At 38.0% G+C, this 288,358-nt stretch overlaps 1 protein-coding gene and 1 long non-coding RNA gene across 3 annotated transcripts; both read right to left on the minus strand.

The window, feature by feature from the left end:
- Nucleotides 1-14,885: 14,885 nt before the first annotated feature.
- On the minus strand, nt 14,886-20,339 carry LOC103473394 (uncharacterized). Its single transcript, XR_014090387.1, has 2 exons — nt 16,630-20,339; nt 14,886-15,172 (listed from the first exon to the last, which is right to left on the minus strand). It is a non-coding gene; the product is annotated as an uncharacterized LOC103473394 (long non-coding RNA).
- A 22,099-nt stretch (nt 20,340-42,438) lies between these two features.
- Nucleotides 42,439-193,900, minus strand: fibcd1b (fibrinogen C domain containing 1b). Of its 2 annotated transcripts, XM_081613124.1 has the most exons (8): nt 192,891-193,900; nt 149,820-149,903; nt 140,931-141,410; nt 125,924-126,083; nt 111,488-111,624; nt 88,980-89,076; nt 50,864-51,043; nt 42,439-47,537 (listed from the first exon to the last, which is right to left on the minus strand). In XM_081613124.1, exons 1-8 carry the CDS (start codon nt 192,960-192,962, stop codon nt 47,272-47,274), a joined length of 1,476 nt encoding a protein of 491 aa, XP_081469250.1. In that variant the 5' UTR covers nt 192,963-193,900; the 3' UTR covers nt 42,439-47,271. The 2 variants fall into 2 exon arrangements, with proteins under 2 accessions (XP_081469250.1, XP_081469251.1); XM_081613125.1 differs by lacking the exon at nt 149,820-149,903 and having other exon boundaries at nt 192,891-193,899.
- Nucleotides 193,901-288,358: the final 94,458 nt, after the last annotated feature.

Consider the following 288,358-nt stretch of genomic DNA (forward strand, 5'->3'; position numbering starts at 1 on the left):
TTTCAACTGTTAATGATGTATGTAGAGCACGTGCTTCATCAGATGCCTGAATACTGAATAAACAGATATTGAATGAACAAATCTTTTTATCAGTAGTCATTGAAGTTCAGCTACATGGAGCTCAGTTTTTTTAAATTACTTTAAAGATGAAAGATCTTTATTGAGTGTATTACTTGCATTTAAAACAATACGCTTTAATGTCATTTTTTTGTTTTCCGTTGTGAGTAGCATGATGACATAGTGCAAATAGTCATGAGGATGCACAGAATATGGAGTGTTTGGATATGAAGGCTTAGCAGCAGGTCATTCTTCTGCTAATTCTTAATTCCGTTTTCTTTTTTTGTTTTTTTACATTTTTAAAAAAAAAATCTTTGTGGGAATCTACATGGTTCAATTGCCTGTCAGTTTGCTGAATTTCCTCACTGAGGGACAATAAAGGTATTTTTATCCTTTCCTAATGTTCATCCACTGGATAACTGGGATGGTCTATTTACAGCTACAAGAGGCTGCTACGCTATTTAAAAAATTTTGACTGTCCTCATAGCAGTGCGTAATCTGCACTGACAGCAACATCCTCATGTCAAGAGGACGGCGACGGTTTTGCATACATACCGTGATGTGCTGACTATTGGAATCAAAATATTAAGCCGCAACGAACAGCAAGGAGAGACAACCTGTTGGTGAACGTAGGGGTTGGTTATCGTGGAGAACGAATGTTGCTACTGAACAGATGTTGCTGAGAGAAGCATCCGTACTTCCTGTAAGAGACTCCCAATGCTGCCTGGGTGTCAGGGGACGTGGAATGTTCTGCTTTTCTTCATGGTGCTGTTTGGTCTCCCAACATCCAGCAGAAGACTCTACTTCACTGATATCCTCTGGAGAGGAGGAATAGTTGATGTAAAGGAAACTTCCATGCATAGCTTAGGACATTTTTGCTGAGCTTGAGATTTTGAGTTAAAATTAGGCTACAATGACACATGCAACTAACTGAACCTAAATTATTTTGCTATTAGATTATGCAAGCGTATACCTCACCAGACATTCTATTCGGTACACCTTGTTACTATTGGGCTGGTCCTTCTTTTGCCTTCAGAATTGCTTTAATTCTTTGTGCCAGATATATTCCTCATGGACCTTTGTTCATATTGCTATGATATAATCATTCAGTAGCTGCAGGTTTGATTTGGTGGTATAATCATGATACGAATCTTCCATGACATGAATCTGGATTCAGATCTGGTGAATGCGGAGGCCAATGAATGCATTGTCATATTTCATAAACCTGATGGTCTGAGCTTTGAGATGTAGAGCTGGTTGGTAGTAGCAAACAAATGAGTGCACTGCGGTCGTTAAGGAATGTGCATCACAGTCACTGATGCATTACAATATTAAGGGGCCCAAAGTGCATCAAGAAATAAACAATATTATTATATCTTCACCACCTGGCAGAGTCATCGCTACGAACTCTGACCTCGCCGTCCATACATTAAACTGGGACTCGATGAATTAGGCCCCATTTTCAATTTTAGCTCCAGCAACTAACTGCAGGGTGATGGTCGTGCTTGAAAATCCTAGCTGATTAATAGTTTCTCAGAACCATCCGCCCGGCACCAAAAATCATTTTTCCCATTTGTTATTATCTGTGCTTGGTTAGCACCTCAGCAAGTCATGTTCCCCACATCCAGCCTGCCTACATACACCGAGTCGCTGCCAATTATTAGGGGCATGCCATAGCAATGCATAAGGAGAGCAGTACTGACTTGCGAAGCAAGTCAGTACTGCCTCCATGCATTGCATGGCAGGCACCTATTGTTCTACACCCAATAGAACGCCTCTTTATTAGGGGCATGCCATAGCAATGCATAAGTGGAGCAGTACTGACTTGCGAAGCAAGTCAGTACTGCCTCCATGCATTGCATGGCAGGCACCTATTGTTCTACACCCAATAGAACGCCTCTTTATTATTTATTATTCTTCCATCACCGTTAATGCGGCTCGTACCGCTGCGTGCCCACCCACAAAAGTGGTATCAAATCGTGCGGCTCGAGGCCGGCATTATTGCTATTATTTTTATTGGGGATCGGAGTTAAAATGATTACATAAATTAATAAAAACGAAAAATTTGAGATTTTGTGTCTCACAGAATCAGTAATCTTTCTCTATGAAACACACACACAGGACTGTTTATGGCTGACTCAAAACCCTTTTTAAATCCCCCTCACAGGCATAAATATCGCCCTATTGGTCTGAAAGTTGGTCATAACATAGGTACACATGCCTGCTCATGTACAAGGTTTACAAAAATTTGCTAGGGCTTATGCTTTTTTTCAGGGTCCTTCAGACTGAGGTCTGGTGTCTCCCAAGTATAGAAACTGTCTCTGAAGAGGATTTTCCCGCTCTTTAGCTCTCACAGCTACAGGGGATTAATTACCATAGCAACAGAAGAACACAGTGTCTGGAACTGCAGCTCCCAGGACTGCACTGTAGGGTTTACTGGTATTTACAACTGCTTGTGTTTTCAGCATTATACTACTGATTCAAGACTATAACCATTACACATATGTCCCCCCATGTTAAAATCTGACATAAATAAGAATAAATAGTTGATTAAAAGTCTATGGACAGAAAATAACGTCGCTGCTCCTTTAAGGAACCAGCGGCACAGACGCAGCGCCTGCGATGCTACAGATCACAAACCTGACAGAGAGAGCAGAAGAGGATTCGTAGGAAAAGAGCGGTGATGCTCAGCAAGGCAGGTCATTAGCATTTGTACAAAAGTTAGCATTTCACTGTCTATGACTAGTGCACTAGCACTTTTACCTAAAGTTAGCTTTTACCTAATTTTCTCATTAATTAGACATGTTTAGTATACTGAATAGAGTAGTAAAATTAAAACAACATGGTCGTGTTGCTCCACATGCTACTGCCAGCATTTAAGCTAACATTAGCATATTGGCTAATTTTAGCTTATGCATCAATTCTAACATAATGAATGGTACAACTACAGTTTATTAAACATGCTTCTGCCTCTCCACAGGTTATTGACTACGTTGCAGCTTTCTTTAGCATTAATGCTAATTTTTAACATCATAGCGCTGCGTCAAAGCCGACGGGCACACTTTGGCATGCCCCTTTAAATTTCTGCAGGAATTTTCTAGTTATTTATTATTCTTCCATCACCGTTAATGCGGCTCGTACCGCTGCGTGCCCACCCACAAAAGTGGTATCAAATCGTGCGGCTCGAGGCCGGCATTATTGCTATTATTTTTATTGGGGATCGGAGTTAAAATGATTACATAAATTAATAAAACGAAAAATTTGAGATTTTGTGTCTCACAGAATCAGTAATCTTTCTCTATGAAACACACACACAGGACTGTTTATGGCTGACTCAAAAACCCTTTTTAAATCCCCTCACAGGCATAAATATCGCCCTATTGGTCTGAAAGTTGGTCATAACATAGATACACATGCATGCTCATGTACAATGTTTACAAAAATTTGCTAGGGCTTATGCTTTTTGTCAGGGTCCTTCAGACTGACGCCTGGTGTCTCCCAAGTATAGAAACTGTGTCTGAAGAGGATTTTCCCGCTCTTTGGCTCTCACAGCTGCAGGGGATTAATTACCATAGCAACAGAAGAACACAGTGTCTGGAACTGCAGCTCCCCAGGACTGCACTGTAGGGTTTACTGGTATTTACAACTGCTTGTGTTTTCAGCATTATACTACTGATTCAAGACTATAACCATTACACATATGTCCCCCATGTTAAAATCTGACATAAATAAGAATAAATAGTTGATTAAAAGTCTATGGACAGAAAATAACGTCGCTGCTCCTTTAAGGAACCAGCGGCACAGACGCAGCGCCTGCGATGCTACAGATCACAAACCTGACAGAGAGAGCAGAAGAGGATTCGTAGGAAAAGAGCGGTGATGCTCAGCAAGGCAGGTCATTAGCATTTGTACAAAAGTTAGCATTTCACTGTCTATGACTAGTGCACTAGCACTTTTACCTAAAGTTAGCTTTTACCTAATTTTCTCATTAATTAGACATGTTTAGTATACTGAATAGAGTAGTAAAATTAAAACAACATGGTCGTGTTGCTCCACATGCTACTGCCAGCATTTAAGCTAACATTAGCATATTGGCTAATTTTAGCTTATGCATCAATTCTAACATAATGAATGGTACAACTACAGTTTATTAAACATGCTTCTGCCTCTCCACAGGTTATTGACTACGTTGCAGCTTTCTTTAGCATTAATGCTAATTTTTAACATCATAGCGCTGCGTCAAAGCCGACGGGCACACTTTGGCATGCCCCTTTAAAATTTCTGCAGGAATTTTCTAGTTAGGGGCATGCCATAGCAATGCATAAGGAGAGCAGTATGACTGCGAAGCAAGTCAGTACTGCCTCCATGCATTGCATGGCAGGCACCTATTGTTCTACACCCAATAGAACGCTCTTTATTATTTATTATTCTTCCATCACCGTTAATGCGGCTCGTACCGCTGCGTGCCCACCCACAAAAGTGGTATCAAATCGTGCGGCTCGAGGCCGGCATTATTGCTATTATTTTTATTGGGGATCGGAGTTAAAATGATTACATAAATTAATAAAAACGAAAAAATTTGAGATTTTGTGTCTCACAGAATCAGTAATCTTTCTCTATGAAACACACACACAGGACTGTTTATGGCTGACTCAAAAACCCTTTTTAAATCCCCCTCACAGGCATAAATATCGCCCTATTGGTCTGAAAGTTGGTCATAACATAGATACACATGCATGCTCATGTACAATGTTTACAAAAATTTGCTAGGGCTTATGCTTTTTGTCAGGGTCCTTCAGACTGACGCCTGGTGTCTCCCAAGTATAGAAACTGTGTCTGAAGAGGATTTTCCCGCTCTTTGGCTCTCACAGCTGCAGGGGATTAATTACCATAGCAACAGAAGAACACAGTGTCTGGAACTGCAGCTCCCCAGGACTGCACTGTAGGGTTTACTGGTATTTACAACTGCTTGTGTTTTCAGCATTATACTACTGATTCAAGACTATAACCATTACACATATGTCCCCCATGTTAAAATCTGACATAAATAAGAATAAATAGTTGATTAAAAGTCTATGGACAGAAAATAACGTCGCTGCTCCTTTAAGGAACCAGCGGCACAGACGCAGCGCCTGCGATGCTACAGATCACAAACATGACAGAGAGAGCAGAAGAGGACACGTAGGAAAAGAGCGGTGATGAACAGCAAGGCAGTCATTAGCATTTGTACAAAAGTTAGCATTTCACTGTCTATGACTAGTGCACTAGCACTTTTACCTAAAGTTAGCTTTTACCTAATTTTCTCATTAATTAGACATGTTTAGTATACTGAATAGAGTAGTAAAATTAAAACAACATGGTCGTGTTGCTCCACATGCTACTGCCAGCATTTAAGCTAACATTAGCATATTGGCTAATTTTAGCTTATGCATCAATTCTAACATAATGAATGGTACAACTACAGTTTATTAAACATGCTTCTGCCTCTCCACAGGTTATTGACTACGTTGCAGCTTTCTTTAGCATTAATGCTAATTTTTAACATCATAGCGCTGCGTCAAAGCCGACGGGCACACTTTGGCATGCCCCTTTAAAATTTCTGCAGGAATTTTCTAGTTATTTATTATTCTTCCATCACCGTTAATGCGGCTCGTACCGCTGCGTGCCCACCCACAAAAGTGGTATCAAATCGTGCGGCTCGAGGCCGGCATTATTGCTATTATTTTTATTGGGGATCGGAGTTAAAATGATTACATAAATTAATAAAAACGAAAAAATTTGAGATTTTGTGTCTCACAGAATCAGTAATCTTTCTCTATGAAACACACACACAGGACTGTTTATGGCTGACTCAAAAACCCTTTTTAAATCCCCCTCACAGGCATAAATATCGCCCTATTGGTCTGAAAGTTGGTCATAACATAGATACACATGCATGCTCATGTACAATGTTTACAAAAATTTGCTAGGGCTTATGCTTTTGTCAGGGTCCTTCAGACTGACGCCTGGTGTCTCCCAAGTATAGAAACTGTGTCTGGAGAGGGATTTCCCGCTCTTTGGGTCTCACAGCTGCAGGGGAATAATTACCAAAGCAAAAGAAGAACACAGTTTCTGGAACTGGCGCTCCCCAGGAATGCACTGTAGGGTTTACTGGTATTTACAACTGCTTGTGTTTTCAGCATTATACTACTGATTCAAGACTATAACCATTACACATATGTCCCCCATGTTAAATCTGACATAAATAAGAATAAATAGTTGATTAAAAGTCTATGGACAGAAAATAACGTCGCTGCTCCTTTAAGGAACCAGCGGCACAGACGCAGCGCCTGCGATGCTACAGATCACAAACCTGACAGAGAGAGCAGAAGAGGATTCGTAGGAAAAGAGCGGTGATGCTCAGCAAGGCAGGTCATTAGCATTTGTACAAAAGTTAGCATTTCACTGTCTATGACTAGTGCACTAGCACTTTTACCTAAAGTTAGCTTTTACCTAATTTTCTCATTAATTAGACATGTTTAGTATACTGAATAGAGTAGTAAAATTAAAACAACATGGTCGTGTTGCTCCACATGCTACTGCCAGCATTTAAGCTAACATTAGCATATTGGCTAATTTTAGCTTATGCATCAATTCTAACATAATGAATGGTACAACTACAGTTTATTAAACATGCTTCTGCCTCTCCACAGGTTATTGACTACGTTGCAGCTTTCTTTAGCATTAATGCTAATTTTTAACATCATAGCGCTGTGTCAAAGCCGACGGGCACACTTTGGCATGCCCCTTTAAAATTTCTGCAGGAATTTTCTAGTTTTTTTCATGCTGTCCTTCGCCATCTGATCTTATATGTTTTACTTCTCAGCTTTTCCTTTTCCTTCCACTTAAACTGCCTACAGGCGGTGTTTGTGTGCACAGAAATTACATTCATACTTTTTAAATATGTTGTAATGGTGGCACTAGATCTATGCTCACAGGGAAGTTTTTTGACAGTATAAGAACAATGGGTTTTGAGTGCAAGTTATGTAAAGTGACAGGGTGGATAAGTAGGTTAAATTTTTTTTATTTATTTTATTTTTTCTACTTATAACTGGCAATAGAAATGTACTTTTGCTATAAAACATCCCTCTTTTATGAGAGCTACTGACAGCAAAGATATGTTGTAGTCTGCCAGGATCTTCCTGCCTCTCTAACTGTCTTATTACCTGTTCCCACCCCAGAGGAAAAGACCCTTTCTACCTGTGATCCTCCAAGCCCTGACACTATCTGCGTACCGTTTCTGCTGATACCATGCAAAATGACAGCCCAGGGTCCTCTGTTCTGCCTCAAGATAACAGAGCAAAGGGCCCCGTAAAGCAGAAAATACCAAATCAAATTCAGCTTCCACCACCGCCGGTGACAGCGTCTCCGTCTTAGTTCCCTTGAAATTCGCTCCAGCAGAATTACCGAGAGCCATTTTTCTCCGGTCGTGCTGAAAGTTGGTTAGAGTTGAGCCGATAAAAAAAAAAAAAGTGCCAAAACGTGCATAGGTGTAGATGGAAAGGATGGTGTAAAAGTTGACAAAGGGTTTTTGTTAATTTAAAAACCCTGAATGTAATTATTTGATCCCATTTGAAAGTGACATATTGTGGAAGAAAATGAGAGATCCAGTCTTTCAGCAGAATAAAAACATTAGAAATGGTTTTATGTATTAATTTGCCAAAGTGGTTGCTGAAAGCAGTGGATGTTCTAGCTGTGGCTCACCACTGGTTGCAACCACACAAATTACTAATTATTATTACCCAAATTATTCATTTTGGTAATAATCTACACACGGAATCATGCTGATATCCTTGAACCTTTCATTCTAAAGTCTACCGATGGCTTTATTGCTTCATATTGTTGACAATATATTTACATATACCGTATTTTCCGCACTATAAGGCGCATCTAAAAACCTTCAATTTCCTCAAAAGCCGACAGTGCGCCTTATAATCCGGTGCGCCTTATATATGGACCAATATTGAACCACAACAGGTCTAGCAACTACGGTAAGCAGCCGCCGACTTCATTTGCCCTCGTAGAAGAAGAAGCGCGCGGTGCATGCTGGGATATTTGTCAGAACGCTGGTTTGTTAATAAAGTTTTACTTACCTATCTGCCCATAGACATAGACATAATATAAGGATAGACGCCTCATGAACCGCTCTCGCCTATTGTTGATGACGAGATTTAGGGCGGCCATCTTGGAGGCGTTCACTACTCCACTCAGCGTTATGTGTTTAGCAGCACAATGACGTATCAGTGCATTTAATCAATCATAACACGCCTTTTTGTTACTGGAAACCATATTCAAACATCTATCAAAGCTACATTTATAAACAATTGTATTATTTAAGTATGTTTTTAATACGTAGTTCAGCATATTTAAATATGCTTATAACAATAGAATAGGAATGGAATATTCTGATATTGATGTATGATGAGCATATTAAAAAGCCCACAGCCGTTCATAATTTATTTAATAAATTACTTAGTAATATCCATACATATTTATATAACTATACAAACACAAACAAATAATGATTAATAATGGCACACATAAATAATAATTAATACTGAATAATATATGTTGGATACATGTTTATATATATGTATGTATATACATGCATATATATGTATGCATATACATATATATTCTAGTTCTAGCTTTAGAGATTCAGCAGCTGAGATTGAGTCCAAAATCCGATGTGAGATTCATCCGTGCTGCAGTGAATCCGTCTCTCTTTAAAGATATTTCCCTCTTCTTCCTCACCGTTTTAACAAAAACGGAAGATTTGGGATGTATCTTACTAGTGAAGAATATAAATAATAGTCTTTACCACCTGTGTAAACTTTGCTGGTGAATGTTATAACACATAATTTAAGTTTTATAATGTATGTTACATTGTTTCATTGCTAATTTTTAGCATCAGAACGCTTTATTAAAAATCCGACGGGCACACTTTGGCAGGCCCCGTAAAATTTCTGCAGGAATTTTCTAGTTATTATACATCCACGTTTGTAGAGAACGGAACAAATCACGTCCTGTATAGGTTCAATACGGTACAGGTGGCAACTGTAGTGTCTATTCTATGCGCCTTATAATGCAGTGCAGCTTATATATGAAAAAAGTTTTAAAATAGACAATTCATTGAAGGTGCGCCTTGTAATCCGATGCGCCTTATAGTGCAGAAAATACGGTGTATATTTTTTTGCATGCTAAGATGCTTGGAGCAAAGGGAAGATTACCATCAGTCTCATGTGACTGTTTGAAACGACAGGATGTGGTAGAGCAGCCACCAACTGGAGCTAAGCCCTTATCAAAGTTGAATCAGCTGGATGCTGCAGAGTGGCCTGGTCAATTTTTTACTCATATACGAACAACTTGGTTGCTATTGTGCAAAGGATGGATGCAAAAGCAAGTTCATTTATTAACACTAACAGCCTTTGATGATTTTTTTTTTTTTTTTTGCCAGCAAAATTTTCAAACAGACAGTAGAAGTGTCCTGCTGTCTTTGCAGTAGCATGATAAACATGTTGTGGCTGGGAGGCATCAACACGACGATCAGCAGAACATTGGGAGGTGGGATTGTGTGTAAAACTGATTATACTTTCCATTCTTGGACTTTGGTCAGTGTCTCCATTGTCTGCTCTGCTGGTGGCAGAGAAAAATGAATTCCTGACTAACTTCAGCTGTGTCCCATTGTCCATTCTGGTTCAAGCTTTCAAGGCACTTAAGAGACAACTCAGCATGACGTATTTTATGTGTAGGAAAAATCTACTACTTGCAGTGTGCTTTACAATCTCCATGCCTCTCATTTGATGTCTCTCCTTTTAAAATTGGAAATAATTTGATTGAAATAATGTTATTTTGCCCTCATTACCTTCTTACCCAGAACCTTCTTGCAGCAAGAAGGTTTCTGGGTTCAATTCCCGGCCCCGGTCTTTCTGCATGGAGTTTGCATGTTCTCCCTGTGCATGTGTGGGTTTTCTCCAGGTACTCCGGTTTCTTCCCACGGTCCAAAAACATGACTGTCAGGTTAATTGGCCTCTCCAAATTGTCCCTAGTTGTGAGTGTGTGTGTGCATGGTTGTTTGTCCTGTGTGTCTCTGTGTTGCCCTGCGACAGACTGGCGATCTGTCCAGGGTGACCCTCCCTCTCGCCCGGTACGCTAGCTGGAGATAGGCACCAGCACCCCTCCCGACCCCACTGAGGGACAAGGGTGCAAGAAAATGGATGGATGAATGGATGGATGCCCCCATTACATCTTGTGTGACGACCAAAGACGATGCAGCGCAGCATTATCCGTTTCCTCACATAACATGGCAGGTTGGACGAGCAGAGAGCAATGCATTTAGATATCTCAATGAAAAATTCACATGCTTCCAACTTTTGTAAATTATTTGTTGGTTCTTATAATCAACGCTGCTTCCACGTACGTGCAGCGAATATGGATTGTTGCTGTTGAAGTCATGCTTTCTGAATTCAACTACGAGCCACAGAGACTGCTGAAGCGGCATGTCAGCCTTTGTGGTGAAAAACAAATCAATGAGTGATTGACTAACCCTCATTATGTCAATACATGTGACTAATTGAGATACCCTATACCAGGGGTCTCGGTGCACAAGAGCTGGTGTCTGGGAACTTTTAGACATGTCCCTGGTTCAACACACCTGAATCAAATGGTTGAATTACCTCCTCAGGCTGCAGCCAAGATTTCCAGAGACCTGCTAATGACCTCATTATTTGATTCTGGTGTGTTGAAGCAGAGAAAAAAAGGTTGCAGGACTCCAGCCATCCAGAACTGGAGTTGAAGACTCCTGGCTTATACCTTCTGAATACAAAGTAATTGGTCTTTACTTTGTATTTGAATGTTACCATTCCCAACCAACCAGCCAAGATTTCGGCATAACCCTTTTTGTTTTGCTATAAATTCCACGGCTAGTTTAGAAACACTTAAATAAGAAGCAGACAGATTAGCTCTAGTCTGACATCGATCAAAGATTAAAAAAGAAAAACATCAATTGTGATTTTAAACTAACCACTTGTACCTTCACGTATCTCTGTATTGACTTTGTCTGGGTCGAGATCTCTCATCTGGTGAAATAAAATAAATATTCTTGTTTCTGGGTCCATGCAGGGCTGAATACAATACAGACAATATGGAAAATAAATGATTGACAGATAAAGATGGTTTAGTTTGTAAATGCAATACTTCAGACTCAACTATCCCACCTCTGTGCTGCAGAACACTCCCTGAACATTGCTGCATCAGCAGAAAAAAATAAAATAAAAATCATATCCCCTCACACTCCCAGGCATTGCCTTGTTTCTGTCCAGGCTTAAATGGAAAAACAGAATCCTGAATGCAATAACATTTATACAAGAAACAGGGTAAAAGAATCAGATTTTCCAATTCAAGAAGTGGGTCAAGCTAATAAACATTAAGGCAGACATGGAGAAATTTGAAAATAACAATTCATAAACTGGATAACCAAGCAGGTAATTGCTGAGTTTCTTCAGTTTATATCTGTAATAAAATATGATGAAAAATATAACTTTCATAATGTCTAAAAATGTGTTTACTTACTATTGAATTCAGAGTCACATTAACATTTCAATCTGAAGTACTTCCTGTCTGTATTTACTTAATGATCAGATATGTGGTCAAACTGTGGATGTAAAACAAAGCTAGCTCATGCTAACTACTTAACAAGGCTAAAAGTCACATAAATAAAAGGAGGTCACCAACACAGTTCACTGACATTACCTATATTATAAAGAATGAATTTTTGACTTCTTATTTGATCTCGTGGGAAAGGTTTAGTAAATGCTGATCAGATCATTATTTGCGTCAAAAATTGAGTCTGTTGAAGAATGATGAAAGATTTGTTCAGCAAGCTGCTGCTCAACTTTAGAGCAGTGCAGACACGTTCTCTGGAGTGATGAATCATCCCTCCCTCTCTCTCTGAAAATCTAATGGACATGTCTGGGTTTAGCTACCAGGAGAGTAGCTCTTTCCTGACTGCACTGTGACAAGCAGAAGGTTTGGTGCTGAGGGGATTAGTTCCTTGGTTCCAGTAAGAGGAATCTTTTATAATTCAGCACACCAAGATATTTTGAACAATTTTAGGCTTCTATTTTTGTGTGTGAATAAGTTTGGTGTGGAAATATTTGTCTAACTTGGACATAGTCTTGACATGAATCCAAAAACCCTCCACACTTTTGGGATAAATTAGAGCGGAGTCCGTGACCTTAGCTCAACCTGTTTGTCCAACATCAGTGTCTGACTTCACAAATGTGCCTTTAGAGGAGCAGCTAAGGATGAGCTTTGAAGATATAGTTCAAGTTATTCAAGAAATCATTATCTTTCTCTTATTTGAAAATATGGCCATTTTAAACAAAAGCATATATTTTTCGTTTTCCCATTCTGTAGAAAGCAAGTACAGATACAGGAAATCCATACGAAAAAATTAATTTTGTTTATTCTGGGTCACCATGACCCAGAATAGTTCTCAAACTCGGCAGTAAATGTTTGGATTTAATGAGTGACATTCAAGCTTTTCATGGATTCCCCCCACCCCCCACACTTTTGTTTTCATGTCTGGTTTTACCGATGACAAATAATGAGTGATAATTGACAACGTATGAAAAGCTGCTTGGAACAGAATGACTCAGTTGAATGAGGCATTGTAGGCACGCTCTTAACTGAATATGTGCAATCTGGATGTCAAAACACACAAAGGCACCAACGAAACAATAATTGCATGACAAAACCAAAAGTATATACACAGATAGAAAAACAAAACAAACACCACAGTAATTTCTTTCATCTCGTGCAGCAACAGATTCCTCTGGCTGCTCGGTATTTCTGGGGCATACCTCTCAACACTTAAATTAGTAAAACGTTAACTCGTGTTGGAATGCGCCGCAGTAGGAATACTCTGCCAGTTAAAATTTTACACATCAAAGAAACATACACACATATATGTGTGCAGAAATAACAGATTTAGCAAACGCTTGACTTGTGGAAAGTTGCGTTCTTGCAGGGATGCTGCTCTGTATTCAGTGACTGGCTATCGTTTGGATATAACTCATTCCTGAGAGCAAAGGCCTGACACCCCACTGTGTCTCCCATTGGTTTACTTTTGTTTTTGTTTTTCCTTGTGCTGTAAAATTGCATTCCCTGGCTTGCTCACTTGAGAGCAATCTGCCTGAATTTACTGCAGCTATAATACCATTTTCCTCGGAAAGGTGACCTCCACTCCAGGTGTGGAAGATCCATCATAGATTCTCTGTCACCTCCAATTCTGCTGATAATGATGACATTCCATCGCAGTGTACTGTCATGCTTGTTGATGGCTTTGTGCCGAAAACAATCCGAGGGTTTGGCACTTAAGTAAGTGTATCGGGGTGAATTGGAGCATGTTTAAAATGTCAAAACTGATACCTGTGTTAGAAAACGCACACTTTAATAAAAACAAAGAAAGAAGTCATAGAAAGAGTTGGATGAACGTTCATCTATTGCCTTCTGCATCAGAAACTCAGGCATCCATTTCTCCAGGGACATTCTGGGATGTTCTGAGGCCAAACGAGATTTAAATCAAGTCTGCTTTGACTGGGTCTTTCCTCTCAATCAGCCTCCTCCTCTGTGAAACAGCTCCTAAATTTATACCTAAAGTAGGTATGTGAAAATGTATTTCAATAATCTATGTTAACTCATGCTTTTAACAGCAATAGTCTTACAAGTTACAGTCTTGTTTTTAAACGAAAGCAATCAGATCCGGTTAAGCATTTTTACATTTTGTTTTTGTAATAGTAATCAGTATCATCAAACCATTAAAATTTCCCACTGTCAAATGTCTAAAATGTTTTGGTCACCACATGCTGGAAACGAAGCATACATTGACCGTTAGAGTCAAGTTTTTATTTAATTTGCAAGACAATCACAAATACCAAGTTGCTTGATGTACAAAAGTTTAGAACATGAGTTACAAAAACAAGTTCAGTAAACAGGGTTCTGAGCAGATTAAACTAAAGTTAAACCTGAATCAGAAAGTGTCCTAGAAGAACCTTCACACATGATCCGAAACATACGACGTGATCTAAAACAAATCAAAACAATGAGATTGCATGGACAGACATGGCTTCCAGTGGATTTCTGCCCTCATACTGATCATAAGATCGTATTTCATACATAGAGATTTACAGTCGTCTCCAGTTCAGGCAGATGTAGCTGAACAGTCTGTCAATGGCAATATGATGTCAAGACAGAGCAAAGTTGCTAGAAAGAAAGTTTCAAATTATTTGGCAATGGCTAAATCAAAACATTTCATAAGCTAAATTGTACTTGATTAAAACCAATCTGGATGTGGATAAAGCAAAGTGCAAAAATGATTGAAAACAGGTGCAGTAAGAGTCTGGAAAATCTTGTGAGGGAAAAAAAAATGGCTTTAGTACAATTGCTGACAAAGAAACTCTTAAGTTCTCCTTCAATGAACTTCTGAAACATGAAAGTATTTCGTTATGCCAAACGTAAATTCTCCAAGTTTTGACTTTGCACATGTTTTTTTAAACTTCAAACTTTTTTTCACATTTTGTCACAACCATAAAATTATTATTCTCTTAAATTTTGTGAGAGACCAACACATAGAGGTACATAAATGTGAACTGGAAGGAAAATGACGCACGATGTGAAGTGTGGCATCCATATGTATAAACCTCCTCTAAGTTAATATTAAACCTTTTAGGGCACATTTTCACAAACCCAAAAAGACAAAGAACCCAAAAATGCAGGCAGACACAGAGCATGTTTAAAAAGGTTTATTCTCAACGTGCAACTGGTGGGAGTTGGAAAATCTCTGTAGAGAAAGAATACAGTTTACGAGCCATAGAGAAGGCAGAATTTGCAAACATTAAACAGAAAAGCCACTAACCTTTTTCTGGACCAGGATACAGGCTTTGATCTGAGATGGATGTCCCTACATGCTTTTTATCCTTTGTGAGCATCCAAAAGAAGGTGACCGTCTCAGTATCCAAACACTTCCTTTCCTGCCTGCAAGCTGTGTTGTTGCTTACACCTCTCTTGAGAGGAACTAGGAAGCAGAGGGTGTACAGGATGATGTCACAACAGGTAACGAAAAAAAAATTTTAAAATAAAAAAAGCATAGAGCAGGCTTGGTTTGGCACACACAAGTCAGAAGACACAGCAGTAACAAATTCAGGATCCAGAGGGATAGAAGTGAGATGGGCTAGAGTCACAGACAAAGACGGAGGGATAAGACTGTTTATCCTAGGGCTTGGTAAGGCTTGGTGGTCAGGGCACAGAAACAGAGTCGATGCCCAGAGATCAGACGCTTGGCAGAAGTCGGATGAAGGCAAGAGAGAAGAATCCAGAGCACAAAGCTCTAATGAGGAGGTCAGACAAGGGCATGGAAGAAACGCTGGACATCTAGTGGGGGGGCGTTTTCAACAATCAGGCACCGACAAGGAGGCAGGAGAGCGCTTAAACAGAACAGATCATATGTAGGTGAAATCATGCTGATTGCAGCAGAGGAGGTGTGCGTGACCAGGGAGGAAAAAAGGGTGACATGTACGTATCAATGGCGATTTTTAAGCTTTACCACAAATTTGTAGCATACATGTTAAACATGTGCAGTGATGTGGGCTATTGGAAGCCAAGATTTTTGCTTGAAAAAGGAAAGGTAAATAACAGACACATAATTCATATTTAATGTTGGTACTATATATTAAAGTGATTTGAAGAAACTAAAATAAAAACAGTACTCCCCATATTTATAATCTGCAGACAAGTTTGGTTAAAATATGATAAAGTGCACTTAGGATGTTCAGCTGGTTTAGTCGATCGCGATATAAATAAAAAAAGAATAGAACCCCCCCCCAAAAAAAGGAAAACATTTGTAGAGGCACTAGATTGAAGGACGGTTCACATCATGTACACAAGTACCATTTTTGATCCACAACTCCAAAAGAGCAGGAGCCATATGCGTCATGGTTACGGTCCAAAAATTGAATGTCAATATAACAAGAACATCCATCCATCCATCCATTTTCTTGACACCCTTGTCCCTCAGTGGGGTCGGGAGGGTTCCAATCCAGAAAAATAGTTGTAGTATATAAACTGAATGTCCATATAAAAACAATCCAGGTAAATAGCCATATTCCATAAACTGAATAATAAATCAAAGATGAGGAGAATACAAGTCAATATTTGGATAAAATCAGGCATATATACTTCAAGATATATAATATGCATGCATTTCAAATTATTTACAATCATTCAATACATTTTACTTTCATTTTCTAAATAAACTAATATCATGGATGCCAAGTTTGATCTCTTATTAAATACAAGGATCATCCACAGCAAACAATAACACAATAAATCAATGAAAACACAAAAGAAGTAAATGCAAAATGAATGCCAATACCATCAGGTTAGCATAAGGTGTATTTCAATGCTTCTCCCAATGAAATACGCTACAATGGTAGCTACCAGCAACATGCTAGCAGCATAAACAAACTGACTCACCAATTCCATGCAATACTCCAGCGCTCCAAAACAACGCCAACAACAGCAGTAGTCAACATTTCTACATACAGCCTCATGTATTTAAGTTGAAAGTGAGTTCACTATTAAACATGAACCAAATAAGCATTTGTTTTAGACGGCCCAAACGCAGCAACTCCAGCAACTTCCCACTCTGATGATTAGGGAAAAGTAACATCAGCTTGTGAACATGAACCCTTTGCTACCACATAAACAAGGTTGTGTTCAAGTAATGGGGAGAGTGGGATAAAACGGTTTCTAACCTGGAATAAACACTCAGGGTTGGACTTTGACGTGAGCCATTCTACTGCTGGCTACATCCTTCTGGAAAGCAAAACCTTTACCCAATTCATTCCCTATTTATATCAACTCCGATCAGCTTTTCTGTTCCAGCCCAAAATAATATCCTCCCACCGTGGTACTACCACCAAGCACCAGACGTCAATTCTGCAAGCATTTCTGTATATATTTAATATTGAAATGCAGTTGTAAATCTAAATATTATGGAGGGCATGTGGACAGAAAAATTATATGAACGTGTATATAATAATGCAAGCCTTGTCAGAAAAGAAAAAGTTCAAATATTTTGATAAACATCTCACATTGACCATCTCAGAGAATATCGGCTGCACTCAAAGTCTAACGATTTAAAGTCATCAGTACTACTAGACCCTTAGGTCTGACCCCCATTAGAGACAATACTCACCATCCAACTGAGTTGAAATTGGCACTATAGGAATAAGAGTAGACTTTCATGAGTGTACAGTTTCCACAGCTTTGATGAAGCAGGGCCTAAAGTTTTCAGGCTTGAATAGGTCTGGTAATCCATTCCTAATGGAGCCATTTTTCTCAAGATCACATCTAGTTGCACTAATCCTGACTGGAGAGGAATAGTGGCAGTGGCTTCTCGAGACTACGGTGCTGACATTTCAAAGTTATGATGTGAATTGTGGCACAAAAACAAAAACGATTAATGAGATTTTAATTTCAAACCTAATAGATTTTTATTTCCTGGAGCTAGCGTTGAAACACATTTCCATGTTCTTTTACTAAGGCTTGGGATTCCTCTGGACTCCGACACATTCGCTGATGTCTTGAGAAGTAACAGGTAGAAGAGTATGTGGATTTCAGGAGGATGGAAAATAACAAATTAGGTTTTGACTTTCGACTGGCCTTGGTCAGATACTATCAGCAATTTAGTAGTGAAATGTGTAACTGCATTAATCCGAATAAAGATAAATCAACAGTGTCAAAGGCTTTGAGAGTCCAGTGAATCCTAATGACAGTTCTCATCCACAAATGGAGAACAGATATGATAGAGAAGCTGCTGGTATGCCAAAATGTCTCTTTTTAAAATTTTATTTGAAACTTCTTCATTTTTCATTTTTGCAAGGTACGTTTTCGAAATAATACTGAGAAGACACAAAATTAACACAAACAGTCAAACATGGTAGTGTGAAGGACTTGGACTGCTTTGCTTCCTCAGGACAGAAAATACTTGTTATAATTGATTTAATTGCTCTCTACCAGAACCTCTAGATGCAGAATGCCCAGCCTTCACTTTGTGACCTTAAGCTCAAAATCATTTGGACAAAGCAGCAGCACAATGATCCGGCGCACACCACCAATCCATCTATAAATATCTGAGTGGCATTAAGTCTGAACTTAAATCTTATTGAGATTCTGTGGTATAACCTCAGACAGATTACGATTACAATTCCTGCTTGAAAACCCTCCACTGTGGCTGATTTAAAACTATTCTGCTAATAGAAGTGGTAAAATAAAACAACAACCTGATTGCCAGTTATTGCAAACACTTAAAATACCTTCTCACGTCGGGTTGGTTTGTATTGCTTTTTTGCTTAATGAATGAAATAATTATTTGAAAGCTGCTTTTAATTATTATTCAATATATTTTTAAATCCAGGGTAATGTTCGGAAACATCTAAGTGAGATAAAAATGAAAAACGGAATAAATTTGGGTAAAATATGTTGCTCTTAGAAGAAAGTAAACACCACTGTTAGACTTGTTCATCTCTTGTTACAGAGCAACATTGTTGGAATGAGCTTTGATGAATATTTAAATAATCTCCATAGTATATGAATTCGACTACTGGATTATCATTTGTAGAAGAAGCCATTTTATTACCAATAATTGCTGTTGATGCAAAAACTGTTGATTTTCACATTCATTGACTTTATTTATTTACCAGTATGTTCATTTTTAGTGATTTCTCCAATTTAATAATTTTTTTTTTAGCAGATTTCATTTTGAAAAGCAGAAGTGGGATTCTGCTTTATTTTTTTTTATATTACCATTTTCCAGTTGACTTTCAGATGATCTGTTTTGTAATCTGAGAATTTCACACAACATGCAGAGCTCCGTCTCAACAGGGCTACACAAAGTCCTTCGTCCCCCTGGTGGATTCAGATTGAAATTAAACACATGTTTATCTCAAAAGGTTATAATACAATAAAAACGCATTTTAGAGTTAAAAAAAAAGCACCCCTTTTCAATGTAAAACTTAATTTTTTGAATGTTTCCTCTGGTACTTTAATGATTTAAACTCCAAATTGTTGACGTAGAAAAAGATCCACATTTGTGATGTTCACTGATGAAACTTAGCTATAATTTGCATTTGGATGCACCAGGTCAGCATTATCATATAGTGAGTTTAGAGCAGAAATTCTGAAGAGTGACTCCTGGACCTTTCTGACCCTCACTAATGCCGTGCCTGAGGTAACATACAGCAATGAAAATATGCAAAACCTGCAACCTGGGGGTGTGTAATGACCACCAGTTATCATATAGCTCATGTAAAAAAGGGCTACAGGCCACTCAGTATAAAATGGTCCAGTTCATTAATATCACAATAGCTGTAAAGCTGCCAGTGCCACTCTGTCCTTATCCCACATAAAACTGATTTGTGGTAGCTTCAATCTGCCAGCCCTCGGTCTTCTTAATGATCATGAGATCCATCACACTCATTTAATCAGAGCTGTAAGGAAAGCAAAGAAGATCTATGAGGCTATTGTTTGGTTCAATGGGTTCTTTTGTGAAGGTACTCTCACCGTCTTTCTCCTCTCCTTAAATCTAGATTATACAGTCTAATTTGTAATTTAGAGCATGCAAAGTGTCAATTGTTCCAGGAATGTTGATGGTAGTGGTGAATGGAGATCCTATTATCTCTCAGTAGAGGTTAGGGGAAGAGTAAATGCAATAGTCTATGTTCTTAATGTTAGTGCTGATGTAAAAAAAAAAAAAAAGTTTTCAGGTTTATAATACTTAATAAAACTGTTCATACCCAATTAACTTTTACGTTTGGTCACATTAGCACCACAAACATCAATTATTTTTACTGGGTTTTTATGTGACGGGCCAACATAAAGAAGAGGTGATTGCAAGATTGATGAACAACATGTGGGTTTGAAAATATTTGAAAATCTAAAAAAAAAAAGGAATCTGAAAACCCAAATTAAGACACACATTTTTTCCTCACCTTTTGTGAAAAAACTCAAGCCTACATGGAAAGCATCAGTCATCAATTTTCAAAATTTGCAACCCATGTTGGTAACACTTTATTTGAAGGGGGGTGAATAAGACTGTCATGACACTGTCATAAACATGACATAACACCTGTCATGAACATGAATAAGCCTTCATGAATATTTATGACTGTTGTCATAAAGCGTCATTCGGGAGTTTTTGACACTTTTAATACAAAGTTGACATTATTGAAAATGTCTTTGTTATGACAACTTGACATTAACCAATAAATCATTACTGTTTAAACTTTACCTTTAATAACATAAAGTTACCTAATTTTTAAAGTGCAATCAGTAATACTTTTATAACAAATTTATATCAGTAATGATTTCTTGGTTAATGTCAAGTTGTCATAAAGACATTTTGAATAATGTCAACTTTGTATTAAAAGTGTCATAATTTACTGAATGACGCTTTATGACAACAGTCATAAATATTCATGAAGGCTTATTCATGTTCATGACAGGTGTTATGTCATGTTTATGACAGTGTCATGACAGTCTTATTCACCCCCCTTCAAATCACAGTGAACTTTGACTGATTCATTGTGAAGCGTTCTGGCAATATGTTTAATGACTGTCGTATCATTGGAAGTTAAATCTATACTCCATTGAACATATTCCTCCAGATTTGTCCTGCAGCTCCAATCAGCTCTCCAGAACCATCTCCACAGCATGTTAGTGCCATGGCAAAATGTCCAAGCGGAGGGAGATTGTGCGTTTAGGTAGAGGTACACCCTGCCATGTTGGCCAAAAAGTATTTTCATCTGATCTGACCAGAGAACCCTCCTCCACCTGTAAGTAGCTACTACATGGTTTTTTTTTTGGCAAAATGCAATTAAGACTTTTTTGTGGCTTTCTTTTAACAATGTCGTTGTTTTCTTAGTGAACTGCAGATTTCTCACAGTGAATGTTCTTGAATGTTGTAAAATGAATGGCAAACAGTGCACAGCGCACCAATGTACTGTTGTTGCGTTTAAATTCATGTAGGACAAACATCGTCGTGTGAGTGGATCCTCTCCAAAGACAAAGAAAGACAGCTGGCAAGAGCAGGACTCTGGAGTTTGATTGGTTGACGATGTGTGGAAATTCAAGTAATGAAAGGTGGTGCAAAATGACTTAGAGATTGTGTGTGTGACATGTTCGCTTTATATTTTACCGCTGATCATTGACGTAGTTGTGATTATGTGAAACCTAACTCTAGTTATTTTTTTTTTTACTTTTTTCCCCTCTGGTGATTTGACCATTTGAGAAGGCAGTATCTAAAACAGGTACAGTGCTGAATATGGCAGAGACAGATGGATGCATTGCCATTTTGGAAGCTGCTGCTTTGTGTAATGACTTGAAGAAAATAAACAGACTTTATGTGCTGTGCTGTTCAGTCAAGTCGGAGAGATGTCTCCAATTTTCCACACTACACCTCTCTGTGTAACAACCTAAGAAAAAAAATGCTTCATTTGTATTCCTGTGCCTCACACATGTAGTATTTTTTTTGATACTTTTGCAAGCAAATTGGCAGGAACGACTGAATTCATTGTCGATGTTGTCATAGGTATGTCCAGCCTGTGTGCTGTGCACCTGGGTGTAGAGGGGGCATTTGCAGCGTTGGTGGACTCAAGTCCCAAGGGAAACGTGGAGTTCACCGTGCAGTCAGCTGTGCATAATGAAGACGCAAGTGGAGAGAGTGGGAGTGGCATGAAGAAAAATGGAAATGTCCGTAATTCCTCCATTTGCATGGCACGAAAGTCTGTCTCATGAGATCATGGGAATATTCTGCAGGAAGATTTCCTCTGTTCAGAGAAGCTGCAGTGGAAAAAAACTACAAACAAAACAACGACAAAAAAACCCAGGAATTTCACGAGATGTTTTGGCAGTTAATAAACAAAATACAGATCTAAAACCAAAGGCGAATGACATGACAATAACAACTATTTTCAAACCAAAAGACAGGTGGACACATGGTTTGTTTGCTGCTTTTATTTCTCAGTGAAATAAATGAAAATGTCACTTTATCTCCTGCACTGTGTTATAATAGAAAACTGCAATTAATTTCAAAATGCCAGGTTCGATTCAGTTCAGCAGAGTGTCGCCCACAGGATGCTCGGATTTCACTGTTACCAAACAAAGGAGATAATTTATTATTATTATTTTTATTATTATTACTACTACAGTTTTTTTTCTCTCATGTTGACCTAGTTGTGTCTTTAATAAAGCTATGATTGATTCATTGAATTATCAGAGCGAGCCAATAACGAGGATTTTCTGAACTACCCGAACCAGCCGATTTGAATTATAATGAACGATTATTGCCTCATGAGCACATGAAGCTGATCACAGGAAGATAAAGGCCAGGCTTCAACATAACCAAGGACTAAATTATTCTTAAATTCTTTCTTGACCAGAGGACAGAACAAATGTTTCTCTTTTTTTAAAGTTTTATCTAATTAGCTGAAAAAGGAATACTTATTACTTATTATTACCATTTTGGTGTGCTTGATCACGCTAATGCGAAATTGTAATGTTTAATTAAACTGACTCAAAAGATTCCACAATACATTGATAATGGAGTGCATGCACATCCATCACAATGCACAAAAGGATTTTCAATTCAATTTTGGTGAAGAAATATCAACTTTTGAATATTACTTTTAACACCTGACATGCATATGTCTGTAGTATTTAGTCAGAAGTTGACCTGTCTGATGAAGCTAACCATTGTTAAAGAAAAACAGTAGCATTTCTACTACACATTGTTTTATATAGCCTAAGCCACACAGTTTGTAGTTAGGACAATAACCTCAATAAAACATTAATTTAATTAAGCCTGCGTTTCTGTATTTGATATGTGGGTTTAATGTTTTCCAAAATAAACATTTTGATATCTTAGATGTTATGTTTTCATTAGCTGTAAGTGGAAAATCTGCCATGATGCCCAAACACAGAGCCAGGTAATGCAGGAGAACAGACAAAGAGATCATTTCAATAAACTGAGTGGACAGGAGAGCAGCATGAGAACCACAGGAGGATCTGACACTGAGACACTGAAACTGGGGGAGTGTTTACACCGGGGGACTGGATTGCTGGATGCAACACAGAGCGGATGGAAAACACAAGTATACAAAACAAGAAAACAGAGACTCTGAGTTAAAATAACGATTGATGTTGATATAATTAGGGCGTTTGACACATTTTAATCTCCATTGGCTTATGTGACCACAGAGCAAGGTGTGAGAAAACAACTTGAATGGGAAATTAGTTAAAAACAAAAACATGTGACAATCCTGGTAAACTAGGAATATCACAAGACAAACAAAAGCGCTGATGTTGTTTACCTCAAGGCAAAATGGGGTTAGTTTTTCAGCAACACTGCCCAGTAAAAGTCTGCAACAAGGTTACGGTTACCATCCATACTCAGCTAATTACCTTACGTAGGTGTTATGATGTCTCTGTGCAGGCATGCGCTTGATAAAATGGAGAAGTAAAAGACAGAAGCAAAAGGTGAGAGTGGCGAGAATATGGAAGACGAAATGAAAAAAAAAAGAAAAATACTTCCCACTTCAAGTCAAACGCCTACCTTTGCTGTTTGAAACGCTTGGTCCGTTGGGACAGCCCCTGCCACCATATTAGATTTTCAGGCTTATTGCCTGAGCCAAACTCTCTCGCCTCGGGTCACTTTTCCTGTCTGAGGAAGACGTGGATTTCTCCCATCTCCCGGAAGCCTCCCAGATATGTTGATCTAAGGCCAAAGCTTTAATATCACCCAGCTCACCTCTTAAGCTTTCATCCGAGTTAATTCAATTCAGACAACTTGAACAACCAACGTGTCAATATTGGAGATATTAACTTTGAGAATACATTTGGGCACGACTCATTTGAACAGTCTCCCCGGTCTCCACCCTGTCTGAACCCCTCCCCCCCCGGCTCACACCACGACTTATCTTAATCGAGGATGGCATGCTCGTCCGCATCCGGACTAATTTAGTTCATACGAAACGGAGCACGATGCGGCCACACGGGTCTCTGTCACTTTTTTCCTGGGTCAGGAAATGGGCAGAGGTTGTGCATAGTGCAAAGGATGGAGAGAGGATGTTGGAATACAGATTAGCTGGGACTAGCATACAAAGCAGTATGAAAGAAGAAAGCGCAGACAGAAATATTAATTGACATCGTTCTATTTCTGTTCTGTCATTTTGAGGTTCATATGTTATTCATCAGCACACAAGCATTCACAAATATAAACTTGGTGGAGTTTATATTTGTGAAAAAATAAGTTCTTCTGGTGTTCTACTGTTTGGTAAATGGTAGATGGACATTTTTTTTCTAAATGGTGAACAGAAGCAAGCGTGGGATAAGGATCAAACAGTCGAGTCATCGATAGCATTTGGATTGAATAAATGTGTGCCAGAGTGTGCAAGAAGGTCCATATGTTGTGCTATTTGAATAAAAAAATAAAATAAAAAAAAGCATTGATTCTATTGATTTGACTGTTTTTTGAAATAACAATCATTTTAAAATACACACAAAAAGTCATTTGGAACCACATCTGTCTAGAAAAACAAAGGCACTACCATGTAAGGATAACAGAACAGCCTTTGAGTGCGAAACACATTTTGCTAGCACAAAAGACAAATCAATTGGGAATACAACGGAGATGTTTTGCTGGTTACTGGCAACACAGAATTGAGTGAGCACTCTTTATTTTCCCAAAAGATCCTCTATGCAAAAAGTTTGACATTTGTAAAAGTAAAAAAAAAAAAAGGTCATGAGGGCAAATTTCTACCAAACCACCAAAAATCTTGTTATTTTTCTGTTTGAAACACTTTTTGCTTTAGAGTGAAAATACAGTTTTCAAATAGATGGCTTGAGGAGAGTGAGCAGGAAACCATGAGTGGTTTTTTTTTAAAAGCACAATTTTTCCTCAGCTTGTATGTTATGTGTCAGGAGAAAGCTGTTGCTTTTTCAGGGAGCCTGTTTTTAAGATGATTAAGGAGTGACAGACATTCACCACTGAGGTGAATTGGAACTAGACGAGGCTCACCATGGAGCTCTTGTAAATCCCTACGTGGGATTCTAGTTTGCTAAGTTTCCAGGCTGTTAACCTCAATATTTCACCTGGTTTTCTCTTCGTCGCTGTCATAAAAATGATCACCTTACTCTAAACTCACATTTGAGACAAAGTGTTCATTGTGTGACACCATTACAACTTTGCAGCTCTTATTTGACATTTTAGGGCTTGACTTCTTTGTTTCACACAGTTTTCTGTATTTCTCGCAGACATGCTATTATTGTTTGATTTATTTGGTGAATTGTGAATGGTCTGGACTGGCATGCTGCACCTCTGAACACAACTGAAGGAACATTTATGAAACTTGTGATGGAAGTTTTAACCGTAAAGAAAATGAAAGATGCATATTCCGGCTGGTCACAGCAAACTGTAAATAAAAAAACAGTGTAGAATGTATAAGGAAAGTGTTATCAATTCCCTTTCTGTCCTGTTAAATCAATCTATGATTTGAGATGATCAATGAACCTGATCATCACCAATTGGGTGAAATCCGCAGGAAGGCTTAAGTATTTTAAGCTTAATAATACACTCAAGGATTTGTTAGCTTGATTTTCCTTTTGTACTGCCAGACCATTTAGTTGTTGACTTGCTCATTTGTCCTTTTGAGCAGTAAAGAAGTGTAAAACCAAAATTAGTCAGTATAAAACATATTTAAACAAAGCTTCTGATTTTTAGTTACATGGTATTTTTCAACCTCTTCTCTGTTTAAATTCCTTTCTCCACACTAAAAACAAAGATAAATAAATAAAATCAACTCTCGTGTCCCTTAGCTAATCTACGTTTCGTTTTGGTGAAAGTGAGGCATTTTTATTCTGGTTGGAATAAATAATCTACACCAGGTCTTCTGGGCTTATTCCCAGCCAGACATGCCCAGAATACCCCTAGAGGGGAGGCTTCAGGGAGACATAATAATCAGATACCCTCACCTCCACTGCTGTTGCAAGAAGATATTAGGAGCTTAGAGAGGGTAGCCGAAAATCTTTGTTCCCATGCCTATCCTCGCAAAGAAAAAAAAAAAAAGCTTATTTCATTGTCTCATATCTGCAAGTTTCATCATTTCGGTCACGAATCAGAGCTGCGTGAGTAAAAAAACGGCGTAGATCGGCTGGTAAATCCTGAGCTTCAACTTCAGGCCCAAGCAAGGTCTGAATGTGGAAACAGGCAGGAATCTAAACAGAAAGTAATTTAAAGCATGTGGCGCAAGGAGAAAACAAAGCGTTACAAAAAAAATAAAAAATCTCAAATTCTTTATTTTTTTGAAGAGGGTTTTACAACCGTGAGCAATAATAATAATAATAATAATAATAATAATAATAATAATAATAATAATAATAATAATGGAAAAAAAAGTTACAAATTAGAAAAAAACATGACTTTATAATTACAATTTTAATTACAATGAATCTGTGGAGGAACAATATTACACTTTTAAATCTATCTCCAGCTTTGGTAAAGGCCAAGAAAAAGGAGGATTTATTCATAACGGGGGAAAACAATAATTGAGTCACTCAGATACCAACGTTCAGACTTTGCGGCTTAGGTCTCATAAAGAAACCATCTGTTGTCATGTACCTAAAGCAATGAAAATAGAGTTTATTTTATTTTGTTAGTTTTGTTGCAAAAAAAAAAAAGATAAAGGAAAAGAAAAGAAACTTGACTGCTATTCTCTTAGATATATGACTGAAAATAACACATCAAATAATATATATATATATATATATATATATATAAAATACAATGAGTCTAGAACTAGACTTGTGCATCTCCATAACTCTCTTCCTCATATTTTGAAAGGCTTCTTTTCACACTTGTTGGTATGATTTAACTTGCAACAGCGAGAAAAGTGAACGTGTCTTTTTTTTTGGTGTACGTATTTATTTTTACATTTTCATTTCAAGCTTTTTCAGAAACTGAAAAAAATGATTCAGCTACAGGTCAAGAGTGCTTCTGAAGAATTCATAAAAGAGCAAATAATAGAGGCTTCTGAGAACTATTGTTGAAACTGTAAAATATTGATTTATCAAAATACAGCATGTTTCTATCCATTTAAGAGCAGAATTAGACGTAGAAAAAAAAGTGATGAAATATCTGGAAAGTACTAAGAAAACAAAAACCGGCTTTGGCAGAGAGCCTTGAGAGAACCGAACAAGTGCAGTTGGTCCCAAAACTGGTTTTAAATCTGGTTCTTTTTTTTTTATTATTGTCACTCGATTATTATTTTTGGGCTTAAAAGTTTCCCTTCAGATTAAAAGTTTTTTTCCCCCTTTTTTCACAGAATGTTAGGGTTATGTCACTATATTCTGACTTTATTTCACTGTAGTCATCCTCACTGATGAATATGAGTACATTTTGTTTTAGTATTGTTCTTCATTTTTTAAAATCACAGCTGTACTTTCATCCTTTATTTATTTATTTATTTATTTATTTATTTAATTTTTTGTCTGCTTATCTTGAGCAAGGTAAAAACATCTGTTGCACATCTGCTGGAATGAAGTCAGGAAAGAATAACACTGGAAATGAATGTTTTGCAAGAAACTGTGATCACCCAACAAATTAAAAATACAGACCAGTAACCAACTTTTTTAAAACAAAACTTGAAGCTTAAGATCAGAACGACTGAGACACATTTTTGATGTTTGTGTTTCTATGTGCTCGAGCCAGAAGTGTGCACTTTTGTGACATTCTAACAGTGTAAATCAAAGGCGATAGCAGTGCCAGAAAGAAGGAAAGAAGTGATCACCAATATCAATCCAATAAGTAGCATCATGTTCCCTTCTGATGTACCTCAGAGAATGAGTCAAGGGAGCCATATGGATCAGCGGTACTTCAAAACTCAGCTGCTGTTTTTCTAAGCCAAACTGATTTGCAGCTGAAATGGAAAAGAAAACTGAAACTCTGCATTTTCCACTCATTTCCATACTCTAATGACTTACATTTACTTGCACACACAGAACCAGTGACACTCAATCATCTATAAAAACATCTGTTTAAGAGCAAGAGCTGTGCTGTGAGCCAATTAGCTCATCAGCTCTGTGATGTTTTTTTTTCTTTCCTTTTAATGTTAAATATAGAAACTGCCATTTGCTTTTAATAACAGCAGGAAACATCAAATGCAGGCAAAATCCCTCCGTATTAAGTTAGGAAAACAAACTTACTGTTCTTCCTTCAAATGTAACTCTTCAGTTTTTGGACAGTTTAATATTTTTATAGTAATTGCCAGTTAAACAGCTAATCATGGTCATGGTCAGGAACAAGAGGCAGATGTCAGATGTTGAAGTGGTGTTTATTTGTGTCCATGTTGTTTTCTTCAAAAACACATGGAGATGGTTAACGATAAAACTCACAGCTGGATCAATAACTTCTGGTAGCACATTGTTCATCCTCATGTCATCATGTACAACAGGGGTCCCCAAACTTTTTCCTCTGAGGGCCACATAACTTTTCCCTTCTCTGCTGGGGGCCAGAGTCAGTTTGTAACAGAAAAAGTGTGACGATTGCAGGAGTTCGTAAATGTAAAAAATTATTGTTTTCCAGAAAGCACAATCAAATAACCCTCTCTGGGTTCTTCACAGAAAAATCCAGGAAGGATTATAGTCTGTATTTTCCGAACTATGAGCCGCACCGGACTATAAGCCATAACCTCAAGTTTTTTTTTAAGCCAGTAAACATGCACATATAAGCCGCAGATATCTCTGCTGGTCCAGGTTTTCCACAACGATGCAGCAGCAGCAGAGGGGGGCGGACACCCAAAATTTGAGTCATAACAGGTCAATTGAATATCACATTTATTACGGTTGAAAAAGAAAAAGTTGCCAAGTTTAGATTTAACTGAACTGATTACGGTAGTTTCCAAACGGTAACTGTAACAGTAAAAGTGCTGTAACAGTAAAACCTGTCACTGCAGGTTGTTTTGCTACTAGCATGTGCTAAATGAAAATGGGCGCTGCCGCCTTCTTCTTCTTTAGATCTTAACGGCAGCTTGCGTCCATTATTGTCGCACTACTGCCATCTACTGGATCCTAATATATATGCCTCAAATTCTCATAATGATCCCAGTATTTAAAAAAAACTAAAAATCTTCTTTTTCCCCTCAATGCCATTTAACTGACCAACAACATTTTCAAATTTCAATTCCCTATTAAAACCTATTTCCGTTTTAAGGGGCGCTTTCTTCTTTTATTTCCAATTTTGACTTCCAATGATTCACTTCCTGCTAAAGCAAATTACAAATTACGCAATAATAATAACAATAATGGACGCAAGCTGCCGTTAAGATCTAAAGAAGAAGAAGGCGGCAGCGCCCATTTTCATTTAGCACATGCTAGTATCAGACACGAAGGATCAGCACTTTTACTGTTACAGTTACCGTTTGGAAACTACCGTAATCGGTTCAGTTAAATCTAAACTTGGCAACTTTTTCTTTTTCAACCGTAACCCTGGTGGTTGAACAAAAATCCACATATAGCTTATGGTCCAGAAAACACGGTATATTAAAACAAATCTGAATGCTCTGGTATTGTTCAAGGGGCCGGAACAAATGTGGAGGCGGGCCAGATCCGGCCCGTGGGCTGTAGTTTGGGGACTACTGATGTACAGTGTGCGCATGAGGACAGTAGTTTGATTTTCTTCCTTAACATTTTTCTTCAACAAACTGCTGCACATTTTATGTTTTTGCCACAGATTTAGGGCAGTTCACTGTTACTCTCATATCAGATCCTGTCAATTTGTGCCCATCTTTGCATGTGTTGTCACTGCAGGTTTTTTGTTTGCCTTGCCGTACAGGATGAGGCCGTGTCTTAAATAAAAATGGAAGTGAGATCCCTTTGTGTAATTTGAATAAAAGCCTGTTGACTGAAACCTCGCGTTCTTCCCACCAGCATCCTTCAGTCAGAGGCTCTCTTGAGGTCTGTTTGGCTATTAGCCGGTGCTCCATATTTGTGAGATGTCACCAGTAATAAGCAAGTCACTAGCTTTTCTTTCCTGTGTCTGTCAGACAGAAAATTGGATCCTCAACTCCTACTAGTCCCCAACGGGACCTTCCACCTGCCAGCACCATCAATTAGTCCGATGCACAATAACGTCACATGCCACAGAGTGGAATGGGGGCTTGGAGGAAACCTAGAGACACCATCATGTGTCCTGTGATGCTTTCACATGCATCTCTTCTTGAACATGCAGTGTATGGATGGAGCATGGTTACTTCTTACAGAAGGGACAGAAATATGGAGCATACTCAACTACTGCCAATGATTCAGGAACATAAGTCATGTAATGGAATACAAACCTTTATAGGAGCTGTGCAAATTGTGAAACCATTAGCAGCGCTGCATCTCGAGTAATGATTTTAATTAGCTCTGAAATCTGATTAGCCTCTAATGCAGTCCTTAAGCAGTGGAAGGAGTTCACCATCAGCAATAGAGGCTCACGAGGTTTATTATCAACTCTTAACAGTATTTAAATTCTACTGAAACATCAGGTGAAGAATGAAGAACCAACAAAAGCCAATGTGAGAATCCATGGGGACTTGTTCTGATATGATTAAAAGTGGTAGAATATATTTTAAAAATATTTTAATGTACCTTTTTGCTGTATTTTGGTGGTGCAGTGTTGTGTCATGTTGCTTATTAGTAATGTTTTCAAACCTGGTCTGACATGTTCACGTGAGTTTACATACAACACCCATATTGGCAAGTATTTTTACATCAATATAGTGATCAGTGCAGCTGCTTTTATTTGGTTACATGTGCAGCAGTGAAATTGAATTCCAGGACAGCAAGTGACATGAAGGGTTTTAATAAAATAATTAGAAGGGGTACGGGAACTCAGCCCTGAGGAACCACTGAGTTGGGATTTGAGTTGTTTTATCAGCACATACGAATGATGTAGGCGGTTAAAAATAAGTCATTTGTCAACATGGAATAATGCACACAAACCAAGCATGGTAAGAAGAAAATCAAAGTCTGCGTCCAGAGGTTATATGTTGAACTTCACCAGCAGAGTTTCTGATCTAATTGAATATGTTACCATGACAAAGCTTGAAGCAAGCTAATTTCACAAAAATTAAGTAGTAGGAGTGATTATTTTAGTTGCAGCAATTTAAATAAACATCAGGGATTGTTAAACTTGGACTTTGGTTACCATCTTTAAGTTTACAAAAAATGGTGTAAATCTTAAGAAGTGATTGTATTTTAACTGTTTTCAGTTTCAGTTACAGATTTCTGTCGGAAATCCCAGTATCCAGTTTCACTGACATGCTGTGACATCAGTTTTTATTTTTATATATTTTTTCACCTGCAGTAAACTGAGCTCTGCTTAAGATTGCGCCCTCCTTTAAACATGCTCAGCTCTTTCTTCCTGCATCCGTCTGCTCTCCTCAGTCACTTTTCAAGTCTGAACTCTCCTTTTAAACGAATGACTATGATTCCCCCCTCTGCCTCGCAGTGTTACCCTTGGTGCGAGCGTGAGGGATCGTCACGGCGGCTGCCAAAGCTGGACCGTCACAAAAGGTTTCCAGCTCCGGCTGCATGCCTGATTGTCAGGGACACGCTGTCTCAACCTCTTCTATTGAAAAGGTTCAGCTGGATGTTCAGCAACTGGGTCAGGGATGGTTTGCTCCTTTCAGCCGCAAGGACACACAAGGCAAACATTTTTGAAAAAAAAAACAAACAAAAAAAAAAACACTTAAAATGAAAACATACTTTTGAAATTAAAGGTGGAGGTTATGCTTTAGTGTGCAGAGACTAATGGAAAAGTATTTTATAACCTTTTTAAAGTTCAATAATACAATTTGCATTATGGCAAAGAGATTGTCCTGCTGGTGAGTCAATATAGAACCACAATGATGTTTTTTTTAAATTTACAGGGGCTCCAATCCCCCCTTTTCAAAACTGACGGTGTTGCTAAAAAGCTGTCAAGAATTGAAAAATAGCCAGTCAGATCGAAAACTGGAGGGCCATGCTTTTCTGATTCTGATTTTTAAAGAAAGACTTTTTGTCAGGTAACACCACTCTAAACCAGGCCGACACACTGTTGCTTCACTATTTCGTCAACTTACTCATGTTTTCTCCCCGCATTATCATTCTAATTATGGTCTTGACATGTCGGGGTGGGGTGTGAGGCTTCGTCAAAGTACTGCAGAGAATAAAGAAACTCCAGATCTTAAGTACATTTACAAAAGCGAGCACTTGAAAGCTGATCACAACCGACTGCAGAATATCAAGGGTGTGAAGAGAGGCAGGGAGCGACTGCTGCTGCTGAGCCATTGCTCTGTCATGTCACACACATTGAAATAATTCCTCTCACTCTGAAAGGTTGTGGCACGAAGAAGATCATTTATTGCAAGTTCACCAGATAAGGAAATGTGCCCAAAATATGTGGCTCATGCAAGATAAAAAGAGACCGATCATTTTTGTTTTGACAACATTATCAGGAATCTGCACAAATGCGTCTGCAGCTTTCAGATTAAAACAAAGTTTTGCCTGATTAAAAAAAAAAGATTAAAGCAGTTATGTTAGGAACCTTTTTTTTTTTTTATTAGAGTGGCAATAATGAACTGTGTTGTTTCTACAAGTTGTCAAGACATAATAGCATTAGCCTAGGACAAGTTTAAAAAAAGAAAAACAGAGAGAATACAGCTAATGGAAGCTGCAGCTCCATTTATGACTTTTCCTGAGATTCAGACATGGTTAAAAAAACAGAACGACTGCAGGAAGAGAGAGAGAGAAAAAAACTAAAGATAAAGTTAAGTATGCCTTTGATTGTTGCTCATATCATTGGGGACATCTTGCATATATTGACAGACATTTTTTTCAGAATTGGCTTTTTTCTTTGTGGCATACATCCAATAAGTTGTCAAAAAAGAGTCCCTAGACGTATTAGTGCAGACATTATCACACAAAAATGCTGATTTTTCAGTCACTCCTCTTTTTTTTAGCTGTGCTTTGAATCTCCTTTATGTTTTTCTGCTATTGGGCCAAAACCCATGCTGGCTGGTCACTGGATTTGAGCTGAAAATCCAAACAATCAGAAAAATCTGAACATTTACCGCCTCCAACTTACACAACCACTAACCACTAACAATTTTCCGGCAAGTGCACAGATTGGTGGAGGGAGCGCAGTTTACTGCCTGTCATGCTGCATTTAGGGGACAGCAAATAAATGAAAATATAACCGCACACGCACGCATACACACACAAAAGGACACACAGTGCCCCTTCTGAAATTTTTATTTGCTATATGGCTAAAAAGTGAATTTTGTTTTTCAGAAAATACAGACCCAGCATGTTCTGTTTAAAAGGCACAGCAGCTACTGAGCGGTCATTATAAACTGTGTTGGCAATCAGTTACAGATCACACATGAAGAAAATGAGGAGAACTGGCACAATTATGTTTCAGCGGTTATTCAAGGCTAAAAGTGCTCTGCACTAAATGGATGCACCCTGCTGCTAGGAAAATAAAACTTTTTACCCTCACAATCACGTTTGAGAAAGCTGGAGGAGTCATTCTTTGAAGACAATAACAGAAAACATCCAGAAGGAAATATGAGAACAAAGATGCGTTTAGGCGTAACGAGTTTTTTCAAGTTTTCTTCGTCATGTTTCTGTTTTGTACGCATTGTTGGAGGTCAAGACTATTCAGAGGATTTTGTAACAAACAAAAAATAAACAAGCAACACTAAAGATACACAATGCTTTGACTAATGTACTAAAATTAAACATGTCAGTTTTTAAAGAATAATTCTGACTTGATTTTAATGTAGACTACCTCTACTTTTAGAAAACAAGACTATTCAGTTTGCTTTGATATGTCTTAACCTCTGAATGCCTAAAAAAGGGGAAGAAATAGTTGCAGAGCTAAACGTTCTCCATTTATATGCATTACATGATTGGTTTCAGAATGTATTTTGAATTTCATTTAAAAGGTAAGGACTTCCAAGAGTTGGAAGAATGAAGTGAAATTCTATAGAGGTCAGAAACTTGATAGAGAAAAATCAAAGGTTTCTCATCAAATCCAATCTCAAAATCCAAAATGGCTACATACAGTAAAAGTTAGTGCCTGCAAAAGCATAAACAACAATGTATTTAAATCATTCAGTCTTTTACACATATATTACTACAGCAGGGAGTTGGCTGTTGTGTTTGTGTCAAATCTAGGTAAAACATTGTTCTTTGCTTGCATTGCTAAGAATAATTAGGCTGATTATTTTGCATCTTACTTAGCAAAATACACTGGACTTTGAACTTTGAACTGAAACACAGTTAAAGTGCTTTATGTCTTCTCTGCTTCAAAGTTTACATTTCAGATGGGGACCAAATGTATCTGAAGCAACCGCCTTTTCTGTTATCCACTCATTCACACTTAAAAGAAAATGTATTTACCTAGCAAATTATTACAATCAAAACTTAACACTTGCGTCAAAGTAATCAACAACAAAAAAAGTTGTTATAAGTTGCAACAAAGTATGAATTTCTTCGCAAATTGTTTCCATTATTTGGCTCTGTAGAAAATTATGCAAAGCTCAGTTATCAAAAAATGTATAACATTGAAAAGAATGGAGGAGTGAGGAGTGGCAAACTTCATGAAGACGCATAAAAGGTCTCACAATAAATTAGCATTTTTTTCATTAACCGGGGAGGATAAATAACCTTAAGAAATAATTGCTTTCTACTGCCACAACTATCTCGCACCATGAAATAATTCCTGTAAAATAAATGTGACAGAAACTTTTTTTTTTAAATGAATATGTTTTTAATTTGATCAGTGTCTTGCAAAGTTTCTACTACCAAACAAGGACATCCTGTTTATGTTTCCTGAGGTATAAATTGAGTGTGAATTACACAGCGATGTATCTGTGCCATTTTTCAGCTGGGAAAAGATGGGAACACGTGCTGATCATATTATGCAAATACATGTTGATCTTTAGGAAATGGCAGGAAGAAAGACAGCTCAAATAAACAATAATTAAAACAACTGAAACTGTGACAAGCTGGATGAGAACCCACATTTATCTCACCACCAAGAATGCAAAGATGAATTTATTTTTAGACCTTTTACGGGTGTTCACCAGGGTTAACAGTAAGCGTGTAGAGCGGCATATTTCACATTCAATATTGCCGTGTGATAAACAGTCTGATTCGTTTTGGTTGTGAACGTTTACAGTGTGGGTTTCATGCTGTGATACTGCCATTGACTAAAGACTGCTCACAACATTATGTATTAAATTCACCTGGAAACAAATGAAAGATAACGCCCATCACAGCAACAGATGCTCATAGTTTTCCATTTGACATTCATGGCTTTGCAGTAAGCCGTCTGCTGGCTTTTAAGAGACGTGAAGATGTAAGCAGGCCGTAACTCAAATCCCCCCCCATTGGTGTTCATGAAGTGAAGCCAGGGCAGCAGTAGCGCTGCATTATCTACGTCACAGCCAGTGGATGGTCCTTATCAGATTAAAGGTCGGGGGGTGTGAAGGTAAAGCTTTGACTTACATCAGAATAAGTGCAGCAGGAACCGCCAGAGCACAGACGACTGTTAGCCGTCGTCTGTGCTCCTTTTAATAACGAGAGACGGAGACGGGTTTCTGTTGTCATTAGCACTTAGATGAGCAAAAAACCATAACGTGTGTGCTCTACCGGAGCTAATACAATTTTAGTCAGGTGAGCATGTGTTTATTTGGTTTTCATGGTTCTGCAGTAATCTGGCTGGTTACTCGGCTGACATGTTAAGAAGGGCGTGCATGGTAGGAATGCTGAAACAGGAAAACCAGCAACAGATAAATAAGCAACAATGTGAAGCAACCTACGTACAGAGATACCTCTATATGCACTCATCTCTATTATCTTCATCTTGAAATGTAGAAAAATGTTTTAATCAATTTAACCCAATAGAACTGTTCATAGCAATACAATTTAGGTTACAGTAAATGTTCTATGTGCAGCAATGGTAAAAAAAACAAAATAACACCCCTGCTACTCAGATGTTGCAGCAAAGACCCTCTTAATAATATTACTAAATATAGCACAAAACTATCCATATGCTTTACTCACCATGGCATGCTGGAAGCTTGAAACCGAAAGCAAAACTAAATTTATATGTTTATTTTATCATACTGGGGCACTCCTGGAGCAATAAATTGTCTTTCCGAGAAATTCAGTTGAAAATGCCAAAAATAAATAAATAAATACATACAAGACAGCAATGCAAAAGTAATTCATTATCATAAGCAACGTAAACGACAAAAATGTGACGAAACCACTTCCATTCCTAATGCAACCAAGCTGGCATTTGCATCCTGCTAATGTTGGTCGCTGCGTATCCCAGTAAAACCAAGCGGTGCTCACTTAAGTATCCCAGTGTCATACAAATGTGACCTCTTGAGTTAAGTGAGTCAGAGATCAGACTAATCACTAGAGGGGCTACAGCAATCTCCACTTAGCATTAGTTGAATTTATAATGGAGCTTCCTGAAATAATGAGAAGACCATTTTTTTCAAAGGCGGACAGAAGGCAAATTTTGCACAAAACTAATTTAATGTAACACACATGGAACACATTTTATTTAAAGTGTACATCAACATCTAGCGTTTGCCTTTTGGATCTTCACAGATGTGCTTATGCTCCAACGCACTGGCAATACATGAGTATGTAAGCTTTCCATGATATTGCAAGACAAACTAATTTGTGATGATCATTGGTTGCTTGGGGATTTATGCGGGTTTCTTCCAGCATTCATCCCTATGGTTTATTCATCTCCTCTTCCTCAGCCTGTTTACCATCATCTTGTCAGAAATCTACTCCCCACTACTTAAGCCTCTCAACCAGTTGTCCCTCACTGGATTCTACTTTTGTTGACCCTTTTTTTTTTTTGTAAAATCATTCACTTTCCAAGAACAGCTCTGTCTCTCCAGCCACCACAGATGAAGTGCTGCTGGTCTCGTTCTTCATTTCTTTTGCCTAAATAATGTGAAAAGCATTGGTGTTACCAGCAGATGACTACTGCATTGTAATGAAGTGCTACTCACACCACTTCGCACCTACTCACCAGGACGGCTCTGTGACTACGCTGCGGTGTTATTGTCTCGTTGACACCAACAAGGATATTTGGCAAAGGAAAGTTATTTCTGTTATATTTGGAGACACACACTTATATTTAAAAAAAAGAAAAAAAAACCTTTTACAAAATAGAGATAAAACAAAAACAGTGCTCATGTTCATGTAGAATTTATTAGGAATGATGATGTAAAGATCTGGTTCGCACAGTTCATTCGCTGTTGTTTTTTTGTGCTATAAACATTAAAGAGGGCCTTGATTTGTGTTCCTTTTGTGTCCTCTTTTTTTTTCTGGCTCGGTTTAGTAAATATTAGAAGTTACTGTACTGAGACGAAACAATGTAATACAGAGCACAAAAAGATATAAAAAACATTTTATTTCAAATGATCTGGGGGGGATAGCGCAAATCTGGACGGAAAGTGACTAAACATTTTCACATGTCTGTAAATCTGGGGCAGGTGAAAATTAAATGATATATTCTATAGTGTCTGGAGCATTTACTAGAACAAGGCATTCATTTTCAGAAGCCACTGAAGTTCGAGGCAGATTTACAATACAAGTGTTTCGGGGCTAGAAGTCTGAGTTTTAGCGATGTGAGGTCAACTTCAACTCCCCGTGGAGCCCTAGTGGATAAAAAAAATGATTTGTGTTATCTTCCTATCATTTTAACAGAAACAATAGTCTTCCAATGCTTTGTTGTACATATTCAGTGTGTGAGTGCACGTACGTGTGTGTTTGTATTGACGTTTGATGCTTTCAAGTGTAAAAAAATATGTACGACGATTTAATAAGAGAAGGGATGAGGTAAATCAGATTCATGACAAAAGGAGGAAATGCATTCAAGTGACTGAATATTATAGTGTTTATAGTGGGGATTTGATTACTGGATGCTGAACAGGTGAGTACATGAGCTGATGGAAAACAGATGTGCAAGAGCAGGAGATAGAGGAAACGAGGTAAAAGTGACACTAGTAGCCAATAAAAAAAAACTAAACAAACAAAAAACCTAAATAAAATCCAACATAATCAAACTAAACCCAAGTCCAACAGATTGTGAAAGCTAAGCTATTCTCTCTTGAATACAATGTTTGTCTACTCTTATCCACCTCTCCTCAAACTCTTGCACTGTTAATAGCATCTTTTCATATTAGAAATAAGGTAAAGCGATAAGTATAGAGATGAGATCAAAGCTTGTTCAGTAAGAAAAATGACATCAAGATGTTTGTAGGTACAGAAGCGTCTACACTGCCTGGCAATGGCAGAGAGACAAAGTAATCAACAACTGGGGCTTTGCAATTTTCTTGCAAACCCACTTTGCAGTGGGGGATTTTACCTGCCATTTTCTTTTGGGGTTGGTGGTTTTACTTCAATAAAAGTACATTTTAACATGAGGAATACCTATAAGGAAAACTGGGGTAAGTTGAGCCATTCCTTGTTGCAAAGGAAAGGTACAAATCATTGATCATGTTTCAGAACAGTTAAAAGGGAGGCATCATTTTGAAGACTGTGAATGTAAGAACCACATTGGTGAAGTTGTTAGAAATTTATTTCTAAAAAACAACAACAAACAAACAAAAAACAAACAAAACAAAACATGTTTTTTACTCCTAAAAGTGAGTTCAGTCTAATGTAAGTTCCATAAGAATTGTGTGTTTTTAAATAAATATTTAAAAATGTGTTTTATGTATCGGTGTTGAATTGTAGCTGTGGACACAAATAAAGTTGAAATGGTAGCTTTTGGGGTAAGTTGAGCCGCTGGCATGCCGTGGACTCTCAACTTGCCAAGGATTCAGTTTTAGCACTTTCTTTCCAAATGTTAATGTTTGCTTTCCAAGCCCACTAAAAAACATTCTTTTGTTTTTTTGTTTTTTTAAACTAAACACCTGTTTAGCAATAATTTGCAACAACAACAAAAATGTTTTCGTATCCGATAAATTGTGTGTAACCAATAGAATGAGCTGGTTGGGGGAAAATAGTGACTTTTGTTTCTTGTATAGGAGGAGATGAGTTGAGTTGGATGGATTGGGTATATATGTTAAGAGAGAAAGGGAAGATTTAGGGAAGATATATATATATATATATGGCTCAACTTACCCCATACAAGTTGCACAAGTTGACACATTAGACAACTTTTTTTGGACATGCCATAAAAACCCAGTTATGTTTACACTTGTTCTGATTGCACAACATCCTGGAATATATGCAGACATGCGAGTTAGTGACCAAACTAAAGCGTAGCGATCTTAAACACGAAAAATGGCTCATCATCTTACTCCTCTCTCCACTATGTACGTTTGTTTGTGAGTGAGGAGTTTAATGCAATTTCAAACGACTTAGCATAGCTCTGAAAATAACTAAACGCTGTTTTGGCTGCCAATCCTGTACACTTGGAAGGAGTGAATAGCCTGCACTGGCAGAAAGCAGAGTGTCAAGGTTTGACTGGAACGCCTTGAGCGTCTAGTGGCTCTCAAGAGATACGGATTCAATCACTACCATCATTCGCCATCTTTTGAACTCTGAATTAAGAGCTAGATCACACGGCTGGCACGACTCCTACAACACACTCACACGCACGACCAGCCATGACTCACACTCCTTCAAGACAATTAGTGGATGCAGCTTAGCAGGTTTGCTTTCAACCCCTAGCAGACAGGTCACATTGTGGCGGAGGATTTTCAAGACAGCAGGGGGTATCAGTTGAGGGGATGTCAAACATTAGCGGTGATGTGATGTTCACCGCCACATTAATCGTATTTCTCGTATTTACTGTTAGAGAGATAATTACAGGAACGCTTCTCGACTAAAGTGTGTGAAGTTTTACTCTGAATAGCACTCCGAAGTAGCTACATAATGTATCAGTGAAGGAAGGGTGAAGGATTGAAAAACAAAATACACAAAAAGCAATAAATAGAGTTAACTGAGGCAGTAAAAGTAATAAAATCAGTCAAGCTGGAACTGAAAACTAAACAGCTGTGGAATTATGGCATTTCGTTTATGTCATTCGTTGCCGACGCTGTAGCCACGGGTGCAAAAGAGAAAAAGGGGAGAAAAAAAAATAAAATTCCTTCTTGAACAGAAAACTAATGCATATTTATTACATGTGTGCCTATACTTTCACAGCAAAAATATATGGATTTAGGACACAAACATATATCTTTATGTAGGACATGCTTCAAAGTATGTATATGTGGAAGCTAATTTGGTTTGGAAAATATTCTGCTTGTTTCAGTGAAAAATGAGTTAAACCACATTGTACAAATGAGGTTCTATGTGTCACTAGATGCATTTTCTTATATTCTCTATGTGTGATGTATTTAATATAAGCTGTTTTATTTGACCTAACACAACACCAACTGAGTCACAGTTCATTTTGCCACCAAGACTGTCTCTTTGACTCATAAAATGCATTAAACAGTATGTATTAAGTCTTCCCACACATCTTAATTAACAGCAGTTAATGACATCTCTAAGGAATAAAACTTATACTCCTAAGCAGCAACTATGAGTGAGGTCAATTTACGAAACGCATAAGCAAATGACATAAGCAAATAATCTCAGTTTCATTAGCTGATTTGAACTTGTAGGATATTTAAAACACGCATTCCTCAGTGCATCTTGATCACAGTCTTAAATGTAAAGACTTAGATTACGCACACTTTCATTATTATTTAATAAACAAGGCAACATGGTACCGATAACTTCATCAGCCTATCCGTCTCACATGCTGAGCACACTGTCATGCATTAAGGCAGACATATCTCTAATTTACTCTTATGCATATGAAATCGTACCAGAAGTCTTGTGGTTTTCTGATAGTCGATGCCCAGACCGTCTCCTTCCACTACTCCAAACTTGTTGAATATTTATTTTTTTACTGTGATTAACAAGATGCCCATATCCTTTGTCTATGAACCTCAACACGTGCAACATCATCAGCCTCTTAGCACCATTCTAGACAGCTAGTATGCTGTGTTTAATCCTCAACAATCCATAATTTACGCATTTTGTTTTCCAATTGTCCGACTTGATGTTAAAGATACTAAATTGGGTCTATAGGATAAGAGCCAGAACTCTTTGTTTGCAGTTTTGATGCTTTGCAACGAGTGATTTTATGGTTTTCACTCTTATAAAGATAAAAGCTTCCATTAAATGTTTTCATTTAACAATCTTCCTCATGGCAGAATGACAAACTCAAACTTGTTTGGAAGCTTTATGCTTTAAAGTCCTAACATCGATGGATGACCATATTCTTTAAAAATGCACAGACATGCATTTTATTCCCTCTGATATTGTGTTAAAACAAAACTTTTTTTCTCTAGTCCAGCATTTTTGCTGTAGCTCCTGACTATATAGAGATCCTCAAGGTTGAAGATAATCAAATTATCAGCAGAATTTGGTTTGGTTAGGAGGACCTGACTATCTACTTTACTAGCAAGTAGCTAAAGCGCACTATGTTTTATCAAACACAGCTTCTCCATTTCTGCCATGATCTATTTAAATAAACACGGACATTTTAGCCTCTGTTATGCATTTTTGTACACTTAAAGTAAGATTTACATAACTTTAGAACCCACAGATCACATCATTTATTTTGTGCTATACTCATACATTGTAGAAATGAAAAAGGATTACCTTTTTTTAAATTACAATGACTTTATGATAAAATCCCTAGATCTTGCTTAGAAAAAAGTAGAAAAATGCTGCTACACACCAGCTGGGAGAAATTAGATTTATAGAGCCATTACGGTGGCACATGATTTAAGAGATAACTAAATGGAAGTTAATCATTTCTCCTGAATAACTACAGATTAATCTTGATAACAGTCTCACACAGGTAGATCAACAAAACAAAAACACGTTCTAAGCTCATTATTGGAAAGTTTTAATGGTTCAGATGAACAATTAAGAGTTACAGAGATATTCTTCTTAGGTTTTGACAAGGTTAATTAGCCCCAGTTGAAGTTTATTACGCCAAAACTTCCCATCAGGATTTTTTTAATTTGAAAAATATTTTTATTTAGATGTGCTAGCTAGCTTAGTTTAAAAAAAAAAACAAAAAAAAAACAACAAAATGCATTCAATTAGGCACAGACATGAAGAGAGACTGAAAAGAAAACACATGCTTTCCCCCAATTATAAAATGTGAATGTTTATTAAATGTCGACAAGAACATTAAAACACAGTATCAAGATTCAGCAAAAACAATCTATTTTACGTCACCAAAAAAATAACAGAAAGAGAAAACATAGTTAGTTCTGCGCTGGGAATGAAGGAAACGGAGGATGGAGGGAAAGGGGGCTGGATAACGGAGGCGGGAACGGGGAGAAAAAACACAGCATTAGAGGGTGGGAGGAAAAAAAACCCTGAAAATTTAGAAGGGTGGGGCTGGCAGCAGAGGCTAAGGCAATTAAGTAGGAACACACTAAGAAATATAGAAAGTTTGGGCACCAGTGGGAGGGCATTGATGCTCCGTAATGAGCAGGATAACTTGGATTGATTGGAGTTTCTGATTTCACTCTTTCATCTCCTCTTCCATTGGAGACTCAGCAAGCTGCTGCAGCAGCAGCAGCAGCAGCTAGCGGAGAGGGAAAGTGACTGTAAAGGCATTCGCACAACAAAAACAGATCAGGGCATGGCAAATAATAGCTGTCTGCACTTGTAAATAACAAGGGGGAACATAGCAGTAACATATACACAACGTGTCGGGGGCGCGGGTTCACAAGGGGGGTTGGGTCGGGGCTCAGAGGTACAGGCGCAGTTCAGCACAGCAACCAGTAGGTGGTATTCACAATCACAATAACAATAACTAATAGGTCAATATAATAATGTAAATCTCTCTGTTATCAACACAAACAGCAGAGGGAGGCTAGTCAGACAGAAGCGTCACGTTGCTCCGCCTCCCGCTCTCGTCTCTGGTCCGGTTCACGCACGTCGGCATGTGTAAACCGCAGCATGTGCCTTACAGGTGCAACGCAGTGAATTAGAATCATAATTGAAAAGTTGATTTGTTTCAGCGATTCAATTTGAAAAGCGAAACTCGTATAGATTCATTACACAGAGGGATACATTTCAATGATTCGATGAAATGTCAGACATTTCTGTTCATTTTGGTAATTGGAATGGAATATTACACAGGACTAATAACTTTTTAATTTCTTTTTTAAAATGATGTATAATGTTATTGCCTACCCAATAATGGTAGAGGCTGTTAAGCAGACAGTAAGGACATCCTCCACAGGGTGCATAAGATATAAAAGGTCATTTTTTATTTATTTATTTTTTTAAACAGGCCGTTAATGGAGTTGTATTCAGTCGTGTTAACAGAAAGTTGTGAGGAAGGAAAAAGTACACCAATTTGTTCTGAGAATACCACTAATAATCTTTAAATATTATCCCAGAGGATTAGAGTCCCAGTTAAACGGCGTTCAACTGAAAAATCTGGAGGTTTAGAGTCCTTGTCAAACGGTGTTTTGACTAAAAATCCTTAGGAAAGAAGCCCAGAGGGTTTAGAATCTCAGTTGATGGCATTTCAACTAAAAACCTAGAGGTTGGAGGCCTTGTCAAATGGTGTTTTTGACTAAAGTCCCAAAGGGTTAGAATCCCAGTTAAACAACGTTTAACTGAAGTCCTAAAAGGGGTGCGGGTTTTAATATTTTTATATTTTTTAATCTGCTTTTTTTTAAATCTCTTTTTTCTTACTGTTTATTCAACGTCACATACTGTTTTTTTAATTATGTAAAGCACTTTGAAGTGCCTTGCTGCTGAAATGTGCTATACAAATAAAATTTGATTGATTGATTGAAATGGAGAAGAAGTAAACAAACCCTCTCCTTTCTTTAAATTGGCTGCTGGCCTTTGGTTGGTAATAATTTCACATAATAATTTTCTAATCCTTTTCACATTCAGTTACCAAAACCTGATAAACCCGCCTGCTAAAACCATCAAATGGACAGACTGCTCCTTTAATTACAATGGCATCACTGTGCAAACTCATCTGATTTTATGGAGTGTCGCCAAGAGGAAGATAAAACGCACCAAGCCAACAATACAGACAAGTTTAAGGCTGTGATCAGTTGCATGACACGCTGCACTGACGCAGTAATTCATGCAAAAAGAGGCCTTACCACGTACTGAGTGCAGATACAATCGTATTTAGTAATAATATGCATTCCGATAAGATTTGTCGAATTAAAAGTTAAGTACCTTTTGAAAATATTTTTTAAGGATGCATTTATTGGTCTGATGTAATGTTGTGGTCTCAAATGTGTTTTCATAACCTGTCAAAAAAAAAAAAAACACGACTGACCGAAACAGACATGAAAACATCACTTTAAGTGTAATTATGTAATAATGTGTTCGAACTAGTGGGTCAAGGTACACAAATATACTTTTAAATAATATTTTAACCGATTCAATGACTGTACAAAGTGGGCATACTTTTAAATTTCTTTCAAAAATGAATATTCTTATTAGTCTTATGTAATATTGTAGTTTTATGATCAATTGAATTGTGGGTTTTCATTTGCCGCCAGCCATTTTTTATCAAAATTTACACTCTGTGGCTATGAAATCTATAAAATATGAGTTTTCATTTTTCTTTCAAAATTGTACAACTGAAAGAAAATTTACTTTCCAAGGATATCCAAATTCATTTAGATGCTCTTGTTCATGTGTACGCACAGACACACAACAGATGCACACAAACACACATGTTCTGTCAAGCAGAGAAACAAACATTCACACACACAAGCAAATATTTGTATACATTCACACTCGCAGTCCAGTTCCCTCTCTTTATATGCCTTATTTTACAAACTTAAAGTCAGTCCTCAAACTCTGTGCCATAATAACATCTGTTTTTTTTTCCCAGTATTTATTTCTTTTTTTTTTTATAACATGAGTGTCTGTGCTTTTGATGAAGAAGAAAGGGGCCAGCTGTCCACCGAGTCGTGACTGGGCAGCATTTTACGTGCCGATGTCGCAGAAAGCACGGGGCGCTGCGTGACGGCGACGTCCGGAGACACTCACAGCTGGTCCAGCGTCAGAGGCATTCAACGCAACATTGCTTGGTGCTACACATGAAGCTCGGCGCACATTCAAAGACGCAATCCAGTCTTGCTGTCCAAAAGAAGAGAATTCAGAAAAGTAGAATGTTGCAGGTGTCCTGCGAGGCCGCTAATGTTCCCAAATATTGAAACGTGCCTTGCATTGTTCTTTCACAAAAGAAGAAGAAGGGAAAAAAAAAGCATGTGCTTGAGGGATAATCACAACCCTCATCTTTCCTTGTGCGAAACCTTCAGATCAGTAGTCCCCACCGCCGACCACGGGGAGGAGGAGAAAAAGTTTTTCCTTTGTCACAGGTGGATTTTCTTAAGTCCGTGTGCTCTCTTGTTGTGTTTTCGCATAGTAAGAAATGTTTCACATGCTCTGAAAGTCATACACGCTGTACAGTAGAATCTACAGATATCTTAAAGCTTTTCTTACATCATCCAAAAAAAAAAAAAACTTTGACAGGATTGACTGAGCTTAAAATTAAATAAAATAAAAATAAATACAGGGCAGCGATTGCACAATTTTTTCACCAACGTGATGGCTTTGTATTTTTTTTCCCGTCTCTGGTTTTTTATTCCAGCTTGAGGCAATTTTGAGTTTTGCCAAGAGAAACTGCAGAACTTGAACTCAGGGAAACAACAACAAAAAAACAGCCAATAGGAAAATATTTTTTCCCCTTTGATAATCAATTTTTTTTTCTACGTTTGCATGATGGCAGAAAAAAAGCTACGTGCACAAAATAAATTTTGAAAAAAAAAAAATCTCATACTGAACACCTGAAGACGAGAGGACAGTCTGATGAGTTGGGAAAGTGGAATCGTTCCATTTCTTTATAAACCCGATCTGACGCGACCTTTCCTCTCTTAAATCGGACACGTATGTGGACTGAGCGAAGGTGCGCCAACCATGCATGTGCTTTACAATGTGCTCAGTCAAGTCACTCTTCTGACTTCCTGACAGGAAACAGAGTCTTAGAGAGAGCTTTGTCTGTTTGTCTTTCAGCCAGAGACGTGCACACACACACGATCACCCGCGCAAACACACGCACACACACAAAAAGTGCTGTGTTTCCATCTGCGATGTTGCATCGGTTGGCCGGTACTCAGCTGGCAGGCAGATCAGACAAAGTGCCCAATATGCTCCCTAATGGCCCACGTCAGACGAACGAGATCCTCCGTTGTCTCTGCTCGTTTTCCATCCTTTTTGCGCCTCCTAGTTCTCCTCTCGCTTGCCTTTCGTCCCCTTTGGTGCACTCCGTCCCCCTTTTCCTTCAGCCAATTTTACTCCTGTGAGCTCGTTTCCTCCTCTTCTCTGTCTCCCCCTCATTATTTGAGGAAGCGTTCTCATTGCCACGACCCTGCTGGGTCTCATTCACACAGATAAGGGATGTAAATGTATCAAAGTGCACCGGTGAGCTTTCCCTTCACGCAGATGAAACCCAAGAATGTGCATCTTCCGCCTGGCGTTTAGGGATGGGGCTGGTCTTGTTCCATTACATGTGACTGAACGCTCTTCAACCGTAGCTCCTAAAGTTTTGGGCTGGGGGTCAAAGTCAAGAGAATATGATGATACTGCAGAGGGGTTGGACCACAGCTCTAGACTGAGGAAAGACAGCAAAGTAGATTGTGGGCTCCGGGCTCGGCTTTGCCGTTTTATAAGGTAAAATATCAAAACTACGGGCATCATGGTTAGAATCTTCCGGAAAAAAAATGTCGTGGCAGTAACAGACATGAGGAGGAAGCTATGGAGCCAACTGCAGTCAACTAAACTTAAATAATAAACAATGCAAAGACACGTAATCCAATCTGTCAAAAACCATGTTTTCTTTTTTTTTTTTTTTTTTAATATATATATATTTCTTCTGAATGATCCAAAAAACATCTCGTCTTCTCCTCTTCCTCCTGTTTATGAGTTTTATTTATTGTCGGGGTCACGGGTGGGACGGATCTTCATCTCCGAGAATTTGAGGGAGTACTGCCAGCCGGTCCAGGAGGACCACTCGATGCCGTCGGCGTAGGAGGTGTGCTGGCCGTGCAGGTACTGGCCGTTGAGGTTGGAGGTGTGGCAGTTTCGGTACCACCAGGCGCCGTGGTAGAACGAGGCGCAGTTGTTCTCAGAGTGGTCGTTGTCCTTGTCTTTGGTGGTGAACTTCATGCCGTTGTGCTTCAGAAGAGAGTCGCCTGAAAGCAAGCAGAAGGTTGTGATTGTTGATGTTTTGTCATGTTAGTTAGCGCCACAAACGTCAATTTGTTCAGATGTTATTTGGTGCGCAAATGCAAAGTGGCCTTAATAAGGAAAGTGGAAGGAATACGATGAAGATTTTTCACAATTTGTAAGCAAAAGAAATATATCTTTTACTGCAATACAGGTACAGCTCTTTGGGTTATGTCTGTCAACTTTGCACATTCCAACATCTTAAGAAAAGTAGCCTGGTCAAGCTATAAAAAGCAACTTGTAAGTGTTTCCAGAGATTGCTGTTAAAATTCAGGTCTGTGCGTTGACTACGCCGTTTTAAACTGGTCTAAACTCTAACATTTTCGAAGTGGCTGTATGCGGTGCTGGAAGAGTGACCTCCATCCCGGTTTCAAATCAGTTGGATCCCTCAAAAACACTCTTATTTTTATTTGCATCATCCTGTATTTAACAGACATCCACTTCCTATCACCTCTGACTGGCTTTCCAAAGCAAAGAAGCATTTTGCATGTAGGCTAAAATGTTACATTTTGGTCTCATTAACCGATTTTACTTTTGTCAATTTGTGACAAGGTGTTGTCACATCTGCTTATTCCGGAGGACTTGGTTCCAATTTTTGGACAATTTGGGGTTTTGTTTTGTAAATGAGACCAAAGTAAGATGTCGGTTTTCTTTCTTTGGTTTCCTAAATAATCCATTTGAATTGAACTGTGTAGCGATTTAACAAAAACCCACCCTAACCCTAACCCTAACCCTAACCTTTTTCACTTTACAATCATACATAGCTTTGAGTTGGTGCATCACATAAAGTTTAGGGCTGTGATGTGACTAAATGTGGGGAAGTTAGCGAGGAACTGTGCTCATGCCTACTTAAGAAACAAGATGTGTATAAAGAACTATTTTCTTTGATCTCATTCTGATTGCATATATTCACAGTTATTTTAAAGAGGCAAAATAATAAATTGCCCATTAGGGTAAACAGAATGAAAGAAATAAAAATGGAGCTCCACTGTTCGGAAGAATATTTTCTTCTCACTATCTGAAGCGGGAGGTCAGGCCACGTGGCAGCCAATTCATCAAACTTTCTTTTGTGACCTTTGTGGCTTTTAATAACACACACTTGATGGTTTCATCTGAATATGTGGCACTCAGAGAGGCTTTAATGTTTATTTTTCAATGTAAATGTTTTAACACAGGCATAATGTCATATCTTTATTTCATTCTTCAGGGCATCTTTTATCCCCCCCCCCTCCTTCTGCTGGTACAAAAAGCTTTAAAAGCATAATCAATGAGAGGGCCTGCTTTTCTCCAGCCCCCGATTGTGAATATGACAGTGATGTAAGACCACTGCAGGGATGCGGCACAGCCAAGTGCCCTTAATCATGGTCTGGATGCTAAGTCTGATCCCCACAATCAAATTGCTGAGCTGGAAACATCGTCCCACCACATAAAGATTTCTCGCTGGCAATTTCTCAACGACGATAACCGCTCCGAAAAGCCCCTGCTTTTAAAGACTTACAAGTAAAATGAGAGGAACGTCCTCAGAGATGCAGCAGTAAGCCAGAATTTTCTTGATTTCTTTTTGCAAATGGATGTTCAAAGAGCTCATAATGTGCAATGAACTCCCCCCACGCTGCTCCGTTCATCTCTTTTCTCCCCTTTATTTCCAAAGCTGACTTCACATCGGGGGCCAGAGAGTGAAAAGAAGGACAAAGCTGTGAGTCGAATGAAAGGCTGCTTACCAGCCATCGGGTGATCACTAACAGCCAGAGAGGGCATCAAACGGCGCTTAATTGCTCAGGTTGTGGCTGTGAAGCTCCTCCATCCTCTCTCTTGCTCTGCCCCGCTCACACTCCCCATTCGGCATTACTATGGTAACCCTCTCAGACGAAAAAATAACCTAGCGGCACGCCTCATATTCGTGTTTTCCCATCCGTTTTGCCGTTAGTAGGAAAATATTTAGTGAACGGAGCAAAGGGGAAATGGGAGGACCCCCAGTGGTGTCAACAACAGGTTGATGTCCAGAGGGCGTAGGGAGAGGAGGAAAAAACAACAGTGGCACTTAAAGGCTCATTTACAAGGCACTGGGTGTCACCTTGGTGGTTTGAGGGAGCCGGCAGCCTCCTCTGATGCCCATTACGATCCAGCTGCTCACGGTGCAAATGAGCACCTGTCGGCTGATCGGAGAGAAGGACAGCAGCAGCAAATGGTCCTAATAAGAATAGCAGCAAAACCTGGAGGGAAGCCAACATGGTGTCTGGGGAGCTTGAAATTGCTAAGATGGACTGCATTCAAACGGGACTTTTTGCGAATACTGAAGCAAGTAAGCAAAAGTTTATGTCGTAACAGCTCAGGTTTAACGAAAAGTCTTATTCTATAAGTAAGAATGCCTTTAGTTGCTCTTTGAAAGTCCGAACTCTGCAGGAAGGACTGGGCATTGCATTCCATGGTCGCGAGTTTGGAAGACCACTAAAATGTTTTGATTTGATGATCTCAGATGGAGATCATATATTTGAATCAAATCCGAAATATTAGATGAATCATACAGGTAATCAGTAAAGTGTATGAATGTTATGCTAAGTTCAGCATGAAGTTGGATGGAACAAAAATGCTGGTCAAACTTTTCAGTTTTATTTCTAAAGAATAAAAAAAACAAAAAAAAACAAGGCATAATTTTTTTCCACTTCACAGCTACCCATTAGATAAAATCCCAATAAAACGTGTTTTGTTAACAGTGTTGCAAGGCACTGTCGACAGAACTAGCCGGGTTTTTATTTAGCCCAGCTCATCTTTCGGTACACCTGCTTCCTCTGGCTTTTCCTTCCAACCCGACTCCTCCCTTCTGCGTCTCTCATATTTGTCCCCGTTCTCTCGGTGTTCTCGAAGCGGTGCTCCCCACAGGTCCCTTAAATTGCTTCTTCATTTCAGTGGCAGGTTTTTGTTTACGCTGCAGGTCAAGCTGTGCAATTAATTGCCAGTAATTTAATCAAGGTGACAGGTAGCTGGCTTGGATCTGATGGTTAGGGAGCAGAGACAACACCACTTTCTGTACCTCTCCCTCTCTCTCTCTGTGTGTAGGTGTGTGTGCGTGTGTGTGTGGAACAAACTGCACTCCTTAAGCATCGGACACGCCTCCTGCGCTGTAAAAATACTGCACTGCTCTTACAGTTGAAGGGAGAATGGAGGAGGAGTCGGTTGTAGGTGTCCCCTGCTTCTGTTTTTAGCAGTAGCCAGATTTCAGTTTGAAGAGTCTTGTCATAGCAAAAGCACGGCACATCTCGCAAGAAAATGAGAGCCTACGTAGGACATATACCTGCGATGCCAGAATAGTCTCCAACCGTCAAAGGGTATCCATCATCATCAGGGTCCACCGAGAAGAGACCCACACCGAAGGTGCCGTAATGGGCGTACGCGGTGCTATTTTCAAAGTCCTCCAAGTCGATGCGCAGCTCATAGTTCCCCTGGATGGACAGGGCATGGATCTGCTTCAACCCTGCAGGGGAGAAAAGAGAAAAATAAAATAAAAAAAGGAGTGACACCCAGACAAAAACAATCCATTACAAAGTATCCTGCTTGTTCTCAACAGACAATCTGAAGCTATTTCAGTCCCCCTGTCTCACCGCCATACATTTTCTGGAAATAAGATATATATTTTTTGCCCATTTAGAGCCTTTCTCTGCATGTGTTGGGTTTCTTTCGGAAATGAGATTAGGGAGTTCTTTTAAAAGTGATGCACTCACACCGCTGTTTGGAGTGAAGCTGGAGACTTTTTTTTTTTTAAAGCAAAATCCATCATTTAGTGGGATGCATGGGCTCTGAGTTTAAAGTTTAACTCCTTCAGTACATGTTCTGTCAGAGGAATCTGTAGTTTATACAAATGTATTTAAGGTTCAACCATTTCAATAGTAATTTTAACTCATTTTGGTGTTTGCTTGTTTTAGTATAAAAAAAGCCCCCCATTATAGTTCGTTGCTAATTTCCGTATACTTAAAAAAAAAATTCCAACATAAACGCTGATCTCACCTCACAGAGTTAAAATAAATATTCTATCTTGGTCAAAGCAGTTTGGCCATATTTAAGAATAGCCGGTGTGTTTGCATTCGTGCAACTTTGCGATCCAACACAATGCAGCAAGATGATCGATCTTCCTGACTTCAGTGTTTTATTAGTGGCCATGCATCTTCAGCAGCGATGCTCCCAATGTGAAAGTAGCATTATTCTCACTAAAATATTCATCCATTCATCCACTTGTCTGCGCAGGTCAGAAGGGAAGCTGGTGGCTATCTCCAGCGGTCACTGGGTGAGAGGGAGGTCACACAGACACACAGGTAAAGGTAATTTTATTTATATAGCACAAGGCAACAAGGCAATACAAAGTGCTCCTGTGCACGGTTGTCACAGGAGACACAACGGTTCACACACCAAAAGGCAATTTAGAGAGACAAACTGACCTAACAATCAAGTTTGTGGACTGTGGGAGGAAGCTGGAGTACCCAGAGAGAGAATATGTGAACTCCATTCAGCAAGGAGGCCAGGATTCAAACTCCCCATCTACTTGCAACAAGGCAACAGTGCTACCATCTCATCAAAAACAAGCTCAGTCAATCGAGAATGTGATTCTTAAATAATATATTCATTTGTTAACAGAAAAAAAGGCTATCAAAGGCTTGTGCTATTTGTAATCACTTTGCAGAATTATTTGACTTCAGTCACTTTTAAGGCTATTTTAGGATGAACTGAAGTCCAGACTTTGACTTGGCAACACCAAAATCATCATAGTATCATTTGTCTTCTTTTTTGCATTCAGAGGTGAACTTGCTAACATGTTCAGATTATTGTCCTTGTTCACAACCCAAGAGCTCATTCAGTGTTTTCTAGTAATTTATATAAAAAACTGGACATTTCTGAGTTCTTGAAACAACAATTCAACCCCAGGCCACCACTCTATCACCACTGTGCTTTGCTTTCAGCAGGATCTGATACTGAAATGCTGTGTTAGCTTTAAACCAAGTGTAACAAAACACAAGATTTCACTTTTGTCTCATCAGCCCTGAGAAGTTTTTATTTTTTTTCAAAAGTCTTTGTGATCAAGATGTTCAGAAACATTTACTGGTACCAGAGTCAAAATTTGCAAAGGCCAAATATCTTTTCGCAGCACTATACACTGATATTTTAACCATGGTAAAATAGTTGTTTACACCCATCACTTTCATGTGAATTATTTTGAGTCCCAAATTACTCTTTCAATTATTGATGAACCTTTTAGAGAGCGTGTGCTTGCAAGACAGACTGTGCCAGAGGGGAAGAAAACAGGAATTTCCATCCCTTCTTCCGCGCTCCCTCCTGCTCAAGGTGTCCCCCTGCTGTGCTGGAGTGATGGTGCTTCTCAAGGCAACTTTTCCCCTCCTGGGTTGATCAAAGGTATCAAAGAGGAAGAGCATGTCAAGCAGAGAGAGGCAGGAAGAACTCTACCTGGGTGTCTCAAAGACAAAAAATTCAAAGTAGGAAGACTAACAATGAATCAGGTTTCCAGGATGTGCTAAAGAGTCTGGCTGTACTGTACTTTTGAAATGCTCAATATAAGCGTTTGATCAGGAGAAAATTACTTGACAGCACACACGTAATCTTGGAAAGCTTCGACTTTAGTCATAGATCGCTGTAAGAGCAGCTGGAACGCGGGACGGAAAGTGCTGCAATGAACCGGAATGCTGTGATTTCTTTACCTCCTACAGCGTACATCACCTCTGCAAATTAAACTCATTCTCTCTCTCTCTTTCTCTTTTATTTTTTTTGTTTCAAGCTTAAAAAGCTCAAACGGACTCGGCCTAATTTGAATTCCATCACTGTCGAGAACTGCTCTCTGAGAGCACCTTGTCTGAAGTGGAGGGCTAATTTGATGACAAACACATCTGAAAGAGCCCATTATTATTCCGAGGCAGAAGCCTGCAGTCTGGGCCGAGGCACTTAGTTTGGATTTTATACAGCCCAATGGGAGGCGAATCTCATGCTCTTGGTTTTCAAAGCAAATCAGACAATCGGAGTAGGAGGATCAGGCGTTAAACGCATCCACGGCAGGTGAGTTTATGCGTGACGCTTCCCAGTTCCTTTATTTGTAAAAGTATATTGACGCACGAGAAAGCAGAGACGCAGGGGTGCAAACAACATATTTTACACATTTTCACACAACTTTAGAGAAACAAAACAAAACAAAAAAATAAAATAAAAAAAATAAAAGTCTAATTTACAGAAATAGCTTTTTGTGTCGCAGACGACGTTGGAGAGAAAAATAACGGTATCAATCTGCGGGATCACCTCGGGGAAAAGAAGCCCGCAGCGATTTGACAAACTTCAAAAGACTCTGAACGCTTTCTCTTCCAGAAAAAAAGGGAAGCTGAAATTGCAGATGCAACACGGCTCTATTTAAAGACTCTCCAGCATTCCAACTGTATTTACACAACTTTAATTCAGTTCCTAATTAAAGCCCCAGAGAATCGCAGCGAGACGCCAATTCAGAATAATTAAAAAGGAAGACAAGAGAAATAACAACAGAGACTTTGCTGCTTAAAGTCTTAATGCTCAGGTGTAAGTGTGTGCTAATTAAATGCTATTGTTAGCGTATCTGAAAGGAACTCCAATGCCAGGGAGGATTTTAAGGTGTTTTGCTGCAGTATTAACATGCTGATTGCTCCATAGGGGACGCCCTGCTGCTCTCTTTCTGCACTGATTTAACATTAACTAAAAGCTCAGTAAAATTAATATATATATATATGTATTTTTTTTAGCTGAGTAGTCATGTTTCACCTATATATATTTTTTTCCTGACAAGTTTCATGTTGTTGTTTATGTTGATTTATTGTTCGCAGCCTACAGTGCATTATTAATGGTAAACAAAAATCTGACAGCAATAATTAATTTCCAGAAACTTGACTCTAATTTAAATTATACATAGCAATGATTCCTGCAGTTTGAAAATAAACAAAGAGGTAAATAATCGCACGCCGTCTTCCCAAAGGAGAGAAAAACAGTTTAAAATGTTTATTTTTACTTTAATGATTCTTATTTATACTTGGAGGAAATAAAAAAAGACTTGATGATAATAATAATAATAATAATAATAAATATATTTTCAGCCATTCTGCAGTTCTATGAATCATATCACATTTGGGATGACAGCACTGTAGAATAAACAGAAACAAAATTATGCAGGCAATTTCAGTTTTTTATGTTTTCTTTTTATCTTTATAATTCATCAAAGTGCTGAACCACCAAGGGAAAAATGTATATCCAAAATCTTTTGTACATGAAAAAGCTTGTGTATGGAGTTTGGTTGGGATAATATATATAAAAAATCATCTGTCAGTAGTAAAATGTGAGTATAAATTGACAAAGATCCAAACTGACCCAGTCAAAAGTTAAACACTGGAAACAATGTGTTGTTTCAAATACTGAAATAATCCGTCTATACAGAAAGAAAGACAAAAAGAAGCCATTACCTAAACAAAAACAAAAAAGTCTTCAGAAAGTCAGATGAAATGTTGATCACCATCATCTTCTGAAAAGTTAATGTGTGGATGTATACTGTAGTACTGCACATTATTCATTGTTACCTTGATATGTACTGAAACAATAATCAAGCACCATCTACATTTTTCAGCTTTTCTGAGTGCTTGGCAGCATAATAGGTCCAACTATGTACATCATTAAGGTCCCGACCTTTGTGTTGTAAAGATGAATGTCGGCCTTTTGCCAACATACAATGCAGGCGAAATTAACGTCGTCTGAAAGGCAGATTAAACAACACAACCAGAAGTCGTTTTAAAGAATCAATGCATTTACAGATAAGGAATCTCATTAACCTGGTTGCAACGTGATGAGCAAAAATTTTGTATCTACCTTCTTTTATAGTTCTTTATGAGTTTCATCAGCCTTACATTTGTCAGATCTAACAGACAAAGAAAAGATCAGTGAATACAAAATACAGTTCTCAAGGAAATTTAAATTTTAGTTTAGAGAAAAAGTTATCCAAACAACCCTGGCCCAATGTGTAAAAATAGATTCCTAACAAGTTTCGCCACCTTCAAATCTGCACCCAAACCATAATTTTGTCCATTTCGAGCCAATGAGAGGTTTGCCTTGGATAATCGTCCAGCTGCGATGTCCAAGTGGTTTTGAAAAACGCATCAAAACTTGAAGATTTTCTGCACTATTTGTGATTTGAGGTCCTAAAGAAACAATGCAGCCCACATCATCACACTGCCACCACCATGTCTGGCTGTTAATATGTTCCTGGATCCGATTGGCCACAACAGATGTAAATGGAAGCATTAAAAAAAAGCTCAGTTTTTGCCTCGTCAGCCCACAGAATTGTTTGTCCAAAAGCAATGGGGATCATCAAAATGTTTTTTTTTTGGCAAATGTGGATCTTAGAAAACCTTAGTTTCTTTCTTGTCACAGGTAAACATCCCTTCAGAAGTTTCACATGGTCAAGTAAGGTCTGTATCACTTTAGATGTTCAGAGATGAGTCACTGACGCACTGTTGATGTAATTTTAGAGGTCACTCCTACGAAGGTTCACCTCTCTTCCACATTTTCTCCATTTGGGAATAATGGCCCTCACTGTGGATATTATGATTTAAAAGCTTTTTTTTTCTTTTTCTTTTAACTTTACTAAATTTATCATAATAAGATCGATTTGATGAACAGGAACACTCAATGGAAACAGGAGATCCTTCAGGAGGGGAATGCCTTTTCTTAGCACTTTGAAGGATCTCATTTTTATAATTTCATTTGTACTTGCAACAGTGAGTAGCTAAAGGCTACTGTGTCTTCACTGCTGTTAAAAATAGCACTTCATCTGAAATCCTACAATTATCCTCATCTTGATCATTATTATGAATATGGGATGGACAGAGGACGCAGTGCGTCTTCTCTGCTGCGTGTGAAAAGCAGACCGACACCAAAACCGAAGCACCGCTACACTTGGGAGCCGATATATTGGTGTCTTCGGAAATAGATTTAGAAAAAAAAACATTTAAAATTGCAAAACAAATGATATATATATGCAATTAGCTCCTTAAACTAGGTCACAGCAATCCATAACTCATTTTCGCAGCTCTGAGGTTGAGAGGAAAGAGGACAAACTTGGCCTGTTTAGAACTTGAAGAGAGTAATTTGTTATTTTGATCTTTTATTCGTTCCGAGAGGGCACGCTTGCTTCGAGACGGAGAGGGGAAACACAGCGCAAGCCTTCCTGACATTGATTAAACCATTACCAACAGGGATTCCTGCACTTTAAATGCAGTTTTCCAGCTAATGAGACTGACATCAATGACTTCATAAAGAAAAAGAAAGAAAGGAAAAAAAAAAACATCTTCGTGGGATGTGCTAAAAGGTCCAAATATTAATGTTTTATTTGCTTTTATTTAAAAAGTGTGTGAGTGGGGGTGACGTATCGGATGCTTTTACGGGACGATTCGGAGGTCTGAGCTCACAGCCTCGACAAAACTCCAGGGCATAAAGAGAAAGAAGGAGAGGGGAAAAAAAGGAAAAACAGATCTCTAAACCCAACAGAGGAAATATTACACTCCTCTTTGCCATTTGTGACATTTCTCAAAGTTAATTATTCATCATGCTTTTCTCCCTCTGTTGCTGGGGGGCAGCTCCAGAGACTGTTCCAGCATTAGAGGAGAAAAGGAGCAGAGCTCTTCCATCTCCTCCTCCTCGCCCTCCCTTACTACTGTAACCCAACCCCTCCCTCGTTTGTCATGCCCCCCCTACTCCTGCTTAATCTTCCTGTCAAGCTGTTTTTACTCCACAGAGATTGTCGATAAAGGGGGAGTTAGGAGACAACGGGGCTGCTCTCATGCAGCCACAAGGACAGCTGCAGTGGCCCTCACCTACTGTGGGGGGGGACCAAGGGTGTCCGCCACGTCCTGATTGAGGGGGTCTGCGGAAGAGCTTCCTCTTGGGGAATACAAAAAGACTTGCAATCGCCGGCTCTCCTCTAGTCATCGAAAGATAAGAACGCGGGCAGAAAAACACAGGCAGGTGTGTGCTGAACTCTCTGAGCCAAATGTGACATTTGGTTGGGACTAAAGTGAAAATGCATTTGTTGTGATCGACAGTCACACACCCAACACAGGCACGTCTGTTTGCAACTGTGACACGTTTCACTTCGAGTTCACATGAAGTTTTAATGAGAAATCTGAGTAAAATGTTCCGGCATCCTTCACTTTTTCACAATCCTGTCACTTTAAAACCATTTTTTTTCAGTGTTTCTGCAGGAACTGAGATCAACATAAGTGCATAATTGTGAAATTGTGAAGTGGAAGAGAAAGAAGACATTGTTTTTCAACTGAAAAAGGTCTGAAAATTGTCAACGTGGAACTACGGTTTGATTCTATTCTCTGCGGTGTGTCGATCCATCACATATGCACGTCTTGAGCCTTGGTTTGCACAGCTGCGCCGCTCTCTTTCCATTTTTAGATCATGAATAATGCTCTGAGAGATATTTAAGCTTGGAATAATATTTTATAACCTTACTCTGCTTTAAATCTGACCAAACTTTATTACTGCTCAGTTTGTTCTTTTCATTTTTTTATTTTTAGTTTGTTTGATAGTGTTGCACTTTTGTCTTGCGGTTAGTTTTCTGATAAAACTATGAATACAGATGTGAACATATTTGTAATTTTGATCACCTTTAAAAATACTAGGAGCTTGAAGTTATAATCCATCAAGCCCTGGTTTATTATCAAGGCATTTCTCTTCATTTTGCTTTATTCTCAATGTTTCAGACCATCGAACAAAGATAGACTGAGTTCATAGATGTTTGTAAAAAAATAAAATAAAATAATAATACAGTTGGTGAAAAATTAGGAAAGTGCATCTTGTTATATTTGCTGTGAAACTAGCAGCATTAAAGACAAAGGAACACTATGCTGACAAGTAAATCCTGCTGATAGCAGTGTAATGGTGTTTGGCTGCTGTATGCTACTATATAGCAGAACATTTAGAAGAATGTGTAGCTTTTGAGTTTGCTGACCTAAAGCTCAAAAGCACTTGGGGTACTCGGCAAGATATTGAACCAACACATCCTGCTAAGGCCTTATCAAAGCTAGCACACATATTTTGCTCAACTGTGATTTTATGCTCTCCTTACAACTCTTATCCACGGGGGAAAAAAAAAGAAAATTTATTTGCACAAAGAAGTATTTTTAAGGTATTTTTATTCAAAGTGGGGATTATAAAAAAAACAAACAAGTTTATCATATGTTGGATATCTATAAATCATTTAAAACGTTGACAGAAACCGATGATTTGCACATTCGTTTGGAATTGAGCATTTCGTGTGGTTTTTAATTGCTTTTCACCACATTTCTGTGTGAAATAAATTTAGAATGTAAGCTGAAGTTAATGATGCAGAGGAAATCATAAACTTTGTTAAAGAAGAAAAGTTACAATTGTTCTGGGAGTGTATTTAGCTTATACGTTGTCGCCGTGCTCAGGATCTTCCTTTAAAATGTCATCATCACTTTCTGGCCCATCAAAGGTATAAAGGAAAATGTTTTATTTCATTCTTAGTGCATCTTTATGCATTGTTGCAAAACATGCTGAAGACAAAAGGAAGAACTGAGCTTCACATAAGAATGCAGATTTTGTGTATTCATCGTGATATTTTGACACGTTCTGTTTAAGGTTACTGAGACAGAATGACAGATGTGTTTGAATAACACGTTCCTCCCACCTCACAGTCTCCAGTGGCCAACATTGGTATTTACAACACAGAGTTTACAGCACATTGCCTTTGCTGCCTTCTTATCCAAAAGGGAGCTGCCACTATGCGAGGAAAGGATAATATGTGATTATTTCTTGTTATAAAAACTTGATACAGATTTTAATATATGAAAAAAAAAAATACATGTGTGTGTGCTTTTTCTCCCTCAGCAGGGATAAGGTTGGGAACTGGTCCAGGACTATAAGTTTAAATTTTTAAACATAAAATTACCTTGTTTGTAATTTGGGACCATGTCATCTACATTCAAAACATGTTGCATCAATTACAGACGTCCCCAAATTGCAATGTTAGCTTTCAGAGGCCACATTTCTATAAAAGCATTTTGTTTTTTATGAAACTCCACGACTGATCAGAATCACTTGAAAGTTGAATGCATATAATAGCACTTTCCACCAATTTGATGGTTAAATAACCTAAACAGCAGATTAAAAACAAATATTTGTTGTTGAGTTCATATATCTAGTTATTGAATAACTCTGCGGCAAAAAGGGTTTTTGAATTGAAAAAGTTGCTTTGTTTGTTGATACTCGGTTTTTGATTAAAACATGATTAACTCCATATAGACTCTGCAATTAACGTGATTAAAACATTTTCCACCACCACTGTAATTTCCATAACACAGATTGTGCAGATGAGGTAGAAACATATATATTTTTAAATTATATAGTGCTGGTGGGCTGTGAGAATTCACATTCAGAAAAAAAAAAAAAAGATTGTGTGCAGTTTGCAAACTTTACTCCTGCAGGTCTAATTTCAGTTTCAAGAGAATTTTCCAAGAAATACTCTAAATTCAGACAGACAGGTAGAGAAACCCCTGAGCGGGACTTTGCTTTGGACTGATTTTTAGAAATAGAAAGAAAGAAACAGACTGGTTAACACATTTCACTGAAAGGCTTTGAAGAGGGGAGCTCATGAGGATCCTTTTGCAAACACTCAGAGCTGGGAAAAGTGCAAATCCTGGATCCCTTCTTCCTTTTTTGCCCCCGAACGGCAAATCCTAAGACTGTAGATAAAATAATTCGTGGCCTCTAATAGGGCCTGCCACGGTCCCAAGTCTGTTGTACGTTTCAAGAAGCACAAAAGGGATGACAGGCCTGCACGCTTTCTTTCCCTTTAGTTGCACTCATGCACATTATCCTCCTTCCAACAGACAGAAGACATGCACAACCGGCTGATTTCACAATATTCAAAAGTACTTCAAGTCTGAAAACTCTCAGCGCTATAAGTTTAGCTGTGAACACAGGACGCCGTCCCCAAGGCCGACTCCAGTTTTTGGTGAGATGATCTCCTGGATGTTCGTGCTGCCAGCAGCTCCCTCGTTATTGCTTCCAGGAATCACTTGCCTCATCTTTGAAGGCAGACATTTTTTTTTTTGCAATATATTATTAATACATATTGTTGCCTCTGAATCTTTCGGGTTTATGGATAGCTCGCTAAGCTGCATATTTTAGACCTCCAGCATTTTTTCTGTTTTTCCCTCTAAATTAAATCTAGTGGCTTTAATGAGCGCCGCCTCACACTGACACAGGCAGTGGAGGTTTGACACGAGTTCTGCAGAGGTAGGGATGCAGCCCTGTAGATCTGATGAATGGTGTTTAGGCTGACAGTGTGAAAAGAGGAAGATAATTATTCTCTTTGACTCCTAACAGAGAAATGACAGCACTAAAACCCCGGGAGAAACGGGATGCAGCTCAGCCGAGTTTGGGCATTCTTTTAAAATTATTTCAGTGTCATGGGTCGTATTTAATTGGAGCCTGCAAACGTACAAAGCTATGGTAAAAAGGACCACAAAAGCACTCAGCAGTAGAAAGCATTGCTGCTTTTGTGGCAGCCCAATGGAGCTATTAAGTGATAGAGTGAGATGGAAGAGAGAAAGTTATTATGGTAGAGCTCTCTTGCAAGGTATAATTAAATGTTAATCCACCACAAAATACATGTATTTTGTGCCCTGAATTGTTTTATTTATTTATTTATTTTTTCCCTTCCTGAATTAGGGGCAGTTCAAGCCGCGCTAAAATAGTTTTAGGTGGAAAGAAATAATCCGCTGTGTTTTCTTTTTTTTAACTGGATTGTTGTCTGCCTTATTTAATAAAATGGCTGCCATATTAGTTCATTTTCATCAATTCCCATAGTCAAAATAAGATCACAAATTCTGATTCCCGGCAGTGTTTTTTTTAAAACTTTGTCTTGATGTATTATGTTTTAAATATTTTTTAGGATTCACACACTGATTTTAATGTCCACTCCTGATCCCCATTGTTGGTGCACTAAGTGTGTTTTAACCTCCTAACGCCATTAATGTGCCCTAAAAAAAACCTGGAGTTCTGAAAAGACGTGTGGTTTCTCTCTGTTCCTCTGTTCTTTCTAGAGTCTTTTCTCTTTAGCAACACGGCCCAAAGCTTCCTCTGGTTTTGTCTGAGCCTAAACACGGCTTTTTAGCTTTCAATCTATATGCTCACTCAAAGGGAAGTGGTTGGTTTACGTTCCATGAGGCTTGACAACGTTTCTCTTTACACAGAATGTCAGGCTTTTGGATGTGAAAATAACAACATTTAGGAGCAAAAAACCAACATTTGTTCAAGGCTAGCGGGTCGTGGACAGACCACTGTCACCATGGTATCCCGGTGTTGATCCTCTAATGTAGGCAACACTATGTATGTAAAAAATACATACAAATACCTGAATATACCTGTATAGATGTATAAATTCCTTTTCTAAACAAGACAAAATCCATTCATTCATCCGTACTTTATCTCCACTCTGTGGAATATGCATAGAGAACCTAAAAAAGGGAGAGGCAACCAAACCTGACTCCACTTGTGATAAAGGAGACACTCAAAGTGCTTCTTACTCTGTTCAGGTTACAAGCGAACCCCCAAATCATACACAGCGTTGGCTGGTCCTCGATTTTCTTGAGTTAAACATTTTTCCACAACTTCCTGACCCATTTTGTATTAAATGTGACAAACCACGACCATGTCCGTAGCTACCAGGAACTGTGAATTTAATGATGTGAAAGCATTCACTTTTACATGTTTGCAAATGCATCCATCGTCAGACCGCGGTAACGCGTCTGTGACTGCCCCACATGCCATCTTTTTTTTTCTTTTTTTCCGCCGTCAGCCGAGTTGCTGCAATCTCTACACCAGCTGTCACTTCCTTCTCCGTAGCACCAGATACATCCCAGCACTCATTTCAAATGAACGAGTACCGGTCGCTTTTGTCTCTTGCTGCCTCTCCCGGCAGCGCTTGAGCTCACAGCGCGCCGTGAGAGAGAGGCGACACACGTTTGCTCGTGTTGCTTCTAATGTAGCTCGAAGATTTTTAATTAAATGTTTGTTTATCTCAACGAGTGCAACTGAGCTTGATTTAAAGCTCTCTTCAAAGGCTGTTTTGAGGTCCTCCTTGCCCGCCCTGTTGCTCATTTCCATCATGACTATTATTAATGAGCGGATGTATAATTTTAATGGATGAGGACAGGCAGGGGCTGGTGGAACATGGAATATGTAAAGCTAATTGTCAGGTCACAATGACGCATGGAGATGTAGCTGCAATTAAAACAAATGCCATTTTCTCTTAAACAGTTTTCCAGCTCAGATCAAACTAGTGGCAACCACCCGAGCATCAAAACGGAACAGAAAGACATTATGTGTTAAAGATATGCCGTGTGCCTTCTCTATTTTAGTTAGTAACACACACAAATAAACTGTTTTCATCAAATTATGTCACTAAAGTGATTAATTTGCAGTGCCTTAAAAGGATCCGTACACCTCAAACTTGTTCACATCTCATGCTACAAAGCTCAGGCATGAGCTTTGTAGATCATGCCTGAGCTTTGTAGCATGAGTTGGTCAAATTACATACCTTGACCAATCAAGGTATGTAATTTGACCTTGATTGGTCAAATTACATAGACCAATCAAGGAAGTGCATCATTTCTGAACATGATTTAAGTAATGCATTGAAAAGTGTGCTGTGCATTGGTATTTTTCTGTACTCTACTGATGTCTCGGTAGTGGTCGTAAGCTAACTTGCATACCTATGTATTTTGTGTTTTTCGTGTATTTCTGCATTACAAATTTTCCTTATTCATTTCGGTACTAAATCTTGTTCAAGTAAAACACTTGTCTGTTCCTTGGAGGACGCAACTCAAGAGAAAGTTGTGAAACCCAACGTATAATAGGAGCCACAAAGGGTGCAACAGTGAAAATACAGTTTGAATTCACTTTACAACTTCATATGTAGGTTCCTACATTCAACATTGCGCTTGCTTCATAAATAATTCAGGCAGACAAAACAGACAAAAAAGACTGACAATCTTCAGTCAATTGACTGAAGATTGTCAAAATGTGTGCTGTGACTCACATTTAACTGTTGCTGACTGTGATGATTGGTAATCAGGTTGCACGCAGAGTTTGGATCATCTGTTTAGCAAATACATGGCTGAATGAATGGTGTCGTTCATGCCGCGAGTGTACAGCCACAGGAAGTAGTTGCACAGTGTCTCGTTTCCTTTAGTTACTGTTTTTTTTCTTTTTATTGTGTTTTTTTTTGTCTCATTTTGCCTGTTTAATCAGAGTGTATGGCTTTGATTTCCTAAGCCGCTCCAGTTGCACATTTCACCATTAGTATTCTTTCAAGAGCATTTCAAGGGCAGAGCGTGTCTAAGTAGGCTGAATTTGATCATGCTGGCACATTTTAAATGTTCAAAAAACAGCAAACAGAAATCCTGCTGTTCGGGTCCCTGCCTCGGCTGCGTCAGCAGGCTTGTTTATCCCACTCAGACCAGATCCATTGCAGTGATACGAAGGGGAGAGTCGTGGGGAAATTTAAAACTCCAAAGTCATGCTGATTTCAGGCTGTCGCAAAAGAGCCATTTATCTGATGGCAGATAGCTCAGATAGATGTCAATGTTACATTTCAGCTCTGCTTTTAACCCCAACGCCTTTGTGAGAGCTGAACGTTCCCTGACGCCTTGCGCTGGGCAAAATAAAAAGAGGGGGATTTTGCTCAAGAGGCGGGATTAGGCTTGGGAAATCATGAGAGAGAAGAATGAGATCCAACAAACCATCACGTCTGATATAATCAGAAATTAACCTTCAGGATGGAGAGACTGAGCCTGGAGTGGCGAAGTGAGAGGTGGCAGGGAGGAGGAAAGGAGGCGGGGGCAGGTAGACAAATGCTGCCAGACCTGCCAGGCCTTCAAGGCTGTAATTCAGAGAGAGGACCACATTAATATTTAGAGGCGCTCTCAGGTAAAAACAAAATGAGCTGGGGAGCCTCGGCTAGCAGGCAGAGCTGCGACGTGCCGGAATAAAGATCCGTTTGAGCGTGCAGCATTTACATGGATACTACGCTTCAAGGTTTGCGCCCCAAAAACACAATCATCTTAGAAGGCAGCAATAAATTAAACATATTTGTCAAGTCGCTTCTATAGATGCAGTACTACACGGGGTAATAATCCATCAAAAATGAGGTTCGTGAGCCGAGACGGACCTGTAGGAAAATCCTCCCAAAACTAAACCAGTGAGAATAATTGTCAGGAAAAAACAAAACATATACCGAGAATGCAACGTGATCAAAACTGTTATCTAAAGCAGCTAAAATGGAAACACAATGCACGGTTCAATTAGAAAACCAGTGATTAGATGGTTTAACCATGACAGGATATATTTGGATGGATTATCATATAATTACAGACATTAATGCTTCCTAAAGGAAGAACCTTCTGGCTTTGTCAAACGTTTGAAACAACTTTATAGGCTGAAGGGGAACATATGGAAATCTCTAAATGTGCATATGGCTCATAGGTTTTACAAAGAAAAAAAAAACAACAAAGTTAACTGAAAGCCAAGAAAGTGATGAGTCAGATATAGAAATAGACTTCTGATGCAAAAAACACAAGGCAGACGTCTAATGATGAAAGTTCTCTGTCTTTTTATTCGAATCTTTTAAATTAAACTTAGTCAAAATGACCTTTTGTTTGTGTTCACTTTACCTTTAAGACTACTGTAAAATGTCAAGACTATACATTAATGCATTTCAAAATGCACATGTTGGCAGCAAAAAAAAAAGAAGAGAAAGAAAAAGCACAAGGAAATGATTCACGAAGATCACTGACGTAGAATAAAAAGGGTGCATTTATCATAATAGCTCTGCCATAATCACTTGGAGCCAGGAACACTTTGAAAGATTATTTTCAAGTTCCAACAATAACTTGTTGAACTACTGAAAATGTTCAACAGGGATAATTTTTTTTTTTTTTTTAAACTCGGTCTTTTCAGAAAGCCTCAAAACAAATACGCTCATAACTAAAAGGAACTCACTTCCTTACAACTCACAAAGGGATTATGTCCATTTTATACAACTTTTCAACCCGGTCGTTGCCTTCCTACACAGTTCCGCTAGACTATCATCTCCCTTCAGTGTTCTGCATGTTTTTCTCCCATTGAGCTCAATTTCACTGGTTAATTTCCAGCCAACAGGAGGAGGAGTTGGGAACGATTATACAGAAGTAATCTAAGAAGAAAATGGCATTGAATGGCAAACACACAAAGCAATCAAATGGAAATATAAAGATGATTTAAGTTATGAAGATCATTAGTTACCATGGCTTGTTAGCATGTTACAAGGTCTAAACATGAGAAAATGAAAGGATGTTCCTGAGATCTTTCATAGCACCATTGTTGTTGCCCTCCTGTTTTGACAGACTAGGTGAAGTCACTGCCCTGATTTAAATATATATATATTTTTATATTTTTTGCTCATCTTAACTACTAATTTTAATGCTCTGAGTGCCACAAAGTGGTCTGATAATTAATGGCCAGTGTGAGGCTCCTTACGTTCCTCTCTCAGTGTCAACCACCCTGCATCCAGATGTCAAATTTTCAGCATTTAACTTATGTAGAAATGAGATGTGGGAGTGACATTTTTCTATGGCATCATGTCTTCAAATTTATTGAGATGAAAGACTAATCTCCAATAGAGGGCATGACATTCAAACTTTGACTCAGAGAAGCAAGGCCGTGTGCCCCTGCAACTCAAAGTCTTTGCTCTGATCATCGTTGTTTTCTTCTTCAATTGTGCTGTATTCCTCACAGAAAAAAGTTTTGTTGTATGAAAGTTTTTCATAATTTTTTCTTGTAATTTTATCAAAATTTCCCTCGTTTCTTTCTGCTTGCACTCTCGCATGTCATCGACCCAAATGCAGGGAGGGAGTGGAATTTATGCAGTGAGGAACAGATAGAAAACAGAAACGTTAATACTGCCATTGCTAGCACACAAAAGAGTCAATTAACTGAATTCTGACATTGTGTAATATATGTTTTAATCCTATAAAGCTAATACCAGTATAGCTAAGTAACATGTTGGCACAAAACACAACATTGTCAGCATGCTAGATTTCATTAATAAAACACGAAAATAACAGATTTCTTTTTGCCTTTGCGATAAAAATAAGTCTTATTTGTTTTCAGAAATACATAGAAAACAAATTGGTTCCCCAATAAATGGAGCTATAGGAACAAATGCAACACCATTAATCTTTCTGTGTAAAACAATTGCTCGAAATACAAGGTAACATGTGATCTTCTCTGAGTAACATCGAGTGGAGAGGAAATGCAGTGTTAAAATCACCAGCTAGGCCACAACTACACAAGACCTCTCCCTTGAATCCACCTTGTTTTTTTTTTCTTACTGGAATTGCTTGTTCTGCTTTCAGCACATTTAACATAAAAGTACTATTAATGGTGGACTTGTCGGTATTTTCTGTGTAAATTATCTTTGGTTCTGTACAAAGAGCTGCCCGTGCAAACAAGAGGGGAGCTCAGTTTCATAAGATAACGCACACTTTAACAGCTGCAATGCATATATGACTAAAACTATTTAAAAAATATGAAAGAAGTCAACTGCAGCTTCAGGCATTGGGCCCAACTGGATTTATATGTAATGAGCATTATAGGATATGTACAGAACCTTAGAGAAAAAAAGTTTCTTTAAAAATGACCGGACCAACTCTAATATTATTCTCTTTTGTAACAGAGCAGGATTAGATGTGAATTGTTTTGCTCTTCAAATAAATCGACTTCTGGGTGTCCCATGAGACTGTGTGAATGATGGAACAAGATTCAGTCAAAGTAACAGATCCCCCAAACCGCTGCCATTGAGTCATAAAGAGGAATGTATTAAATATCTTACATTTCTTCAGATGATCTTATGGAGTAAAGCATTAGGGAAAAGTATGAGATGTATTAAAACAGTTGGAGAGAAGTAAAACTATACAGCAAAATAATATTAGGGGGGAAAAAAAAGACACTGGCAATGCAGGAAGTGGGAGTTGACACGGGGGCAAAGCATAATGAGCATGGAGTAGGACACCGAAATGCCATGAAGTCTTTGATTATAAAAGCAAAGCACCATTATGAGTTGGCCTGAGCCGAGTGGCGGCCCTGCTGGGGCCCCGTCTCATTCCTGGGTCAAACTAATGCAGGGTCCAAGAGGGAGGGTGTCCAACAAGGCCGCACATCTTCAGCCTTTTTTTTTTTGCTCTTAATGAGGTTACTAAACCTCCACTGCTAATTATACGCGCAGCGCATGATTAAAATTCTCTGGGTTTAAAAAAAAAAAAAGCTGCAGCAGCTTTCTTCAAATACTGACGCAGACAACAGAAAGGTTTTAGCGAAGAGAAATCATAATGGCGTAACTAATTAGAAAAGCTGAAAATGTCATCCTTTGGAAAGATGAGAAAACTGCTCTTTAATAGCTTTAAATGACTCATGGATGTGCATGCCGTTGCCAAGTCTGAACTCATGAGTTAATAATGAGATAAAGTCAATGACAACTTTTTCAAAGGGTTGTAAACATCTAGCGAAAAGTTGCACTTAGATGTCAGGCGTAAGAAGATATACTTTTCACAATTATTATAGCCTCGGTCCTTATACAAGATGGAGAAATCAACACTTAGCCCTATAAGGCTAAACTTTAGCTTTATGCTCATGTTTGACGTCTGGCCAGGCATGAAGAGAAGGAAAAAAAAAACAACATATATATATACATGACATATGTGCTGAAAAGGTAACTTGGCTTTTTAAATTACAGGCTCTTAAGAAAAACAGGACAAACTTTGAAATAAATTATTACATGAAACAAAATAGGAGAGTTTAAAGCAGAGGCAGGGAGCCTGGCGCTCGGGTGTAATGACTTTTCTGCCACTGTTACATGTAGATCTATTCCATCATTCCTCAATGAAATTTTCAATCATCCCATCTGTGCTCATTCAACATTCCTTTATGAGCAGATTCCGCTCATAAAGTTTTTACATCTCCTGGAAGATGAAACCCCTTCTCCCTTTTAAAGTGCCTTGTGTGCAGCAGACAAGACTCTGCAGCCGGCATGAGAAGACAGGTGGAGAAACAGACCTGCAGGGCAGCCAAGTGTCTGGGTCTTGTGGAGAGGAGTATGTGTCACACGTCAAAATTACAAAGAGAATTGTTACAAATCATAACTATATTCACCTCATGCAAATTCAGTGAACATAAGGGTACATCTGCATATATTGAAGGACAACAGAAGAGTGATTGGTTGTCCCCAAAGTGGGATGGATAAGTGTATCCCAGGAGAGTCAACAGGTCGTGGTCTTAAATAGAAGTCACACGACTCATCACTCAGGGTGCCAGGTTTCTAAAAGGCGGTGAAACGGAATAGCTAATATCTCCCTGCTTTTGTTTTGAGCACAGTTTGCATGCGGTTAGCTTTACTAAACTTCTGGTTTGCAAATGACGAAAGTGGTTTTGAGCTGTTTACTGTACGTAAACAGCTCAAAAATCAAAATCTGGGACATCTAGTTTGCTCCAAAACCACAGATATAGATTCTTTAAAATGTTATTTTCTTTGTGAAGACTCATAGAGGGTTGTTTTTCTACCACAGAGAGGCCGTAGAACCTTAAAACTATACTTCATGACTGGATCAAAACTGGACTGATTATTTTTTTTTGTCAAACATGATTTTTTTTTTGTGTCATTCGTTAAAACAGTTTGACATTACTATTTTGCGCAGGAGGGCTGCAGAAGAGGATATTACACGGCTTGACCAGCGCACTATTTATATCAGAACCGTCCCTGTAACCAACATCAGTGTGTCAGACACACCGAGAAGGAATCACAGTCATGAATAATTGAATGAATATGAATGGAGTATTGGAAAAGCTTAAACTGAAAACACTTGCACAAGTTTTCAATAATAGATTACAGGGGATTGTAGTTTAAATCTCTCTTTGTCATGTGGGATATGGTTTTAGATAGTATATTCCTGTGGTCTAAGACAGCTTGGGACACCGCTAATAAAAGCTGGTTCCTCTTGCACACTGTGCAATTAATTAACCTATAATGAGCAACTAATGCAAATGTGTAACCTCACACCTGCAATACCAGGGCCTAAAGTGGATCAAATCTCCTAATCCAGTAAGGAAAATTTGAAATTGAATTATGGTAAGGGAAAAAAAATAGAGTATAGTGGCTTGCAAATTAAATGTGAATCATCAAATATTCATATTCAGTAAATTTGTGTTTGTCACATGGAATCTCAATAAAATACATTGAAGTCTGTTGCTTCCAATATAAAAAAAGTGAATTGAGTCCAATGGGAGTGCATCCCAGGGTGGCAAATGTATCCTTTATAAGTGTCTGTATATAAAGAGTGTGAATGTCGTCTTATCAGTAAAGGACGACGTTTCTTAGAGAGTGAGAGCAACAAAATAGATTTGTAAAGGGACATCTTGTTTGAAAGATACAAATGCGAGTCCATTCAGAGGTAACACAGAAGGCTACGTAGGGAACAATATGTAGCACCCACACACCCCCATTAGTCAGTGATCTCAAACAGACATCATTTATCTAATGCAGAAAACGCATATTGAAAGCACAGTGGCTCCCCCTTTTTATAAATTTTACCTTTTTTCCTCCTAATGTTTTTCAGAAAACAGAGGAGGACCCGTGTAATGTAGCCCCTTTCATCTGCAGCTTAATATTATGGAAGCTTTTGTGTGAAGAGTAGTCGCTAAACATTCTTAAAATTGTGCCCCGTGTCGTGGAAAGGAATTAAATACGGCGTTTGAGAATGGCCTGAATTGTACTGACTCATGAAGAAATTCTCCTGGATTGTAATTATGTTTGGGGTATGCAGGCTAGAAAGGAAGGAGGAGGAGAGGGTGTGTGTGTATGTGTGTGACATGCACCCAAGGAGTGCATGCGTTACTAAGAAAGGCCTAATAAAAGTGAGGTACTTGACATCCAGAAGAAAAAGGCAATGAAAGGACCGTGCCCGTCTTTGGTTTTACAGCTTCCATCTAAAACTCACCATATTACAACAAATACAGTCTAGCAGTTATATCTGCCTATTAATCATTCTATTAACATGTTCAATGTAAACAATTTTCTCTTTGGACTTTACTACAGAAAATCTATATGTCCAGATATGCAGTAAGCATAAAACAAGCAGTGGCAAAGTCCATGGAAGTAAGGCACACATTTCATTTGCTACTTCACATCAGCGGTGAGGGCTGCTGAAATATTTGTTGTCACTCTGGGATAAATTAAATATTTCTAAATTTGAAGTAAATTGATGTCCTGACTATTTTAATGGGTTTTTTTTCACCCCCATTTTAGAGGGAAATATTGTACTTGTGATTTTGAATTACGCTTAAATGATAGAGTAAGATATAAAAGTAAAAGTAACAGAATATATATAATTAACCTTCCATGTTATTGTGGGTTATTACACACCATGCTATGCAAGCTCCATTATGTTCTATAAAACTTTAAGCCACTCACAATTTGCCTAACGCAGAATTTTTATGCATAATTTCAAAAAATAAATAACCCTTAGCAGAACAATGGGTTCTGTGAATACACTCGGGGATTGGCAGAGACGGATCAAAATAGGCAAATGTGGAGAATTATAATAATTGTGAGCTAAGCATAAAATGATTTTGTGGAGACAATGGACAAAGAACCCCTGAGGGTATGTAAAGTTATGAAGTTTTGTTGTGATGCTAGATAATTGTTTGTTATACTTGCAAGATGTTATATAAAATAAATCTGACTTTGTAATTTGATGCCTTGAAAGTGGCTTCAGTCTCTTTAGGAAGTTTCTACTCTTTCCGACATTTCGCCGTCAGCAAGTTGACAATGCTTCTCATTATGACATTTATAATAAATCTTAAGAGTGTTGGACTGAGAAGTAGTTTGTAGGACAAGCTCAGGTAACTCACAGTTCCGCCAGGTGTTTGTCTTTTGCTGCTACCGCTAGTCTGGAGGAGCTCTGTGGGGAAAGGGCGTGGGGTGCTTGGTGAGGTTAAGGCTTCACTGGAGACTGACGAAGAGTGGGACGTATTTTTTATTATTATTTTTAGGAAGTTGAGGGAAAATGCAAGTCTGATTTAGGACAGAAAGGTGACTCAGGTGTGGATTAGTTAGAAAGAAAACCAAAACATCTGCAGTACATAGAAAAAAACAATGGAAAAAAGAATGAAATAATACATAAGGTCCAAGGCCTAACCCTAAACCAGTGGTTCTTAACCTGGGTTCGACCGAATCCCAGGGGTTCGGTGAGTCGGTCTAAGGGGTTCAGCGGAGCCTCTGCCGTGGAGGTAAAGACACACTTGTGTAAAGTCGTGATGACGCGCCGCTTTTCCGTCACTTGCTGCAGAGGATCACGTTACATTGCTTGGCCAATCAGAGCTGCGGAGGAGCCCTGATTAAAGGAGCTCCACTCTCAGCATGGATTTGAACTTGTGTCTTTAATTACTTCAGCAAAGCTCACAGTTTTTACCAAATTCTGTAGTTTTCGGTGTACTTCTAAATCTGCTCCTTAGTAGTATCTTTTCGGGGTTGCTACTGCCTCTAGTGGTGTTGGGGTGGTAACACAACTAATAATTACATTACTAAATCAGAATACCGCAAAGTCTTTATTATTATTTTTTCATTCTCTTAAGAATGTAGAGCTAATTAAATGCTCTAAACAAGACTTTAAAGTGGTTCCAGTTTCTCTCGATGGCCAACCTGTTGAAATGGTGGCAAATTTTAAATACCTTGGGTCGTTCCTGGACAATCAGCTCAACTTTGCTGAAAACACTGACTATATTTTGAAGAACTGTTCTCAGAGACTTTACCTTTTAAGAAGACTTTGTGATCTTGGTTGGGTCACCCCTATGTCTTGAATTTGAGGGGAAAAAAAATCATATTTTATTTATCACTGTAGAAGGGTTCAGTGAACGCACATAGGAAACTGGTGGGTTCGGTACCTCAAAACATTTTAAGAACCACTGCCCTAAGAGATTGAAAACCAATACAAAAAGCATGAAAGCAGCTCAGAAACAACATACTGCATCATATCTTTTTTAAGACAATGCCAAGCACAGAAAGAAACAAAAACAGTGAAGATATTGATAACCTTAAGATTCAAACAAGAAGGAAGAGGTTACTATGTGAACACCTAATGCCTGCCTTATTGGATCACATTGAACACAGTATAAAAAAAAATAAAAATAAAAAAAACTAATGATTTGTCTCTCACAGGTAGCAGGAGAATTGAATAACAATGTCTATATGAGTTGAGTTTAATATTTGCCTCTGCAGGCAGAAAAGATCATCTGTCTAAATGGACAAATGGCAGTTTATATAAGACAGGAAAAATAAATATATGTTGTCATTTTCACAGGAGTGAACTGCAAAAGAAGTCTTTTCACAGCAATGTGATAGGCGTTTTTATTTTATTTTTTTAGAAACAATGCAGGCGACACATGCGGATGGATGGTGAAAGCCCGCCTGGTGGAATAATGAGGCTATTTATTACCTCTAACAGGGTTCAGAGGTAGACTGAGCAGACCTTTCTGTAAATATTCCACTGTCCTGCAAGGTGTGCAGACTTGACACTTTTATTCATACATATTATGCATCTTCATTTATGTGAAATTGGGAGATAGGACATAAACAGAGTTTGGGCTTTCAAGAGAAATTAAGGGTTTTTCTTTACAGAATGCATCAATAATGTTTAACCTCAGGATTTTATTTTCATTATTTCATCATGAATAAAGGGATGATATTTCTTAAACTCAAATGAATTGCTATTCATTTCAGATTTCCACTTGTATAGACGGACATTGGACCAGAAAAGGGTGTAAAATGTGTCTCTACACTGCACATCACCCTAAGCAGACCATTCTATGGTGAAAACATGGTGCTGGAAGCATCATGCTGTGGGAGTATTTTTTTTTTTTAGGCTTTAGACCAGGAGTCACCAACTCCAGTCCTCAAGGGCTACTATCCTGCAACTTGGAGCAGATTCACCTCTGCTCCAAAATGTCTGAATTTCCTCACCAGCATTCATTCCTCTCTGCAATAGGCTGGAAACTAGCAGTTTATTTGATCCAGGTGTGTTTGAGCAGAGACGCATCTAAAAGTTGCAGGATGGTAGCCCTCGAGGACTAGAGTTGGTGACTCCTGTTTTAGACGATCAGAGTTGAAGGGAAGATGAATGGATCTAAATTCAAGGTCACTGGGAAAGAAACCCTGTGAGATGCTCCATAGGACTTCCAGCAGACAACGGCCTAAATAAAACCAGCCAGTGCCAGGATTTTTAAATCAAGGAATGTTTATGTTAGATCTTAAGCTACTTTGTAACAAAATAGGAGCAAAACTTCATTCCTCACAAGTGCTGAGCTGCAGACGAAAAACCTCAAAAGACAGCTCCAATTCCCACAAACTGACTGGACACAAACACACACCACACTTTTCAGTTTGCTTAAAAAAAAAAACAATCAAGAAGAAAAATCTTCCTTGTGAAAAATATGTTCAAGTGAATTGTTTTTACACTTTACAACATATACACAAATCCCAATAAAACACACACACACGTTCAAAAATACAGAAGCACTTAGGGGGTACGAGTGTATCCTTTTCTCACTCGCAGTTTCTAACATTTTCCTCTGTGAACACAAGTGAGTCCTCACCATACCAGACAGCTTTTTCTTTTTCCATGCAACTCATCAATTTTCCTGTCCTCATTAGCTCTTCCTTCCTTTAAACATTTTTTGTTCCTCGACTAACACTCCTAATGCTTCAGTCCATAATATCCCTTCACGAACTGTACAAGCATGGAAATTGGCAAGCTCTGCAGTCGAACGCCTCGCCTTTAAATGAGGCAGAGGCCTCACCTATCTATTGAATAGGGGAGTAATGAATCTCCCAGAGTGCAGTCGATCAGCAATCCATCCTCTTCTGTCCACTAACCTGTGAGTGATAAGAGGCAGCGACCCTTAACCTCAACGCTATCAGAAATACTCACTCTCCCTAAAGCGGAGAGGAGACGCTGCAGCGGGAGATATAGGGTCAAGTCACATCTGCTGCAATTATTTTACATGCATTTTTCACTCCTCTTTTCAAAGCAAACTTGCACACAGGCTCTCCTTTTCCATTTTGGTCTTTTGCTTCCCACAAAGTAGAGGTGGAGAAAAGGTTTAGCCTTGTGAATAGTTCCAATGTGTTTGATCAAATGTTTATTTAAACTCTGGGCCTTTTCATTCCTTGCTGGGTGGCAGCTTCGCTTTGGCTTTCTTCACTCGTATGAAAATGAAATGCCCGCAGACAAACAAAATGGGATAAAAAAAAAAAAAACATCAAGACAGACAGGCAAAATGAGCCATCATCCTCGTAGAAATTGTGATGTTCTTTGGTTTGTGCCTTCTTTGTAGACATAGGCCTCTTTAGATTGCCCGGTGGGTGACAAGAATATAAATACGGGATTCAGAATGCCGCTCCGTGATGGAACCAGGCTGTGGAGGATAAATGTGTGCAAGAATGTCTTTATGTATGGGTGTATGAGGGAAAGAAAGGAGGAAAAAAAAAGGGTGGAATAATGCATACGGTAAAGATGTGGACAGGGCTGTATTTTATGGCTGCAATGCAATTTTATTTTATTTTTTTCCAAAAACCTTCCAATCAAAAAACATCCTCTCGTATAATTTGTTGATGCAGCGAATATAACTAGTTTCATCTGAGAAATATGCAGCCTCTAGTAATGATTAGATGAACTCCATGTGACTCATGATTACGGCGCACATTAGTGAAATCCCAATGTTGGCCATAGAAGTGATGCGTTTAGATGTGATTTCTGAAGATAACGAGCTCTCTTATTTTGATCTTTCGTGTTGAACAAGTCGCGCCGCTACCATGGGATAGATCCACGGATTTCAAAGTCTTGCGACAGATTCTGAACTGGGAGTCTAGAAATTGACTAGGCCTTTCTAACAAATATGAATACTCTCAAAGCTATTCTATTATAGTACTTCCTGTATGGTGTGCTGTCTGTTGGATGGGAGAACCAGCCTCAATCTGTTTTTTTTTTTTTTCCAAGGACTGCCCTATATTTAGCTCCATCCATCTGTCCGTGAACTCTGACTGGCTTCCCTGTCTCTGCTGAAAAATGGCAGTCACACAATATGATGCTGGCACCACTCCATGGTAATGAGGTAGCCCCATTTTTTCTGATAGAAGAAAAAAGGCAGTAAGGTTACTAAAAAACAAACAAAAAGAAACAATCACCACTATTCTAAATAAAGAGATATTTTACTTAGTAGTTTCATTGCCTAAGATCAATCAGAAAGCAATAATCTTTTGTTCAAGACTTGCAACCAGCAATAGAAAATGTTGCTAGATTTGTAGCCGAAGTTGGAGCTTCGAGATGGCGATGGTGTCATAACACAAAAGAGATAAATCTTTCGTAGCACTATGTGTACCAGTGATTTCATGGGTTTTCAACCATCAGACGGCCAAATTATTAGTTTGTGTTGGCCTTCTTCTGCCGTATTGGATGATATGATAAGTTCAGGGTGGCTGTGTGAGCTACAATTTCCCCATTCAGTGGGCGTACATGTTGTATTTCAACATCGGAACTGAAAAAGTCAAACTTCTGAGCGTCAAAGGAATGCTCTACTGCTATCCTCTGCAAGCACAAGGTGACTGGGATCATACGAGGGTTTTAGTATTAGTTTGTCTTTACTTTCAACCCCTAAAACTACCGTCGCATTTGATGCGTTCCTTTTGCAAAATGTTTACACAGAAACTGGAGCAAAACGGGGTGGAGTTCACAGTGTTCTGCTGTGTCATGATGACCATACTTCTGAAGAGATCAACATCTCATTTTATTACTTTTCATATAATTAAAGGACCAACTCTTCATCTAGGAACTGAGATAACTATTAGCTGAATTAATGAGACAGCAAGTGTCACAGATGTGCTACTAGAGTCATCGTAGCTGAAGTGTTTCAGTAGAAGTGATAAGCAGTTGTTTGAAGGATGTTGCACTACTTTTTCCGAACTTTTTTCAACATGTCCAAAAAAAACCAAACAAACAAAAAAAAAAACAAATCTAAAGCAGGCTAGTTTAACTGGTTATCACTTTAAATTTACGGGATGTCAATGTGGGAAGCATTATTTTTATATGGCATCAGTATTTAAAAGAAAGCCTTATATCATAGATATTTCTGAATCAGTTCAGCATAGCAGAGAAGCAGCTGTTATCAATGCTGTTTGCTAAAAGTACTGCGCAGCTAACAAAGGCAAGCACTCTCTTTAAAGCCTTTCTGGACCCATTGCATCTATAGCCTCAATCCCATGGTATAGCTGTTTTTGGTGTGTGTTTGTGGGCAACCTGTTCTCGCCAAACTGAAGATGAATGGGCTTCCCTGCTGCGTGTGGCGCCTCTGCTTCCCTGAGCGCTGAGCAGCTCCAACGCCTGGGAGCTAATTGCCACAGACCCTGTGCTTTTTCACAGAACCAGGAAAGAAGAAAATATGACCTCAGAAAAAAAAAAGGTTTAAGAGGAAAATTACAAAGAGGAAAACATAAGGGGGAGGAAAAAACTGTAGGCTAATAGCGTTCTTGGTAATTGCATAGTGTGTTTGCTAATCACCAAGTAAATGTGTGAGTCAGATTGTCGGTCTGGTTTTCAGTTTCCCATTATTGTTGCCTTGTGCAGTTCCAGTATCTTTTAGTAAACACGTCTACCTGCTTCACATCCTCATTCTTTCCAGTCTGACCTCTTGAAAAGAGGCGGCCGTCACTTCTTTAGTGCTGACGCAAACAACCGAGCGTCCAACTGGCTGTTTTCTATCTTCCCTCGCCAACTCTCTCATAGACGCACACCTCTATACAATCACTGAAAATGGCCTGCTCTTTTGTGGCTCATCTCCCTGTAATCACACAAGCTTAGAAATCTCAGGGTGAGCTGAGAGTTCAATTACAGCACTCGCGTAGTTAAAGGTGAGCAGCATGTAAAGTGGTTAATGCTGTAATGCCGAGCAAAATTTGGTGCAATTTTGGTGACAGACAGGCGAAAAGAAGAAAAGGTCGCACATCTCTGTGTTCTCTCTATGTGACAGCTGTGTTTCTTTTATGAGACACTTGGCTGAGGAATATTAGACCGCAATAAGGTACTTGACGGATACACAAGCACTTCCAGGCGGCGCGGCGAAGCCTTGCTGCACGATTCTCTCATGTGCACTGCAGGGAATCATCCCAGAAGAATATTAATCATAAGGGAATAGTTAAGGCGTGATTTTATTTTTGTGGTGCTGAAAGGTCAGACAGTATGCAAGCTGTTTACAACTAGACAAGATGTTGGATGTTTCAAAATTATTGAGAAAATGTTGTCATTTCTTCAGTTGTTTTGCAGGTGGATTTTATGCATTTCATTCTGAGTTGGAGCTACTGAAAAAAATCTGTTCAAAAAGTCAAAAGTTACCTAGGATTATTTATTTTTCTTTTACAATAGTACATCATACATAGCAAGTCTTGCATAAACCCAAACTTTAATTTGAGTCATTATATTTTCAGCTAATTTTTAAAAATACGGTTCATGCAAGCAAGAGATGCATACATTTCTCAAAATCTTAAAACTGAATAAAATACTTTTCATTTCAATAACTGCATTCGAAAAAGTATGTGCAATTCTCAATAATTATTGGAAAAACTATTTGTGGGAATCACATCAATTAACCCTTTTTATTTTGAAGATGTATTTATGGTGATGAGCTCCAGGACTTCGAGGTAGAAAACCCTCCTTGCCATCATCCTAATCTGTAAATTCATCCATAGATTCTCTCTCGAATTCAAGCTAAGGCATTTCAAAATGTTACTTCTAGTTAAAATAAACACGTTAAACTAAATATTACTTTATACTTAAACCTGCACTTGGAAATGATTTACTTTTGCATTATGACAGAACAAAAAAGGTCAGTAAGACAGATGAGGCCCTCTGTTTAGCTCTATGTCACCACGTAGAGAGATAAGCATAAAAATGGAAATGAAAAAAGGTCAGTAGATCACAGCAGGAGAGCTAAAGCCAAGAGTGGCATCTTGGTGTCATCAGGCCTCCATTCATCTACAGTCCATCAGATTCTTTAGGTGACATCACTGAAAAGCCTTTTCTGTCCTACCACAACAAATGTAAACATGGGATTCACTACGCCGTAAATAAATCACAAATCAACCAGGAATATCCCACATGCACGTGAGCTTTCAAAGATCACATCAAGGCTGCGAGCCAAAGGAGTTAAGGCTCATGAGTGAACAGATGTCTGACATCTCTTGATGCTCCTGTGTTTGAAAACCAACTCTACACTAAAAAACAAAAAAACAAACAAAAACATCCCCAGATATTTAAAGCTGCAATTTCTAAGCAGTTTCTGGCATGTTAGTGTAACAGTCAACAATCACTTCTGCTCTGTGGAAAAGATTTTCTGTGTCTTATTTGGAACTCTTGTTATAGAAAATGACAAAAACTGGGGAAAAGGAAAAAAAAAAAGAAAGGGGGATGAAGCCCACAGCAGTTTACTTCACTTTTTGCTCCAGCCGCCTCAGGCTGCATCTGTTTTTTTTTTTTTATTTATTTATTTATTTTTAAAGGGAATTTAACAATGCTCATTTTCAGCTCATGTCTCCTACAGCTGGCCTATTAAACAGCTGAGTAACTATATTAGCAGCGTTTTCTCAGATTAAAACAGTCCATATGGCCACATGTGTGATCATTTTGCCCTGTGATATCTTGCAGTGAGCTTTCCAATGAAAGTATTACTGAGATGTGGGAAAAGGGATTAGATTATTCTCATAAAAAAAGGGAACCACCATGTGGCGTATATTTCACCAGTAAAGATTAGATCTTGCAAATACAGCAGGACAGTGTGGGAGTGTTATATTGGTCCCCTTCCGTCAGTTAATCTGAATTATTTGCCAGAAGGTATCATTTAGGACACGTCTTACTAAGATGAAATATGTGTTTCCTGTAACAGCTCACTGGTGTGAATGAACAGCTGTTTTATTCATCTATTGGAAAATTTGCAATGAAAATAAACTTTATTCCTCACAGTCCAAGTTAAATGTATCTTTTCTATTTACTTCTGGCACAGGTTTATGTTTTCCCTCAAGTTCTAGATAATTGCATTTAGTTAATAATGGACTCTCATTTAGTTCTCATCCCTGACACAGCAGTATTAGGTGTCTGAGTTTGACTTTGTTGTAGATTTGCTCTCGCCCTCGTGTCAAATTATAAGTACAGGCAGGAATATTATCGTACACTCAACCCACGCTAATTTTTGAGAAAATGTCCTTAGACAAGTTGTGCCTAAAAAAAATCCAGGCTCATTCCTGGATTTTTAATTTATCACTTTTCTTGACAGAATTAGTAGAGTGGATTTAGCTTGTTTCTGCTTCAAACATTTTAAACACAGTCCTTCCATTATAAATAGCTTAATGTTTAGGTAATTCCAGAAACTTAATGTTAACCTGTTTAACATTAAGTTTATTGTAACTGTGTCCATGTTACAATAATCCAGCTGTGGATTTGAGTAAGTTGAAGAATTTGGAGGTATTCCTCCTCCTCTATTGTCCCATCCACAAACTGAATATTAGAGATAGCAATATAGAAACCTACAATGCACCAGTGCTAGTGGAAGTGAAACGGCTCCTCACCATCGTGCTGCCAAAGTCGGTACAATGTTCTCAGCATTTACATTCTGGGGAAATCAGGAGAACCTGGACACTGATGAAACTTACAATTGTCTTAAAACCGCTTGAGAAAAATGCCAGCGCAGTCAGCGGGAAGAGAAGGTCACTGAGGAAAGGTTATACGTCTGAGCAACTAAAGAGCAAGTCCTGCTGTCCCACTTAAGCACACAGGATTCACCACCACAGCCTGAAAAAGTGAAAATCTACACTGATAATTAAGGATGACCTTCAAGAAGCGGCACAAAAAAAAAACAACAAAAAAAAAAAACACCCTCTGCTCGTCCTCTTTGCAAAGCTTTAAGTGATACTTTATTTTTATTCTGTGCTGTGCATAGACTTGTGTCCCCATATCTGGGATCATTTAGAAAAAAGGTAGAAGAGTTCATGGACGTTCCTGATCCAAAGCAGAAGTCTTACATGTGAGCTGAGGAAGATGATGGATCTCTGTATGCAGCCTTGCCATTGATGTCGATCATTTTTAAAGCACCGAATTATGAATACCACAGCTTCTAATTTGTGCATTGTAGATCTCCATTATGCATAAGGAACGAGAAACTGACATGACAAGGAAATACTTGGCTCACTTTAAAATGAAGCTAAACAAAACAGATGAATTCACCTGCTGAGATGAAACCGTAATCTGCAATTCTCCTTTTTATCGTCAAGCCGACGACATGACAGGCTCTGCAGGTTCCATCTTCAGCTCTCATCTCTGTGTTGTCTGGTTTTGCTTTGATTCTGTATTTAATGACCATAAGTGTTTCTAACAACATCAGTGCGTGACTCATTGTTATCAGAGGGGGCACATGTGCAAATCTAAAAGCTGCATTTGAACCGGTTCACGCATCACACGGGATGTAGGTCCAGTCTCTTTTTTTGATACTTCTTGGACTTTTTCCACATATTCATATCCCTTGATTTTTTTTTTTATGTTACAACCACAAACCTTAATGTATCTAATTGGGAATCTGTATCTGATTGACCACTACAAAGTAGTGGACTCTTGTAAAGTGGAAATTAAATTATGTTTGGTTTTAAACACATTTGTAGTCGCCTCCCCTCAGGCAACAATTTGCAGAACCACATTTCTACCAGATTTGGCAGCAGTAGAGTCAAAGTGTTATTTTTTTTTTTTGTTGTTTACAAAGCAGCTCAAGCAAGTCAGATTGGAGGTAAAGCACAAACAGCAATTTTCAAGCCTCGCGACTGATTCTGAATTGAATTTTCTTCTACACTTTTACTTGACTATTGAAATACAGGGATAGGCTGGTTGCAGTCTGAGGTGTATTTTGCTAGAAGTTGAACCTCTGCCCCAGTTTGACCAGATTCTCTCTCTCTGTTGAAGAAAATTCCCCGTACCATGATGCTACCATGACCATGTTTCACTTTAAGGAGAGCATGTCGCACATTTTGCATATATACCAAAAACACAGAGCGGCAATGACACCTCTAGCATTTTTTCTCCCTCTTGATCAAATCCAAACTCTCCACATAAATCCACTACATACTACATACATACAAACTGCTTTTAAATCATCACAGAATTTAAATCAGTATCCCAAAAAATAAAATAAAAAAGGTTCCTCGCCACTTCTTTTTCTCCTCAGACTTTCATTTCAGGGCTATCAAGGACAATTTGAAGCAAAACAGAATTTCACTCAACTGAAGATCTGTGTGAAGTCAGCAGCCACTTTGTCACTGCAGGCCTAGGGCTTTTTGTGCTGAAGAGTCAGGGGAAGGCAGCTGAAATTGGAGGCTGCACAGGGAGTGGCTGGGGGCCAGCGATACGTATGATTTCTGTTTTTCTTTTTGAGCTATTTCCCTTCCAGTGTGGCTGGATTTATTGTTATTCATCTCCGTCTTTGAATATTAAGGATTCGCCTGATGAAGTTCTCTCTTTTCTGACTATAAAGCAACCTTATTCCTAAAATAGTCTTGGGGCAGAAATAATAGGGCTGACGAGGAGCTGAATGGAAGACAAAGCGCTAAGCATCCTTCAATACTTTGACAATGCTGTGCATTGTGGGATACTTAGAATACGGTGAGGATTGGTGCAGACACTGGCGGAGGTTTATTCTGCTGAGCAAATAATGAGAGCATGGTTTGTGTTTTCTGATTCCATCCTCTGTGCCTGGGCAGCCAAGCACCCCAAAGCTGCCCAGGCATATAAACACAACCAGATTAAAGGTGAACATCTCCTTCAGTAAACACAAAGGCTAAAGGAAACAGCTTGAAACTGAGAGCAACAGCTTTTATATCATATCATAACATCAACACGCTCCTGCTTTCGGTGTCAGAAAGGCGCATCCGTCTCCTATAATGTAAAATATATTAAAATATAAAGGCGAAGAGGCATAATAGAGTAAACACACTTTGCGAGATAAGTGTATCTACCGAGTAGAGTCTACCTTAATCAGGTGTGTTCATACTCGCTGATGGAGCTTTAGATGTAAAAGCATATCTGTTCTGTTTGTTGTAATGCCTAACTCTGTTGGGCCTGAGCAGCAAAAATCAATGTACTTATGATACATACGACTAGAAATGTCCACAGTTCACTCCACAACGCAAACGCAGACAACTGCAAACATTTCAGTTTTAGCGCAAGTAGGATTAGTTTAGGTGCTCTCTTTCAGGAATCAGATTGTTCTTGTCATAGTGGAAATGAAACCATCTGAAATCAGGAACGCAAAATGGAAATTTAAAGGAATTAAAGTGGTAGATAAAATCTACAATTTTCATGAAAGTAAATTGCAGGACTTTGAAAAGAATGAGTGGGCAGACAGCTTAATGGAGACAAAGAAACAGCAGACAGGTCAGGGAAAAAGTTGTGGACAAGACTAAAGTGGGGTCACGTTCTGAAACAATATGATCAATTTTGAACATCTCACAGACCACTGTTTAGCTTAAATAATTGAGCACGACTGCAAATTTACCAACACATGGCTCACTACCTAAGGTACTTGGCAAGGACAGCATTACACACACACACACACACACACACACACACACGCACACACACACACACACACACACACACACACACAATGGTAGTAGAACAATGCAGTGACGATGCTGAAGGTGACGGAGAGATGGACGGCGTTAAATACAAGACAAAACAGGAATCAGATGTGACCCTGAACACATCGCTGGGCTACACTGGAAACCTTTAGGTCAAATGTTGGCTACTCAAAGAACATTTAGAATCTGCATCAAGGATTTAAAAAATAAATGCTGTTCAGAGACTAAATTCATCCAGTCTGTTGGAGTCTGAGCAATCACGCGCAGAAGAAAACACTAACATTTTAGGTTCATTATGTGCAAATTTGATAGAGACTTCCTCAAAGAATTTAAGCTGCAGCAGTGACAGAGTTGTCCTCCACCTCACAATTATATGCTAATGTATATTGACTTATTAAATAACATCCCAGTTTTTCACTGTAGAATGAAAAAATACTTTTACAATGGTTTTTTTCTGGGAGATACCCAAAAAATTAGAAGCACAGTACAAGAAAAAAGAAAAAGAGTGAGGGATAGTAATGGATCTGATTCTTGAGCTCATAAAACTGAATATGGTTCAAAGAAGTTAAAATCAGTAATTTATGGCAGAATTTATCAAACTATTAGGTAAAAATGCAATTAACCTCAGTTAAGTAAGATTGTAATGTAAAGTGTTACCCCTTAAATTTAGTAGAAATACAAAGTTTGATTCACCTTTAGCACGATTAAAAGGCAAGACTTTATTTTGTTTTTATGTGTTCAAAAAGTGGTGAACAAGACACCTGATAAAGAATGTCCTTGTAAAGGATGTAACACCAGTAAAAAAATGCATGATAGAAACACATAGAAAGAGAAAGATTTGATGAAAAACATAGAACTCACAAAGAACATGTCTGTTTACGGCAATAGGTGCAGCTCCCACCACAAACCAATTCTGCTGCTCTAGCAGGACACCTGGAAATCTAGGTTACTCTCCCTGGGATTAAATCAGACTAATTTAAACCCATATTACACATCGTGAAGCCAACAGCAGCCTTGGAAAAATGACTGTTTAACAGCTTTTACAGTGACAATAGAAATGCTGTGTCCCACTTCACAGTGTCACATGTTTTCTTCAGACAGGAGCATGCATTCAGTTTTTGTATTTATCTATGCAGCATGCATATAACATATCCTTCTTTCTGTTTAGCTTCAACAGTACTGCAAAAACAATTTTTAACATTTTTTAGATGAAAAAATGCATTTAAACATAAAGTGTTTTTGCATGAATACAAAGATGACATATAAACGTAAAAGCAAAGTTGAAAATATTAAAAACAAAATTGTTACACATTCACAGTCAATAACAGCAGAAAAATGACAAGTTCCTGATGAAGCTACAGGAAAACTCAGATGATGATGGGATCAGAATGTACTTTCCTTCTTGCGGTTTTGGTTTATATTCTTTTCCGAGGTTTAGGAACAGATTTTTAGCTGAGTTTCAAACACACTACATCTTTCGATTCCTCCAGCGTGTTCGAGTTTGACAGTTTTTCCACCGCTCATGTGGGAGGCAGAAACAAGAAAAGCGTCACCCGTGGCTCTCTTCAGCATTCTTTGAGAGGGCAGGGGTCTCGACCAGAAAAGCAGAGTATGACACCGTCTGAGTAACAACCATGCTGTAATAAGAATTGATTTCCATTTAATGGACTAATAACAGTTTAATCCAGTGCTTCTTTGGCCTCCTCGCCTCTGCCTTGGAACTGCTGTGAAAACAGAAATAACTTTCACATTTGAGCAAAAAACTAGGCAATCTTTTCTGATCTTGGAGGAGGGGAAAATCTTCCTTTTCAAGTAAACGCTAAATGCATAAAGTAGTTGATAACTCCAACGTAGTCAGCTGAAGGGCAGACGTATTGTCGTTTCTCCTTTTTCCTTTTGTGTTTTGGTTTTAATGTTTCTCCCATCACGAATGGTAATACGTATCTGCATATTAGTAATTCACTAGATCCAATGAGAATCGGAGTAAACAGGATAATAAGGTCATGAGAAATGTGCTGTCCTTCAGAAACGGGTGATGACAAAAGTGGTCAATCTTGGTCAGAAGGAAGTTAACCAGCAATGAATTTCTGCCTAGGCTACAGGCAAGCATAAATCCATTTTTCATTTTTGCCCAAAGGGTAATCGATGATGGGGATGACGAGACAACAGCACAACCTGAATGAGCAAGGGTACTCTGACAGGTTCAAAGTGGCCTGGTGGCTCATTTAAATTCAGTCTGCTAAACCCTGAGCCTTCCGCATTCCTACCGAGTTTCAACAGCGTACCACAGGGACAACTAGCTGGCACTTTAAACATGTTTTTTTATTATGGACTGCATAGTGTGATAGCCCTCAGGTCAACAAAGAGTTCTAGATCTCCCTTAATTTATATAAACTCTGCAAACGTTATAAACTATACAAGCAGTACTACATCCACCAAGGACGCATTTTGCAGGTGCTGTAGGTATCGCTTTGCCGAATGAGATTACAGTAAGAATCTGGAGTTTGTTTTATCTACATAGCAAGAACAAAAACATTTCTGAGAATCCGGTTGAAATTACACTGAGGTCTACAGGTGCGACACAAATGAAGCATGTTTTTTTTAAAAGGTAAGAATATTATTTAAATTGTTGGATTACTAAATGTGAAAACCGGTATTTGCTGATTGCTTTCTTAGAGTGTCATTCATAGAGGATTTTACTACATCTAAAAACTTCTACACCAAAGAGTGTTGTACTAACTCACTGAGAAGAACAGAAATTGGATTTTATTTCCGTACGGCTGATCCTACCCTGGTCCAGTCCAAAATAGGCTGATTAGGTCACAAGAAAATGTCAGTGCATGTCTGGTTTTGTAATTTGTGACCTTTTAAATCACCCATTTGGTTGATTTGCTGACGAGGAGTGATTAAGCTAGTACTTTAATTGGTCAGCTACTTTGGCAGAAAAGCAGTCATTGTACTTTGCAGCCCCATCCAAACAAAAAAGGAAAGCTCAATGTCCTTCGTTATATAAAACTGTATTTAAATCAAACAGGAGTATATTAGGGGTTTAGTTGTCTTTTCTGATTTAGTTTTTATTATTGTATTATCACCCATCTTTTAACATGTCAAAATTAGGCTCTTAGAGTTCATTAATATCATACATATTTACCAATTTATCTCTAAAAATAACATTTCAATTTCAAACCCACCCGCATTTTATGACTTCCAATTTTTCTTCTAAAGTGACAAGCGAATGATACATAAGTTACAAAAAAAAAACAGGACAGCTTGCCAAAGCTGTCAATTGACACTTATTAAGATCCATGGGTTTATGCTAAAATAATATTTTTTATGTATGAAGGAGGGCTTTAATCTACAGAGCTAATGGGAGAGAACCATAACGATGCTGTGGTACGTCCGTGACCTTGACCATGACCAGCAGTGTGTTCGTCCTAAAATAGGCTTTTTCAAGCTCTAATTATTCTGCCAGTGTGAACTTGAGCAAACTACAAAGATGAAGACGGAAGGAAGTTGGTGATAAAGTAGCTCATTACTGCTCCGCTGAAGCATCAACACTGATCTGTGGCTACTATTTAGATTGGCAGTTACGTGTAAAAAGATATGAAATCGTCTCTGAATGGAGCTGCGGATTACTGACACTTTTTTTTTTTTTTATTTCCTGTGAATGCTCCTTGAATATTTGTCCTGTACAGTAGGAAGCTTTCTATATCCCATGAGATAAATTGTTTTTCTGGAAGTTTGTTTAAAGTGAGTCATGACAGGAAGGCACTTCATCAGCTTCAACTTGCTATCGCCATATAGCAGCTTCACTGTGTCAGCTAGCCATGAATTACACAGCAGTCACAGTATGTGTGGCATGTGGTGAGTGGGCAGCCCACAGATTCTGGAATCAGGACTGCAAGAGTTGGTGCTTGACCATCATCGTGTGATTAACATCCAAGAGATTCTCGTCTGAAATCATTAAGATTGTTTCAGTACTTTTTGTTAACTGCAGTGGACAGTTAACCAATGCATTAGTAAAGTGATAATTAGCAATGTTGTGATGAGATGCAGTTAGTTTGATTGGTCTCTGACATTGGAACTTCTGATGTTTACTAATATTGCACGATAAATACAATATTTTTATATAACTACTATATATTTTTTTATATTAAAACAGAAACAATCCCAATCCAAATTTTAAAATGCATCAGAAAATCTAACTACTCTCACTGCAAAATAAACATTACAACAAGAAATGTTACATTTCCTATAAATAAGTAATTGTTTCAATGATTTGTACATATACTTGGACTCACTGTGATGCTGAAGAACGAAATCCCTCTTGCAGACAAGTAAAGGCATTCCTAATTATTTATAACTTCATCCACTTTGACAGATGCTTCAGCAAGATCTAACAAGAGCAACCCCAAAGAGCGGAGCTGCAACCACCTTATTTATCACAATTTTCTGCATCACAAAAATGTTCATTTTACCAGGGATGTGCATTTCTCAACGCCGCTGTATCTGCATTGATGACACAATCTAAATGAAGTATTTTTGAGTGAATCCATAAATATAGACTTCCAAAAACTGTTTAAAATGTCCAGTAGTGCATTAAAAATATCTTAATTTGTTTGTATGTATTGTTGCTTTTGTTGAGTATGTCAAATCAAAGGTACTTACAGACTTTGAAAACAAAAACTGGTGCAAGCCTAGTTAGCTATACCTTTCATTTTCATTCCCATAATCATTTAAATGACATTTAAATTAAATTCTGATCTCTATAATTTCATATCAGACTACAGTCTTGAACTACATGAATTGTTTTAAAGACATTTTATGTCTTTAAAACTTTTATTATTATACTTCGTATGCCCTTCTCAGATATTGTGCATATGTTTGATGATGAGAATAAGCACAGCGCAGGTAATTTGTAATATGAAAATCTGATTCAATTCACATGTCCAGAAGATGCAGCTAATGCTGAACTGTCTTGAACTAAGAATTTGGCTTTGGAAAAGCTAAATTCTTCAGCTGAAGGCATTCGTCTGTTGGCAGTTTCTCCTTGTCAAATTTCAGGACAAATGTAATGTGGTGCCAGCAAAATTATTAATCACTGAAATGTTTGTAACACTAAAATAGGAAATCATTCTGAGGTGCTTTTGGCATATGAAAAAAAATGAAGAAAAAAACAAAAAAACAAGGCGGCATAAATTTGTTGTTGTATTTAATAGGTGTCATGTTTATTAAAGCAGTTTCTAAAGTGGTTTTCCTTATTGATACTCTTAAAGGCACAATGAAATTAACGATGACACAAATTTAAAATAAATATTCTATATTGACTATTTGTTTTATGTTGGGTATTATTCTATCTTGCTCCACTAACTTACTTTCTTCTCTCTCTGAGGCAGAGTGCTGCACTTCTGCTGCCTGTCACTATAACGTCGTGGCTAAAGGTGCAGTGCATCCAACCTAATCCGACTTTCTGTGATTTCGCTTCACTTGAATTTGCAAGCCCCATTGCACATATGCGTTTTCTCACACGGTGCCAAAAACCACTAAATGATTCACTTACCTAGCCAGTGTTCTCCGGTGATTTTGCCAAATCCTTCACGGTATGACTCCCATCCCCTGAAGAAGTTAACCGAGCCGTCCTCCCTGCGCTGAATCACCTAAACGATCGAGACAGCAAGACGAGAGACAAAGAGGTCAGATGGTTTTTCATCTCACACAGAGCGCTTCATCATCCTTTATGATGAGTCATTCTCTGTCCCACTGGTCGTCGCTAAGCTCAAGTAGAACTAAACTAAATGAACTCATAAATGCTTGCTCTTTCGCTAATGAATAATGCAAACGCTCTCTCCGCTAAAAAGGCAATTTGTTGGAAGCTAATAAAGAGAATCCATTAAATCTTGACTGACTTTGAAACAAATTGCCATAGAATCTGCATACTTTGTTGAGATTCCAGAACAGAGATTATGTTCATAAAACAATGATTCTGAACACGCAGACACAAATGCTTCAGTAGGAGGAAAGAAAAAAAAATGCAATTATAAGCAAATAGATTTTGCACATGCATCACATGCATCGGCGCCTCCTGTTAAAATATCAACCAAAACTGCTGACGTGACACGCTGACAAAAAGAAATTAGAAACGTGTTCCTCAAGAAGAAAATGTGTGAATATAACTGGGGAGCTACGTTTAGAGGGGTGTGCAAATGTTTTAAAAGCAAACGAAATTCCTTGAGACGGCGCATCTTCGCCATGAATAATCCCCCAACATTTCCAAAGAGTACCAGATGGCACAGACGGCCATTTTTCCTTTCAACATCTGCACCGACAAAGAAATCCAGCTGAGCAACAGCAATTATCCCCATTATACCACGTAACAGTCTTTTTCTCTAATATGTTAATCATCATTTATCCACATCATCTTCATAGGTGCAGCTTTTTATTTCCTGTCAACATAAAGGGAACGTGAATTTTGTATTCTTTTTATCACATCAAAAACGATTGTCCTCTAACCTTTATTTTTACAGTATCATTACAAATCTTGGGATTGGAACAAATGGGGATATAAACGTGACATCCTACCATGTCGCCTTACTTGAATTTGCTGGGATTCTGAAGGAGATGCGGCCTGTGTTTCTGGAAGTAGTGTGCTTAATTAAAAAAAATAAAAAAATAAAAAATCCTGTGATTGAAGTGACTCAATCACAGGATTTTTTTTTTTTAATTCAACTATTTGGATGGGTAATCAAATACATTTGGTATTATAGTCGACATACACAATAAAATCCACAAACTGCACCCCCTTTAGTGTGTGGATGAATTTTATTTGAAAACTGCACCTTGACCACAGGAAGCCACAAACAAATTTCTGATATAATATTAACTGTATGTTTGAATTCGTAAACTTCAAATTAATTGGTTTTTCTGGAATAATAATTTATACATTTTCAATGGGATTAAAATCAGAGCAACTCCAGGTATATATTTATCCAAATGTATCAAAGCCAGAAACCATTTTTATGGGTGTTTATGGGATTATTTACCTGTTTTCCTAACAAGTGTACTGTTCAGTAACTTCAAAAAGTTTTGAGGAAGTGCATTCACCTCGTTCACAGTACTAATGGTAGCAAAACAGAACTGTTTTGTGCTTTCTAACCATTCTTCTTGTGATTGTGACAAAATAATTTACTCCTCCCCTCATCCTGAGTCTGTATTTTTAATTTTATTAAGTGCTGCTGGAAAAAAGATTTGCAATAAATCTGCTCATGTACACTCAATCTTGTTTTTCTGGTTCCATCTTGTAGGAGGCCACCCAGAGAAGAGAACAGCTCATATGTATAATTAAAAACCTGAAATTAATATTACATTTGTACTTATGATACGCCTGTCTAAATCTCTGATAGAAACTGCAAGCAGGCTCTGGCTTAATCTTGTCCAACATAAAAAACGAAAGAAAAAAGGCTGTGAAAAACAGAGCTATCTGGCAGCGGACTTCAAATAACGTGGTAAATTTAAAGTGCAATAACGTTACCGTCCAGTCCAACTGTCAGGATTCTTTTTCTTTTTTTTGTTCACAGTAAAAACTCCTAAAAACTACAAGAAGGTTTGGTCTTGGTGTGTTATATCGCTGCTGTTGAAGTTTAAGATTATAGACAACAAAGGAAACCTTGTGCAACCTTCAAAGATGCAACAGGGCTTTGTTAAAATAGCAGTGGTTCATGCATTGGGGGTAAAACCAGGTTTTATTGACCTGTAAAGAATAGTCACTTGGCTTACAAAATTCATGTACCACCAATAAAACAACAAACAAAACCTTCTTCACATGCGCCTCACTGTAGCACACTGACTGCCCAGTCGCATTTCTCATTACGGCGAGGATATAACCTGGAGGACATCGCTCTTCCTGTCCGATTGAATTGACTGTGTTTTATTGAGCATTTACCGTTTGCTGAAAAACAGTAAATGCTCATTTTAACATAGTTATCCTCACTTAAATAAGGCACAACAGAGATTTTAATCTGAAAGAGGAGATGAAATCAAAAGTTAAAAGGCATACAAAAACGGCTGTTTACATCCACTGGCGTTTTGTTCTTGAAATTGCAATCAAATGCTATTATTCAGCCCCCACTAATGAGGTTTGCAGTGGAATACCTGCAGTGATGTCAATCCGCCGTTCCTTTGTTGTGGAAATCTCAGGAGGGTGCTGAAGGTTAGCAGGCAGACATGAGGTCTAGCCCACCTGTTCCTTTTCACTGATTTATTGTGTCAAGTTTTTTTATTATTATTTTTCTACATGAGACAACTTCTCTGCCTTCAAGCAACGGCCCTCCCTATCTTACTACCTGTCTACATTTCACCCTCCTGCAGTCGAATGAGCTGACAGAGAAGAAAACTATTTTATAGCTAAAATGACATTTTCTTTCAATACATCTGTAACTGTTAATGTCTCCTCCTCTGGTTCTCAAAGTATCAAGTTTAAGAGGCAAAAATCATATAATGTGTCAGTGAACATATAAAAGGAAATGATGTCACGGAACACTTTCGGAAGATGATCCTGGATTACATTGTGAGAGGAAAATACCCAGATACAACAGTGTGCGTTGCACAAAAATGAGAACCTGCAGATGAGTCAAATCTGCAAATTAGACTTAAAATAAAAGTCCTTATATTGGATGCTCAGCCTAGAAATGAGCTCTGGGATTTGAGTGTCATAAATAATCTTTATCTCAGCAAGAAAGTGAGGATCATTTGAGAAAATGATTAACATTTTTCCTTCTGAATTACCGAAGTGTGTACAAATGACTGGTTGTCATGGTAATTTTAGGCACAGAACATATGAATGCCTTGTCATGATTTCAACAGTATATGCCAGAAAATGTAGTAAAATTTGCTTTCAAGTTCACTTTTTTTAGAGCTATTGATGCCATCAAGAGACTGAAAAAAACATAATCTTCCTAAGTATTTTGTCCTGCTTCTAGTGTAAATATCTTAATTATTGTTGATTATAGATCAAGCATTTGTTCCACTGGCAGATAAGACAGATAAGATGTTTAGTTCTAAATGTGCTCAAGTCATATGGAGCTCAGTTTGAGAGACATCCATGTGGTCATAATCACTGGCAGAAGTTCCACTGTCCCTCTCTTGCATTTGCTCAAAAGTAACTTTTAAGTTAGTTTTGCCTTTTGCATTTCAGGTGTACTAAAATATTCGAAACCTTCTTTTTGTAAAAATATGCATATGATTTAATACTAATGTTCTATTAAAGTTTATAAACACTGTTCATGTTAGCTTTAGCTTGAAAATGAACATATTGATGTCTCTCAAACTGAGCTCCATATGACTTGAGCACATTTAGAACTAAACATCATATCTGTCTTGCTTTTGAGCTAACGATGCTAAAAACAAACTTTTGGTTTGTAAAAAGAAGTAGCAATCATAGTTAAATTAATTAAAAATTTGATTTTAATTGGTGTTGACCCATTTCTACTTTTCATCTTGGGTCATACATGCATATTTATGTTTCTGGCGGGGTAAATATAATACCTTATTAACATTAAAAATAATCCATGGCGGTTACAAACAGATTTTTTATGTTGAATATTCTGTACAAGATGAAGATATTTAATATCCGGGCCATCGGGCAGTGCGAGCATAGCGCAGACAAACCCGTATACGTGGCCATCACTGGTTTAAGTCCTGGCCCAGTGACCTTTGTCGCATGTCTTTCCTCGCTCGCACAACCCACTTTCCTGTCTGACCACTCTCAAGGCCACTAGAGCCGATAAAACCTAAAAAAATAAGAAGAAAGAAAGATATTTAATATCCATATATCTCTATGCTTGCTTATATCTGCAGGATTGCAGAGAGGACCGGTACATATCTCCGGAAATCAATCCGTGAGAGGTGGGATGCACCCTCTACCCATTTATCACAGGGCAATGGAGAGAGAACAAACCACCCAACTTGCAAAGATTTACTACTAAAGTCAATTTTCAGTAACATATTAACCTCGCATGAATATTTTGGACAATGCAAATACCCACAGCTGAATTACTCTTGCTTTTACAGGGTTGGGGAACTTTCTGCAAATTCATATTAGAGAGTTCAAACTGGACTTAGAAAAAAGATATTTTTAGCGCATCTGCTCCATGGGCACGCCTGTAATCAAAGGTGGATGAATCATTTACAATAACCTTAGTTTGTAATGCTCCAACATGCACAATTAATAACACAAATTGACTCCTGGATAAAGTTGCCATACCGATCAGTACCTGCCCATGTTTGGAGAAAAAAAAAAAAGGGTCAAACTGAACTGTGTGCAGCTTTTTGGACCACAGTGACAGAGGTTCATAGCAATGTTCCACTGCCACCAAAGAAGTGCAGGATATTATGTTATTTTTTTGTTGTCCTTTTTGTTCAGCAAGTTAGACTTCTGTCTAGGGCTGTGTAATAATATCAATTTTGCGATATATATCGATATTTTCTTTGCTAGAAAAAACATTGACATTCATCTGTCACCTTGCTCACTCACTGCTTGCTTTGCCGGGAGAGTGATTAGGTCATCAGGCTTAGTGATTCCTTCAGATGTTAAGTGTCAAGGTTAAAAAGGTATCAAACTATTCAGAGCAGGGTACTTGGTGCACTTTATTTACTTTACAAATGCATGTAAGCTACAGTTTGTACTGTTTCAATTAAAAGAAACATGTTTTATCACCACTACTTCGATTCATTTTGTCCAGTTGTCGACTTTAAGTCTGTCTCCATGTCCAACCAGAGCCAGGTATTGTGTAGTTGGTGCTTTTAATCAGTTTTCATTTAAATTAATTAAATCCAACTCTATAACAGTCACAAAATGTCACCAAAATCACCCTGTCCCTCTAAAAATGTTCAGAAAATTGCAAAAGTGTATTAAATTGTATCGTTTGCTGAGCATCACAATATATATTGTATCGTGAGCAGAATATCGTGTATCGTATCATAAGATTATTGTATCACTACAGCCCTACTTCTGTCCAGCTGTTTTTATTGTGTATTTCTAGGATGATAGACGTAATAAAGCTACTATATGTTTCCTCCCATGTTTCTATGAAGTCACAGTTGACGTAGACTATGAAGTCATGCAACCTCTGATACAATCTCAAGGACTGTAGATATCTTTTAATGCCATATGTGTGCTTTAGCAAACGTTTCTGACCAGCACTTTCACTTGAAGATTGTCTGCAGCAGCAACTCTTGTATGAACCAGACACTGCTGGTGCACACCAGTTCTAAACATCTTCATCCATCCACAAGAGTGGCTACATGGGATCATGGTTCACAGTAGCAGTGAGAAACTGCCTGTAATTATACAAAGCTGGACTCAACCTCAGTAGTTCAGCTCATATTAGGGTCAGCACTCTTGTCTTGCTGGCGATGCTCCCCATATGTCAAGACTTTCTGCAAGATGCGAGAGAAAATCTGAGGTTTAATTTCATGTTGACCCTGAAGGTTGGATTCTGTGAGGTCTTGACACACCAAGCAATGTCTCTCATGTTTCAAGAGTTTATCTGGAACAGGGGGGACGGAGGACATGTTGAAGTGGGTACATGTGTCAGATTGAGCAACTCAGAAATATGCATAGTGAGACCAATATATGGGGAAGTGTTGTGTGATCTTGTATCAGATTATCAAAAAATGTGACAGTATTACAGGTTGTGCACATAGTTAAAACTTGTCTATTCACTTTTATGTGTACAGAGGTTGTTCACTGTATTAACCGTCTTGCTATTTTTTTCCCCAACTGAGAGGGACTGAAAGCACCATAGCTGACTTAAGGTACATAGAGAAATCTGCCATGTTAATTAAAAAAAAACAACAACTCTTCAGACATCAGAAATAAAGTAGAAACATATGAAAAACAGCATTAGTACATCAGATATGGTATTAGTTCTTCTAATTTCAAAAATAACCTGATCAGGTACTTTATTTGGTAATGTATTTCTTCAGTTTGCAGAAACATTTTGACAAAAATAAACTATTTCTTTGGTTTTCAAAATGTCTACTTCTGTGTGTTGTGATTCCAGAAATCTGCTCCAAGTCAAAAAAGTATATATATATATATTTTTTTCTTTTTTTTCTGCAACTCAACAATAAAGCAGGCGGCGCTGAGCCGTATGGAGCAAAGCGTATATTCAAGACAATATACAACTGTGACCAACTACTCACTCTGTGAAGATATTGCTAGTATATAGAGGATATTGCACTGTGTGCAGCTTCTCTTCTGTTTACCTCATTTTTCTTTATAACGTATTTGTTTAGAATGACTCCCTGGCTGTGTACAGTCTTTGTGCATGACTTAAGCAATTACAGTTTCATGTTGTTTTTTTGGGGGGGTGGGGTAGCTTCAAATGATCCTTTGAAGGCATTCAATATATTTTATGTCTTTTAAAAGAATGAACCTGTCTTCATGGTGTTTTGATCCATTTGTAGGGTCTCATACCCCCTAAATCAAACTAAAATCAGACTTTGGAGAACCTCCCAAACTAAAAACCTGTTTCACAAAAAGACATTCGGACATTACTGCTGAAGTCTTTTACTTTAAATTGTGTATGGGTGTGTGTGTGATAAAGCATTTGTGCTCCATGCAGTGGTTTGTGTTTTTAAGTTAGAGTTGATAAGTACTGCACAGAGGGTAGGCATAAGCAGTTAGGATACATATAGATAGTTAAGGAGGTTATTTTTCTTGTGCGCACAGTTATGTTTTTTTTCTTTCTGCTGAAAGCAGTGTGGGCAGAAATGTTAGTTGGGGAATGCCAGGTCCTATGCTATAAATCCCTATACATCCAATTGTCTTATCACGTACAGTCCGTCTCCCCTATTCATCTTCTTTTTGATTTATGCTATCCAACATCATATGCAGCACATCACAGTTCACCCAGCGCAGAAACTTTAACCTCTGGCCGAAACTGACTCCTCTACCCATCACTCGTTTATATTGCTTTGCATTTTCCTTTTTATTGTCAGCCTTCAGAGTTGCATTTAATCACCGGCTAGTCTCTCTTTTGGGTCACAATTGTTTGTTGAGAACTTGCTTCAAAATCTGATCCACACAGTTGCGCAGAGAGTTGTCAGCACCACCAGATTGTCAGTTTCACCATTAAGGGAATACAATGTCTGTCATGCAGTTCAAGTGTTTGTCTGAAAATTTGCATGCTTGCACTTTTATGGCTGCTGTGCTTGCAGTGGCTAAGATTGCCTTTGTTTTATTGAGCCTTGGCTGCCGTGGCATCTCACCAGACCTCTTATACATGGATACAGGAATGTCGTTTCCACGGAGAAGCGACTTAACATCCCGACTGACAATTCCTTACACACAATGTCTGGCTAGGGAGCGGAGGGGGGGCTCTACTTCACATCAAAGGAGTTTTAGAGAAGGTCACAAGCTATTTCTGCAGGGCAGGCGACGTTTCAGGCATGCACATATAGCCCAGTCAGATCTGCTGCTGTGACAGAGTAGCCGTTTTAGTTAAGCGCTGAGCAAGAACTTGCATACACTGCCTAAAGTACAAATTGCAAAAACTGAGCTAGAAAAAAAAAAAAAATCCATAGTTGAAGATGGGTCTATGTTCATTTTGTACAAGCAGCACAGTTGATATTAACAGCTACTGGAACCACGACTAAATATATATTTGTTCTCCTGGGACAGATAAACATGTGATGTTTCAAGAATACTCATTCTAGTTCATGTATCTGTTTTTATCGCAGTGTTTCTCCTTGTGTTTGACATTAGTACAGTCAATATTAGGAAGAACTGGGGGATGGCGGTTATTTGCTCTCATTTTGAAGCTCTTAAACCCTTCATCTGTTACCCACATATTACACGTTTGACTTAATCGATTTCTTTCCCACGGTTCCTCGGGTACCCAAATCTTTTACAAGCAGCTCCCACTTAATCCGAAAGTACAAATAGCCCATCTTACCACGGCAACCTTTTCAGAAATTAGCTTGGTACAGCCTTGCATGTTTCCAGTGACGACACGTCAGTGTTAGGAAAATTTAATTTCTGAAGCCCACAATATTGTGAGATTTCATTGTTATTGCATAAATGCACCCTTTTGTATCAACAGCATAGCCTTCTTTATGTTTTAGCAATATAATAATGTGTGTAGCCAAGTCCTCTGCATCACTGTGAAACTGTTCATAAATGGTTTCTGTTGATTAGGAGAAACGCTGCAGTGGAATATCTTATCTTGAAGTTGCTAACATGTTTACTTGTTATGTAAGTTGAAAATTGTTCCTCTAATGTCTGTCCTTTTTGTAGATTTTCTGAGTACTGAAGATGTTTATTTTTGACTTAAAGTACAATTTCAGCTTTGGTCTTTTGTGCTGAACAAAACAAAATCACAGTCATTTGAAACTTGTTATGAAGAGGAGATGCTTTGTGCATAATATGATAAAACCTGAGTTCAGCAAATGTAGCAGAAAAGAGAGAAGGATTTTGAAGAAAATGTTTATGAAAGAGCTGCAAATTGTGATCAAATGGTGACTAGAATAGACTGGACTGAGTTTGACTGAATATCTAAGAGTTGAAAACTAAAAGTCCAATCTTTGTCTTATGAATATACTTTATTATATTTATGCTGACTGCACCATACATTGGCACTAACAGAGGACAGTGGCAGCACACTATTCAATGTGAAGTTGTTACTGTGGGAAGAAGAGTAGGCTGAGTAAGATTTAAGACACCTCTAAAAAGAAAACTATTTTCTACAGAGACCTGCAAACTCTTTATTCAAGCCCCAACTCAAACAGAATGTGAAACTTTAAGAGATAAGAAAAATCTGAAGACATTACATAAGTTGTGTCCTGGTTTATCCTTTAAATGTGTCTAATCTCTGTCAAAGAACATGTTGGGCTAGGAAATCCTGACAGTCCTTTAGAAAGTCGGTCTGTACTCACCGAGGAAGGCACACACACACACACCCACACTCACACGCACGCACGCACGCACGCGGTTTGCTGTCAGTAATTCTTCCCATTCTAGTTATGGTCACGAATATAAGATGTTAAGTATAAATAGAGAGCTATCAAAAATATTTGGTTCCCGACAGATTGTGCTTGTGTGTCTCATAATGAACTAATTTTGCTATGAAATAAAGGTAACCTGAATCTACACAAACTCCTATTTTCACATGATTTTATTATGAAAGTAAAATATATCAAAGCCAACAAGGTCTTATATGAAAAGGTCCCAAAGCAGCAAGCCAACCTCAAACCAACATACTTCCACCAGGTTTGACTATAGGTGTAATGTTTCTATTTGTCTTAATGGCATATTAGTTTTATATCAGATGCAACAGGTCAGACACCCTTCAAAGAGTTTCATTTTCTGTCTTGTCATTCCACATAATACTTTGGTGAAGGTTATGGTGAGTCTACATACCTTAGAAAAGGATTTGAAAACTTTTATAGACAAATAGAGTTCAATTATTTCTTTAATATTTTTTAAATTTCTACAGATTTGGGCATGGTGTGTTTCTATTTAAAATATTTTAGCCTTCTTTATGTTATGAAAAAGTTCTGTTATACTGATTTACTGAATATGCAGGTTAGGCAGCAATGAGTGGAATTAAACTCAGCTTTCAAAAAAACCCCCCAAAAAACATGGTGAATCACAGTTATTTCATGGTTAGAAAAGGGAAGCAATTACCTTTTCAGATAAGACCAGTTTGGTTTGGATACACCTTTTTCGCTCTACAAATGAAATAGTTTTTAAAAGCAGTATTCTACAGTATAACAACTTGACAATTTGCTTGATGATCTGAAAAAAAGAAGAAAAAACTGAATAAAATCTGTGGAAATGCCGAACCACAGCGCTAAGTGCTCAGAAAGGCAATCTAGAAGGTCTTTCTTCTAGTATAAACATGCTAAGATGACTCAAATTCTGATTCATCCCAAAAGTAGAAAAAAAAACAAAAAAAAACAACAAAAAAACATTTTGTTGTTTACACAAAACCAATACTGGCTAAAATCAGTGAAAGTATATATATATATAACATGTTAGAAAGTCAGATGTGGAAAATAAGACAAAATCAGAGAACCAGTTTTCCATCTCTTGAGAATCGAGCACATCTGCAGCAGCACCATCCAGATGACTTTAAATAATTATATTCGAGAGGCACAGCAGTTGCCTCACAAGTATAAAGTACTGCACTGTAAAAAAAATCTCTCTTGTATGATTCCTCCTGAGTCAAGTAAACTCTCATTGTTGAGGCCCCATTCAAATCCCTATCACCTCTCAATTCTCGACACGTATGAACAAAGACAAAAGCTTTACAGAAAGAAGTCTGTAGAACAATTTAAACATATCATATGCGCACAGAAATAATTACAACACGCATACGGAGCATTGTGTTTTGCTACATGGTCAGACTGAGCTTCAAGTAAACCGTTTCAGCAGAAAACGGTAATGACCAGCAGGCGTTAACAAGCCAATCCGCAATCCTTAACGACCATCTCGCCCAACGCTTTCTCAAGGGGCGCTTGCACTGGCATGATCACATTAAGCTGCCTGTAATCTCTGCAGTAGATGAAGGCTACTTAACAAGCAGCTTTAAGCTCTTCAGCAGGCTTTCTGTCAACTACGGGGAGCCTGCAGCCTGCACAGACGGACACCCGAACCGACAGAGAAGTACACAGGAAAGAATCAACACCAGCACTCCAAAGCTGATTCTGGGAGATTTACAATCTGGCACGTCACCGCGTGGAAAACAGGAAGCGTGCCAATAGCTTGTTAGCTCCTGGCATTTACGCACAGTGAGCACACTATGTTCGTATGTTTGGCGCATTGGCAACAGATGTCACTTGATGATAGTCTGTGGTGGCTACAATAAAATCTTCATATGATTACAAACCTCCACCCATAAAGAAATGAGGAAAATGTAAGTACCATGGGACTTGCTTTTATGCAGCAAGTCCCGTGAAATATTCATACAAAGATGACAAAACTAGATTTAAAAAATTATGTGTTAAAATTTTACATGCAACACATATTTGAAATGAATCAATATTCTATTTTATTCACCATGATTAGCAAAATAGGCTAGCAGATATGAAAAACTAGTAAATAGTCAAATGACCTTGATTTTTCTTGCACTCATTACTTTGCTTTTCATTCCACATCTAGCTAATTACTTGTGAGTTTTAGGTTGTGTTATGGCTCCTAAAAGTGTTTATATCCTCACAACAATTTTACATCGCAACTCAAAAGTCTACATGGATTTGAAATGATAGACAAACATCAAGTTGATGATTATTAAAGAAAACAATTAAAAAACAGTATATGGTTTTCACAATGTTTTTATTTTCATCCTTCTTTGCTCTGATACACTTTGGTGAGTCAGTTTTGCCTCTAAAAATCACATTATTTGATTATATTAAGTAGTAAATGGGTCCAACTGTGCAAAATTTAAACTCATCATGACCACAGCTGTGCTGTGAAGACCTAAGATGATTGTTAGAGAACAGACAGGTTTGGGATGAATGTGGGAGAGGTTTAGTGCAGGATTAGGCTATAAAACGTTCAAAATGTCACTCTTTGTAAGCAAAACAATTTGTGAGATGGAAAAGGAATATTGTAGATTGCCTCGAACAATTCATGGGCAATAATTCTTGTTCTTGGCAGCATCATTGCCTCAAAATGCAGGAAACTATATAAAAGGCAATCCTGAAAGAAAACATGTAAAAGGCAAAGATTCACCTTAAAATTAATTGTAATGTCTCAGTCAAAAACCACCCCTGCGACAGACTGGCGACCTGTTCAGGGTGACCCTGCCTCTCGCCTGGAACGATAGCTGGAGATGGGCACCAGCAACCCTCCTGACCCCACTAAGGGACAAGGGTGTAAAGAAAATGGATGGATGGATGAATAGACAAAATCCAACAGATTTAATGGATCCAAAAGAGAATCTGTGGCAAGATTTAAAAAAATGTCACCAACATAACTAAGCTGAGATTTAGCTATGCTACAAAGAATGGGGAAAAACTTCAACTACTAAATGTGGCAACAACTTGTAACACCGTCAGTTTTTGGCTTTAAAATGGTTTTAAAATTTAACTTTTTTAAAACACTGGATCAAACATTTCTGAGAGACTGAGATTCTTAAGGAAAATTTTAATATTCTGCATACAAAAACCATTAAATGTGATCCACACAGATGGGAGAAAAAAATAATTCAGTACAATAAAAACAGCCTGAAAATGAGGCAAAAATGAAGCATGCTTTTTGGCAGCTAAAACTGGGATGAACAAGAAGATGGATCAATGAGGACCGCAGAGCAACTGCAAGCAATTTGATAATGTTGTTGAAGGTATTGATATGGTAACAAATGCTGCAGCAGGTGATGAAGGCACTCATAAATTCAGAGCACCAGGCACAAACGTTATCTTCAAACAAGACTGCGAACATCTGTCAGGGAGCACTTTAATAATCCAATCACCAAAACTGATGTGGTCCAAACACAGCAGCAGCGGCAACAGTGAAGGAGAACAGAGAGAAAAACAATACGAAACAATTTTTCTCTTTATTGTCTCACACACACGTACACCACAAAGTACGTTCTGCATTTATTTAACTTTTTTTGTTTTTTACTGGCTTTCAGCACCAGATCTGATTACTAAAGTAAAAACAAAACTGGTTGCCTTGTAAGGTTCGTGGAATAAAAGAAATTAGATTAGCTCTCATAGATCTCAGCTGAGACACAGAAACGGTAAGCAAAAAATGTGCCCAGCACACCAACGACCAATGAGTGGATACGTCCTCATGCTTATTTCCTATTCAATTTAATTTAAACAATGTGTAGCATCCTGTACATTTACTCAAATTCTTGCAACGCAATCTTAGACCTAGGAATGGAAGAAGTCACACTGAGTAGGTTTATTCAGTGGGGAAGAAAAAAAAATTGCAAAAAAAAAAAAATTGCAACATGCAGTGGCACCCCACAGTGATCCAAATAAAGTAAATTAATTTAAAGTGTTTTGGAATTTATGCTCTACTTGTTCTAACTTGCTCAAAATGTTAAGGGGCTTCTAGAAATCGTTTACAAATTTGATTTCTTTATTATAAGTAGGATGTAACACAGAGGCCCTTTGCAAGTTCAGATGCTAAACAATTGCTATTCACCTTAAGTTGAGAAGTAATATAAAAAGAAGGGATGGATGTTTTAGCCTTGGATGTGTGGAGGTTTGGCATATGGAGAGATGCACACTGTGCATTCCCAGAAATAGTTAAAAAAACATAAAAAAAAAAAACAACATATCCACTGATGCATTGGACTGCGGTGAGTTTGTCTTTTTAAGGGTTCTCCAATCTATGTTCCATCTGCTTTTGGCACCAAGCAGAATCCCTGAAACTTGCAGGTCTAGTTGTGAGTCTGGTCATATAGCAGATGGGAAAAAACCATAAAATAGCTGTACGTTGCCGCAGCAGGCCTTTTACAGATCTCTAACCTTTCCTCACATAACCTGCACACGGCTCTAATGGCACTAATATCCAAAAGGACACGCCTGACACTAGGAGTGATAATGCAGCAGAAAGCTCCTGCTCTCCTCCCGCCCCTCTATCCTTTCTCTTTATGCCAGTTCTGGAGTGTAAAACAAAACAAAAAAAAACAAAACAAAAAATGTGTGTGCATCCTTATAAAAAAAAAGTATGAATATAATAAGCACCTGAAAATCAGAGTAAACGCCTGTGATGAATGTGATCCTGGTGAATGGTAATATGCGTTGAACTGAGCCAATATTCCACTCTGAAATTAACCACTTCATCTTTGAAAAATAACACACAGACATAGGACTAGTATGCACAAACATCTACCCTGGATTTGCTTTATTTTCAATCGAATAAACAAGCAGATAAAATATTGAAGACCCAAGAACCGTAGAGATAGAGGAAAGCCTATGAAACACTCAAAAGGCACTCCGAGCCTCCACAGGAGGAACAGAACATGCACACAATCGTACATTCAATCTAAAACTTTTACATTTCAGTTCTTAGCTGAATGGGATTTTTTTTTTTTTTTTGTGAGTGATTGCTGTGCTTCTGATAAAAGCACCATTTGATAATGCAGAACCGCGCTGCACTCCGATATATCTGCACTCATTTATTATTAATAACGCTACGGTCATTTTTAGTCCCTTCCTTTTAACAAATAAAATAGTAATAATGGAAGATACTGCTCTGACCCAAGAGGCTTTATTCAAATGGCTTCTGAGAATCTCTTTACTAAAACATGACAGGACAGTCACCCGAAAGCACTAGATGGTAAGAGGTTGAATGTGTACAGCTTTTAGGATTAACTGTCCGACTGGATTAACTGTAAACACAAACGAACACATTTTATTGTCTGTGTGTACACATGACAGTTTCATTTGTATTCAGCTGCTCTGCTGAAATATGCTTTTAAACTTTGACTAATGCTAACGCCTGCATGCGGATTGTGTGGCGTGTGCTCTCGTGAGCCGAGGGGTGTGAGGCGCAGTAATGACATCTCTTTTCTTTTATGTCCTATCTGCCATCTTTGATTCTACCTCGATGGACCGACCGGGTCTCCAGAGCCTGAGTTACTGCGTCTGAGAAATATCGAGCAATTTCCTCCGACAACCATTCCCACCAATCCATAATGACGGTTTTTTTCTTTTCTTTTTTCTTCTTTCTCACTTGCTTAAAAATTGTCGTCTTCTAATAAGTGGATTAGTGCTAGGATTCATCTAGTGAGGTATTTGCTCCTAGAAAACCATTTCTGTTGTCATAACTCACTTTTTTATAGGACTTGATAAAGTATTTAAAAGGTTCTGATGCTTCAAAACTGTACTTAGAATCAGTGATATGGTTTTCTAGTAGTGTGGCGGGAAAAAAAAACCAACTAGCTGGATGTTCAATTTAACTTATTGGCATTATGTTTTGTTATAATACTAATAATATATATATATATATATATATATATATATATATATATATATATATATATATATAGAAAGATTTGGTAGAAAGATGCGACCTATTTGTTGAGAAAAACAAAATTTGTTTGTTGAGAAAAACAAAATTTAACCACAAAAAAAAAAAAAAAAATGAAATGGAATTTGCTACTGCATGTGGGAATCAATTTTTTACTGACTGAAATTTTCAATTTCTGACTGAAACAACTTCAAATTTAATATAAACACACTTTGCTTACATACTTGAATTTGATGACTAAACAAAAACAGCTAAAACAAATGTAAGGATTTTAACTTAATAATTGGTTGCATTACTGTGAAAATATTATAATGTTATTGGCTAACATCCGAGCTGCTTGCTCATTGACACCAGCACCTCTGTGACTCATGGATGGATGGCTACAGAAAAACTTATAACAATATTGGTTTTAAAATGGTCAAATTTCAATGACTTTATATGATCGGCTGCTAAAGGTTGCCATAGTTCCAAGATTTAGGTTATAACATCAAAGGTAAATGGAGCACATCATCAGTAGCCACTGGCACCTTTTTACTGGTTCACTGCTCGTTCTTTTGCTTAAACTGGGAATTCTTGAAAATCCTTTAGTGCACTTCTCTTATCAGCAGTACTTCTTCAAGGCAAAGCCTAATATGCTGAATTAGCATCAAAGCTAATTAACTTCATATTTAACATTTTAGAAAAGAAAAAAAATACATATATATTTCTCAGAACCACGAAAGGCAAGCCAACCACCCACTAATGGGACCTGCACTATGAGTTAAGAAGTTTTGTTTATAATTTATTGTTCTAATTATATCATTTTGACTGCATAAAGTGGATTTATGCAGTCAAATGTAAATGTAAAGTTAGAAAATTTTACATTTCCTAACTTGTATTCAGATATAAAGAAAAACATCTTACGTAGGTGAAAAAAAATAGAACTGCAAAAACCTCAAAACTTTTTGATACCTTTTAACACTGATTTGATTCAGCTAAACCTAGTTCGACGTTAAGCTACTTATTTTAGCTTGTCACTAAGGCAACGAAAGATGAAAATACGGTGACGGCAAAGGCAAATCAGAACCATCGCATTACCACGTCTCACATTCAGATAAAAATGAGAGGAATACTTACAGAAATAAAACATCTTTTTTTTCTTTTTTAGCAATTCTTTGCTCAGGTGGAAAGCAAAAGTAAAATCATTAAGGATATGCACTTTGATTTTTTTATTTATTTTTTATTTTTTGGAGACATAGTGATAGTACTGGGATTTGAAGCTGAAGTTGAGGGACCGGGATGAAGATAAGGAGGCTGTGTGTCTTCTAGTCTGAGCTGCAAAAACATTCTATCCTTTGCAAATCTGTATCACTTACTGGATTTTTTAAAATTTGTTTTAACCATGGGAGCCTGGGTATAAAGTAACAATGTGCTGTTCTTCAAAGATCTGAAGTTTCCATTGAAATTAGTTACTCAAAGATATACTGTCAAGCATAGAAAATGTTAGAAAAATGTCACTGTGTGTTCCATTTTACTGGATAATGAAGAGTGAACTATAAGGTCGCATGAACTGGATTACTTGCTATTGTGATGGTGTGCTTTGGAACATTGCAATGCTAAAATATTCTTCTCCTGCTAAACTCCTGGAGACAAGTCACTTTGTCCGTCTATATTTTATATTATTCACAGGCATTCAGAATCCTATTAAATGTGCAAAAAGTTGTGAGTCACCCAGTATTTCTTTATATTCCCTTCCAAAGGCCCAAACTCTCTGTAATTTTCAGAGGAACGGTTCAGATTTTCTCATCTATGACTCATTTCGGGATATGAAGGCTCTCTGGCAAAACTGGTTAACGTATACAAGGCAACAACAGCAGGAGAGCAGTTTTAAAAGGAAATGCATCTACGAATACAACACATACAGTTGCAGCACCAAGCCCAGCAGGGAACGAAAACCCAAAATTTAGTATCCTGGAAGATTTGAATAATGTGAAAAAGGTCATTACTGTAAAAATGACACAATCATGGGAAAGACTAAATAATTATACGTCCTAAAACTTGAATTGACATCCTTCACTAGAGGTCAGAAATGTACGTTTTAGAAGCCTAGCCTGTCCTTAAGGCATCCATTTTTGACTCATCTAATGGGATATTCTGATTTTTTGAGAAACAGAATTTTAAAATGGCGAAAGAAAAAGCATAAAAATATTTTACTCTATGTGTAATGAATCCCTATGAAATGACCGTTTCAAGAAATATTACTCTTCTGCACAATATTCAAATGTTTTGATATGTACCTCTGTGTGTGATTTTTATACATATTTTGACTCGACGGTTTTTACTTTTTAACATAATATAGCTTCAAGGACAAACAAACTGAAACTTGCATCACGTAAAACGTTCCTAATCTGATTTAAACAGGCAATGTTTTACCTCGTCTGAACAGAGACTAAGCTCCGAATGTTTTTTTTTTTTTTTTTAAATAAACACGAAACTTACTTTAGACTCTCACCATATAAAGCAAAACACAAACTCCAGAGAGACACCAGCAAGTTCAGCAAAGAGCATCCAAATCCAAAAGTACAGCAAGAAGCATCACTTAATGGATATGGCCTCTGGCTGGTTCAGTTCCCTGCTCCGTCTCTTCAGATTACTGCTTCAGATGTGTTTTGAGTGATTTCCCTTCTGTGTTAATACTCACAATCAGTGATTTTTTTTTTCTCTCGAGGTCCCTTTTGACCCGGAGAGATTCAGCCCACATGTTCAGCTCAAGTATTCCTCAGTTGTTCTTCAGATCTGCTCAAGCCCAAAAATACTACGTTCTTTTAGGATGTCATTTTTTTCTCTTCTTCTCTTAATCTTTGAATAAATCAGATAAGTGCAGTGAACAGTTATCTGCTCTTTTTCTGATCCCTGTGGGAAGCGCTTCACTTTTTTTTCAATTATTTGAAGCATTTTATTAAAAACTGATGAGGCAACTCTGTAAAGAAATCTGGTAATGAGTAATTTATCGAACGAGTGGCTGGGGCGACAAATATACCCCCAAGGCTTCATTATTCACTGAATAGTTTTATGCTTACATGAATCCAGAGGATAATCCCTCACTCCGGAAGTTTGAAGCACTGACTGTCTGTGGGTGGCTGTCCTAGGCTAGTTTTACCAGCTTGATTTTGAATCTAATGTGGCATTATGGAAAACAGCGCCTTTGATCATTTTGCCTTTTTTTTCCCCTTTTTTTTTCATGACTGCTTTAGGTTTGACTTTTTTGGGGGATTTTTTTTTTTTTCCCACTGAGCCTCTCACAACGAAGGACACATCTTTCATGTGAAAAAGAAACCAGATCTGCTTGGCGCGATGCATTCGGGTGCCGTCAGAGCCGCCACGCATTAAAAAAAAGAAACCTATTCTGAAAGGTCATAATTGACTGATGGTGTAATTGTACTGATTGGTATCAAAATCTAGAGCCACTTGAGATAACTCCATTATCTTCAAGGCTCCCCGAGAGCCCCCCCCAGTCTTTACTGCCAATACAGCAGAAAAGAAAGATTTTATTACAGGCCATTTTTGAAGTATGCCTTTACGGGGAGTAAGAAAAATGACATTCATGCTCCTCCGTTGTGTCTTTTATGTCCTGCTCGCACTTTCTCCCTCCTCAAACGGCTCATCGGTCCCCTCCCCCTTTTTCTTCTGAGTAACCTGCTCATCTTTCAGTCTGTCTGCAACAGTATGTCAAACCATGCTAATGAGGTGGCAGCATATGGCTCATTCCTTATTTAAGCTCAGCAGACAGTAAGCCACTCAGCTCCCTGAGAATCCTGCTACCTGCTCCTGTTGGACTACACAATGCTGATCTCCTAATGAGGCTCAGAGATTATCACAAGCAGCTCAACACTGCAGGCAGGATCAGTAGCTGCTTGTTATCGCCTCAATCTGAGCAGCTGTGAATATCCCTTTTTTTTATTTTTTATTTTTATTGGGCGGCACGGACAGCACCCCGCTAACTGAGAACAGCTCGGGGTTTGTGGCGTGCGGGGCTGCCTTCGCTTTGATTCAAACGGTAATTCACGCATAGATGGACGCGCGCAAACACATCCAGCCCCTGACGGGCTCGTACGTCGCTCCGCTCCATCATGCGCCGCTTAGAACCCCGTCACTCTGACAGATTTACTTCATTTGATGAGGAAAAGGGGGGAGCGGAGGGAAGGGGTTTGACCTTGCCTCGCACGCAAACTCGGTGACAGATTCACAAGCATGCACGGGTATCAACACGCAGCTCGCTGTCATGAGGATTAGGAAGAGAAGCGCACGGTGAATTACTTTTAGAAAAAATTGCGATATTTTTTTCACGTCGCAGCCTTGACTTGGCAAGTACTGTGGAAATTATAACAGTTTAACTCCTAATGGTTATAATAAATTGAGATTTTTCCAATTAAAGGGTAAACATCACTTCTTAGAGGTTTGGAAACGTCCTTGGATAAAATAAGCAGGAATTTTAGACTTGAATACATTAAAATAACCTTATGGTGAAATTTTTTATTTTAGTTCCAGAATCTTGCTTTGGAAAATTTTGAAAAGTCCAGCCATTGAAATGAGGAAATAAATGCAGGTGATGAGGAGGAGATGTTTTCGGTGGAACAATTAGCAGTACCTTAGCTGTCAGTACTTTTTAACATCACCTTTAGTCAATAGGACAGTTCTTCTTCTTCTACTATAACAATTCAAATGTTTGGAGTGTACGGAGAGAGGGCTCTCTACCCAATAATAATTTGGGTAGATCATTTTTTGACTTGATTAACTCTAATCCATTCTGGTGCTACACCATCACATATCCTCTGTTGTACTTTCTTTCTTTATTTTCTTATTGTTTATTTTCATGGGGACAAGTGTTAAGTATTAACAAAACAGAACACCATTGCGGTTTTAGCCTTAGCTCATTAGCAGTGTTAATCTCCGGATGGGGCTTTAAAAACATAAAACATTTTCAAAGTCAACAAAACGACATGGTGAGATAAGATGTCACACATTTATAAATCCTTTATGGTGAGCATCCGCTATATCTCAATCTGGATCATCTAAACTCAGTTAAAGTTCCAGTACAATCTATTCTTACTCACTTTTATGATGGTAAGAAATAAGTAGTGTTGTCTTTACAAATGCTTTCTGACATTAATGTCCATACTGCTTAATAGTTATGGAGACAGGGGGTCTTTAAGGTCACACTCTTTCCAACAGGTTTGAGATAAACATTAGTCTAGTCGAGTGGGTAATGGCTAAAATAAATAGTCTTCATCATGTTTTATCTACATCCTAGGACAAAAAGAATGTAATAAATTGCTAATTAGAAGTTCCAAGAAACTTGAATTAGCGTAAAGAGCATAGTACACTTCTTTGTTTTCTATACTGAATAAATGCTCTCAAATTAAAGGTTGTTTTTTTTCCTCCTAAAAGGTTCAGTGTGAGTTGAAGTTACTGGAATAAAAATCTGAACTTATTTGTAGTTTTCTTCTTTTAAATAAATGTTTACCAAGATTGTGAAAATATGTACCTGGTACTGTATTATGTAGAAGCAAAAAATGAAAATAAATAAATAAATAAAAATGGACCACAGAAACAGCTGTCAAAATGTCACCCCATTGAGTTCAAAACTAAATTCTGAAAAGTGTTTATTCCCCTAGAGCGTGTGAAACACTTTTCAAAAAACTTGCATCACTTTGCTCAGCACATACAGAAATGAAAATTACATTGTAAAAAAGTTTGGAATGGATTTCAAAGTTCGCCTCTTTATGCATTTTTAAAAGTTGCATCACAGCCTGGGAAACGGTAAAATGAAAGGTTGTGATTGATTTACGTCGCTGAAACTTTAAAATATATATATAAACACCTTCTCCAGTAGGAACGTCTGCGCTTCCTAAAGGCAGCTTTGGTACACCTCAGGACCAAAAAAAATAAATAAATGTCTCTAACTGGAAAGAGCTCGCTTGTACTGAGAAAAACACATCTGAACTACAATTCCCAATATAGCTTCAAGCAGCTGCGTGTCAGTGTTTGTTCACCTCGCCGTCTCTCTCTTCCTCTCGCTCTCTCCCAGAAGATGCAGCACTTCCAGAAGACAGTCCAAATCAAACGGGATTGTTTACTTGAGAAGGTCCAGTCAACTGAGAGACTTTGGAGTGAGGAAAATAACTACTTATGCTTGGAAGGGCTCTAAATGTCTATGTCTACCTTTAAGGATTACAAAGCTTCATCAGACATACTTGGGAAAGAAAGGTGCAGAAAGCAGGAGCAAGTCGGAAATCTGTCACCCATAATGGAAACAGTTTATTTTTGTGCCTTTGAAGCAGAATGATAAATTGTTGTACACAGAAGCTTTATTCAAATGTGCCAGCTGTGCATGTTGTCGCTCCTAAACTGCACTACACTTGTATCTGAAGAGGCATCTCGGCGTCAGCAGGCAATTTAGATTAAAGCTGATCTTTAAATCTCCCCTTCTGCTATTTGACAACACCTTTTTTTTTTTTTACCTCCAATGCCTGAACATGCCATGTCCGCTCTTCTAATAGCTTTCTTCGTCCAGCAACTCCTGTGTCAGATTTCTTTTGAAAAAAAAATAAAAAAATCTACCTTCTATATGACAAAAACACAAAAAAAATCTCCTAGAAATATTTTTAAAAGGGGCACTTGAAGCTCGGTGCTGATATCTCCTTGTTATTCTGTTACACGAACTTTGATGAAATGTTTAATACATGAGAATCCCGAGGCAGTACATCTGTAATTACAGTAGGTGCTCAAAAAAAAAATGTATACAACATTAAGTGCTGGATGAGTGAATGGAGTTGATGTGTGCAGGTGGGTTCAGCTTTGGTGAATCCTTTTTTTTTTTTTTCTACTTTGAATGCTTAATTCATTCTGTATATCCTACGAGAGTAGATGGGTTCAAAAGGCCTGCGGGGCCTCTTCCAATTTCCTGTTTTCATCTTGATTATCACCATAGAGGAAACGTATCGACTGAGCAGAAATGCACGCACAAAAAAAAAAAAAAAAAGCTTAAGAGCTTTGTGTTTTATGTGGGGTTTTTTTTCTCCGGATCAGGTCTGACTCACCGTCCAGCCTCCTCCGTCCGTGGTCATATCGCAGTAGACCTGGAAGCCTGTAGGGTGGTGAACGGGAAACACGGAGTAGATGCCGTCCTCTCTCTGACCACTGGCGTACAGATCGCCGCAGTCGCGGGGGCGAGAGCCTTGGAAGGGGTGAGAGGAAGGACGCATTAAATAAATCAAACCATGTATGGATTTTTAAGGAGAAAGGAGTGCACTTGTCTCACTCCGACGTCTATTTAAAGAGAGACATTGTGCCATTTTCAGTTCATGCTGGATTAATCGAAAAGCAACAATCGCACAGGAATCTGCATTGCACCAAAACATTATAATGCCCGAGTTGTTCCCACTTTTTTTCACATCAAAATCATAAAACTTAACATATTTCATGGGGAGTTTCTGTCAGAGACCAAAACAAAGCATGGCATCATTGTAAAGATAATAACAAATGGAAAGATATAGAAAGTGTTTCATTCGTTTAGATTCAGATCCATGGGGCAAGTTTTCATAAAACCATCTCTTTAATGTCATATTGGAAAGAGGGTATGAAAAGCCAATTATTATGTATTGCCAAATATTCTCTAGTTCCTTTAGGTCTGAACTTTGGGTCATTTTAACACGTCATCATGCTTTAATCCAAATCATTACACTGTAGCTACTGTTGTACGTTTAGGTTGTTTATTCTGGTCAGGTTTCAAGTCTTTTGCAGCATCTATTGTATTCCCCCCCCCAAGCTTGCTCTGATTTAACTCCATCACAGTTACAACCAACTCTTGCCAGCCACCTTTTTCCTTCTGAATAAAAGCGTCCCGCAGTGGGATGCTGCAGGTAAAATGATTCCCTGTTAGCATAATGTAATAATTATGCTATTCAGTATTTGTTTCTTCCATTGCGTTCTTCGGTTTGTTCAATAAAGTTTTCAAGGAAATTTCTGAAGCCTCCTTGGAGTAGCTTTATTTGTACTGATAATACAATACACACAGTTGGATATACTTATTAGAAGACATCTGAAGGCAGCAGATTTTATTTGGAGATAGATTTTTCTTTTGTTTAAGAAAAAACAACTTTTTTACTTCAGTTTTTTTGTTGCTTTGTATTGCTCTGTTACACAGAATCCTAATAAAATTCATCAAAGTTTCTCACTGCAATGCATCAAGTGAAAAAGGTGAAATAATGCTTTTTACAAGCACTGCATAAGCTAATTTTCAGTCTATAATGCATTGTTTTGATTTCTAAAAGCTTCAAAAGCTTATGAACATCCATCCAGATATTGTTCAGTTAAAATTATCTGTTTGCAGGAGACGCTGTCCACAACAACTACTGGTACCATAGCAAGGAGCTAAGAAATAAACAAATGTGTTGGTTAAAAGGCACAAAAGTGGAACGGGTATGCAGAAACCCAGAGAAGAAAGCAGCAGAATAGGTGAACCTGGAGATAATATAGTTTGTAAGAAAGAAAAAAAAGTAGAAAGAAAGAAAATTCATACATTTGAGTGACAGAAGAGAGTCTGAAGGTTTGAAGAAACTTTATAAGCTGCAGAATTTAAGACAAGAATCCTGGAGAGAAGATGTGACAGAGACAGACAGAGCTCCTATGCCGGAGATGAGTGAAACAGAGGCATCCTTGTTTGTGGCTAAAAAACCCCTGTAACCCGGGGAATACTGAGTCTATTCCCAAGGAAGCAAAAAAAAAAAGGAACCCTGTGATGGAAGCAGTGGTATAGATTATGCATACAGACTTCACAGGGTCAAAATCTTGAATTTAAAACAGCTAGGAGATTTCTTAAAAAGGCCGTACAAGCTCCCTCTTACATGGTATGAAATGTTTGTCTCCCATGAAGATTTTCTGCTTCTCAGTGTCAGCCTTTGCTAATAAGTTCCAGCTTTCATCATCGTCACACATAAGCGGTAACATCTCCCACTCCTCGTTTTTCATCCCAGGAAGCTGAAACCAGATTCCACAGGGCATTAAAACAAAAAAAAAAAACACTCTTACTTGAGGATGTGAAAATTCAAACATGGACTTTTAACTTTAATTATCCTTAGAGCAGAAAGGACATTCTTATCAGGACAACCACGATCAGATTAATACCACAGGTTGAATGTGGCTTGGAAAATTTAACCTTGACTATAAAGCGAGTGCTATTTAAAGGAAGATGGGTGAAATCAAAAGGGTTGGAGTGTGAATGCACAAACATGCCCGGACTTGTCATTACAGTTTCTAATTAACCGAATTAACATAAGTAAATGTAATCTAAAGGGTTCAGAGAGCACAAGAGCTCGGTGACAATGGTGAATATCCACTCCTTCACAGATGCAGCCAATTAAGATAATTAACACATCGCCACCCTTACATCACAATCAGCAGGATACTGTAGCACAATCAGCAGGATTAAAATGGGCAAAATACTTTTACCTTTTAACTTAGAGGATTATAAAAAAATGTAAATGAATTAATTGTTGAACACATTTTGTTTCATTTACTACTTTTGTGTAGTCAAAAACAATCAAAAGGTTTTTTGGATTTAGCACACAACGCCACTTGGTTGTTTAGGTTGACTGCTGAACAATTTTGAAGACTTGCTTTCGGTTTATCCAGACAGACTTGCAGTGCTATGAAGATTTCCTCTTTTACTCACACTTAAATGCTTCATTACCCACATTTCTTTCTGTTCAATTTATGCAGCCATGCCCGTGCCCGATTACTGACAGACCTGCAGAATTGAGAAACCACCCGACTGTGACGTGTGACGGCGTGGAGTTAAAAATCTCAGAAAATCAGCACATTCTGCCCCAATTAAAAAAGATAATACAATAATAGATGTGAAGAAAAGTCATTGACATGATATTCAACCCCTTCGAAGGGTTTTCGACTTCAGTGGACCACAGAGAGAGCCATTGTCCACAAGTAGAGAAAACACAGACCAGGTTTTCCTTTGAAGGTTTGCTTCTTATCTGGACTGAAATACGTTTCCAAAATGGAAAGGCATATTCTTATAACCTCATGGCCAAATGTATAGCATGTTAGCCCTGAATGTGTTGCCAAAACATCCACAAGACATCAGAAGTTGCGCATGGCAACCAAGAAGGTCGGTTCGATGCTGAAGCTGGGAAGTGAAGCTTCACTTGTTTTACTCTTTGCAATCGAGTACATCCTCCAGACGCTTGATTGATTTGAGAAGCAAACACCTATGACTCATTGATTTAATGCAAAAACTATTCACATGCCGATTTTTGCTTTTTGGCACATATTTATCACTACAAAGAGAGTTTTTCTGTGGTGCATCCTGGTGCCACGTGTTACTCAGGTAAGCACGTTCTTCCACAACTCACATGCCAAATGTTGGTCTACAGTATAAGCTATTCTGGGCCAAAGCAGCAAATACAACAAACTGTGATTAACTATCAAGACCAGTATTTACAGAGTTGTAGTTACTTGCCAGTTTGATCTCAGGACTGAGGGGCAGGGTTTGCCCCCCACAGGTAACAGTGAGCTATAGTCTTCTTGCAGGTTAAGCAGTGTTCCGTCCTTGAACCCCAGCAGATGAGGAACCCCCTCATGAGCTCCCGTTTTGATACCACTCCGACCCAGTTGTCTAGCCATCTCAATTTGGCTCTGATGAAACTCACTCAAATCCCTACTGCTCCCCATTTCTCCTGCTTGTAACACATTAACTCTGGGGACACAACGTTATTTTGCCACCTCATCAACCCCAGCCTCTAACAATTGTCGTTAAGAAGAGACTGTTAGTGTTATTTAACACACCCGACAAGGGTCAAATGCTATGACTGACAAGTGTGTTTTTAGAAAGGTACTTTGGGGTTCAGGCTTGTGTTTGTGATAGTCCCTGTTCTCCAACATAAACAAATAATACAAATGACTGAAAATATCGTCTGTGATATTTAGAACATTCGCTTTACTGAAATCCATTTTCTAAAGAGGCTAGAAAGCCTCTTAAGTCAACTGAACCTTGCTTTCAACATCAAAACATTGGATTCAATAGATTTTAGGACTATTTTCAGCCGTAAATCTGTATGCAGTGCTGGCTTTTGCTACAATATGTCCTGCATTTCATGATACTTGCTTTGGTTAATGTAGGGGGTATTGAGAAAAAGCAGCTTTATTGAGCTTTATTTTATGCTATAAGGTTATTCTCCCATCAAAAACATGCCTGGAGTGTTGCTTTGATTATTTCACGCATGTTTGAGAAATCCTTGAATCTCCCCTGGCTGCCATTCAGCAGGACTGGGAGTATTGATCTAAATATCAATACTATCCATGCTGAGGTGAGTAATGGTTTTGGATCAATACCATGATGAGATCAATGCTTTTGTTTGCAGTTTTTCCTCTACATGTCCAGGAAGTTGCTGTAATTTGCTCACATATTTAATGGCAGTGTATATGCAGGAATTGAAATCCCAAATATTAAGAGCTTACATTTAAATAGACGAGTCGGATTTCTTACCTTATTTAATGTTTGCACTCAACATGTCTGCTTTCTTTTCAAAATACATTCTGTTTAATTCCCCCTTAAGCACTTCAACTTAATATTAATAGCAGAAAGTAAAAGGGGATTACTTTTCATCTCTGCAACATTGTGTATATTATTGTTTGATAATTAGACACAAATTTCACAAATAACTTTGTCCTGTAATTTATCGTAACATTGGGTTACAAAAAATATCTTTTGGAAGTTGTCTCTGTTTTGTCATCTGAATTAGAACGATTTTGCACTGTTGAAAAATGACGTCCATTTTTCTCAATCAGGTCAGGTTTTTGATTTAGAGAAAGCCAATCTTACGGCTAAATTGATTACACTTTTGTGACATTATCAGCTCATTTCTGTTAACATTTCTCATCCGAAAAAGGTTTTAGGAAGAAAAAAAAAAAGTTTTCTAATAGACTGTATTAAATAAATGTTACAAACTTGGATTTCTCTAAGTTGAATAATAAACACTGATAAGGGTAAGTACATGTAAAGTGAACATTACATCCTCATTGTGCAATATTCTCCATCTCTTCTATGTCCTGATGGAGTCTCTCCTCCTGCTCATCACTCATAAACCCCAGATTCTCAGGAAACCGTTTCATATGTGAGAACAAGTGGTTGCAACCATAGTTCAAAAGGTTGACCTGATTGAGCAAAACCAATGTGATTTTTTTGGATTCATCACATCAAAAAGACCCTAAGACAGTAGAAACAACTTTTTGGCTGTTGCCCTGTGTAATCAACTAACTGATGTCAAATCACCAACTTATTCAATGACAAAGACATTTCATGAAAAAAAAAAAAAAGTATCTTTATCAGAATTGGTATTGCCTGTATTTACTGGCGATCGATTTGGACTGATATCAAATGTCCCAGTTCCCAATGCACTGTTGTGATTACTTGCAGAAGGTTGGAGTGTCAGAAAGAGTAAAACCCGAAAAAATGAGGTCAATTTCAAGGCATCAAATTTCAAAGTTGCATTTCTTTTAGGTTATTTTTGATATATACAATATTGTTTTAGAACAATTGAAGGTAAAAGTTGACTGTGCTATAAAATGTGTCTGGAAATTATACAATCCCTCTTCTCCCTTCTCATCTGATAATAATACTTAACATAATCCAACACAGTCGTAGTCCTTTTGCAGCAGCACTCCATCATCAACCTATACATCAGCCTGAAAGCAGGAGTCCTGTTGCAGGTTTATCCTGCAGCACAGCCGGGTCTCACTGCTGTCAGGTCTGATTTCACACAGCTTTGAAAAACCGATATGCTCTGAAGAGAATCCAACAGAAACAGTGAAAAGAGGGACACCCTGAAATATTCGCAGGCTCAGATGAAGATGAACATAGACAAAAATATTTGTTGGTGTGTCCACCGACGGCAAGTAAGTTCCTCAAATTTGTTGCACGCACACAGTACGCTCACAGTCAGGAATAAAAATGTGCTGTCTGGTGAGTGTTATCTTCAACAGAGAAAAATAACAAACAGGAATATGCTGCTTATCTAATAAGCATTGAAAGTCAGAGGGGAAATAAATGCTGTTCGTCATCCATGATGGGTTTGTGAGCAGAACAATGTTTTGTAGTTTTCTTAGAGCTTAGAATATTTTGTTTTTAACCTAGTGTTGAAATCTGTTAAATGTCAAGGATATGCTCCAGAACAACTACTTTGTTTCTGGTGGCTGCTTAGCTTTAGATTGTCTCATCAGAAGCTCTGAGGAGCAAAAGATAAGAAAACTTGCACAGTGCTCAGGATTAACGCATACACAGCCCTGCAAAGAAAAAAAAAAAGTTCCCATACTCCTTGAATTGTGTGACACTTTTTAAAGTAGAACATTGCATTAGTGTATCTCATTGGGACTTATTTTGTTGTGCAAAAGCAAAGTAGTGCATTATTTTGATTTGGTGGGAACATAAAGCCCTTTACGATACCACTAGATAAAATTCAGGATAACAAAATTCTTTCAGAAGTAACCTAGTTGAAATGTGGCAGAATCGTAGAATGGGGATAGTTCTTTTCAGCAGAGACAGGAAAACTGATCAGATTTGCAAGGGACAAAAATATACTGCCCTGACAGGAGACTAAATTTGTAATTTTAGGCCTCTGTGACAGTAAAAACCTGCACATCATGCCTTCAGTGAAACAAAGGCATGGCAGCATGATGTTGTAAATATACCTCTGAAAAAATCTTTCCAGCTAAATGCTTTAAGATGCAACCATAATGAAACTGTTTGGAGATGCTTTTCTTCAAAAGGGCTAAGGAAGCTAGTCAGAATATCTAAGTGGACCTAGATACCATAAAACAACATTTTAAGAAACTTGTTATTTGAGAATAGGATGAAGGTTCAGCTTCTGTGAGGACAAAAACTCCTAAATCTACAACCAGTTACAGTTTAATTGTTTAAATCAAAGTATATCAACAATAGGAACGTTGAAGGTCAATTAAGAATCTATCAAGTTATGAGAGTTGCTATTCACAAACGGTCTCCATCCAGTCTCAGTGAACCTGAAACATTTTGGAAAAAACATAAACTTCTTTGCCTTCAGATGTGCAAAGTTGGTAAACGCATAGCAGAAATCTGCAGCTGTAATTGCAGCAAAATTGGGTTAAAACACATTCTCAAAAACCTTGAAAGCCATAATTTTCTTTCCACATTATAATTATGCAATACTCTGTGTTGACCTTTGTAGAAATTTGGAAGAAAGGTCGTGCTATAAAAATTTTTTTTGCAAGCCACTGTAAATATTTCAACCTAATTCTAAGCTGCTTTGTGTTAACAGTTACAACATTTGCAGCTTGATAGAGGTTGAATAAATTATTAGCACAAAGACGACAGAACAGCAGATGGAGTCAGGGAATGCTTCACTAATGATGAATCGCACGCGTGTCCCCACTCCCCTTCAAATCCAGTAGGAGGTCAAATCATTTTAAGCAGAGTTCCACAATGAGCATACACATCTGCAAAATAACAGCCTTAATTTTTCTAGCAGATTGTGGACAGTAGTGAAACCACAAGGGTTACCACCTGTGTATTGTGAATATAAAAATATCCCGAAGTTGTAGCTCTTTTCCTTCCATCTGTTATCAAAGTGGGTCAGTTCGTAGCTTACGTCTGCAATTTGGGTCTGGAGTTTATTTGGAAACAGTTGGCTAGAGGTTTTCCCACATCTGTTCAAAAGGAAGTGAAACAGCATTAAATGAGATGTTTTTGACACAGTAAGGCTTTAACCTAGTCCTGATTTTACCATGCTGAGATCAAGAAACCTATTTGGATTAAGAGTGGCTATGAATCTTGGTGGAAACAGATTCTGAACAAACCACGGTGATAGCAACATTCCAGAAGAAAACTATTTTGCTTTTAGAGATTTGATAGAAAATGTCTACAAATACCATCATATTGAGGTGTCCATGAATAAATGGTGGAATTTAAATTAAATAAAGGAGAACAAATGTGACATATATGAGGCCTTTCTCGCATCTTTTTAAGAGTCATATAAATAGGAAGATAAATTAGCAATAATACACGGTTGTGTCATAAAATAAGATCAGACTGGTGTTTAAGAAAGCGGATATCTGTTGTTGAACTGAAAAATTGTAGTTTCTTTACATGTTTCTGGCCTCAGATGCTCTGTCCATGGTGCTGAAATCTTGAGGAAAGTTTATACTGTCTGTCAGAGTTTTACTGTTTAGTTTTTTACTCCCAGAATGAAATAAGTTTGTTTCTTCCAAACACGAACAACAAAAATATCTTTAGATATTTAGCAAAATAGACATCGTTCAATCAATCAATCAATCAAATTTTATTTGTATAGCACATTTCAGTAGCAAGGCCTTTCAAAGTGCTTTACAAACAGCATGTGACAGTGAATAAACAGTTAGAAAGACAGAGAATTTTTAATTTTTTTTTTAAAGAAAAATAAAACATTTAAAGTTAAAAACATTAAAACCCGCACCCCTTGTAGGACTTCAGTTAAACATCTCACACCTCAGAGTTTTAGTTAAAACGCCATTTAACAACGATTCTCACACCCCTAGATATAGATTTGTTTAACTGGGATGTTTTCTGGAGGGCTTTACATAGACAGTGTGAAAGAGAAATAAAAAGAAGTTAAAAGTAAAGATAAAAACATTAAAAACATCGAAGGCATCAAAACCCGCAATTTAGCCATAAGCAACTCTAAACAGGTGGGTTTTAAGTTGAGATTTAAAGGCACCCAGTGTTTCAGCTGTTTTACAGTTTTCTGGAAGTTTGTTCCAAATTTGTGGTGCGTAGAGGCTGAATGCTGCTTCTCCTCGTCTGGTTCTGGTTCTGGGGATGCAGAGCAGACCAGAACCAGAAGATCTGAGGGGTCTAGACGGTTGGTACAGCAATAACAGATCTTTAAGGTATTGTGGTGCCAAACCGTTCAGTGATTTATAAACTAACAACAGTATTTTAAAGTCTATTCTCTAAGCTACAGGGAGCTTTACAGTGTAGGGACTTTAAAACTGGTGTTATGTGCTCTATCTTCCTGGTTTTAGTGAGAACGCCAGCAGCAGCATCTGGATCAGCTGCAGCTGTTTAATTGATTTATTAGTCAGACCTGTGAAGACGCTGTTGCAGTAATCAATGCGGCTAAAGATAAACGCATGGATGAGTTTCTCTAGATCGTGCTGAGACATAAGTCCTCTAATCCTGGAGATGTTCTTCAGGTGATAGAAGGCCGACTTTGTGACTGTCTTAATGTGGCTCTGAAGGTTCAGGTCAGAGTCCATCACTACTCCCAGGTTTCGAGCTGATCGCTGGTTTTTAGTTGGAAAAAAACCAACCGAAGCTGTGCATTGATTCTGGTTCGCTCCTCTTTAGGTCCAAAGATAATAACTTCAGTTTTGTTTCTGTTTAGCTGGAGAAAGTTTTGGCACATCCACATATTTATCTGTTCTAAGCATCTATTCAGTGATTCGATGGGTTCAGAGTCACCTGGTGACATCGTGATATAGAGCTGTGTATGGTAGTTATGGTAGCTAATCTTATTTAATGTTATAACTTGAGCCAGTGGGAGAATATAAATATTGAAAAGAAGGGGTCCTAGGATTGAACCTTGGGGTACCCCACATGTGACCTTTGACCTCTCTGATTAGAAGTTTCCAATTGAAACAAAGAAATCCCTGTTCTTCATGTAGGATTCAAACCAGTGGAGCACTGGACCGGAGAGTCTGACCCAAGTCTCCAGTCGATTCAGTAAAATGTCATGGTCAACAGTGTCGAAAGCTGCACTGAGGTCCAACAGAACCAGCACTGTGGTTCTGCCACAATCTGTATTTATATGGATGTCATTGAACACTTTTACAAGGGCCGTCTCCGTGCTGTGGTGAGCACAAAAACCAGACTGGAAGGAGTCAAAGCAGTTTGTTATTGTTAGGAAGTTATTTAATTGTTTAAAAACAGCTTTTTCAATAATTTTGCTGATGAATGGGAGGTTGGAGATCGGCCTGTAATTCTGCAGTAGTGATTTGTCCAAATTGTTCTTTGTTATCAGTGGTTTGATAACTGCTGTTTTCAAAGCCTGGGGGAAAACACCTGAAGAGAGCCATGAGTTCACTATTTGGATCAGATCAGTAGCAACGACAGGCAGGACTTTCTTAAAGAAATGTGTGGGTAGGACATCCAGACAGCAGGAACCAGAGCTTAATTGACTTATAATTTCTTCTAGGGTTTTATAATTAAGTAGTTGAAATTGGGTCATATGTCCTGCATTTGTTTTTGTTTGGGCACAGCATTGGTACTGTCTTTGGAGTGGATGTACAGATTAATCCTCTGATCTTTTGAATTTTCTCTAAAAAGAAACTTGAAAACTTGTTGCAGGCGGCATTAGATTGAAGTTCAGGTGGCAACATCAAAGCAGGATTTGTGAGCCTTTCAACAGTAGCAAATAAAGCTCGAGCATTGTTAATGTTTTTGTTTATGACATCTGCAAAGAAAGCCTCTCTTGCATGTTTTAGTGTTGTGAGATAGTTACGTAGTCTTTCCTTGTAGATGTCACAATAAACGTGCAGTTGAGTTTTACACCATTTCCGTTCGGCCCTGCGACAGAGTTGTCTTGCAGATTGAACTACTTGTGCATTTCTCCATGGAGATTTCTTCCTACCAGTCACAACCTTCACTTTAGTGGGGGCAATGTAATCAATAATATCTGAAAGTTTGCACTGAAAATCATCCACCAACTTATCTACATCATTATAGCTTAAGGACGAGGAAGAAGAGTAGATTTGATTAAATGTTTCTGCTGTGTTTTCTGTGAAGGTACGTTTTGTGATAGTAGCTTTTTGTCCAAGTGGGTTAACGGATAAAGAACTGTCAAAGATAACAGCAAAATGATCCGACAGGGCGATATTAGTTACAGAGACATTGGAAATATTCACACCCTTACTGATAACCAGGTCCAGTGTGTGTCCCTGAGTGTGTGTTGCTTGTTTGACATGTTGTGTTAAACCAAAACTCTCTAATATATTAAAGAGCTTTTTAGCCCCTCGGTCTTGGGGGTTGTCAACATGAATGTTGAAATCACCGACAATTATCAAACAATCGTAATCAATGCATATGAGAGATAGAAGCTCATTGAAGTCCGCAAAGAAATTTTGCACATATGTTGGAGTTTTGATAGAGTTAGTGTCAAAAGTTTGTTTGTGGCCTTTTACCTCAATTCCAAGATATTCAAAAGACATAAAACGATCAAAACTCTCTAATATATTACAGAACGTTTTGCCACTCGGTCTTGGGGGTTGTCAACATGAATGTTGAAATCACTGACAAGTATTGTAATCAATACATATGAGAGATAGAACCTCATTCAAGTCCGTAAAGAAATTTTCCACATAAGTTGGTGTTTTGTATAGAGTTAGTGTCAAAGTTTGTTGTTATACCAAACTCTTTTTTTTAGACATCATAGTGTTTGTATTGTTACTTTTTTAAGTTCCTCCATCATTACACCAGCAGTAATTAGAAAAAACATATGCTTGTATTTTGAATCTGTAAAGTGTAGGTCTAAGATGTGTTACCGGAATGTATGAAAGAAAATGTTTCATCTGTAAAGGGAAAAAAAAATAGCATATATACTGTTCTAAAACATTTTTGATGCAATGCGTAATGGAGCCATTTTAGAGTCCCTTTACATTTTAAAAATAAAAATGGATATTCATTTGGATTTCCAAACCCTAATAACAGGAGTAAAAAAAAAGCACTAATTCGGCTCTGAGTGCTATCTGTATTTTCTGTAGAATCCAGAACACCAGAATTAGACCAAATTATGATAAAAAGCTGCTTTCAGTTTCGTCTGTAGCACTTTTCAGGAAATTAATAATAAGCCCGACTGTCATTTGGCTGAACTCTAAGAATCTCTGTCGGAAATTATTAGAAGTGGAGCAGCCTTTGAACCACTCTGCAGCAACCACAGCAGGACTGATGTAATGGTCACCACACTTTTACACTATGGACTGACTTGATGTTGCGTAACAATCCTACACTATGTCCAGATATAAACATTTTAGTGGAAACATGTGTTCAGTTCAATTCCGAGTGAATAATCTTTTTTCCCCCATATTCCAGACGATGCAACTTTACAGTCAGAGCAGAAAACCTACAAATAGAGTAATTGTTTTATTGGTGTTGGGAGAAAAAAAAAAAATATATATATATATATATATATATATATATATATATATATATATATATATATATATATATATATATATTTATTGGGTCCGTGTTGCTGATATTTTTTATTTAACGCCACAAGACAATGCACTAATAAGGAAGCTTGAATAAATTACTCCACTGTAAAGAACTCTGGTTAGTTCTGATGAATAATTTCTTCAACAACTGGTTTATAATTTATAGATAGTTTAAATTATGCTTTGTTTCAACTAATTGTTCACCGATTGCCTCAGAAAATGTTAGTTCAGAAGTTCTCATTGAGATCAAAAAGCAAGAACTATGCAACAAATGCGTGCCCTGAGAGTACCAACTTTCAGTACCACCAACAGTTTCAAATGGCGTTGAACATTAACTCTGTGTTAGGTTTTGATATTAAGATTTGAGCCTGATCAAAAATTAAGCATTTAAACTTATGAGTGGCAGTTTTCTTTCAATTCAGGATCAAACGTATCTCTGCTACTAGATTTATTTCTTTTTATCGTTTGACTGAAATTTATCTGACTTTTTGTTGCCACGTGTTTTTGTCTTCCAAAAGGTTTTATAAGAATAGGTGTTGTTAAAATCACGATTCAGTCAATGCTTGAACTGCAAAGGTATATTTCATCTTTTCAAGGATTAATTCATTCAAAATGCAAAACTGTTTGTGATGTACTTTTTTTTGCTTTTTTTTGTGCAGCTCTTCTATTTAAATGTTTGACTGTTTGCACCAATACACAGAGTATTTGCACAATTTTGTTTAATCTGTGTCATTCTGTCCAGAGTTTTGCCACTAAACTTAAAAAAATGCAGAAAAAAGTAAGACTTAAGGCAAACTGTAATATAATTAGAAATGAACTGCTATTATCAAATAGACTGAAATCAATAAAATCATAGTAAGCATGTTACTAGAATTTCATAACTGTATAAAATACAAGGGAACATTTTTTTTTTTCCCTGACAGCCTACGTTTAGTCTTCTGTACCAGTTCAGAGTTTTGTGACCTTGGATTTCTGCTAATTGTGCATACTGTGAATAAATGCAGCTCTGAGTAACAGGGTGGCATCGAAAGCAGCATATGAAAAAAAGTCAGATAACGACCAGAAAAAGAAGAAGAAGAAAAAAAAGAATGATCATAAGCAGAAAAACAAATGATGTTCTGGGAAGAAGTTACTTTCCTTTTCATTCAGTTCTGTCCATTTCAATAGAAATCTGCATTTCAACTGAACCAAAAATGCTGTGAATATGGGTGCTTGTGTTGCTACAAGGCCCAAGGAGGGTGTGTTCACATCCACACACACAGTAAGGCCAGGGAAGGCAACTTTATCTATGTGGCCAAAAAAAAAGAAAAGCCAATTGCAAGCAAATTAAAAGGTTTTTAATCTTGTTTTACAGTGAACAGGCAGCTTAATCCAGAATATCGGTGCACAGAATCTTAAAGGTGCTTTGGTGTGTTTTGTTTAAACTTTTGGAATGATGAGCAGGTTTGACTCAGATGATCTTAAAGGTCTTAGTGGTTTATAGCTTTGGAGAAAATCAGAAATGTAGACAGGGCTTTTATTAGAAAGTGCTTAATAAATCAATAACATTTTAAATTTTATTCTTTGAGCAACAAGTAGCTGGCCTCTTTTCTTAATTACAGTAACATGCTTAGGTAAACATCAGATAACAGACTGAGAAGTATTATAGCCTTTGTGTTCCATGTTTATTAAATGTCTACTTTGTCCTTAAATCCTCCCTCCGATAAGAAAAGCAGTTAAAAAGTGTTGCCTGTGATTGTATGTTGTACTCTCTGCAGGAGCTCAGCTGTGCTACTTGGCTATCAGTGACAGACAAATTCAGCAGGGGGATGCCATCGGGTATGCCTGGTTAAAAGGCGTCCGATGGGAGGGTGCCTCGGGGCGTTCTCTGCGGACACATAAGTCATCTCTCATGTAAAGTGAAAAATTCCACAGTCTTACCGCCACTGAATAATGTGCAAGAGATACGGCCCACAGAAAGGAGCCCACACCTTGCCCGGAGAGGCTCCACTGAATGAATATGCTGCATGATGGATAACATACAGATCGCACTGGAAAAGAACTCCAAAGACTAATGGGTCAAGGGAAAATTGTGACAAGGAGCAGGAAAGGAAGGTGAAATGTCAACTTCTAGGTTGCCTGTGATGCATAATTTACGGAAATACAGAAGGACATTGGAACAGCATACAAATCTGCACAGCATGAACTCTGAACTGCAAGAAAGATATGCATAAAGGTAAACACTGACTGGTTTTTCTTACCATTGGAACAGCCCTTGAGTCGAGCGCCTCGAACCGGCGCTCTTTGTAGATCCGCCTTGACCCGAGCCTTCAGTCCCACGTTTTCCTTCTGCATGGCATTGAGCGCATCGCTGACAGAGTTCACCACCTTCACCATGTTGCTCTGGCTGTCCGACAGCAGCTGCAGCACAGTGAAAGTGGGACGGGAGAGAACACACTTACTAATGATGAAATAACACCAAGTTCTCTTTGCAGCAGATGGGACAACAGTTCCATTACCTTCAAGATGGATAACATTTGCTGCTTATTTTATTATGCTGCACACAAACAGTTAGATTTAAACAGCTGAGTCCAATGAAGTGGTAGAATATCTTGTTGCATTTTCACTTTCGGCAATGCTTGCGACACGCATTTATTTTCCTCGTAAGAGAGGAGCTGTTCAATAAGAGCATTGTTATAAGCCAAAATCGCTGCTTTCTTTAAACAAAAAAAGTAGCAAAATAGCTTTCATCTGGTTGTTTTGTAAATTATGCAGTCTCCCTGGCAGCTTTCAGTGTCAATGCTTCCTGAGCAAGATTCCTAGCTCTGTTTCACAGTAAACAAAAAGCAGTTAATAAAAAAAAGCAAATACAGACTGAATTTAGCCTAACCTATTCATCTGTTGCCAAAATGAAATTAAATTGTTCCAAACAGTTGTCTCCAGCTCTTTGAAGAGAGGGAGGATAAGAAAGAGCAAAGGGACAGAAATGCAAAGACATTACTAAATATCCCAAATGGGTGTTGAAATATGGCACACTATAAATTATTTTTTCAATATGACAAAAACAAGACCTTTTTTAACATGAACAAATTAATTCAAAATTTCACAGAATCTTTTATTTTCCTTAGAGTGCAGATTGATACTGCTGTTTAAAATTATTCAGTTTATGCAAACTGTGACAAAATCAACCTAAACATGTACTGTACTAAAGACAGTTTTTAAATTGGCTTAATATGTGTTATTCTTAAGTCTCAAAGATTAAAAAAAGAATTATGACTGAAAGATACTGGAATGGATCGCCTAGTATCAGCTAAGAGCATCATATCTTTTTAATATGCAGAGATGCTAGCAAAAATGTTAGCTGTGGCACTATTGTAGAGGGGTTCATAAAAAAAAAAAAACCTCTGGGAAATAAAATTGTACTTCCTCCCATTCCATAGCATTAGGTAGTTGTTGGAGATGGTAACACAGAACAACTATATTTTTCTTCTTTTCTTGTGGCAATCATTAAGGCAGAAAGTATAGCGAATATCTTAAGTAACTTTCAGTATTAACCCTGATTTATATTCAGCCATTATAATAAAAAGTCATTAAGTAATGAACTATCTGCTGTTAGTGGGAGTGGAGTGAAGGTAGGGGGGTGACCTGTACAAGAAACGTAGGCGAATGCTGCCATGATTCCAGTTATGTGGACAAAACTGTTTTAGATGTGTTACATTCACACACCTAATTTAAACCTATAGGTGATTAACTGGTTTCCCACTGACCTTGAAGGCATCCTGACAGCATAATTAGGTGATTTGAATCAGGTGTGTTAAAGCAAAGAGTTTGAAGTCAGCCGTTAATTTTAAAGCCCCCTCTACACTAACAGCGGTATATTGAAAAACATAAATCTTCTGTCATGTTTGCACATCCTCAGTTTAATGAGGGATATTTTCACATATGTCTGCTTTTGACTCTATTAAGCTTTAACTTTGAACTCAAATAGCTTAAAGGAGAAACAGTGAGGGGAAATGTGTCCTACAACCTCTTTAGCAGATTAGCCTTGCTTAGCTTAGCCTTGCTCAGGGTCTTCTTCTTTTGTATGTTTTGATGGTATTTATGACATTATTGCCTCCTAGTGGAGCAGCATATTTACTGCAGAATGTTGCAGCAGAGAGTTTTTTCCCCCCCTTTCTTTTCAAAAACAGAGGAAAACATATCCAAAGCTGGGATTCTAAATTTACTTCAGTCCCGCTGGAAAAGTTGTCATCCTGTGCACCTGACTATACCAATGTGTTAGAACAAGCAGCATAATTCTTTCCGGACTTTCACAGGCACACAGATGCAATGGCTGCAGTGTGTAGCAGCGACACATGGAACTTTATCCCATAACACAATCTGGTGACTATAGTGAAGCACTAAAAGCCCTGTGGGAAGGTTGTTGATGAATGTGTGTGCTAAGACTAGCAAAAAGCACGGTAACCTCTCTAATGTACCCTGGTCACTGCTTTTCTCTGAGCAGGTCATTAAAGTTAAGTTTTTTTTGTTTTTTTTTTACATTTCATTCCTGTTAAGAGTCTACGGATAGCCAGGTTGTTTCTAAAACTCTGTATATATCAGAGTAGATAATTTTTTTTTTTTGCCATTCATCTCACTCACACACAACCCCCTTCAAAAAAAAAAAACTTTCGTCATCCTTCTTTTTCTCTGTCTCATGCAAACATACCCCAGTTCAAAAACACACACAAACAAAAACCTGCGCTGTTCAAAGTCATACGCCCCATTGGCGCAGCTATACTCAGGTGTTAAAACTGCATTAGATGTAAACCCCTGTGGCCATTCCTTGGCCTCAATATCTATGCAACACAAAGCCGAGGCACAGCGAACTACGCTGAAAGAATATCACACTGGAATAGTGTGAGTTAAACCCACACAGCTTCAGACAAGGCACGTTTGTGTACATGCCCCGATGCAGGTGCAAAGAAAGCTACAGGCACATGCGTGCATATATTACAGAACCGAAACTGTTCTGCTCGGCAACAAGGCAGGATTCATGGGCGAGACGCTCTTGAATGTGGCTTTCTCACACTATTTCTCCAGTTGTTATTTGTTAAGCATGTATTGACGTTCTGCTTGCGTGTCTCCTTTCAAAGCAGGAGACGTGTCTCCAGCCTCGATTGCTTAGCCTTGACAGACACATCAATTAGGATCATTATGTAATTAGATCTCATTAGACAGCCTTTGCACTGGCTTAGAAAATCAGTTACGCCACAGTACTTAACACATGGAGCCTTGTTTTGTGTCAGGGTTTAAATGGGGGCCAATTTAGGTGCCTTTTTGTGCAGCTGTTGCATAAAAGGATGATTTCAAAATCTTGAACATGATCTGATCGCATGCTCAGCTTGAAGACGACAAAATTATGATCTTTTCATGTTGAATGGTGTATATTTATGTTTTATTTAGCCAGGAACGACTTAGAACTTTAAGAGGGTGTTGCTGCTGAGACAACAGCAGCTGAAAACCCTACAGAAATACTTATATGGCGCATATAATAAAAAAAAAAACCATAGATAAAAGAGGTCCATAACCCCCAACCAGCCTTCTACCCCGCACAAAAAATAGACTGTCTCTCTAAATGTACCACAGTTGGTCATAAACGCAGTGTGAAACACGTTCCATCTTTGAACCTTCTTTGAACAATCAACATAATTTGGCCTCTGAAGAGCCGCATGAAAAATGTGTTTTAATGCTCCCACACACAAATATATACATCTTCCCTCATGACCACTAGCCTTGTTTTTTCTATTATTCTTATTTGCAAATGAAAAGGAATGATTTGTTTTTTCCCCTGCAAAGCACTGAAAAGATTTTGCTGATGTTTCCATTTACTTTTGGTTTCTCACTGACAAATCGCAGAACAGTAGAGGCCATAAATTATCTAGTTTGTGTGACATTTATCCAGTCCATAACAGTTACAAGAACAATACAAGCACAATACAAGTTGAGCCAAAGTTATCTGAAACCAAACTGCAAACAGACGGCAATAAATTGCGACTGAATCTTCTTTCACTGCAGCAGGTGTAGCAATCGATTACTGTGTGGGTGTGTTGTGTATGTGTATTTCACTATTTTAAGTATGTCATATACATACTTATAGATAAGACTTGCAAGTTCAAATAATGACATTTGGACTCACAAAAAGCTGTGTTGTCAGATTGTCAGCCTTTTCTTCAGCGTAATGTTGTTTCAATTCTATTTAAAAAATTAAATAAAAATACTATGACAGAGTCTGTACTGACTGCCGGCTACGAAAAAAGGAGCTCAAATACTTTTCATTACATTTCATGATGTTTCTTTAAGGCTCTAAGTTTTCAGGCAGGTTTTCTCTGCATATAACAGGGACATATTGACATGTCATGAGAAGTCAGTGAACGTACATGCTAATGATAGCTTAGCATGAAAACATTAGCAGTAACAAGACTTTCAAGATAAACAATAAATCCATGTTATTTCAGGTGAGTGACTCTCTGCAATTAAGAGCTGCAAAGTACTTTATAAACAATCAGAATTTGAATGAAATTTAATGAAAACGTAATTTTACTGAACACGGCATTGAGTTTTATTCACTTTCTGAGTTTTTATCAGGCACAGAAAATTCCTGACAAGGATAAGCCAGGCAAATAAATACATAAATGCTTGAGAATATTATACAAATGTCTCTCTGATTTAATCTAATCTTCAGAATAATCAGACTGAGTATGGGCAGCTCCAGACATATGGTAATGTTTCAGTGCACCCAAACACCAAGTATGCACAATGCCCCCAGTAGATAAAGAGCAGGTTAATGGATCAAACTAATGAGTGATTTGCTGATAAACATGTTTTTTTTTTTTTTTATGGAGTCATCAGGAGAAAGCAACAAAAAAAAAGAAAAAAAAAGCAGGGCCTTTCAGATAGAGGGTCATCTGGAGAGCAGGACAGAGAGTCTCTGTAGGTTTGTTCTTTTATCAGTCTAATGGACTATGGAGCCCTTTCACATTTAAAATAAAAAAAAAACATAAAAGGCATTAGTTGTGCTGTTATGGTGAGCAGTCCGTCATTATGAGACTAGAAAATGCTTTAATGCCTGATAAAATCAAAGTCAGAGATATATCCTGGGACAGTAAATAGGAGAAACGGGGACTCTGCGGTTAAGGACAACCCAGCTGACATTCTGCTCACAACACGCATGACACGACCTAAGATCATCAAGCAATGGGGAAAAAAAAAGGAACAGAAAGATATCCCTTGGGAACAAAACTCATCCCTGGAGCAGCAGGAGACTGCGTTTGGAGGTGCATCTAAGAGTCACAAAATATTCACATTATGTGCTATTATTACATACAATATATTTTATATGACGCCAAATCCGACCGTAGCCTTGTGGAACCAGTGGAATAGTACAAGGCAAGAATCCTGGAATAGTGCAATTTATGAAACAATTATTGTCCAAGAAATATTGTATTATTCAGCAACCACAGGAGTAAGCTAACTCTAGAGCCACATATTTTTCTAGTGGGTGTTTGTTAATTATGGTACTACTTAACAAACCCTCTCCAACATATTCGAAATGTCTTTATCAGGCATTTTGAATTACCATGGAGAGTACTTTCAGTGACTAATTGTGTTATTTTGTTGGCTCAATGAGAAGAGAAACCAACAGAACAGGCGAAAAAAATAAATAAAAAATAACCCTTAAAATGTTGTAAATATTAATCTCAGCAAGTCATCCTGGTCCTGAAGCAGCAAATCAGCCTCAGGCAATCACACCACCACCATGTATGATGTTCTATTTATGACATACTATGTTAGATTTATGGTAGATGCACAGCTTCCCAAAAGTTTCACTTTTGTTTTGTCAGTCCACAGAATATTTTCCCCAAAAACCTTAGGGATCAAAGTGCTTTTTTTTCCCTGGAAAATGTGAAGCAGAACATTGTCTTAAGTTTTGGCCAGTGTTTATTTTCACCTTAAAACTCTCATAGTATGCCATTTCTGCTTTTTTTTTTCTTTCAATCTCTTATTACTGAACCATGAACAGTATAACTGAGTCAAGTGATATCTGCAAATGTGTTAGACGTTTTCATTGGTTCCTTTGGGACCCCCTGGATGAGTCGTTAATGTCTTTTCCAAGTCTTTCCAGCTGTTCTTGGGAAGGTTCCATGACTGTTCCAGTTTTTCCTCAACATGTTAATTTCTTTAGTAAAAGGCTTTGTGGGTTTACTCATATTACTATTAAAATTCTGTTGATCTAAAACATTAAAGTGTAAGACATATTTAAGGTGGCACTATTTGTTGAATGAACAATGTATCCTGAGATTTCTTTTTCTCACACATTTGACCCATTATCTGTTTGATTTGTGCCCTTTGTGAGATAACGCTGAGAAATCTGCATCACAAAAAGTTCTCCGCAGTCAGGCAGCCTGTTGCTTTGAGATAGGAGTCAAAAACCCTGCCTCACTGTGCTGCTTTGTAAAACCTCCATTATTCGCTGATTTTGGGTTAGCAGAACAAAGAGCGTGCTTGTTCTCAATCGGCGCAACTGCACGCTAAGTAACAGCAATTCAGCTATCAATAAGCACCTGGCGAAATAAAGTGGCCCACAAATGTTAGGTCAAACTGAGTTTGAGTTTGCTCTGGCCGTTAGATTCAATGATCTTGTACTGTACATGAAGGTCTCTGAAGCAAAGAAACAATGAATAAAAGATTACCCTTGATGATGAACATAACCTTCATACATAATGTGAATGTTTTTAATCGTGAATTGGATTCATATCACACAGAGCGCCTGATCTTTGAACAGACATTTGATTAGTCTGTCCATGCGTAGATTTGAGTTTGGCAGAATTGTAGAGTCCAGGAGTTGTAGTAAAGCATTAATAATGAAATAAAGCCGACTTGAGTTGATCCGTCTCACACATAAATCAGACAGAGCCAATGTTCTGCCCTCCTATTTAGGACACCGAGTAGAGAACCAGAAAGGTTTCAAATACAACGGAAAAATAAACTCTTTTTTAAAATGGAAATCCTGAAATGCAAAATGCCAAAGCACAAATATCATAAAAATGCTGAAGCCAAAAATAGAAAAAGAGCAAATGGGCACAGGACGTTCTAAATTTATAAACACTTATTGAGTTTTTTGACATGCCACTTAATCACAAGCTTAATAATATTTCATTGCATGTTTTGCTCCAACACAAAGTAGTGCATAATAGTCCATCAGTCCATGATATTGTTGTGTGATTTATCAGTTCTCCAAAGAAACACCACAAATCATATCATGGAGAATGTTCAAACATTTACTTGAACATAGAAAGAGATGAATGATAGACATGGGAAAAGAGCATTAATCAGAGGAACAAACAGGAAACTCATGGTGATTCTGGATGTGCTAAACAGATCCGCAGTCGAGGCTGGAAATCTTGTTGACTGGAAAAAGAAGTTTTGATTACGATTTGTCACAAGTACCATAACGGAGGTGGATAAAGCAAACGTGGAAAAAAGTGTTGTGGATAAAAACAAAATTAAATCTTTTTGCCTACATGGGAACTATCGTGTTTAGAGAGAAAGAATCCCAAACACAGTATGCCACCATAAAACACGGAGGTGGCAGCATTATGCATTCTTTACCAGCTTGCATATTAAAGTTTGCTTATGTGACAAAATGTAGAAAAGTTGAAGGTGTGTTTATACTTTTGCTAGCACCTCTATTTACAGTAGTTGTTGTTGTGTAGCCTTGCTTCTGATATTTTGAAATGTGGATATTGCAGAAGCTCCTTGAGTGTAGAGCATCTTTAGAGGATTTAAGAAAGGACCAAAAAGCTCTTTTCATTGTAGCTGTATGACTTTGAGATATAGCTTTTAGAAAACATTGTGCAATATGGTAAACACAATGACAAGCATTACAGATATTCTCTACACTGTCAGGATTCAGTGTGCTTTGATGTTTTCAGGCTGGTCCATATAACATATGGACTCAGAGCCATTTTTGTTTTGCTCTCCATCACAGAAAAGCAGCACCTGCTGACATGACTCTGATGATTTTCCTTCAGTGGACCAAATTTCTAAAGCTGCCTGAAGGTAAATATACTGGAACACCATATCTAGTTGGAGTTTCTCTGTTAATCTTGTATCTTTTATATATTTTTCTTTGACAAGCTCAGAAATTATTTTGAAGAATTTCCAAACATTTCTCTTAGAGTTTTGTCTGTGCTGCTGTTTAAGCAGAAGTTACCTTTGTAAAAAATAAATTTGACAATTAGTCTGATGAGTATCTGAGCAGCGACTTAACAGTGTTAGATCTCTAGATCTTATGTCTTCACTAAGGCGTTTGTGGGTGATACACTATCACTTTGGTTTGAAATATCTGACAACCCACTATTAAACAGTTGCAGTAAAACGTTGCACTCATATTGGGCATGAGTTCAGTATTGATTTTGGGCTCATAATCCATCCATCCATCCATCCATCCATCCATCCATCCATCCATCCATCCATCCATCCATCCATCCATCCATCCATCCATCCATCCATCCATCCATCCATCCATCCATCCATCCATCCATCCATCCATCCATCCATCCATCCATCCATCCATCCATCCATCCATCCTCCCTCCCTCCCTCTCTCCCTCCCTCCCTCCCTCCCTCCCTCCGTTTGTTTGACCTCGTTCTTTCGGTCATGACCCAAAGCTCATGACCATAGATGAGGGTAGGAACGTAGCTCGACCGGTAAATCGAGAGCTTGGCATTTTGACTCAGCTCTCTCTTCACCACGACAGACCAATACAACGCCCACTTCACGGCAGACGCTGTGCCAGTCCATCTGTTGACCTCCTGCTCCATTTTTCCCTGATTCGATCCCGATACTTAAACTCCTCCACTTGGAGAAGGCACTCTACTCTTTTCTGACTCAAGTCTATGGCCTCTGATTTGGAGGCACTGATCCTCATCCCGACCACTTCACACTTTACTTCATTGTAAAATGCAGCAAAGCATGGCTTCATTTCAGAGTACGTGGAACAATGAATACAGGGTCGCAATTACATAATATTCAGGTGGATGCGAACACAATATACATCAAATTCTTTCTTGAATATACAATTAATATACACTCTATTAAGATAGTTGTTATAAAATATTTTATATAAAACTTCTTCAACCTTCCTGCATCACTGAACCACTATTACTCCTTTTCTAATGGACCCGGCTCTACTCTACTCAGTTTGCATTATGAGCGTTTGCAGTTTTTCAGTTTTTCCGAGCCGGTCCCTGCTTTTTCTGTCGCTGCTTTGCAGTAGGGCCAGCTTAACCTGGGTGATGCAAGCTTAGCTCCTGTTCACTGATTGGCTGTGGGCGTGGTCAGACGTAAGAACAAAGATAGTAGAAAAACACACAGCGCTAAATTTCAAACACATTACAACACGGAAGCAGATTAAAAAGGGTTTTAGAGAGAAAGAAGAGAGACAGCAATTACTCTATACATTAATCCCCTTCATTAGAATGCTCCACGCATGCTGCCTTCAATTTTTATATTTAAATTCGACTCTGAAATTTTTACACTGCAATTTGCACTTTTAATTTGCTCCTCCCATAGTTGGACAGAGCTGCTTTGTGTTCGAGTCGGTTTGAGCCAATGTTCTACCGTCCACCACCCTCACATAAGCACACAGCTGTACTATCCGACAGTACATGTCAGGTCTGAGATCGGACCTTGAATGATTGAAATTGTTCTGCCATCACTTTAAGATGCTGATCAAGAAATCTTAAAGTATGTTCTTTAATTCAGTGGAAAGCAAATGTTCCAGCCTCTGCCTCTTCGCACAAGACTCCAATTTTTTTTTTCAACACTCGCACAAAACTTTGCCTGCAGAACTGTGGTTCCCATTAACAGTGATATATCCTCTGCACTTTTACACCTATCTTTCAGGCTGTGAACTGAACACCATCTGAAGGAAAGGATATATTTTCAGTCTAGGGATTTGTAGGATTTACAATCCTACGAATCTGATTCATAAGTGTGCACATCATGTGTAAGGCTTCTTGCTTTGATTAAAAAGGTCTCAGTGTAATATTGGGCAAAACACTATTCAAAAGCACATAATATCTATTCATTCATCCATCAAACAGCCACACATAGACACTTTCCCTGATAAGGACAATTTAGATGGGCCAGTTAATTATGTTTTTGGACTGTGGGAGAAAGTCAGAGTACCCAGAGGACCTTGGGGACAAAATGCATAGATCCCAAGCAGATGAAACAAACAATGCATCGGCTATCAAGAAACCTATAAGTCATCATATTTCATACTGGGAAATAAAGGAAATGACTGATAGGAACTGTAAATAAAAATGAAAAAAGAAAAAGAAGAAAATGAAATAGATTTGACAATACAATTAGAAACAATAAACTGAGCAAATAATAGTGGTGGCAATATGAAGATTTGTAGTTCCTGTTATGTTATTTTGTAATGGATTGTCACTCTACATATGTACACTTCCAGTAAGTCTTGATATTTTTTTTTTCCTTTGGACCAGAGCTGCTGAATCTTTTGAAGTCACCCATTCATGTTTACAAATTTGAGCTTTCTTATTACCCATTTTTTTCCACTGAGTTTTTGAAGTTGTTTGTATCATATCCTTGGCCGAGACCTTGCAACAAGCACAATTTTCGCAAGCGCACAGAGGACTTGTGCCTGGAAAAAATGAGTGTCTTGAGGCAATATGGTTTTCTCGCATACCAGCAGTTTGCCCCCAGATCCTTAGCAGGGGTTGCAAGTGCCACTTGTTTAAAACATTAATAATCCTCAGGCACATTATTCAGTTTAAACTGTGACCTGCAGTTCAAGGAAATCAGTAAGTCATGCTCCTCCTTGCAGCCTTTGCCTCTGCGAAGTGATTTTGAAGTCAGACTGTGTGCATCGCTGCACATCATCAAAGAATGAGAAGTTGGTTCTCGGTGAGTTTAGACCTCAGTTTCCTCCTCTTTTTAAAATGAATTTAGTATTGTTTGGGCACAGGACATGATTGCTTACTGACAGAGCTATCAGAAAAAAAGACTTACCTTAGAAAACTAAGTGGTACTTTGGCGGATACCAAAACTGTAGTTTCCCGTTTTATCTTGTATGTTGGTGTCAAAAAAGCATTTTACATTTTTGGAACAAATCCCACCATGACTTTCAAGTTTGCATTTTGATGTATCCCAATTTTGTAGAGTGTGTGTACTGGAATGAAGGATGTACGATTCAGGGCTAGGCACCATTAGGAGGGTTATTTTGGATGTTAAGCGGTTTTTGTGTTAACTTTGGCATCCTGAGAGGAAAAATCTTTATCAGTGCATACAGAGTACAGCACAATATATGGGCTGAAATTGAGAAACATTATTATTTGGTCATCATTGCAGCAAAAATTGAGAAGCAGAGAACTGAGTTTAGAATACAGATAACTTGTCTGGGTCACATTTATGCCCGTTTGTTTAGATCAGTGGTTCTTAACCTGGGTTCGATCGAATCCCAGGGGTTCGGTGAGTCGGTCTCAGGGGTTCGGCAGAGCTTCTACCGCGGAGGTAAAGACACACTTGTGTAAAGTCGTGATGACGCGCACCGCTTTGCCATCACTTGCTGCAGAGGATCACGTTACATTGCTTAGCCAATCAGAGCTGCGGAGGAGCACTGATTGAAGGAGCTCCACTCTCAGCATGGATTTGAACTTGTGTCTTTATTTACTTCAGCAAAGCTCACAGTTTTTACCAAATTCTGTAGCTTTCGGTGTACCTCTAAATCTGCTACTTAGTCGCATCTTTTCGGGCTTGCTGCTGCCTCTAGTGGTGTGGAGGTGGTAACACAACTAATATAATTACATTACTAAATCAGAATACCGCAAAGTCTGTATTATTTATTATTAATTTTTCATTACCTTAAGAATGTAGAGCTAATTAAATGCTCTAAACAAGACCTTAAAGTGGTTCCAGTTTCTCTCGATGGCCTACCTGTTGAAGATAAACTGCTACCTATGGCTATTTTAATTTAATAAAAATATTTCTGAGCTAACACTATAAGTCAGTCTGATCATAACTAGTTACTAACAATGATTTTGCTAACAAATTTTAAAATGTAATTGGATTATCCAAGATATATATTTGTATCAGACTGAAAAGGAGCTTTTAAGTGAGTTTTTAAATGACACAAAGAAATAACTCTATTTAAAGAAAAATGCATGGACTTATTTATTCGCTATTTGAAGAGGTTTAGGCCATGTCTCTTATAATCTATTATTTAACAAAGCTTTCAATGGATGTAAATGTCATTAGAGTTCAATTCAGAGTAATCAACAAAGAGTTTCTGTCTAGCAGACACACATACCACCTTAAGTGCTGCATTCACTGTCAAGGCTGTTAGTTCTTTATCTGTATTTAACAATGGCACATGTTTGGGTGACGAACTTAACAAACGTCAAATAAAACAATTAACAATTTTTTACAAAAAATAAGTTCAAACAGTCTTCACCAATAAAAGCTCAAATATTTATGGATTGAAATTTTGTAATTACAGTTTGGTAGGTTAATGTGTAAAGCAGCAATGGAGTATTAGAAAATGTAAACATAAAACAAAAGAAAGAGGTATTTTACATGTTTCAGTCAATCAGCACTGTTATGGTTTAACTTTAAGAAGTAAACAAAATTACCAACTGGTCTTAAAAAAACATGGCTGCCCTTGTGTATCACTCTGTGATCCAAGCCTCAGCTGGAATATTTTTTTAATCATCAGAGTGATTTATCCATTCGCAAATATGTCAGCACACTTCTCTTGCTATGAAAGATGAATATGTCTGTTTTTAAATAATAAAAGCACATTTCCCCCCAAACCTACTGCAATCAGATTCTCCCACACACCTCAGGGGAATGTGGACGGGCTTATCCCTACAAGGCAGGGTGAGGTTTATTTTTTGTTTTTTTTGTAAGAAAGAGGGCTGCAGTGCGTAGCACATTCAGCAGTGTGTCATCCTATAAATCAGAACTCTTGGCCACAGGTATCCCATAGATCACACAGTCACACCATGGTGTCAAGCTGAAACAGCGGATGTGCGCACCACATGCCTCGCTTCCGCAGAGCAAATCAATCACCTGGAGCATCTAAGCTGCTACCGGTGCCACCTCAACACACCCTGCCCACTGCCCCATGCCACCTGCACCATTCCACAAATTAAAAGTAGCTCACTGCTTTTACCGCTGTACAAACTCGTTTGCCTACAAACCAACCTTTAAGCTTTTCTACATGAACTGATTATAAAGCTCTGGTTTTAAGAAACAATTGGCAAATTAATTCAATTGCTTCAGATGCACGGCTGGCAACAAGGTGCCACCTACACCATTCTATCTATTTGTGATAGAGCACAGGCCTTAGCTGATATGACAGGATTAAAGGAGCATGTAGCATGAAAAATCACCACAGACATTCAGGATATGTGTCATCAATAAATCAGTCTGGACAGTACAAAACTAAAGGGATTTTAATTATGACTGCATCCATCTCGGGAAGCATTATGTTATCTTACCTAATTATTCCGCGAGTTGTAGGGTTTTCTTCAAACATGATGGACATTTCTTCCCCAGTGATTTCTCCCCCTTGGAATGCAAGGCCGGGAGAGTTACATTAAGAGGAACACCAGCCCGGAGAAATTTGTGCTTTAATTTTGTTGCAGCCGGGCAATCGCGGTGTAAAACGAAACGGACATGCTCGACTTGGCATTGACTCAGGGAACGATCATGTTTTGAGTTTGCAGAGAGGAGAAAGGAAGGCAAATAAACCCACAGAAAATGCTCCAGAGCAATAGGCTGTCACACATCTTAAGGTGGCCTCACAATCAATATGCATCGATAAGCATTTTACATCCGGCACCTCAGAGCTCCTCTGTATAGTACTTAAAGAATTGAATTGAGCCGAGAATGGTTAGTGGTAACTTAAGTTTTTTTTTTAATTTTTTTTTTTTATCAGCAGTCACCACAAAGGACAAGGGCAGGAGCAGCAAAATAAAAATAAAAAAACCTCTCAGTTTATTTTTTTTTTAACTAACAACAAAACAAACTTATAAAAATCAATTTACCTAACAAGTCATGTTTTTGGACTGTGGGAGGAACCCAGAGTTCCCACAGTGGGGGATCATGCAAACTCCATTCAAGCTGGGATTTGAACCAGGAACTTCTTGCTGCAAGGCAACAGTGCTACCTGCTGCCAAACCACAAACTTTCTAGAACATGAATACACTTATTTTCTCCTTTCATTGAGGTACTGTTCAGTATTAAAACTTACACCACATATTTATACTGTAAAAAAAAATAGACATCCTTTTTCGTTAGCGTCTGATATTAAATAAGACTAAACTTTTTCTAGGTCAGTTAGGAATACAAGGAAAACTAAGCTGGTGAAAGCTGACATTCGGTCAAAGATTAAACTGGTCTCCAGCTTTTTGTGTTTCGACTGCTATAATATGTTATCTAGCTCAATAGATATTCTTCTGTTCAAAAGAGTTTTGGTTTTGTTCAGAGCTTTGTCCAATACCTCTTCAAAAATGGTTAAGAAAAGAAAAAAAAGCATCCTTTGTCAAATGCATCGTTTGCTTTTCTTGTGTTTATGTCTCAAATGTTTCCAATTAAATGCTGACGTAATTAATATTAAACTGCAGGGTGTGAAGTAGTTTCAGATAAATTGCTGCTTTAACAGTTGCTTTTCAGTTTTATTGTCTGGTTCAACTAAGTTTAAAAAATGTAATATTTTCTTTGTGTTGGGATATTACTACAAAGTACGTGCACAACGTAATGTATTTTGATGTATTTGCATGTATTTTGATTTGTGGGGATATAGCAAAGATGTTCCCAAATCATTTTTCCAAGTTCCAGACAAGTCTCAAATCTCTGATGGGCAAGACCAACTAAAGTTTTTCTCCCATAAATCACAGTCATAAGTCTCTACTAAGTGAAATGACAATTTTCTCATTAAACCAATAAGCGTTGACAACCCATAATATACCAACTTGACTATTTAATAATCAAGCGCATCCCTTTCCCAGAAAAACAGGAGCAGCAGTGTAAGTGTGGCAATCTATAGCTCACACACCAGAGACACTTATTAGGCCAGGAATCTCCTGGCCTTAGGACTCAGGCCAGGAGACTAACAAGTGTATCAACTCTTTAGTGCATAGATCTAAGTTGAAACTACAGAGTGTTTCCTTCTCTGGTGTATAGGTGTCCTACCTGTATGAGGCGTCCTTGTTCTGTCTGTAGAGTATTCAGATTCTGACCAAGGTTGCTCTGCCCCCGGCGCAGAGACTCATAGTCCATCTTCAGCTGTCCCGCATGGGCTGACAGCTTGGCCACCTCCTCGGCCAGACTGACCAGCAGGGCCCTGTCCTGACCTTTGAACGACTTAAGGTCAGAGTCGTGGTCAGTCAGCGAGTGGAGCAGTGAGGTCTGCACACCCTCCAGCCGCATGAAGTTGCTGTTATAGTCGGGACAGTTGGGGTCGATGAAGATGTTGATACGAGAGCCGTCGCCCCTCTCCACGGTGACCAGGGCGTTTGCTTCATCCTGATTGGTGGAAATGTGGGGTAGGCCGTCAGACATGGGCGGGGCCTGGTAGTGGTTCATGAAAAGGATGGTGCCGGTTACGGTGACGGCCAACAGCACGGCCACGAAGAGCAGGATGGTGCAGAGCTGGTAGCTGCAGCTCATCCTCTGGAAGAAGGAGAGACAAGAATGTTAGGACAACACAAAAATATTAAATCATAAGAAAAGCCTTTTAAAAAAAAAAAAAAGATGACTTTCATTCACCGTTGCAAAGATGCACACTCAGAATAATCAAATTCCAAACCCCTATGAAATGAGTTTCACAAAGGCGAAAAAATTTAACATTTGTCTGGTGAAATAATGTCGAGTCCTTCAACTACTGCTTTCGTTGTAGTCTCAACAAGAGTTTAGCATCTCTAAAAAGAAGCTTTTCAAATATGTTTTTTGTTTAGATGCATCACATGCCATCAAATTTGCTCTTGCGAAGTGCAAAGTGAAAAATCGATAATGGTTTAAGACATGGGAAAAACTGCTCTAGTCAGCATCCATGTTTTCAGATGCCAGACAAAATGCCAGAACTGACAATTTTATGTTTTTGTCATATTAAAACCACAACCCTCGATGATTTATTTATTTTTTCGATGATACAACCAACACGGTCCTCAACTAGACTGAAACTTGAGTTCAGGTGGTAGATAATTGAGGAGAGGAAGATGATTTTTACAAATGCACACATAAAATCGCAAAAAACACATAAAAAAACTCAACACTTTTGCAGGCTACTGTAAAACGGAAACTCTTTATTAAGGTGAAAATGAGGCTCAGGAAGGTTGTAGCTGAACAACCAAATCGCAGAATCCTTGACTGAGAAAAGCCAAACTGTAAACAAAGCCAGCATTAAATAAATTATAGGGAGGAGAATAAAGTCACAGTAAAATTTTTCACCCACATCAGGAGAAATAGGAACAGATAGCAGACTAGCACAAGAGCCCATTATGCATGATAAACAATGCGCAACTCCCCCACATCTTCCTCGTAATGAATCAGGAATTGGTCTTTTTACCGTTTCTTTTTCCACACCAGAGGATGTCCCATATGAAAATATGTGGGCTGATGCATGCAAGCATGTTTGTTTTCTGTTTTTACGAGAGCATGAGAGCGACTACATTAATATGGAAATTGGCTGAGGAAGCACACTGAACCCCGGCTAATAGAGGACTAATGGCCTGCTTTATGAAAGCGCTTTATGATTCCTTTAAAGTTAAGAGAATCAATTATCCTCAGCAGGGGAAGTTCCTGCTAAACTTTGTTTACACACAGTCTATGGGCACGGACCATAAAAGGATGTAAATACCCTTGACATGTGGGGGTGTTTTCCTAACAAATCAAGCCCATTTTAAAGTTCTCCTCAGACCAACCATGTAGCCTATATGTTGCACCAAAAGGGGGTCATGTGGCCTGAACGAGCATAATGCTCCATCAGTAGGCATAGAGATTTATTCAATACCCACACTGGTTGTTTGGAGTTTGGAGACACTTAATCATATGTGATACCCTTCTGAGTGTGATTTGTTAAAATGCCAACTCATAAAACGCATGAAAAAATAATTAAGACTATTTTACGCAAGTATTTTAACAAGATATTTTAACAAGATATTTTAATATTTATTCGTTTTATCACAGCGCAACAGACCAGAACCAATTGGAAGAATTAAAGATGAAAAAGTCTTTTCAACATAAGAGCAAAAAACATTTTCTGATGGAGGCTTTTTTCAGGTCACAATTTAATAAAGAAAGAGCAGGTAGCAGGATTAGTGGAGGCCATGCAATCTGGAGAGAAAATAAATACAAACATTTAGAGAAAGATGCTTTCAGACGTCCAGAAAAATTAAACAGAAATCTTTAGAAAAATCTGTTAAGTTTTATGACCCTTCATAAAACTTAACAGAAGAAATTCTGCTCAACAGCAGAATTTCTTGTTTGCAGTTCTCAAAAAAATTAATAAAAATAAATTATTGCATTTCAGAAAATGTATTTTTTAAGACCACTGTTAAAACAGCTATGGTTGCAGACATGACTTGAGACGCAGACTTGAATAAAAAACAGCCGTGTCCTACTTTAAAGCCCAAAGGAGTTTACACTAGATCATGCTTTAGACTAGTTTTACAGCTAGTGGCACAGGCAAGATTTCATTGCCAAAGGGAAGAAACTAAATATGAGACCACTATGAAAAAAAAGGGAAAAACAAGACTGTCTGTACAGTTGAAAAGATGAGAGCGAAGTGCAAGAATATGGATTCTAGCCCACTTTGCAAAATAAACAAATAGCTGCATAGTAGCAGATTAAATGACCCAAACATACTTTTTCCACAAAAGTCTAAATCCATAAAAACAAAAGTTGCAAGACACTATGGTGGAGACAAAAAGTATTTATTCTTCTTCGATAAACATCAGTATTGGCTTTTTTTTTTATTTATCTTTTTTTTAAGATCTTTCCCATTTAATAACCATAAAAGCTCAAATTAATGTAGGAAAATGCATTATTTACTCTTCATGTGGCAATATTTCCTTTGGGTTTACCAAAAACTTTTCCAAAGCATTACAGTCAAAGCAACAGTCATCGGTTATGGCGGTGAGTACAGACGCGTCGGCCTGCGGGCACCTTGCTGTATTTTCATGTTAGTTTTGTCTTTTCCTGGCACATCTATGCCACAACAAACTCATCTACATTGGATTGTATAGGCATTAGATCTGAGGCAAAAATATAAATTACAAATGGCTTTTCACAGACTCAACACCAGCATTTACCAATGAACCAGATTCTTGTGAATTGCTAAAAGGAAACTTATTTTTTCCTGAAACTTGCTAAGAAGCATTTATCTAAACATTGGTGGACATGTATGTATATAATTTCAGCCTGTACACACAGCTTGAACAAGAAAAAAAAAAATCCAATAAACTTATGCACATAAATCTTGTTTAAAATATCAAAGATTGGTGAAAAATATTTTCAGCCTGGATGTAGAACATTTGAAACATGTCATTGAAAGTTTAATTATACTAGAAAACTCATGCTCATGGTATGTAAATGTCAAACCAGAATGGTAAATCATATTTCATCTTTCTGAAAGTTGTTACTCTTGACTAATGATATTCAGTACATGCAAATAAAACAAACCCTGCACTGCGTCGATGCACCAGGGTTGCCCACTCAATTTAAATGTCTGGTATTTTATGTACGAGCACAATCAGAACATGCACTCCCTGCCAAACACTTGCATCAGAACCAGTCAGCAGATACACACACTGAACAAAAATGAAGAACAGAAAAAAATAAACCAACCCCAACAAATCATCATACAGCGGGAATTAGTTGAACATAGCATCCTTTGGTTCCCAGATCTCACTTTACATGTGAACCGCGACATCATGAAGAAATCTCAGCATGCATTTTAAACCCGTAGCAGCTCCGAGATTTTAAATATTTGTACGTGTATCAGCATAGACACGGTATATATTATGCGCATAATGGGAACACTCTGCAGAACGACAGCAATATGACATTAAAACAGTTTCCCAGAGCTCTGTTGCCAGCAGGCCAAGACATTAGTGGAACCCATCACTGAATATTCATTACCAGTGTACTGACTGTTAACATGAAAAAAGATAAACGTCTTAGGTGTCCTAACAGTAAGAGGCTTGCATTGCTGACATCTCCATTTTTAGAATATTGAATCATGAGAGCTACTGCTCAACAATGCCTTATTATACAGCTTTTTTTTTTTTCACAGTGAATCGAATTTATCACAGAGTACCACTGCAATTTTGTTCTGTTCGAGAAACATAATGACAAATAAAAAAAAATCTTATGTCTTATGCCTTAATTTAGAATTTGTGGGGAGCTTGGTAGGTAGTTCATCCGACCCCCACATTGTGCAAGTGGCTCCAAAATATACCCTTTTAACTGCAATAATTTCTGCCAGAAATCTTTTTTACACTTCTAGCAAGATGTGAATCTAAGACTTTACCTTTGACCTTTGAAGTCGATGAAATGGCACCATTTTTGTATCGGCTCCAAGTTTACTCCGTCTCCTTTTCAGCTGTGTTGTCACTTTTTTGACCTCCTTGTTTCACCTTTTTTCTTCCATGTCAGTTCCCGTTTAGTTTATCACCCTGCATTTTCAGTGCTTTTGCTTTCAGCTAAAACATAGCCTTATTTTTACACTAAGCAACTTTTCTCTGTTATCTCCTCCTCTCTTTTTTTCATCTTCTGTGCTACACTGCATCTTTGTTCACACGCTGTACCACACACTCCTAATTACCCCAAACAGTGCCCCCATGTCTTCAAACTCAATGTTTTGTTGACCCAGCCATCCACCCAATACCGAGTATCTGACTCCAACTTCATCTCACATTCTCTCTTTGCGGAGAAACCCTGCTTGAAAATACTTTGGTTATTTTATGAGGTATTTACCGAGATGGATTATGTCAGGGTGCTGCAATGCTGCTGGAGGTCACACATCAGTAAAATGTAATTAAAACGCATAATAGGAAGCTTTCAAATATGACTTCAGGGATGACTTTTATGGGTGAAAAATCTTTGAAAAGAAACTAAGCTCATTCATTATTCATTCATAGTAAATTTACATGATATCCAAAATTGTAACAAATGAAATGGTTGGAAACTGGTCTGAGTGTAAAGATGACATGATGCAGCAGTTTGAAGAGATTGTTGAGACCTTAACTACTACAAGAGAGTGTTTTTTTTGTGTGTTTTTTTTTTTTTGCGAAGGCAGATTGACATGAAGTCAAACAACGAAATAGAAAAACGCAAGAAGCACACAATTTTTCTGCTGCTTTATCAGTTTGATGGTCAATGAAAAATAAAATGCAGCAGCAGGAAGCTTCATGTCCCCACAGAATTCATAGTGTCTAAACTCTTCTTCAGAGCTGCTCAGTAATGACAGAGACTGTGATGCCGGAAAGCTCTTAACACAGATTTTTATTTGTTACTTTTTAAAAAATGTCTCCTGCTGCATTAGGCCAGTCTGTAATTGGTAGTTGACTTTTAGATTTCCTCTGGTCTCAGAGGGATTTGTGGGGATAGCTGGGGGAGTCTGATGGACAGTTTTTGAAAAAGGAGAATCAGAGAAAATTAATCTCTATGGAAATGACTCGTCCCGTCACACATGAGAACTGGCAGACCTTTGTTAGATAAGACTTTAAAGTGGTACAAAATAAGCTTTCAACAGTTAGTTTTTCTAATGTACCTTAAAGAAGTTTTGACCCATTTTTTTTAATGCTTTAGCCACAAACTGAATTATTTATTTTATCTGGATTTTATGTTAATTTCAGTATAGTTGTGAACTGAAATTAACATAATACAAGCCATCCAAATTATCTCTGTCACGTCATTGTGTATTTGTCCTTTAAACATCAATGGCATAGGATGACATCATTTGATAGAAAAATAACACACCACCGTCACTTAAGATTTGACAATGTGAAAAACCTATTTGATCACTATATATATCAGATCGCTGGCTTTGGTCTATTTGGCATGTTTAAAATCGCAGCATCACAGTTCTCACACCCTTATGTGCATCACATGTCCACCAGTAATACAGAAACAATACAACTCTGACTCAACTACAGTAGGAATGACTCAGTAATAACTTAGGCCATCCACATACTTCACTCACCTATGCATGAAAAATGCTCGAAACATTAAGTGAAACTGGCAGCATGAATTGTTTTTGTGACTAATACAGCTAATAATTTAATTTAATTTAATTTGCATTCAGTGAGCATATCCTAATGCAGAGGTTCCCAAACTGTGGGGCGCGCTCTAAGACAGTGGTTTCCAAACCTTTTCTGGGCCCCCCATATGGATTACAAATGGCTGTCTGGTTGAACGACATGTGGGAGGGTCTTGGAGGGGGGAGAGAGGATTCTTGATTCTTAGAGACTCCCTGTCCCTGCCCCGGGAGGTGGGGGGGTCGACTTTTTTGGGGGCAAAATGAATGTACGTAGCTGTACATAGACAACAACATCGGTAGCCTACAAGCTTAAGGTGATGTATTGATATTAGCTAATCATCTTTTAGCTAACTTTACCTGCATCCATCAACTTTACTCAACTCAGTCAGTTAGTTTGGGGGGAAAACTGTGAAAAGTTCTTTGTGTTTTTGCTGGTTTGCTGCCATGATTCTAACGCACCTGCGTAGCTCTGCACAGCAGCAGCAGGTTTCCTTCACTGCCGCACAGATACATATCCAGCACGTAGCGTTCATGTTGTGTTTAAAGGCGGCTCGGAAAAACAAGTTACCACATGTAACGGATGAAACAGTTTTAACTGCTGATAAAAGTGACAGAGGACACAGATATGGGAAGTGTGGAAGCCCCTACTGTATCAAATTGACATAGGAATAACAGAGAGTTGGCCATTTTAAGGTAAAAACCCAGCGCATACAGTGTTCATGTTTTTTTTTTTCATCCAGATGGCTTCCCGCCCCCCCCTCCCCTGCAATGGCACGCCCCCCCATCCCCCCAACCCCCCACCCCCAGGGGGCGCGCCCCACAGTTTGGGAACCTCTGCTCTAAGAATCCTCTCTCCCCCCTCCCACTCCTTCCCACACGTCGTTGAACCAGACGCAATTTGTAATCCATAGGGGGGCAGAAAATGTTTGGAAACCATTGAGGGGGGCGCAGGAGAAAAAGTTTGGGAAACACTGTCCTAACGTATATTAGAAAAAATAAATAAATTGGAAAAAGATGGTGATATGATAAAATAGTAACATCCATTCCTGTCACAGCTAAATAATGAATTTCACATCCTTACTTTTTTCAGGAGTGACAACTGGTCACATTTAAGCAGACTGCGAATTGCATTAAATTATACAATGATTATTATACAATGATGTAACTGGGAAAAGATTGCAGGTGTGAAAACTTTGGCAAGACACTAAATTTTGCCCAAATACACAAAACCAAAAAACAAACCACTCAAAAAAATATGAAGATTTTCTTCAAACTGTGAAGGAAGCTAAACATATTCAAACATTAAACTCGTAAAAGGGAGCTTTTCCTCCAGTTTTCATGCGCCTGCATTTTAAGCTACACTTTTACATTTGCATTCAACCCACATTTGTCACCAAATCTCTCATATAATCAAATCCCCTTTTCTTCCTCCCATCCCATCACAGAGTTCAGGAAATCTGCAGGGCCTTATCCATCTAATGCCTGTATGTATCTGAGTACTCAACCTGAGGTCACGTCACCGCCGCTGCTCACTGACAAAATGTAAAGTGTAATATGAAATAATCCTTCACACTGCCGGCATGCAGCCAGGAAGCGGATTGTGATGAGAACCAATTGTCAGTGATAGCTAATCTCCTTTGCACCTGAGCCAGTCACTTTTCATTGAGTGCCTCCTTTTTTACTGGAAGGAAAGGGGAGGAATATATACCAACAATAAAAAAGAATACATGGAACAATGAAGGGATTCATTCCACATCATGCTGCATTTTATCTGTTTGAATACTGTTTGAATACAAGGGCTGAGAACATCGCAGGGCTGAGAATAAGTTTACTTGATTTAGTTTTTTTCTACGTTAATCATTCCCTTTTAAGATATAACATTTTCTCATTTCAGCTTCTCAAACGATATGCTTTTTTTTTTTTATTCATGTTTGGTTTTCTCTGAGAACTTACAGAACATAATATTTTATGTTCCGTAAGATCCTTAATAACATAATTAAGGATCTGAAAAACATTCACTAAAAGTCACTTAGCAAGGGCAAGAATGTCACAATACCATGAACCTTTAAAACTAGTTTTATAGTCAACCAACACACTGAACTGGACATAAAAGCTGTGCGTGCCAATTGTGCCGTCCGCACCCCTGCAAGTCATACACCTATTGTATGTTATGTATGTTATGTTGTGTTATTAAAATGGCTGGTTTAAAAGTTATTCTTGCAGAGCAGGTTCATCTGTACGAGTGTTGATATAACTCCAAAAATGAGTTTTCATTTTTGGAGAATACTGCACCAACATATGCGTCCAGAATAAATGTTCAACTATAACTCAGCCGGAAAGGTAGATTTGAATAATTGTAGAGGTATATTTTTAAATGTTGAATAGTAACTTTAATCAAACAGTTATTGTCATCAATCAATAGCTATAATTAAATTAATAATCTAATCCAATTTTTTTCAGTTTGCTGGTATGGACTAGGCTTTTAAGCATAGTCTACAATTTTTTAACAGAGTAATTTCAGAAACTTGATTTGTTTATTCCAAACTGAATTGATATTATCAATGGCTCCAAAAACTATAGGCAATGTGTAGGTTTCAAAACGTGCATCCAAATTAAATCTCACACACACACACACATATTTATAAATTGTGATAAGTTCAAACCTGTGCAAGCATGTTGAAGCCATTTTTTGTGTGATCATGCCACAATTAAAGAGATACATGATTCTAAGCCCCAAACTGTGTTCAATATTCATGTCCATAATAAATGCATGTAGCTTTCCAACCAGAACTATGTGCGACGTGGAGACTGGGCCTTACCTTGGCCGGAGTCTCCCTGGCGGTTTCTGAGTCTGACCAGCGATGTTTGAGTTGAGAGGAGCTGGGCACACATTCACAGAACTTCTGCGTGAAACAAACAGACAGGGCCACCAGTGTTGGCGTTTGTTCAAGTTACATGTGCAGTCAGGCATGCAAGCACATGCACACAAACATGCAAGCGTGCATGTGCACACACGCACACACAGATTCTGAAAGTGACATATGCGTGCCTGTGCAAATACCCACACTGGGCCGCTGGTTTTTGGATCAGCATTGAAATAGCTGAGAAATGAAAGTGTTGCATGTTATGTGAACCAAGCAATCACATCTAATCTAAAATTGTTGTTCGGCGATAAAAGCTGCTCGGTCTGATAAAACACAGTCGCCTACACACGAATATGTGCAGACAGAAAGACCCAACAGGCATTCTCATCATGCATGACTGAATTCAATTGTTCATGAAAGAGGTTTCAAAAATGCCTCATCTATAAAATTAAAGGACTTTAAATTGTTGGGGAAGTGTTAGTGTGCAAGCAATTGTTCACGCATGCAGCTGAACGTGGGCGTTAGTTTGCAATATCTAAATATTCCACTCTTCAGTATTCCAGCTTGTTTGTGCTTTCTGTGTGCATTTGTCTGGAAGTCATTTTAGCTGCGCTACAGATAAAAGCAGAGTAATTATGAAAGCAGCATCTTTCTGACAGAGCCATGGGAGCACGCTGCTCCATGACCTTAAACACTACTGCTCCCACGATCGAATTGCTCAATTAGCCTGGGACAACAACACCGACACTGAAGAGTATACACACACACGCACTCAAGTTGACAAATTTAGTGCATTAAAAAAATAAAAGGAATGTTTGCAATGAAATCTGTTCTTTAGCTTGGTACAATAAACTTGCATATATGCTAATATTTGACATAATATTAACCTAGACCCCTTGAACTGTCTTTGGTATTTTATTATATTAAAAGCAGGCATTTCTGTGTCTGCTTTCAGTGGCAAGTGGCTGAATTCAGGTGTTATTTTATCCATCTCAGTGTAAATACAGTAATTCTTTCAACATCTTTAATGGAATGTTGGTAAATGAAATTATCAGAAAATTATTGCTACTAACTCTGGAGGAGCAACAAAGATCCACAACTCAGGTAGGAGGAGCTACTGACAGCTGCTGTCGCTGTTCTAGGAAGAACGGTAAGAAAAAATTATGGAGAAAAAAAATTAATAAAAATTAAAATGTCTGTTTCTAATTTTCCACAGCATGTAAGTGGAACAGCAAACATATTGAAGATGATAAAATGGTCAGATGACATCAAAATATGTGTGGCAGAAAAAAAACCCCAAAAAAACTAGGACAGCATATCACTCTAAACACACCGTATAAATTGTAAAAGAGGGAGTGGCAGCATCAGCTGTGAGTATGCTTTTAGGTCTTCAGCAAAGAAGAACATTGCCTTAAGAGCTAACTACATATTGCAACCACACATTTTTCTTTGCAAGTAAAAATGGAAAAAAAAAATCCCTTTCCGTGTCCATCTATCACATAAAAATTACAATAAAACACAAAAGGATCTGTGATTGTAACATACAAAAATGTAAGCAATATGAATACAATGGCAAAGAATTGTATGTAAATTAGATGACAGTGTGAGCAAATATGACACCAAGAACAGAATAAGCAGCCAAAATAGATAACTTTTTCTGCATTGAAAGCCGGGCATGTTCCATTTGAAGAGGAAGGATAAAAGCTATCCATGATGGTAGCAGTTAGCTATTATCTGCATAATAGTCTAGGTTGGAGGAAACAAATGAAATGATCCACTATGAAATATGACAGGCATCATTGCTCCAGCCAATACAGTGTGCTAATGAGAAGTCAAAGCATTTCAAGCATGCTGTTATCAGGGGCTCCTCTTCATTTTGTCCAAAAACAAAAAGAACAGATTGTCTAAATAACTAACACTACTATGCAACATCTTTTTTTCTCCTCTTTTGAATTACATGTGGTGAAGGTTGATAAAATTGTGCTAACTGTTAGACTACACCAAATCGCATTGTGAGGAGCCTTCCTGATGCCTCAGGTGTTAGGTTTGAATCTTGAGTTTGCATGTTCTCTTTGAGCATGTGTGGGTTTTCTCCAGGTACACTGATCCAGTACAACAGAAATATTAAATTAGTAGCAGATCCTACACCGACAGTGTGCGCAAGCATGAATGAACATGGTCGTTAGTCTTGTGTTTCTCTGTGCTGGCTTGATAATGGACTGGCAACCTGTCGAGGGTATGTAGTACGCCTCTCATCCTGACCCTCATGAGCAGAACAAAGCAGATATACAAAACAAATCAATGAGAGAAAAGCCTCGATGCTTTCAGTCTGGTCATCTCCTCAGCAGGTATCTCTTCTGTTACATCAATGCTGCCATTCAACAAGGCAGAATTTTTCTTGGTGGGATGTCTCTTGTTATTACTTTGTAGGCAAATAGAACCGAGGATCACAGAGCAATGCATGGTAGTGATTATTGTATCGGCAGTGAATTTCTTTACAGCATACCTGAATAAGCAACTCTTAACTCATGTAGTTAAGGTCCAAAATACTTACCACTGAGATAAAACTCTCACTTTCTGAGGTCAATAAGGTTCAAGTAGTGCACTAGTCTTCCCATTATGTACTTTATACTTTTAAGATAAATGAATAAGTCATCAAAGTTGTTATAAAGTGCTTTACAAAAGGTTTTACACTACTTGAATTTTTCCCATTTTGTCAGGGACAAAAGTTAATTGTTTTTTAATAGGATTTGATCAAATAAGGCAACATATGGGCTGCAAAGTGACACAGCTGGTGGCAATGTTGCCATGCATCAAGAAGGTTCAAATCCCAGCCTAGGGTCTTTCTGAATGGACTTTGCATGTAATCCCTATGCATGCATAGATTATCCAAAAAATGTGACCGTTACATTAATCTGTGCTCTGGTCATAGAAGATCAAAACTGAACATTTTGGCCTACAAGGGTCTACATAGCAGAAAACAAACTGCACATCACCCTGAACTCCCCAGACAAAGTGGTGGCAGTTTTATGTTGTACAGTTACGATTAAAAGATGAAAGGGTCAGACTTAATGGAAAGATCCATCAAATTAATAGATGGAAAAACAAAAATCCATTACAGGCTCTGTTCATGATGGGATGGCCAAGTTTGAGTCCAGAACTAAATCCAATGAAGGAAGATTTAAACATATTGATTCATGGAGGTTCAATAAACACATGAACCACGCTATTCGTATTCTTCACAAAAAAAGAAGAAGAAAAAAGAAAATGTATGATATTCCTTTGACTTCACAATAATTGGCTTTTTTATTTTGGTCTATTGAAAAAAGCAAAATCCATTCAAGTATGTAGCAATGTTACTAAATATGGAAAAAGAAGGGAAAAAAAACCCAGAACTTCCTGCTGCAGATTTTTCATGCACGCCCGTTTGGGATGAGACCCCCGAGGCGGAACCAGAACTTGCTAGAGGGGCTATCCATATTTGAAATCTCGCAATAAAAGATGAAGAGTTGGAAGTCTGGATTTCTTGTATGTGCCTAATCCCAAATAAGCTTGGATGGACGGAAGGACAGACAGATGAATGGATATTTTGTTCACCTTAAAAGCTAGTTCTTAAACGGATCGTAACTCAGCCTAATTTACAGGAGTGCTGTAAATTTTCCACTGCACATTTCAAGTTTAGACTTCATTCATACAATACAGTCTGCTATAACTTTCTTGGAACAATTATTTGTTGTGCAAATAGCTGTTAATATCATAGGTTGAGTTTAAAAAATAAATGTGTTCATGTAAATCTGCACATTTACATGAACTCATGTTGACCCAAAATTATTATTTTTTTTCTGTAAATCCATATTTGTTTGACAGATTTGAGTAAGTATGAGTTTTGCATGTAGTTAATTAATTTAGTTAATTAATTTGCTCTAAGCATTTCCTTCCAATGTTTAATACATTGAGCAAGTGCAAATAAGTATAATAAGATGGAAAAGAGAAAAAAACCAAAGTGATCGTGGTTGTTGGTGGGGGAGGTGCACTGCATTCTAAGAAGCAGCCTTAGGGGTCAGCAATAGAAATCTATGTGTGCTCTGCCAAAAACGTTGCAGCTGTCTGTGTTTGCAATACACAGAGGAGCTATAGTGCAGCAGTGCAAACAGAGACACCACAGTGATTTGGCTACACTGACTAGATTAGATTGCAGACCTTCTTAGTCAAAGCAGAAGCATGTTCATTATTTCATGCAAAGACGTCGACACAAAGTTTGCTCTCACTATGTGCTTTACTCCGGATTGAGAGCGCACACACACACACAGGCAGTGGAAGTTAAACACCAAGAACAAAGGTTTTCGCTGCAGCTGAAACACACTGAGGTTCTTGACACTTTCTCTGCCCATAACACAGAGCAGCATGTATCACAGCTTTAGTTTCTTATCCCCGTGTCTGCTGATGCTCACACCGGGGCTTCTTTGCAGCTTGTACACCGATACATACACACAGACACTGCAAGTGAAAGACCCATATCTGTACGGTGTCTTACAGAGCGGTCTTGGTGCTGGGATGACTGCTTGGTCACATTTTGTCTAGTCCTAATCTGACTCCGGAAACCCCACCAGCAAAGAGGATTTGAAACTCAATAGGAGACTTTGATTAGCTGAACCTTCAGAAATAATATTATCTGATCCAGTCACCTGGAAGGATGGAAATGTGTTCTGGGACAAAAGAAAAAATCTAAAGTTTCAAGTGTTTCAGACAAGAATCCCAACATCACCTCAGAGTTTGGTGGTTGGACAGCTAAAAATGCTGCATTTGCCATATTAGCTCACTTTACAGAGCACCTTTACAGGAATGTGTGTGACAGGGATTTAGCAAGGTGTGTTTAAGCTCTCTCCTCACTAAGCCGCTGATGGAGTGGAAGAGGCTTTGCATATATTCACTTGTGGGCTTACTAATCATTTAACGGGACTCGCAGGATGCTAAATGGGAAGACAAACTGTCAGAATGGTGAAAAGAGAGAAGACAGGAGAGAAAAAAAGGGGATCACAAAGCAGATTAGGACACGCCACGATGTTTGGTCTTTATTTTGCTTATCTCAAAGGGGGAGACGGGATGTTGACTCGACCCTCTACAAGCAACCTAAAAGCAGAACGTATAACACAGGTGAAATTAATTTCTAACTGAACAACAGTGAGATATTCCTCAAAAATATTCTGTTCAAATAAAAGGAAAAAAATATTTTTTATTAATAGAATTTATCACAAGCATTTAATAGTGTTTCCATCTCCAGCTGCCCATTAGATTAACAGAAAAACCACTGCGACACAATTGACCTCTCTCTCCCTCATAACTTCCCCACTCAGCTCCTTTGTATTGCATATTTCCTTATTTTTTTAGGCAGAAACTATAGTTTTAAGCAGACTTTTTCAAAGTCTCAAAAAGCGAACCGCAATCCGTTTTGCTTCAGGAGTTCTTTGGACAAAAATCTGCTGTTGTGTTGATCTTGATTCTGGTATCTAAACACTTTCAGAGGAACATAAACAATCAAAATACAAAATACAGGATGAAATAATATAACTCTTATCTTGTCCTGAGGATGAAATGGATTCCTGTTCCCCTTTCAACAATGCTTGCCCACCTGCCTGTGTCGAGCCTCCATGGAAACCAAGTGATGCACATGAAATATATTGGTGTTATTCTTTTTACATTACTGCGTTTAAGTCAAATATTTGCCACAGAATCAATAAATAGCTCTTGCAGCAGATCCACCACTGCTACTTACTGACCCGATCCACTACTCTCATCTGGAATGTTAATCTGCTATTACACCTGAGTAGATTCAGATGTTGCCATAGCCCTCTCTCATGTCTATGCTAAAAGTTGCAGCTAATACAGCAATAGGCACATTTACAAGAATGCAACATCAAACTAGATATTTAAATACAATTTTACTATTACTTTGGTTGCCTAGAAAATATTCAAGAGAATACATCCTGACGTATAAACATTGCAAACAAGAGCAGATGCATTTGTCTGGATTTTCAGGTCAGGCACTTTTGCTTTTGTCCACCATGTGTAATGTTGTTTTATTGACTATTAATGTCACAGCGCGCAGTTTGTTGATGTTCAGGCAAAATAACTGAATTTCAAATCTGGGATAATTCCACCAAAATCCATAGCAAAACTTGTGTAAGGTCATCAGAAATCTTTATCACTTATTGAGCATAATCACTAACGACATGGGAAGCAGCATGTCACTCTGGAAATATAATATAAAGATTTAATGAACACAACACTTTTTAATATTACTTGCAAAGAAACTCCTGTTTAAATAGGTACAGCCACATAACCCTGCAAAATCTTGGGCAAATTGTTGTGTAGCCAGCTATTAAAATATAAATTGATGTTTCCAAAGCACTAAGCATCATATACTGAAGGAAAACAAAATACCCAACTAAATTTGGCCTTGGGTGAAAAAGTAATTGTCCCCTGATTGTGCCATCCTTGGCAGCAGCAACTGGATTTGTGCATGTGCAGTAATTGACAATGACACTGCTGTGGAGGAATTTTGGTCCAATTTTCTTAGCAGAATTGCTTTAATTTAGCTACATTTAAGGGATTTTTTGAGCATGAGCGGTTTACACAGTATTTGTATGTGACTAGGACACTCCAATTTATTTATTTTTTTTAACAGTCCTGAGGTGGACTTCTTGTTGTGCTTCGGATAATTGTTCTGCCTCATTACCCATATGTGCTTATGCTTAAAAACATGAGCTGATGGCTGGATAATCTCCCTCTCCTTCCTTTCTGATAGAGAGCACAATTTATAGTTCCATTAATTGTGTTGAGTCATCCAGGTCCCAGAGGAGCAACGTGTGCCCAGACAATCACAATGACGCCACCACCATCATATTTGACTCCCGCTATGAGGATCTTTTTTGAAATGCTGTTTTAGTTTAACAGATCAAATGGGACACACAGCTTGTTCTAGTTTCTCATCAGTCAGAAACATTTCCCAACAGACTCTGTAATCACAGCAGTTGTTCTTTTCGGTCAGCAGTTGTTTTTCATGGAATAATTTTGGTAGGCCAGGCACTCAGGTTTTCTACCATTTCATGATTTCTCCTTGTGTGAATTAATGACTCTGACTGCAGTTTGCAGGAGTCCAAAAGCCTTAGAGATGGATTTGTAACCTTTTGAAGACCAATACATGTTAATGATATCTATTCTTCTATAGTCTTTAGAGCTGAAGCAAGAAAAACTTGCTTTGTTTTTCTTGTAGCTTACTTTTTTTTGACTCTACAAATCTGAAAGTAAAGGGTGGTGCACTAAATTGACCTCAGCTTTACCATCAACTGTTGTTAATCACATTTAATGCATAATTTATTAACATGGTGGGGCAGTTGCTTCAAATTGGAATTTAAAACAAGTGCAATTTATATTCACTTAGTTCATCTTTGACATTATAATTAGTTTGATGATCAAGTTTTAATCTTATAATAATGTTCCTATTGCCCATTATACTGTATAATAGGCTTCATTACAGTAACTTAATACTCCCAAAGTGAAACCTCTGCTTGCATAAATTCATTCAACAACAGAATCAGTAGGAGTTGTAAACGGTTCAAAGTTATTTTGTTGCTTCAGCTGCAATTTGGAAACTTGGCAATAACTAAACTCTCCTACGTATGTATACAATGAAGGTCATTTAGTGTACCAAAGTCTATTCTCTTTTGGATATAGCATTGCTTTTGTCTGGATCTTTTAAAAGACTAAAACAATATGAAGGCCACTATTATAATAATAATGATAATAATAAAAAACAACACAAGCAGCATAAGGATTGGGCAACAGCGCACGAGAGAACCATGGAGCGGGAGATAGAGGTTATAATAATTATTTTCTAGACTCTTGACAAATAAAACATCTAGATACACAGCTAAAGCAGCCATTCAGTTCAGAAAAGTAGATTTTAATGAAATGCATTCATTGGCTTCACACAGTTTTAGTTTTAATCTAAGAACTAACAGTTTTGAGAGTATGAGATTTTATGTTTATTTGACGACTCATGCCAGTAAACAGCAAAAATAAAGAGTTCAGGCGTTTGTTTAAGTGGCTGCAAAAGTATATGAGAACAAATTGATTTGTGCTCACTCTGTTTAGCATAAAGTACCTCTGCGACTTTCCGAGTGGAAGCTCTAGCAACCCGCACCAAAGCGAGTCTGTAAATTCCTTAAAATGCTATTGGCTGGAAAAAACATATGCAAGCCAGCACTGAGAAATGCCCCTCACCTTCAAACTAAGACAAAAATAAGATAAGAGAGCGGAAAGGGCTGTGAGCGACCAGGGAGAGGGGGAAGTTCAATCCTGAGACAAATCACCCGTTCTACCCTTCACTGCTTGTCCTTGGAGCTCTCGCAGGACTCGAGACTGTAACCTTTTGTCCCCAAGATGTACATACACACCAGAATGCAAAAACATCTTATTGCAGCTCCTACTATAAAGTTAATCATTTGGAAGCCAGAATGGCTTCTTGGAATACAACTCATGCTTTAAATGAGGGGTTTTATTTTGCATGACTTTGGAGGGCTTCTTGTCTTCTCCCAGAACACACATGATGTCAGGCTGTTTTGGGGAAAGAAAATAAAGTAAAGTAAAGATGACCAAGTAGCAATGTTCGTCTTTAGCCACATATTGATAAATAGACATATTGCTGACACCTCTTTTCTAATTCCACTTATTTTAATCAAAATGTCATAATTTATCTAACCAATTCAACATCTATTCAACAAAAAACACAAAATCTACATACCCAGCAGGGGTGGGGATCTGTATTTACTATCTCATTATTTGATTTGATTGTAATATTTGTGGCCACAATTCTATCCAAAATTGATTTTCAGTTTATTAAAATTGTTTCTCATAACGACTTCTGTTTCAATCTGTAGGTGTACACAAGGATCCTTGGAATCTATTCCACTCTGCTTTGCAGCTCACAATGACAAATTGAGACATTAAAGTGTCTTTTTTCACAATTAAGTTTAAAATAATAATCCATTCTTAGACGGTATTGTCGCAGGATGCATCACACGCTAGTGCCACTCTGGTTGTTTTTAGTGGTGGGGTTAAGAGATTGGCGACATTTCCTTTAGTCTCTTTGCAAAACTGAGTCATGGCTATCAGAGAAAACCTTAAGGTTCTCCGATACTTCCTCAGAAGCTGAACAGTCGATGTATGGTCACAAGACGTTCGTATTCGCATACACCTTTAACACGTGACGCAGACCACCTGGGGACACCCCTCCCACTTCAGTATATGTCATGCCCTTAGCTGCCGTTCTCACTCCCTTCCTCTATCCTCCATTTTCCTTTTACAAAGCAATCACAGAGAGAGCACCACATCTTTCTACACACAGCCTCGTTTGTGGACAAATGAGTTGGATGGAAATTGCAGCTACTTGATAAATTGGTAAATAAATGTAGGCATTTTTCATGCTACCGTTATCTTTTCCCACATTTTTCCAACTTGACGTGGAAAATGATAAAAGCAAAGACTTTAGGACTTTAAGTCTCTCTTGGAACTGTGAGCTTTTCTTACTCTTTTTTTATGGAGTTGCTTTTCCTGCCTTCTTGAATGTCTCCCAGCTGTGATATTTGGTTATACAAATAAACTTGACTTGTCCTGACTTGAAATCAAAAATGTATCCACAAGACGCAGGTTTGCTATAGAAGATTTTGATATGGCTGCGTAAAATGTCAGAAACATTAGACTCAAGAGCATCAGAGCAACCAAGCTGGATAGTTATGCAACAGGGCTGGAGACTAATGGAGATTAAAAATGCAGAAACGACTCCTTCAGTGAGAGGGAAAACATCCTTATTGCACTGCAATGGTCCTAGAAGAGTCAAAATGGCCACCTTGCTGATTGGTTTTCAAAACACACAACTGAGGAGTGGGAGGCATGAATCTGTTTTGAAGCAAAACTCATTCTTCCATGAAACAGCGAGTAGGTAATTATAATGCTATTCGCTCCTGTCAGGAATAATCAGAATGGCTCTCATCAAGGACTCCTTGCATCTTCAACTATGCACCACTACATGTCTGTCTGTCTCCATTCCAGTCCCACTTCAATTTCTCTTGTTTATTTATTTATTTTTTTAAATTGCAGGCCACTTACAGCTGTGATTGCAAGTGCGAGCGTTGGGGTTCGCACAAACCTTGGCATGAAATGACACGTACACACACTCAAAAAGACAAACCATTAAAAGGCGAGATGGATCTCCGCCCCACAGCTTTGCTATTTTAGCAAAACTGCAGCAATGTAATAAGAAGTCAGACACTTCCTCTAACAGGCAGAAATAAGGAGTCTCCTCCCCTTAATGTATACCTTTGCACACAGCTCTGTGTGTAGCACCACACCGCCACTCATAAATAATACATGCGTGTTATAGATACTGGTGTCTTCGCTTCACGCTACAGCTACCCTGCAGAATGAATCACGACTACAGGCTCAAGTAGCACTTCAGGGAGTTCTTTCATACGTGCGTGCGTGTGAAGATGTCTCTTTTTATCACTCTTTCTCCATCGATCTCATTTCGTGGGTCTGTGACTGCACTTGCATGCAGGTGAACCCTAAATCTTGACAAGAGCTTGAGCAAAGGGATCAGTTTTTTGTTGCAGATGGTGCAAGACAAACATGCCATTTGCTCCTTTACTCCACTCACTCTTTGCGCCTGTAAGTTGAGATGTGGAAGCGTCAGTGTTGAGTGCAAGGGTTCAATTAAGGGAAAAAAAAAAAAAAACTGCAAATTTCAGTGTGTGTGAGTTCATGTGAGGAAAGCAAGTCTTGGTTGAGTGCTATTGGGTGACAAGTGCTGCGTGTTCACTCGCCAAATGGAAGTTGTACTTTGGAAGATATCGGTCTTCAGAGGTCATCGGTTTAATTGAACTCAACTTTCATATTGCAGAGTTCCCTTAATTGGATCAGAGCCATGTGCATCCCTCATTTCTATAACATGCATGGGCGACTGTGGATCAATGGGAAGAATAGTTGCCCTGCAATCAAGTGTTTGGGGTTGTGAGACTGATCCCATCATCCTCTTCCGTCTCATGTCAATGTGTCTCTGTGCAAGGAGCTTAACCCTAAATTGCCTGCTGATCTGCGTATTGGTGTGTGAATGTTTGCGTGTTTGTGAGTGCGACTGAGTGAATGTGGCTGTAGAGTAAAGTGCTTTGAGTGGTCAGCAAAGAGTACAAAAGCACTATATAAATCAAGTCCATTTACTGCTTAGACAGAGCATGAGAAAAATTGAGAAAAGTGGGATTCAGAGTCCTACAAGTTGTGGCAAAAGTATTCAAACCCCATTAACTTTTCTAGGTTTTGTCTGGTTACAACTTAAAACGTCGATGAATGTTGTTGGAACTGTGTGGTTGAACAACACAAAGTATTGTGCCATTGTTGTACTCAGTCACCTTTACGTAAATAACCCTTAACAGAACGAAGTGGAATCAATTGCCTTCAGAAGTTACATTTGTAAATGGATTCCAACCATCTGTAACCAAGTTGCATCACATTTTTTTGAGTCCATTAATCCGAAAATGGGTAAAAGAAAGTCAGCAAGACATAGCTCGCCACCTAAGCTAAATTAACATGTTGGACAAATACAGCGTTAATCAGAGAAGCAGCCAAGAAGCCAATATGGCCTCTGGAGGAGCTACAATGTGAGAGAACCACGAGTTCTCTCAGACAAATCTGGCCTTTAACAAATCTATTGTTGAAAGAGATTAATGAAGGCAGCATGTTTCAAATATGGCATAAGCCAAGCAGAGGAAGGAAAATATGTGGAACATGCTGCTCTGATGTGATGAAACCCAGGCTTCATTTTTATTGACTACCTGCAAAGTTGTATGTGTTGTGAAAACCATGTGAACCACCTGAATGGCATAAGCATGCTCTAAGGTTTCTTTCTTTTTTCTTTTTTTTTTATAACAGGGCCTGAAAAGCCAATAAGACTTCAGGCTAAATGTATGGAAATCTTTTCCAGTTTCCATTTGTAAAATATTTTAAAACAAGGTATTTTTTCATGCATTTGACAATAATGCACTAGTTTTAGTTGGCCTAACATGTTAAATCCTAGTAAAATATATTGAAGTCTATTGTTGTAATGTGATGAAATGTGAATGGTAAATGGACTGAACTTATATAGCGCTTTATCCGATCATTTTTGACCACTCAAAGCGCTTTACACTAGAGTCACATTCACCCATTCGCACTCACAAACGCTCACACATTTATACACCGATACACAGCTCGGTAAGCAATTTAGGGTTAAGTGCCTTGCCCAGGGGCACATCGACACGTGGCAGGAGGAAGCTGGAATCGAACCTACAACCTTCCGATCGCAAGACGACTACTCTACCCGCAGAGCCACAGTCGCCCCACGTTCAAGCACCAGCGATAAAGATGAATGCATGCCTTCTATAATGGGGCACGATGTTATATTCAAAAATCACAAAAGCAGTTATTTTCTGAATTGAACCATCATTATAATAAAAGTAAGGCAAATAAAACAAAAAAAAGCTGTTTGACACTCTCTTCGACACTGATCAGTGAAGATGGCACTCAGTGCAGAACTGAGATATGCATGCATTATGAAGGGGCCTCTTGAAATTTTGTGTGGGGGTTAGATTGCTGCTTTGTCAAGTGCTAGTATCAGTCACACTAACATGTTAATGTAATTGCATAACATGGTGAGAGAATCAGTTTCAGTCGCAGAGAAAGATATATAAAAAATTGTCCAAGAAAAAAAAAATTTGGTTTAACAATTTTTTTAACAACTTCACATATTTCTGCTACAGCTGAATCAGACGAACCTGTACCAAATTCTTTATTGCCTCTATCTGTCATACTACAATATATAGTGTGCAAGAATACTGATAAATTTCAAGAGACTGAGTGTCTTGCAAATGAGCAATTTTTCTACACATGTCATGGTACTCGCATTGGATTGTTTTTTATATATATTTACAATGCATTATGACTGTACGTTTTGAATAAACCTGAATGAATGAATGCTTGAGATTGCAATTTGCTTTGCTTTAAAGTTTAACACACAAAGTTAATACGTTTCTTACTTCTTCCTATTCCTTTCTGAGCATGTTAAGATTATTGTGGTACAAAAATATGTCTTTTGCTTTCCTTGTTCATGTGTGCGATTAAATACTTCCATCATGTTTGAAATGCATAAATAAAAAAAGAAATCAAATTACAAGCTCATGTTTTAGCCATCAAAACTGAAAGACTCTGTAAGACTGTAGTCTTCAGGAAGAGTTCAGATTTTGACTTGCAGGAACATCAAATAAGGAGACAAAAAAGAGAAACTGTAATGAAGGATGTAATTTATGTACCTTCTAAATTTAGCATTATTCTGTAGCTGTCTTTGTCCTTGACTGTGAATTTAATCACTTGTGATTGCAAAAATAACCTTTAATAAGACACATACAACCGTCACATTTCCTCACCATACGTAAAACTTAAAAAAAAAAAAGAGTCCTGCATCCTTTAGAGTACCATTATGAGATGCTTTCAAACTTCAAAAAGACCAAAATCTCTTTTCCCTTCTCAACTAACAGATAAATACAGTGGGACGTTTTGAAAAAGCTACATCAAAGTAACTACTTTTCAACGCTATTGTCCGAGTGAGAAAAGGACATTAAAAGCTTTAACTGAGGCGAGTGCTCATGTAAAATAGGCCTACACTTCTTTCTGACAGCAAAGACATCTTGGCACTCAGAAGCTGGAGAAATAAGCAGCTTGCTTTCCAAGAGTTCTTTGAATAAATGCCACAACTGGCAATTACTGGCAAAAATCACTTAAAAGAAAAAACTGCCACAACGCTGCCACTAAAAATTAACCAAATTAACATTAGAATAATGAAATCCAGGCAAAAATCACCACAGAGATAAACCAGACATGGTTAGCTTGAGTAAAAAAAAATAAAAAAATCATACACACACTGACAGAACAACAAAAACGTAAAATACAAGACGTAATTAGAAAAAAACTGTTGATTGGCCAAAACTAAGGCATGTTGTTTTAGAGTTAAGTAGAATTGCTATGTTAATAAAAAGAAATCTGAAACATCTGGCCTTTGTAAAAATATATTAATGTTTTAGTATCTTTTTGATGAACTGCATCAACACATTGTCCCAGAAAACGCAGTCAAAGAGTGACAAACATGTTTAAATGTTCGGTCGTCTGTCAAAATGTGAAAACTTCAAAACGACAACACATAAGAGCTTAATTAATGCACTCCTCTGCTGACAAATCCTCTGGAGTTACGAGATTAAACCACTTCATTAGTGTCTGGGGAGACAACAGACGAGATGAGAACGGCGGAGCTTCAGGGCGAGCGGAATGGGGAGACGGAGGAGTGAGTGCCTGCTTTGTTAGTGTTTGAAAGAGCCACTTTCAAAGTAGTAATTATGACGCAGGGAGAATGTAATTATTTTTCCAAAATGCCGGAGGGCTTCAAGTGCCAGCTAATAGTGATGGGTGACAATCTAATAGACTGCAGATATAACCGGAGCACAAGGCTTAATTGGTGTTTAAACCAAAGTGGCTTGTCTGCACGCATGCAGACTCTTTCCTAAATGTGTCGGCCGCGACTGCACCTTGTGATCCTGCCTCGCACGATGTGACAAATTTGATTAGAGAAAAGCTTTGTCATTGTGCATCGTCAGGCAGTCTGACAACCTGCAGTGATGAATCAGAGCTTTTGGGAGTACTGCAAACGTTACTAGCGACAGCCATGTTTCACATTCCTACAGAAATCTTCAAACCTTCTTATATGAAATTTACAAAGAAATGAGAAAAAACTCAAATTAGTTTCAGTCTATTAAGGCTAATCTGAATTATTATTATTTTTTTGACTGTGTATAGACCCCCTACTAGTATAACTTTATACCTTAACCACTTACCTGTTACCATCAAAATGCTCACATGCAAGTCAATCAGTTCGTGAGGACACTTGTGCAATCATGACATTTAAGTGGATTTTACTAACTTATGGTTTCAAAACTACAAAAACATTCTGGCATGAAAGTGCCATGAAAAATTATTTGTGTGATTTGACCATTTCCAGCTAAAACTAAAGCAGTGTGGTCCGTTCCTCTTATTTCACAAACTACTGATCTGCTGGCTTAAAGGCTTCTACATTGTCTTTCCTCATAACAGAACTAAGCACAATTAATCAAATTGTAGCTTCCATCACAATATCAGTGTGTGCAACACTGCAGTCATAAAAGTTTTTTAAATGCAACATTTGATTGCGAATAATATTTTAGTAGCAACATTAATTAAAAATCTGCAGTAAACTATTTTTTGCAACTCACATGGACTTTCACCATCCTTCATGTCTATTTGATATAGATGTTTTTAACTAAGATCACAAAACTCAGGGTCAAGAGTGAAGCCATTGTGATAGTTGAAAAGAGAGAAAATAAGGAAGATCTGGGTTATTCGCTATTCACATCTTTGCCATAATATTTAGTAATATTGCATAATCCCTAATATTGTGTTGTCCTAACAGAAAAAACTGGGCTGATTTTGTTTCCTGTAGTAAAAATCAAATGCAAAAGTATATGTAGATAGTTTTGAAAATAAACGACCCCCCAGTCACTAAAGAAACACCTTTTCTATTTTACAACCAGCACGCTACATTTGTGGTGCAGCCAGTTAAAGGTGCCTACAGCAGCAGGTAGGTGGATGAAATAACAGTTTTCTTAAGTTGTTCATACTTGTGCAACTAGATGATTAAAAAAAAGGACATACAATTTTGTGCAATAAACACAAGAAAAATTAGGTTTACTAATATCAAAGTAATAAATGTTATAGATAGCATTTTTTTTCTAACAACAACTTTTAGTGAATTTTGTAAGTTCAAGTAAGTGGATGAGGTGCGTACAGATTTGTGAACCGTCTAGACATCAAAAGTAAAAGTAAGTTCATCATTACTGTTAGACGTAAATGTAATTTCTTATTATTACCACAGAAGTCTGGTATGTAAAAAGCATAGATTAGTCATGTGGAATGACACATTCTGACAGGGTGAGACGGGAGTCTGAAGTGCGATATTCAGTGCTTGTCAAGACTGACACAAAGAGAAGATTTTTGTTTAAAGAAGTAAATGGCAAAACCTTGTTCTGTAAAATATAAAGGTAATTAACTTTTTCTTTTTACAAATTAGTTGCATAATTTAAATAGCTAGATAGATAGATAATCATGTCGTGACTATGTTGTTTATGGTTGGGTGAACAAACTCCTGCCGAAGATCAGAATGCTGTTAGCTTTCATTATAACACTGCTGGTGGATATTTGGTGTACCATGAAGCAGAAAGCTGACTTCGTTTCTGCCTACAGCCAGTGGGTGGCGCCGGTTCCTACAATCGATAGTAGCCACACAGGAGCACCCGCTAGAAGGAACCAAACGCACCCAGTACAACACTCTCATTCTATTGGCTGAGAGGTTGCTAGGCGACTGTGCCAAAAGGCAGTTCCAAATTTCGTAAGCGAGCAGGGAGTCCGAGCAGAGACTAGGCCTTAGGCCCCGTTTACAAGACAACGATTTCGGGGGAAAACGGAAGAGTTTTGTTGCGTTTGTAGTGCGCATTAACACGAAACCACCGAATGTTTTCTCTGACAACGGCACAGATTGAAAACGGGTTCCAGAGTGCAATGTTTCTGAAACGTACATACTGTTGTCGTGTAAACAGAAAACGGATCTTTTCTTCCAGAGAATCCCCAGCTCATGCATAGTATGACGCAAAACATAGCTGCTTCCTACAATCTACAGAAGAAGAAGAAACTACTCACAATGCTGGTGTTACTGTTTCCCCATCAGATACGGTTCCCTCAGCGTCTCTTCACCGCTCCGCGCCGCCCAGGTGGCAAAATACACGGCTGCTTGTTCAGTGCTCTTATCTAGAGAACTACGGACCAGGACCAGCCCCGGCTCCAGACGAGTTTAACAGGGGGGGGCACCGACTTATTTTGGGGGGCAAAATGAGTCTACGGAGCTGAACATAGACAACAACATCAGTAGCCTACAAGCTACTTGTTAGCAAGCTTAACGTCCTGTATTGATATTAGCTAGTCATCTTTTAGCTATCATCACCTGCATCCAACAGCTTTACTCAACTCAGTCGGTTAGTTTGGGGGGGTGGGCGGGGGGTGGGGACTGCAGTTATTTGCGTTTTGCTGGGTTGCTGCCATGATTCTAACACACACCTGCGCAGCAGCAGCAGGACTCCTTCGCTGCCTCACAGGTGTAAATCCAGCGCAAGCGTCTCAGCTTTCATGTTGCGTTTGAAGGCGGCTCGGAAAAACAGGTTACGACTTGTTAGCGACGGATAAAACTGTTTTTATCCGTCGCTAACTGCTAACTGCTGAAAAAGGTAACAGAGGACACGGATATGGGACGTGCGGGAACTCCTATTTTATCAAATTGATATAGCAATAACAGACTGTTGGCCATTCCAAGGTAAAAACAATAAACAGCTTCCAGTCCGGGGCCCGCTACGGACACCGTGAAAGCTCAAACAAGGTGTTTCAGCAAAGTTATCCCACTTTTTCCAACTGCATGCGCCCTAATCAGACGCACACAATGCGTGTTTTCTCCCAGTCGGAGCGCGAGGAGAAGCTTGGAGTACAAGCATTACAAATTTTGAGAAAAAACACATGAAGTCCTGCTTTCAAAATGAAAATGTAAGCAAAAGTATTACACGATTTGAGAACAAAAGTCATGAAATCCTGCTTTCAGACTGAAAATTGTGCTCTTGGATTATGGCAGAAAAATTCCTCCATATATAAATTGCAATGCTGTTGGTTTATAACAAGAAAACACATTGAATACGAGTGTATAGATAGATAGAATAGAAATGAAGCACTGAATGAAAGCAAAGCCAAGACATTCCAGTGTTCTCTACATAATTCATCATCATAATCGAAATTATATTTCTAATCACTGATTCAGTCCAACATTTATATTAAAAATGTGATTTATTTTGTTTATTCTCAACACCCAGTGGTGACTTCGTAAAAGATGAGCAGCTAGGAAGAAACACTTTACTTCACGGTTTTAAGACAGTATTTAAGCCTTTCTACAGTAATAAGCATAGATATTAGCATTTTTGCCTCAGGTAAACAACACAGAAGAATCTCACTCCAAATGACTTCTCTCCCATGCGCTAAAGTGACAAACTAGACGGCTGACTATAATGGATAAACCACTTTGCACCTTGTTGTTGCTATTCCCCACACACACGTGTGAATGTGGCTTATGGGAAATGAATCATTTTCCATATGACTCGTAAAGGGAGGACTGTAGTGAGGAGTTAAAGTGTCTGAACTCCTAATGGAAGCACTAGGCTTGGAAACAAACCACAAAAGTTTTTTTTCTCTCTCTCTGTGTCACTCACCGAGGCTCCCTCAACCCCAACATTCCTCAGCTCACATTTGCAAACTCTCCTCATCTAGTCATTTCCTTTTCTCTGTATTCTGCTAAAAGGGCGATTCAAGAGGCTTATCAGTCTGATTGAAATCATAAATCCATTTTATTCGCTTCCAGATTTTCATTTTGTAGATCTATTATTGGGGAGGGGAAGAGGGGTAAAGAGGGCTATCGAAAGCTCAATGTGCTCAGTGTGCTATGACATTTAGAGCAAGCTACTTGCAATAAACATGATGGGATCAGATCTTGAAGAAATTCTGCATATGGAGCTGAGGGCCAGCTGTTTCTGTGACTGTCTGCTGCAACAGATGTGATGAGCAAGGTGAACGATTCTCTAAGAAAAACAGCGGATGGTGCTGGAGGTGTGGAGGTGCGGGGAACTCTCTCGTTTGTGCCCACTTTCAGTCCTCTGATCACAGTTTGACCTGTGGCCTTGCTTACAGCCAACTTCTAATTATGAACCGGGCACACTTGGTTGGGATGATTAGTCGAAATAATCAGTTGCCATGGCAATGACTGATCTCCGTGGCATCCGGTCCAGTGGATGAAGGGAGTTTTTGACACTTTGCCCTCTTAAAGTGCTTGAGATTACAGATGTACATTATGACTCTAATCTCCCCTTCAGCCCCTTCCACCGGCTTTGCAGCCCCCGCAGAGAGACACCCACAGCCACTCAGCATATCTGCGTATGGCCACAAGCAAACATTCCCCTCGTGTGTGTCTTTTATGAAAGCGGCACGGTATAAAGTACGGGCGATTTCATTCTTCCAACATCGCTGCTGTCCTGTGTCAGTAATCCACTTCAATCCTTGTCTACATCAACTCCCTCTGGTATCTCCAAGTGTGTGTCCAAGCTGCTGCTGAGCTCTTAATCTGCTTGCCCCTCTGTTTTAGTCTTCTTTTACAGAACGGATAAATAAGTATTAAACCCCAAAAGTACTTGCAATAGCAAACAAAATGGGATCGTGAAGCATCCTTCCAGGTACACTCTCGGACAGAGTGCCTTGCAAAAAATATTTGTACCTCTTGTTCTTTTCATTTTGTGTTTCATTACAACCACAAGTCCCAGAGTATTATATTACGAAAATGTATCTTTGTTGGAAAATAACTGCATGTCCCCTCCAACACACCACCAGTGAAACTTGGAGGTGGTACAAGTATCACTAGAGGTTCTTGGACTGCCCTTTTGTTTGTCTTAAGAAATGTTGCTGTCAAGTATTCACAAGATACTTAGCAATTTAGCTGTAAGAACAATGAGCAGTCAACAATCTTTGCTTCAAAAATTGAAGTTTAGATGAACTGTTACTGTACAGCTGTTTCTGGGCTATCGCCACATTTTTAAACACAGGAGCCATATTGGGTTTTGAGATAAGCATGAGAAAATCTGTTCCTGCTGGACATTTTGACTCCACTGAACATTCCTATTGATTCTTCCAGCTTGGAAGTTAGAAATTTATATTTCAAGCATAAGGTGCGAAAAGATAAAATAGTAATTTTTGTCTCTCTTTTTTCCTGCTATTGTTTTAAATGTCTTGACTCTATGGTAGCACTAAAAGCAGCACTTTAGTCTCAAAATATGCAAAGCTAGTAGAAAGATACACCCAAAGACTTCCAAATATGATTGGATAACACTTAAGGGCAAGACATTTTATGTGAGTATGAAATATTAAGTATAACAGATTTCTGTCAAATGGCCTATTTATTATCTATCACGCAGCAAGCTGTAAAATTAGCCTTAATTTATTTCGATCAAATACATTTTTAAGTGAACCCAGTGCAAGTTAAAGCCAGAACTACATATTTGTGCAGTTCATAACCCATCCCAATACAGCCAGGCAATAGTTGTCATATATGCCAAACACATCACATCCAAACAAACAAACAAAAAAAAATACTGTATCATCATTTCCTTGCTGGTGGCTGACTGACAGGTACTGACCTGAAAGTGGACAATGTCAGCAGAGGTCGGCACATGAAAATCCAAGACCCCCTGTCCAAATCCCGTCATCATCACCTCATCCTGTTCTCATACATCTTCTCAAGTTTGACCAAGCCATCAAGCTACCATAAAGACTTTCTCTCTTCATCTTTACCGCGTTTGTAATAAATCAATGTCAGCAGTGGGTGCTATTGAAATACTGCGAGTCTGATTGGGACCTGCCTATGCATTGCATGGCAGGCACCTATTGTTCTACACCCAAGAGAATGTCTCTTTATTTTGTATTCTTACGTCACCCTTAATGCATCCACCCTGACAAAGGTGGTATCAAAATGTGCAACTTACTCCCGTGAAGTGTGCCATTATTTTTAGTGGCATTCTGAGTTAAAAAGACAACATAAATTGCAAAAAACGACAAAATCATATACAAGTCGATGGAGGCACCGTTGTCTCCATCTCTCTCACACACACACTTGCAGCTTCAGTTGTTGATTACAATGGTAACGGGGCCGAAACGGGGCCCAGACAGATTCAGAGAGAAGGAGAGGAGAAGCCTTTCACAACAGAGCTGCGACGCAGGTCTCACAATGCATTGTGGGAAATATGAATATTTCCTGAAACCATTTGTATTTTGCTTACATAAATGTACTATTTTTCATAACGTTTCAGTGTGAATTAAAATCCTAGGTATGAAGGTTGAACATTTTCTAGATAAAAACAATTATCCACTGTCTATTTTTTTTTTTTATTTCTCACTGTGAGTGAGAACCACACGTGCAAAGCTTATATTTATCAGTCTCGGACTGAATTTTGCTGTGCAGGAGGTTTAGCCATTGTTCTGTTTTGGTGAACCAGGTCAGCCATAGCATATTCACTTTTCAGAAAAACATAACTGCACAATTCATATTGAGTAGTAATTAATGTAAGTTAAGTAGTATTTCAATAGAGTAGAAAAAATCTTATGTTTTTTGAACAATTAGCATTTTATCTAATTTTGGCTTATACACTAATTTTAAGATATTGAATGGAGTAAGTCCATGTTACTCAACATGCTTGTGACTCTCCACATGCTATTGAGTATATTGTAGCTTACTTTAGCTTTAATTTTTAGCATCAAAATGCTGGGTTCAACTGACGGGCACACTTTGGCAGGCCCCGATTAAATTTAGTTGATTTCTTATGTTAGCATGTTACAGAAGCCAGCGTGGAGGCTGCCACATTCAATTCCCTAAGCGAGGGAGGCAGCAGGGAAATGAAAATAACTTTAAAATGAGGAGAAGATTTAAGACGCGTGCTGCATGAACGAGATTGCTGCTGAAGAACCTTTTTCCAGGTTTATCTACCATTTTGAGACAATTTCTGATTCTGCCCCTGCTTCTGTTGCAAATCCTCCAAATCCTGAACAATATTTGGCAAATGAAATCTCTCAATATATTTTTAGTAGGATTTAGAAAAAAAGTGGCAGTCAAATGGTTAAGACACCTTGCTGACCAGAATACCCCTCATCGATTCACTGATCTGATTATTTTGACCTTCTGAGATTTTAACAAATTGCCATTCTTCTCCCAGAACTATACTTAATGTTAAAAATATTTTTTATCTAGACCTCCCACTGTGAACTCTCATTATCATTATTACTGGGAGCAGAGGCAACGTCATAATTTCCAGCTGGTTAACTCAGCTAGGAAAGTAAGACTCCCCACTTATCAACAGGACTTTTTCCAGCTGGATTTAATATTGTAGATTGAATTCTCAGCTCTGTCTAAAAGAACACTAGAAATAAATCATGACTTTTACCTGCTGTATGAACACAACATAATGTCAGTCTAACAGAACATACAGGATTGAGGCTCTAATTTAAAAACCATAGAACAAAAAATGTCCAGTTTGTTACACAACAGGACAACCAGTCATGTGACCTTATCTTCATGGGAAGAACTGTTGGTGTCCTAATGGCGCACACATACACAATGAATGGTATATTTTTTCTTTATTATTATTTTTATGGGTCACCTTGGGTACATGAAAACATTCCTACATTTATTTTATTCTTAGTCTATTCTTGTTTTGGCCAGAAAATATTTATAAGGCTTCTAAAAGTTTAAATTATTTTGTATTTGCGCTTTCCCCGTTCTTATTTCATGCCCTGTGGGTTTTGGTTTTCACTTTCTTAAAAAAAATTACATTTTCAGTTCAAGTTAAATCATACATGATGGTTCGGCCTATTTCACCTACTTTTGTTTAAAAGCCGATTCCAGAGTTAAGCGAGCCTTCTTCTTGACGCCAGTGATTCTGAGGACCAATGTGAACTCATTGTTAAAGCATCCATGTGCCAAGCTGGTCACTGAAAGCGGTGTGTACCCGAAAGATGGATGAAATATAACAACTTTCTTCCACTGCAAACAAGTGGAGTAGAAAGAACCAATCTCGGTGCCAACTCACAGACTTTGAGTTATGTTGCTGCAAACTAAGTGAGGATTTGTCAGGACTGTCAAATCATTAAGGCAAAAAAACCCTCAAGCAAACGTTGTAAAATGATGAACATTTTATCCACATTTAAAGGTAAAACACATACTGTCAGATAAACTTACTCGGTGTGCATGGTGTTAAATCAATAAAAAATAATATTGTAACTAGAAACAGAGGAACACTCAAACTGACACTCATAAATAAGTATATACCACTTTACAGATTTGCAGTTTTTGCCTTATGTTACAGTGAAATGTTTCAAATACCTGCCAAATGTCATGTTGCATTGCTGTGGTGTATTTCTGACCAGAAATTGCACTTAATGCTGAGCAATCTACTTTAGGATTTGGTCCCATCATTTATGCTTTAAAAGAAAGACTGTTCAACAAGAGAACCTTAATGGGTTATACATGTCAATGTAACATCCACATGACTGGCAGGACTCCAGGTATCCCAGACAGTTTCCCAAAGTATCACACTGACTTAGTCTGCTTTCTTTCTTTTCGCAGTGCACTCTGGTGTAATGTATTCTCCAAGTAAGCAGCACACATCCACCAGACCGTTTAAGAGTACTGTGACATGTATTTTTTATCATGACCACCATTAACGTCTTCAGCAAAATGACCTACAGTAGGTTGGATCTGTTGGATCAATGAATCTTGACAGCCTATATCATCAGTTTACCACTGTTGCTTCCCTTGACCACTTCTCATAGATATGGACCAGGGATGGACTAGAACAAAAATATGCTCTGGGTGGTCCACCAAGATGGATATGCATGTGTACATTGATATTACAATGGCAAACTATTATAAAAGTAAAATCTGAGACGTCTTGTATAATTCCTTATATGCAACTCTTCTGAAATAAAAATGTTATTTGATCAAACTGGAATATAAATAGCATGTTTTTCATTCATTTTCCACAGAGATACTGACTGCCAAAGATATGAAAAATGTACTATTTTTGTTTTACTTTGATCAAATGCTATTTAGGGTATTCATTACATTTATTCATGCTACTAACTATATGGGCATAAATACTGATACAAATTACTGTGCAGACATTCAACTGCAATCATGCATACATTTTATTTCAACGCTAATAAGATAGTATAGGATATGCCTAATTGAAGCCATCGTTTGCGCACCAGGTCTATTTCAAAACATTTTCAATCACAGGTTATAATACAGATGTGCACAAATTTCACATCTGCTTTCAGAATCTGCTTCTCTTCCTGTTTGGTGAGCGTCACTCGTATGAACCGTTACAAAAATGGGAATGTTTCAGAACTGATCAAAGCTACTGTCCTCACCCTCCCAAAAAAGGCTCGCATGGATGCACTTCTTCCATGAGTTGCCGTTCATAAAGATAGAAGCGGTGAGTATAAACCATGTGTAAAGTGACAACCTGAGAGGAATTCAGAGATGAGATAGAGGGGGAAATCGTGCTACAGAGAGGCATTTATTGGTTGGTTAACATTAAAACATAGTAACATCCCTCTGAGCAAATATTCAATCTGTGCAACTAACAGACTAGCCCTGATACTGACGACTACAGACCTGGAACACCCTATATTAGAGATGGTTTAGGTGCTCTGCCCCTTTTGTCTAACCAGCACAATCTGGCCCTTTGCTAAGCTCACTGAGAACAACTTATGCGTTCCAATTTATCCCGCTTATAGCACATTGAATTTGAAGAAAGAAAAAAAAATAGTTAAATCACATTCTACTTACAAATATTGATAAAGAGATAATCAATGATATCTCTGATCAATAATGAACATCTGTCTGTCACATTACTTTGCCAGCCCTCAAGGAAGTCAGAACAGTGAAAGGCCACAATGGAAACTCTGTGGAAAGGAGAAACTGACTGCTGAAGGTAAGATTGTTCTCTGGAGCAGATTTTTCGCTTTACAGCTCTGTTTTTGTGACTGCTAGAATAGAACTGTTCATACGCCTTTCAGCTAGGCCTAACTTGTAAGTTTTTGAAAATTGCACAAAAGCACACAATCCTTCACCTTGCAGGCAGTGAGACTGATGCATGAATTATTTGGTGTAATCATGTCCCAGATTTTTGCATCTCTAGAAAGGTACACAGTTTCTGTTAAATGGAAGAAGACAAATCAAATGCATTACAAAAATAAGCTACCTCTCTGCAGAAACGGCAGAAGTTTAGAGACATCCTCTGAAACGAGGCTCAAGACTACATGTTTTTTTCTTTACCTCTGTTTTAAATCCTACTTGACGCACCTCTGAGTGTGATGCTTTTTAAAAAAAAGAAAATGACCTAGAAATGTAAAATTGTCTCTTCTCTTAGATATAGTAACTCCTGCTATGAGAGCCAGCCAAGGGGGGATCCTTTTTTGCCTGCAACAATCTTTTTTTTTTTCTACATTTTCAGACCAATTCGGAGCTTGAATCATTTAAGGAGAAGGGTTCTGGAATAACAAGATGCTGTGGGAGTGAGGCCTAAAACCCTCATTTATTCAAATATGCCACTTCCTCTCAGAGCATCTGAATAATGGCACACAATCTGCCAGATTGAATTTTTGATGATGAATAAATAATAGATGTCAGTAGATATGTCTGTTAATATATTAGCCATGAGTTTGTCATGACTGTTTAATAGGTTGGCAGCAATAAATACATCTCAGCATCTAATGCTGCCTCCATACCTTTCTATCTAGTTTGGAATCTATTTTATGCATGGAGTCTTTTTTTTTTCTTCTTTTTTTACAATTTCCCATTAAAACTAATGTTGCATTTTATGCTTTTCATCTGACATCTTTCAGATAATTTTTTCCTAATTCTGCTGATCAGTCAGTCACATCATGTCAAGTGAAAACATCAGTTGGAACCATGTCATAAAGCAGAAATGGTGCTTTGTTGTTAGGTACTATTTCTCGGTTGACATTACTTTTTTTTTGTTGCTTTTTTTTGTTTGTTTTTTGGGCAGCAGGTTAGGATGTTAAGATGGATGAGCAATCTATGACAAATATGTAGAGATTTGATTATGGAAAGCAAACATCCCTGTGGAAATCATTGGATTTAGTTACAATAAATATATATTTCTTGATGTTTTTAACTTAACGTTCCAGATAGTTTTCAGAAAGCAAGCGTTACTCTCAAACGTGGAACTGACTAAGCTGAGTGTTTAGTCAGTTCACTCTCTGAAGTAGCTAGAAGAAGTGAACTCTGTTCATTGCATGCATTCAAGTCAATCATTTAAGTAACCTGAGTCACTTGAATTAGTTTTGTTGCCCTCCCCGCAAAAAAAAAAAAGTGTGTTTGCTATGGATTAGGAGAGTGATAATGTGCTGGTTTGTAAACTACACAAAAGAGAAAAAGAAAAAGAAAACTGCAAAAAGAGAATAAATTGATTTCTCACAAGCAAATCAATATTGTTTTTATTTTCTTGTGGTCTCAGAGATAAAGTATCCAGATGGGAAGACGAAATGCCTACTAAAACTTTATATCCTAAAAACAGAAAAATGTATATATGTGTTTTGCATATGGCACCACTCTTTGACTTACGGTTGGATTGTTGCTGCAGCATGTATCATCAGTGTAAGTGAGGTTAGTGAACGAAATCATCCGAGTCAGCACTGTTTCAGAGGACAAAGTTACCCGAATGAAGTCGCCAGATTGCATCTGAAGACGCAATGTCAAATCTTTATCTACAGCCTGTGAGTGCATCGATGTGGCCAAATGGTTTAATTAAATGTAACTAAAAAATACTTCCCAGATATTCAAAAGGGAACCTGAAGATACTTGGGTCAGTTGCTAAAATACTTAGCTTTGTCGATGGACATGCTGTGGGTGGGAAGGATCTCTAAAATCAGCCAGGATTGCCAACAAATCGGACTGAAGACTGTTGCTGTCTAAGTGTCATGACTGTCATGACATGCTCACCGTTCAACATCTGATAAGCAGAGACAATATTACACATTAAAATGCACAGATGACACCACCAATAGTTGGCAAGCAATGCTAATCCACTTCATATGCTTTTGCCACTCCTCTTAAAAGCTCTGACCGCATGGTTAGAAAGCTGGGCAGAGAGATGTTGGAGTTGGGGATGTGATCTTTGCCCATTGTGATCGATAAAGAGATAGTTTGAACTTCCTCCTTAGGGAGCATTATTAGCTGAATTAATCAATATGTGGGTCACACCTTCATATTGATTACATCGCCTTTCTGATGTAGCTGCTTCAAGCATTTAACATAGTGAAGGGACTGAATCCTCATCAGTGCAGACAGAGTGTCTGCACAGGTTAGCAACAGATAAAACAACATTATAATTTTAACATTAAGTCCAACTTTTGAGTGCGGGATTTTCATGGCAGAAGCAGAAAACTGACTTGCAACTCTCGTGCCACTGAATTTGACTGGTAATATAAAACAAACAAAAACAAAGAAACTAAAATGACTGTTAGGATTAGCTGGAGAGAAAATTTTGTACACAAGATTGGGATTTCTATTCTTACAATTTGGTGAGAGAGTCAGTGTGATAAGTAACATTTAGAAAAGATGTACTCCACCATATGGGCATAACCTACTCAATCTATTGAGGTATGAAATAGAGTGCGGTCCCTAATGATGTCACTATGTTCAAAAATGTCCTCAGTAGGAATACATTTCAATTCACTTTCCTTTATGAAAGGGTCGTTTTGGCTCAGATTGGGACCAACTCTCTGACTTTGCATAAACTAAAAGAAAGACAGTTGGGAAGCAGAGCAGCTCAATCACACGGGTTTGGCAGTTGAACACAAAGAGCCCCTCTGCAGTAGAGGAACATATGCCACACATTAGCGTCACTTTTTTAAAGTCAGCTGATGCTTGCTGCCAGGCATTCTCCATATTCCAGCAGTTTTCACTGGGATTGTAATTTTAATTGGTTTATGTTAAGCTCAGACTTCATCATCATCTTTCTCCCTCATGTCACATTATATTTTACAGCTCTAAGATCTGATGGTCAGAGGACAGCGAATGCTTGATTAATCTTCTTCATTTGTCATAAATTATGGACTAGGTTTTAGAGATGCAATCAATTCCCACTATTCATATTTCAATCTGCTTTTTTTTGGATGCAAAGTGCCTTACAAAAGGAAACTGCATGATGTATGGGTCATTTATTTATTTTTACATTCATTTCCCAAGCGTTTTTAAATCAAAGTGCCAAACGAACAAACAGAAAATGTCACCCCGTTTCATCCTGTGGAAAGTACTGTCTCTGAACAGCAATTTCACCAAAGCCACATCTCTATTTGACAAAGGCTGTGGCTTTACATGAACAGAGGTCTTTAACTGTTGATTGAAATCAGCAGAAGGAAATTGGACACTTCTCACTGCAGATGTGCAGATAGAGTTCCATCTGTAAGTGGAATGGGCTTGGCTAGTTGTCCATCAAGATGACAAAGTGCTGCGCGCGCACACCCGTGCACACGCAATCTCGCTCTCCTATCCTTCCTTCCAACATTCCACCTCACCTCCGGATCGCTTTTTTTGCTTCGATCTGCACACTTCTTGTCTGTCTCTAACAGGTGATGTACAATACATTTCTGTACCCCTTTTTAAACAGGTGAGATAAAAGCAAATTGGAAAACTGGGATTTTTAAATTTTTTATATATATAGACTTTTTTTGGCACTAGGGGCTTTTATTTGACAATAGTCTCACAGGAAAGGGACAGAGAGAAGGGGGAAAGACATACAGCAAAGGAGCCAAGGCGGGAGTCAAACTCATGATGGCGGCTTCGCGACCTGTAGCCTCAGTACACAGGGCGCCAACTCCAACCACTGCACCACGTGTCGCCCCCTGGCTACATGGTTTTGAGCGACGATTTTGAAGAGCTGTGTTTTATTATCTTTGTGCTCTCCAACGCTGTCAAAACACTCAAATATTTGCAATTTAAATGACTGTAGTTGCTTCCTACTCTAAAATATTCTTCAGAATTAAACATTTCCACATGAGTTGCTTAATTTTCTTACTGCTGTATCCATTGAATGTTTTAATGGTTTGTATAAGGAATGCTTGCAAATAAGGTTAGTCAGAATAAAATTTGCTCCATTTTATAAACTAATAACGACCACTCATTTAGTGTTGCAATGTGGCTTCCATCCAGAAGAGGGTGCTGCTCGTCATCCTTAAGCAGAGCCAGTTGTAAGAAAAATAAACATGGCAGAGGGATCTTGGAAAGTGAAACAGTCTGAACAGAGTCCGATGTGGGATGGAAAATGCATTTTCTGTGATTCCATTTTGAAGTATAAACACCTGACAAGCTCCCCACGTTTCAAAGTAATAGCGCTCATTCAGTCATGTTACTTGGCAGAGCAGTGCCAACTTCTCAACCAAAGATTACTGATCTGCAACAAAGATATTACGTGTTACACAGAAAAATTGTACCATGACCGAAAAAGACTTCATTTAGCCAAGTTTTAACATTCCTTGAATAGCAGCGATGACCACCATTTTTGAATCAAATTCTAAAATCTTAAAATCCTTGCATGATCACTGAGCGTACCTTTAACCAAGAGACTGTAAACTAATTAATAATTAATGTAAATTTCTTCTTCAACATGTATTTTTGTGAATAATTAGGAGCCTGAAACCTTGAGAGATTAACATTGTATGAAACACTCTGTGAAATGGGATCATCCTTCCTGAAATGAAGAGGTGGTTTAAGCCCTACAAGCTGAAAAACAGACTTGCTACTGCCTCACCTTTATGTATGTTTTCTGGGAGAATTAAATGGGAAATAATTTCATCTTTTTTTTTCTTAGACATGACTGTCATGTCTATAATCCAATTGTTTAAGAGTCATGTTTAAGATTTCTGGGTTACGAATGCACTAAATTTGTGGAGAAAATGGCGGCATCCTGAGGACTGAAAACATAAGTGGCACAACAGTAGAAGGGGCAATGTCTAACCTTGTCATGTCAAGCCTTCCTTTTTTTTATTTTCATTTAACCAGCAAAAAGGAAACAAGAACAGCAGTGGCCCTGATGAAGTCTGAGAGACCTGGATGATATTACTTGATAACTCCTTGTGCTGTTCCTCAAAATCCAGGCGAAGAAAGTAAAAATCTTACTTAACTCTCAAATTCAGTTCCATTCATCTTTTAGTCTTACTTAGAATTAAAATACTTGGAGAAATATTTTGCTTGCCAGTCGCCATTTCTTGGGAAATAATGGAACATGTTCTATTGAGTCGACTGATCTTTGAGTAAAAATGTCCCTGAATTGCTTATATAGCACCACTATCAACGTCTCCATCTGAGACGGCACAGGCTCCACTTACTATTCAAGGGAAAAAATGGATCAATTTAAAGACTACATTCTGATAGGAAATCTGTACTTAACTACAAGAACAGAGAAAATGAAATGGGTTCATCTTTCAGCATAAAGATCTAGTTTGCTGCTCAATATGAATGACAGCAAAAAGCTGCAAGCTTACAGGTGTTGCAAAGACTTGCATTGTGATAAAGCAGAACGATGTGTTTGGCTCAAATGGAAATATGTAATACAGGTTTCACAAGAACAAAACTGGATAAGATTTAAGAAACAATTTGGGATGAAGATTTTGCAACACATTTCTACATTTTAAACATCCTTTGATTAAAAAATAACCCAGTCCAGGTTTAACTGGCTAACCAGTTCTTAGCCAATTAGAACTGGCTAACAACCAATTGCCAGTTAGAATTCTAATTCTAAGGTGACCCTATTCCCAAAGTGACCTCTTAGTTTTCATATATATATATATATATATATATATATATATATATATATATATATATATATATATATATATATATATATATATATATATATATTTTTTTTTTTTTTTTTTTTTACATTGAAAACTATGTTTTATACTGTCTCTGAATCCAGGTTAGATATGAGAAGTTCCTCATAGTTTCATAATTTAGCACCACTGGAAGTTGATAAAAAGGTGACAACTTTTATGTCATAAAGAGTTAGTTAGCTGAACAAAGCTTTCAGTGTTAAAAACTAACTTGTTCATCACTAAGTCAATGTAATTTTTCTTCTAGGGTACACAAAATGTAGCAAATTAAACAATTTAGAAGTGTTTGGTCTTAATCAAAGAAAAGTGTACTGTAAGCCAGCCTGAAGGGCAGCCGTTTTTGCCTCTGTGAGAAGAAGATCTAGCTGCTGGCATTGTTTTCTTATATTCTCTCTTCTGATTCATAAATTCCTCTCTCTCCTGCTTTACAGCCTAAAATAAGCCCTTTACAACTAACCAACCTCAACCCTAGCTCATTACACAATCCATAATTATAAATTGCTTTGATAAGTCACTTGATTTTATGTTGCACAGTATACTATTCACATATATGAGCTGAAAGAGAATTAGGGCAGGTATTCCTTCCGCACATGCACAAGCTAGAAATAAAATTTTCCATGAACTCCTAAAGGTTTCTGACTGCTTTACAGCAATATACGTGTGGTCTCAGTCAACAAAACAGGTCAACTCAAGAACTACATACTTTCTTATATTAAAAAAAAAAAAAAAATCACATGCTGATGGCCACTATACAGCCTTTTGCAAGACAGACTTTGATGTCTTATTTAGTGGCGGGACTCGATTAGCATTTTTAATCAAGTTAATTGCAGGATGCGCAATTAATTATTTGCAAGTTATTATATTTAATAGAAAACTATATATAGACAAAATAAGCAACATTTTCAATTCAAAAACCCTTATTTTCTGCCAACTCGTTGAATAAATAGACATATAACCTCATCAACAAATATATTTTTTTGTGTGTAATCTATTATTAAAGTTATTCACCTATCAGATTGCTGCATATTGCTATGATACCCATTCAACATCAAGCGTTTCAGGAATCCTTGGTCATTCTTCTTTCAAACTGTGAATGCCGACATTAGCACTGGGGGACAAATGTGCTTGCAGCAACATATTTTGGATTCAGATGTTATTTTAGGGTCGAGTGGCTTCAGTGAGAGGCTAACGCCTTTCTGCACAATGTGCACCTGACAGTCAACAGCAAAACTGAAGCCCTAGTGAGCAAAGACAAGTAGTTTTGTCATCCATCTCAGTTTGCAGATGTTGCTTGTGACTTACAGGCGTATCAAAATGAGAGTTTTCACCAGAAACTTTGTAAGAGAAAGCGATAAACTGTTAAAAAAATTTAAATGCTTTAAAGTCTATGAATTAATCAAAATTAGCACATCAGTAGAGGTACATTAAGAGGTGATACCAAGACGCTAATGGTGGGAATCTGATAAATCCCCAAAACAGCAAGGATTGGAAGAGCAAGCGATACACAAAGTCAACTGATGTGGTGAAATGCAACAACAGGGAAAGGATAATAAACAAAGGAAGCATATAAGTATACACAGGGGACAACAGAGATCCCCAAAGTATAAACAAGCCAAGCCACAAACACTAAGACATGCACAACCATAATCTACCAACTAAATGACTGAAATAACCAAAATCATAATGAGACCCGTTGCAGATGTTGCTTTTCTGATTGCTAGTAAGCAAGAATGTGGTGAGTTTACAGAAACTGCAGTGCATTTAAGTTCACCCTTTCCTTTGCAAGCACACCGTCTACTCAACGCTGATCTGAGACCTTCGGTGATTCATGCCCTCGTCCTCCAGTCTTCTCAGCTTTACCTTGGTTTTTTCTTTATTTCCCCAAACCGGTTCTAATCTGTATTTTCAAAACTGCTCGGCTTTCACCGAGCCCTCTCCCTTTCTTGTTGTCGTCCTTCGTTGCCTCTGCTGCTTACTTCAAGGCCTTCCAGCCACCTTGCAGTGTAAGACATCTGATATTGAAATGTTCAGTTCCTTCATGTCAGCGACAGACACGGAAAGGGAGAAAATGAGAAAAAGACATTGAAAGAGTGCGTGGGTCAGATAACAAAGGCAGATAGAGGATGAGCGAGGCCACAAGCGCAGCGGACAGCTGCTGTCATGTATAACCTTCAGACTGGAGCCTTGTAAAGTCACAGGACCGCAGCATAGTCATGTTACACAAAATGGATCTCTCTGCATAACAGTCCTACACAAAAGAGCATGCTGCTCCATTAAGGTGCTAAATGACTTTCTATGAAAAAGCTTACTTATGTAACAACTTGACAGTAATGGCTCATTACTGCTATGCTCCACCAACACACAGACTCCTCTCACATGTTCATACCTTTATTTCTAACAACAGGCCCACTCTTCTGTTAACCATCACACTATTCACTAAAGATAAAACAACAGATCTCACCTATGACTGTGGTTTTGTGCTATGTGTGTGTGTGAAAGATGCTGGCAATGAAAAGATAAACTGAATAAAAACAAGATGCAATTAAAATTGTTTTTGTGAAGGCATTCCCGAAAGAGAATAGGCAACACAGGGTAATGTAAAGGCTTTGAAATTGATTATAGTGCACGCTAATTGCAGTGCCAATTAAAGTCAGTTTTGATATGCAACAAAAGCCCCAAAGAAAAATCAGTAACATGACCAGAATTTTTTTTTTCCATCCTTGATAAACATAAAAGCAACACTAACTGCTACCTCGTGAACTGGCTCAGTTAAACGTTCAAAAAACAGGAAGATGAAACTGCAGGAAAAATTACTTGCAAATTCGTTGGCACACCTCTGTTAATTATCGAAAAACCCGTAACAGTCACTGAAACAACTTGAACCTGAGAGAAGTAATAATAAGTAAAACATTACTGGAAAAATATAACCAATTAAAATGAGATAATCATTTTAAAAAAGAAAACCAGTAAAACAAGCCTGGACAAAAATAATAGTGCCCTTAAATGAAAGTAATTTGACAATTGGGACATGTTAAACTAAGGCACATCTTCTAAATAGCATGACATTTGTCCTCAAACTTCAGTTTTTTAAAAGGGTGACATGGAGTCAATGTGCTGTTTGGTAACATGGTGACAATGAACATGGAAGTGAAAGAGAATTGTCCTGGGACATCGGAATTTTTTTTTAAATTACAGACAAGCATGTTAAAAGGTATTGCCTATAAAACCATTTCCAGGCAACTTAATGCTTGAAGACTACACTTATTTAGAAGTTTAATGTCCACTGGACTTTAGTCAAAATACCTGGCTGTGGCTGCAGGTAGGATATTTGACATCAAATTGAAGAAAAATATAATACAAATGGTAAACAAAGAGCCCAGGACAACCTCCAAACAAATATAATCCCAACAGTAGATATAATGTAAAGCTTCATTATTTATTCCAAATATAATAATAATACACAATAGAATCCTTTATTTTGTGGTCTGAGCCGTCTGTCCTGCTGGTTTTACAAAAAAATTATTTGTATACAAGATGTAATGCAATATGATGCAATAAAATCATATCTGCTTGGAATGTACACAGCCACACTGCATAATGCTTACCCATATGCGAGGGCATCATTAATGAGATTTTGCACCAATCCAAGCTGCTGTTAAAATGATGTCTTTAACCTCGGCAAGGCCTTCATTCTGCTCTCACTACAGCAGGACAGCAGCAGAAAAAAAAAAGATTTAAAGGACTAAACAGCTGAAGTGCTGCAGAAAACATCTGGTATATTATTAAAAGAAAAAAATAAATAAAGTGGAACCTTGGAGTGATTGAAATCCTACATCAAGTGAGAATGACAGCTATTTTATTTTGAAGGAAGCTCTCTTGAAAATCTCTAACATGTATTGTGGAAACCAAATTTGAACAGTTTTTTTCATAGCTTATGGAATGCTATTTAGACCACATAAAATATTTACTTTGAAGTTTGAAGGATTTACTCAATTGTAGTTGTCAGACCTCGAGAATGAGTCCAGACTTTTAAAAGCATATAACTATTTCAAGGATATGAACCATAATACTTTAGTCAGTGATTTTAATAATTTACATTGAAATAAAAGATAACCATGTTATTGATAAAGCAGCATCAGGCTACTATGTCCCCAAACAATAGTTAAGGATTCATCTTTTATCCTTGTTTTTTTTTAATCATCTCTACCAAGTAATCAAATTTTTTTTTTCTTTGAGTTGTTGCTCATGGTTTCTCTCCTCCACTATCTCTATCTCAGTGTCATCCTGCTTTTTCCTGCACACTCAGACGGTTCTGGTTCAATAACTTTTTTCTCTAAATGCTTTGCTGTTTTCCTCTCGAGGGATAAGTCACCTTTCACAGCTGTGTTGATCACCTTAGTTTTTCTGCACATTTTCTCTCTTTACAGGTAATTTTCTCATTGTAGTCATATCGCTAGCCACTTTTTAGTCAGAGCAATTATCGTAAGCATGAAATTAGTGTCATCTCTTACAGTATTTTCTTGCTGTTTATTTGATGTAGAGGGTCAATAAATTATGAAATATGGTTATAAGACACATTGATAAGGTGTTTCAAATGTGCATTGCTGCAAAAGTGCTAGATTCAGCTTAAATGTGTTAATGACAAGATTTTATTAATATAAGATTAGTATGATGAAAAATGCTTAGCTTGTTTGTCGTTGTCTTGCGGGTCAAAAGTGACCCACTACCACATTTAGCTGTAGAAAAATACCTTAAACTTTTTTATATAAACTTTTTGTATACATTTACTCCTTGGTGATAATCAGATATTTTGATCCACCTGTACTCATCAACTTACACAAACCGAAGTTTAGTTGTGCCAATCGCAAATACAAGGCCCACGAGTATACATAAATATATACACATGCAGAAAATATAAACACTAACGCTTATAACGCTGTGTGCTCTTTTTTTCTTTTTCTTTTCACAACATTTGCCAGTTTCTTGTCGTAGGCTTTGACGGGGCATGAAAGTCTGCACACACATAAATGAAAAGTGAGAAGGACAAAAGAATGAAGCCCCCGTAAAGGTTGAAAATGTCCTATCATACGTTTTCTTGATGCCACCCAGCACCGGGCAGGGAAAACTGATGCTGAGGTTGTTAAAGGCTGCACTGCTGCCATGGCATGACCCCTCCCCCCCAAAGGGAAATCACAGACTCAGTGAACCAGTCTCTTTGCTCTGTTTTTGCTACAGTCCACATCCTCTTTCACCTCTGGCTGGATCGCCAAGTGCATTAGTTTGACAAGGGCACCCTAAAAAAAACAAAACAAAAATAAAAACAGATTACAGACATCTAATACACACACCGCGCCATGACAACCTTCCAGTGTTAAAAATCCTTCCTCCCAAACAGAAGCATATGAAATGTGCTTGTACAAATCTAAATGTCATATCATTACTCTACAAGTCAGATGAATGTTCTAATTATGATTATTATAGTTGTACAATTAATCAAAATCATAACATTAAGGTAGCAATTTTCACTTTGCACATATTATCTTATTAACTGTAATTTTCGTAAGGCTTTTTAACAAGCTGTGGCAAGTGACGGCTTAAGCTGGCATCTTTTGACTCCGTAAACTGGACGGGTAGTAAAAAAAAAAAAGGTACTTATGTACAATTAATGTCCATCTTTTCTGATCTCGGCTGTCATTTGCTAACTCTACATGCATGTTCTTAATTAACTCATCCATTAACAGCAATAAAATCACTTTCTTTACCCAAAATTGATCTTGTTTAGATATCAATTAATTCCTGAAGGAGCTTTAGAAAAATAAAAAATAAATCAGCATTAATGCCCTGCAAAAGAATTCATACCTCCAATTTTTTTGGATTTTGTCATGCTAAACACATTTCAATGTATTCCAATAAGATTTTATATGCTCAACACAAAGTAGTGCATTATTATGAACAGTCAGAATTTATTTATTTTCTTTTTACATTAGTTCAACATTTTTTAACAAGAATAAATCAGAAATGTGAGGAGTGCATTCATATACCTCCTAAACCACCCACCCAAAATGATTGTGACCCCTTCATGGCTTGTGGCAAACTTGGGCTTTCAACAATGGATTTTTGGGAGATATGACAGCAAAGAGGTTCATCTCAAACGCCTGCAACACATTTTACATTTACAGTTGTTGTAAAGTTATTTAATTTCCACTGCGTAATTATTCCTCATTGTGGTTGACATGTGGCAAGATTTTAGGATATGGCCACATTTTCAAGGCATCAAACAAGCTTCCATAATAAGGTATAGGGAGATAAATAGGTGGAGATACATAGAGATAGAGACAGATGAATATAGAGATAAATGCTGGATATAGTGAGCAGTTTTTTGGTCGCATATACTAGGTAAACGGCCATGCCAACCTCTGATGCATTTGTCAAATGTGACTAAGTGACAGCTGCTGAGCAGAGCTGTCAGGGTTTTTCTTTTTTCCGTCTTACACAAAGCTTTAAATCGGAACCGTCAAAGGATTCTGTGCTCTCAAGCGATTTGTTATTTCACTTTTGAGCTCTGTTGTCTTAAGCAGATTTTACATTCATTTGCCACAATATGTCAAACTCTTCAGTCAAACTTAAAAATCAGCTGACATTTACCCATAGCTTGGTTCTGTTAGTCTGTGGTCTCATCAATAACCCTTAAGGCTCTTGTGAACCTTTTCATATTTAAATTGTGCTGCAGATTTTAAAGCTGTTTGGTGTTACAATTAATTTGCTTCCAAGAAAACATGACCAGTGGTTTAAAGGACACTGCATTAATTGGTTTAAAGTTAAAGAAATCTGGCTGCATTATGATGTTTTGGTTAAAAACGTGCTTGAACCCTTAAGAGGCTTTTCAACCCAGATTCGAGGGAGTAGAAGGCATTTTGACTTGTGTGATGACAGCCTGTCTCGAGTACTCTGCATGTGAAGGCTCAAGAGTTGATGGAGCGCTATTGCAATTAATTCATGTCTTTGTTTCTTTTCCTCCATTGCCAGCCTTTAGACACTGTTAAAACGCATTTAGCCCATAGAACTCGTTGACTAATGTGCTAAAAGGATTGAGTTTTGGCTTAAAATACACAGCTTTACAGCAGTAATCCATCATGTTGACAGTTGACACTAAAGACCTCCCTCTGTGATGATTTGTGATGGCAAAGGTCCCAACAAAACGGCACTTTATGACATTGTCGAAGTGCGAATGGTCTGTGCCACCACATGTGGGTGTGTGTTTAACTGAGTTACTGCAGACAGATAAATCCTGGCAGGGACATCCGACCCTGATATCATTTCTAATTAGGTCGCTGCAGAGTCTCGTTCTGATACACTTGCGATAGCAAAGGGTTGTGTGCTTATAATAGCTTTGTTTCTCATCTTCCGGAGGTAAATCTTTCATTTTACGGAGCCAGACGTTTTTTTTTTTGTGTTTTTTTTGTTTGTTTTTTTGCAGCCCTGCAAAGAAGTGTAAAAAGAATCCTCTTTTGTCACTACTGTTCACTGTTTCTGTGAAAAATGTAGGAATGGCCATTTAAAATTTGAGAAAAATTTGTTTTTTAGCAAAAATTGCTTTTCTTTAAATTAAGGTATCTAGGAATCCCTATAATGTAACATTTTTATTGTAAGGATTTTTTTGTTTGTTGTTTTATTTATATTTTTAAAATATTTACTCTCTGTTGTACAGAAATGAAAACACATGATTAGGTCAGATGAGATTAAAAGGTCCACCTCATCTGTCCTCTCATTTAAGAAAATCTACTCACATTTGAACTTTAATGAAAGAATAGTCAGAATAAAGTGACATGTTAAGGGAAAATTTTAACTACCCCAAAATTTGCATATCATTGCAGAACTATGATCCTAAGCGATCAATCAGTAAACCACTGAAACAGATCAGTTCGTCCTGTCACATCGTACCAGCTGATCAGGTGAGATCACAGGTCTTGTGTGCTTTCAGATCAGGCAGCAGGGGTTGCAGAACAAATGGGGCATGGCTTACACCTTGCAGCATTGCAGATTTCCCCTAACGAACGGTGCTGATGCAGCCAGCCTGTTCAAATATACTTCATGCTTTAAACACAAGCAAACCTGTTGCACTTCATTCACAGCATGTTATCAGATTCTGCTGATCAACATTGTTCCCGTACAGACGGACACTGAAGGATGATATGATACTCCCCTCTGTGTGCACCCACACTCTGTGCAGCAGCAGCATCAGCAGCCGTCTTTGCATTGCACGTCACACTTGCTCTACAATCGTCTTGTAGCCTACTAGCCTGTATTCTCAAGAAGCAGTGTATCTTTTTTTAAGAAAAGATAGCATAAATTACTGAGGCATCAAACTACTTTGCTGTTAATGTTATTGTATTATGTTGGTGTTTGCATGTAGCCGTTTTATCATGCAAATGTCTGATCACCAGTCTGCAGACCAATTTTCCTCTGGGGACAAATAAAACCATCTCTCTCTCTCTCCATCCATCCATCTACTACTTACATCTATCAGTGGTGGGTGGACTTCAGCCTCTTATTTCATGTCAGGACTTTTCAACTGATTGTGCGTGCATGGTAATGATGTGTAGCTCATGGAATGAAAGCATGATTTCAATTTTGCTACTTTCATGAATGCAAACACAAAGTCATAGTGGAAATAGACAATCGTGACTTTTCTAGCAACGGTTCGATTTGACTTGCCTCAACCTTCTAGAACTTCTTCAGAGAAGACCTGGTTTCGTGTCAATGGCAAAGACGGTTGCAGAAATATTGACAGAAGGGGCAAAAAAAATTGTGCCAGTGGTGATTTTTTATTTTTTCCACTCAATGTATTGAAATTAAACAGCTATTTTTCTCTTTTGAAAATCTAACTGAGATTATATCACCACCAGTCCAGGGGAATATGAAAACTTTTCAAACGTCTTCAACAGGGGTGCTAATAAATGTGGTCGGCTAAGCATTTGGTGGTTTTCCAACATATTGATCTATTGTTTACTTTGATCTGTTCATGTTGGTTCAGGCTTCTACCAGGGAAGCTTGGACAGCATAAACCCACAAATTTTGTGATTTCTGAGTTTTCCAAGTGGCCAAGGCACAGCTGCTACTTGTGTTTTTTCTCTCTCTCTCCAACTCTCTCTACAGAGTCCTTTCACTGCTCTGGAAACTTTGGTGATCTCAGAGAGATATTGATTGCCTCCAGTCCGAGGGGGGCAACCCCACTGGGCCTCACTGCCTTCTCAGTTATACTGGCTGTGTGTCTGAAAGCACAGGCCCAGTTCGGTAAATAGGAGAAATCACACAGGTAAACATGGTGTAGAGCCATATACACTGCATGTGAAACAAATTAAACTGTTCAAGCCATCAACTCCCATGCTGGTGTCTTGATAGAGGAGCCCTAGTAAATAAATACAAAACAGCAACCCATCATCCAGCGTTATAGTATAATCGCACAGTTCATCTTTTAGTGGTGCAATGAAAGCAAAAGCAAACCTCGTTTCTATTTCCATCAATAATGCTTAATATGGATGTTTTGCCCTGGAGTTCACTTATAATACATTAAGGTAAGAGCATATCGGAAAATCTCTGTTAGGTTTGATACAGTAAATTAGATTTCAAGGCTGATTGTATTTAAATCTCAATACTACTACATCTGCCATCCTCCGCTTACAAAACACAAAACTGAGGCCTTACACATTCATGATGTGCAGGCTGACATGGAAAAAAAAATCTCTTGCCATATTCAGTCATCTCACCTCTAAGAGATCTCCACTACCTGACCACTCCCCACTCCTTCTGAAATGTCTTGTCAGAAGCACGAGCTTAGAGATAAACAGTTGGTGTAAGCACTCAAGATTACAGAGACGGCGAGAGGATCACACACGTACATGTTTGCAGTGAGAAAGAGTTTTGCGTGCGGCTGTGTGTGATGGCAAAAAAACGGCAGGGGAAGAAGACAGATTGATGTGGGGAGGAGGAGAGAGATGGAGGGGAGCATTGTGAGCTTCTCATCTCATCCTACGTCCCTCCTGATGCCGTCTGTCGCAGCGAGCATTAAGCTTATGGAAGGTATTTGTTGTCTTGTCATTCTCTAACCTTCCCAGCAAGCATCAATGAGTTATTCAGATCCCCACCCCAGCTCCCACAACTAAACACAGAAAGCAAAATGACACGTTACTCATCACATATTATTTTCCATTCATTATGTCTTCAGCCCAGGTCTGTATTCACGTTTCTTTTGTTTTTAGATGGCCTGTTTGTAGCAAATAAAAAGGGGTTGCATCAACGTCTCACAACTGTGAGGTTTGACAAATGAAGCTCAACTGATTTTAGTCATCACGACTCCTCTACTTGCCTATGATCCATATACTCCCACCACAGCAACAATGCATAACCAGTTAATCATGGCTTAACCCCTTAATGGTCAAAAATTGGACTCCCGCCCATCAGGAAATGCACCATATGGAAGCATTACAAGATCATAACATTCTTCTCTCTGGAAGTTGATACAGAGTAAAGACTGAAAGTTAGCTATTTTTGGTAAATTTCTATCATTTAACACCTTTAGAGTTAGGATAAGGGTTTGCATTTGTTAAGGAACATCTACAGAAACTGTGGTGTAGCACTGCTCACTGAGCAAATAACCTATAATAAATACTAACCACTCTGATTAAGTGGTCCAGAACACTCTTTCTTTGTAGTTCTTAAAAAAAGAAGTCAAAAATATTAAAAATTGTAGTCAGCTAATCAGAGCCTTCCAAGACGGGTGCATCTCTACCGCAAATATTTTGAGATCTACAGGTGCATGCCAGTATGTCAAAAACAACATCATGGAAGAGTTATCTTAGTAATTCAATTCAAAAACGGATTCTCCACTACCTGGAGACATCACTGTGTGTGTTCAGGACACACACAGTGATGTAACCCATTATTTGTCCATTTGTTCTCTATCATACCTTTTACTTCCACTCAACTTTCCATTAAAGTCCATAAGAGTCAGCTTCTTTAGCCATAGCCTTTCAGTAGCTAATCCTCCCATAGTGTGTCAAAACAGCGGTCCCACTGTGTTTGTGTGTAGAGGTTAAGGGGCATGGTAGAAGATCCCTATCAAAATTCTACATTCAAATATTTTAAATTGATCGAGTAAAATTTATGCATTCTAAGTAATAACATTTTAGGTTGTCATTCAAGTTACTGGCAATATTTCATTCAAATATTGAGTTCAACACCTTGAACAGTGTTGAACTGTTCAGCACTGTTCAAAGTGTTGAACAGTGTAACAATTCAACACACCTTGGGGCCCCCCTGTTGGTCTATGCGCTGAAAGCAGCAGCGTAGTTTGCTTGTGCCTCAGGCTGGCTCAGCCTAGAGGACACGCGCCATTGGCAGGTTTCCCCTCACGGGATAGGAGCTTTAAACATGTTTTGTGATCTGATTTAGCTTCGGCACCGAAAATGGTCCCAAAACCTTGAAAATGTCTTATTCCTTTTTTTTGTCCTCCATATCATGCAACAACAATTAAAAATTCATTTTGAAACTCGGAAGGGTGTAGAAAATGATCTCCCTCCTCCTTTTAATGCATTCATCAAGCATAACAACCTGTCCTCATTCTAATTAGGGGAGGACAAATAGGTTCACGGTGTTTTTGCTGCCCTGGGTTGGCACAGGCGGCGAGCTCTAATAGTGCCCCGAAATCCGATTCCGCGCTCCAAGGGAGCTCCTCTCCCTTATGGGCTGTCAATAACCCTCCACTGACCTTGTGAAAACACATTGACTATTCCCCAAAGTGAGCTTGCCTGACTGCAACACAACGCGCGTCCGCTCCTGTCTCAATTCATCCGAGCGGGGAGACAGCCTAAACGGCTCAGGAGGGGTGTTGAAAGCAAGAAGCCGTCCGTATGCCAAGTTTCGGAGGATTTCCAGACAGCAGCGTACATGCGTACAGCCCTGAGCTCTACATGAAGATGAAGTGTGCCGAAGACGCAGCCAAGATGCGCAAACAGTTATCGCCCACAGTGATGATTTTTTTTCTTCTTCTTTTTTTTACTACTTCCAAAATGTACTAGTTTCTATGAAAACGTTAACATTCCCGCTAAACGGGATTTATGCGGGATTTGTGTGACAAGAGCAGAAGCTCATCTGCAGCTATGTCCTGTAATAACGTCTCCACGGTGCAGAGATTCGCCCGTGAGGCAAATCCACCACCAAATCCAGCGTGGTAACATTGCACCAAGCAGATGCACCACTCCTCGGAAACACGGCACAGTGTCAGGGAGGCGCAAACACAGACACATTCATACATACCTGGTTTTTATGGCGAGTTCCATCTTCGAGTTCTGAAGAGCTATTCATGATTCCCCATCCGTCATTTACCATCCCACGGAGAAGGTGCGCATCAGATCCGTCTTTCTTCTTTCCGGGCGTCAGAGAATAAACCCACTTTATTTTATTATTGGTTTTCACATTAATATGTACCCCTCAAAGTCAATGCATGGTATTTAAGCCTACTCCATGAGAAAAAGAAAAAAAAGATGAAGAAAATAGTAATAAGGATTGTAAGTTCTTCAGCCGCACAAATTGCGCACCAAAATGAGATTTAAATTCCTCCCCGGAGTTTCCTCAGCGTCCGATCATAATTCCATCTCAATAGGGTAACACACGTGTTTTATTTGAAGGCTGCAATCATTTTTTCTTTTACTTGCTTCCCATATGCATCAAGATTTCGATGAAAATAAACGAAGAAACCAACAAATGATGCCAAGAGTAGGAGCACAGTATCTTTTTTTTCTCTACGCCAATATATATATTTGTCCGTCCACTTCTTAAGAAGAGAGTTAAGAAGGCTGACCAAGTTGGAGTGCGTTTATTTGAAGTGAATTTGGATGAAGTCGTAAAGCAGCGGTGTCCTCTTTGCCCCCCCCTTCTCCTACTTGTTTACGCGTCGGAAAAGCTTTTATGCCAAACCCGCTGGTGGACAGAGCCTCCCGTAGCCCATTTGCGCCAGTTGTATCACAGAGAAGCCTTTGACAAGACGGGTGTGAGGAGGGAAGATTAGCGTGCTCTTCTGCGCCAGTGAGCCGAGCGGGGCGCTCCGTTCCTCTCCGGCTGTCAGTTAGCGGCTCCCTTCCGTATGCGCTGCGCGCTCCAAGGCTGCGTCTTCTTCCCTTGTACCGCCCTGCCCTCGATTGCTGTACCACTGACTCACCGCCTTCTCTTCCACTCCACACCGCACCGATCCGCACCGTGGACCCTCCTATTCCACCGCAGCAGCAAGATCATGAGAAATATATGCGTAACGTGTAAACTGACCACCACGGACAGCGATTTAAAAGACAAAAAAAAAAAAAAAAAAAAAAAATGGGGGGGGGGGGGTTGAGGGGTGGTGGAAAGAAAAAAAGTTGCTTGTTTGGATTTCTGTTGAGATTCGGACTTTGTTGGGTGGATGAGCCGTCACCGTAACCGACTATTTGAAACGTCTGCCTCTAAGAGCGGGAGGGTTTAATGGAGCCCTCATGGGGGGGAAATACTAAAACATAAGTCTGCCTTAATTATGTCACACTACCACTTTAAGCCGTTCCTATTTCCTTATGCAAGTGCATCTCAGTACTTTTAAACATAACCAAAAAGTTAATTTATTTCAGGAAATGCACCTTTTACAAATTATACTGTCACAAATGGTATAATTCAAGCATTTATCTCTGATCATTTTTAGGGAAAATATTTTACTCTGTTTTTCAGAAAATCAAACATTACATAAGACTAATAAAGAAATAGAGAGTTATAGTCATGTTAGCCTGAAATATTAATGGATACTTGCAAGTTGTGAATTATAAAAGACTGCAGACAGCTGTATGCAGGCATATTAGTAGAAAGCAGAGCAGAAAATAAAGTGTGGTAGGAATAAGAGCCAACAACAAGCCTTAGAAGTATTGTGAAGCAAACCCTATACAATACATGAAAGGTGTGGACTATATCCAGAGGACGGGCCAGAACAATTCCTCAGTTAAGCCACTTCTAAACCAGAAACAGTGTCACAAACGTCTTACCTGGTCCAGTGAGAAAAAGGAATGGGCCATAGTGTCGACTTTTCAGGTGAATGCTTTGCATTTCAATTACGAATCAAGGCCCCAGAGTCTGGAAGAAGAGTGGAGAGGCACATAATTCAAGTTGCTTGAGGTTCAGTGTGAACTTTCTGAAATGGTGATTTGGAGTGCCATGTCATTTACCACTGTTGGACCACTGTATTTAATAAAATTCAAAGTAAGAGCAGCTTACGTTAGCTCACTTCTTGCTTCCCTCTGCTGACAAGCTATGGGAGTGCTTATTTTATTTTCTAGCAGGACTTGGGTGTCTTCCCACACTGCCAAAAGCACCAATAAGTTATTTCCAGGGTGCTCACATCCAGTTCTTGAGAGCTGCCATCCTGCAACTTTCAGATGAATCCCTGCTTCGACTCACCTGAATCAAATGAATGGCTGGTTAGCAGGTCTGTTCAGAGCTTTTTTCTTTAAATATGGTTTCAGAGTGACCATTAGTAAGCACTAATACTACACATGCAACTTTGTAAAAGCATTGAGTTGCAGTTTATTTTGCCTTGGAGCCTGTACCTTAAATCCATTTTGATTTAAATCCATTTTGATTTAAGGTACACATCAATATCTAGCATATCCACGTGAGTACTTTACCAATAAAACTCATGGCAGCCATACAATCATAAAATTAACGTTGCTGGAACCATTTTGACTGCATATATTTTTCCATTTATGTAACTTGGGTAATAATGCACATGATGAAACATACTTTATTCTTCTGGAAATTCACCGTTTTTCATATATTTTGGTTTTGGAAGACAAAACGCCAACAGGATGTAGACAGGATGTTGACTGAATTAGAATGAAAAAGACAAACTTACACAAACGGGTCACAACAGACCTGATGTCTGACATAGGACTTACAGAAGAACCTAAGAGGAGGATCCAGTGCTACGCTAATCAGACCAACAGAGAACAGGCTAGTTGACGCTAGCATGATGTCTATGCTAGCGTCAACTAAAGGAGACCGTCAAAACGTCAAAAAACGTCAAAACTGAGGGAGACTAGGGAGAAATTACATAATATATACTAACGAGAATACTGGAAATTGGAAACATGCTAACAATGGATAACAATGACAGAACACAACAACACAGTAAAATCCACTAAACTTAAAAAAAAAAGGCAAAAAAAAGAGGAGCACAGAGATCAATATTCAGTATTGTCCTTTAATAAATAACTAACTTTAGAGGGAAAATAAAGGTACTTCGTTTTGAATAATTTGTACGTAGTTTTGTTGTTTAGGTCATTGTACCGAATAGAAAGACAGAGGATAAAATCAGCTACCCTGCTCCTAAAATGTTAACTGTGTTTCCCAACAAAATATTTTACTGTGAAACAATATTTAGCGCCACACGCATCTGAAAATATCAAATGTCAAGGCTTAACATTAATTCAAACAAACTAGTAACGACAAAGTAAATATAATCTGGTTCCATGTAAACATCGAGCAGGAGTTCTTCCAAGCAAGGAGATACACAACTTCCCAGTAATTTCATTGTAAATAATTAAAGTGACAGTAATGCAAGATTAAATAACAACCTCTCAGTGTGAATTTAAAAAAGGTTGATTTTTATGGGGTACTGTAATGGATGGGGATTTGAACCATTCAGCTGGGTTAATAATTAGTTTGAACTCCAGACACATGTTAGCAAACAGGATCCAGCTAAATAACACATAAGAGGAGTCAGACATATTCACTTGCTTTAGGAAGTGTGATTCACCGACGATTAGTGGCCTAATCTTTGGTGCAGAGAAAGGGAAAGCTGCTTCTCATTGTGATGAACACGATATCACAAAAGGAAGGGGAGGGCAGGGTCATTTCTACACAAAATGCATTGTCAGCAGGTGTGGGACCAATATTCAAGAGGTGTTTTTTTTTTTTAATTCATAGCCTATAGTAACTAAAACTAAACGAATTCTTTTTAATAATTATTCTATCCTTCCATTTCTGAGTGGTGTTTGGAAATGCATCCATTACTTATATTTGAAGTTACATTTTTTTACTGTAAAAACTTAGTTCAAAAGACAGTCAAAATAGGTCCATAATGGGGTTAAAGACTTTCAAATTTGATGGTTGTTGATCCTAAACAGGCTAGTTTTTTTTTTCAGAAATAGCTGATCTACTGGGATCTTCATACACAGCAATCCCCAAGTTTTAGAGAGAGAAATTAAAATAAAAAAGCTAAAACATATGTTGCAGTTTCTGTAGAAGAGCATTACTGATGTAAGAAGTCAGAACAGAATGGCAAGCAGCTGCTTTTGTCTCGAGGGTCTTGATTTCAGCTGATACATTTATATGGTCAAGTTGAATTTTTGAATCGATGTGAAAGGTTGGATCCATCTTGTACACAATCGACAGTTGAGGCTGCATGTGGTGTAGTATTGTGTGGGTCATTTTCTTGAAATGAACCAACATCTCAGAGGAACGCTTTCAGCATTTTATTGAAGCTATGCCACAAAGTATGGCATAGGAGGTCCAACTTGTTACAGGCAAGGTGCATGTAATAAAAGTGCTCAGTGAAAATCAGTAGTATAAATTTGCTATCAGAAAAGTACATTTTCAAATTGCTCAATCATACAAAAAGTATCCGAAAAGTTGCCCATTTTCCCATTAGGGAGAACGAGCCCTTCGAGACTTTCAAAAATGTACACATTTAGTTTTCATAATCTGGAAAAAGTGTTCTCTGAACTGCAACAAAGTAGGAATTGAAACTATTTAAAAAAAAACCAAACAAATACTTTATAAACTATCATCAAAAACAAGGCCTCTCATGAACCTGAATGGATAAGTTTTCACAAAGTTTTATTGATTCTACTGTACTTCTCATCATTGACATGTTAAGAATAGAACAGCCCAATAGGCTTCAGTCATTAGAAGTTTCTTCAGAAGTGACCTTGACTAATCAGTGATCACTGACTTTTAATCAAAGATAACAGAGGTTTATATTTGACTTTAATTGTAGTTGTCACTTTAGGTTCTCCCCATATTCAAAAAACCTTCAATTTAGTTAATTTGACTACTCACTCCATGGTGAGTTACTGAAACCACTATATGTTGTACAGGTTGCTTTATGTATGCCACATAAAAGTGAAGAACATAACAAACATTTTTTACTTTTCCAAAGTTAGCCTTAAAACAATAAAGTAAGTGAAGAGAAATGAGACATCACAATGTGTTGCTCTCAAAAGTTTCCCACCTGTGACAAATGCCAGCTGGGATATCTATTTAGAATGTAAATTTTACAGCCATAAATAAATTCTGGATTATAATTATGTTCCTTAGTGAGGAACAGAACAATTAGCTATGCAAAAAGAGGTAAGACGAAATGAGTTGAAACGGTTTTTCCTTGGCATACGGGAAATGTAGACGGTGTTCTGTAGCTCACTAAAGGCACAACGTAATAACTTATTTTGCAAAAAGAAGAAAATGCCATGAAAAACCCTTATAAACTATTTAAGCAGCTAACCTTTAGAAATGTGCAAAAGTCACAACTTCTGGCCTTTAAAGTTGATGCCATTTTGGAATTTTTGAATCCTTGATGTAAAATTGTATTTTTTCTTGTTTTTTTTTCTAGATTCAATAAAGCCGTATTACACACTCTGAAGTTAGACAGCCTCGTTTGAGTATGTGCATGATTGTTAATGAGTAACCGGAGCTTCCACGCCATTACTCTGTAAGCCATCAGTAAATGTATTTTTCTCCTGGATGCACGCTTCACATGTTCCCTTACTTCAGTCACTTATAGCTTTGCTTTCCTTTTCTGTGCACATTCAGTATTGTAATGGGGCTATAATGGAAAGCTCGTATTAAGCATCTTGTGTGAATTTGATAAGTTTTATGCCGTTCGTTCCAAACTTTTTAAAATAGTATGGTGACACACCATTTCCTCTGTTGCTATTCATGAGCAGTTTTGAATATGTACTAGCAGGAAAACAGTATTGACTTGTACTCATGAGGACAAGAGGCAGTTAAAAGCAAATGGGCTTTTGTTTTGACCCTAGGGTTAGTATTCCAGGACGATGACAAACGAAATGTGCAAACAATGCACTTTTACTGACAAACTGGGGAGACATTGAATCCGCCCTGAATCCTTCAGGGCTTTTGACAAAACATCAAGATAATATACTGATTTCTAATGATGAATGGGCCATGACTTTAATATCAAGGGTACTAGCTCAACAGAGTGACTGCCATACACATAGAGCTAGTCGTTGTGACCTTGGTCACACCAGCTGGTGGCCATGTCTTTGTCCGATAAGGTGTGCGCTTGCAAATGTGTATGTGTGCGTGCGTGTATGTGTGTGTGTCTGCTCATGTTTGTGCTCAGTTCTTGTGTCTGTGAATGTCACTGAAACCTGACCAACCAGAGACAGTGAGAGAAAAAGGAGAAGTCTCCCAGGAAGAGCTGTTTATCTCTTTGGTAAGTGCACACAATACTGCCTTTCTCCTGGCTCTAATTGGTCCGAGTATCAAAAGATTGTTCTGTTTGTATGGTTTTTATTTATTTATTTGTTTGTTTGTTGTTTTTTTTGGCATACTCCATTTTTTGTTCTGTAACAGCCAAAGCAAGTACAATGCATTTATTTTTATTCATGAGGCTACACACGACTGCTTTACATGACATGGGTAAATCCGATGTTTTGCACTCGATTTAGTTTTACGTAACAGAAAAAGGAAGTTTTAGTAAAAAGCAAATTTTCTTAAAGTTATAGCCATTTGAAGGTCTTGTGCATACAGCAGTGGTGTAATACAGTAATGCCACTTTGCACTTGCAGATAACCTGTTCAAACTCCAATACTAGCAATCGCCAATGCTTTTGCAGGTTGGCCACTAGCAGATGGCCTGCAGGGAAGTTGCTGCTCACATCTGCTTCATCAGCCAGAGCATGAGAGGGGCCAGTTGCCAGTCCACCGGCGCCTAAGTGTTAGACGTACATAGTAATCTGTGCCTCCCCATCTTTATTCCTTACTTTATTATTTCCTTTATCTCCTGGATTCTTCTCCTTGTGTTGTCTTGGTTTCTCTTCAAGCTCTCAAGACTCTCTGCAAAGTTCTGTGGTTCAAACACATTATCCAGCAGACTTCCACAAACTCTGTGCAAATCAATAAAAAAGATTGATTAATCAATAAATTCTATTAATTCTTTCAATCGCCTCCTGAGATTGTTCTGTATGAGGGCCAAAAATATACCAAAAAAACGTGACTGTCATGGAAAGTAGCCTTATCTTAGCCAATGTCTTCCAGCAGAAAAACATGACAACTGAAAAGAACATGTGGCATGACATTCCATCTATGACGAGACCAAAAAACAGAAATGCCAAGCAACATTGAAACAGTGAAATATTCGGGGAGTAACCAAAAAATGTATGGGTGGAGAAAAGTGATCATTATATGCTCCACCTTTTGTATAAAGCACTATTAATAATAATGTTGAGATCCAGGCAAGGTTACACAGCTGTGCGTGTACAAATGCTGCAGTGGCTGATGTAGTAAGAAGATACAGCTGATGGAATAACTTAGGGGGCACAGTGAAGTCCAATTACAATTGAATGCTAAAAAATACGTAAATTGTTTGCAGTCTTGACGCCACCGCCAAATTTGATGAGCTTTTGAATATGATAAAGCTTCACAAAAGCCAAATGATTTGCGCCTAGAATAAAAAAAATAAACGCTTTCCTGCTAAATACAAGCTAATATGGGACTGTCAAAATCTCCAAGCAATTTGTTTCTAAAAATACTGAAACCGCATTTCTTTTCCAGATTACATCTTTGACATGGTGTCTTCCGTCTGGAGCTGGAAATCTTGAAGCACTTAGCAGGGGAGCAGAACCATGTCACATCTTGAAGCCCAAGCACATCAGGAGGGTCTGGCCATAAATCAGTGCAACTATTTGGCTGGCAATGTTTGCCCACCAGCCTGCAATCACTCTCTACGGTAACCAACTGCTGTACTGGACAACTGGTGGCAGTCGTACTGACCATTTCCACTAGGAGATGCTTTAGGCTTTAGGTTTTATCTCAAATATCAACCCCAGCATAGGGGTTTGCAGTTAAAACCAATTATTTATAACTGGATGACACTGAATCAGAGGAAACATTTGCTACTTTAGGTCAGATGGATTTACCAAAAATATGTCTATTTGCTAAATGCCGAAATAAGATAGAACATTTTCCAGAGAAAATTGATTTGCTTGAGACTCAGAAAAGTTCATACACTAATACTATGTTTGGAAAAGGGCAGGTATTGATATTGTTGCTTTCTAAGCTACTAAATGGTTAACTCGCACATCGTTTGAAGTCAGTTTAGACACTCTGCTTCCTTCCAGGAAATTGTGAAAAAATGTAAACAAATCATCCAGTATATGAAGCAAAATCTGGATCTCAACAATTCTGCTTCATCCTTAAGGGCAATTTCCAGATGCAAATATGCAACATAAACTGCAGTGAAATGTCCAGTCAACATGAAGTACAGGAAGGAAGTGGGTTCAGTGTCAGAAAGATTAACATATGTGTTGCTAAATTTGCTTGTCCATCTCATAAGAAAAGCAAAATAAATAAATAAATTATGTTAAGATTCCAGGCTGCACAGTGGCGCAGTTGGTAGAGCTGTTGCTTTGCAGCAAGAAGGTTCGGGGTTCGATTCCCGGCCCCGGTCTTTCTGCATGGAGTTTGCATGTTCTCCCTGTGCATGCGTGGGTTTTCTCCGGGTACTCCGGCTTCCTCCCACAGTCCAAAAACATGGCTGTTAGGTTAATTGGTCTGTCTAAATTGCCCCTAGGTGTGAGAGTGTGTGTGTGCATGGTTGTTTGTCCTGTGTGTCTCTGTGTTGCCCTGTGACAGACTGGCGACCTGTTCAGGGTGACCTCGCCTCTCGCTCGGAACGTTAGATGGAGATAGGCACCAGCAACCCTCCCGACCCCACTGAGGGACAAGGGTGCAAGAAAATGGATGGATGGATGTTAAGATTCCAGCTAAAACTGATAGGAGTCTCATTATCTGAAGTAAAATGAGTTCTGTGCTGATATGGGCTGAAAGGATGAAGCCAATAATAAAAAATAAACAACAACAAAAAGCCAGATTCTAGTCTACAAAAGGAGAGACAAGGGTCTTCAGGACAAATGTGTCATTTAATGAAAATAAAAAAATATATATTTGGCCATGATGATCATTTGCACATTAAAGAAAAAAAGAACAAGCTTCCAAACCTGACAACTCCATCTCAGCTGTGAGGTAAAACGATGCTGAGGGTTTTGCTACTTAATAAATTAAAAAGCCTCATAAGAAAAATAAAGCAATCATCAGAAACACTAAGAAATAATTCTGGTAATTCCTAAATTACATTGTCTAGCAAAAGAAAAAAAAATACATTGTGCTTTTTTTTATGTATTGTAGATCATAGAAATGCAATTTCTATGTCTTCAAAGCAGACCCATTGCTTTGTTGTTTGGTTGGACATATACTTGCAGCTATAAATAATTCATCTAAGGGTCAAAAGTTCCAGGAAAAGGCAGTGTTTTGCTTTTCTTTTAGGTCACTAAGCCTTGTACTTTTTTCCCCATCTAATCCTTCATTCCATGCATTACATGAATTATCCACTGGTCAACTGACCAGTGGATAATTGGTCAGTTATCCACAACTGTCTCCACAACTGCACTTTTTTCATAATAACAAGTATAATTGAAAACCAACTGCGTTGCAGTGCATGGACCGTAACACAAACTTACCTCTTCTTGAGCGAGAGAGGCTGCTGCAGAGCCATCCAGCAAAACTACTTCTTTAATGTATTGGAGGCTTTTGTGCTTGTTATATTTTTCTCAAATACAGGAAATAAATCCCTTCTGAATGGCATTGTATTTGGATCTGGTAAAAAAAAAACAAAGAAACTACAAAATATGTATCCACTGATGTACAACGTACAAGTAACTCCACAGTAAAAGACCAAGCCAAGGAAGCCCATAAAACAAAATGTACATCCACACGTACGAGGGTTTACCTAAATACACACCAAGTCGAAGTAAATGGAGTGCAGTCCATGCACTTTCATCAAAACCATTCTGAAAAAAATAAAAAAATAAATCAATAAGGGATACAAACAAAGGCGCTGCGGGGCGATTGAGGATTCTCCTGCACTATTAATGTATAATGATGGTCTTTCTCGAGAATCTCCAAAGGAGGAGTGAAAACTCTCACCTCTGAAGTGCAAAGTCAGAGACAGGCCTGCAAGCCTTCCCCATCTGCTTTGTTCATCCCTTAATTTAGCCCAGGGTTAGCTAAAGGTGTGGGACATGATTCAGGTTCCTGATGCATCGGGTCCTACGCCAGGCTCTTTGCTGTGCTCTGCCCCTTCAGGAGGGGGGAAACCCCCCCAAAAAACAAATCAACCCCGAGGGGTAAAGCTGTCTTATCACATGTAGCACACAGACTCACACTTGCGAGTACACATTCTGAAGTACTTAAGGTCCACTGAGTCACTGACTCTGGTTGCAGATTGCAGTGACATTTACTAATGAGGGTAATTAGGCTCGAATCTGGGAATAAAATTACACAAGTGCTGGTGCTGATGATGATCACAAAAGAGATTATAATGATTATGAGCTTGAAAATATGGGACATTTATGGCCAGAAAATGTCGCCTTTACCCGTCTTAATTACGATATCCAAGATGCATTTTAACTGCGGTGCTTCACGGGATTCAGAAGACGGTTATTCTCAGCTGTGATTTGGCTTCTTGTTGCTTCATGGCTCCCATCCTCTTCAGTGAGCAAAGTGTTCCTATTTCTTTCAATCCATGTTTCCAGTCGGATGTTTAATGTTGTGTAACTCATGTCTCCGTGTTTTGCAGCCTCCGTCTCATTCGCGCTCTGTTTACCCATTGGCTTACCATCAGAATGTCTCGGTGAGCCGCCAGCCTGTGTTTGTCAAATCGTTTGTAATTATCCTCAGGCCTCCCTTGGGCTGCACTCCCAGGCACCTCTGCAAGTATGTGCCGCTCCGATTAACCCTCGCTCTTAGAAGCACCTCTCTTTGGAGGAGGCTTGAGAAGACACACGTCATAAAAGCGAGGTCCAAGTAGGTGCGAGACGGTTAGCGCGTGTATGTTGTTAAAAAAACATCTGATGATGTAACAGCACCTCAATCTTTGCCAGTTTATGGATTTTCTTATGGCTCCTTAGTGTTCTCTATTTATTACATAAAACCTCAACATATGGAACATGTAAAGAGTGTGTCAGGGACTACACTGCAAAAATTAATGTATAGTAATAATCTATACAGCATGAGAATGATCTATCTATGTGACTGCGATTTATGTCCAATGTATACTTCAAAGTCTAAAATAAGTAGATTTAAATACAGAAATACACTATTTTACTATGTTATATTTCCTTACAAAAATGCTCACATAGCAGTTTTTTTGTCTATATGGGACGTAACACCTGTTACAGTCGGGATTTAAATATTTAAAAATCTGAACATTTTTGCATGCTTTATTTGGATAACGTTAAATAAAGTCAGCATTAGAAGAATTTAATTAGAGAAACAGCCAAAAGGTTCACAGTAACTCTTATTGTTCACAGCACAGTTGGGAGAATCTATTGTCAAGACAATATTTAGTTGTACCGTACAAAAATCTGGCTCTACGGATGTTGGCAAGAATAAAACCATTGCTGACAAAAAAACAAGCAAACGAAAAACAAAAACAAAAAAACTTAGAGGATGATATTTACTACAAGCCATGTGTGGGACACAGGAGCTAGGGCTTGATTTTTTTTTGCTTTATGTAAAATGCAATGTGTGGTGTAAAACTAACTTCAGAACACCCTGAACTTGTCCACTGTAAAAGATGGTGGTGGCAGCATTATGCTATGGGGGATGCTCTTCTCCACATGGGAAGCGAGGGGCTACAGGGCTCAGTGTCCGGGTGCATCAGATACTGAGGTTATGGTCTTCAATGCAGTTGTCCTCAGATCAATTCCCAGCCTGAGCTCATTTACTGCAAATCTTTTCCTTCCTCCTGTTGATCTACTGTTGAATAAAGGCCACTAATGCAATAATAATAAAAAAAAAGATATACAAAAGCTGGCCAGAGTTAAAGGAAAGAGAGATTGAAACATGGATGGAGCTAAATACAGGTACAGTAAGGCAATCTGTCAGATGCTGCCAGAGATCTTCTAATGAGTCAAATAGCCCTATCTTCAGTGGGATGGTTTCATTTAAAGAATGTGGACATATTCAATCGATTAGAATATAATTAAAACATGTATTTATTGCAGTAATTCAATTCGCCTTTTTTTTTTACACCCATTTTTTAAAATTATTTATATTATGATGATTTAATGCTTACAGCAAATGAAAACATGACAGATAAGATTAAAATATACATCAACACCATTAACATAAGCATATTTAGTACAGAGATGCATAATCTAATATATCTATCTTTTATATACACTTAAATACAATTACCGTATTGTATTGAGCAGGATAAACTGCTGTCTGCACATGCATTTGTCTACAGGCACATTTTTGTCTAAGCTCAGATTGATCCAAAAAGACAAAGATGACGAAGCAGCCAGAGGGTTCGAGACAATTCAGGGAGGCTGAATCCAAATGCACGCCCAACATAAGTGGCTTTTATTGGAAAAAAGAAAGAAACATAAACATCTATTGTTTTCTTTAAGCGGCACATTTACGGATGTTTTATTACTTTTGAAAATTCCCAAAATTCCCCATGAAATGCATTCATGTATGTGGTTGCAAAAAATGATAAAATGTGAAAAGGCTTAATAGTCATACAAATTTTTACAAGTCACTGCATTGTTAAGCCGGCTATCCCTTCTTCTGCCCATGACGCCTAATCTGATAATTCAAGTCTGTCCATTTGATTCCCATTTAATCTTATTATATTGCTGGTCATAAAAATCACTGTAAACACGTCTCGCACTTTTCTATTACACATGCAGTCATAGTGTTTCTCTCAGCTAGGGTTTCAGTTGCATTTTGAAATCGAATTAAACCATGTAAAGGTGGAAGGAAGCCTAAGCTAATACTTCAAACGAGGCATGTCAATAACTTTGAGTTGAAGGTCTTCAATAAAAAAAGAGAGCAACTCCATGTTTTAAGCCTCCGATTTCTCATGAGATTGCCATCCATCTGAAGGGGAAGTTGGAGTCCATTAAATCGGATTTTTCTAATGGTGAACGTTTAAATACACACCACCCACTCAAAACTTATGTTATACCATGTAGATACAGTAGACTGTGGAAAGAGGGATTGTGATATACAGATGAAGATTTATCTTTAATAATAACAAAAATGGTATGTTGACTTTACTAGAACAACAGTGAGATTTTCATTTTGCTCTGCTTCTCTGACTTTCTCTAACTTTTGAGGCATCCGCTGCCCTTATGAAGTTTGTTTTGCTCTGTGGTTTCTCAGAGTTCTCAGAGCAAAGTTTTTTGTTATTTTTTTCTCCACTGTTGTCACATGCTTGATTAAACCTAACTAATTACCTTTTTGATGTAGAAAGTCCCCCCCCCCACCCTTCAAATCTTTTCTTTAATATAGATAATAATGACTTACCCAGAACAAGGTGAAGGCAGGTTTACTGTCACACGATGGTTCTCATAATCAAAAAGCTGAGAATCATGTTCAATTCAATCAAGTTTTTTTCATATATTTTAATGAATTTAATTCTGTTCAAAGCTGAAGGTCAAGTTGCTGTACTTCATTTGAAAACAAATATTCAAATGTAATTACAACTTAAATTTAATAAATTTAATGCACCAACACTGAGGTACTTCTTAAAGGAGCCAAAACAAAAAGGATTGTTATTGCTAAGCCATTGGCAGCAATAGATTCATCAATGATTCCATCTTTTAGAGAGACAGATAAACCCATTGGTACATCTCTATGAATTGTAGAGATGTATGTAATTGCTATAAAATACAAAATATTGCCTTTTCGTTCCCTGACTTTTTTCGTCCCTTTATGTGCATTCTGGTTGAAAACATCTTCAAGGAACGACACAGTTGATCTCTGCATTCACTGCGTCACCCGTGTAAACATATACAAACTATTCTGCACGGCAGACCTGCTCCCTCTACTAGATCAAAGAAAAAAAGATAATGTGCACAGAATTTGCATCAGCAGCTTGTCATCTACATTTAAAAGTTTAGGAATAATTACGGGAAGTTTAAGAGACTGCACAGTGTGACCCCATGGCTTTGGAAATGGATCTGTTGGAGCGTGAGACAGAGTCTCTCCTGTGGCGATACGTACTAATGTGTGTGAAAATACCAAAGAAAAGGTGATGAAATTCTTCCACTTTACCCAAGCTGTATCGGGGCACTTCCAAGTGAAACTAAAGAGCCTGAACCGAAAAGAAGAATGGAAAATGATATATAATAATCCTAATACCGCTGTCTTGCAGCTTAAAAAGGTTGCAGCTATTGGAGAAGATGGGAGACGGAGCAGGGCAGAATGTCAACCCACTGAAGCCAATCCTGGCAAGAAAAGGAAGGTAAAACAGAACCTTGATGGAAGAGGGTTGTGTGGGTTGAGTGGCTGTGGATGAAAGAAGCTCCAGCACTTTCATCTCCGGCTTGTGAAAAAGAAATCAATCCCTCTACAAATTCTGTAAATTACTCAGTTGGGGAGTAGGCCAGAAGGTGAAAGGATCTGCTCTCTGAAAAGCTTTGGCTCTTCTTAATATGTCAGGGCTGGCATCTATCTTGAATTCCCACCGCACACTACAAATGTCAACAAAGAAGATCAGCCGTCTGAATAATTTAGGATTCTGTAAATGTTTGCTCTTTGTCCAACCGTGTCTCTGAGCAGAGATAACATGCTAAATGTGGGGGCGGGGGGGAGATTAGACTCGGTTAATTTTATTATCTCACATGATATTACAGAAAAGCAGAGCAAGTTGTTAGCATGATGCTGTTTTTAACTGCAACGTGGTTAATTGATTGTAATTGAATTAGGCGGAAATTGAGGTAAAGGGTTTAGGGTTTTACAAGATGATACTGAGAAAGAGGCAAAGCATCTAAAAAAACAGAAAATAAATCACGCTGTAACGCACAATTACACTTACAGTACCTTGGAAATGCATTGGCTGTCATTGTGACTTGTAATTTTTCCCATTTTTGTTTATTAAAGGGACAGTATTATGCATTGTCAACCTTCAGTTGTTATAAATATCCTATATACCTGATATGACTTAAAAGAAATGTGATTTTGTAATGAAACAACTTAAAATTAGGCCTCTGTCTCTTTAAAAACTCATACTCTTTCTGAAACTCCGCCTTCAGGAAGTCATCACAACAGCGCTTCTCTATTCAATAAAGGTTTTACCAGCATTAAACTGAGAAGTATAACGAGCTCAGCAAATGTGCAGTTTCACCAGGTGTTTGCTAATTACTGCTGGCTAGTCTGAAGGAGCTGAGTGGTGTAGGGGAGGGAAACTTTGTGAGGCGGAAGCTTGGAAACTGCAGTTTTTGCACAGCTGAATGAGGCCAAAGGATTTCTCAAGCATGCATGAAAGAATCAAAGCAACTCCGCGTGAATGTTTTTGATGAGGAAATAACATAAAACTTAAAAAGTGGATTTTAAATAATACTGCCCCTTTAAGTACAAACTGTAATACATTTCTCTTTGTCAGTGGTGAAAACAAGCAAACCCTAAAAGGCAAAATTTTTGATTTGTCACATAGAAAGCACAATCTGTGTCCATTTTAGGGCTTTATCTTAAAATGTCCATTATCAGCCCCCTCTGCTGTCTGCAGTCGGACTTAAAAATACCAGACCTTAAAAATGGTCTGATATTGACCAGTTTCTAAAATAGTTTATTAAATCCCTCAGTACTATTCTATTTTAGTTGTTTGTGTAATCTAGGGCAAAGACATAGTAAAAAGTCAATGCACTGGTTTTGAAGAAAAATGGGGGGAAAAGTGCATGACAGGGAAAACAAAAGTAGTTAAAAACTCAGCTAAGGTTCACCATCATGAGCAGCATAACAGAAGGAAGGGAGCTCAGTTATGTCTACAGCAGAATAATGGCTTTTCCATGAAAAAGTAAGCAACGAGGCACCTACAGCCAGCGTACCACAAGGATATATATATTTTTTGGAGACAGAGGGGGAGCATTTAAGAGGATGTTAATGCTGTTGTCTGGAGACATGAGTGGGTGAATGAGCCACAAAACCTAGAAGATTGAGCTGACTGAGCGGTTGAATGAGTAGCTATAAAAGCATCGGTCTCCTTGCAGCCCAGATTGTTATTTGTGGTAATTTTGGTTATTATGTGAGTTTAAATGAGTGTTTTGCAGGTGCTTAGCACAGAAATTCCTTTTCATTTGTGCTTAGAAATGCATAAGGGTTTTAATTGATTTTTAATTTTTTTTTTACTGAAGTAACATGATGTGAAACAAAATAGTTGAGCGTCTTAGAGCGGCAAAAGTATTTACAGAATGATCCATAATGGTGTCCTTTATGACTGAAAATTAAGAAATGGCTGAGAACAATTGCTGTCTTTTGTTGTTTCTTGTACAATGACTGAGTGGAGTGATCGTAAACAAATTTACTTGATGACACAGATTTAAGTTAAGAGCTAAACGCTGCTACCGTTGCTGCTAACGTACAGCTCTGCCGTACGTTCATGCTTAATATTCATGTCAAGAAAAAAAACATCGTAGATTATCCATGCCTGTTAGAAGAGCCTGAGCATATTTTTCTGCTTGACATGGATTTGTCTTTCTCTGGCGCTCTATTAGTAACAGTGGAAGATACTGATCAGTTTGTTTAAATTCACAATACCCTTTAACGTTCAGCATCAGAAACTTTTGCCATATTTATAACAAAAGGAAACAGTGGACTAAAAATATGTTTTTTTAGTGGATTGTTATGAAAAAAAAACACAACCACTCCTAAGCTTTCACTGTGCTAGCACCAGAGGTTTTGTCCTCTCCCAACCTCATTTTCCAAATGTGGTAAAAAGGAGCATTTTTAATTTAAATTTAAAACTGTGGTTTGAAATTTGATTTTAAAAAAAAGCAATCTCTAGTTGTTAGTGTTAATTTATATATTTCTATGTTGATATGACAGATGATTGGGGTTGAAATGTCATTATTTGCTTGGTCTGAATTTGGACAGGGACTATGTATTTAGGAGTATTTAGTCTTGGGAAAAAAAAATACTTTTATCAGAGCTACATTATTACAAAGAGTGGCCATCCCATGCTAACCATACAAAGATGGTCAAATACATTTTCAATAGCATCCCCATGTAGATTTTTTTTCATGATGGATGGAATAAGGTTGAACTCACAGTTGGCATAAGGGACATGCTCTGATCATTTAAACACAACCCATACTGTCAAGAAAAAGTAATGGATTATTTTCAAATGGGGCATGAAGAAAATCAGCTCAAACTGAGCAACTTATTTCGGAGTGGCATAGAGACCCTGTTTAAAGCAGAATTTTCCTTCATCATATAAAGACAATTACATCCAGAGAACGCTAGATTTGTGAGACCCAACAATGTTCCTTATTTTACCATTACGGTAATAGATGGTGTAAAGTACTGTAGAGGATGAAACTAATATAATTCTAACAGATGAAAGCAAATCACAAACATTGCAGCTAAATTAGAATTGGCTCGCCACTGTATTCTAGGTGTTAAAAGAGAATAAAGGGAATTTCAGAAACAACATCGTCCATCTGCATTACCACCTGCACAGCTTCTTTCCTTGAGATTTTCTTCTCCAAAATCTGTTCATTCATTTTCCTTTATTTTATTATTATTTTTTGAGTGGATTTACTCAAACAAACAACATTCATGTGTCCTTGGCTGGAATTTTCAGTCAGAGTGATTTTCATAACTCTAGAATCAGACCAATTTTCATAATTGGAATATAGCTGTTGAAAATCTGTGCTCGTTTAGCTTTCAGCTCCAGTTAATGGAAATGTTTGAACCACAATTACGTTTGGCTTTGCTTCCGCGAGGTACTGATTTACCACTAAGCCCATCGTTTATGTTGTTTTCTTTTTCAAATGTGTTGTTGTTGCAACTTTCCCCCCTTAGATTCGTTCATTTTTTTATTCCCCCCCCCCCAAATGGAAACACAAATCACTGCTGAGCTGGAGTGGGCTTTGCTATGAATCACATACCAATGATAGATGATAAAACAAAAAATCTGGCCAGCCAAATGTTTTTATCTGAGATTGCATAAATCCTAAAACTTACAAATGAAAGCATCACAAGCCACTGATCATCTGATCAGTCAGACCAAACAGGAATCAACTTTTTAGCTGATCAGTTGCCTCATGTTTGACCTCTGTTCCCTCTCTTTCTCTCACACTGTGCACCAGATGGCTTTGTACAACAAGCTGCGCACTGTATCTTTGTAGTCAGACTCCTGCTCGTTTCTGATAGTACTGCAGATTCATCAGAGGCATTCTAACAGACACGATGACTCCTGTTTGTACTCGACAGTATGCGACATGAACACGAGAGGAAACAGGAATGCTTCCTGCGAGTCTGCAAAGCTACGTATCAATTTTCCGTCCAAACGACCCACAGCTTGACTAAGATGCCTTTCAGGTAGCAAAATTATTCTTATTGTGTATCAATGACCAGTTGCTGGAAATCAATACTTCATTAATTTCGCAGTGGACAGTGCTTATTCCCCCAAAGTGTGCAGTAAGTCTAGTCAAACTTTTGATCGGCATTGCACGCTTTTACTTTCTTTTTTCTCAGGCACTTCATTCGGCTGACAGGGCTCCTCTACTGCCAAATTATTATAATATCCTGTCATTCTGACACATGGGGAGGGGAAATTAGAGAACCTGGAAAACAATTTCCAGGAAACAAATCTTCAAGTGCAGGCTAGCAGCAATGGCAAGTACGTTCACTGCAGAGTAATGAAGGAACAATTATCTAAATTATACACTCACTCGCCTGAAGTTAAATTAGCCAAATGGGCCACTAAAGACCTCTGAACATTTGGAAAATGCATTGAGTTGATTTCGTATTGGCTCTGATGGCTAACAGGGAGCTATTTGTGCGCAGAACTACAGGTAATTATTGTCTAAGGATAAAGTAAATATATGCGGGAATTTGTGTGGAATAAGACGAAAGCCAATGAAATTACTAATCAGCTTGAAGAGTAGGAGCTAGCTTGAGCTGACCTGACTTATTAGAGCAAATATGCTCCACAAACTGCTGACATCATATGACTTTTATGTGCAAGTCCAATTATCTAATACAGTATTCAGGGATAGTTTTGTATTTATTTATTTTTTATCAGTTGAACAATATTAAAAACCTGCAATTTCAGTGCGGTAGGCTACGATTGCATTGTCATCTATATCAATTAAACATCTTCCCTGTTCAACACCTGTTGGTAAATAGCCACGGCCAGAACCAGACATTATTGTTTTTTGTTACTATTTCTGCTTTTCTTCATAGAAATTTTAAGCTCGTAATCCAGCAGTCTGACTATTTCCAGGATGTGTTGCTTGGTGAAATGATGCGTACCACTCTGAAGATGGACCACAGGAGGAGAAAGAGAGGAAGAAAACTGATGGCAAATTAAAGAGGGAAACATAATGCGAACTACAACCAAAGAGACCTGAACAACCTCTGAAGAAATTAAATGTGAACTCCAAGGTCAAGGCACAACAGTGTCAGATTGCATAAACATTGTTTGTCCCAAAGTGGACTTTATGGGAGATGACCAAAGGGAAAATAAAACGTAAAACAGCAAGAATGTCCCCTGATGTGCAGTGAAATGGCAAAAAGCATCTGGAAGCATGTCCTTTGGACAGATGAGATAAAACCGAAGCTTTTTTATACTCACAGTGACTGTATTGAGACTCAACATGACCTCAACATTAACAGAGTTAAATGTTTAAAAGTAGAAATTATTGAAAATCTTTAAACCTGGGCAAACTTCATAAACACATACATGTGTTTTTGTGTTTTTAAATGCCTATTCCAAAATTAGAATCATAGTTTGATAATATATTTTCTTTTAATTTTGCATTGATGCTATTATAAAATTTATGTGTCACAGTTTACAAATGCTCTGTTGAGGTTTCAAATCTTGAGTTCTCCAAACTGTTAAAGCATTTATTTATTTTTTTTCTTTTTGTTTTATACCAAAACTCAAAGTGGTGTCCAAGCGGCCTTATTGATTCACACTAATTTGTCAGAATAAGGAAAGGCAGCAATAGTCCGTCCCCTGCTGCCGTGTTAACTGTTTTTAACCGTGTTAAATGTGTTAACACGGCATGCTTTGACTGTTTCATGCAGTCAAAGCATGAAACAAAGAGAGGCATCACAGAAAGTGATTTTGACGGCTCACAATTAAAACTTTATCAGACTAGAAGAACTCATAAGCACTATCACATAAGAATAGACTCAAAAGTGTGGGAAGAAGACAAGTGCTCGGGAATACATAACATAATTAATGTTGCCTGCATCAAGACACATCTGATGTAGCAATAGAGAGAATAATAAATTTTAAAAAAGCCATCCGATGTGAGCCCAACACTCTGTGGCACAAGCACCCAAACAAATGGCGCACAGAGGGAGATGTTTTTCAGAATGGATAAGACATTTTCATTGGACAAGTATTATTAAACAGTGGCTCTGTTGATGCAACTTTGTGTGATGGTCCATTTTACTTGAGGAAAATCCAAACTGTAGAATATAATACAGTAGAGGATGAGTAAAAAAGTATCTGTCACTGTTGTAAAAGACTGGGTCAGTATGTGTCATAACTGGAAGCACTCAAGAGGAAATTAATGGAAGTAAATAAGCCCTTGATAATTGAGTACAAAAGCCTTTGTATGGGGAAAGAAGTCAGTACTCACAAATTTTTATTAACCAATCATTAACTCTTTAAATAATGTTTTTATCTGCTGTCTAAAAACTTTTCTTTTTCAGTCAGAAACTCTGACTCTGTTCAACATCTGCGTAATGAATCAGACCATCAGCTTATTATTACCGGATTGCTAACTAGAAGTTATCCCCTCCTCCTTTCTCCATTGACCATGTGTTACCAGGCGATATTTGCGTTGCATCCTTCCAACCCGCCATCTTTAATGCAATAAAATGTGTTTAAGTGCACCAAACATCACAAAAGAATAGCTCTGTGCATCTGGCAGATAGACGGTCATTACTGCTCTCGTCGTCAGGCGTCAGGAGTGAGGCAATTTCCTGTAGCAGCGCTGTTTGGTGGTGAGCAGTGTGCAGAATGATGTTCGAAGGTAAAGGTTAACAGCAGAACTGCAGTTCTTTGTCAGCATCCTGTCGTACCGAGGAGGGAACTGGCTGCAGAGACAGAGCTTCAGGAGCAGTGAGCAGGTGGCCACTTCATTTTTCTCTGTCTAAGACAAATGAGACCGGCTTAACCAGAGGCTGCGCCAGAGAGCTCGTGTTACATGGCTATACCGGCTGACTCTTGCTAATAGTTGTATCTTTTTACAATAGGATGTTTTTTTTTTTTTTTTTTTTTTTTAGGCGCTATTTATTCTATATGCACACTTGGTTTGTGCTACTCCAACAGGAAAAAAATAAAATAAAAAAATCAACAACTATGTATTTGAGAAAATTGGTGTACATTAAACACATTTCTGAAAAACTGTAGCAATAACTCACAGGATGTGTAAATAAATTGGATTTTCTTTCTGAATTATGCGTACATTTGTCTTACAAACAGTTCCAGAAAAAAAGTTTTTCTGTTTTTTCCAGAAAAAAAACAGAAAAAAATATATAGCAGGAAACTTCAATGAGTTATTATAAACAAGATGTGAATGCACAGGTTTGAATCAACTTTAAATGTTCTCTAGTTCTCCAGTCTCCAGCAAGTTGCAACTCAACCACTTGCTAGAAGTGCAATATGAGCCTGTTTTGTCCATTCTGAAGCAGCATTTATGCATTTTTTTGAGATTTATTTGTGGTTAAAACACCCAGACCTGTGGTTGAAACACCCAGGCTTCAGACCTAAAATGTCTGAAACCTTTTTGGTTTTACATGAAAGAAAAGTGAGAGGCCATGTATTGAGAGAGCATCAGCCTGGTCTAAAGTCTTGATACTCAAACTTTAGTAAAATTTGGAGAAAATTCTTATGATCAAATGAGCAAGATTTAGCTTTTTTTTTCAACAGGATAAAAAAGCATGTTTGGGGGAGTCAAGATGAGAAAGTTGTACCAACATTTAAGTATGGTGGTGGTAGCAGCATCCTAAGTGTCTCTTTTGCTGTCAGCGGTATTGCAAAAAGTGAAAAGAAAAGGGGCGTATCCCTCAAAATCTGTAATGTCACTGAGCTGGTGGAAACATGGCCACGACTGGGTATTCTACTGGGATAATGATCCCAAACACAAATCAAAACGGGCTTTGAAATAAATATAGTGGGCAGACCAGAACCTCAGCTCAACTGGACATGCACATTAAATATGCCTGGGAAAAAAAAAACTTATTTTAATGAACCATTTCCTCCAGGAGGATAAGTCAAATATCCAGCTACAGTGATGCCACTAGCTTGTTCATGGCTATAAAAAACATATTTAATCAAAACATAATGTGCCAATGTATATATTTAAGCCTGAAGGTTAAAATCTGCCAATATTTTGATTACAGAAAATCCACATTACATTGCACCGATGCATACTTTGTCCCAACGATACCCTTTCCAAGACCATTCCTTGTTTCTAAATTAATAAAAGACAGCCTTCTGTCTTGACCAGCTAAGTCAAAATATCCATTATAAAGATTACAATATTTATTAATTTTTTTTTACTACAGCTTTCTACGACTAAATACTCATAAAAATCCTCTAATTCTCCTAAAAAGATTTAATTCTAAAGCTGCCTAATTGGAATCCCTATGTAGCTTACTGTGGGAGCGTTATAAAGCTCCTGTCAGTTTAACCAACATGTAATCAAACAAAAAAAACTTTCAGTGGCTGCAACAAAAATCAGGTATGTAAATGATATCTGCAGTGGCATAAATCGCGTCAACAAATCAAACGGACGCGGAGACAAGTCGGAAGAGGAGCTCGCATCCAAAAGGGCAGTCCAGTAAATAAAATAGTCTGACGCACGAGAGGAGCTGCCTTGGGACGGTGAAAATCAATTAAGTCAGGGGTCCGTTTGCTGTTTAGGAGGGGATGTGTGCTGTTCTTTCCTGATAAGAAAATTTCTATGCTTGATTTGGTTATGCCAAGAGAAGATTATCGCCTGGCAGGAGCCGTGGTAGGCCTTACTCATTAAGTGGTGGGTTACTGCCAATCCTCAAGACCACAGCCAAGGTTCTAAAACATTGTAATGGGTGAGTGAACGAACACCCCAGAAGTCTGGGACTTTTGGCCAGATTTAGTTTTGCATAACTAAACCTTGAATAAAACAGTTGACAAATGCGACCAAGTCAAAGGGCTTAACACCTTTGCATGCTAGAGTATGTAAAATGTGATCTTAATGATTATTTTTTCCTGATTCCACTTCACTTGTTTGAGTGCAAACAGTCCAAACCTCTGGATTTTGTCAGTGAGCTGCCGTAAGATGGAGTCAGGACCTCATCTGTATGGTGGTGGCGTCTCCCGTCGTCAGGTTTGGTGGCGAGATTTCAATATCAATACGACCGAATTAAGCAATTCACAGAAATGAAAAAGGCTGTCAGGTGTAATTGGTGTGTGTGGCATTGCGCAGAACCACTGGGACGCCGAGTAAATATGACCTGACAGAATGAGAGGAGGGAGAAAAGGCCCTTTTGATCCCGTATTCATCTTTCTCCTGTCACTGATAAGGTTGGTGGGGTTATACAATGGGGGGATGATTTTCCCTGTGGAGAGCTGGAGGCAACACCACATTGTCACGTGCAAAATATGAAAAAGGAGAGCGAGATGCAGAGACACAAGAGAGCGCAGAAGGTTACCGTCAATGAATAACGTTAAATAAGAGCTATAAAAACATATATTAGCAGAGGTTGAAGGAGAAAAAAAGAATGTGGATGTACGTAAGTAGCCACTCCCTGGTGTTTGTTCTCTTCGCCAAGCTCATAAGACAAATACTCTAAATTAGCAAATTTGACAGTAACGCCTTCATCTTTTTAACCCCCCCATACTCTAATAATCTCAAATTCTTTCAGTAATTGAAAACTGGAACAATACAAGGGTGCGTGTTGATGTGTTTGTGTGAGGAGGGGTGTTTAACGATGGGTGGGGGGAACAGAAAGGCAGAGAAAAGGAGAGACTCTGCTGTTCATTGAAGCATAATTCCATTACAGTAGGTGGCTGCTGTGAAGAGGAACCATTAGAGGTGTAATCAGGATGGATGGATGGGGATAAAGAGAGATACTTTGAGCAAGGGGAGATCTACAGACAAATGAACCACAGGCTGTGACCCATAACATCCCACTGAAGGAAAGACTTCAAGGGAGGAAAATGACACCTGTCACTAAGGGTAATAATGATGTCACCGATGCTTTCTCCTGCCTGCTTTTGTTTCTGTGGTTAAATCTCTCCTTTGTAGCTTCATACATAAAAGCTAAAATGACCATATTTACCTAAATACCATTGTCAAAATGTCTTGATAGAGGAAAAGAAACTGTTCATTGTGTAAACATAGCAGTAATAGCAGTAAAAATCTGCTGCATTTGAATTGATCCATGAAAAGAAGTAGAAAGCCATTATCAGTAATATACGCATTATCAAAAGGCATAAAGAGTAATTTATTATTGCTTCATAAATGTCAACAAAGAAAATCTGTCACCGAGTTTCACTTTCAGCTGGAGGAAATTGATGATATCATTTGCTTCTGGTGGAGATCAAAGGGCACTTGGAAGTGGAGTAACACCTGTCATGACTCCCTCTGCACAAGATGCCCTAAATGCACCGCAGAGAGCACACAGCAGCACACAGCTTCACACAAAGAGCTTTGCTACATTTAGGAACAAACACGAGCCTTTAGTCAGTCAGAGAATCAGAATGAGCTTTATTGGTCAGTTTTGTTCTCACAAACAAATCATAGTTCACTTATGTTCCACTAAATGGCATTTTAAGCAAAAATAAATATATTTAGTGGGAATAAAGGAAACTACTTGAAGAGTGTTTTCTGTTAGCTTCACAAAAATACTCAATACTTCTGATTTTTAGAGTACATACCTTATATTCATTTAGTCCAGAGTCCAAATATACATTGAAATGTCCCGTTTTGTTTTTGAATTAGCTTTCATTCAGTCAGTAAGTCAAAAACTAAAAAACTGATGGGTAAAACATTGCAATCAAGATGTGATATAGCAAATTAAACATACAGCAAAGTGTTTGAATCCAAATCAAAGTAAAACAATCATGACATTTATTAAGTATTTTTAGGTTTTTATCATTTGGAAAATGTAAGAAATAAAAAGTCTGGGAAACCAAACAGTTTCCAAAACTAATCCACATGCATATAATTCATGCTTATCCAAATCTGGAACAAAATGCAAGAAAAAAATATTTTTTTACAGACTTCTTAAGGTTGTATAGGAATCATGGGAACCAAAGGAAACACATTTATTTGACTGTAATGTTAATTTACTGTCTCAAATCAATTAATCAGGTAGTTATTTTTAGATTATTGGTGGAAACTAGAAACACAAGTATGAGGAGAAAATGCAAACCTCACAGACGCCTGGACTTTTATTCTACTTTTTCCTGTCTCATCATTATGATGTTCACACATTAAATACAAAATTCATATTCTTTAAGAATCCTTACTTTGAGTTTTTGTTGTAGTTTTATAAAAATAAAACTTAAAAACAAAACGTCTTTACAAAAATAGCCTGTAACATACATTTATTGCAGAATTTCTCAAATGCATTTGAATAGTTTCTTTCCATGAACACATGATGCATTTTCCCTCTTAGAGAGAGTATAGGGCCTGTTGGTAATTTTTATTGAACCCTTAAAAGAAGATATAAGTTTAAACAAAACTAATGCAACAAAAAAGTTCTGACATTGTAGATTGCTTGGATTTCAAGGTTTGAATTTTCCCCATCCCCAAGAAGCCAGTGCAGTGGCTGGAGTTCTGGATAGTCAACTGTGCATCTAAAACAACCTGCCTTTTACATACACACAGTCAGACATTATGGCCTTGATTAAAATTGCATGTTATTCTTAGGTGATTGCACCCAACTGGAATCACATACATACATTTAGCCATATGAAAGCCGACCAGTTTTATAGCCACAATCACAACTGTTTCCATGGGTGAATTTCAGGAACCGAATTTAGAATATCTTTAAGGAGAAATGTGAAAGAGTCCATCATAATTAACTAAAAAAGTTTTAAAACAACATAGAAACAAAGTTTTACTACAACATCAAAACGAGTTGTCGTGAAAATTTAAAGAAAGTGTGGAAATAAAATCCACCACAACCACGAAACATTTAGACAAGATGAAATGATCTTGTACTTCCACACAGAGCATTAGAAAGGCTAACCAGTGAGATCTTTTTAGTGGTCTGGATTGTTTTTTTGTCTGAATATCACTAAAAAGTTAATAAACCAAACAATTTTGTAAAGAATCTCGATGAAGCTTATTGTTGGTGGTAGGCAGAGCTTGTTACCAGTTGAAATTAGTGTAACGGCTTCGACACTTTACTTTAGGCTGAACTGAATTCAGGTTTCAAATCTGAGATCACAGAGGACACAGCTTTTGAAATAAAGTAAAAGAAAAATAGCTATAATAATGTTTGAATTAACGAGCTATATTAAATTATATTCTATGGAAGCAAACTAAAAAGAACTGACCGTGAATCCAGTGCACTATTTGATGTAAAATAATAATTTTGATAAAAATGGAAAACACAGGAGCCCGGCTCCTTTCATCTCCTGGCACTGAAGGACATTAAAGGGACAAAGAAAACAGGAGAACGCTGAAGCGTTTTAGAGTAAAATACGTTATGTCCTATTAGTAATCAAGGTTTGGAGAGAAGCGTCTTCAGTCACAGTCAGAAGAAAATATCTGGCATCACAAATACCACCAACACAAATGTTTGAGGACATAAAAATGACATTCTTACTTAGCAACTCTAAGACAGATAGGGATAATTCTTGAAGAAGCACAACACGAAGCAAAAAACAGAAATAGAAACCGCATTGCTTTATGATTTCAATTATCATTTCATTGATGAGCTTTATAAGCAGAGTTGTTGTTTTGTTTTGTGAGAGATCAAACTTCTTCACCAGCAAGGACCACGCCACAAAGATATGAGTTTAAAGGTTTTTAAGGGGATGGGATAGGACGATGGGTAAATTAGGTGTAAGGATGGGTCATCTGGGAAAACTTTCTGACGAAGGCTGGGCAGGAGAAACGGCTTCAGACAAAACGTCTCGGAAAGAAACAACGCAACTAAAGTGAGGAAAACTCAACAAAATCTGAACAGTGAGTCACTCCAAGAAGATAACGAGATTGTAGACTGGTAGGTGCGAAGCTAATGAGTACAAATACGACGGCCTGCAGCTAATAAAATCTGCATTATTAAGCAGGGTCGTAATAAGCCGTGGCGTCAGCAATAGTTGTGTCCCATAAAGTGCAGAGCAGGAGGACACTGCGGAGGTGAAATGGTACCTGTGGACAGAACTGTTTTCGTAGAAATCTAATTGCTTTTAATCTTTTTGTTTTAATTTAAAGAATACATCACTGAACACATTATATTGAATTGTAGCAGTCAAACTCAAGAGTTTGCCAGTGTTCAATAGTCACTGTGGAAGTTACAACCGAAAGTATTGACATTATTGCCAGTTTAGAAAATAAAACTGTTGTCCAGCTCTTTCTTATCCAGCTATGCATGGTGACACATCTGAAGATGTTTCCAAAGTTAATCTTTTGAGTACAGTGTGTTTGTTATAGAATAAATTATGAAGAATTTATAAATGCACACCTCCGTATTGTAACAGAAAACTTGATTTTTTTTCCTTATGTCATTAACCCCTTTCTGTTTTTCCTTTCATTCTGTAATCAGCTAAAAGGTTCCGGTACGTTACTTGATTTTAAAGTACCAAATCTGTTAGCATGTTGTGCTTTTCCTGGTCGCCTGTTCATTGTAAAACAATAATTTAAAAGGGGATTGTGTTTTATTTTTTTCTTCATCTCATAGTTAATGATTACACAATAGTTTGGGGGGTAGCTGTAGACTATGTCCTATAAGTGCCCTGTGTGATTATGTGATTATTTTTAAAAAATCAAAATCTCAACTCCTCTTATTTAGAGGCTTCAGCAGACTGCTGAGAGGAAGTCTTCATCAGTCCAGACAGAGTTATTGCAAAGCGTAGTGTATCTATTAAATGTACATTTCAACACAGTGAAGAAAAAACAAAAATTCTCCACATCAGGGTCATCGTATTGATGCATTAATTTATTGTAATTTTAACTTTGTAGATTTAATAGGGTTGTCTTTGCGGACAATGATTTTAAAAAACACCATTACCGTAGATGATGATGATGATAAGCATTGCAAAAAATATCGCTACTGTGTGTTTTCACATAGTTTGGCTCAGGGAAACTCTGAAATAAGAACAAAGCAGAAATCAGAATAATTAAATATTTACAACCGTACCAACCATACAGGCAATAAAACAAATTCAGGTGAACTGCAGTCCAGTTCTTTTTCATGAACATTTTTGACTCTCACTCATTTGCATTGGCGCTATACGGCCTTGGATTTAAATGGATGAGTGCAAAATGGTCTAATATGCATTCATTTTGTTGGGGGTGATTTACCGAGTGATAAATATGGAACGGGGCAAAGGTGTTCCATATATAGTTGATCAAGCTGCCACTGAATTATGTGACCATCTCAGTCTGGTGGCTGTCCACAGCATTCAGCAAGGGGGGGGAAGGGGTGGGGGGTGGGGAGGCGCAAGCATCAATATCAACTGACTCATTCCAGCTGGCAGCAGAGACACGGACGAAGCCGTAGTTGGGTAGTGGGCAGACTTACTTTGCGCTGTCTTTTTCCCCCCCAACAGACTGATTCATTTGGCTGTAATCCACAGCTCCAAGGCAGCTGTCTTATCTCTGTGGATTGATGAGTTCTACTTGCATCTAATCACACTCACAAAGAGCTACTGTCTAAGACCAAATGGAGTAAAGAAGGCACACACACACACACACACACGCACGCATTCACAAAACGTGCATGTGACATGCTCCAAACAGACGAATGCCAGCAGGTTGATACTGTTTGAACTCTTACGCTGTACTGTACGTTGGGTCAACACATGCTTCGTTGGCCTCTTGTTTGATTGTGAGATAAAAGGAAAATGTTGTCTGACGGCATCAAAAATGTATGATACACAAATGTAGATTTCATCAGGCTACAATAAGCGTGCAGCCACAGAAAGCAAAAATGCCTTGATGTCAAAGAATGTAAATATGTATGACTGAACAAGTAGTTAATGGACACATAGTCAACCTCAGAGCCCACATGAAAGGGAAGGGTGATGAATGCTGCTACATGTAAAGATTGCTGAGGATTAATTTGACCTTAACCTTAGGAAATTTAGATTAAAACAACAAAAAAACTAAAATAATTCAAATGTATATAAGACACTGCAGGAGGAATTCTTGCGTTTCCTGTATTTCAACCATTTTTACTCTTCTTTCTAAACTGGCCTGTGTTCTGTTTACATTAATTGTGTCTGTGCACTGTCAGCCTGAATATTGGTAACTATGGCTATTTGTGAAAATACAGACATCTGAAAACACTCAGGGATCTGTGATGAGAGAAACAATTTGAAAGTCTCACTGCGGCTTTGATTTTGAATATTATTCTCCCTTTGAATGACTCATTTCTCTTTATGAACATTCTCAATTGAGCAAAATATACAATTGTTTCATAGAGTACAAGTGCCTCTCAATAATCTAGAATATTGTTGAAAAGTTAATGTATTTCAATAATCATTTCAGAATGTTGTGTAGCATTATGTACATTTCCAGTATTAATTTCTAATTTCCCTCTTTTATTTCATTACCAATTATAGACGACAATATAAAAGTACGTTTCAGGGAAAAGTATATCAGATGAGAGATTGAAATTTTATTAGAAATATAATTTGTCTACAAGAAAAAGTCATAAAACCTGATATTTTTCTGAAACAACACAACTAACCTCAATCAATGTTGCAGAGAGTGTATTTCAAAACAATCCAATATTTAGTTCAAAGCCAAACACATGGACAGATGTTCAGATCTAACAAACTAAAAACAGTCTCACCTGGCAGTACCTCATATTATCTCATCTGTCTCTCATCGTCTTCTTGACGATACTCCATAAATTATCTGTTGACGTTATGTCATTTGAGTTTGTTAGCCAATCAACAATAGCAAGACCATGGTCATTGAACGAGGTTTAGGTACATTTAGCAGCGTGAGTAGGTTCCCAGTCCTGCTGGAAAAGGAATCAGCATTTCCAGTAAGGTTGTCAGCAGAGGGGAGCATGAATTGAAACACAGTGGTCCAACACAAGCAGATGAACTGACTCTGGAAATCTTCACTGAACTTCAAGCAACATGGATTCTGTGCCTCACCACTTTTCTTCCAGACTCTGGGATTTTGATTTCCCAATAAAATGCAAACCTTAAGACGACCTTAAACCACTAAGCAACAGTCCAGTTAGTTTATTTTTTCCTTCCCCTCAGCTCAGGGAAGACACTTCTAATGTTGATTCAAAAGTGACTTCACATGAGGAGTGCAACATTTGTGTCCCATGTGTAGGATTCATTTGTGCGTAGTGTCTCTTGATGTGCTGACTCCAGCCTCAGTCCACTCCTTGTGAAACTGCCCCAAATTCTTAAATGGGTTTTACTTGACCACCATCTCAAGGCTGTGGCTATCTCTGTTTGCTGATATACATTTCTTGCTACACTTTTTCCTTCCATTCACATTGCCATTAGAATCCTTACCCCCCCTCTGGAGGACGCCAGTGGCTGTCTTGTGGGCATCTGTCCAGTCAGCAGTCTTCCCCGTAATTGTGTAAGATACTAATTCAGACTTATAGACCATTTCAAGACAAAGGAATCATTTGCTGGCGTTTTAAACTTAATTTTCTGAGTTTTAAGTAGCTAACCTTTTCACAACATTGTCATTTTCTGACCCACAGACTGTTGGGTTTTCTCTATCTGTAATCCATAGTCATCACAATCACAAGAAATGAAGGCTTGAAATATTTTTATTGTGTCTACAGAATATATAAGGCTCTCTTTCTGATATAAGTGACCAAAATTATCGCATTTTTCATGCTTCTCAATTTTTTGAGCCACGTCTCAAGCATATTGTTTGTCAAGTAATAGTAGTATTAGTAGTTAAAGAGCGGACTTGTTGCTAAGTAATCAGAAGGTATTTCACTTAAAAGCTTAGAGCTCCTCTGAAAAAGGTCAAAGTTATTAACATGGTGGGACTCGGAGGAGTGCAGTGGTCCTTGAGACAAATGTGAGGGTTGACTTATCTAAGCCACCTGCCTCCCTCTCCAGTGGTATAATGATACCACGGCATCTCCAGCTGTGACATGGTGGGACTCCGGAGCTCCAGCTTTTAAGTGTCCTGCACATCGCAGTTTTGTTATCATTGTCCTTGTCAGACTAAAGTCAGATACATTTGGGACAAACTTCTTAATGCAAGTTTCATGTGATGACCGATTATAAATTAATGTAAGTTGCGCAAGTTAAATGTTGTAGCGACACATACATTTGTTTAGTAATTGGATCCTGAAGGTGATCTGATAGGATTAGAAAAGGATTTAAAAAAAAACACTAGCAAGTAAAAGAAAGGTTTTTTTTCATTTATTTTGTTGTTGTTGTTTTTTTACCTCGGAGAAAAAACACATTGCAATGTTTCAGTAGATTTGCTATTCTACTTACTTTTCCTCTTATATTTTTGTTTTATCAGACTGGCATCTCTGCCCAGATCATCTTAAGCAAACCTAGGCCTATGTTTATGAGTAAACAGCAATTTGAAATAAACACAATTTACCAACCAAATTACCCTGATTGAATTAGATATTGTCACAGATTACAAACAAGTTTAAGGTTTGGCTGCATGTTTAGCATTGTTGCTCTGATGGAAGGTGAACCTCCACTCCACCACTTTGACTGGAATGGATTAACTGTGTGACCAGTTAGAAATAAAATAAACATCCATCCATCCATTTTCTTTACACCCTTATCCCCCAGTGAGGTTGGGAGGGGTGCTGGTGCCTATCTTTAGCTAACGTTCCGGGCGAGAGGCGGGGTCACCCTGGACAGGTCGCCAGTCTGTCGCAGGGCAACACAGAGACACACAGGACACACACACTCACACTTAGGGACAATTTGGAGAGGCCAATTAACTTGACAGTCATGTTTTTGGACTGTGGGAGGAAACCAGAGTACCTGGAGAAAACCCACGCACGCACAGGGAGAACATGCAAACTCCATGCAGAAAGACCGGGGCCGGGAATCGAACCCAGAACCTTCTTGCTGCAAGGCAACAGCTCTACCAACTGTGCCACTGTGCAACCCATAAAATAATCAATTATTACAAATATCTATTATTATATTAATATTATTTACTTTCCAATTTACAACTATGCACTTTTTTGTCACATGAAATTTCAACAAAACACTTTGAAATTTGTGGCTGAAAAAGTACTAAATTTTCCATAGTGCTGTGAACTCACTACAGCTCATTTGTACCATTATGCCAATCAGAAAGACAAAATATAATAGCTCCTATAACAATCAACTTACCTCACATTGCACGCTTGAATCCCAAAAGTCTCTAATAAAAAACTCCCAATACAGAAATGGCTACAGGGTCAAGCACCAACAAACTCACATAATCAACTAAGGGGAGGGACCTTCGATTATTAGAAATGTTTTTTTATGCTGTTAAATTCCAACCAATGTGTTATTTTGAGCTCGAGACACTACCTGTGGAGTCACTATTAACATATCACAGAATTGTAACTTTTATTTATAATGTAGGATTTACTTGTGAAAAATCTGCCTTTTTCCAATTGTATTTTTTATTTTCTCAGCAGAAGAGTATTTTTTAATTTTTTTAATGAAAACTATAAGGTCACAGCTGCAAATGCTGAAAAGAGCAGGTTGCCATTACAAAAAAAAGCAATATCTCACACTAATACTGTAATAATGATCTGAATTGGCATTTGTGAAACCTTTAAATTTTTTACTACATCAAAATAACCACTTGATAATTTAGTAAAATTTGAAAAATGCCAGTATTTTTATTTTTATTTACGTTTGTTCCTGCACATTCAGTAGCGTAACAGAAAGGAAACATTGCAAAATTTGAATTATTTCTGTCCCTGCAATAATAGCTGTTCTTCTGTAAAACAACACCTGCATCAGTGGAAAACAAAATAATAATCACACATTGGTAAAAAAAAAAAAAAGCAGGATTGCCACTGAATTACCTTCCTTCAATGCAAAAATACAGTGCAACATGCATTATGCATTTTAAAAGTGGAAAACTTTTGGTGTTTTTCACCATGAGTCGGTGTTCGTGTGCATGTGCCCCCAGCCTGAGACGCGCTCCTGAATGGTAACACGGTCATACATCTGCTGATGCCCTCAGGCGGAGACCTAATTAGTTTCCCAGCCCATGTCACTTTGGAAACTTTGGCGTAATTTACGCAGGGCAACAGCTCCTACAGCCGGGCTTTGAGGGAAACCGTGGAGGTATGTTGGTTTTCTGTGTTTTTTTGTTTTTTTTGTGGCTCGTGGTATTTGTCTTTGATTTAGTTGCCAGCCTCCTGACCTCTTATTTCCTCAAGGTACGTTTTGATCAATATCTAAGACAAATGTCAATGACCCCAGTCTGACCTGCTGTGCTCCCGGCCACGCGGACATGAACATGCATTTAGGGTAAAGTTTGCATTAGGTGGGACGGAGAAGTGTTTTGGAGTTAATCCCTTTTAATGCTGCCTTGGCTGTATTTCTGGTGCAAAGATGTGACTTGTCCTCTAATGAAGCAATCTCATATAGCTCACGGTGACCACTAAAATCAATAATAAATCTAAATTTGCCTGCTTGGAGAGCAGGATGTTAACCAGTTTATTGTGCAGTTTTTAGTCTCCTTTAAAGTTGAACACCAGCCGTAGCATTAAAATCAATAACACATGAAGTGGATGTCATTAATCATCTCATTACAATGGATCATTTTGCTCAGATAGTTTTGCCTCTGGCATTCATTTGACAATTATTTTGATCACCCATGTAAGATTTATTACATACCGCATCAAACCTATTACAGATAACTGCACCCCAAAGATGGCAAAGCATGGCAGTCGTGGGATTTTGTAGCTCAAAACAAAAAGAGTATTCCCTTCCAGTGAAACTCATTTCACTCCTCGCCCGTACCAGGTAGAAACACGGCGAAATTTTGCATGTTCACTCCAGAGGGAAAGGGTTTCTAAATTTCTTTTTGAGATTTAGATGGCAGGCAAAATGGTGGAGGCCTGCTAATGGACATGTTGGGAGGAATATTACAAATAAAGGGTTATTATCTGCTTAGGCAAATAATTTCAGAATATTTTCTACCCATGTTCTGACAGCTTAAAGTGTAAAGCATTAGAGAACGTTTCAAATAAAACATTAAAATAGTGGTATTGTGTTTCTCACTGGGATAACACTGGTTGCTTTGGGGTTATTTTCTCAAGATAAGAAAAAGCACAATAAGAAGCGGTCGCCAGATCGCTGGTCACCAAAGGGAAACATTGGTTCCCCGTTTCATTTTAGAAACATCATAAAGCATCATAAGTCTATTATCTTATTATTGTGTCCTTTAAGGCTGCAGTAGGTGAAAATATGCTTTTTACATATTTGGTAAAAATGTCACCATGGTGATGGTGTAACATGAGGCAGAAAATATGTTTATAAAAGAACTGAGCTTCTCTGCCTTCTCCCTGTGGTCCTGCCGCCATCTGCAGAAACACACTACTGAGCCGGAAGCAATCAATCAGAGCCAGGAGGAATGTCCTAGCACTGTCAGTCATGCTGGTGACTTTGAAGGGACGTCCCATTTCATATTGCAATTTTTATTCACAACCTCAGATAGAAGCCGAATAAACTTCTTAGACTGAAAGGTAGAGCTAACATGAGAGTAAAACAAGGATTTAAGTTAACAGAGGATGTTAACATTGTAGCTTTGCATTTTTTTTCTTTTTTACAGTTCATATTTGAGTATCTCCTGACTTCAGTTTATTCAGTTTTGTTAAACAAAATAATCTCAATGTTGTAATTCTGAAAATTTTTATGCTCATTTTGAGATTTGTTGAGTTAGGTTTGAGTTTATAATTACTGGTAGCTATATTTAAATGTTAATTATTATTTTCATTTGAACATAACAGGCTGTTTGAGGGAAAAAAATATATTAAAAAATCTTGATGAGACCTACAAATGAATGGATAAAGCTTTTACTTAGGTTTATAAACACCAGCTTGTCTGAATGCTGGGATTTATAGATTACCGTAGTATTTTATATTTATTTTAACAGTGCACAACTCTTTTAGTTGTACCATGTCAAAGTAATAGTATTTGTCCTTGTTTTATATTTCTTAATCAAAAGGCAGAAGAAAAACTGCCTCATCATGACGCCTTCAGGTCTCTGTGATGCAGCAGCTCAAAATACACTCTGACAGTGACAATATGCATCTCAAATTTAGGAGGCATTTTCAATTCTAAACAGCATCTGTCTTCAGTTCAGATTTCAGAGGTAATTATTTTACTGATGATGCACAGCTGTGAGAGATTATTATCCCACCAAAGCAGCAAAAAACTTTCCACAAAGCCACGAGAGACCGACTGAAAGTCAAAGAGAATCATGGTAGGTATCCAAAGAGTGAAGACATTTAGGATTCATTTCATCATGAGATCACAAGCCGTCGTATAAACATCCTCCATGGCAAAGTAAGTGGGGGGTAACATCTGAACGAGCTGCAGGCTGGCAGAGCTGACTGAGAGAGAGAGACAGAGAGAGAGAGGCAGAGAGAGAGAGACAGAGAGAGACAGAGAGAGAGAGAGGATGAGGAGTCACTTTAGAGAGCCAAGAATAAAAGGAGGACAGTGAAAGGTGAGAGGAATAGAAAGAGGTTGCAGCCACCCACTGGGTGGACAGTGGGGAGATGGTTAGCGTAATCAGTTATTGACCTTTTCATTAAATCACTTCTGAGTCCCTGCTCAGTGGTCCAAAATAGCCTCTTCTATTGTTTATGAAAAAAAAAGGTAACTGCTGCCTGCTCTTTAAGTGGAAGAGCTTTTCTTAGAATCAATTATTACAAGTGACACTATTAAAGTTGAGTAGACCTTTGATCTTGTATAACACCAATAAAGGTCAATAATAATAATAATAATAATAATAATAATAATAATAATAGTAATAAAAACGATTGCAATTGTTACTTTGGATTGGTAATGTTATATTGGTAATGTAGAGAGCTGGAAGGTGCTGTCAATTAAGCCTACGTCGCACCGTTTTTCACTTCTCGCAATGTATGGCATATTGAAAAATGTGTGCAGGCCAGGTCTGAGTGTGAGGAAATGAAGCTGTGTTTCTGTTAATGATCCCCCATTTTGAACAGTGCATGTCTAATGGGATCCAGGGCAGGGAACACAGTGTTTAATCAGCATGTGTTGCATTACTTACTGCCATGATATTTCCAAATAACTTAATAGATATCAACTGGGTTTCTGGGAATTAAAGCTCATTGCTATGCTTTTGCCCCCAACTGTTGCTATACTATTTAAACATTTGCATACATGTCGTAGTAGTGGCACACATGTGTGACATGTACCATGTGTAAGAGCTGCCTGCTAAACAAATCTGTGACAGTCCGCCTTAGCTGGTGATCAAAGACAGCATGTCAAATTATAAAAGAGAAATCAATTTTCAAGATCATAGAAGCTTAGCAAATTTTATGTTACCGCTGCCTTACATTTTGTGTCTTTTACTGGCAAGCTCACTTGTTTTTTTATTATTATTTTAATGCTTCTGAACTTAATTATCTACATAGCCAAAACATCAACAGCTGTCAGTCAAACTGCTTTCAAACGTTGTAGACAAGCTGACCAATACATACCAACACTCAATCTCTGTATTCTCTGTATCAAAATTCCTTTCATGATTCACTTCTTGTCCACTATTTCTTTATTATAAATAACGCCCTAAATGATTACAAATTCATCATGTTTGCTCTTATGAGGATCAGCGTCATCACTCTGAAGTATAAGAAGCTTAATTATCAATGAATATTGCAGCAAATTCAATTCATTTACATCAAAATCAGCCAAAAAGCATTTCCACACATTATTTAGCAACTTTCCAACAGACGTGCTTTTTACTTCCCTCACACTGAAACACAAACTGAGTGAAGCCTGTTTGTTGACAAGGTTCTCCAGCCGTGGAGTTTAACATGGTCCACAAAGCTGCTCACAATAAGGGTTTTACACAAGAGTGGCTGTTCTCAGCTTTGAAGGATGTTCGGGCTTTTCTCCTTCGGTGAGATTGGTGGCCTGTTTTAGGCTTTCGAGATAAACTTGCTGACTGGATGAGGAGCAAATATGTATGTATCCTTTGGTAGTAACTTTTTATGTTCAGCTTGACAAGATGAATTCTAGTGGAGGAATGTTGCATCGGGGTGGGGTAAGAGTGTAAAAATGTGGGAACTACAACTGGATAAAAAAAAAAGCTAAATACCTTAATTCTTTACACCACATGATCCCTGTGTGTATCCTATTATACGCACAGGATGATTGGTGGCAGCGTTCTAAAACTGTTGAATGAGTTTCTGACTCCTGCATAGTGTGCACTGGATTTTAAACTGCGTGTCATACCTCTGTCACGCTATTGTGTAAACTTTACATTTCTCTGGCATACAAAGACAGGCTCCTATGAGGTTCCTGTCCTACTTTTCAATCAGATTTTTACCATATCCAATGTGATCCAACAACTAAACCAGCCAGAAGCATATTTCTGGAGGAAAAAAAAAAAATCGTGCCAGGATTGGTGTAAATTAGTGATGTCACATATCCAACACTGTCTGACTCACTGATAGAAAATGTACCATTGTTGTGCAAATGTTGAAGCAATGAGCCAATGACATTACTCTCCACATTACACAGAAGCTGTGTTTTTCTCACCTTAGCAAACACGTGCTTGGTACTGCCTCACATGGCATGAGAACATACCTTTTTTTATATTATGGATTTATTTCAGGAAGGGCTGCACAGTGGCACAGTTGGTAGAGCTGTTGCCTTGCAGCAAGAAGGTTCTGGGTTCGATTCCCGGCCCGGTCCTTCTGCATGGAGTTTGCATGTTCTCCCTGTGCATGAGTGGGTTTTCTCTGGGTTCTCCGGTTTCCTCCCACAGTCCAAAAACATGACTGTCAGGTTAATTGGCCTCTCCAAATTGTCCCTGTGTGTGCATGGTTGTGTGTCTCTGTGTTGCTCTGTGACAGACTGGCGACCTGTCCAGGGTGACCCTGCCTCTCGCCCGGAACATTAGCTGGAGATGGGCACCAGTACCCCTCCTGACCCCACTGGGGGATAAGGGTGTCAAGAAAATGGATGGATGGATTTCAGGAAATGATATTTTGACCAATAGGTGGCGATCATAACCTCAGGATAACGCTTTGAATTTTCAGCCTAAGATGTTTATTCAATTAAAATGACATCCTGAATTTTCAAACTTTCATCCCAACACACATGCAAAATATTTGTCAAAGTAAAACATATGCTTCATACAAGTGATCTTTCTTTACAAAGAGCTATTTATTTTCTTTTTTGCAAATTTGCAGCTGAGTGATACGTTTCTTTGGTTTTAGTTTTGTACATTTCCGTAAGTAAATAGTGGTAGTGCTGTTACCACTTGTGTTCTCTGGCAGGAGGGTCCTGGATTTTGTTGATGTGTTTCTGAATAAATAAATGCATGTTCGCCTATAGCACCAAGTAATCTGGCATTCTCCCAAAGTCCAAAAATATGCACGTTATCCTAACCCTCCTATTATGTTTGTTTCTGAGGTATAGCAATAATGACCGTGGGTCAATTTGACCCGGGGAGAGTTTTATTATGCAATAGTGTCAGGAAACAAAAAATTCCTCCAAAACATTTTTTTATCTGATTATTAACACTAATACTAACCATCTCAATCAAAATTTGTGCAATTATGCTTTTTATTTCTCAGAAATTAAGGATTAATGACGACAACTTACTCAATTACTCATTTGGACATAAAAAATGGGATTTACATTTTTTATGTCCACTGAAAAAAACCTAGACACAAAAAAACAATAATTTCCTTGAAAGTGATCTTTGGTTAATTTTTTTATATTACATTAAATTTTTTTTTTTTCAAAGGGTGATCTTTATAATTGAACTTGAGACACACATAGTGTTCCGGGTCAAATTGACCCGCCAATTAAAATCAAGATAAATGAGTCATGCAGAGAGTATTTATGTTCCCCTCCACTTCTACTGAGTGTCCACTCAGTGTGGGTGGAGTTTACCCACTCAGTGTGGGTGGAGTTTGTCCACGGAAACAGAATAGGTTCCCGTCAAAAGTTGTATGAACACCTGCTTTCTCGCAGTTCATTGTGAAGTAAAGAGAGCAGGGAGAAAGTGGGTTTGCGTGTGTCTGCGTGTGCATGTGTGTGTGGGTGTGGTGTGTTGTGTTTGTGTGTGTGTGGTGAAATAAGGTTCATAGCTGTAAGGAAACAAACAGAATTGGACCAATCCAGTACACAACTAAAGATAAATTTCAGTTGATAAATGGACAGGACAGGATTAATCTGTGAAGTTTGGGTTCTTCAGCTCATAGAATGAAATCCACAAACTGAGAAAATTAGCAAAAATATAAAAGTCACATAAAAAGGTGATGTGAATATTTTTGCATGAAATTGTGAATATAATGTTTAATTTACAGTAAAGATGGACAAAAACAAAAAAATAAGTGCTGGCAAACAACAGTTACCTTATCACATGTGATAATTATATACCAACAATGTGGTGACAGCTTGTTCTCTGCTTTTTAAAATGACACCCCCCCACCCCCCAAAAAAAAGCTGTTTGCTAAAGAACAACAAAAATAGTGAAGGGCTTACAGACAGGTTTATTCTGGTCCCAACAATGATTCAAGTGAGCGAGATTACTGACAAGAAACATCAGCGTCTGAGAAAGCATGCTTATTTTCTCATAGGGAGTTTTATTTTTATTATTAAGGCATGATGGGGGAAAAAAAAAAGTCTTCCCAGAGCCCTCCTTTGATGATGGGAAGACATAAATGCAACACTACACAATTCAGCTGCATCTCTGCTGACCCGCTGGAAAAATGGAAAGACAATTATAGAGGAAGAACATGACAAGCTTGTCAGCGTGATGGCTCAGACTGAATTCCATTTGTCCTCCAAGCCCATTCGCCGTGAGTCACACCTGATTGAACCTCCAAAGGGGAATGAAGAGCCGGCTTACGCTGCATACATCGATCTGTCTTTTAGGAAAGACTTTTGGATGAAATACATACAATTTTACAATGAGAAAAAACGGATGCAGACGGAAAAGCAAATGGACACGCGGTGGTAAAGAAGCGATAGTTACCAGTGCCAAATTGGAGATGAGTAACAGTGCAAATAGACGTCGTACCGGGGGACTTCACAATATCAGCACCAAGATATGTCTCGTGCAAGTGAAGTCGTTCTCTTGAAGGGTATTTAGTTGACTTCATCTGGTTAGGAAAGTCGAAGCTGTCATGAGCCTCAGACACAAATGTGTTTTTAGCTTGCTATCTATCTTAGAGATAACTATTTTTGATTAAATAGTAAGTAGTTCTTGAGCTGCCTTGTTGATTATTAAAGCTGCAGACAAATGTTTCCTAGCAAACTGGCCAACTCCTACAAAGACATTGAAGGAACCTTCACCACTTCGAATGATTTGTGTGGCCGCATATATAAGATTCAGTGGAACAAAGGAGAAGTGATTGACAGAGTGAAAAAAATGGTTGAGATTGTGTGCACAAACAGAGCTGTTGCCTTGCAGCAAGAAGGTTCTGGGTTCGATTCCCGGCCCCGGTCTTTCTGCATGGAGTTTGCATGTTCTCCCTGTGCATACGTGGGTTTTCTCCAGGTACTCTGGTTTCCTCCCACAGTCCAAAAACATGACTGTCAAGTTAATTGGCCTCTCCAAATTGTCCCTAAGTGTGAGTGTGTGTGCGCATGGTTGTGTGTCCTGTGTGTCTCTGTGTTGCCCTGCGACAGACTGGCGACCTGTCCAGGGTGACCCCGCCTCTCGCCCGGAACGTTAGCTGGAGAGGCAGCAGCACCCCTCCCTACCCCATTAAGGGACAAAGGTGTAAAGAAGATGGATGGATGGATGGATGGATGGATGGATGGATGGATGGATGGATGGATGGATGGATGGATGGATGGATGGATGGATGGATGGATGGATGGATGGATGGATGGATGGATGGATGGATGGATGGATGGATGGATGGATGGATGGATGGACAAACAAGGAAATTGGCTTTGGTTTTTAGGCACTAACAGCACACAGACAAATAATAAATACATTTTAGATTAAATGCTATAGAGAGATAAAGAAACACTATTTTTTTCATAAAGAAAGAAAAAAAAATGAAGGAGGGTTTTGACACTGCAAAACTGCCTGTTTTGTTTCACAGTAGAGTGGCTGACTACTCTGGCTGAGATTCAATGTGGCCAATGTGTTCATCAGAGAGACAGACTGTGGGGCGAGACTTTCTCAGTGGCGGCAGATTTTTGCAAACAGAGCTCTGTCGCATTAACTTGAAGGTAAAGTTTAAACAGTTTGTGTCCAGATTGTGTGAGATCTACTGAGATGTTTTGACCTTGCATCCCAGATGACTTATAAATAATGGCAGTGTAAAAGAGGCTGACAGCTCATTTGGAAGGTTGTACTCCTTTGAATTGCCGTAGGAAGTACAATCACTGCTGGACCTTCTTCCAAACAGCGTCCAGAACCATGTCAGGTATCCGAGTTGGAGCGGTTCCTGAAACCCAGAAGTAACCCACAGTAAACACAGTGTTGTTGAGCGGGGGATTCTCTGGAAGTCCAACTGTGAGTTCCACTGGCTTGATTGGGTTAAGTTCCAGGTGCAATGTCCTGGGTCAGACCAAATGACGGTGGTGTCATCTCCAAACTGGTGGTATGATCAGGGGCAAAGAAGAGAAAAAGGCAATTTATCATTTACTGGTCACAATCACAAATGGGGTGAGCTAGACAGGCCTTTTGGCTTGAACGACTTGCTAAACTCCTATTTTTCCAATAATCAATTTTTTCCCTTTTATATTAGCTGAGTAAATATTGAATTTAAGTTGTTCTATTGCGTTGTATAACAACTGTTGTTGCGCAACACCTCCCCCCCCCCTTCTCTCTCACTCTACTTCCCTTTCTCAGAGGAGGGAGATGTGCAGCCAGCTCTCCATCTAACGGGTAATTTGAGTTTTCTAAATCTGATGGGATTTTACCCTGTTCAGAACTGAGTAAACTCTGTTTAAGCTGGCGTCGAGAAAGACTAGCCTGGTTTCTAACGACCTCCATCCAGATGTCCCACCCTTTTTCACCCTGTGAATTAGCCAGATTGAGCAGCCTGCAATAAGCTAGTTTCACAGAGCACACCTGTTAACGGTCGCTCTTTCTCTTTTTTACAACTTGCACTTGTTACTGAACCAGGTTGGTTTTAGTGACTCGGGCGAGTCCCAAGGGTGTTGTTTTAGTTTTGGCTAAAAGCAACCTATAAAACATTTCTACTTTTTCCTCCCAAATCAAACTTCATAGCTATTTTACAACCATCAAAGAACTTTAAGGTGACTCATTAATTGAATGTCCACAACATCTTTTAGATTTTCTTAATGCTAATTATTTTATTAGTAAGGCAATTTTGCAAGGGTCAGTACAGCTTAATTCAGTAGCAGAAATAATCAAATAAGTAAAATCAATAATCTAGCCTATCTTTCCCTAATTCTGACACTGAGAACTAAAAAAGGGAAACTTTGAGAGAGACGGACAGAGTTTGGCATCTTGAACCCCAGAACTGGCCTGATGATGAAGAAGGTGTTGCAGCAGCAGGAGGTTCCCAGTACAGGAAGAGTACTGACTTAGAGCGGCAGGTCTCGGGCATCAGGGTGACTTCCTCATGTGCGTAGCGGTCCTCAGCTTCTTGTCTTGCAGCTCTGTAGCTCCCTTCTCCTCGTCTCACGATCTTCCTGGTCCCACGGAAGGAACACACCAGTTCTTCCTCTTTGCCTTTGTTCTTTGCCTTTGTCTTTATCTTTGTCTTTATCTTCATCTTTGCCTTGGTCTTTGTCTTTGGGGGTCTAAACCCAGCTGTTGAGAGAAGTGCGATTTGAAGCCACATGTTGCGGGGCTAACGGGTTGGTCCCCATGTGCAGAACAGTCTCCGGCTCTGTGGCCCCGGCTCTTCTTCAGCTGCAGAGTTCTTTGTCCATCTCCGTCTTGGCTCGAAGCTGCCTGAAGGATCCAACCAAAGATTCCTCTTTTGCCCCCACCTTATAAAGGATTTATCCACCTTTTGGTGCGTTTACATTGGCTAGTTTTGTTGCTGTGCCTGTCTCATTGGCTGATCTCATATCCATCACCCTGGAGACCTCATGACCTGATGTCTGTTCTAATGTCCCCAAGTTGCTCAACAGTTCCTCCTACCTCTGTTTCCTGCCCAACCTTTTCTTAGGCAAGTTGAAGTTTAGCAATAAGGCCTTGTCTTCTCCGCTCTCCTATCAGTTCCCCTTTTCCCCTGACCTTCCACCTACCATCTACCTCCTACACAACATCAGTGACCTTTAATTACAGTTACAACATTTGACACCTTTTCAAGTTCAATGTCAAAATCACATTTATAACCTTTTAGTTTATCTGATTCAACATTCATTTATAATGTTATAATAACCATAACTTATTAGTTACTCTTATTATAATCATAATGTGAGTTCTTACAGACATTTCTGACAAGAAAAAAAGAATACCCATTATTCTAATTATCCGATACCATGTTACAGTTTCTTGTTTCACCTTTAAGTACTTCCACAAGTGTAAGAGTAAGTGTAAATATTCTTATAATCAAACCAACATCAACCACTGGTTAATCCAATATTAATTATTGGCATAATTATAAGTCATTATTTTAAGTATTTTACTCTGGGTTTTATCCAATCTCTCAAAATGTTTAGATTTTATTCTTTAAAAACCTTTAATGCTTTAAAATAAGGAATGGTCTGAACTATTTTTAGCCTGATGCAAGATAGAAACTTCCTCTTTATTAAGGAAACCAGCTTTTCCTGTTTCATGACTCTCTTTCTGCCTGACTATGATTTTTTATGATTAAATAGAAAAAAGTAGAATTAAAGCAAAGTTTGCAGGACACAATAACAACACACACAACCAGATTCATTTTATTACCGTCTGACTCTACTGTTGGGTCTTGATGTCACTGTGTAATTAATTTTAAGGTAATTTTATTTATTATTACTATTAAACTAAAATCTCCAGCATGGGGAAGTGGGATGAGCTCGACTTTTCTCGACACAACTGAGTTGTAGTTTTTCAAATTAAAAGTTCATGGCCAGTAATACTGACCAACATCCATTTATTTACTCTGTCTTGTGTCAGACACTGACAAGACTGTGCGTTTTACTTTTAATTTCAAGTAGTTCTCCATGTTGATGTGACGTTTTTAGTAGCCAACACACACATGAATTGAATGCCATTTGTTTCTTGGTGGTTTGTTTGCTCATGTGAACAGAACGCGTCAGTATCGTTCCACCAGTTGCTGGTCCTCCAGCTTGTCCTGTTAGCCTGCCATATGGCTGCACACATCAGCAGCATCAGCATCTCAAGGACTAAGTGCGAACCAAAAACAGTAAATCCTCCGCCACGTGTTAGTGATTTTCATACAGTAACACTGTGTTTAGTTAATTACATTTGCAGTAAGTGAAGCTGCTACATGCAAGCAGGAGATTAATAGTTCTTAAATCAGACAATTAAACATGACGGGCTGACAAAGGAAATCAATTATGTGCGCTTATGGTTTTAGGGAGTAAGATAGTGAGCAAGTGGTGGGAGACGCATTCAATGTTTTACTGTAGAAAGTGGTGGGGAGGAGGGTTAAACATCAATAGTAATTTAACGTGGGGAAGCCATGGGTCAGCGTTACGAAACCCGTTCTCAAAAAAGGAGAGAAAATGTCTCATTACCAAGCTACAGAAAAAATAAACAACTTTCATTCCACATCATCCACCTGCTTTAAGTGGGTTGGAGTTCATGAAATTTCTCTCCTGAAATTATTCTTCTAGTGAATTAGCAATAGCATCAGCCGTTCATTGTCCCATAGCCCGCTGAAGGATGACTCATCCTTCAGAGAGTGGGCACACAGCTGCATCTTTGATGGTATAGCTTTAATACAATCAGCATTTTTGGGCAATTGGCTTTCAAGAAACAGTATCGTGATAAAAACCAGACAAGGCATGGCATTACAAATAAAGCTGGGAATTGTTACACACTTTTGTTGTGCTTGTTTTTTGTCCCTTTGACACACATCTTTACTGAATATGTGTCATATGTCCAGCAAAAAAACTCATAGCAAAATACTGAAAGCAAGCAGACACGTACTGGGAATGAGACTGAAACAGTTGTTCAAGCAAATCTACGAGGAGTTGCTATACTTCAATGAAAACGTGTCTGTTTTTTCTTACTTCCCTATTTTGTACTGCATTGACCACATCTTTGTTTTTTTCCTCATATGCAATAATTTGACTCAATGAAACAGCATTGATTCAACAGAATATCAACAAACAGCCACGGTTAACGTTTTACTGGGTGAAACACACAGTCTTTTAATCTATCTAGTGTTTGTTTTGGGGTTGCTGAATTGTCTGACTAGCAAATTGAATCACTGTAACACGATGTTCTTCATCAATTATGAATCACATTTGACTTGACTTTCAATATAAGCTTAATGAGGAAAGAGTAACCGATAATGCATACATTTCATACATTAACATATGAAATGTCAGACATCTGGTAGACTAGCAATAATCTATGGACTTTCTATGGGGTTTAGGCGAGGCTTGTACTGGCCAGTCAAGCGCATTGATACCTTGGTGATTAAAGCATATATTGGTACTGCTGACAGTGCGGGCAGGGGTTGAATCCAACTGGAAAATTAAATCAACATCTTCATTTATCCTGACTTCTTAGGCAACCTCGTTCCCCCAACCATCACTTGCTCCCCTCCCAAGTATTTTTTGATGTCCTAAAATTATTATCTTTTATATAAGAAAAATCCACAGGTTTTTGGATATTTCTGCTTTATCTCAGGGTTACTTTTATTATAAAACACACAAAAACCACAGTATACTTATGACCTCGCAAATTACGTTTTACCTGTTTTAACAAGTAAGAATTTTCAATTATTTAATACCAACTTTTCTCAATTTTCTCAATTGTTAAGAGTTAATAGCTTTCATACTTGTTTATTAGCATGTCGGTTGTCATTTTTTGCTGTTTGTAACATTATCGAAGGGAAATCTCCGGTACCTATGCGCAGGCTCAAGGATGTCTGACTAGGATGGAAGCCTCCGCTTATCATAAGCACAGTGTCCCAAAACAAAGTGATAAAACATCAACTATGGACAGATCGACTGGTTCCCCTCTTCCTATTAATCTATTAATTAATGATTTCATCACTGAGCATAATATTGATGTTTTATTTCTGACAGAAACATGGCTGAATGGCAATAATGAAGCAATCGTACTAATTGAATCACGTACAATTTTTTAAGTGAAAATAGAAAACACAAAAAAGGAGGAGGCGTGGCTTCAATATTTAAGAATACCATAAACTGTAGTAAAATCTCTTTGGGTTATTTTATGTCTTTTGAATATCTTGGAATTGAGGTAAAAGGCCACAAACAAACTTTTGACACTAACTCTATACAAAACTCCAACATATGTGCAAAATTTCTTTGCGGACTTCAATGAGCTTCTATCTCTCATATGCATTGATTATGATTGTTTGATAATTGTCGGTGATTTCAACATTCATGTTGACAACCCCCAAGACCGAGGGGCTAAAAAGCTCTTTAATATATTAGAGAGTTTTGGTTTAACACAACATGTCAAACAAGCAACACACACTCAGGGACACACACTGGACCTGGTTATCAGTAAGGGTGTGAATATTTCCAATGTCTCTGTAACTAATATCGCCCTGTCGGATCATTTTGCTGTTATCTTTGACAGTTCTTTATCCGTTAACCCACTTGGACAAAAAGCTACTATCACAAAACGTTCTTTCACAGAAAACACAGAAGAAACATTTAATCAAATCTACTCTTCTTCCTCGTCCTTAAGCTATAATGATGTAGATAAGTTGGTGGATGATTTTCAGTGCAAACTTTCAGATATTATTGATTACATTGCCCCCACTAAAGTAAAGGTTGTGACTAATAGGAAGAAATTTCCATGGAGAAATGCACAAACAGGTCAATCTGCAAGACAACTCTGCCGTAGGGCCGAACGGAAATGGTGTAAAGGTCAACTGCATGTTTATTGTGACATCTACAAGGAAAGACTACGTAACTATCACACAACACTAAAACATGCAAGAGAGGCTTTCTTTGCAGATGTCATAAACAAAAACATTAACAATGCTCGAGCTTTATTTGCTACTGTTGACAGGCTCACAAATCCTCCGATGACGTTGCCACCTGAACTTCAATCTGCCGCCTGCAATAAGTTTTCAAGTTTCTTTTTAGAGAAAATTCAAAAGATCAGAGGATTAATCTGTACATCCACTCCAAAGTCAGTACCAATGCTTTGCCCAAACAAAACAAATGCAGGACATATGACCCAATTTCAACTACTTAATTATAAAACCCTAGAAGACATTATAAGTCAATTAAGCTCTGGTTCCTGCTGTCTGGATGTCCTACCCACACATTTCTTTAAGAAAGTCCTGCCTGTTGTTGCTAATGATCTGATCCAAATAGTAACTCATCGCTCTCTTCAGGTGTTTTCCCCCAGGCTTTGAAAACAGCAGTTATCAAACCACAGATAACAAAGAACAATTTGGACAAATCACTACTGCAGAATTACAGGCCGATCTCCAACCTCCCATTCATCAGCAAAATTATTGAAAAAGCTGTTTTTAAACAATTAAATAACTTCCTAACAATAATGAATCGCTTTGACTCCTTCCAGTCTGGTTTTCGTGCTCACCACAGCACGGAGACGGCCCTTGTAAAAGTGTTCAATGACATCCATATAAATACAGACTGGGAGAACCACAGTGCTGGTTCTGTTGGACCTCAGTGCAGCTTTCGACACTGTTGACCACGACATTTTACTGAATCGACTGGAGAGTTGGGTCGGACTCTCCGGTCCAGTGCTCCACTGGTTTGAATCCTACATGAAGAACAGGGATTTCTTTGTTTCAATCGGAAACTTCTCATCAGAGAGGTCAAAGGTTACATGTGGGGTACCCCAAGGTTCAATCCTAGGACCCCTTCTTTTCAATATTTATATGCTCCCACTGGCTCAAGTTATAACAGGAAATAAGATTAGCTACCATAACTACCATACACAGCTCTACATCACGATGTCACCAGGTGACTCTGAGCCCATCGAATCACTGAATAGATGCTTAGAACAGATAAATATGTGGATGTGCCAAAACTTTCTCCAGTTGGACAGAAACAAAACTGAAGTTATTATCTTTGGACCTAAAGAGGAGCGAACTAGAATCAATGCACAGCTTCAGTTATTACAACTAAAAACCAGCGATCAGCTTGAAACCTGGGAGTAGTGATGGACTCTGACCTGAACCTTCAGAGCCACATTAAGACAGTCACAAAGTCGGCCTTCTATCACCTGAAGAACATCTCTAGTATTAGAGGACTTATGTCTCAGCACGATCTAGAGAAACTCATCCATGCGTTTATCTTTAGTCGCATTGATTACTGCAACAGCGTCTTCACAGGTCTGACTAATAAATCAATCAAACAGCTGCAGCTGATCCAGATGCTGCTGCTCGCGTTCTCACTAAAACCAGGAAGATAGAGCACATAACACCAGTTTTAAAGTCCCTACACTGGCTCCCTGTAGCTCAGAGAATAGACTTTAAAATACTGTTGTTAGTTTATAAATCACTGAACGGTTTAGCACCACAATACATTAAAGATCTGTTGTTGCTGTACCAACCATCTAGACCCCTCAGATCTTCTGGTTCTGGTCTGCTCTGCATCCCCAGAACCAGAACCAAATGAGGAGAAGCAGCATTAAGTTTCTATGCACCACAAATTTGGAACAAACTTCCAGAAAACTGTAAAATAGCTGAAACACTGGGTGCTTTTAAATCTCAAATTAAAACCCACCTGTTTAGAGTTGCTTATGGCTAAATTGCGGGTTTTAATGTCTTAGGTTTGAGAATCCTTGTAAGATGTCGCTCTGCTAAAACTCCTCATGTGGATCGATGTTTTTAATGTTTTTATTTCTACTTTTAATAATGTTTTTATCTTTTCATCTTTTTTAATCTTTTTCAAAATCTCTCTCTTTCTCACTTTATTCTGTTTTTATTTTTATTTTAATCATGTAAAACACTTTGAAATGCCTTGCTGCTGAAATGTGCTATACAAATAAAATTTGATTGATTGATAAAACTGCACAGCCTGCAATCATGTCTCCATTTCCATTCCTCTGGCCAAATATGGTCATTTCTGCCTCCAACAAGAAACAGGATCCTTGAAGCCAAATTTAGCCTGGGCCACTTACAGGTTGCATGCTGAACATGATTACATGTTGGAAATGTACTTGGACTGCAGGGAGCTGAAACTATACATACGTGCAATTACATTCTATCCTCACCCAACTGTGACACCTGAACATCTAAATTACTGCCAAGCTAAAAAACTTTCTGTTCCAATTAATTTCATGTACTGGAGACACAGACACGTACCATAAATTCAAGTCTATACACAAGTGTCACAGCTACGAGCGGCACTTTAGTTTCCTTGTATCTGTTTCTGCATTGTATTTTTGCCACTCTCATTCCTTCCATCTGGAATTACACCCAGCCATCTGTTGCAAATGACTTCCCCCAAACAATGGTATATTGTAGACCAGCCACACAAACAGCATTTTGTGTGCACAGACTCGTGACTTATGCAATGGTCTCCAAGTTAATTGTTTTGAGACTTGGAGAGTATAGGGAGATATATATATATATTTATAATTTTAGATTGTAAAACATAGCTATTTTTCTAGTTAAATTATGTGTATTACACCAAAGAAAGAGATCTAAAGTAATCCTCTTCCATACAGCCCTCTCTCTATTTTGAATGACATATTTTACTGCATCTAGAAACTTTAATTTATTGCTTGTTATGCTAATGTCTAACATCATAGAACAAGCATCAGTCAGGCTTTCTGTGCACTTGAAAGGCCACATCCCAAAGTACGATCACAAGACACAAACAAGAGATAATATGATTTCTCTTTTACAATGATCATCTACACTATGTATAACAATATGATCGCTGAGCGGTGACTGCCTTTTCTCACCTTCTAATGCAGGGATATATTGGCCAGAGAGTGAACATTTCACCCTCAAGAGTTAATGCATTAGAGGCAAAAAATAAATAAATAAAGGATAAGCTTGAAAGAGTTTAATAGAGGCCAAATTGTGATGGCTAGAGCATCTCCAAAACTGCAGCTCTTATAGACTTATAGAGTATTCCCAGTTTGCAGTGGCCAGTAATTATCAAAAGTGGTTGAAGGGAGTAACAAAAAGGCACAAAGGCACCAAAATAAGGGGGGAAACAGCAGCTAAGGCTTGACGATGCATGTGAAAAAGTTTCCGCAGACCTTAACTCTTTTGTTTTACAATGAACATGCACACTGCAAAACTACATATTGGAATGTATGAAAACAACGGACAGAAAATGTTTCCTCTGAAAAGAAGTTGTTGTCAACAGAGGGTTCTTATGATGGCTTGGTGGAATGCTTTAGAGATTGCTCTTAGAGAGGATTACACAAACTCTACGAGTATCCAATCTCCCTAAATCATAGCACATATTTCCTGAACAGTGTCATGAACATAGTCTGAACACACAGAAGTTGTTTAAAACTTTTTGGCTCCATAAATGCTGTTGAGTGTGTGTGCTCATGTGGATTTGTATTCTGCTTCATTTGGCAAAGAATGTAGAAACAGAAGAAGCATCTGTTAGATCATGTAATCCATCCAGATTTTAGCCACATGAGCATCTGCTGCAGCACACACCCCAAGAGGGAGTCTGTGATGGGGAAACACAAAAAGAGAATCTTGTCGTATTTTATCTCGTGCTTGTCGCACAGATTTAGAAAGAATCTCTAAGTAAATATTGTTAACAAAACTGTGGCTTTCAATGTAGGCGCGAGAAAAGCAGAACGAGCATAAGGAGAGATTTAACTAAAACTTCGCCACCCAGAGTGGTGCTACAAAATGGCAGCGCCAGTCTTCAACCCTGTCATGCAAGTCTGTGCCACGCCAGCTGTCATGGTCATTACATCACAATGCGGGTGCCAACCTCTTGGTTGGACAGCAGCTGCCTTAGCAATTTGGACTTCTCAGATTAAGGCTGAGTCCAATCTGCACAGATCTGTAAGAGGAAACAGATAACGAAGGGACGAACAGCTAGCGACTGAAATCGCAGAGAGAACTAATCCAGAAAGCAATCAAATCAAGCACTAAAAGTCATCCCAGATGAATTACTGCAAATGCCACGAGTGCAGGGATGAAGCGATGAGCAATGTGCTTTTTGGTAATTTTGTGCATTTAAGACCCGCTTGTGGTTAAACATCAACTGTTGTGCCTCTTGTCAGACAGATGAAAAGATATTTTCTTTTCATCTGTAGCACATCCTTTATGGATGTATGGTTGGATAGATGGATGAATATCTGATACAGTTGTCTCTTTCTCTCTTCAAAGTTGGAAAGACAAGAGAAAATGACATGCAATAAAGAAAAGTTTTTGCTTTTTTAAAATAATTTCCAGTTTTGTCTTGCCACAAAATTAAGGAAAACGTTGCTTAATTTTTTAAAGCAATGTTAAAAAATTGCCCAAATCCTGAAGCAGAAGTTTAATTTCTCCAGCTTTCATCTTAGTACAGATACACCAAAGTGAACGCGCTAGATGTTCCAATAAACAGCTTTTTTCAGGATTTGGACCGCATGTCTCATAGTTTTCAAAATGCCAACATGTAAGGCAAGTTGAGCTACACAGTATATTAAGTCAAAGTTGTCATTTCAATTTCATTGTCGGCAATATCACAAACACAAACAACAGCTGGGGTGCGATATTGGTTATGTCTGAATGTTTAAGGTGTCGGGCTTTAAAGCTTTGCATTCCAGTAATATGTTATGAATTTTCTCTATGCTTTATGCTTATAAGTGATATAGATTTTAGTCTCCAAGTTTAGAAGATTTTGAGACTTTAGTGATATTTTTGAAAATCCTCATATCAATAGCATGATTCCCCAATAACAAACAGAACTAATGAGAAGATAAGAAAAAACAATTTTGAACCAACTCAAGTAGTAGTTTTTGGTGACTATTCCTTAGTTGAATATTTTAGATCCTTGAGATAGTATCAAGTTTTTAATGAATCTCAGAAATTTTATTTCAAATGTTTTCCATGTTTCTCCTTTGAATTTCTTCAACGTTGTTTCTTGCTCGGACCAACAGTCCTGACTCGGCAAGGATGGTGTTCCTACTGAGTATTATATTTTCTTTTCTTCTTTTAATAAAACAGTGGTCAAAACCCCAATGACGACAGTTTTATGTCAATAAAATGTAGTTTTTCAAAAAGGCCAACGTGTCTCTGTTGTAGATCGTGCAGAGGCTTGGCAGGCTTTTGCGTGCATGCCTTGAAAAGGTGATGCCAACACTTATGGGTACCAGCTTTCTGGAGCTGGTGTGCCTATCGTGAGATCCTGATACTAGGTTTACTTGCATTAATCAGGGCAAGGATAATCATTGGACTTTACTTAATCCTTTGAAAAGAGATTAAATATAGCTTCTGTAAAATTCTTTAAAAGAAAAACATGTTCTCCCCTTTGGATTTGAATTGTTCTAGACTGAACAACCCATGGTGTTTGCTCAGTCTTCCTAATTAGACAATAGCAAAAACTATGAGATTGTAAAATAATCCCTTCACATGGGGTAAGAGAACAGAAGGAAGCAGCTCTGCTGGATCTATTCCATCTGTTTTTTATAAACAATATATATTATAAGCTCCTATTCCAAAAGGTGAAATGAGATTTCCTGGCTTACCCAGTTCATATCCCTGTTTTGTCAGAAAGCGCCACTATATCAACTTTTCTTGCAGTCTTATCACAAATCATTCCCTGAATAATGGCTTTTGCAGCAGGAACAGCAGAATTAGAGCTTCACCAGCAGGGTGTGGATTTTGTGCTCTGGCAATCTGATATAGCTTTATCTTTTTTTTTTGCTCCCTGTCATTTGTTGCAGTTGATGCTCAATCCATTGTGCTTTGCTGTCATCAGGTGTTGTTCTTAGAAGCTTTGATTTAGGTTTGCATGATCAACATGGGGGAGTTGCTCCAAATAAGCCAGGGTGGCTGGCATCAGTGAAGTTGATAAAGCAATGATGTGAGAAGAAATGCATCCTGCTGCAGGCATACATATGTTTGTTTTAGTTTTTTAAAAACCTGTTTAAAATAAATAATGCCTAATGCTTCAAAGGTGCCCTGGTCTGTTCGGACTGGGCCGATAAGATACCTTTTTGCTTTTCACAATTTTTTTATTTTTTATTTTTTCTTGTGGAGAATGCGAAACAGAAACCGGTCAGGAAGACTGACCTTTAGTGGCACCGAATGAACTGCTGCAATACCCAATGAAAGAAAGAAAATCAAAAGCATGCAGTATCCACTGAGAGTAAAGATGTAGGCAGTGCCATTCTCTGCAGTTACTTTTCTCCAGATGGGACTGATATTTTTGTCAAGGTGTATAAAATATAAACCAATTTTAGTTTTGCAATAGTTTGAAGATTAATCTAGCAAATAGCTAAGGGGTAGCTTAGCTATTTGTGACCCCTTCGCACAGATATCTAAGTGATAAGATATCTCCAAAAATGGAAAATATGTCCTCTATACTAATTTATTTTGCTTTACAGTGTGCATAAACACAGTCAGGTTTATGTTAACTATGCTCACAGAGTCCTACGAAATGAAAGAAGACTGATTTCTCGAACTGAATCAAAGAGTGCTTCCTGAAAGTATTAGTTATTCACAACAGCCCTCTTTACAGTGCTTTAATCTGAATGAAGCTCATCTGTCTTGAAAATCTGGCTTATTTGGGGAGGTGTGAAAGTGCAATCGAACTTTGATGCACATGAAAAATTTGAATTCTGATCTGCCTAAAAGCCACACCACTTGGTTTACTTCGTTTTAAGTGAATTATTGCTCAAACCGGAGAAACGGCTTGGGATCTTTTGCCAAAGACAAAAGTTTTTGTTTAAATTTTGTGAAGAAGGAAGTTGCACTCATCGTCTTTTTTGGGGGTTTGAAGATCACACTCTTAAATTAAGTATGTTCACACTTTTGGAACCATCTTATTGTGGTCAGTTTAAGTTTTTATTTATTTTTTTTGCATTTCTATTACAAACCAACTCTGCTAGGATTCAGTGAGGGTAAAATTAAACATTAAAAATGGTAAGAAATTAAAAGGTTTATTAAAAAAAAAAAACCTTCACAGAAACCAAGAATTGATGACAGAAGTTGCAAGTGAAATCAATAAACAATAGAAACCAGACAAAGCTTTCTCTGCAAAGTGGGCCAAATACAACCACTACTACAAAGTAATAAGCAAAACACAAGGGAGAAGTGCCACCCAAACTACCACTACTGGTTCAGACAATATAAATGCCTAACAATGCCACAGATTGTTCAAGCTGCGGCACAACTAACATACAAACTTCAAAAGCAAAGACAGCTGCAACAATGACCCAGCTGTACAATCAGGCTAAATCTGTTTCTTAGCATCTTTTTAAGGTACAGGTGTGTCTCATCTGCTGCTGATCGGTCTGGTGTTAAACTGCTGATCAAATAAGTCACACTCAAATCTGCATGACGAGAAACTGCCCCACTCCTTCCAGGACCAGGGCCCTAACCAATTATACATTTGTTTGGTTTTCATTTGAGCTGAGCAGGTTGTAGGTAAGTATGTATTGTTTTCTTTATTGTTCCAAGTGATTTGGAGATTAAGGTATGTGTGTGTGTTCAGTACAAACAATTGGAGCAAATTTATTTTTACAAAGAATATTAAACAATTGTCAGCTGTTACAACCGCAATGTCGCATATTGCAGAAAAGAAACAGGTGTTTGTTTAAACTCTGCTTGCTTTTATTGAGTCCCAATTGGGGTACCATGTGGACACATGAACCCCAGCCTCGGTGCACATGCCGTGAGCAGAATAACGCCACAAATCAGCTTTCATTCCCTGATCAAATACATTCACAGAAGAAGCAGGCAACAGGTTTGACGTAAAAAGTAGTTATTTGGTGACGACGGTGTCACACGACTCTTGTCACAGCAAAAGGCAGGATTCGAGCGGACGCTTTATTCAGCCTGATGCCGAGAGCAGCAACAACAAAAAAAGTGTTGTTAAAGATTTAAAAGAAGCTGCGTAAACGTTGCAGGTGCCAACATCTAATTATCATGATGCCCGAGTGTTGTGGTTCCTCAAAAATAGACTTGGTGTTTGACCAAAACTGAAAGTATAAGGTTTATGTTAACGCACATGTGAATCTGCAGAGTGTTCAAAAAAAAAGTAAAAGATTAAAGTGAACTCAATATAACTGGAAAAACATTAATAAACATATGACCCTGAACAGAATAAAGAGAAATGGATACACAGAAAAATTGCATAATCCATGTGCATTTCAAATGTTCCACTAATTCAATTGAAGGGTTTATCATCATCAAAGCATGCTGGGTGATCTGAAGAAAATCTGAAAGCCTCAATACACTACAAGTCAAGATGAAATAATATTTTTGAAGGGCATCACATTTCTTAACTTAAAATTATTTTAGAAATCCAGATTACCTAAATACGTTTGTGTAATAATGTAGCTCTGGTTGAAGGCGTGCTTCGTCCTCCTGGAAGGTGAACCTGCACCCCGGTTTCAAGTTTCCCTACAGGATCTAAAGCTTCCAGGTTTGCTCTGCTTTTACCGCCATCTCTTTTCATCTCCTCTATGTGGTGTGTGACAAAGTTCAAGTTGGACGTCTTATGGCTTTCTTTCAACATTTACTTTCCTCCTGCCCCTCTCCCATAAAGGCCAGGGCTGATCAGTACCTAACTAATAGGTGTTGTGTCCGCAGACTTTTCTAACTGAACTCCTGTAGAGTTTTTATGGTTTCCTTGGCCGTTTGATTGATTCTCTCCTTGCAAAGTGCCTTGGCCAGTTTCTGTGGACCACCACGTCTTAATCACATAGATTCGTTATATAACACATCAAAGACTATGACTGTAAGTTTCAAGGATATAAATACTGTTTACTTCCAATTTTGAGAATAAAGTGATGCCTATGTTTTACCATTCTGAAGAAGCAGAAAGAGCCGCTGTTCACCCGATTTCTTTGTCTGTGACAAAAGATTGTAAGCTTTGCAAAACATGTGACTGCTGCTTTAAAATCTGCCACACAATGTTATTTGAAGAGTAAAAATAAGAACTACACTAATATAAAGTAATTAAATGTATTTCTTCACATTGTTAAATCCTTCTTCATTTGAAATGAATTAATGATAAAAAAAAAATCCACTTCATATCCCCTCAAATGTTTCTAGGGAATCCCCATCTGTCGAGCCTTTTGATCAAGGCGCATCTGTGCTGTTTATGGGCCGGATGAAGTGATGGGAGCCGGTCCTGCTGAGAGTCCTTCTGTACCTGACAGGAACAGGTAGGAGAACATTTGTGGGGCTGATCTACAGTGTCTTTGTCAGATTCCTTATTGAAAAGCTACAACTTAGTGCCTATAATAAGTATTCATCCCCTTGGATGTTTTAGTCTTTTTTCTTGATGTTTTTACAAATTATTCATAAGCAACATAATTTGCAGAAAGAATACAAAACATATAATGTTGAATAGGTGATTGCTCTAATATTCGCCTTTTAATTGAACATTCACCCCCATTTTGGCCTCATCGGGCCAAAGAGTATTTGTCCATTTGTACATGGAATCTTCTTCAACAGTGACATAAATTCCAGTGTTATGTATTGTACAGATATCTGGAGTTTTGGAATACTTCAGTTTTTGGGAAAACCTTTACTTATGCGATAAGCATTGACACGATGTTGTTTCAAAGCTTCATCCAACTTAAAGATGGAGGAAGTATTGTTAGTAATGTAATTTTACAAACAAAGCAAATACAAATTGGCATGAGGCTGAAAAGTATCTATATAGCTGAAGTTCCAATAAGTTTGGATGAACGTTGGTATTTTAAAGGTGAGGTGGCTTTCCATCTTGTTGCTTCCTTCGACTGGGATTTCGAATCACTCACTCTTATTGTAATGGCAAAGACTTGTTAAGCATGACTGCCAAATGTTTCTTTATACGTCTAAGTGAGGTGATTAGGGTTATTTTTTTTTTCTTCTTGGCTTCTACCAAAATTATCATAAAGCAGCGCCCTAGTTTTTAACCACATCCAGCCTAATTAATAGTTTAGAGAGAGCATGGAGGATATCAAATAGAAAAAATCTGTTAATTCACACATGAATTAACAGAGGAATCATAAAACTTATGCCTGTTTATGCGTCTCCTGAATGCAAAATCAAAATATTTAATAACGTCAAAGTAGGAAAAATTGTAAAGACACTATAATGTATTTAAGATTTGATTGGCTTCATGCTTTCTGTTTAACAACTGCTGTAATAATAAGTTAAAACATTTATATGGATTCTTCACCTTTATCGGTTTATTGTGTGTGTATGTATACCTGACTCATTTTGTCAGACAGAAATGACTATTTATATCCATGAGATTAAATTTGCCTACTTTGTAAAAGAGTGAGAAAGAGAAAATTGAATTTGAGACAGCTAGTGAATGCCAAGTGGGTTAATTCATGGATTTAACCCATTTAGAACTACACGCAGTCCTTGAATTATGCCAGCAGGTGAGTTTCCAACGTGGCTGTGCAGCGGCAACAACGAGAAATTTTCACTCAGGGATGATTTTGTTTAAACAAAATAAACGGTGTCTGGCTGGTAATTAAAAAACAAAACTGATTTTCTCTTTCTACATATTTAATTTGAGATCATTAAATTTGTGTCTTACGTGAGAAGTAGCCTAAAAGTCTCGATCCAATCAGAAAACATCTGACTTACTGGATGCTTTGACTGAACAAATTTAAATTAAATATAGTGTGCATATGATCTATTTCAGTGCATTTAGCCGTTTGATGTAACTAAGCCCAGTACCTGATTTAGTTCTGCACTAGTCACAAAATGGCGTCCTCTGCTCGGTTTTGCATTTTCCAGAGTGTTTGATGAATATGACATTGGATTTGCATGCCAGCTTTATATCCGATCTGCTGATGTCTCAGATAATTGAGGTGATAACAGCCAAATATGGTGTGTACAAGTGGCAAATATGAGTAGGAATCAATCAAATCAACAACATCAATTAGGAATGTAAATAGATTCCTAATCGTTTAAATCCTGCGGATGAATATTACTCTCGTCAGTGCTGGTTTCAGCATCTGTGCACATGTCCTTAATGGTTCCTGGATAATCAGTTATATTCTGACTCAAATTTATAACATTGAACTAGTCACAGCAGGAATGCTTTCACCATCAAACTGGTTTTCTTCTTGTAAAAAAAAAAGATGTTGCACTGGCGGAAATTGCTTTAAAATGCACAGTGGACTGTATTAAAAGCCATTCTCCCTGCATAGTGTTTTCTAAAGACAGGAAACCACTCTGGACCAGCCTGCACTTTGCCATCTAGCTGTCCATCTACCACCAGTCCCTATAAGCCCTTCTGACCTACAAAGAGACACTTTTCTGCACAAGCTTTTTGAAAACTTCATATTTTGAGGAAGTACTGCACTGGAAAGTCAGATTTTACTTTGGCTTGTCATTTTTTTTTTTTTTTTACTGTACGGTCATTGGAAGGAAATGCACCTCAGGCCATTTACTTTAAAATTGGTTCTAGACAAACAACATTTTGCAAAAAATAAAATAAAAAAATCTGGCTCTGCCATCCCAGAATAATGCAGCTCCCTTTAATCCCACCTCCATCAATCCCACAGCAGGGATCCTGGAGACAGGCGGGTTCAGCGTTATACTCTTGTGTCAATCAGCTGCCACAGGCAGAGCGCCCAGCCTCCTCTGGCAGACCACAAAACATCTGCCACCTCGTTGCTTTGCTACAAATGTTCAGCCCCCACCTGGCTGCATGATTCACGTCCACCATTAAGGCCTGTTGTATGACTAAGGATTTCTTAACTCGAGAATATCTCTCTTGGATTGTGATTCATCAGCCATTATGAACAGACCACAAATCACTTGTTTGCTAAAAGCCACATGTTGGAAGTATTGACGATGGGGAAATTAGCAAGGGATGGTGGATTAGTGAACTCTTTCTTCTAGTTTGTCATTTCTGGTCATTATTAATGACCAGAAAGAACTGAAAAGTGTTATGTTGGTAAGTCGAACATAGTAGACAGTAGAAGAGAAATCTCTCCATGTGGCATCAGAAACGAGCTACTTGAGACACATAGTGTACCAGCTTTGCTTGGAAACATTTTCCCCTTTCATTTAGAAGACACAGGGATCATATTCTAGTGCATAGTAGACAGCTGAATTGCTTTACTGGTCCTCATCAACAGGTTACCTCACACATACACATTTGCACTATTTGCACTCCTTCTACTTTGGTTCCTATTTCCTTTTAAGTAAGATCCGCATTAAAATAGCAACAGAGATATCTACTTTTGAAATAAGCACATATTTTTTTGTTTTGCGTTCCCTCGCATTAAGTTTTGCATTCCCTTTCAATATGCTCACTGCAATATTTGCTGGGCTATTTTGTATACAGTCACAAATGTCAATTTCAAATATATACACATTTAAATTGAAACCCCTAAGGGTCTCTGTACTTTTCCACAACTGGAAAATTTTGAACTAATATTCAGTACTTATGAATATTGTTCAAAAATGCTCATGTTTCTTCAGTTCATCAAATATTTATTTCACAGAGATGACATTCCCTAGTTAAGTAACTATGGTAATTTTCTGGTAAGAAAAAAAAAATCACAATTAGTTATTGCAGTCTTATCCAACTCCACTGGGCTAAAAATTGTAGTGATAAAGATTGAACAGCAATAGTAAAAAAAAAAACTTATTTAGTCTCCAGTTTTTGAGGATGTCAGAGTGGTTGAAACACAATCAAAGCTAGAGTTTAAAAGACATAATACTCCTGATTGGAAATATAGTTGGCTTTTGTGGAATACCTGTAGTTCATATACAATCACTTCTGAGGATTGATTGGACGAGCTCTTGTGCTTCTGTGGACAACTGTTTGATCTACTGAGAACACTTTTCTTAAAGATGACAATACAAACCGAAGGAAACAAAATCTACTAAAAATATATTCTTTACAGTCTCTGAAATAGTTCCAAACCTCTCTGAGGGCTTGTGATTGTCAGGGGACTTTGAACCTGATCTGATGACTCCAGCTGCTCCCCACCTATGGATTTCACATCCACGTAGTCTGTCAGCTGCATGCACAAACGTTTTTTTTTTTCCCTTTTCTTTTATCAATAAGACTGCGTCATGACCAGCACAACAAGAGAGGAGAGGGTGGCTTTTCAGCTCACCTCCCCTCACAAGGAGGCACTTTTTAGTCATAGTTGGGCGGGATATTTGATAGTTCACGTCCATTAAAACGATTAAATATGGCATTCTAGGTTTGAGCAAGCGATCATCAAACCGTTTGAGCATTCTTGACTTTTCTCTGAATGCGTCATACCTGAGAAAAGGGTATTTTGGTGATGCCTGTTGATTTTACCATTTCATCATTTTTTTCTATTGCCTTTTCAGTGGAGATTTTTTTATGTTCCAAAAGTTTTTATTCTCCTTTTGTACAAAAGCAAATGCATGGACACAAACCAAAGAAAAATTTGGAGACTAGAAACCTTTCCCAGATTTTTTTTTCCATGAAAATAACATCAAAATAATAAAAAAAAAAAAACTGTGTTTTGTGGTAGATCTTTGTCTTGCAATAAAATGGCAGGTGTGATGTTTGTGACGGTGCGGTTTTGTCTGCACCATCACATGGTGACAGGGCCTCTGACATGTGTTGAATAGGCGTTTAAGAGTAAAGAGGTCTGAAGCCGTGCTTCACAAGTCAATCAGCAACAACATCTGCCGTGAAACTAAAGACTTTTTCTTAAATTTTATCTGAAAAACGTATTTTAGAACATCTGAATGGAAAGTTAGCTCCTGTCAAACTCTATGCTGTGACTGCAACTCACCATCATCAACAGAGGGAATCAAATGTGAGTTATACGAATACCTACAATTAAGTTGTTTGTTTTTGCTTATCTATTTTGCAAATTTTAATCGCTGAAGCGTCTCACATCTGACTGGTCAGCCCACACGTTCCCTGCAGTGTTTTTGTCCCACTGAGTGACTTTTATTTGTGAGGTGGAAAGATGAAAGTAAAGTTGTGATGATCAAATTAGGCCACTTTGTAAAATGAAATATCAGTTTCACATTTAGGTAATTAAACATGTTTTGTAGTTTTCCTTCCTCATCATGTTGGCAGTTGTGGTCTGAGCCAAACCCGTACACAAAAATTAATAAGACACATGAAACTTTTCCCAACTCTTTCTTGACCACAGGTGTCTAGAAGCACTAATGTATGCAGGCCACTTCCAAACGTTATTCTGTATATGCAGTTATTCTGCATCCATCAAGTTTTATAACCTGAATCAACACTGCTATGCTCTTTTGTTAGCTTCCTGTTTCTATAGAATGTCTTCAAATGCTTGCTTTTCTGCTCTACAGTAAAAGGTTCTCCAAACTGCTTTGCAAGCAGCACAGGCCCCTTTTTGTCAATGTGGAATCTTTCCAGCATGCAGCAAAATTAAATTGTCACTGGATAACAACACGAGCCCCTCATATCAGATACCACACACTCGGGTAGCAAGGTGCTGGAAATGCAACGTCAAAAGAGGAAAACGTATATTCTCCACTGCAGCGACGGAACAGTCATACAAAGCAATAAATTCAGCTACAGATTCTATAATCTATAACTCTATTGCTTTATTGCTGTCTCTTGAAAATGTATCTCCTCTCTTTAGAGCGTTGCTTCGCCTTAATCACTTTCACAGCTAGTTGGTTAAACCCGATACCCGTCAGCTTGCAACTGCTATGAGAATCACCTAAACTGTAGCATTTGGACCTCTTTCATTTTCAGTTTTGATATGGTTCCAAAGTGCAAACATGTTAGCAACACAAGACGCATTAAATCGTCATTTTACCGCAGCTAGTTGAGCCTTCTGTGTAGTTGACATAAAACCTAAATGGGTATTGCAGTCAGGGACTACAGAAGGATCATTTAATGCGCTGAACGGGACCCGGAGCTCTGGAAAAAAAAAATAAAAAGGACTCAATGTTTACAAATTTATATTTTAATGTCTCATAAAACCCTGAGGCTGGTCGAGTATACACTACTGCACCTTAGAGCGCGGAACGTTTTGGTGTAGATTTTTTTTATTACTGCAATGTTAAAGCAGATGTTTAAAAGAAGTGTACAATTTTCTGCTTTATACATATTTTAGATGTTCAATATAAAGCGGGTAAATTAAAACATCTTACCTCTTTCACATGACTTTTGTTTTTTGTTCTTTTTTTTTGCATTGTAAGATAAAGTCACCTACTTGGTCAGATGCAGGTCATTTGTATTTATTAATCTAAAATACACATTATTCATTAGATAAATTTTTTTTGGACAGTTGCTGGATTGCCTAATTGTTACCATCTTTCAAAATATGTCGGGTCTAAGCAAATGTTTTGCTGATTAAAAAGGATGGGTTTTAAGTAAACAACATGTTGCATCCTCAATTAACTACATGAAAGCCATTTTTCCTCTGTTGCAATCTGCTTCAACATTACACTTAAAATATCGAACCAGACGAAATATTTATTTATTAATTGGAAAAGATGTACTGGCGAGGGAATACAATAATATTATTTATGGAAATGCACTGCTTGAAAGTGGATGGCTGTTGATCCTTGTGTGTTTACTGCTTCCTGCAAACATGAAGTAATTAATGTCAGGGAATAGAAAATCAATACAAATGCAGGCTGGATAAACCTGTCAATCAACAAAGCTTCAACTCGTAAGGCGGTTTATATTAGTAATATGTGGTGCGTTTGTCAAACCTGCAAGCACAGCAGCTGGGTGAAACGGCAGCAACTGGATAATTCATTGTATTTCCTTTGACTAAGGGTTCAGAAACAATTTCCCTGTCAACATGTCACTTTTCCACACAGGTACTATATCCAGAGTTATGGATAGGAAAAAACCAGACCTGGATGAAGGAGTTGTTGACATGAAAATGAACCACTAACATCTCTGCAGACTCCACACATTCTGGACATAAATTGGTAGTCAAATTTCTTGTTTACACATTAGAGAAGCTGATTTTGATGTTTGGTAAAACTGAGGATGGACGAGCAGACGGACGCATAGATCAATGTTTAGATGGATGGAAACAGCTGCTAGACAGAGAGGTAAAGAATTAAATCTGAAAATACAAACATGATTTTGGAAAAAATAAAAAGTACTTAGGCAAAATTCCAGACTTTTTCTTGGAAATTTTTGATAATATATAAGCAAAATAGATGAATTTGCAAACTACAAACTGAAACTAATCTCATTTGAAGAAAATAAATAAAAATGTTGCAATAGTTCTACAATTGCTCAGTGGGGATAATATAATATTCTCTTCTGGGAGACCAAAATGCTGCCAAGCATGCACAAGGATTAACTTTGTCATCAATGAAACTGGGAGATTTCATTAATTGATTGGCTCGGTCAGCCACATTTGGAAAGCATCACATCCACTTATTGTTCAGAGCATTGATGAAATCTGAGGAAATGTGCTAAAAATTAATTATTCAGTCACAAGTGACTTTTCATAATGACTCCCCTGATCTATTGCACAAAAATGATTCGATGAGGGGGGAAAATGGAGTACACTGCACAGATCATTTTAAAATGAGAACCACTAGCAGATTTTTTTGTCTTCTTTCCTGGTTAGCAAAATAAGACCAAAGTCTGACAAGTAATTGATTAATAAAGATGAATTTGTTGCAGGTGGCTAGGCAAATGAAATCCCTTCTCGTTGCTTTTAGAGCACTTTAAAAAAATAGTTTAGAAAAGAACAACACGACTTCATCAGAAACCGCAGCACCACAAACCGAGCCAGCACAAAGAAAAGCTTATTAGGAATTGGACTTGCTGCTCTCTCGCTCTCTGGACTAATGCTGGGGAAACTCTTTGGAACACAAAGGTAGGATGTTGGATGGTGAACAGCCTGAGGAAGTGTTACACCCAAATACATCCCAGTTGGAACATAAATTATTCCAGCTCTACGGTTTCAACACGGTTTCAAAAACAACAAAAGTCCTTTAAAGTGGGGTTGAAAAATGAGTGGATGTGTACTTGTATAAGATGGAGTAGGAGGGGAAATGTACAATAAAAATCCTTTGGGTTGCAAAGTCAAGGGAATGAACGACAGATGAAAAGGAGGAAAATGCTGTCCCAGTGTCCCAAGTTATTTATTTTTTCATTGGCATGTGACTTTAGCAACAGAAAGAATAGGAAAACACCGAACAAGCACCTGGGCTACAAATCCTCCGTGGGATTCAAAATTGTGACGATGGAAAAACAAATCCTACAAAAAAAAACAAAAAAAATAAATAAATCTACATTAGATATCCTCCTCCTTCCTCTCAAAAGTCTGTTTTCTTTGCATGTGCACCCAAAACAAAATCTAGAAGGTGGAGCCTTCCTTTTGCTAAGCGGTTTTTGCTAGATAAAAAGTTTTAAAAAATTGTTCAGGTCTGTTTAGAACCAGATTTTTACAACATTTTCAGATTACGCTTTGACTTAAGATTTTTGACCAAACGACATAATCAGAAAATGTAACAAGTTAAAGGCAACTTAATAATCTGATTTTGTGCTAGTTATGTGTGTCACAATTCTAGTGTTTTTAGATAGATTGTTTCCTATTTTATTGATCCAAGCTTAATTCTTGCCTATTCAGTTAATTCCTTTATAAAGGGTATTCATATTTGTTTGTTCTTGCATTTTTATTCTTTGTGCCTTTGAGTTTATTGTTGTATTTCATTTCCTTTGTGTATTGTCCATTTCCTCCTCAGCTCCTCGTGTTCATTGGTCTTCTTCACTCCCCCTTCTTGGTCAGCCTCCTCTCACAGCTGCCATCCAATCAGCCACATGTCTATTATCAAGTAATCAAGCTCCTCAGTACTTAAGCCTCCCACTCTCAGTCATCCCTTACTGGATTCTCCTGTTCTCTTCCCTGCTGTTCCTTGTAGCTCAGCTTGTACGCCAAGTTCCCTCCAAGTTTTCTTTCACTTTATTGAACTTCTCAACTCACAGCAAGTGGCTGTCTGTGCTTGGGTCCTTGATGAAATCCCCGAAGATGGCAGAGTGCCATCTAAAAATGTGCTTTCGAGTACAGTATAGATATAGACATGGATAAACTTTGATGCATCATTAGACATAAGGGTGCTGATGGATGTGATTAAAGCCTCATATGGTGTGGTTGTGTGTGTCGCTCCTTTTTCTTCTCGTCACGTCCCAGACAGACTGATGTTTTACATTAATAAGAATTGTTCTACTAGGTCATCACCACAACACACTGTATCACTTTTAAAGGCTTTCAGCTTGGAGGTTTCATTAAGATTAAAAAAACGAATGCTTTAAAAAAAAAACCTGTCAAAGGTTTTTATAACGAGATTAAACATTGCTTTCTCGTCTTTTTGGTTGAAAAGTTCGAATGATCAAAAGCCCTAAATAAAAGGGAGCTCATCATCATCTTGTAAATAAATCACAGGCAGCAACAACTGAGTGATTTTGTTTTTTGTTGTTTTTGCAAGTGATCCATGCAGAAAGTTATTTAATTTAATTTCAGACATTCATCTAATCCAGGAGTAAAAAGATTATATTGCACCTATTTCATCTTCTGTTCGTAGACGGCTTATGAGCTTGCAAGATTTTTTTCATTATTATGATTATTTATCATTATTATTGTTTTGATCAAGTATAGGTAAATTTATATAAAACTGGTTTCAACATACTTGGTAAAACCGTCACTATTTTTTGCCAGTATATTAAGAGACGGATAAGAAACTCAAAGCTACAGTAGGGAGACAAAAACATTCTATCATTTCAAGTTGATATTTTTCATGGGCTTGATCTGAATACGCTCTACTGTCACAGCATTCTCTACAGAGATCCAGGAGTTTGTTTCTCTTTCTTACTTAGTTTCCTTCTTTTATTACAACAGGCTACATAAATTGCAGTCACAGCAGAAATTTTTTCTTAGCTTTGGCAGTGTAAATGACAAGGCGACTGAAGCACAGTTGTCTATCTGCTCTCTGAGGGAGGTTAACTCTCTCGCACTTTGAAAAGCCCTGGTCTCGGTTTTCTGATGACTATTGCCAGCTTGAAAGATTTACGGACCCACCAGCATTGTCTGGGGTTCTCCTGAACTTGGCAGGACAGTGCAGATAATAACCCAAGTGTTTATGCCTCGGCTTTTCAGGGTCACTTGACAATAGGATGCTTAAGCATGTATAAAGTGCTCTGTACTTTGAATACCATCATTTAAAGGTAATTAACAGAGCCTGCTGTATTCTGTGCCCATTTAAAAAGATGTCTGACTGCTGTGTGCACTGTGTTTGGACTGCAGGCTACATTTTAGCCCATACAAATTTCATGTAACACTATATTACTCATTTCGGTGGTAGTGATGAAATAAGAAAAAAATAATATTACATCAACAATACAGATTGAAAACAGTAAGGGAGACTCCACATGAAACACAGAATGCTCATGCTATACTGATAACATTTACCCTGAGGTTAAACAGAGCTGGAATGCAATTGCATTAAATAATCATACAACGTTGTCATACTGTTCTATAATATGTAGCCAGAGCACATCTTACCAAGGACATATCAGTTATTTTAAAAGTGAAATACAGTTTTTTGAGTAAGGCAAAGACATTTTGAGACAAGGGATCGTTTCAAGTCTTAAATGAGCTTGTGTAGGTATTTAAATGTCAACCGTGCTTCAGAAACAAGTTGGTAAAATGGTATAAAATGATTCCAAGTGTCTAGAAATGCATTTTGTCTGTAACTGCTGTGCGATTTTGGTTTAGATCTATTGTCTTACTGTTTTTGTCATAAAATGGACCTCTAGTTAGCATTATGCTCCAAATTATTGGTATTGTACATAACATGGACAAACAGGTGACACATTGACTCTCGTGCACAAATTGTTGTTTGTTTTACTTTCTATGTGTACTGGATAGTTGACAGACCTGCTTTAATATCAGCAGAAGTGGCTGTAATGGCCATTTCATACCAGAAAATCAAAGTAATTAAATGTTTAATTAGGCTATCAAATATACTATAAAGACATAGATTTGATGAAAAATTTCACCTCAAGCAAGACGTATTTCATATGGTAAACATGGGATTGGGAGTTTCATTTTTTATTCATGTTTTTTTATATGTATACTCTTTCTTTTAATAACATTTATAGCCCAAATATGAAACTTGCTCGACACCCATGGAAACTCAAAACCCACCTTATACAGGAAACATAGACAATAAGGGTGGCAGATATAGTTACAGATTAACATACAAATCATAACCAAAGAAATCAAGGAGGAGCTTTGACTGCAGCAAATGTAACTGCAAACAAGTGAAACACACTGGAGATAACAACATATCCTACCCACTGACATGCACTAATTAGCAGAATTAAGCTAAGGTGTTAAGTTAGAGCGACAAAAAAAACCCCAAAGTGTCAGAAACTTGGCTGATGCTGATCTCTAAATGTGTCACTTTCTCTGCAGTGCAGAGGAGAAGGTAGGGGCTTCAACACCAATGGCGTCACAAGGTCATTTCGTCATGTGTTGTGAGTTTGAAGTTGGACCAAACTGCTGGCAGGAGTGTGGGAGTTGACAGCAGTGTGGGAGCCTGATAGTGCAATAAAACAGATTCAACAGTAGATCTAAAGAGGAGAAAATACAGACTTAGAATTCTAAGAACGGGGACATGAAGCATGGGCAGCGTAACGCAAGCAACCGGTAATGAGTAATGAAAACCAGAAAACCTTGTGCACCGAGGATCTGGGTGAGCTTAATCAGGGGAATGTGGAACAGCTACAGGGAGAGAAAAAAAAACGGACTGAGAAGGTGGATAAATAACACAGAGGGAGCTGAACTAGACACAAAGATAGCTGCAAAACTAACATGAGCTGGTGAAATGAGGGTAAAACCAGACACAAAATATGCTTTCCTTTTTTTTTTAATTTACTACTGTAAAGACAAAAACAAGAGCTTCAAATGCAGGTGAGACTTCTTCAATTGTAGTCAAATCACAACTCGGATGAAATGTCCAAACATTCCTTAGAATGAGACAAAGCCAGTTTGGAGAAATCACCGCAAATGAAAGAGGAACTAAAAGGTTGAGGTCATTTCTTTGAGTTAATGTGTTTTAAAAACGCTAAAATATTTGTGGAGGCCAGCTAAGGAAGGTAGGAAGCATAAAGGAGGAGAGAAGCAAAGAAGCTGAACAAAGTGCTTGACGGTAGTCTCGATTCCCCCAAGGTGCGTCCTTCCACACAGCAGAGTTGTCACAATGTGAAGTAGTTGTCACCAAACAGCAGAGAATCGAGGGCTGTATGTGGGCACCTCATTAGATTTTAATTATTTTAAGATTCCTCGTTTAATTCATATTTTATTCATGCAATCAAGAATGTCCTTAATATTAAAAAAAAAAACACACACTGGCGGAAATGAAGCCGTTCAATAATGTAGCAACGTGGAGAGCTGAGAGGTTTGCCTTATTGGGTGGTGCTGAGAAGATAGTTTTAAAATTTTTAGCAGAGAGGAGAGTTGTGGCAGCTGTAATATTATGGCACTGTGCAGTGGTCTGTGGCAGTCGCTGGGGAGGTTTTCACAGTCTGTGGAGAAGCTGAGACATCAAAGAACCAGAAAGCGGTAAAGCAATTAAGTTTCCATATGCACTTTGATTTTCTATTTAAAATCCTGTCCCTTTTTCTTTTTTTTTTTTTTGCAAGTCACCACTGGGCCGGCCCAAATATATCAGACGCTGCTGTTCACAGATAAATATGAATAGATCCAAAGGATGATTGACTGCGCAACATAATTCAATCTTCAGCATGGCCTCTGCAAAGTATTATTTGGCTCATTATCAGATCAATAAAATGTAATTGCATCGACCTATATTTGTGCTTTGTCATTTATCATTTAGGCAGCTATAATCTCGGTGATGATGTTTCCTTGTTGCGTTGAGGTTCATTAGCCAGGCAAGCCAATAACGATCTGGCAATGTCACTGGCGCCGTGGAAACCGTACCACTACATAAACAAACGTTAGCTGTCAAAATTTGGATCATCGTTGAGGGTGTTTTCTGCACACGAAGTTAACAGTAGGTTTAATCCTCTGCTTTCCGGAACGCTGTGCCAGATCAGGATAAGATGACATAGCTGTCTGGCTTGAAGACAGCTTGCAGACGCCTCGTGTGTCAGTTTGTCACAGCAGGTCCTGATGGCGCTTGAGGTGACAGGGAAGCAGTCAGGGAGGAGTGAGAACTGCTGTTTTTTTTTTAAAGTGGCTTCGCAGCAGTTGTGGCACGGTGTTAATCTACCGTGTAGCTTTAGTTCAGTTTTACACACCTGTATCTTCTCACCTATGACTCAAACTATTGGGTTTTCAGAGTAGAACGTGTGTACAATTATTAGGGAAGTAGCATTTTTGAGGACTGAGGTTCATTTTGGATAACCATAGCGCTCTCAGCTAATTCAGAGCGTAATCAAACTTGAATATTTAAGAAAGTAAAAGTGAGGTTTGGGGTTTTTTTTCATGAAAATATTTTTTGGGGGTTAAATTATTGGGTAACTATTTGTGTGGAGTCCTGCCACTCAATCAAATGTTGCTTCTATTTTCCTGTTTGTGGAAGTGAATAATAAAAATTCCCCCCCCCAATCCCCCCAAAAAAGCAAAAAAAACATTGCGAATAAAATTTCAGACATCAAAAAAGTGGTAGCCAAACCAACACAGTCTTTTCAATGACGATCACAAGACTCACATTAACTGAGTCCACCAGTTTCTTGATCTGCTGAGGGTCAACATTTTGTGCTGCAGCAGCCACCGCCTACCAGAAGCTGTCTGAACAAGTGTACTGTTTGTACACTACAAACAGTACACTTTTAAAATTTTATCTCATTTTAAATGGTCCCACAAGCTTTCAATGAAGTTTATGTCAGAGGAGGAAGGGAGATATGCCATTATTTCCTGCCAGGTTTTAACTTGTATATCTTCTCGTTCAGTGGTCATGTCTTCCTTCTTCTTCCTTCTTCCTTCTTCTGGTCTTTCCTTAACGTTGCCTTTCCTCGTATTTCTGCTCATTCCAGTTAGGTTGCAGTTGGAGAAAATGACAGCACTGGTGGATAATGGGTTCCTGGGAGCTTCGTGAGTGGTTATTCTGAAATATTTGGTAGTTAAATGGAGTCTTTTTCTCATTTGATTTCATGCAACACTTTTCTTTTCGCAACAAACCATTTTATGGCACAGGGATTTCTTGGAACTCCTGTGGAGTGCGACATCGTTTTGTAAGACTTTTTATGTTTCAAAGTAACTTAAATCTTTTTTTGGCTAATTTCCCAGAAGAATAGAAGCTGTCTAAGAATTACGCAGACATCTATGTGGTATGTGGATCTCCTCAGGCCACACCTTCCCTATCTGCATGTATGTACGTCACATGACATGAGTATCCAATAAGCATAAAGGTTTGGAGTTAGAACAATGCTAGCTTGCCTAAATTCACACACACTGTTCTTAAGAGCGATTGCACTGTTATTATTCTTTTTTCTTCTTCTAACATAATTTCAAATACATCCACAGCAAAAGCACAAAATAAACTGTTGGCCACTGACCGTTGCACTAGAAAAAGTTTTTGGTTTATCACCTTCATTCAAGGGAACCTCACTGGAGGCAAGAAGGCAAATGTGCTTCTTTGCCTCCCAGATCTATTCTACCAGTACTAGATAGTAAATAGTACATCATTTGGTTAAGGGCTAAATTAAATAATAAAAACCAAGGTGCCCTGCAAAATTTTTCACAGCACTTGAACTTTTCCAAAACTTTTGGAAGCTGTTTTTTAGATGTTGTTTGTTGCATTTCAGTGATTCTTGAGAATAGGGACAAAATAGGTTTTAATTTTCCCATATTTTTTCTGTTATTTCTCAACCTGATGTATGCAAATATGACAAATAAGGTTTTGGAAATGTAAAGATGCTAAGGTGCAGGCTCCCAGTTGCAACATTTTTTTTAATTACATTTTTAATCAACCTGACCCAGAACTTTGTCATCACCATCTGACAAAAATAAATATAAAATAATTTTTAATGACCTTATTAGTGATATTTTTACTCATTTTACAAACAAATGCTTCTCAAGAAACAAAATAAATATTATTTAAAACAAAAAACAACACAAAGTCCATCTGACGGAGTTGACACTGCATGACGGAGTTGACACAGAACTGAAGGTGGTGACAAACTAGTGAGTAAAATGAAAAACTTAATACTTGTGAAGTAATGCAATTTATGTAAAATACATTAAAATGGATTAATTGCACATTTAAGTGAGATTTGACAACAATTTCACTAAAATAGTCTCAAAAACTATGATGAAGTTGACATCTGACGGAGTTGACGAAGTGCCAAACTACCTCAATTTATATGATGTTATTCTGAAGGAGGCCATGTTGTAGCTCATTAGGTCCATGAAATCTTTACAGTAATCCAAAATTTCAAGCTTTTATTTCACAAAATTTCATAAAAGTTTTGTAAATTGTCAGTTATGGTGCTGACACATCATGGTTGTGACAAAAAACTTAGGAATAAAAAGAAAAAAAAACTAAAGAATAACATAAGCTAACCAGAGCTAACTAGCCCTCTTAGCAAAGGAAGAGAAGTGGTCATGCGGTCCTCAGAAGTTCTGGTGCCCCTCAATAATGCCTGATTTTTTTTTACATTCTTTTCATTTCTGACGGTGCTGACAAAAACTATGGACAAATTTCAATGGAGTTGGAAAATATTTAAAAATAATTTTTAATTCAATTTATTGATACTTTTATAATTATTTATATGACTACTTATACTTATTGTCATAATATATAATTTTAGCAATTCTTTAATTGTTTTAAACTATTATAATGTATTGAGTTCTGCTCCTGGACAAGGGCTTTTACAGGCATCATCCACCGACTACAATGTTTAAAATAAAAAAAAATATTCGGCAAATACCAGGGAAATATACATTGTTGTGCTCACATGACCCAGGTTAGTTTAGTCAGATATTTGAAAAAATTATATTTTGTGTATATTTTATTCAAATTTTGTGCTTTATCCATAGGACCTGTTTTGTCCATATTTTCAAGAATCACAGATTTCTAAATGCAAAAAATAAAAATAAAAAAATAAATAAAAATAATAATATATATATAGTTTTTTCTGCATGTCATTTTGTTAATGTACTTACTTAAGAAGTGAAACATTTTTGACACATTGGGCTATTTTTATGAAATATGCAGGGAATCTTTTCTAAATTCATGTCCGATTATTAGATGAAATTGATTTTTCACAAGTGAGGAATTATTAAAGTTCTCTCTGGGAAATATGGGTTGTTTGACTAAGCTGATTATTCTTTGTCTGAGAGACTCCAAGATGGAATAAATCAACCCCATCTCACACAAAACTCTGATTTATGTGCATTATGCAGTTGTTGCACATAAAATGCTGAAATTATGTTCTGGCACTGCTGACATAACAGCCACTAATGTCAGCTAGCCTCTTTGGGATGATGCACTACACTCTGTTCTGTAAAGACACCCAGCAGAAAAAAAAATAAATGAACTGAATTCATTAAAACGTGGGATGATGGCTCAGTTGTAATGTACTTTTTTATGCATTTATACAGTAAATGGTTTAAAATACAATTTAAAAAATACTTGGCATTGTATACAGTAGAGATCTTGCTGACCTAAAATCAGACTAAATAGTTTTATAGTTATGAATATTAAAATAATTTTTACTATTTTTATTTGCCAAATACTTTTTTTTCTCACTACTGATGCTTCTTTTGTTTCTTTTTTGTTTGTTCGGGTTTAAGTTTTAATTGGCCATAAAACTTAATTCCTTTGCTCAGTGTCATTGTTTAGGTCTTTTTATTTTAGTTTCTTATTTCTGCTATTCTGTTCATGCGTCCATGCTTTTCTATTCTATTTTTTAAATCTTTAAATTATTTTGTGTTTAGATTCGGCTGAATTTTTCTCCCTCCTGAAAGACAGGATGAATGAACGTTTATATTTGCATCTGAAATTTACACTCAAACATGAGGAGGTTCACAATTCTCCTTCTTATCTTGGCTGATTTATTTGATGTGTCCATGTTTTTTTTCATGGGGGGGGGGGGTTGTATTGGTTCATCATTAGCTTAAAATGCCATTATTCATAAAGGTTTCCTCGAATTGTGTAAAGATGAAATCCACCACAGAAAGAGCTCATGTCTGATGTTAAATGACTCGATGTGAACTAAAGGTTGACCGTCTCTTTATACAGAAGTCGGGAGTCTTTACGTACAAACAGAGAATCAAAATGCCGCATTTGCTCCCATGTGTTTGTGTCCACTCTGTGTCACAGCTCCAATAATAATGCTCATGTACATTCGAGTACAAATGGCAGCTTCAGTATTTACTGCACCGCCATGAGATTACTCTCATTAAAGGCAAAATGCTGACCTTGGTAAGACACAAATGGATCTTTAAGAGACAGCCTCTTCCATCACAGTGAAATGGAGCGCTCCCAATCTCACAATACTGCTATTAAGTTTCATCAAGGCTCATTACATTCTGACTCCATGTCATCTCATGTGCTCCATACAGTCCAGTCCTGCAAACAAGCAGCACCTCAATAGGTATATATCTACCCATAGAACCTAAAATTGTTTTTTATTGTTCGCAAGTGCTTTATTCAATAAAAGTTAAATTTTTTTGAGGTTTCCCACATATAAGAATAAAATGCAATAGCCTCTGTCGTGGAATATCACCCACTCGTTGTAAACGTCACTGCGCGTGCTTTTCAAAGTGCCATTGTGGACGCACCATGTAAAGGCATCGCTAATGTCACAGTGCAATTATCACAAAGCAATATTGGCTTTAATTGTTTCAACGTTCGCAGAGGTAGAAACGCCTCCCGCTCAACCTCCGATTGATGCCAAAGCTGAATGATAAGCCTCCGTCGGTCTGCTTAAGCCATGACAGCGCAGCGGCAGACCGGAGAAAACTGAAACGGAGAGGAAGGGGCAAGTGGGAGGCAGGACGGAGGGCAGACACAGCAGCTCGCTTATATGATCTTGACCCAGCAGTCGATGGGGAAGGGTGGTGAAACCTGATTACAGACAGCCCACGTCCCAGCCTGCTGATTTCATTTCCCTGGCTCAGTTCAGTTGGGTAAAAGACGGAGGTGTGATGTTCTGAACCAGCACACCATGCTGCCTTGTTAAAGCCTTGAGCGCCGTCTGTTTGAGTGTGAGGATACCTACATACTGTATGCCACAGCATTTCAAAGAGCAAGCGCAATATTTGTCGTAGCCTTAGTTGAATACATTAAAAATGATTATCTTTTTTTTTCAGTCCAAGCTGTCTGAGCACTCCATTCAGTCTACCTCCAGAAAGGCACCATGAAAGGAGTGGAGGTCACAGTCTGAAGGTGCTTAGATAGACATCTAGCTGTGTGACATGATGTGAATTTGGGCCCATGACACCTCATCAAGCACACTTCCCACACCTAAACTTTCTCAAACGTCAGCTGAGGTTTTTTTTTTTTCCCTTCCCTCTTGAACACACAACTCACACTCGTCAAAGTGACCTGTCACGGGTTGTCGTCTTTATTTCTATCCCTTCTGCCCCTACTCGTTTTATTGGTGCACAGAAATGGAGAAAGAGGTGATTTGTGCAGATTTTTATTTAATAAAGTATCTAAATATTTGAATACTTATTGTAGAAATTTAGACTGCAGTTGCAGTAGGTTATTAGCTTTTCTTCCCCACACTGGAACTCAAATGTGTAGCTGTTCCACATTCCCCATGATTAATCTCACCTGGTTTCAACATCATTCTCCACAGTTGCCTCAGTATTTGAGCTCCTTATTTGCTTTTAATTCCTGGATTCTTTTGTTCCACTTTCTCCAGTGTGATGTCCTGTTCCCTCTGTACCAAAAACTATAAGTCCCTGGGTTTTTTTAAACATATATATTCAATTCTTCCTAAAGCTTATTAAAGTGTCCGACCTGCTTGCACTTTGGTCTATGCAGCTACAAAACATGAAAGAACCACTGTAAAAATTTGAAATTTTTACACTCTCTACATAATTTTGCTTATAGGAATTGCATCTGCATTGTAGTAAGACGTCTCAAATCCTTATTAGTAGTAGTTCTCTCATGTGCCTTAAATAATTTCTTATCTGGAAAGCAGAACAAAATAAATGCGGTATTTGACGCAACGTCGTTCTTTGCACTGAACCCACTTTCTCCGTCTGGTTTTCTGATTTCACACAATTATTTACCTCAGATGACTGGCAATATGAACAATCGGCTGCTGTTACTGAACAATAAATCTGACTAAATACTTTTTGACACACAAGACCTGACAGACTTAAGGTCTGTTTCACACATTTCACACACCGTAGTAGGTAGTCAAAGAAATAACATCCAAAGGGAAGCCATATTGGTCAAACTAATCATTCCCCAAAAAATGTTATGTTGGTGTAATTTTCTCAGTGCAATTTCAAGAGAAAACTGATCATTTCAGTGACAGCTGGGATGATGACGGCCGATAAATAGTAGTTTTATGGAGAGCCTTTGTAAAAAAATAAATAAAAATCAAGGCTATAAGAAGGGGAGCAACACTTTTTTTAAAACCCAGAATTCCCAGCATTCTCATTGAGGACAGATTATTATTATTATTTTTTTTCTTTGATGTAATGCTGTATTGATCCATTTTTATATCCAATGCTTTCAATAGATAACTATTTCTTGATTAGGAAAATATTTTTTAACTACTTAAACTTTAAGACTCTCAATACTTATTGTGCCCTGTAGTTGGCTGCTTTTCAGCACCCCTCTCTCTCTCTCCCTCTCTCTCCTGAACTCATTCTGTCGAAGAACTTTAGAGCGTTATTTATTTACTTTCTTGGAGGTACCACCCAAGGCCCTCACAGGATGCTGTCAGCAGTAATTCTGTGAACTTGATGCTTCTCCATGATGGTGTTGTTTATCCCATTAGCAGAATGTAACTAAAGTAACCTAATGTGGGTGTTTTGCCAGTGAGCCACTTTATTGCTTGCCTCTGTGTACGGGCTCACGATGGTTCCCAGTGTATCAAATACAATATACTTTCCCAGAAAATCCTGGACATACGCAAACAGGACAGGGCTTACTGTAAATAGCAACTAAATGTTTGTCTACTGGCTGTGGGAAAAACTAATGTTTGTTTTTTTAGGCTTTTTTGGTCTCGTAGTTCAACATTATTTCCATGGTGAAACACATTTCGACAAACCAAATAAATACAATTAAACTAGGGGAAAATAGCAAAATATGTGCATGTATGTGTGTCGACGCATGTTGAAATGTGTTGGATATTAAAGCACCTGATGGTATTTGTTGCCTTAAACTAAATGTACATAATACAGCAGATTTTTTTTATTTGTTATTCTTGTTTAAAGCATTAAAAGACAATTTGGAAATGTTAGTGTTAACACTAGGCAACATATTCAATTGGAAATATTAATTGGAGATACACAATAATTGTAACTGTATCAGTTCGTTTGTGTATTTTGTGGTGTACAATAATTGACATAATGACTAAAAACATACGTAAAAGGAAATTACTTTAGGTGAAAAAAATGCTTAAATCAATTAATCACAACAATTTGTTGAGAGAATGATTGATGAGAAGAAGTTGCCAGTGGTAGCCTTAGAAAAGGCTAAAGTACATTGTATAAAAAATGTATACTGTTCACATGGGGCCTTAGTGAAGTAAAATGTGAGAATGACAACTGTTAAACATACTTACAGGTTTAGCTATAGGCGAAGGAAAGAGGCAAAGAAGACCAGGTGTGGTAAGAAGACCACAATAAAGGTGACAAGACGTTCAGTCAGGAAGGTGTTGAAAAGTGATTGTTAGAGTGCTGCAGGAATGACGGAGGAACAGGTGGGTAAAAACCGTGTTTGAAGAAAGGTAGAGAACAAGACCTTGGAGATATGAAACACACACGTTAAAGGAGTTACATAGAAATGTGTTGCTTCTGCAGTTGTCAGAGATAACAAACTTTGGGTTAGATTTGTCCAATTTAAGATACCATGATACCAAAGAAGGAACTCCTAATTATTGTCTGATCTTTCTTCTTACCTTGAAGAGGAGATCAAAGACTGCCCTGTAGTATCACAAATGTACTCAGAACATCTTTTCTGTAAAGTATTTCTCTTAGTCGACCTATAAAATGTGTAACAAATAGTATTATGGTGGATGAACATAGTTTTTTCTTTTAAAAAAACTATGTTCGCTCTTGTTTTTGCATTTTTTAGTTATAGTTCAACTTTATTTGCAAGGTGAAACATACGTAAATGGCACGTGCCACAGGCGTGCGTGTGTGTTTGTTATAGAATACACTCACAGGCCTAAGATGCCTTGTGAATAACTTTTATCTCTCTGAGGTAAAAGTGAGATAAAATGTTTTTTTTTGTTGTTTTTTTTGTCTGTGACACTTGCAAATTAGAGCTTAAATCTCGATAGGTAATTCCTGGCTAAAAAAAGTCATTGTGAAAGAAATGTTGTAACTACTCAATACATGAAATGAATTAGTCTAAAGGACATAATTAACTAACACAATTTCACTCTTGCCTGTGCTAAATGATTTTACTAAAAAAAATAAAAATAAAAAAACACTGGAGAAAGTGTATTTTCCTAAAGAAGTAAAAACCATCCGCAGTGCAGTTTACTACACTGAGGTAATGATTTTTTTCATATGTATGCTAGAGCACTCTCCAAGAGGCAAGCTTTCCAAATTATGGACACATTACAGCCTGAGCCTCTCTGCAGGCTCAGACTTATTTCAAATTCAAACTCATGGCAGATCCAACAAAGGTGTTGGAAGGTATGTGAGCATGACGGATGGGAGCATAGGTAGCTGTAAGGGGGTGTAAGTGAAGAAGAGGAAGAAGAAAAAAAAAACACTTCTCTCCCACCATCATCCTTCAGAAAAACAATACCAAGGACAGGAAGATCTTAGACCTGACACAGTTGAGTTGTCTTTCTCTGGCAAGAGAACGAAAGCAAGTGGAAGTGGTTACCTGAGGCACAACAGTTTTGTGGAGTTGTTTTTTTTTTTAAAGTGTATGTCAGAGCAAGTAAAGGAAACGCATTGGTACTAATGGTGTCGTTTCAGAGAGTGCAAGGTAAGTGGTAAGCAACAGAAATGAAAATGGAGTTAGAAGAAGACCAGAATGAAAATGGCATACGTAACAACGTTATGCCATATGTCATCATAAATCTCAACTTGTAAAGGTCACAAGCCTCTTGAGTTGAACCTCCATAGTCCACCTGGCTTGATTACATCGTCTCTTATCATACAAAAACTGACACATGAGGTTAGATTTATGGGTCACCACATGAGAACGGAGGGTGGGGCAGTTGGGTTATATGTTTCCCAGTGTGAGGAAACACTCGGAAACATAAACCAGCCAGAGAGACGCTGAATGGAATCCAAAAATGATCTCAATTTATTACAAAAAAGTTCAAAAATAATTAAACAATGAAGAACTGGGCCCAAAAACTGAGGTCAACATAACAAACTCCAACTCAGGTAGTAACACAAAGAACTCAAGCACAAAACTGACCTAACAAACAAGACATGAGGGGAACTTAAATAGTGGCTGATCAGGCCACAGCTGACACACAAGGGGTAATTAAACATACAAGAACTTAAATAAATACTAGTCAATACAATACCAAATCTTTAAGTTAAATAAACATTAGAATGAAACTACCAAATAGAAGAAACATTAAAGAAATGGTCGAATTAAACTAAAGAAAACCAAATTTCCCCGTCCCCTGGCAAACAAATGGAATGAGCCACTGAGGAGGTTTGCCAGCCATATATGAATGTCAATTAGCTGGAGCTCTTCTGCGACCCTCCAGCAGTTGCTCCAAAGAAAACTGGTAACTCAAAACAAATACATTAATTTGTTGCTTTTAACAAAAATATAAAGAACTGACAAATAAAGTTAACCAAATGTGTGCACTCCAAATAGTTAACTAAAAAGTCAGGCTAATGAAAATAATTTTCAAAAATAAAAATCTAAACTATTCACTAATTAATGTCTAAATTACTGTTAAGGATGAACAAAACAAACAGCTACCATTCAGGTCTGTGTGACAGTAGGGTCAGCAGTCACACCCAGGAATATAGCACAATCAAGTAACTATGCTACCTTCAGCTTTTAAAATTATATAAAAAAAATAACTTGCAGTCCAATGCTTCAAAATTCACCTCTGTCTCTTTAGGAAGCTCCTGTCCTTTCCAACACTCCCTCTTCAGCTCGTCATGATGGCGGTGCTCCTTCATTATGCAGTTTACATCGTTCTTAAGAGCAGGACTCAGAGGTAGTTTGTATAAGCTTAGCAGACGTGCAGTTCCACCAGGTGTTTGCTAATTGTTGCTGCCACTAGTCTGGAGGAGCCGTGCAGGGGAAGCGGATGGCAGGGGCAGCAGTTCGGCTGGGGGACTGCAGCTCCGAGGCGGAGCTTTAAGTGAACAGGTGGCGCTATCGAAAGGCTGCCATGGGACATTCAAGAATTTCTCAAACATTCATTTAGCAAGAGGTTTTGATTATGCAGTCACATTGCTTTATGTGCAGATTAATATTGATAAACGGTGACATTTTCTTGTTTGGAAAAGAGCTTGGGTTGGAAATGTAGCATGAAGGAAATAAACTTTCAGATTAATTCCGGTGTGTCCAGGAGAAAGTTGTGGGTGTTGCCAAAGCTGTAAACTCTTCAACTTGAATGAATTATTCTCTTAAAAAAAATACTAAGGCTTGGCAGAAAAAATTATAACTCCTGATATTTCAGCATGAGTTTTGAAGCCTAACTCCATTTGTATAATAGGTTAGCACTTAGTTTGGTATTTTTCTTTGCCATTTAATTTCACATATGGACACTGCTATTCTACAAGACTCATTCTGCTGCACACATTTCAGGCGCACCCTGAATGATTTCAGCTGTGCCTGTATTATAAATAATTGCTCAATCTTGAGAGGAGGACTACATACAAAAGACTAAAATCAAGTTAAGCTTTAAAAATCTTTCTGTCTTGCCAAATAATTTTGCTTGGAAATCATTCAATAAATGGAAATCATTCTTTGTTTTGAAACTTGAAGCTTTGTTTCCACAAAGGTCAGTCCTGCAGAGAAGAATTGTTGTCTGTGAGCTATCGTACTTGTGCAAAATCAAATTGATCAAAGTAGAATCTCGCTGTAGAGAATCCTGGAAGTGCAGTTTGAGTGAGCAAACTCAAATTGAATAGATCTTTCTTTGCAGGTGTAAAAGCCGACCATGCTTGTAATTAGAATCTTCAGACAGAAAAAAAAAAAAAACTCATATTATTGCAACCTCGAGCTAAAGCTCAATTTTGGTCCAGAAGGTCACATTGTTAAACAAAAAAAAAAATAAATAAATAAAGAATTAGTATTCTTTTTGTTTTTGCCAAAAGCTAAATAATGTCCACAAACACATGCCGTCAAAAAGTGAACTTTATCTCACTGATTAACTTTTTGACACTTGCATATGCTGCAGTATGGTCTGAACTTAATACATGACAGTCTTCTTTAAAAGATGGGGCAATATAAATTTGGTTGCTGGGTTTTATTTCACTTCTCAATCAGTCACTCCATCGACTTTATTTTTACTGCACAGTTCAAAAACTGCATTTGTTCAAACATTTTAAAAAATGTTTCTCAGTTACCTTGTGATTTTAAGATTCTCATAAACCAAAAATAAACCATAAAAGCATCTAATTACATAGCAGATTAACAGTGTAACATAAGAAACGTGTAATTAAATAATTACTTAAGTCTGCCATTAATTAAAAGCAAATACAGGGCATGTCAAAAATGTGTTAAATAATTATAGCTGTCCCTAATTGAAACTTAACATCTGTGATCATGAAGGGTATGCATGTATTTGATTAGTTAATTATTTTTTCTCTTATTATTATTATATTTTTTTTTTAGTCAGCCATGCATAATGAAATTAATGAATATTTTTTTCTGCGAGCCTTGTCCATCAAAGTGAAACATTTGTTTCAGCATGAATTATGCTCTCGACAGCAGGTATGCATGTAAAGGCATCTGCTCATCAGGCAGGAACCATGACCCCTGGGGTTATATTAGAGGTAACACTGTGTTGACCACATTGTTACTATACTCTAAAGAGGAGTACTTTTGTACTAAAGGAGCAACTGTTGCTTTAAAGTCCATACCTGAACCTGTTGACAAGTTATCAAAATCAAATCAAATTTCATCAACGACGTTAACTTCATCTAAAGCTGGAATTAGACCATCAGAGTGAGACTGACGTATTTTAAAGGATAGAAAATGTAACAGGGACATTTCAGGTTTCTAATGCAACAAACATTCACATCAGCAGCCGCTCAGCACAGGAGAGGAGAGAGTGAACTTCAGCATCAGTTGTTCATGGGACCGACGACATCCTAATGGATACATGGCTCCCTTCTCAACCTCCTCTCTGCCTGACGGCAACATCTTGACACAGAGGACATCACAGCTCCTCTCAGCCCATGAGGGTCACTTTTAAACATAACAGCGGAGGAGATCTGTTTTATCCAAGATGTGGTTGCCTGGAAGGCCCTTGCTTTTGAAAGAGCGAAAAACACTTCAAAGATTGGATATAAACAACTCGCTATGCAAAACAAATATTCATCCATCAGCGTGATCAGTCCCATCTGAATCTGTCTGACTGACTTCTCTTTTAGGCTAAAATATTTCTAAGATTTGGGTTCTGAGGATCAGTCTTGGGGCAGAGCTTGCACTTCCATCCAAAGTGGGTCAACCAGATTCAATCCAACCATCAAAAAAGTGGACGGTTGTTTCGATGTGGGAGTTGCGTCATGCGATCCTGCTTTTCTTTTCTTTTTTTTTTCTTTTTCATGAAAACCAACCTTTCTGCTATTTTTATCATCTGACCAAATAATAACACTAACATAATGGTTCAATTCAGTTTGTAGAGTTTAGTGCCATTTCACACCAAATGTCATTTCAAAGCACTTTACGAAAAAAGAAGAAGATAAAGGGGGACAGACAGATTCCATGTCAATTACACATATTCCAAATTGGTCCTAGTTAAATGAATAATCCAGTTGATTATCCAAATGGGTTAAAATGTTTTGCAGGTATTTGAAAAAAGACTGCTGATTAAAATAACAAAGAAGGGTAATATTTCAAAATAATATGTCATTTGAAGTGAGGAGGAGACAGTCTGTGCATATTAAGAGATGCAAGTCCAAGGTTTGTTCATATCACATTTTTTTTTCAGTTTAGTTTAGTTTTTGTACACTGAAATACAAACAGAAGCATAGAGGATCACAGTGTGTCTGGAATCAGTTTGTCCTTAGCTGCAGGTTACGTTGCACTTTACCCTGTCAGATATCAGGTCGTGTCAATGAGCAGCAACACTCACATCTTCTATTACTTTGTCATGCAGCACATTCGATAGAGAAGACTAATGAAATACTTATTATTAAAGATTTTCTTAACTTAAATCAAAATAAATTTAAACAACAAAACCTGTTCAGTGTCACAATGAAGTTATCAAAATTACTATTTATAGACGTTATTTCTATCAAATCACATTTTCTCACCTCATCTTCCGTGTTCGGTTTTAAATTCCTCTGTAATGCTTGCATTGCCTCACGCCCCTCCTTTCAGCATTGCCACCCCACCACATTTGTCCTGCCTGCCCATCTGTCTGTCATTTTGTCAGCTTATTAGTCTGGTTCCCTCAGCAGTCTTTCAGACGGCAATCTGCCTTCCTGCTTTGAATTGAACATTTCTTCATCCTTTCATTTCAAAGAATCAATGCTGCACTAAATCCACAAAAGCTTGTTTATTGTTATTATTATTATTATTATTATTATTATTATTATTATTATTACTGAGATTGGATTGTTTCCTGCATTTTAGTCGCTTTCGCTTCACTTCAAAATGGACAGTAAAACTCACTAGAAGGCCCCCAAACACATATTAATAAATGGCCAGTTCAAGCAGCCCCCTTTGTAGTTTCGGTTTGTGCAAAATTTATGTCAGGTGCATCATCTGGAGCATATGCTGAATATCAACTCTGAAATACTCCCCTCTTTGGTGACTTTGAAGTTGAAATCATTACATCCAAAAAATTTCTGAAAAGTATTGCAACAGACGCGTATCAAGCTTCATACAGATAAAAAAATATGTCCTCAGTAAGTCTAGGGGTTTTTAGCTGTTCGAAGAGCCTTCTTGTCAAACACTGACAACATAACATACTTTTGTTATTACTGGATGTTTATAACTCATGGGTTTCACTACTATAGGTAAACTCCTACTTTTCTAACTCGGTGTAGAAACTAGCTGTGCTACAGTGCAAAAGCTGCCTTGTAAATAATGATTAACAGCAGGTGGAGTTACTCTTCAACCTCACCAGAACAATGACATTGCTTGCAATATTTTGTTAGCCTCTCAGTCCATTAAAATGTGTTTCCCTCTGCTGCTTGTGTTGTTACTTTTTAGTTGTTCCAGCCTTCAGTTACCCTTTCCATCTCCAAAATCCTGCAGCAAAACCCACAATCATTTATTTCAACCAGTCAATATGTTCTACCATTTTATAACATGTTACACATATGTTAGCTGAAGAAAACATCTGTGTATTAATTTGACAAAAGGAGCATTTTAATTAGGAAGTCTTTTCTGTGGAAATGTCACTCCTTTTTTGTGTTTTCACAAGCGTTCATTTACGTTGTGACATCTTATTAAAAGTCAAAGCTGGTGATAAATAAAAGGAAAAAATATGTTTCAGATGTTTATGTGAAAACATCTGCTAATATAGTATAACCAGCTGCTAATGAAGTTATTAAGTATCATGTTAAACATACAATGAAAACATCTGTGTAGGAAACCCATGAAAGCAAATAAGACCAAGTCACTTCATAGTTCATGTGTTATGACATTTTTCATTAAAATGTATTTATATGATTCAAACAGTTTCATTGATAATAATAGTATTTCATTACCCAAGACGCATACTTTCTTTCTTTCTTTCCTTCCCCAAATGCAGTGCTCAAAAGGGGTGGGTTTTTTATGATTTTAAAAATACAAACATTTAAATCAGACACAATTGTAAGGCATGAGATAACAAGTCCACCGAATCATTAGGATCAATTAGTGGCCTAGAGCAACGGCATTTTCTAAACTTGAGAAAAAATGTAGCTTTTAAGGTAATGAGGTATGCAAAATTGAACAATCATCTACAAGCATTAAAGTTTGGCTTTTGTCCACGTTTTTCCAAATGAACTGCTGATTGCTTTAGAATAACCTCAAATTGCTATGTTAAAAAGGGAAAAATTTGCATTTATCACAATAAATCATAACTTTTTTGTTTACAACCCAATCAAAGTTTTAATAAACTCAGTTTCAGAGGAAGTAGCACATTTGCTGAATGCTATTTTTTAATTATTTTTAGTGTTTTTGCTCATTACTTATTTCTTTTTTTAGTAGGATGCATTTGTAGAAGTGGTGCTAAAATGTCTGACTTAGTAAAAGCTGCACCATGCACATAAGATTGGTAACTTATTTTCCCTTTTCTATTTGAATGGACTGTTCTCCCATGGTTTAAATATGAATGTTAAATTGCTGCCATACAGTTTCTTACCTTGCTATGTAAGTTAGTTTATATAAATTATATTTTAAGTTCATACACATGAACCAGCATATTTTTGAAACATCAAGTTCTGTTCTATCTATGAAGTATGCCAGCTGCTTAGATAGCATTTGGCACTTCAAGGTGATAGATTATTGTAACTCAGTGTTTGAGCAGCAACTCCATATTGATTTTTTTGAACATTACTGAAAAAATAAAATGATCAGTTGCATGGCCATGCTGTGGCAATATTTATGTACGCCATAAAAGTGTAAATCAGAAACTTGACAACATGACGGTGGCATTGCGTGATTCTTTTTGACCTTGCACCTTGACACATATCTTTTTAATCAGATTCTCAAAATTATGTTGTTGTTTTTTTGTTGTTGTTTTCAGTAGATGATACTCATCTCAGGTGAACAAAAATAATTGTATGTACATTTGTACAATGAAAAAATATTAAAGAGTTTGTTTATACACTTGCAGTCTTTTCTAAATTGTGGCTCAACTTAACCTCACGCCACCCAAACCAGTCTGAGATGTTGTTTTATTTCTGAGTAGACATGTTGCTGATTTGTTGAGAATTGAGCTCATTAGTTACAAAATAAACAGACAAATCTTATATTGTCAATGCAAATAAATATCTAAAAAAATTGTCCAATAGACATGATTGTTTTTTAAACTTACCCCCTCCCAAAAAACACACTAAATGAATACAATACACCTTATTCTAGCATTTAATATAAAGTTTGCAGTGTTTCAGAATAGCTGGTGGGAGTTTTATGCATTTATGGTGTTATTGTTTTTCATGTTTTACTAAAAAGCATTCAGAAAACAAAACATTGAAATCAGAACAAAATCTCCCGTGAGCCTCCATCTCCTACTCAGATGGTGACTAGAGGATATTATTATTATACTCAACATATTTTGGACTTTTTACACATTTTTCTTCATTTCACCGTGTTCGCTCTCACTGTCTATGGAGTTTTGACTTCAAGAAATTTGCAAGACGTTCATGTCGCACCTGCTTTTGCACGTTTTAGCTGCATCTCTGCACCAGAAGCAGACCTACCCATTGCAGCTGTTGGCATAGAGAAACTGGCTGTCAGATGTGATCAGGACTCATATCACTCATGTTTCCCTGATTTAATTATCAGAGCCTGGGCAAAGCTGCCTTTGGGAAGCCAGTTTTCTTTCTTCTTAATTGGTATATTAATTATATCAGAAAAGCACATTGTGTTTGCCTACTTCAAAGTTGACAGCGCTAGGGTGTCTGTTTTGTTTGTAGGTGTGACTGTGCATTTAAATATAAAACCTAATAGGAAAATAATTGTGCCTTTGAGAGAACGGGTGGTTTGGGTTGCAAGGTTATGTCGACATCTGACCTGCATATTTCTTCATCAGTTACTGATAAAATGCAAAATTATTACTATAAAGTCCTTTTCTTCTATCAATTTTATGCTTCAATTAGCCGCTACAACGGTGAACCGGCTATACGTCTCGGCTGTGTAACAACGGTGTTTCTCAGCATTCACAGATCTACATGTTTGCCACATTTACTCGCGCTCCGCAACCCAAACAGAATATTGAAAAGGGATTATGGCCCATGAAGCCACAGAGATAACAGCTCATATTTGCTCGGCCCCATTACAGCCGGATGATAAAAGCTCTCAAAAGCGCCATTCGAAACCAGCTGGCTTCACACAAACACACACATTCTGCGGAGTGACAGCCATTTATGTGTTCATTTTAGTAAGTGAGCTAAATATCACATATCACATCAGCAAAATGAATCCACCAGATTGCTGACTCTGTTAACGTTTAATATTATCGCATCGTAGGTTTACATGGGTGATTAAATCGTCCTTAAATTTAGTTTCATCATGGTCACATTTGTCACATTTTCAAAATTAGAAAAAAAAAAAACACATTAGTACACAGTTGTGGTCTATAAGCAACAGGCAGACATTTTAAATAAAAACATTAAAGGAGGAGGTGTCTTCTGGTTATATTAGTCTTGAAGATATAGGACTGGTTAAAAAGAATAGGGTGCAAATCTGGGAGTTGAGTTAAAAGAGGCTTTTCTTCATCCAACTGGAAGTAACAAGGTGCAAGATAAAACAACAACAACAAAGAAAACAATAAGATATTTATAGTATTGCCCTCACATAACTTTTTGACTTGACTTTCTGCACAAAAAGTCAAGCAAGTGTATGAGAGTCACAGAATAAAAAGGAAGCGTGGATTAAAATTAAATAGAAAGTTGATAGTGTCTTGAATAATATTTAACATCTTGAGATGTTACAACCACAAACACACCACTAAAGTAAACTCCTGCCCACGTCTCAATTATTGTATTTAATTAAATCCATCTTCTGATCAACACTGACCAGCTTCTGTGTCCCTATGTTCCTTCAGCCTGATAGTACCACCACCACCAGGAGTACCATTAAGGTATCGGGGTGTTATTTTGTGCAGTGTTATTTTTTCTGCCTCGCAATTTCTGTGTGGAAAATGCGAGGCAGATGAGACCAGGTGTTCTGGTCTCATCTGACCAGAACACCTTCTTCCTCAAGTTTGCTGTGTCTCCTTGCAGCAAACTACAAATGGGACGTGGTGTAGCTTTTATTCAATAATGGTGATTAGCTTAGATGGGAGGACATGTTTTAGTGAGTTAGCAGGTGGTTCTCGGCTGATAAAACTGTATTTTAGAACCTAATCCTGCTGTTCTTTCAGTCCTGTTCTCTACTAAAATGTTGAAAATGTACCCTTCTTTTGTACTTTACAATATTCTACACCTCATCCTGGTTTTTCATAGTAAATTAAAATAGAATCCATCAAACTCTGGGGTATGTATGCTTTTCCAAGGCACTAGACATGAGTACCTACCAATTATCTTAATTGAGGTTCTATTAAACAATGGAATTGTCTTCAAACTATAATTTTCAAATTAATACCATTCAGATTTACTTTTTGCAGAACATTTTTCTGTGAACTTATAACTTTTCCTTTGTGAAAAACATGATTTAATTTGACTTTTACGTGCATCTGAGTCTGCAGCAGATCTGGATTCCAACCATGACAGCCTCAGGGTTGCAAAAAGTAAGTTTGTACTCATCCAAAGACACAACCAGCTCCATTCATCTTCTCAGAAATTAACTATTCACCACCTAAAAAAGACTCCCACTCAGCATTGATGTACAACCGCAGATAATACATATTTCAGGTAGAAGAAAAGCACAAGCGGATTTTCATAATGTGCTCGTGTTTGTCGTCTCTTCCGGCCTTTTTAACTTTAGTCTAAAGCCTTTTTTTTCTTTCTCCTTTACTTACCCTGCATTAAATATGGTTGAAATGTGGGCTTAAGACATGGCTCAGTGCTCTTACAGCCTTATCACTCTTCCTAGAGCAAATTAAACTCATTATAATCCATTAGTGAATGTCTTAGAGTTCCCTATAGGCTTAAGGAAGCATCTCTCATCTCAAAGCTCAGTGAGAGCTGGCAGCCTTTAAAGAATATCACAAAAACTAATATTTTTTTTGAAATTGCTGGTAAGGCCATGGGAGCAGAGTCACTAGACAGCAAAAAGCATCATCTGTGGAGTAGCTGGGCCAGATGGATGACTAGATACACAAGTACGTATTTAAGTGTATTGTATATTGCTTGGCTGTCTAGAACATCAGCTAAAACATTTTTTTCTTTTTTTTTTTCACAGAAATTCATTTCAAGATTGAGGAGGGTGGGCGGGGGGGGGATAGTATTCTTGCCATTGTGTTGTCCATCAATTATACACCTGTAACTAATGCAATTAACAATCATGAAATTCCCAATCCTCAAGCTTGGAGACTGGCGGGAAATGTGTTAAAAGTTATTCCATTTAAACCTCTGCCCGCCTACAAAGGCAGACTCCCTGAAAACTGCCAGGAAATTAGTCCCAGTGCTGCGATCAAGCTACAGCTCAGCTGGAGAGAATCAGAAGCGATCCAACAGTCTTGTCATGTTCCATTTTACACTCCTCTGCCCGTCGATTCTCACACTCCTTTCGCTTGTTTTAAAGTGCACCAGGCCTGTAGCTGTCTAATGCGGTGCTTCATTATCAAATGTGCCCCCTATCTCCATCTGTGCTGTCAGTTTATTCATTAGACAGCAGGCCCCTTTTCCATTAAACGGGCATGTGTAGTTCAAGGGATGTGACTGAAATTGACGGCATGGTTGCAAAGTCTTTTACTTGAGCCTGGAGTGAGATGAGGATTCAGACGAAGGCTCTGAATTTAAGGGGAAAAAAATGGAAAAAAAACATAACTGAGCCAGAAAAGCAATATGCGTGTTGCTAGAGAGGCAATAATAGCAACAATAGATTTGCTGCTTTGACATTTAGGGCAGCAGAGAGACTCAATTAATTTACATGTGCACAGATTATGAATCTGCTTGTAAGATGACAACCAATACTTGTACAATACAACCAATTTAACAAAATCTTAGAAAATTTGGGTTATCAACAAATTTAATCCTCTTTTATGCCTGTTGAGAATGAATTGTTAAATGTTTACACGTCTTAATAGTGATGCATCACAAACTTCTGTCTTGGTTTTACAGGATTTCCTTCCTGCAGTTGACATTATCGATTGATAACATAACGATAGATGAACTTGATTAAAGAACTAGATTTATTTCATAGACTTGTGTGATAACAGCTATTATTTCTTCTCATATTTGTTTTAAATCTTCCATAAAGGTGTATTGTTGTAAAAGTGCTTCTAAATAAAACCGTCTATGCTTGGCATGTTCCCCCTGAGTCACATTGTAAAATGTGTAATTATGCTACCGTCCTGTTATACTGTATTTATAACGATGACAAGCAGTTTATATCTCTCTTTCATCAAATAAACCACAGGCTTTAGTTGTTGCCAAGAGATTGTCAAAAATCTTTGCAGATAGTAATAATAGCAGGCAGGCCACAATAACACAAGTTATTGTTTTTGGTACCATAAACAAAAGATAGGAAGGTATGTAGACAGCAATAAACAAATAATTCCTTAATTTTTGTGCTCAATCCAAACATGTTTGTTTTCAATTCAATTATTCAACGTATATGTCACATTTAAGGTTTAAAAAGTTCATTGTGGTGTCAACTTTTGCCGGAGCAAATTGCTTAAACTTTGCAGGTCTAAGATAACTATCATTTTAATAATGCATCACCTGATTAAAAATGATCAAGTTATTGATCGACTGCAATCGTCAAAAAAAAAAAAATGTCAGTGGTTCTTCAGTATGCACACATTACTCTATCCATAGGACAAAATTGCACACACTTCACAATGCAGCAGGGGTACATTTTCTTTGAAAGCAACTGGACATCTGTCAAAACGCTGAGTTTATTATTTAACATAAAAAAGTCCATCATCGGCAGTCTTTGGCAATTACTTCTGAACCAAAGACAGGTATTTATGGCTACTGAACACGTTTCATGTGACATTTTTGACTGGGGTGACGCCTTGTTAACTGTGCCATTCACTAATGGAAGTAGAATAACAGTCAAGGACTATTTCTTTAAGGCAGGCTACAATCAGCGAAAGTTGCATTTATACTTATAAGTTGCATTTATACTTATGTAAATGTCAAACGACATTTACATAAGTATAGTGAGGATGGTGAACTTTTATTGCTTGTAGAAGGGCAGACTTAAAAGTCTTCTGAGAAAACCTTAAAGGGGGGTAACACTTATTTTTTGGGGAAATAGTGCAATTTTAAAGCACAATGAAGTATCTTACCTTCAGTTAAGGTAAAAATGTTATACATATCACAATTTGACACCTTGCTGAGCTTTGCTTAAAAAGAAGGTGCTTTGTGAGGACAAGCATTTAGGCACACCTGAATGGTTTTTCAAACATGCATGAATGAATCAAAGAAACACTCCACGTATGCTTTGATGGGAGAATAACATTATAACAGGATATAATGCTAAAAAAATAATCGCTAATTTATACATAATTCAATTGGTTTGATCTTTTTATTAAAAACTGCCAACGTCTTCCGCATTTGTTGTCATTAAATTGTTTTGTTGTTCAGCAGCTGAATCTTCTTTGAAATCTTTTCAGAGCTCCTTCCTGAAAAGATCATCTGCATGCACTCAGTTGATCATTTACAAGCCTTGCAGCGGTTTTGAGTTGCTTTGTATTTCCAAAGGAAGCAATAACCCAGAAGGAGCCTATAATTCAGCCTCCTTTCACTCACTGAAATCTTAAAACTAAAGCTCTGAAACATCTTTACCCTATGTATTGTCAGGGAACAGTATATCAAAACTATTTTTTATGATCTTTTAATGTTGTGGCTTCCTCGGAATCGATACTCATTTCATGATTCTTGTCTAGTCAAAGATCTGTGCAAAACCATCAATGTGTCTTCCTTTTTAGCAACACTCTTGAATGTAAATAAGCTCAAATCAAAGGTAGTAAACATGCAGCGCCACGAGGTTCCTTATCTCTTGAGGAGGAACAGCTTAAGCCTCGGATGGAACTGTTCTCATGCATTGTTATCTGGTACAAACGTGATGTAAGTTCACTGTCATAGTCGCTGAGGAGCAACTATGTGGGTCACCTCGGTTCATTTGTTTGAATCTGAAAAGTTTAATACTTAAAACAATCTTGAAAACAGGTAAAATGTCCTTAAAAAAGTATATTTCACTTATATTTTCACTTTTATTGGTGAGTCAATTTGATTTTGTCACTTAATGTCCTTGTTAGAGCTAACATCCGCATTTTTAAATTGTTGACCACAGTTCCTTATTAAAGATGTTACACAATCTGGTCTGCGTCTCTGTTCCTCTTTTAAATTATTTACGTCTTATCTTTCAGGCAGAAACTTTAATCTTCATGTAAAACCAGGTCAGGGCATAATCCCTCAGTCGTTTTTGTAGAGTCCATTAGCTTTTCATCTTTGTTTTAAGATCAATTCTGTTTCTACTATGCATACTGCCTCTTTGTTCTGACTATTAACAAATGTAAAAACATCTCATATGGAGTTGGCTATCAGCTGTAATGAAGTCAGAATTACATAATTTGATGGGTAAGTGACAATTATCTTCAGTCAAATTCTAAAAATACAGAAAACTGTCATTGTAGTTTAGTGTTTGTGGAGTCATCTGTACTTAAAAGGTTTGTTAATTTATAAAAAAAAAAAAGGAAAGTCGTGCAATGTTCTTGTTTCAGATAGTCTAAGACAATATTCTCTGAGAAAATCTGGATTCACTGTTTCACACCGTTTATGATTTGGAAATAATTCCAGAAGTGTTGCTTCGATTGACTCCTTGAGTCTTCATATGACTTATATTGCCCATTTTATACAAGTCCCCCAGGTAGACATACCACTTGATTGCCTCTGCTTCCAATAGACCAGTGTTTTTCCAATAAAAAAAATGTTTGGATTCAAACTCAAGAGGGAATTCTTCTGTGAATGCTGCGATAATTTGTACATTTGATATACGTTGGTCCATAAACCCTTATAGTGAATGATGATTGGGTTTGTTGTACAATCCTCCTTTGGGCTATATGATAAACATAGCTAGTTCTCACTGTTCATCTAGTCTGGTCCTTTATTTAACTGTTTTGTCATTTGAAAGATAATCTATATACCCCTGGGTCTGAAAACCAGGTACCCCTTCTTTTTCTTTTTCTTTTTTTCTAGTGTTTGCAAGCTGTTGCTCTGGAGTTTCAAAGGACTCCTTGAAACTTATACAACAATCCTTAACTAAACATTATAAAATGGTTTTGAATGTAATATAATAAAAAAGTTGTTTTTTTTAATATAATGTTAAGGGAAATAATTAATAAAAATGTTAAATATGCAGGGTATAATGGACTGTCTGCAGAATACTATAAAGAGTATACAAATATCCTTGCCCCATTGTTACTGAACACAGTCTCTAAGAAGAGTTGCTGTGGTGAGAGTGGCAATGGAGGAAGGAGCCTGTCTTGTAGCTAATGGGTTAGCTACAAGACAACCCATTAGCTACAATGGGTTGTAGCTAGTGGGTTAGCTACAAGACAACCCATTAGCTACAATGGGTTGTAGCTAGTCGGTTAGCTACAACCACATACAGGTGTGTCCTGACACATACAGGACACACCTGTATGTGTATAATGTTTTTACATTTATAATGTTTTTACATTTGTTAATAGTCAATTATTATATGCAATTATCACATATAATAATTGCATTGACAGAGATGCTCACAATAGCATTAATAGTTTCTTTTTAGATCTCTTTTCTTGTAATTAAGTTGAAAAGGCTGTATTTTCATTTTTCACAAATCATCACATAACTTTTCCATGTAGTTTTTGCAAAGATTTGATTGTTTTAATTTTTCTTTTAAAAAACTTAAAATGGAAATTAAATCGTAGTTCTTGTAGCCACACCAGCGCCACAGGAACCTCTGACCACCACTAGCAAGTAACGTACGTGAAGCGTCTTGCCAAAGGACACACCTGAAACATACAGGTGTGTCCTGTATGTGTCAGGACACGCCTGTATGTGGTTGTAGCTAACCGACTAGCTACTACCCATTGTAGCTAATGGGTTGTCTTGTAGCTAACCCACTAGCTACAACCCATTGTAGCTAATGGGTTGTCTTGTGGCTAACCCATTAGCTACAAGACAGGCTCCTTCCTCCATTGCCACTCTCACCACAGCGACTCTTCTTAGAGACTGTGTTCAGTAACAATGGGGCAAGGATATTTGTATACTCTTTATAGTATTCTGCAGACAGTCCATTATACCCTGCATATTTAACATTTTTATTAATTATTTCCCTTATTTCTCTTTCGGTTACAGTCATCTCCAACTCTCCTGCTTGTCTGAGATTAATTTGGCGTATTGCAATGTTGGGAAAAAAAAAAAAAATCCTTGTTCTATTTCATTGTTATCACAAAGTGTTGTAATACTGTCCAAAAGCCTTGTTTGTATCTTTAGTTGTCGTTACAATTTGTCTTCCTCTTAGGCTGCAGTCGTATTTGAGAAATCATTTTATTTAATTTGTCAAGCTAAACATTTTCCTGGGTTCTCCTTTTTACCCCCATAAAAACTGGACAGAATGTTTGATTATTGCTCCAAACTGTGTGACTTCAAATATCAGGCAACAAATCAGCCATTTAGATTCAGCTATTGTGTTATTTCATTTCCCTAAGCAATCACATGAAACAACTGGTCCTAAACTGTTTCTTTCACTTGAGAAATATTTCAAAATGAAAGAGACACCGTGCCAGAAAAAAATATAATAAATAATTGGAGGCAGTAGATGCAAGCTGTTATTTCTTCTCATTTTGGATTATTGCAACAATTTCCTATCTTTGCAAAAGTGGCAGTTATTTTCAAATGGCTCAAATGTTTGCAGCAAGACTCCTCACAAGAACCAATGGGATTAGTAAATGTCAGAGTTAACTTCAAATTTTGTTAATCAGAGCTTTGCAAGGTCAACCTTTTTACATATGTGACCTGTAAAATCCTTTGGATAACTGTGTTATCTAGCTAGAGGACGACTGTTAGCTCCTCAGAGGCGTAAAAACCTGAGGATTAATCTAGATTTTGCCTCTATCAGGTATATTTTAACTTCGCCTGCTCTATTTGGCAACTATCTATATTGTTCTTGATGACAAGCAATTGCACATTGAGTGTTGAATATGCTATGCAAATAAAAATTGACAGCCTAAGAAATTAAATGAAGAATTTGTCACATTTGTGCTGACTGCAAACACTTGAAGCTTATCTTTTGGAGTTTTAGAACGGCTTTGCTAAAACGCACATGTCCTAGCACAGTGCTGAGCAGCGCTGCTCCTCCTGGGCCGCTGTCCTACATATGCTCACGGTAACCAGTCATTAGGAGGCTCATAGAGAAGTGGTGACAGGCTGCGGAGACAATTCAAACTTTTTTTACATTTTTTTTTTATTCAGGTGCATTGGAGCAGGAAAACATTACAACATACAAGACAAAGACTCTCAAAACCCAGGATTATCCTCCCCTGTTCTGGAATCGGTAATGAAAAAAATAAAATAAAATTAACAGAAATTGTTAATTGTAATAGTCTTTTTTTGTATTGTTTTATTTTCTGTCCCACCTCCAGTGGTTGAAAGGTCTCGCTATTAATGCTGGAAGCAATGTTTCACAGGGGCAAAAACAACGGGGGACGCTGACTGCGGGTTTTTAATTAGATTTCATTAGCTA

Source organism: Poecilia reticulata, chromosome 12 (genome assembly GCF_904066995.2).
Source record: "Poecilia reticulata chromosome 12, P_reticulata-male-v2, whole genome shotgun sequence".
Classification (NCBI taxonomy): Eukaryota; Metazoa; Chordata; class Actinopteri; order Cyprinodontiformes; family Poeciliidae; genus Poecilia; species Poecilia reticulata.

What these genes read in the sequence shown, in the direction of transcription:
- fibcd1b (XM_081613124.1), bottom strand. Translation starts at nt 192,962, where the DNA reads ATGGTAAATGACGGATGGGGAATCATGAATAGCTCTTCAGAACTCGAA. An exon ending in GAACTCGCCATAAAAACCAG is followed by an intron (nt 149,904 to 192,890) that starts GTATGTATGAAT and finishes TGTTTCACGCAG; the next exon opens with AAGTTCTGTGAATGTGTGCC. An exon ending in AGACTATTCTGGCATCGCAG is followed by an intron (nt 47,538 to 50,863) that starts GTATATGTCCTA and finishes GCTTGCTTTCAG; the next exon opens with GCGACTCTCTTCTGAAGCAC.